Genomic DNA, 288,358 nt, shown 5'->3' on the forward strand with positions numbered 1-288,358 from the left:
CTGCTATTTTATTCCAACCGTTACTCCTGATAGGAGGCTTCCGTAAATATTTAGTGTATACGTAGAGTTACGCTTCAACTAAATATAAATCAACACAAAAATATTTAGTAGTGCGTAAGTTGTAACTTAGTGCCCATTTACGTCAAAACTAGTCTACGTTGTAACTTGCGCACAGCTGGTGCAACCGGCCCCTGAAAACAACTGCTGTCCTGTACAACTCGTGCCTCGGATACTCTGCCAGAAACTAACAAAACATCTGTCCATTATAAGGAGAATAATCATGAAGTTCATCAAAAACCTTAATTTCATCTTGGATGACATGGGGGTGAGTAAATTATAAGGAAATGTTTATTTGAAAGTGAACTAATTCTTTAAGAAAAATAACTGTTAGATTGCAACATAAGAAAGAAATTACAATATTTTACACCTCACAATGATATATCAGTCAATTTTATTATGGTTACTTCTCTTAAATATGACATCCTTGATGATATATTCAGCCTTCAAATGCGACCTCCGGAGGACTCGGCCTCCGAATGAGACGCAGCTCCTGTCAACGAAGGAGTGTCTTTTTGGTTGTGAGGGAAAGATTACCTTTTTCAGCTTCCCAAAGAACCCAGCGTTAAGGGAACAGTAGATGAAGTGGATGAAGTTTGTTTTTTTGGGGCAGCAACGGAGTTGTTCACTTATGTTTGTTTGTTCCTGGTATTTCGGTGATGAATACTTTGTAAACAAGTCCCAGTTCGGCGCTGGATTTGCAGATCGCGGGTGGTGAGTAAAGCTGCATCAGATGTCTTTATTTTGTTGGCAATCGGCGCGCAAGTGCATATAATGTAAGCAACAAAAACGTTTTTGTTCCCTTTGTATTTATAACGATGTCGCAGCTAGCAGACATCTCTACACAGAAGCTGCGCGCGTTCGTGATTCTTTAGCTCCGCCCACGGCACTGACGGCAGGCACACCTCCAGGAGCTCTGCTTTTTCCGGAAAGACTGTTTGTGGATACAGTGTTTGTGGAAAGTGACAGAAGCATTCTCGTTTGGAGTGTGTAGTAAAGGTTTCATGAGTTAAGCTCTCTAGAGTTTTACTTTCCTGACTGCCATAACAGTTTCACTTTCTTCTGAGAAGGATCTTTTCTTTCCCTTCAATAATTCAGCTCCATTCCACACCACAACAGCTGTGGCGGCCAAACAAAAGCTGATTGGGAATGATGAAAAACAAGTTGTTCATCTGGCGTGTGAGAATCTTTTTTCTTGAACCATGTTTTATTCATTTTTATTTAAGTGAAAAGCTATGTATCAGAATAATGAATCAAAAAATTTACACACAATTTTTTAGCTGGGAGGGAAAGAAGACCGCTTAACAGTGCTAGAAACACTGAATACCTTAGCAACCACGTAGTAATGCCTTGGCAACCACACACGGGCAAGCACCACTCATTTTCATTTGAAAATGTAGAAATCTAGTTGATAAATATTGCATACTGGACTGGCTGATGCTTTGGCTCATGTACTCATCTTGGAGAGCGGTGTTGGAAATGGTTGGGCTGGTAATCAGGATTAATTGAATCTCTGGGGATTCTGAGAAGCAGGGAAGTCCTCCCACCATGTCATTGCTGTTTATGATTTATTCATTACTTTTGAGGAACTGTGTCATGCTGCAATCTGAGGCACATTTCAAAATGTTCGAATAGTAGTTCAGCAGCTACTGACCTCAATTTCCTGACCTGAGGGGCCAAAATCTTTAGATGATATGAGTCACAAAGGTACTTTTATATCTGAAAACCAATATAAACTGCAAAAATACATTAAAAAAAAGTTTTGTTGTGAGCATCTTACTTTATTACCAGCTGTAGAGAGACTTTTTTGTTCCTCCTATTGCCAAAACATTCCTTAAAATTATGACATCCAAGAAATAACATAATTTGGACCCTTTGTACAAGAAGGTGAGAGTTTTTACACAAATTGTAACGTACACTGCCTTCCCCAAGCAAGTTTTTGTAAAAGGATTATCAAACAAATGTTTTGTTTCATTGATGAGAAATATATTATGTTTATTGCTAATGACAAACCAATATTTATTTTATTTTATTTTATTTTATTTTATTTTATTTTATTTTATTTTATTTTATTTTATTATTTTATTTTATTTTATTTTATTTACCTTCCCATCTAAAGTCAACAAATTCCCCATGCCCCAGCCGCAAACATAGCAGACATAAAATGGAAAATTAAACAAAAAAGAAAAAGGAAAAGAAAAAAGAATCAAGTTAAAAATATCCAGAGGATTTGCATAGAGGTCAAAAAAGGCAGTGACACCTCAAAATTGAATTACCCACTAGATTTTCTCGCTGAGATCTTTCTTTCAGTCTTTGACACCTGAGGGTTTTTCTTCACAGGAGAGTATTTCATTAAAATTCATGATGTTGCCATATATGATGGCGTTGTCAGCTTAGATCTCATCAGACAGATGAGTATGTGTTTCCGTGATGCTCACAGACAGATACCTGTCCTCACAAGAAGAGCGTGTTGCTTCTTATTTCATCATAATTCTTTACAATTTATTTTTAAACAGGCCTTTCATAGTGACTGAAATTGACAATAGGGGATTATTCAAATTGGGCTAAGCATCAATCAAAGCAAACCTCATTTCTTACTATTAATATTATTTATTTATTTATTTATCCGCTAACTACCAAACCACTATTTTAGCTGATATGATATTTATATTATATGATAATGATATATTATGCAATTCTGCATTTTATATCAAAACACTTTTCCTTTCAGAATTTTAATTTATAGCAGTAATAAAACTGGTTTGTTGTCAAAATATAATGACATTTTAGTTTTTATCAATCTATCCCATTTGTGATTTTGTTTTGGCTGTTGTATCCTCCTGAGCTCTGAAGAGAAATCTGTTTTTTCCCCTTATGGCCTCATTCTATATATTTTTTTTTCATGTGACTTTTGACTCGCATCATTTAGTGACCGATAAAAGAGAGATAGAACACATGGCTCTACCGTGGCTTTTTATCCATCTAGTGAATTACAATTAGCAGTGAATTTAGTGGTGCCCTGTAAGGGTCGCAAGGTGTCAAGAGCTGGACAGGTATGTATGACCCACTGTGCCTGAGAAGAATGTTTAAGAATATTTTGGGAACTTTTTTAACAAAATAAAAGCCAAGGTACAGACAAATGTAATTTTGTTTGATTTTCTGTACTAATTTGGATGGAAATCTACTAAATGGATTTATATGTGTTAAATAAAGCTGATAGTAGAGGAGACTGGGGTTTGTTTGTTTGTTTGTTTGTTTGTTTGTTTGTTTTTATTTATTTATTTATTTATTTATATTTTTTTTCATTTTTAACTCAAATAATACTACCTGCTGCCATCTTTTGGTATAAGACATCAACAGGAGCATAGCAGCCATTATGAAACATTCAAACAAATCAAACAAAAGATTTGATTGATTGATTGATTGATTGATTGATTGATCGAGTATATTAATCTAAAATGATTCTAAACAAAAGTTTTGAAATTTTCAAATATATTAGAAATAGTTGATGACAGGCTCAAGGTCAAGCATTCAACAGCCTCGTAGTATTATATTATATTATATTATATTATATTATATTATATTATATTATATTATAACCAATAATAATAAATAGGCTGTGCTGTATCGTGAATATTGGATACAGCACTAGCTTCAAGTACTTTATTGCTTTTATAAAACAAATATTAAAGCCAAAAATATAAATCATTGCAACTTTAATGAAGTAAACTTTCACTAAAGCCTTCCTTCTGCCGGAAAAAATAGTCCCTGACCGTGAAGAGCAACAGAAGTTACATTATTATGCCATTAGATGGCGGAAAAGACTGTCTTTATGAGTGTGTCAGACTCAGTAGCGAAGACTTTTACATTGAAAAGACTAAATTGTTTTGAACACTGAACAAGACACAACTGACAAATGCTTTGACTAGCACTGTCAGTCACGGGAAAACTCCTTAACTTTTAAAAGGACAAGATAATACATCGGACATTTAAACAGATGTTTTATTATGAACATAGGACTGACCTGAAGGAAAACTCTAAATCTGAATGCAGGTAATAAACTCTCTCACTCCATCTTTTTCTCACAATACTCTTCTACATAATACAGTGCTTCAATGAACAATATCAATTGAGAACACACAGTTTACGTTGCTAAGAGTGGTTGCTAAGCATGTTGCGTAGTGATACACAGAACCGTTGGGTGAAGCGGTCATAGCCGTGTTTTATCGTGAATAAAACACAGCTATTGACCAATCAGAATCAAGGACAAGAACTAACTGTTGAAAATGACCCATGGTCTCCTCAGCTACACTGTTATGGTAGCTGAAAAATAATCAAAATAGCCAAAATATTTAATAAACAGGCAAAGGTTAGTGTATATGTTCAACTTCATGAATGAAGGGCCAATTCGAATTCTGTGGTAAATGGTTAAGCTTGCTGTGCATACATATTCTATTCGAGTGTGGAATCTACTGGAGTTTTTTTTTAATCTCAAAAAGCATTTATGTTGTTCACTTGTTTGGATAAATTGTTAGCTGATGGACTAAACTAAATATTTAGCTATTGGGGCTTTTTCTGATTTGGAAAAATGTGTGTGCATCCATACTTAAAAAATGATATTGCCTCTTTCTGTGATAAATGAGAATTACATTCTCAGTGAGGTTCACACTGCATAACTGCTGAAATATTGCCTCGTTACCTGATTTTAACAGCCCACTGCGATATTATGTACCATTTATGACAAATGGCTTCTCTATGTCTGCAGCTTCCTTACTCTGTTGTGTGCTAATCTAGTCGGGCCGTGATAGAAACGACTCATTCAGTAGCCCTGTGTAACTGTGAAGCCAGTGGTGCTGATTTGATTATAGCTGTGATTTGAAAACAGTCCACTGCATTACTTTCAGACTCACCACTCATTGAAGTGCTGAAAATAATGCAGACAGAGAGGTGCATTTAGTCCTACAGTCCGCTTAACTTAACCTTTCACATCCGATTTGACAAAGTGATTCTGCAGCGCGTATTTGACTTGGCTCTCCGGCTTCAAAGCAATCAGCACGATCCTTTCGCAGGCCAAACGTTTCTGTCTCTTCCTGTCAGGAAACTAATTCATTAGATTTGACAATTCCCTCACAGCAAACACCCTCCAACGGGAAAGTCCCACACAGAATATGGGACGATGGGTCGAAATATTGCAGCAAGGTCGGCTGAGGCCACCACATCCCCAAAAAAGAGAGTTTTTTGGTTGGATATGTATTCACTGAAAAAAATTTCAATGCATGCAATTATTGTTATTTGGTTGTGTATCTTTATCACTGAGTTAAATTTGACATTGTTGCTGATATCAGGCTTAAAAATTATTAAATTTAATTAAATATAACCATTGTTGCTGTTTGTATCACTTTGTATACAAGCACTGAGGAAGAGTAAGGAGCTGAAATTCAGATATGTTAGGGGAGGGGTTTATAGAGACCAAATCCATTATCCCACTGCAAAATGTAAGTTTTTTGCATGTAAACCTATTGTAGGAGACCTTAGAAACAAAATTATGAACCTTTAAAATGGATTATAGGGGCACTTTAACCATTACACCATTATACACTTCTCATAATGTGATCAGTTACTAGGTCTAACTTGTGAGAATTGCAGTAAAATGTCAATCTGGGTAAAGAAAGTTTCAAGGTAAAGAAGAGTTTCACTGCTGTTCTGATTGTTTTTATTCAGAGTTGTAGCTTCAGAAGTTTTCATTTATTAAATATACCATCTGCTGAGCAACAGGAGAGACCTTGGATGTTTTATGGATCAGTCTCTGGGACCTTTTGAAGAAAAGGAAGAGAGAAATACAGAAGACTCAAAGAGAAAGTTTTTGTAACACTGGGCGTTAGATGCTTGATCTCTTTTGTAAAGCAGCACATCTGCTCTATTCAGATTTTTGAGAACATTATGAAATCATAATTATCCAGACCACTGAAGGGTTGCCTGGCTGTCAGGACCAATAATGTTCCACTTACAATTATTTAAAGTCCTGTGAGGAGGTTTGCATTTCTTTGTGTTACAGCAGTTCTTTTATACACTCATATCAGACGTCCATACTTTTCTAAAAGCAATAAGCCTCTGCTGAAGGTTTCTATCATCATGTGCCTAATTTTAGTACCCTTGTCAACAAGATGACTACTATAGTTCTATCATAGTTAAATTAGCTTTGCTTTACTCCAACAAAGCAAAAGCCTGCTTGAACTCTTCCCTCCGAGGTCATGACCCAGTTTCAAATCCACCTAGTAACAGTGTGCTCAGCAGTGACACTGGAGAGATATGATTATGATTATGATTATGATTATATGATTATGACCCCTTGTTTACCCCACAGATCTGGCCTTAAACTTGTAGTGCAGTTATTAAAGACTAAGAGGGGATTTACTAAGAACTATTATTCTATTATAGCAAGCTTTTCAGCTATTACTCCAGGCTTCAGTGTCACATGATCCTTCAGAAATCATTTTAATATGCTGATTTGGTGCCCAAGAAACATTTCTTATTATTATCAATGTTGAAAGCAGGTCCTCTTAAATATTTTTTTGAAAGATGTGCTACATTTTCTTTTTTAAGTAAATAAATTTATAATGTTACTAAAAAATTCTGTCACTTTTGATCAATTTAGAAAAGAATGACAGTGATTTCATTTAAATACTCATGGTGCATTTAGTGCCTGGTTAAACTGGATTACTGATTGATAGTGAATGATATCTACACAAAAGTTTGTCCCTATTTCAGCTTGGTACGACTCTTCAGTACCAAGTTCATTTTCTTCACAAGTACATATTTTCAGAAAATAGAGAGCGAGAGAGTTTCCTGTTAATATGTCGAGCCACTTTTTAAAAATAATTTTTTACAAAAGAAATGAAATATTCATGAGGTCCAATCAATGTATGAGAGTGAAAGGAAAATGGAACAGCAGGGCAGGAGGTGCTGGAGGAGGGAAAAGAGCCCACAACCAAAGTTATGAAATAAAGAGCCACCATCCTCATTTCTCTGCCCCTCGTATATCCATCTATGCTTTCATCCATGCATCCATTCATCGCCATGCTATCTTCTGCTTTGCATTTAAATAAAAGAAATCCATTAGCATCTCATGTACAGTTGCTTTCATGTAGACCTGGAAGAATGCAACCTTTTGCTTTAATTGTGTTGTGTTGTTGATGTCATTAATTTAGTTTGAGTTCTTTTCAAGAAGCAGCCAGAGATTACTTTGACATTAAATACAAAAATGGCCTTCAAATTGCTTGACATAAAGGCATAAGCACCATCTCTGCATCATAGGAACACAGACATATCACCAAACAATTCATATAAGCAGTGTGTCTTGTTTTAGGTTATACAGGTCAGCCAAACTGCTTTTAAAATGTGTCTGCTAATGGGCTAAGACTTTAGAGCCAAGACACGGCAGTTAAAAATGTAGCAGACAAACATCCACTTAAGAATCCCCTTTCCAAAAATTTGTTCCAAAACACTGAAATATTTACAAAGCTAAAGTATTTTAAGACTGCTATGAAAATATGAATGACTCATCTTTTGTCTTTTGTCTTGGGTTAGTTCACCCAAAAATGAAAATAATGTCATTTATTACTTACCCTCATGCCTGTAAGACCTTTGTTCATCTTCGGAACACAAATTAAGATATTTTTGTTGAAATCCGATGGCTCAGTGAGACCTGCATAGCCAGCAATTACATTTCCTTTCTCAAGATCCATTAATGTACTAAAAACTTATTTAAATCAGTTCATGTGAGTACAGTGGTTCAATATTAATATTATAAAGCGGCGAGAATATTTTTGGTGCGCCAAAAAACAAAATAACGACTTATATAGTGATGGCCGATTTCAAAACACTGCTTCATTAAGCTTCGGAGCGTTATGAATCTTTTGTGTCGAATCATGATTCGGATCGCTGAAATCACATGACTTTGGCGCTCTGAACCGACTGATTCGACACAAAAAATTCATAACGCTCCGAATCCCACCACAACCAGCCTTTGCCATGTGATAAGCGCACTACTATGTAACTCCTTTCAGACAACTTCTTGTCGGTGGACAGACTGTAAAGCCGCAAGATGCATCATATAACAACAGATGGTGGTAATGAACAAATTTAGTTTGTGATCTAATTTGAAGAAGATGCTGTGCTGCTTCACTGCATTACGAGCTTGTCAGAATGCAAAACGGAATGTAGCTTTTGATCACTACACCGCTACTTGCTGGAAAAAGTAGTTAGCTACTGGAAAAGCCACACTGTTTTAAAAGTAACTGAGCTACGGACAAGCTATCTATGATCGCTACTTGTAGCTAGCTACTCCCCAACACTGTCAGTTGCCATGAAGTGCCTAGAGAAACTGGTACTTACATACATTAACTCTGTGGTTCCAGACACTGCTGAACCCCTACAGTTTGCCTACCACAAACTGATCAGTGGATGATGCGGTGGCCATAGCTTTGCATTATACACTTCAGCATCTGGAGTGCAGTGGTACATGCACTATATTGCCAAAAGTTATGGGACGCCTGCCTTTACATGCACATGAACTTTAATGACATCCCATTCTTAATCCATAGGGTTTAATATGGAGTTGGCCCACCCTTTGCAGCTAAAACAGCTTCAACTCTTTTGGGAAGGCTTTTCACAAGGTTTAGGAGTGTGTTTATGGAAATTTTTGACCATTCTTCTAGAAGACCTCATTTCTGAGGTCAGGCAGTGATGTTGGTGAGAAGGCCTGGCTCGCAATCTCTGCTCTAATTCATCCCAAAGGTGTTCTATTGGGTTGAGGTCAGGACTCTGTGCAGGCCAGTCTAGTTCCTCCGCACCAAACTCGCTCATCCATGTCTTTATGGACCTTGCTTTGTGCACTGGTGCACAGTCATGTTTGAACAGGAAGGGGCCATCCCCAAACTGTAGGAGCATAAAATTGTCCAAAATGTCTTGGTATGCTGAAGCATTAAGAGTTCCTTTCACTGGAACTAAGGGGCCAAGCCCAACCCCTGAAAAACAACCCCACACCATAATCCCCCCTCCACCAAACTTTGCACTTGGCACAATGCAGCCAGGCAAGTACCGTTCTCCTGGCAACCGCCAAACCCAGACTCGTCCATTGGATTGCCTGACAGAGAAGTGTGATTCGTCACTCCAGGGAACACGTCTCTACTGCTCTAGAGTCCAGTGGCGGCGTGCTTTACACCGCTGTATCCGATGCTTTGCATTGCACTTGGTGATGTAAGGCTTGGATGCAGCTGCTCTGCCATGGAAACCCATTCCATGAAGCTCTCTACACACTGTTCTTGAGCTAATCTGAAGGCCACACAAAGTTTGGAGGTCTGTAGCTATTGACTCTGCAGAAAGTTGACGACTTGTGCGCACTGTGTGCCTCAGCATGCGCTGACCCGCTCTGTGATTTTATGTGGCCTACCACTTCGTGGCTGAGTTGCTGTTGTTCCCAATTGCTTCCACTTTGTTATGATACCACTAACAGTTGACCGTTGAATATTTAGTAGTGAGGAAATTTCATGAATGGACTTATTGCACAGGTGGCAACCTATCACGGCACCACGTTTGAATTAACTGAGCTCCTGAGAGCAACTCATTCTTTCACAAATGTTTGTAGAAGCAGTCTGCATGCCTAAGTGCTTGATTTTATACACCTGTGGCCATTGGAAGTGATTGGAACACCTGAATTCAATGATTTGGAGGGGTGTCCCAATACTTTTGGCAATGAAGTGTATGAAAGGATGGTCTTCCTGGATTATATTTCTGCTTTCAATACCATCCAACCAGGAAAGCTAATTGTAAAGCGGACAGACCTCAAGGGTCCAAACACCCACCTGTAATTGGATTTTGGATTTTCTCACTGATAGACCATAGAAGGTGACACAACTATTCTGGGCCTCATTAAAAGTGGGGATGAGTCTGGTTATAGGAACCTGGTCAACAATATCCTTGCCTATGGAGAGGACAATGACCTCAACCTCAACATAGACAAGACAAATGAAATAAGGAGGGAGGAGGAAATCCTGCCCTCTGCAGCCTCTCATTATCAAGGGGACCGAGGTAGAGAGGGCTGATAGTCACAAGTTTCTAGGCCTAGATGTGTCATCAAACCTGATGTGGACACTTTTTCCACAGTGAAGAAGGCCCAACAGCAGCTTTATTTTATCAGGCTGCTAAGGAAGGCCGAACTTAGTCACCATCCCCTCACCCAGGCCTACAGAGGACTCGTAGAGAGCATCCACACAAACAACATCACTGTCTGGTTTGGGAACACCATCCAGGCAGAGGGGAAGGCTCTCCAAAAGGTTATAAAGACTGCAGAGAGGATTATTGGATCTGACTTCCAGTCCATGGACACTTTACACACACAACGCTGCAGGAAAAAGCACAGAACGTCCTCAGTGATACATACCATCCAGCTCACTCTTTGCTCAGGCATAAACACTCAATATATAACCTGAGACACTGTAGACCAGACATTAAAGTGGCAACATTTATATTGATTTATTAAACTGTGACAATTAAAGTACTCTTATAGGAAAAAGCAGATCATTTACATGCATCAATGGTGCATTGATGCATGTAAACAACCTGTATTTTCTTATTAGGGTACATTTTCTGGTTCTTATTCAGTAAGTCCTACTGCAATGAGACTAAACAGAATGAATGTCCCACTTAGCGACCATCACAGGAGGAACCAGACAATCAGCAGATGTAGATGACTTATTGATTAAAAGCATTCATGTATGTGCTTAAATCTAGCCACTAGGCTTCCTTGAATAATCTGCCCCTTAGGGTTGAAAGTGTGTAAAATGTGGGTACAAACTTGACAGACTATGAGCTGGGCTGACTGCTAGAGCGTGAGGGTGGAGAAGAGTGCAGGAACGCGCTCTGATCTGAAGCGGAGAGGAGCGAGAGCATCCAGGGTGTCAGGCAGCACGCAATATTCACAGATGAGAGGAAGCAACATTAAATATGGAAGCTCTGTAATGCTCAGACAGGCTGCAACAGGACAGGAATGATGTGATGGCTTTTGTCACGCTCTCTGGAGAAGAAGCTGAGATTTCAGCTTTGGTGGGTTTATTCATTCGTTCATTCATATTTTACTTCTCTTTTCTCCGTCTTTGTGCGGTAATTCTGTAGTGCAGTTATGTTTCTTCATGGAGAGGAGAGTTTGGACTGGCCTTCTACACACTGCTTTTGGCCGAGAAGGTGTCCCAGAATTTCATAATCACTCTATTTAGTTTGTTCTACTCGTCTCTGGGAGTTTTAATGGCTGGAACTGTGTCAATCACACAGACGGCCGGTTACATAATGGCCTTAAAAGTGTCAGAGCGGCTCTCTCTCATAGCAGTGCTCTGCCACACAGAGATAGCACAACAGCCTTCACCAACTGCTACCTCTTCAGAGACTGTCCTCACCCTCCATCTGACTCATGCACCTTCTGTGAGACACTCTGGGAACATTCCAATCGCCTGATAGGGCCATGCGAAGTGGACTTCACAGAGTATTTGGCCAGCTTAAGTGAGATTTCACATTGTAGGGAGTGTATATGCACTGCAAATGGCACTGAAAAACAATTTTACATGATATATTTGTATTGAAATGGCTGATAGATATAATACAATGCACAATATATCATACTATATTGGTTTTCGAACAATGGATACAGTACATATTGACTGATATTGGGTATTTATTTATATACAAATTTATATTTATATAAAACTGTTGTGCTGCTTAATGTTTGTGTGGAAACCATTTTTCAGGATTCTTTGATAAATAGAAAGTCTAAAAGAACAGCATTTGGAATAGTAAATACTTTTATAATGAAAAAAAACAAACAAAAAAAAAACAAATCACTTTTCAGTATTTCTTGGCCTTCCAGTCCTAAATAGAATGGAAAAGGACTGGAAATGCCAAGAAATCTTTCAAAATATGAGAAGTTTCTTCTTTGACAAAATGGAAGAAGTCCCAGGAGGTCACACTAAATACTGATTTTTGCTTAAAGAAGCCATTTTGTTTTTGTTTTTTTTATTTTGTGTACATATTTCCTTAATATTCTGTTTGTATCTTAATAAAAAGCCTGAAAAATACATTTGGATGGTCTTTAAAACATTGCTAAAACAACAAAGCTGGTGGTGGCCTAAAACCTTTGCGCAGTACTGTATATACAGTGCACAGCATAAAAGAGTACACCCCCTCTGAACAAATACAAAAGGTTTACTGAGAAAAATATGTCATTAATAGCCATAAAATAAAATATGTCATTAATAGCCATACAATAAGTAAATTAGCCAATGTTGTTTAAATTAAGGATTGCAGAAATGAGTACACCCTAGATTTAATTCAACAAATGTATAATATTCTAGCACTTGGTATGCCCTCCATAATTTTGAATATACTGCTCTGACCCTTCTTGGCACGGAGTATACAAGTTCATGACAAATTGTCACATCTGTCCTGTTTAACTCCTGGATGATGAGCTCCTTAAATGCCCTGATCTTTAATGGGGAGTGTTGCTCAACTCGTCTCTACAGAATCCCCCACAGGCGCTCAAGAGTGTTAAGACTGAGTGCAATACATGTCCACAGAAGGTTTTTCACCTTGAGAGAATGCATATCCTCATTGCCATGTTGAAAAATGCCCAACAATGCAGGGAATGAGGAAAGGGTAACATCTTCTGTTTCAAGTTTGTGTATTAAATTACACAGTGGTGTGGGAATTCATGACAGCACTGATAAAGCACAACTCTCTCACACCTTCAGCACTCATACATCCCTATATAAGAGCTTTACTACCACTGAACTTTACTGTGGGAACCAGGCACTTCTCACTGTACTCCTCCTCTAGCAACACCATAACATTTTGGATGCTGTTAGATCCAAAATTATTGAGACCAGAGTATTAATTCCCAGAATCTATATTTTGTAAATATGTGCTTTGGAAATGACTTTATTGTGCTTTGGCTACAGTAGGTAGTTCCAGTGAGAACAACAACCATGCATGTCATTTCTGCAGGCTGCATCTTACTCTGTGAGATAAACAGTCACTCTTTTCATAGCTTTTGCTGGCTCTGAGACACTCGCTTGGTATGTCTCCTGCTCTTTGTCTAGCAAAAAAATCCCTCATCACTAAATGAAAGCTTAAAATCTGATTATTTCAGGGGCCTTGTCGCAAGTCCATTGTTTTTGAATTTCTGTGTTGCTTTAGTTATATTTTCACACTTAAAACAATGATTTGGTAATCCTCTTGTACCATTGTCCTCTTTTGTGCTAAGAAATAAGTCTCCTGACAGTTTTCTCCCAAGTGCTTCTATTGTTGTCAGCATTAAGTCTGTGAATGATTCAGTGGGCGATATAACAATTTTAATTGTCAAGAAATTATTTCTCTTTAAATGTTTTGGTTCAGCATACTTACCTGTTGATCAAACATTTATTTTGTTTTATTTAGTAACTTTTATGAGGGTGTACTCATTTTTGCTACACAAAGTTTTATCACCTTGATAAGAGAATCTTATTTTCCTGAATAATTTTGACATGCTTCTTTGGTAATTGATTAAGCAGACTTGCTGGAACATTATATCTCTAAAGAACCCTAATATGTCTTCTAAGTAATTGAGTAATTGCTGACTTTCAGAGGTTTCAGAGGAGGTGTACTCATTTATGCTGTGCACTGTACTGTATATATATATATATATATATATATATATATATATATATATATATATATAAACAGCAATATATGAGTATGTTTGTAGTATGCGTGTATTTACATTAGCAAAGTATGTCATCATGATCAAAACTCACCTAAATGCTATGATATGTTCTAGAGCTTTCCAAATGAACACATTTTGTTAAGTTTACTCCAACGGATATGCCCTGCTGAGTGTGTAGGTAGAAGTGAGCACTGTGTAGGCACCCTGTGAATCAGAACACAGCTTTTCTATACTACAGTGACACAATGCAGACTCTTTATTTCCATCTAATGAATGCCACTGAGCTCCATCACATCTATTGTCATGCACAACGCTAAAAAAGGTCATGAAGAGATTTGGCAGAAATGAATTATTGACTGATGCCAGCTGGAGACTGAATCCCTCTGCTCTACTGGGCCCGTCTCCATACACACGGCACCAGCGGAGAGCACAGCAGGCCTCCCTGTATCCACCGGATTTAAGCATAATGAAACTCTTCACACCTGAATAATACTCTGATACTTTAAAAAGCACGCCTGTCCCATAGCAGCTAATATGCTAAATTATATCCAACAAATCAAAGTAATGATCCTAAGAATCTCATAGAGCTGTGAGGATTTCCCTAAAGCTGAGATGTGAATAGTTGTCGCCTTGTGCTTTGCATTTTGTGTATGGGTCTGCAGTTCTGTTTTGACAGGTGGTGGAAACTGGGATTTACACTTAATGTGAACTTGTAAGTAATCATGAGGATACAGCTTTTAGTGTCTTACTGATCCCATCATGCTAAATTTGATGCAGGGTTTTTTCTGCCTTTAAGCCTGCTTATTTTCCCACTCACAGGTGCAGCAACAGCTCCAATGTGACTCGTCATAAAATATTAAGCCTTCCAGCAAAGCGAGATGTCCCTTCTTTAAATTAAATTAATCAACTTCATCCCAAGATAGCAAGAGAACACTTGATGATAATGCCATCTGCTCAATATAATCTGCTTTCTGATTGATATTCCCTTCAGACCAAAATACTGTCAGCTAGTGAGTCAGGACTTATAAATACACCCAAACATAGATTTTGGAGAAAAGCATTTGACTTTCACACTTCAGCCATAAAGTAGTTAATTTTTATTGCTCTGTGACTACTCTTTCATATCTTAAAATAATTTAAAGGACTCATTAATGGTTTAGTTCACTCAAAAATGAAATTTCTGTCATTAATTACTCACCCTCATGTCATTCCAAACCTGCAAGACCTTTGTTCATCTTCGGAACACAAATTAAGATATTTTTGATGAAATCCAAGTTGAAGACACAGTGCAGAGCTCAGTATTGGCCGACGCTGTTCACGTAAGCAGCACGACACATGCGTGTGATGCTGACGCAGGAGCCGGTCAATACTGATCCGGCGTTCTGACGTAGAACACGGAAGCTCTGCAATGCGTCTTCAACGTAAACTGCATAGGAGAAAACTTTATTTGTGCAAAAAAATGTAACATTATAAGTGCATTGTATTAAAATAATAATAATAATAATAATAAAATACATGTCATGACCCCTTTAAATATAAAAAAATTAAAGTGGATAACATGACTTGGAAGAGTAAAGAGAAATGTTTGAGTTCATATATTAAATATATCAAATATTAAAAAAAATATATATATATGGCCAATCATTTTCTCAATTTATTGACATTTGGCAAAAAGTGAACTTTAGGCCCTGTCTGTGGTGGCGACACAGGAGATTGTTCCTCATTAGATCAGTTTGATGTCTTTTATCTTGCTTTTTAAGTCGGTAAGTGGAAGCTTTACTGACAAGCCCTTTCTGTAGAGACACATCAACTATGTTACATCCTTCTTGCATCATGAACCTTCTCCAGTCAATCAACCAGCCAACCTAACCAAGCGAGCATTCAGCAGAACTCAGGTCTGTGCTGTACAATGTTCATCCGGCCTGTTTCCTGCTGTTCTGGAACACATTGAAATCCCGCACGAATAACTTCAGCAAAACAACTGAATGAGCTAATGTTCTGAGATATTCTCACTCTGAAGAACAGTGCAATTAAATTCTGGTTCTTGGTGGGTTTGAGTCACCTATAACGTGCAGAGTCCGTTCACTGATCATCCAATATGTTGTCAAAAATATGTTGTTTTAACAGTCAATATCTTGGGGAAAATTCAGTCCCACTTTATATTAGGAGGCCTTAACTACTATGTACTTACATCAAAAAATAAGTACAACGAGGTGGGATATGGGTAAGGTTAGGGACCGGTTTGGTGGAGTGGGTAGGTTTAAGGCTGGGCTAAGGTGTAAGGGATGGGTCAACAGTGTAATTATAAATGTAATTACAGAAATGAATAACAGATGCAATTACATGCAGGTAATTTTTAAAATATAAGTACAAACTAAAAACATGTATGCACACAATAAGTGCATTGTATCAAATGATTAATTTAAATGAAATTATGTAGTAGTTAAGGCCACCTACAACCCGAATTCCAGAAAAGTTGGGACGTTTTTTTAAATTTGAATAAAATGAAAACTAAATGACTTTCAAATCACATGAGCCAATATTTTATTCACAATAGAACATAGAGAACATAACAAATGTTTAAACTTAGAAATTTTACAATTTTATGCACAAAATGAGCTCATTTCAAATTTAATGCCTGCTACAGGTCTCAAAATAGTTGGGATGGGGGCATGTTTAAGATGTGTCTTCTTTTGAAGACGTCTGGGCATCAAGGTTATGAGTTTCTGGAGTTTTGGTGTTGGAATTTGGTCTCATTCTTGCCTGATATAGGTTTCCAGCTGCTGAAGAGTTTGTGGTTGTCTTTGATGTATTTTTCATTTAATGTTACTCTAAAACCTTTATATACCTTACAGCATTCATAGTGCCTTCCAAACCATGCAAGCTGCCCATACTGTATGCACATATGCACCCCCATACCATCAGAGATGCTGGCTTTTGAACTAAATGCTAATGACATGCTGGAAGGTCTCCCTCCTCTTTAGCCCGGAGGACAAGGCATCCATGATTTCGATTTTCGTTAAATTTGTACTCGTCTGACCGTAGAACACTTTTCCACTTTGAAACAGTCCATTTTAAATGAACTTGGCCCACAGGACACGACAGCGCTTCTGGACCATGTTCACATATGGCTTCCATTTTGCATGATAAAGCTTTAGTTGGCATCTGCAGATGGCACAGCGGATTGTGTTTACAGACAGTAGTTTCTGGAAGTATTCCTGGGCCCATTTAGTAATGTCATTGATGTCAATGTCAATCATGCCGATGAAAGATGCAGTGTCGTCTGAGGGCCTGAAGACCACGGGCATCCAATAAAGGTCCTCGGCCTTGTCCCTTTTGCACAGAGATTTCTCCAGTTTCTCTGAATCGTTTAATGATGTTATGCACTGTATGAGATTTGCAAAACCTTTGCAATTTGACATTGAGAAATATTGTTTTTAAAGTATTCCACAATCATTTTACGCACTCTTTCACAGCTCTGCCCATCTTTACTTCTGAGAGACTCTGCCTCTCTAAGACATCCCCTTTATAGCTAATCATGTTACAGACCTGATATCAATTAACTTAATTAGTTACTAGATGTTCTCCCAGCTGAATCTTTTCAAAATTTCTTGCTTTTTTCTAGCCATTAATTTGTTTACCCTCGTGCCAACTATTTTGAGACCTGTAGCAGGCATCAAATTTGAAATGAGCTCATTTTGTACATAAAATTGTAAAATTTCTCAGTTTTAACATTTGTTAGGTTATGTTCTATTGTGAATAAAATATTGGCTCGTGTGATTTGAAAGTCTTTTAGTTTTCATTTATTCAAATTTAAAAAAACATCCCAACTTTTCTGGAATTCGGCTTGTTATATAAATTGGGACCAAATGCAGGTTACACTATTTAAAGGTGTCTGTGTTACAGTGTAATTATACATTTAAGTACTGCGTAATAATAATTAACTACATGTACTTAGTTAGGGTTAGGATGAGGGTTTGATTTAGGGTTAATTGCAGGTAATTATGGATAATTTATAGTTATTACTACAGTTACTACATGTAACGTGTAACAATGACACTGTAAAATAAAGTGTTTTCAAAGTGCATTATAACACATATGAATCTCGCACAGTGAGCAATGGGAGGAGAAGTGCATGACTGAGCTATGTAAAACAGAACTTTATTAAGCTTCAAAGATGCTCATAATCATATAGTTTCATATGGGTTATCCTGTAAATATTATACATTTTAAGCGAGTATATCAAGACTAGTCCTGATAGCGAGCAAATCTCCAGACTCCACTACACGTGCATGTGCATCCATCTCAAACAAAAAATATTAAATTTGATGAAATATTTGTTGTTGTGCATTACATTTTTTTAATAAAAAATATTTATTTTAAATCCTTCATGTAATATAATTAATGATATGTTTAGAAGAATAGTTACGGTATAATAAATGAAAGAGTTTTCTAACATTTCTTAGGAAAGTAATGATAGTATGTGTTACTATGATCAGAGGAGTACTTTTGAGCTTTTAATTTTATCTATTAAAATTGATAATTCAGTATTATTTTAGTAATTAAGTAATATCATTCTGCTTGCAAACTGTGGGCAAATATGTTTGTATCAGTATGTATTATTATTATTATTATTATTATTATTAACCCTTAAATGCATGAATGTTTCACCAATCATTATCTATTACATATTAGTTAGGTAGGTTAAGATATGCATTATATGCAGCCCTATACTTTTAGCTGGACAGAAATACATTTTCTGTTATTTTTCTGTAGTTTTCTATTCCAACATCCTCGAGAATGCCTTACTATTATTTAAAGACACTTTCATGCCAGTATTTTATTCTACAATAGAATACAATAGATTAATTACAAAATCAATCAATCAATCAATCAATCAATCACTAAAAAATCAGATAAACAAATTGTGGTTGTTTGTGAATCAAGGAGACTTTTCCTGTTTTTGTGGTTAGTTTTTGGCCAAAATAAGCAGCAGTGTGGACCAGATTTTACTCCGTTTAGTCAAAGGCTTGAGACAAAGCATCATAAATGTAGGAGAGTGATTGAATATGTTCTGTCCTGATTAGCCTCATAGCTGACACCATGATGTGTGTATAGTAAACAGATTAAATCGCTTATACTGATGTAGCAGCTGTGTGTAGTTGTGTGGTAATGCATGTATGTGTGTAATGAACTCTCAGCGGGGAGCTTTGAGGCTGCTGTCAGCTCTACGGCCACAATCAAGCTGTTTATGGGCGTTAGGGCCCAGGTGCACTGCCTCATGGGATTGTGGATCAGCGTCATAGTGGGCAATGCATTTCAGCCGCAACACGCACACTCAAACATCCTCGTTCTGTCATGCTTTCCTCTAACCTTGTGCTACACTCTCTCTGCAAGCGTTTGCCCACGGACGCTTATGGATCAGACAGAATTGGAGCTCTGAGCTCCCTTAATGCTTTCAGAGATTTGCTCTCTTTTCAGCCTCAGCAGACGACTGCTCCTCTTCCCCAAACACGCCTCTCTCCGTTTTACACACTTTTAAGCACCGTTCTCCTGTCTGCATTTTCCATCAAATCCTGCCTCTTCCCTAGTGGCCAGCTGACTCGATAAACAAACAGAACAAAACAAACACACAAAACTCCACTGCACTTGCTCATTTACAACGCAAACTAAATATGGACGCTTTGCTGTGTGAGACACGCTAGTGAACTTAGTCTAATGTAGGGAGAAAGCTTATGTCTTCCTGACCCAAAAATAAGCTGTAACTCCTGTTCATAGTCTTTCTGTCAGGCTATATTTTTAAACAAGATCAGTAGTTTTTCCCCCAAATAAAAAAGTAATAATAATAATAATAATAATAATTTATTATTAGCCTACTACTACTACTACGACGACTACTACTACTACTACTAAATTGCATTATCTCTATTTTTATTGTTTATTGTTTCCTATTACTTTAAACAAAATTGGCTTTTAAAATAAAACATAAATAATAATAATTGTATTTTTTTATAATAATAATAATAATAATAATAATACTTGTATTTTTTAATATTATTAATAATAATAAAAAGCATTTTTGTTTAAATTATGAAATTCATGCTATTTTTTAAACAAGATCAGATAGTTTTTCTTTAAATAAAATAATAACATTAATTTAATATAGCTGCGAGCAGCAACATTATAGGGGTTCAAACATTTTAAGACCTTTATTCCTTTTATGCTGTGTTTATGTTGACCTGAAATGTAGGGCTGACACCATAAAATATGCATGAAAAATAATATGCTAAGAGAAAGGAAAGGCTTAAACAATAATACTTGATACACACTAAGCATGCTCACACACACTTTTGTTGTAGATACAGTGATTGAAATATATGATGGGTAACGATGTTTACTGCAAATCTCCTCTGTATAACACCATTTCAGGTTTCATATTACTCATAATCTGGCACAACTGTCAAAACTAATACTTGAATGGAAATGAAGTGATGAATTTTGACAAAATGTGATTGTAAATGTTATAATAAAGCAATAAGCCCCAAGAAGTCATGGTTTACAGTGAATTTATAACCGCTAAGGGGCGTTGTTAGCGGAGTGCCTAAAACACCCTTAGCTGTTATAAATTCACTGTAAACCACGGCTTCACTGGGCTTATTGCTTTTATAAAATGGTTAGCACAATACAAATATTAAAGCCAAAAAATGTATCAATGCAACTTTTATGAAATAAAATCATTAAAAGTCTTCTTTCTGCTGGAAATTTTTTATTTTTTTACCTGACCATGAACAGCAACAGAACAATTACATTTATTACGCTAGATGGCAGCAAAGATTGTCTTTAGGAGCGAGTCACTCAGTCGCAAAAACATTTATACTGAAACTTGTTGTGAACACGCAACAAGACGCTGCCAGTGTCAGCAGGGCATGGGAAAACCCATTAAATATTAAAAGAACAAGATCGCAGCGGATTTTTTTATTATGAACATAGGACTGACCTGAAGGAAAATGCTAAATCTCAATGCAGGTAATACACTTGGGCCCAATCCCAATTCTACCCCTTACCCCTTCCCCTTTCCCCTTCCCCTTTGTTTCGCGCGTTCACGTGAAGGGGTAGGGGTGTCCAAATTCTCATTTGGTTGGAGGGGAAGGGGTAGGGGGAAGGGCCAGGTAGCCCTTCAAATGAAGATTTTTTGGGACCACACTTCAGACGAAGGGGTATGATAAATTTCCAACATGGCCGACCGAGCGAGCAGAGAGACCCATAAATGTAAGTATTTTTTTTACGGTAAACAGTATTTTAGTAATAAATAATCACTTGTTTTATGTTGCCTTTAATCTTGTGTTCATGTATACGGTTATGTTCTCTGAAAAAAGATTTGTTAAAATCGCTATAAAAAAAGTTCGCTAATGTTTTTTACTTTATGATAGTTCCACAACATATTTTTTTATATTTTATTGAAATCCGCGTTGATTTGACAACATAAATTCAAATCCGGTGGCAGCTAACTTGTCTTTTTGCCGCATGCCTGATTAATGTATTGTTTTGTTGTGGTTACAACCATAAATACGTGTACGTTACATGATATAAACAAAAAGTGCATTCAGTTTGCGTGCTTATTCATCAGTATTGTATGTAGCTGTCACCCAAGCAACAGAGATCACTACAGCTATCGATGGCATCTTAGAAGTGTGTGATAAACATCGGCACATCTATGACGTAGGAGCTAGCGACGACTTATGATGACGTGTAACGGTTTAGTAGTGGTGTCCCATTTCTTAGGGGAATATTTACAGCCCTACCCCTTGACACTCTGTTTCAAGGGGCAAGGGGAAGGGGAAGGGGAAGGGGTATAAAATAGAATTGGGATTGGGCCTTGGTCACTTGATATCTCTCTCACAAAACTCTTCTATATAATTCATTGTCATTACAATGGAAGTTTAGGGGGAAACATTGCTGTAATAGTTGACAAAAAAAGAGAAAAGACAGTCTGTGACCACTTTATCAGCTGCTGAAGTGTGTAATTTATGCTTTGCTAGTTGCACGGAATTGCAAAAGTAATTACTCTCCCAAATAGCACACTTGATGTGGACTTGCATCTTGTGACTCACTCACACACATCCTTGAAGTCCATGAAAGCGTAGAGTGTCTTTTTATGTTTCAGAAGGCTACTCACAAGAGCCACCTTTTGAGGGCGTAATGCTCCTGAATGCACTGAATGTCTTATATTTGTTTTTGCATATTCAGCTGGAGAAAGTATTTTAACATTAAAGGTACACACATTTAAAAGTTGAAGATTACTTTTATTCTCACCATAACTCTGACATTATATTGTGTTAGTCTGGGCTTGGATACACTTGTTTTTTTTCCTGATTTTCTAGAACAACAACACTTCTGCTCCTCATTAAAATGCTAAACAGCTCATTAGCATGTTTGAATGTCTTGATTATTTTGGCCTGATTTTTGAGGTTGCATTGTTCAGCTCTCCAAAGTTATGGAGAACCAGTGGCAGGTTATTTGGGTGCCAACACTATAGTAGTTGCAATAGTTATTTATAATATATTTTTTTTTTTGGTTATTGTTTATCAGCATGCAGTAATTTAGACCATGCAAACTTAGAATGTGCCCAGGAGCTTGCAAGTTATATCTAGAGGAAGTTTTTTTTTTTTTTTTTTTAAAACCATTTTGTATGTTATTGATTAGGAGAAGCCGGTTGCCAGGGAAACCCATTATATTTAAAAAAAGATAGAACAGTGAACACATTATGTACATTTATGATAGTTTTGAAACTGATGTTTTTGATCTGTATCTCTCAAGGTTTATGTGGGCTTCTTAATGTGTGATCATTTTTATTTGCATGGTTTATTTGTCATGTTGACTGATGGTGTAAATCTAGATAGCAAGTCTTGTTTAAAACTGTTACAGCAGTGTTGTTTAAAAACTGTAATATTATTAAAGGTATTGAGATATCTTGTACAACTATTGTGTAAACTGTTTGCATAATTTCATTTGGCTTGTTCCCTCTCCGCTCTGGACCAAAATTTCTACAAAACATTTTCATTTTCACCAGATTTATTGTCATGGTTAACTGTATAAGGCATACGGTATGCAATACCCTTCTAAATACAGATATATATATATATATATATATATATATATATAATAGGTATTAATATATAGGTATTAACAGAACATCACTTTTATTATAAAATAATTAAATGTGAAAACAATTACTGTAGTTCTCCAATATCAGACATCTTAACTGAACTGTCAAAATATAGCCAAAAAAAAAAAAAAAAAAACCTGTTTCAGTCAGATGTGCTTTTCAGTTATGTGTCATAATTTGACTTTTTGCACTAACATGGTGTTGATTTTGTTTATGCTGGTTGGTCTTCTTGATCCTTTAACCTTCATCAAGTCATCAAAACAGATTCATGCACAGACATTAATTTTCCATTAGCAGCGTTGATCTGAGCATAATGTAATCTTCTCCAGAATGAATGTTATGCAAATTCTTTGCTTACATATTTATAAATGCATGGATATGCTCTTAAAATGTTCCTCTGGATATTTCAGTCTCTTGGAGAGATTTGTTGCATGAGTGTGTAACATTAAGCCATGTGGATGAATGAAAGTGACCAGAGAAAAGGCTATACAGAGTTAACTTAAAATCACTTGATGTGCTGCGTGCTTCCCATAACTCTCTGCAGTGAGTTATGAGTTTTGTCTGTTATTATCTTGCTTTTATTCATAGTGGATTACATACATTGTGTACAAGGTACAAATTATACATTTAAGTAGTTTGTATGTTCAAATTGAATGACTTTGCTGTTATTAGCACAAGAACTGCACAATTTTGATTAAAATAGTCTACAATATTTGTTTTTTTTTTTCATGTATATTAAACATCATATTAAAAAAAATGAATGTAATACAATATTATAATAATATAAAATATATAAGTAATAATTAATATCACCAATAATTATTATTTTGATATATTTTAATGTTTTAAAATGTAATAAATAAAAAAATTAACCAGCATGCTATGAAGAGATTTATATTCAGCAATGTGTTAAATTAACGTAGAAGGTTTTGAGATTTTTTTTGATAGGTTATGTAACAATAATAAAACTCATTACGAGATCATTAAAACTAAATGATTTGAATTCCATAAATGATTCCCCAAACAGATGGTTTTTATGCTGGATTTTCTTGCTCAAGCCAGACAAAACAACTAATTAGCAAATGTTACAGTATACAACTAAATAGTATGTAAGATAGTTTACACTGCACAAGCAATTTCTGTCTGCTTGATGTATTTTTTTCCTAAATAGATTAAATTTAATATAGGATGGTACTTTTGATTGGTTTAAGTATTATACCCTCTATTGGAGCGTGTCAGTGTGTGAACACACAAACCCAAGCTGTGTGGCTCATTAAACAGCCTTACTGTGTAACTCGTACACACACACTGCGGGTTGGCTCTGTGTTTGTCAGGAAGAAGAAAGGTCAATGGGTGATGGCACCAGAGCTTCACAACAGACATCCTTTTGTCCCACTTTGATACAAAAGAGTGTGATAGGACCATCAATGACAACTAAATGACTATTGTAATCAGGACTGCCAAAGGTGGAGGGCAGGACAGATGACATTAACGGCCCATTGATCACAGGCTAATCTTATAATGAGTTACCTTTTTTTCACCTCAGCCCTCCATACCTGAGTCCAAGCTGTGAATGGCAATGGACTCCTAGGGCTACCAAACCGGTTCTTGCTAGAGCACAGCAAGAACAAAGAAATGCTCCAAAAGAAAGACAATTTCTATACATATTGGCTTGAAACCACAAAAATGGACAGGAATACTGTAATGAACATGTCCTGTATGTCTTTTTACTCATCCAGGAAACTGCACACACAGTGGAAACCGCACCTGGAATAAAAGCCAATGCAATCGCACCCAGAAATGTGATACTGCAACCAATTCACATCAAGTTTGGACTCAAGGACTTTGAGAAAGGTTTGAAAAAGAAATAAAGCATTTCCAAGGTCATGAAGACATTGTTTTATTTAACTGTGTATTTTGGGACAATGCAACAATTTCTACCAGAAAGACTCAGGAAGCAAAGAAACGTTTGAATACGATTTATTCAACAGTATGAATGTAAATATCAATGATAAATGATAAAGTTCTTTGGCGTAGGCCCCGTCCATAGTACAATCCGGAGGGTAGCAGACGTTTGCAGATCCTGCCTTAAGATGAAGGCAGGGGCGGAGCCTACCCCCGATGTATGGACAGGGACCGACCTGGTGGTGGTCGGGAGGATGGGGGTGAATGCCAGCGATGGTATCTGCGAACACAATAGTGGGTGGGAACAGAACTTATATACTCAGGTGACGTGTGATGATTGGTTACACTGTGAAAAAAATCCCGTTGTTTCTACGGAAAAATACCGGCAGCTGTGGTTACCAGAACAATACTGTAAAAATGACATCAAACCGTAAACATACTTACGGAGTTACATGTGAATTTTACATTTTAAATATGTATATTTAACATTGGATTTCAGTACACTGTAAAAAAAAATCCCAGTAAAATTTACGGAAAAATAACATATTTCATTAACTGATATAATGTTAATTTACCAACCTAATGAAGTACTAATATCTGTTTTGTATCTTTATAATACACTGACAGTCACCAAACCCAGTGGTGATAAGAGTCACATGATGAATCAAAGTTCATCACAAGCAGCTTTTCCACAAGCTGAGGAAGACAATACTAATATATAGAAGGTGCACACAGTGTCATTCACACACACACTAAACACCATCATGGTAACATGCATGAAATTTTAAAAATGCAATAAACATTAATTTAACAACATTAGATGTAACATAAAACCCTAATGTACATAACTGATTAGAAAAAAATGAGACAAACTAAGAAGAAACAGAGTTATTTCAACAAAAATATATCAAATGTGAAGTGTCACGCAGGGAATTGTGGGAATGTCAATTTACGGTTTTTCACTAAATTTTACAATGAATTGTTATTTTTCACTTTCAAAAACTGTGAATTTAACGGTATTTTACCGTAAAATTACATTAAATGTACCGTTAGATCTATTACAGTTATTCACCGTATATAGTACGGAAACTTTCTGTAAACCAATTAACAGTTTTTCACCGCAGCATTTTTACAGTCTTTTACTGTTAAAATCACGGTAATTTTTTACAGAGTAGATAATGAGCAATGACGTGCATTAGAGTCTTCCGGGTAGAACTTCCGCTAAACGCTCCCATTTCCACAGGATGAAAGGTGGGCGTGATGGTCGGACACCTGGATTGCTATGACCCAATCACATCATCACATCAGGAAAGGTGGGGATTAGTAATCCCCTCCCCAATGGGAAGGAATAAAAGCTTTCCAAAGTGAACAAACCCTTGTTCTGAGTTTCTGACCTGACAAGGGAAGAACAACAGCACGACCAATGTTATACTCTTGCAAGTAAACCTTTAACCGCACAGGCCTTCAAGCAGTCCGGCTGCTTCTTAGATGTACTCAAGTACATCTAACCTACAGATCGACCACCATCTGACCTACAGTTCTCTGGATTACACAAAGACCCCAGCACTCAGTGCAGCTCTGCAACTGTTGGAAAGCAACCCAGTCTCTCCTACTGCAAGTGGAAGGATACCAGTGGAAGATGTCTCCTGTCGCTGGACTGATCACCCAACTAAGTGAAACGTAAATATAAGATAACCAAACCTTTTCTCAAAGGTCTTGGCATTAGGTTGTTGCTATATGAGATTGCTATTTGTGTAGAGACTGTTTATCTAGGGTCAGCAGATATCTGCTAATGCAGATAGATACATTAGATACATTATCTGTATTCATAGTAAATGATTATTTATTATTTCATACCAGCATCCAGAAAGAACACAACTGACTCCACCATAGACTGCTAATTACCCATTCATTGCTTCATCCAGTCCGTTGCTCATCTAGTTGGCATTCATTTTTGTTAATGTCCATTTGTGTTGTAGTTTTTAGCTTCTGTTTGATTATTGATTCAATTTTCTTAGTAGTTTAGTCATTTTCCTTTGTAGCATTTAGTGTGATATTTTACTCTTGTATATCTTTTGGTTAATAAATTCATTTTTTTTGCAAACTGTGTCATTCTTGTATTGATAATCAGAGGCTCTACAAGCTCGCCCGAATCTCACTAAATCCTCCAGATTGGTCAGATGATAAACTTCCTCCAATTTGTAAAATTCTAATTCAGTCAACAATCTTCCATGACTGTTCTTTTTTGTCAAGGTGAGATTCCTTGTCTGGTGCCCCGAAATATTGGAAGGAATCATCTGTCTCAATATTAATATAAAAAATATTTAAGACCATAAATAACTACATTTGTGTTGCCCTTGTGTCAGGCTAATCAAAAATCACTACAGCTGCATAGTCTGTTACAATCATGCCCGTCCCTGACTCCATTTCCCAGAATCCTCCCTGTTCTTCACCTGTCTGCATTTCCCTCATCATCCTTCCCGCCATCCCTGGATTCCCGGCAACTGTTCCTCGTCATTAGCACTCCCTTTAAGTTGGACTCACTCCTTGCACTCCCTGTCCGTTCTTGATGTTATCCTGCTGTTGTAGACCTCATTTGTGTGTGAGCTGTTCTGTTTCCTTGTCTGATAAATACTGCTGTTTGTTTGAATTCCGTATACGTCTCATCCCTGCTGCAGCTACACTGTTTATGTAACAGAAGAACGGACCAAACCCCTGGACTTCAACAAGTAGCTATGGGTATTTTCCTCATTCCCGTGCCCTCAGAGAATTACCAGCGCCTGCCTATCAGCAAGGAGCTCTCTTCAGCGGTGGATCGTCTATGGGGATTTCGGCAGGACGGTCGCCCGCTGGAGAGGTATGTGGAGGAATTTTCTGAGCTTGCTTACTTGGTGAACTGGCCAGATGCCCCCCTTAACGCTTATTTTCTGGCGGGTCTGGATGAGGACACGATTCGGTTTAGTGAACCTGCATGTTTTTTTTCCCTAGTCTAGACTATAAATCTGATTCTCTTTCTGAATGGTTCTAATTTTAAAATTGAAGAGGTTCAAAAAGAATCGTGTTCTCCTCGTCCAGTCCCCACAGAGAAACAAGCGGCCTGGCCAGTTCGCCAACCACTAGTTTCTTCTACATGCCCCTCCAGTGGGTATTCCCGGGGGGTCCTGCCTGACCAAGATCCTAAGCCGCCCAAAAAGAGGTCCACCGCGAAGCCCAGACGGCCTAAGAAAGTGGTCGCTGTCTCACTCAAGTCTCCAGTGAATTCTGCCTCTGAGCAACTCAAGTCTCCAGTGAATTCTGCCAACGCGCCGACCAAGTCTCTGTGTGTAAAGTGAATGACTGGCTTATTGACTTTTGGACAGAGCCAGTAGCTCCAGCCACCCACGAGACGGCTCCAGCCACCCACGAGCCGGCTCCAGCCTCCCACGAGCCCTTCCTGCCCCATGTGGGTGGAACACATATGGGTGGAACACATGTGGGTGGGGCTCAGGATCCGCCAAGGCCACCCATGTTCCGTCACCCGCCACAAGACTCTTGACCTGCCGTGACGGCCAGAACTCCTAGACCCGCCCTGGAGACCTCCGTACCCGTCTGCACCTCCCCTCGCACATGCGTGTAGGTCTCCAGGGCGCCCACCCCCCTCCCCCATTGTTCCATCTGAGGCGTGAGGACGCGCCTACCGGGGAGGGGTAGATAATGTTACAATCACGCCTGTCCCAGACTCCTTTTCCCTGAATCTTCCCTGTTCTTCACCTGTCTGCACTTCCCTCATCAGCCTTCCCACCATTCCTTGATTCCCGGCACCTGTTCCTCATCATTAGCACTCCCCTTAAGTTGGACTCACTCCTTGCACTCCCTGTCCGTTCTTGATGTTATCCTGTTGTTGTGTGTGAGCTGTTCTGTTTCCTTGTCTAATAAATACCGCTGTTTGTTTGAAGTTCGTATACGTCTCATCCCTGCTGCAGCTACACTGTTTATGTAACAGTCTTCAGTAGTTAAAAATATATTCTCCTCTCGCACTTTAATATGCTGAGACAAATATAAGTATAAGCAATTTGTCCTTATTTTCACCAAAATGTAAATACTGTGCTTCTGAAGCACTTTCAACATTGCTCTGTTTGAACACCTTGACAGTGAAATTTACCAGTGGTATTACCAAGTTTCGGAAGGAACTATCCATTTGACTGACCAATGTACCTGGAGAATAGGTTAGTTGAGGACACACAGAAAACGTGTCACTGGAAAATGGGCTGGTCGGGGATGAGACGGCTCCAGACTCTATAGCAATGGGGTAGCGGCTAAAGGAAGCAGAGGCTTGACACTGGGAGATGTGACTTCTGAAGAAAGAGTTTGCTGCCAGGTCAGGAGAGTCAAAGACCAGGGAGGACACAGGTAGTAAGGCAGGAACCAACACAAGACAAGACTCACGACAACAAAAAATAAACCAGAACAAGAACAAACAAAAAACTATGACTAGAGAAATAAAACTAGGAATAAAACAACTGGAACTTGCAATAAAAAAATAAACCAAAAGAACAAACTTGCAGGGAACTAGAAACTAGATACTGGAGATGAAAATCTAGAGTAGAAATATAAGCAAAAGAGAAAAAAACAACAAAAAAACAAAACAAGACTAGGATACACAAAGGCAATAAATAACTAGAACAAGACTGGAAGGAAAAAAGCAAAATAGCAACAAGGATAAACTAGAACTAGAAACAAAAGTAGTACTGTTATTAGATATTATTATTGCTATGTGAATTTGATCATTGGCTGATGGTTGGAAGGAGTAGTTGAAAAATAAGATGCATTGGTGATGTAAGCAGAAAGGTTTAGCAAATTTTGATAAAATATTATGAAATGTAAATAAATGTTGATTTTAAATGCCAGTATGGTGTCATTTTAAACATTTAGCCTTTATGCTTCCTCTGACATATCTGACATACAATATTTTGACCATTGTGGAAAAAGATGATGTTGCTTTTATTTTAGTCTAAGTGCATTTCCCCTACATAAACTGCAGTCAGCTCAGTGGAGGGCTGTTGCCTGCGGTTACCTGCACTAATCAGTTGTCATGGTCAATTATAAAGCTTGTCAGGCGACTGTGGCTCAACATTCAAGGTTTTGACACCCTCGACCTTGTTTTTGAATGTAAACGGGCGTCCTTGCCCTCAGAGAAACCTACCGATGTGTTGATGGACATTAAGGACATTAAACTGGTCTGTTCTCATATTAGTTTCTGATACTTCTAGACATGTGGCAAATCACTTGTCATTTGGTATCTGAAGACCTTTTATGTACATCTGAACCTCTTCACCTCAATCTCTCAAGCCAGTAGCTTTCAGCTTCAATGCTCTGTGTGTCCTATTGTAAGGTGAACATTTTCAGACTTCCATGCTGAGACTATAGTGGCTGTTGTTGGCCCCAAGGACTCGGAGCAAATGTCAATTCCTCTTTATTTTTTTTAAAATCGATTTGTACACATCTCGCATTCCATTGGGTCTTCAGTACCATTGCCGAGCTTTCAACGGTCATATAGATCCGACCTCCCACTCCCCTTCAGCCGAATGGCTGCTGAAATAGGCCACTAATAGAAATGCCTGTTTACTGGAGGACTGTCCTTCACAGGCAATACTGAATCTGACAGACCCTCTAGTGTCTTCAGTCAATAAAATCTTTAAGAGGCCTTTGTGAGCACAGAAGGAGAATTAGATGTTTGATCGAACAAATTTAGCATGCTGTGATAGTGGTGATAAAAATAGGACACACACAAGAGGAAAATGAACAATGCAGATTCCTCTTAATATCCACAAATCTTCCATGGTGAAGGAGAATTGTGCAAAGGCATTCATGGGATGGAGGTAGACGAATGACACCATATAAAATGTAATATTTTGCATGCTGGCTTGTCATCCTTAATTGGGATATGTGCACATTATCTGGGTACTTTTAGGTCAATAATTGTCAGCGTCGGTTGCAACAAAGTATAAAAAAAATAAATAAAAAAACAACAGGATCTAATCACAGCAGTCGTGACTTTTATTAAACTCAAGCCCAGAACAAAATACTAGGAATACTGTGACTAGAAAACCATGAATAGAACAACTGGATGAAAGTGATGAGAACAGACAAAAGAACTGAACAAAACACAGGGCTTAATTACCAAAACAAACTAATCAACATACTGAACAACAGGTGAAAATCATAATCACATCCATGTAATACCATAGAAAAGAACAGGAAACAGAACGAAAGCCCACCCAAAACAGACATAAATCATGATCACTCATAACTATAGTTAGGTGTCATTTTTAACTTCATTAAATATCTCTATTTATAGGCAGGGCTTTCTCTTTTTCTCTTTCTCTTTCTTTCTTTCTTTCTTTCTTTCTTTCTTTCTTTCTTTCTTTCTTTCTTTCTTTCTTTCTTTCTTTCTTTCTTTCTTTCTTTCTTTCTTTCTTTCTTTCTTTCTTTCTTTCTTTCTTTCTTTCTTTCTTTCTTTCTTTCTTTCTTTCTTTCTTTCTTTCTTTCTTTCTTTCTTTCTTTCTTTCTTTCTTTCTTTCTTTCTTTCTTTCTTTCTTTCTTTCTTTCTTTCTTTCTTTCTTTCTTTCTTTCTTTCTTTCTTTCTTTCTTTCTTTCTTTCTTTCTTTCTTTCTTTCTTTCTTTCTTTCTTTCTTTCTTTCTTTCTTTCTTTCTTTCTTTCTTTCTTTCTTTCTTTCTTTCTTTCTTTCTTTCTTTCTTTCTTTCTTTCTTTCTTTCTTTCTTTCTTTCTTTCTTTCTTTCTTTCTTTCTTTCTTTCTTTCTTTCTTTCTTTCTTTCTTTCTTTCTTTCTTTCTTTCTTTCTTTCTTTCTTTCTTTCTTTCTTTCTTTCTTTCTTTCTTTCTTTCTTTCTTTCTTTCTTTCTTTCTTTCTTTCTTTCTTTCTTTCTTTCTTTCTTTCTTTCTTTCTTTCTTTCTTTCTTTCTTTCTTTCTTTCTTTCTTTCTTTCTTTCTTTCTTTCTTTCTTTCTTTCTTTTCTTTCTTTCTTTCTTTCTTTCTTTCTTTCTTTCTTTCTTTCTTTCTTTCTTTCTTTCTTTCTTTCTTTCTTTCTTTCTTTCTTTCTTTCTTTCTTTCTTTCTTTCTTTCTTTCTTTCTTTCTTTCTTTCTTTCTTTCTTTCTTTCTTTCTTTCTTTCTTTCTTTCTTTCTTTCTTTCTTTCTTTCTTTCTTTCTTTCTTTCTTTCTTTCTTTCTTTCTTTCTTTCTTTCTTTCTTTCTTTGCCTGTACTTTATACCAGAGCTTAAAGAGAGCTTTATACTAAGAGCTTGTAACTAAACCTTGTAACTCCAGTGGATCCTCAAACTGTCGGCAAAACCTCATACAGTAGCTCCACCCGCTTCGATTGTGACTGAAGTGCTGCACACATTTTGGAGATCGTCTCTGCTAGTTTGCAGTGCAAGGGTAAATGAACTGGGGCCATATTCACAAAACATCTTAAGGCTAAAAGTAGCTCCTAACTTGCCGATTTAGGAGAAACTCTTAAAAATAATGGGCGTGTCAGTCCTAATTTTTTGCTCTAAGAGTATTTCACAAAGCATTTTAGCGCTAAAACTTGCTCCTAAATCTGTGAAACGCTAGGAGTAGTCAAGAGGACTCCTAAGTCACTAAGACCAAATCACAAACAGTCCTAATCCACCTAAAGACACTGTACACCATGATGCAATAGCGATAGAGCCTTGGGTGCTGAACCTTTTCTTCATAAATGCAATACATTTTGATTTATAGATTTGAATCTACGATGAGACGCCAAAAAAAAAAAAAAAAAAAAAAACTTTAACAAATAAATAAATATTGTCTGATTTCCTGTGGCAGTGGTTTTCATGAGTTCACACTTACAAATGATTGAATAGAGTAAAAAAAAAAAACATTGTCCAAGGGGATCGAGGGCTCCGAGCTTGGAATTTAGCCCAAATTTCTCCCCGTATCCCCAGTCGAGAGTGAGGAGCAGGTTGGCGAAGGGATGCAGAAAACTGTCAAAGTAACTATAGGCGAGTCGGCTCTCGTCTGTGTATATATTCCTCCTCTCGAGCTGATTAGAAAGACTGTTTGAATGTTTTTCTCCCAAACTTTGATTATAAAACGTAATTTTTCACTTGAATTCTGCATTCTCTTGAGATGCAGATCCAAGCGGTGGACAACTGTATATACTAGTTTCATTAGTGACGCTTAGCCTAGATTTTAAAACCTTTATGGCAACATTTTATTTTGACTATGGCAACATTTTTATTAAAAAAATATTTATTTGAATATGGCAACATTTGTATTTTAAAACCTTTATTTTAATGTGGAAACATTGTAACGATCAGCCAAATTGGTTGAGTCACATGATTTAAAATGGGGTCAGATTTTACTGTGTGAGTTTGTTAGTGGTTAAAAGAATTAGACATAAAACGGTGATAAAGTTAAATAAGAATTGTGTATTTACAATATTCACAGGAACTTTAAAACAACACAATAAAACCAGGAAAACTCAGTCTGTTAAAAGCATACAGTCCCAAATACCATACCCTAAAACAGTCCAAGAATCCTAGTGTGCTGATAAAAGTCCCAATGTGAGTGTCCACCAGTGTATATACAAATGTCCAAGTAGTGATAGTCCAGAAGTTGTGTCTGGAGAGGTAAGTCTGCAAATGGTAACTCCACAATCCAGTTAAGATGACTGTTAGTGAGTCTCTGTTTGTTGCCATGCTGCTCTCTTTATACAGATATTTTTCCTGCTTCCTGTCATGTGACTGGTCACATGACAGGCCAACCATTCATCTCTTAAAGACATACACACTTAAAATGTTAAGAGGAATAAAATGGACTAAAACACATGTAAACCAATTAAAACTCCATTATACATAAAATCATTGTAATAAATAGAGCGGTAAAACATGCATTTTGTGTGACAGTGTCACATAGTCCCCCCCCTTAGCCTATGTCAACACGGGGAAGAAACTAGTCTGTTAAAAGTACTGTCAACCATAGTCCATAAAATGGGTATCCTCTTTAAAGTGTGACTTAAAATGTCTTTGAAATAAATTAGCTAAAACTAGGCACTCCCATGCAGGCACTAGTTGGCTGGAAGGAACTGGGGAACCATTACAGAGTGGAGGAAGTCGGTACCAGCCTGGGTAACCCTGGGTAGGTTGTGCAGTTCCTCCCTGGTGCATACTGTACCCAGCTTTGCCGGCACGCCTCTCCCCTCGAGCATTCCTCCTTCCTTGCTTGATGGTTGGTGATGATGATGACGACGATGACGATGCAGGGTGACGAGATGGTTCTTTGTTCGTTCCGTTGACATTACACACTCCGCAGTTTCCCACATACCGCCAGACATCCTTACGGACCGTTGGCCACCAGGCGACCTCCAGGACGCTGAGAAGAGTTTTCAGCCGACCATGATGTCTCTCCGTTGTCCTTTCGTGGAGGATCCGTAGCGTTCGTTCGATTAAGGCCTTTGGGACGACAAGCTGTAGTCGGTACTGGCCGCCCTTGCACTGGATCTGTCGGTACAGCAAGCCCTGGTGGTTGATCACTGTGATCCTGTCGGTCTGGGGTGTGGAAGAGATGATGGCGAGTGTGTAGTCATCCTGTTGTGTGCTGTTGGCTTCCTCACTGGAGAAGGGTAGAACAGAAAAGATGTAGCTGACATCTGGCCCTGATGATGTCTTGGTGCAGCTAATTCCTTGCTCTGTTGTGCTGTCCGTCTGTGAAAGTGTTGAGATGGTGGAGCAGTCAGTGGGAGGTGAAGAGGTGTAGATGGTGGAATGCACAGGGTTGGAAGTCTCTGTAGGACTTGGGACAGTGGCTTCCGGAAGTTTCTTTTCCTTCAGTTGTTTTGCCCACTGTTTGTCTCTCCTCCGAAAGCACTCAACAACCTCTTTTTCTAATGCCGCCATAGCCTCTTTCACATATTCCTCCATCTTATTGAATCTTACATCCACAGCCTCTCTAAAACACATTTCACGGTTCAACTGACTTTCAACAGAGTCTTTAAAATCCTTCTCCAGTTTTAAAACAAGGTTTTTAAGAGAAATTACTTCAGTACGAAGCTGTTCACAGTCACACTGGTGTAAAATCCGTTCATCATTAAAATTAGCAGGTGTTTTAAAAGGAGCAGCATTACCAAAATGAGTCGCCATCTTTTACCACTTTCTCAACACAGTTTTTAAAATCTTAAACGTTCCCCGTACGGGCCACCATGTGTAACGATCAGCCAAATTGGTTGAGTCACATGATTTAAAATGGGGTCAGATTTTACTGTGTGAGTTTGTTAGTGGTTAAAAGAATTAGACATAAAACGGTGATAAAGTTAAATAAGAATTGTGTATTTACAATATTCACAGGAACTTTAAAACAACACAATAAAACCAGGAAAACTCAGTCTGTTAAAAGCATACAGTCCCAAATACCATACCCTAAAACAGTCCAAGAATCCTAGTGTGCTGATAAAAGTCCCAATGTGAGTGTCCACCAGTGTATATACAAATGTCCAAGTAGTGATAGTCCAAAAGTTGTGTCTGGAGAGGTAAGTCTGCAAATGGTAACTCCACAATCCAGTTAAGATGACTGTTAGTGAGTCTCTGTTTGTTGCCATGCTGCTCTCTTTATACAGATATTTTTCCTGCTTCCTGTCATGTGACTGGTCACATGACAGGCCAACCATTCATCTCTTAAAGACATACACACTTAAAATGTTAAGAGGAATAAAATGGACTAAAACACATGTAAACCAATTAAAACTCCATTATACATAAAATCATTGTAATAAATAGAGCGGTAAAACATGCATTTTGTGTGACAGTGTCACAACATGACACCTCATTCTACAATATTTCTATGATTAAATCACTGACTCCTTCCCCATCAGCCAATCACTGTGTGTATACTCCATAGCAACGAGGTCAACCCCACCCTTACTGTTAGCTTAAGACTTCTGTCTATTCCTTAGTAAAAATTGGTCTCAGCAGCTTTATGAATAGGTTTTAAGAGAAAACTCTTGGCTAAGAACTTTTACTGCTATTTAGGAGAACTCTTAGTGGTAAGATAAAATGTTTTGTGAATATGACCCCTGGTTCTTTGAATAAGTACAGCATTTTCATTATTAAAAAAAACAAACAAACAAACAAAAAAACCCACACAGTTTGTAAAGGCTAGTGTTTTATGTATTTGAGGAGGCAAGAAGAGTGTCAGTATGGTATTTGCCAGATATTTGGCCAGATATTTGTAGCCAAAACAGCCTGTTCATAGCACTTTTTATTACATCTTTCATAACACAAGATTATGGCCAAATATATTAGGAAAAACTGAGCACCCACATAGCTACAATAAACTTTGTAATGTGTAGCCTAAGTTGATGAAAATGTAATGCTAAACTTACTCCCTCAGATGCGGCCGTTACTGACTGACAAAACACAAACACAAAGTTCCGACATTCGCTGGTGAATATTTTTTTTTGGGGAGTTTCTGTTCAGAATGATTAAACTTGGGGTGTTTTCACACTTATGGATCATTTGTTTTGTTCTGAAACAGGGACTACATTTGTTAAAATGTTGCATTTTAACAAATTGCATACCAAAATGTGTTTATGCAAGTCACATGCGAGTACAGCTGTCCTCTTATTGCTCTGGTTTCTCAGCATCATCCATTAAAATGATTGAAAAGTTAGCTCCATGAGCTTATTGTGGCTTTATTTGTAACTGTCGAGACACACGCAAACACTATACGAACGTAAAGTCATTCCCGCTGTTAAAATAAATTCATATTAATACTGCAGCAAATTCAAATGTGCTCTCTCTGGATCTCCCAGTGCTGTCTAGATTAACTGTGTCAAGACCATATGAATGTTATAATGCAGGTAGAGCCAGAATCAAGGCTTTCTTTGGGACAGCATTCTTGCATGGAGAAGCGCAATTACACAACATTTTAATATGAAGAGGCCCTCTTTGGTTTTCAACTACGTGTAACCAATGTGCTCACTCACAGAATCAGACACTACTGCTTCTTATATAACACATTTCCCGTTAAGAATTATGATATTATTTGGTTCGTTGGTCTGTTGGGTCGGATTGCTTTCACATCTCAAGCGAACTGCTCCAGAGTTTGTTTGAAAGCATACCGAGACCCTCTTCAAGAAGGTCTTGGTATGCTTATTTGGTCCGCTTTTGGTGCGCACCCGAGTGCGATTACTGCATTCACACCTGCCCAAACTAACCGCTCCAAGGGGGACAATGAACTCTAGTGCGATTCAACCGAACTAAATGAAGCAGGTGTGAACGCACCCTTTACTTCATTTCCGGTTTTTGTTTTTGTTCCTTGAATTGGTTCAAAGCCCTGTTTATAGGTGCAGTAAGCAATTTCTGAGAAACGCAGTTGAAAGTGGATCAGACCAAACACCACAGTCCAAGCACACATTACCTCCGCCAGCTGGAGTGCCGATGATCTCCACCAGAGGGCACTCCTCCCGTTAACTTTGCTTTCCCATCATGAACTACATTTCCCATAACCCATTGCCTGGACTCATTATGGTCTGATTAATTCTATCTGTGTGTGATTAATTTGTTTGTGTTTGCTTTTATAAGCTCTGTGTTTCACTCACTCATTGCAAAGTCTTGTATTTGTGTTACACTGCAATTCTCAGTGATAGCCTGGTTTTTGATTCTCTGCCCATTGTTCTGGATTATCCTGTTTGCCTGTGTTTCTTGGACCTTGTTTTATATTTGGAATGTTTGCTCGTGTTTTTGACCCTGTGCCTGTTTATGGATTTTTACTGTGGATTACCCTAAATAAAAAATAAAAAACGCTGTGTTTGGGTGTGTCTCTGAGCAGTAACAACACACTTGTAGCCAATCAGCAGTAGAGGCATTTACACTCATGATGGGGGAGGTGAGAGAGTGAGCAAGAGGGAGATTTGAAGACTGTAGAAAGAGAGGGTCATGGTGATTTTGCCAAGAAAGACATGTTCCTGGATCAACATCTTTGTTGATGCTGGAACAACATTCCAATCAACCAATCAGATTTGAGGGACAAGTTTACCGTTTATGTCCAGTTTAGGCTTGCAACCAGGGTTAGGTGCTTCTACATCAATGTTATTCTCCTATCTTTCCCCTCTGATTTTAGGGATAAGTTATGGGTAGGATTAGGTTTAGGGGTAGGAATAGGGTTAAGACTAAAATTTCAGACTGGAATGTTGTTGTCTTACTTGACATGTCTTACTTGGCAAAATCACGGTGACCAGAAAGGTCAATGTCTGAGAGACATTACAGGCAAGAACTTTAGGACCCGCGTTTATATTAGAAAAGCTTTCCAGCGCTGGAGAGCAGAGGTTGTGCAGTTTCTGCTCCATACGCATGTAGCAATGGTTTTACTGTTTTAACAGAACCAAGATATGCTGTAAAGTAACATGTGTCATTGTTTGTCTTGAGCTGGTGTGCTAACAACAAACTCTTGTTTGCATAGACTTGTATGTGTTCATTTTTTGTTTCTTGACGTTCGTTCCTCATCTTCACTTTATTTTTTGCTAAGAATTATTTTTGCTTAATTTCAGCAATGACAAAGAGACATCCACTCTCGAATTGCATGTTTGTGCATTTTGGGGGCGGATCAATGAAGGGAGGGGGGTGTTTGTTTGAATTGAGTTCAAATATCAACAGTGTTTATCAGAAATCGCTTACTGCAGCTTTTATATTAATTTATTCAATTTTTATTATTTTGATTTTTTTCTTAATTTTTAATTAAGTTTTACAGTAAGAAATGGATAGTGATTAAAACATAATTTTAAAGTCTTGTACATACATTCATATGAGATGAAGACTCCAGTCATATCAGTACCCTAATAAAAGCTGTTTCATTTTACATGAGCTTCATCTCACGGGGGCTGCCATATTGAGGTCACACGACTGGCTAATACTGCTATCTTTATCTCAGTAACCCTCTGTGTCTATATTGGACACTTTCACTGTATACAATATAAATAATTGACAGCATGTGCATGTGCAGTTATACATCCTCATTTGCTCACAGAATACAGCGCATAGTGCTCAGAGTGTGTTTTAAATAGCAACAGTCATGTGGTGTTTGCTCTCCTCCTCAGTTTGAGAATATGGTTTGGGGTGATTTTGTCATAGAATAACAATGCGTTTCTCATTAGCATGGCTAAGCTTTGAGCTGGCTTTGTGACTGACAGCAGTGACATTATGTGAGATAAATGACTTGGGAAGTGTTGACACCTCTGTGACAGCCTCGTGGGGTCGTTCTTTAGGGCATCTTAAATTCAGATGCTGTTTAATAGAGGAGCAGCAGGCTCCATGAGCTGTCTTGTCTGTCTGTCTGTCTGTCTATCTATCTATCTATCTGTCTGTATATCTATCTATCTATCTATCTATCTATCTATCTGTCTGTCTGTCTGTCTGTCTGTCTGTCTATCTATCTATCTATCTATCTATCTGTGGCGACCAGGGCGGGCGAGAGCCGTGAGGGAACGGCGCGAGGCCGGTGGCGTGACGCCGGTGGCGCGAGTGTTAATGAGCTTCACCTGGGAGGCGCACCGGCCTTGAGTCCCTCACGGAGGAGCTCCGGGAGCATAAAAGGAGGAGCGACTACAGTGAAGGACGAGAGAGGACCAGGCCTGGACTTTATTTTACGTTTTATTATGTTTGTGTGGCCGGCAGACGTCCGCGAGGGTCTGCCGGCATTACTTTCGTTTTGTTCTTTGTTTATTTTGAATTAAAGTTACGTTGAATGTTCGCCGGTTCCCGCCTCCTTCTTCCCATATTTACGAACTGTGTTACATTGGTGCCGAAACCCGGGAGGAAGGAGGGACATGCTGTCGGAGAGCCCTCGCTGCTGAGGGGGATCACGGTGCTGAGGAGTTCGGGCAGCGCGGGAGTGTGAAGACCGCGAGAAGCTGCCCGAGGCGGTGGTGCTGGAGCCTAGTGACAGGTGGGACGGAGAGCTCGAGGCCGTGCCCCTGGGACGAGGTGGGGTGGCTGTCGTCCAAGAGGGAGCGGAGGAGTCGCCGCCGTTCGCCGTGGGCTGGAGCCTGCTGCCGTCCGCCATAAAGGGGAGGAGCAGGGAACGGGGGACTCGCTGCCGGCTGCCCTCAGTCCGGAGGAGCCATCGCCGGCCGCCAGGAGGCGGTCGAGGATCGGGCCGTCCACCGTGCGTCCAGTGCCACCGCATGGCACCGCGAGGAAGAGCCTCCCGGCTGGCTGAGGACCGAGCGGCAGTGTGTCTGGGAACCGGACCAAGAATTTTTTTTTCTCTCTTTTTCCTCTCTCCCCTCTCTCGTCCTGTCGCTCCCCTTGCTTCCGTCTCCTTTCTCTCGTCTCGTCTGTCCTTACCCCCAGGTGCTGCGGCCGCCGAGACAGGCCCGGGGGGTAGTTGAGCGCAGTCTCGGGAGTACCCCCCGGCCTGCGAGGGGCGATGGGGGTATGTGGCGACCAGGGCGGGTGAGAGCCGTGAGGGAACGGCGCGAGGCCGGTGGCGCAAGGCCGGTGGCGCGAGGCCGGTGGCGCGAGTGTTAATGAGCTTCACTTGGGAGGCGCACCGGCCTTGAGTCCCTCACGGAGGAGCTCCGGGAGCATAAAAGGAGGAGCGACTACAGTGAAGGACGAGAGAGGACCAGGCCTGGACTTTATTTTACGTTTTATTATGTTTGTGTGGCCGGCAGACGTCCGCGAGGGTCTGCCGGCATTACTTTCATTTTGTTCTTTGTTTATTTTGAATTAAAGTTACTTTGAATGTTCGCCGGTTCCCGCCTCCTTCTTCCCATATTTACGAACTGTGTTACACTATCTATCTCTGTCTATCTATCTATCTATCTATCTATCTATCTATCTATCTATCTATCTATCTATCTATCTATCTATCTATCTATCTATCTATCTATCTATCTATCTATCTATCTATCTATCTATCTATCTATCTATCTATCTATCTATCCTCACTTTAAACCCTAATGCTCAAAATAATTAATTGGTTTGAGTAGGATAAACTTAAATTGAACAAATTAGTTCAGTTAAATTAACTGTTATGAGTATTTAGAACTTTCTTTTTCTTTTGAGTTCACAGCACTGACATATTTCAAGTAAACTGGACTGTTTCATTGTTTTAAGTTGTATGAAGTAATTTCTTTTAATTTAGACTAACTTAAGTTTAACTGAAACTGGACTGGGATTTCTGTTTCCCAGCATGCTTTGCCCATGGCACTCGAAAGGGAGAATAAATGATAAAATTAAGTGTTATATAATGTTTTTTTTTTTTTTTTTTTTTTTTTTTTGTGCAAGATTAATGGTAAGGGAGATTTAGTAGTCATTCATGTTTTGTTATGCTACTTTAGAAGAGTTTCTGTTAATGTGGGTTTTTGGAGATTTACCATCATGGTGACATGTAGCACATGCGGCTTGGTATAAGAGCAGTTAAGTTGCTGTACTCATTCAGTAAGTGTTATATCATGCTATTGTTAACATGTTAGCAAATTAGCAAGTTGGCATTTTTTGTATTTTCTTAGGGTTTACAGTGAAGTAAATAACTTTGATTTGCAAGAACTCAAATCTATCCTTTTAGACAGATTATGAGCCTAGAATTTACATTTCCCATCAGTCTCTGTACTAGCATGAGAATGAAGATCAGAACATGTAAGTATAACACCAATTACTCAACTAATGCACATCCTTTGCTTTTCATTCTGTTGCATTTGTGCAAAAATAAAAGATTCCTGTCTTTGCCGTGAAGTGAAAACAGGGGGTAGGGGAAGGAAATTGCTTGAAATATGAAAACTAAACCATCAGCCCTCCTCAGGTACAGGAATTAAATAGGTGTGGTAAGCCCACAGTTTCTAATGCTGATTCTGGCAGATCCTCGAATGGTAAAAATAGCTCATGTTCCCCATTTGTCCCTAAAGGTATGGACTTGAGTTTCATGAGAATACCTGCCCCAGTTTCGCCTGTAACCTGTGTTCTCTTTCCCTCCGTGAGGCAGTGGGGTAATGCACGATACATGCTGCTGCTTAAGGTAATCCGTGAAGGATGATGGAACTCTATCTGCGCTCTGCAGAGAGTCAAGCATGTAATGTGTGTAATGGAGCCAGACAGGAAGTTCCCTTTGAAGACTCTCGTCCTTACAGGGTGACCCGAAAGGTTGAGGAAGGCGTGAGGGGACTTAAATTAAATTTGAGACAAACCTTTTGATAATTCCAAAACTCTCTAGCTCGTCAATGAATATAGCTCTAAACATGTTTGTGACTTTCATAGTTTTTCAAAAAATTCATTTTCAACCTATTTCCAATTGTAAATAAAAACTTAAAAGCTAGTTAGCTGTAAAAGCAAATCTCATTGATCTAAAATGACTATGTTAGGAGTATGTTAAATAGAACCAGTGAGACCAAGGGTGAGAGATGTGGAGTAGTCCAGTTTTGAGATGAAGATCAGTGATGTGTGTACAGACATGTAGTGTCTCATTTTTCTGATGTTGCATGAACTTGTATGCTGGATGCAGTGTTTCTGGAAAGCTGCTAGTTACTATGATTGGAAGAAGTTTGGACTTGAATAATTTCATACATCTTTCTATTTCTTTTCTTTTTCACTTATTGAGATGGGAACAGAGCTTTTTAGCACAAATGTGACACAATTTAGTAAAGAATGTCCATTTAGTGTGCAATTGATGTTTTAGCTGTGTATTTTATCATTATAATGCTGTTAACAGAGAATGATGGGAAATGTATGCTGAGAAAAAATGGTGTAGAAACTTTGTTGGTCAGAAATTGCTAAATTTCACAAACAATTATAAAGAAACAGCAAATAACACGTTTCATGGCTATTCTTCAATAAAGGAACACAACATACAAACTAAGCTGTACCATCACTACAAAATATGATCAATAACAATTAGTTCCATCTTGAATCTTTAATCACGTCACCGACTTGGAAAGTCTGGGCTTAAAGAAAGTCCAAAGTTTATGGTGAAAGTCATGTGATCTCATTTTTATATATTTTTATTTAAACATATCACTATTCAGTGTGCACTAAGTCTGTAGTAAGCAAATAAGTTATCAAAATGTCCAAAACTGCTAAATACACATTTAAATTAAACTAATTAGATCTCATCACCCAAGGCCTGAGCTATGAATAAGCAACATTTGCAATAAAATCTTTCTTCAGCTTTAAAGGGATAGTTCTCCCAAAAAAGAAAATTGTCATCATTTACTCATCCTGTATGACTTTCATTCTTCTGAAGAACACACACACACACACACACACACACACACACACACACACACACACACACACAAAAAAAAAGACATTTTGAAGAATATCTAAATCCAAATTAAATTGAACCCCATTAAAATGCATGAAGCTAGTTTTCATTAACATTGTCCTGCTGCATTCGTCATCTTAGTGCATGAAACGCTAAACCTCAAATCCTGCTAGCTGATGTCCCTTTAGATAAGCCAGTCTAAAAAAATCTAATAAAAGTAGAGTTCAGCTCAGTACTAACCTGATCACAGATAGAACAGACATTAGTTTCATAAACGGACATTTGACAAGATTGTTTCGTCACAGCAGAAATTGATCATGCTAATTTCTGCACCCTGACGAGATGAAAGCAGCATGGGATCAAATGGCAGGCTAAATGACTCTTCTGGAAAAAGAGTACAGCAGCACTGTGAAGGTTTTGATCTGGCAGTCACAAGGTCAACTCTTAAGCAGTATGGTGAGCACTTCAGCTGTTACTTGTTGACTAGTTAGTTGTCACTTAACAGACTATTATAAGTCCAAAGCTGCTTGCAATGACTGCAAGCTCATTTCTCCTGAAGCAATCTGGGGTTAAGTGCTGGGCCGGGTTAAGTGCACTACCGTATTAAATTCTGTTAACTGTTCATATATATATATATATATATATATAGATCTGTCTGTCTGTCTGTCTTTGTGAAATTAAACTGCTATGAAATAACTGTCTTAATAAGGCAAATTTAACATAAGACTGATAATGGTGAGGGGATATGAATGTTTGTGTAGTGACACGTCAGAGATCAAATATATAATAATGAAGAAACTTCTCTCTGCCTTCTCAAATGTAAATGTCAGTGATAATTCATAAGCCCCATAGATATCCAGCCCACACTGAAAAAAGAAACAGAAACTTGTAAAGTGATATTCACTGTTGTTTCAAAGTGTATTTTTCGAGCACAAAATCTGTTGCTTAATGCAAAAACTCTTTAAAAGGATAGACATTCTTTCCATTTAGTGTAAGATTAACAGTTCATTTCAGTATCCCTCAACTTACTTCTTTGAACCAATGCAGTAAAGCAGTATTATGACAGACTAGCTGCTGTCACCCACATAAATGAGGAAACATTTCAGTAGTGTTGCACTTGCTTATTAACAGTGTTTTATTTGCTCCTTGTCCCTGAGGTGTAATTTTCTGCTCAACTGAAATCGGTAATTGAAATTTTGTGACCTTATCTTCACACTTTCGCTGGCCTGTAGTGCTCAGGTACCATCAGGGGCTCCTGTGATTGAGAAACATTGTGATGAAAGATACAGTAGGTTTCACCTTAAATCATCACCAGTGTCCTGTCTCAACATGACCAAGTCAAAATATTTTTAAAATAGGTAAGTGTAAAATGTTGTTCTGCTGGAGAATTTGAGGGATAATATTATAAGGTTTCCAGTAACACTGTATATAGTGGATCCAAAAATAAATTGGCCACTTAAGCTACATTTAAAAATTTATAAATATTTTTGTTATATAACGACATATCAAACCAAGAGGCATTTATTTTTTAAGACAAAAACAAAGATAGCACAAACAAGTTGCACAAGTGGCTCAGAAAAATGATGTTGCATCATTTATTTACAGATGCCACTCAGTTTGATATTTTGTCAAAGTTTAGCCATTTTTGATGTGACATGAGTGAGTTAAATTAAAGTGTCCTAAACAGTGTGTGTATGTATATATATATATATATATGTATATATAAGTGTATTAAAACATAATGGAGATATAATTAATTCTGAAGTTTTATTAAATGTTAATGATGAGATTATGTAGTTTTTATAATAAATTAACACTGCTTTTGTAATTTTTTACAAGATGGACAAAATGTGTCACCAAAAAAGCAAAAAAATTATTCTGTTTAACCAAAATTTCGGTTTTACTGAATGACACTTTTGAAACAATGACGAATGACAATATTTTGAAACAAGACCTGAATTATGTGACTTATATTTAATCATAGCGCCTATTTTACAGCTTGTTTAGACATTTTCGGAGATGCGAGCTCCAGGCCGTTCAGGGGTTGTGCACACGCCGAGAACAGCTTCATCTCGGCCAGTGCTTCGGGGATTTGCCGCTGGCTCTATATGAGGTAAATTCCCTGTTTTGGGTTGACGCATGACAACTTACTAGCGATATAAGTTTGCACTCCTTTTTTCTGCTCCACTGCTGCTTATAGGCCGCCATCTTGTTTGAATTTTTTTCTGAAATCTTCGAACCGGTCACCTGATCAGCTGCTAACATTCTGATTAGAGGATCTCAAAAAATTGCCCACGACCAATCTAACGTATCCAGATACAAATTTGTTGCTCATTCTCAGTGGGAAAGTGCCCAAGCAACATTGCTCGGCAACATTGCTCAAAAAGTTGCCACATAATTAACATAATTAATTTTGGGTACATAAAACGGGCAATCTTTTGTTTTCTTAATCTATTACTTGTTCCAGAGCAAGTCGAATTGATAATTTAATATAAGGCTATATTCAACTTACATCCTCTAACGTTATATAGCATAGCATGTTGGCTACAACTAGATGGGAAATATCAGACGAAGACTGTTCTCCGCTCTTCAAATACACAAAACATTGCCTGACATAGTGTTTGTTGAGCAAAGAAAACGCTTTACATTTTTTCTTTCAAACATCAGGGGCTGTATTCACAAAACATCTTAAGGCTAAAAGTAGCTCCTAACTTGCCAATTTAGGAGAAACTCTTAAAAATAATGGGCGTGTCAGTCCTAATTTTAGGAGTCCTAAATTTTTGCTCTAAGAGTATTTCACAAAGCATTTTAGCGCTAAATCTAGCTCCTAAATCTGTGAAACATTAGGAGTAGTCAAGAGGTCAAGGTCAAGGTCAAGGTCAAGTTTATTTATATAGCCCTTTAAAACAGCATAAATGCTGACCAAAGTGCTGCACAATATACCAAACAAAACATCCTCATTCAATACAATTTAAACACTAATATCAACACTAATAAAATATCAAAAGAAACCAAAATTAAGACAGGAACATCATGCAATATAAAACAATATTTAAGACTAAAAAATTAATATCAACTTACACATATGCCTGAGAAAAAAAAGTATGTTTTGAGAGAAGATTTAAATGTAGAAAGAGTAGGGGAAAGTCTAATAGACACAGGTAGGGAATTCCAGAGCTTAGGACCATGAACTGAGAAAGCTCTGTCACCTTTGGATTTAAGTCGGGATTTTGGAACATTTAATATCATCTGGGTGGAAGATCTGAGCGTTCTCACTGGGGAATATGAATGGATAAGTTCTGAAATATAAGAAGGGGCAAGACCATGAATTGATTTAAATACAAATACTAAAACCTTAAAATCAACTCTGAAACGAATGGGTAGCCAATGAAGTGATGACAGCACAGGTGTAATATGTTCTCTCTTTTTTGTCCCTGTTAAAAAACGAGCCGCAGCATTCTGTACCAGTTGTAATCGCGAAAGCGAGGACTGATTTATTCCAGCATATAGAGCATTACAATAATCCAGCCTGGTTGAAATAAACGCATGAATAACAGTCTCCAAATCACTAAAGCTCAGAATATTTTTCAGCTTGCGAAGTCCCCTAAGCTGCAGAAAACTGGCTCTAACTACAGAGTTGATTTGTTTATCAAATTTTAACTCAGGGTCAAGGGTAACTCCCAGGGGCCGTATTCACAAAACATTTTATCTTACCACTAAGAGTTCTCCTAAATAGCAGTAAAAGTTCTTAACTAAGAGTTTTCTCTTAAAACCTATTCACAAAGCTGCTGAGACCAACTTTTACTAAGGAATAGACAGAAGTCTTAAGCTAAGAGTAAGGGCGGGGTTGACCTCGTTGCTATGGAGTATACACACAGTGATTGGCTGATGGGGGAGGAGTCAGCGATTTAATCATAGAAATATTGTAGAATGAGGTGTCATGTTTCCATATTAAAATAAGGGTTTTAAAATACAAATGTTGCCCTATTCAAATAAATATTTTTTTTTTAATAAAAATGTTGCCATAGTCAAAATAAATTTTAAAATAGGCTAAGTGTCACTAATTAAACTAGTATATACAGTTAATTGTCCACCTCTTGGATGTCTTCATCTCAAGAGAATACAGAATTCAAGCAACAAATTATGTTTTTATAAACAAAGTTTGGGAGAAACACATTGAAACGGTCTTTCAAATCAGCTCGAGAGGAGGAATATATACACAGACGAGAGCCAACTCACCTATAGTTACTTCGACAGTTTTCTGCATCCCTCCTCCACCCTGTCCCTCACTCTCGGCTGGGGATATAGCGATAACTTTGGGTTTGGGCTAACATTCCAAGCTCGGAGCCCTCAATCCTCAATCAATATTTATTTATTTATTTATTTTTTTACTCTATTCATTTGTAAGTGTGAACTCATAAAAAAAAACACTGGCACAGGTAATCAGACAATATTTATTTATTTGTTAAAGATTTTTTTTTTTTTTTGGCATCTCATCGTATATTCAAATCTATAAATCAAAATGTATTGCATTTATAATGAAAAGGTTCAGCACCCAATATTGCCTCAGTGGTGTACAGTGTCTTTGGGTGGATTAGGATTGTTTGTGATTTGGTCTTAGTGACTTAGGAGTCCTCTTGACTACTCCTAGCGTTTCACAGATTTAGGAGATTTACTTTTAGCGGTAAAATGCTTTGTGAAATACTCTAAAATTACCTAAAATTAGGACTGACACGCCCATTATTTTTAAGAGTTTCTCCTAAATCGGCAAGTTAGGAGCTACTTTTAGCCTTAAGATGTTTTGTGAATACGGCCCCAGATTTTTAACTTTATCATGAATGTTATCTTGAAGGGGGCCTAGGGTAGAAGTTATGTTATTTAAAAGGTGTGAAGGGCCAAACAACATAACATTAGTCTTCTTCTGATTTAATTGAAGGAAATTATTGTCCATCCAAACCTTAATGTCCTCTAAACAAGCTAGCAGAGAGGAAACTGAATCAGTACCTGATTTTAATGGAAAATAGAGCTGAGTGTCATCGGCATATGAAAACTTATGGGACTCAAAAATGAAACGAAGAGGGAGTAAGTATAAGGAAAATAAGATTGGACCAAGAATTGAGCCCTGGGGCACCCCACAAGTGACAGGAACTGAGCTTGATGAAAATTCTCCAATTTCCACCAAAAAATTCCTGTTTGCGAGATATGATGCAAACCAATCTAGTGCACCATCACGAATGCCAACTTCAAGGTCTAATCTCTTTAACAGGATACGAAGGTATCAAAAGCCGCACTTAAGTTCAATAATAGAAGAATAGTACAGTTGCCAGAGTCTGCAGATAGTAAGAGGTCATTTACTACCCTCAAAAGTGCAGATTCAGTACTGTGTTTAGCTCTGAAGCCAGACTGAAAAGGATCCAGAATGTTGTTAGAGATTAAGTAGGGGGAAATTTGATTTAGTACACACTTTTCCAGAACTTTGTGCAAAAATGGAAGTTTCGAAATGGGCCTATAGTTATTAAAATCAGAAGGATCGAGATTAGCTTTTTTGAGTAAAGGATGGACCACAGCCTGTTTAAGGCAACATGGTACAGTACCCGTTTGTAAAGAGCTATTGATAATAGAAAGAAGACTTGGCAACACAGAGGACAGAACATCCATTAGTAACTTTGTGGGAATGGCATCAAAAGAGCAAGTGGTTGGATTCATGCTAGAGATAATGCTCAACAGCTCGGAATGTGAAATAGTCTGAAAATTATAAAAAGCAGAGGGGCAAATATTTGCATATTGAAAATTCTGAGTTAAATTACTAGAGATCTGGGGCCATATTCACAAAACATTTTATCTTACCACTAAGAGTTCTCCTAAATAGCAGTAAAAGTTCTTAGCTAAGAGTTTTCTCTTAAAACCTATTCACAAAGCTGCTGAGACCAACTTTTACTAAGGAATAGACAGAAGTCTTAAGCTAAGAGTAAGGGCGGGGTTGACCTTGTTGCTATGGAGTATACACACAGTGATTGGCTGATGGGGGAGGAGTCAGCAATTTAATCATAGAAATATTGTAGAATGAGGTGTCATGTTTCCATATTAAAATAAAAGTTTTAAAATACAATACAAATGTTGCCATAGTCAAAATAAAATGTTGCCATATTGTTGCCATAAAGGTTTTAAAATGTAGGCTAAGTGTCACTAATTAAACTAGTATATACAGTTATATATATATATATATATATATATATATATATATATATATATATATATATATATATATATATATATATTACTCTATTCAATCATTTGTAAGTGTGAACTCATGAAAACCACTGGCACAGCTAATCAGACAATATTTATTTATTTGTTAAAGATTTTTTTTGGCGCCTCATTGTAGATTCAAATCTATAAATCAAAATGTATTGCATTTATGAAGAAAAAGTTCATCACCTAAGGCTCTATCGCTATTGCCTCAATGGTGTAGTGTCTTTGGGTGGATTAGGACTGTTTGTGATTTGGTCTTAGTGACTTAGGAGTCCTCTTGATTACTCCTAGCGTTTCACAGACTTAGGAGCTAGTTTTAACGCTAAAATGCTTGTGAAATACTCTTAGAGCAAAAATTTAGGACTCCTTAAATTAGGACCGACACGCCCATTATTTTTAAGAGTTTCTCCTAAATCGGCAAGTTAGGAGCTACTTTTAGCCTTAAGATGTTTTGTGAATACGGCCCTGTGCCCTAATTTCAGTAACTTTGTTTATAAAGAAGTTGCAAAACTTCTCACATAAGTCTAGGCTAGGTTCTGGACCGGCCGGTCTAGAAGGATTTAATACTGAATTTAATGTAGAAAACAGTATCTTTGGGCAATGGGAATATTTTGAGATTATGTTTGAGAAGTATTTTGCCCTTTCTAAGGAAACTGGACAAGTTACTCTGTAAGATTTGATATGAGACTTGTAATTTGTCCTTTTTCCATTGTCTTTCTGCTCTTCTACATTTTTTCCTTAAAATTTTGATGTCGCTATTAAACCATGGTTGATTATTTGATTTCAGTTTTTCGGTTGTATAAGGGGCAATTACGTTTAAAATTTCTGAACATGAAGAATTAAAATAATTGACCTTCAACATTCTGATCCTGCGATGATATCACATCACTATGAGCTGGAAGGGCCAAAAAAGCATCCATAAACTGCAAAGCAGTGGAGGGGTTAATAGACCTTGAATGGTAAGTACAGGTAAGAACTGGTTTACAGGACTAGGACAGGAAATCACACTGTCAAACAAAACTGGCCAGTGATCAGACAACCCAGCATCACTTACAGATATATTACTAATATCAAGGCCTAATGATAAAACTAGATCAAGCGTGTGACCCAGTTTGTGTGTTGGTCCTGATATGTATTGTGTGAGGTTAAAAGAGTCTAAAAGATTAACGAAAGAGGACTCCTAAGTCACTAAGACCAAATCACAAACAGTCCTAATCCACCCAAAGACACTGTACACCAGGGATGGACAACTCCGGTCCTGGAGGGCCAGTGTCCTGCAGAGTTTATCTCCATCCCTGATAAAAACTCACTTGCCTATAACTTTCTACTAATCCTAAAGACCTTGATTAGCTGGTTCAGGTGTGTTTGATTAGGGTTGGAGCTAAACTCTGCTGGACACTGGCCCTCCAGGACCGGAGTTGTCCATCCCTGCTGTACACCATTGAGGCAATATTGGGTGCTGAACCTTTTCTTCATAAATGCAATACATTTTGATTTATAGATTTGAATCTACGACGAGACGGCAAAAAAAACCTTTAACAAATAAATATTGTCTGATTACCTGTGGCAATGGTTTTCATGAGTTCACACTTACAGATGATTGAATAGAGTAAAAAACAAAAACTATATATATATATATATATATATATATATATATATATATATATATATATATCCAAAGTTATTGCTATATCCCCAGCCGAGAGTGAGGGACAGGGTGGAGGAGGGATGCAAAAAAAACTGTCGAAGTAACCATAGGCGAGTCAGCTCTCTTTTGTGTATATATTCTTCCTCTTAAGCTGATTAGAAAGACTGTTCGAATGTTTTTCTCCCAAACTTTGTTTATAAAACATAATTTGTCACTTGAATTCTGTATTCTCTTGAGATGCAGTCAAGCGGTGGACACTTAACTGTATATACTAGTTTAATTAGTGACAGCCTACATTTTAAAACCTTTATGGCAACAATATGGCAACATTTTATTTTGACTTTGGCAACATTTTGGTTAAAAAATATTTATTTGAATATGGCAACATTTGTATTTTAAAACCTTTATTTTAATGTGGAAACATGACACCTCATTCTACAATATTTCTATGATTAAATCGCTGACTCCTCCTCATCAGCCAATCACTGTGTGTATACTCCATAGCAACAAGGTCAAACCCCGCCCTTACTCTTAGCTTAAGACTTATCTCTATTCCTTAGTAAAAGTTGGTCTCAGCAGCTTTGTGAATAGGTTTTAAGAAAGAACTCTTAGCTAAGAACTTTTACTGCTATTTAGGAGAACTCTTAGTGGTAAGATAAAATGTTTTGTGAATATGGCCCCAGATCTTTATTTACCTTTGCATTGCAAAGAAGCAGAGATCTCCAAACACTTACGGACGAATCACAGCCGTGCTGATATACAGCCATATCGCCCATCTACTCGTGTGATATTGCTCATATATATATATATATATATATATATATATATACACATATACATTATATATATATATATATATATATATATATATATATATATATACACACACTTTTTTTTTCTAAGTGTTACCATGATTTCCATGACATACTTTTAATGTCATTATGAAATTCTATTTTCCTTGCCTGTCATTGTTTGTCTGTCCATGTTGCATAGTGCATATATGTGTAGATTTTAATAGTGTGTGAAATGTCTTGCATGTGTCAGATTTGACATGAGTGTTTTGTGAGTGGTGTCCGGTTGTGAGATCCCAATATGAGAAGGAACAGCAGTGTGAAAGCAGGCTTGCATGCATCTGACAGTGACAGATGATACAGACGTCTGCTGGAAGTGAGCTTATTAGACAGCAAATACTCCAGAGTCAGCGCTGACATTCATTTCAGTCAACCGCTGGCAATTCCAATATCACTGGTAAAAATCTTATTATGTTGAGTGACAGCTAGCATTTCATCATCAACGGTGAATTGCGGGAAATTTATTATTGGGGTCAAGGTGTGCAACATTTTAGCATCTGAATTTATGGATTTTAAGACATTTTATCAGGGCTATCGGGGCTTGGGATAAATTTTTAGGTTCCCTTGGCAGAATGACTAGACTAGGGATACTCAAAGTCAGGCTCGCTTCTATGATGCAGACATTTTTTGAGTTTGCATGCCAATTTTGTATTTGCACTTATGTGATGAATCAAAAAATAATCAAAAATCTTTTTATAGTAAATGAATCTGTCTGCCTTGCAAGAAATTGTGTTAGTTGTAATGCATCACTGACAGTGAGCAAAACTAGATGTGTTTGCTCATTATAATTAACAGAGCTGTCTAAACCCCAAGCTCTCTTATAATAGGAGCAGTTTTGTTTAGTAATACCATGCCGCATTGCATTCTCACAGAGCAGACTGTCTGTAAAACGTGTATTTAAAATACAATTATTTGTTACAGTAATCGGATAAATGCACAAATAGTTTTGCAATTCATTAAGACATATTTATGTTTTAATTTGATATGCAAATACTGTCATCACAGATTAGTGCATAGTGACAGGACATCTGCTGCATTTTGACAGTCTACAAAGAGCCTTTTAGCAGCAAAGATTTGTGAGCAAATGGCAAAAACAACAGCAGCTTGACGATGAAAACAGAAAATGGACTGATTGCTAAATTCTTATTACAGATCATTTTTGTCTTGAATGCTAATACAAAGGAGTCTTTTAAAAACTGACAGCATCTATTACTGTTTTAATGAATGAGTTCATGTGAGATTGATGAACATTTACATTTATTGATTTGGCAAAGGCTTTTATCCAAAGTGTGCGAATATTACTGTTCAAAAGTTTGGATTCAGTAAGATTTTTAAATGTTTTTGAAAGACGTCTCTTATGCTCACCAAGGCTGCATTTATTTGATAAAGAATAAAAACAGTAATATTGTGAAATATTATTGCAATTTAAAAGAACTGTTTTCTATTGCAATGTATTTTAAAATGTAATTTTCTCCTGTGATGGCAAAGCTGAATTTTCAGCATTAGGGGTGTGATGAGACGGGTATCTCACAAGACGAGACGAGACTCGAGATTGAGTTCATGAGACGAGACGAGACAAGATTTTTACACACTATTTTTAAGAAATCCTGAATGGCGAAATACATGACTAGAAAAAATATTCTGCAGGTGTATTTGAAATGTTTTAACTAATCATCTTATAATGAATGTCATTCAGTTCTACTTTCTGAGTATGAATTATCATATGCAGTAAAAGACAACAATACTGTAAAAGGTTTTGCCACTAACTCAACTGATTGACTTCTCTTCTCAGTCTCTTTTTTTCAGTCTCTTCAGACCTTACTGTACATGATTTATGAGCTTCTACAACTTTTGACCTCCTAACCGAACTCCTTTCCACAAACTGATCAAATAAATAAAAAATAAAAATGGTAACACTTTACAATAAGGTCTCATTTATTAACATTAACATATTAACCAACATCAACTAACAATGAGCAATATATTTGCTACAGTATTTATTAATTTTTGTTTATGTTAGTTAATAAAAATAGTCATTCATTGTTAGTTCATGATAGTTCACAGTGCATTAACTAATGTTAACAAATGAAACCTTACTGTTTGTGCTTAATAAGATTAAGAGAAAACTTATTCATTTTTATGGTAACACTTTACTTTACTGTTAAGTTGAAACCATAATCGCACCCTCTCAATATTCAAAGTGTAAATAAGACCAACTTTTTCTTTGATACAGAGCTGAGAGATGGTTACAACTACACTGCCCAGCCTAAAATAGCTTTCATATTGAGAAATATCTGCATTCAAATTATTGAAATCGCGTTTGAATGTGCGCTCGCGTTTACTTTCATTTTCAGCGATCGCGCGTACTCTTTAAATATGGAGCGGCGGCGACCGTTAGCCAACCTAATTAAATGTTTTTTTATTTAAATACAAAGCAAAAGGACAGTGGAGGCGTAATGTAAACATAGCGGTGGCATATTCTTTCCTAATCATCCTAATTGTTACGTGCTGCTGGTATAGAGATGAGGCAGATCCGGATTTCCACAATCATACAATATATTTAATGAACAACAGGCAAGGAGTACCACACATACACTTTACACAACATAGAACCGACAAGGAGTGAGGGGAGTGAGTGCAATATAAAGGGAGTGCAGATAATCGAGTCCAGGTGCAGGTGATCCGTGATGATGAGGAGCTGACGAGGGAAGTGAGTGCAGGTGAAGAAACAGGAGGATCATGGGAAATAGAGTCCAGGGAAACAAGGGATCTGTGACATTACCCCCCCCCCCCCCTCCCGGTAGGCGCGTCCTCGTGCCGTAGATGGAACAACCGGGAGGGGGGCGGGCGCCCTGGAGACCTCATGCCGGACCAGGAGGAGGAGCAGACTGGAGAGGAGGTCTCCAGGGCGGGTCCAAAAACAGCCATGGCGGGTCAGGGGCTGAAGGCAGCCATGGCGGGTCAGGTGCAGCGGGCAGCCATGGCGGGTCAGGTGCAGCGGGCAGCCGAAAAGGCCTGGAGTCCAAGCGATGCCGCAGGTCCGTAGCACCATGGCGACACCGACGGCTTCGCCGACCGAGGCGTAGGCAGGGTTCCAGAAGGCCGCTGCGGAACCAAGGCGACAGATGACAAAGGGAAAGCAGGAGGGAGTGAAGAAGCCAAGCGAACAGAGGGACGAAGTGACGGAGTGAAAATGGAGGAGTGCAGTCCTGAGGTGAGGGTGGGCTGATGAGGGACCAATGCTTGACCGGAGGAAGGATGGAGGCTGGTGAAGCTGGTGGACTGATGGGCCATGGTGGAGATGAGGGAGGTTGGAGCCAAGGTGGAGGTAATGGGGCAGAGGACCGAGGTGGAGTGCAGGATGAAGGGGCTTGAGGTGGAGAAGCGATGTAGACACACATGGGAGGAGGCAGGAGAGGGAGGCAGGGAGGGTAAACGGTCCTTGAATTAGAGACTTTTAAAACAAAGTTCATCATAATAAAGGGCTCGTGACGGGCTGGAGCGGCTGGCTCGGCGGCGGCGGCTGGAGCAGAGGGCTCGAGGAGGGTTGGAGCGGTAGGCTCGGAGGAGACTGGAGCAGAGGGCCAGTTCATCCCCTCAAACACAATTAAAATGCCCGTTGGAACGGGAGTGGGCTCGCTGGAGAAGGCTGGAGCGGGCTCGGAGATCATCCCCTCAAATACTATTAAATTTCCCGTAGGAACGGGAGCGGGCTCGGTGGAGGTTGGAGAAGGCTCAGCGGCAGGTCTTTTCCTCCTCCTCTGCCTTCTGGACCCAACTGGAGAGTGTGGGCCCAGCGTAGGACAGGAAGGACGTTCACCGGAGGGGTAAGTGGAGGAATACGGAGGCTGACTAACTGGCCCGGCCGACCGTGTTTCTGGACGGACTGGAGACCAACACTCATCCTGAACCTTATCCACATAGAAATTGGAATCATTCAAAAACAAAACAAAATTGATAGTTTCGCTTAAGGAGAAACGATAATCTGGTTCATGGAAACGGAGAGTGTTGTCATCCAGACCGTCCAAAAACAGGGCGATTAAATTAGCGTCGGGCCAGTCAGTCAGATAAGCCAGCTCAACAAACTCCTCCACATACCTCTCCAGTGAACGACCAACCTGTAGAAGCCCGATGAGGCGTTCGCCGGCCGTGCTGGGAAATGGAGGCATGGGAGAAGCTGGAGCCCGGGAGGTGAAAGAAAACTCCATGTAGTAGTGGAAATCCAGTCGGTTTTATGGTCGGTTCTTCTGTTACGTGCTGCTGGTATAGAGATGAGGCAGATCCGGATTTCCACAATCATACAATATATTTAATGAACAACAGGCAAGGAGTACCACACATACACTTTACACAACATAGAACCGACAAGGAGTGAGGGGAGTGAGTGCAATATAAAGGGAGTGCAGATAATCAAGTCCAGGTGCAGGTGATCCGTGATGATGAGGAGCTGACGAGGGAAGTGAGTGCAGGTGAAGAAACAGGAGGATCATGGGAAATAGAGTCCAGGGAAACAAGGGATCTTTGACACTAATGCTCTGTCATGGCAATATCACGAGACTACTTTTCGCCTCGACTAGAAATCTCGTCACACTTTAGTCTCGCGAGATCTGGTGACACGAGATCTCGTCACACCCCTATTCAGCATAATTACTCCAGTCTTCAGTGTCACATGATCCTTCATAAATCATTCCAATATGTTGGTGCTATGTTTGGTGTATATGTTTGGTGCTCAAGAAACATTTCTTCATTATTATCATCAATGTTGAAAACAGTTATGTTGCTTAATATTTTTGTGGAAACAGTGATGCATTTTTTTTTTTTTTTTCTCAAAAGAACAGCATTTATTTGCAATTTAATGCATCCTTTCTGAATAAAAGTTTTTTTATTGTGACTTTTACTGGTTGATATTTAAAGATGCGAAATCTCTGGTTAACAACTGCACATATTACAACAACATCCTAATTGAGCAAAGTGTGTTTTAATCAAATCTGTTTCATCCAGATGGGAAGCACAACATAGAAAAGCTTTTTAAGATGATTGTGTAAAAGTGAAGCAGCATTTGCTATGGGAGAAGGAACAAATTCCACAGGCAATATACTTCATGGTTCATTTTGCCTCTGTGTGACAAACTCTTAAAGGCACAATATGTAAGATTTTTGGATTAAAATATCCAAAAACCACTAGAACAATGTTATATATTTTGTTGACTTGTGTACTTACATTATCCCAGATGTTTCCAAGAATGTTTAAATCCAGAGAAATATTTATGGCCCGGTTTCACAGACAGGGCTTAGATTAAGCCAGGATTAGGCCTTAGTTCAGTTAGGGCATTTAAGTAGCTTTTATAAAAGTACCCTAGGAAAAAAAAAAAAATAAATACTGATGTGCATCTTGAGACAAAACAATGGCTCTGACATATTTTAAGATACATCAATGCAAGTTGCTTTCAGTTAAAAAAGCTCAAACATGCATTTTAGTCTAGGACTAGCTTAAGCCTTGTCTGTGAAACTGGGGGTATGTGATCATGTCCTCATAAAGCTCGTAATTAGCTTGTAATGGGAATTTTCTGAGGTCTTACCTGTACCATGTGACTTCTGTACCACCTGACCACTGCAGATTCATTTAGCCGTTGATAGCGTTGCCATAGAAACGCATAATTCCCAGTACGAGGACATGAACAGCTCCGAATAGAACGTCACGTGTTGTCATCTTGAGACTATATGGTAATTATGACATTGTGTTCACGCCATGCCTTAATTACCGTAATGGTTCTGAACTATTCGAAAGATATATGGACCTTTATTTACAGTATTTATGACATGGGGTGAACGCAGCAGTAAATGCAGCATATGAATTAATATCGGTTCATAAAAAAATTGAGAATTGAGAAATTATTATTTTTACCCAGTCCTACTCTTTACGCCAACCAAGATCTTGTTGTCCAACATGCATGCTGGCTTCACTTCAATAATTTACAGCAATACTGTCTTTTTTTATTTTTGTTCATTTTGACCATGAAGGCAGTATGCACATTCCTTTTAAACAAAAAAAAAACAAAAAAAAAAAAACAAGATGACATGAAATAGTCAACATGAAATCAAAATTGACCCTATCGACTTAGTTCTTATTGTTAACAATTCATAAGGACATGTTATTCCTAATAATAAAAGCTTGTTTTTGTAATCTCTTACAAGTACTGTAAAGGATGTCAACAGCATTTCATGTTGACTTTCTCAGATGACGGCCAACTTAAAAATCAGATATGAAGGAACTCTTAATAAAGCTGCAAAAATAGTACCTACAGTCTGTTTTGTTATGGAACGTGAGAAAAGGGATTTTATGTCCCAGAGTGTCTCTGCAGTATTTATGATCAGAAGATGTTTTGCTGATATAGTCACCAAGGGTGAAGTTCCATTCGTGTGACTGTGATCTGTCAAAAGCAATCTCCTGTATTCAGTCAGTGAGATTCAGTGTTCATAGTAAAGGATGTGAGACCATAGATTCTCAGTGAACATTTAATGTGTGGTGGTCTAGTGCTTTCCACCTCAAACAGTTTGTAGAGAAACGCTAAAAATAAAGTTGTATTATCGTATATGTGGTTGAATACGTAAGATCAAAATGCATGTTGTTATGTTTGTGTTATCTTATCTTGTGCATTTTTATTCCTTTTCCTTTATATTTGAAACTGATTCAATAAAAGTACTGACAGACATTGAAGTCAAACTGTGATTCTACTATAAATGGTGAGAGGAAAGGAAAAAAATGCCCCTAAAAATCACTTCCATGCATGGGGCGAATATTGTGAATTTCAATTGTTGTGATTGCAGTGTGTTTTTGTGTGTGTTTGTCCTCTATTGATGTCAAAGATGAAGGTAATATCATTACTGGCTGCTCACTATTGCTGAAAAATGATCTATTTATGTATGGAAGAACTGCCTTCGTCTTTGACACAGGATATCAAAATGAATGTCAATTAAATCAAGCTGTTTTAAGAGCCCAGGTCATTGCCCTTGTGAGAGCATTTGAGATATTTTCCTTAGTGGGTTGTTACCAAGAGGTGATTTGATTTTCCCAGGTAATTAGATTACAGTGGTGCTGTCCTGAAAACACTGTCCTCCATTCGTGGCACAACATGAAGGAGAAGAAACTACAGGGAAAGAATGATAAATTAGATAAACAGATGAAAACACAGAGGAGAAGAGATTTATCTGTAAGTATCCTATGATCTTAAAGCCACAACAGAAAAGAAAATGTTTGAAATATTTAAGTGTTTAAATTTTGTTTGAATTGATATTTTGTATATTTAATGTGCATGTGGCCCAGTATTAAATGAATAATTTACACCAAATAAAAATTCTATCATCATTTTGTTGTTTCACACCCATATCATACTAGAAATTCTGGAAGAATGTATCTTCCAGAATCTGGCAGTAAATTTTGGAAGATCATTTTTAGTCCATCTCTGCAAGACGGACATTTCAGGATAAGAGATGGACTAAAAGTGAACTCCCACACCTTACTGTCAGATTCTGGAAGATAAATTCTTCAAACAGTGGTACAAGAGGATGTGGTGCTGGTCCTTCAGGAGTCACTCTCAAGCTGTCTGTCTATAAGGGCTATAAAAACCCAGTCTTCATGTATTTTATAACACTTCAGCTTGTTATTCTTATTAAGAGCGGGTCATTTTTTAGGATTTTTTATCTAACCTAAGTCTCTGAGATCCTGACACCTCACACTTCTGGAGAATCCAGGTAGGTTGCAGTTCTGGAAAATGGTGGCGCTGGAGACTAAAGGGTTCCTGATGCTTTCACACTTAATTCTTAATTCAGTTAACATGTGTCTTTTCTTTTCCATCTGTTTTTGTATGACCCCGCTGACCCAATGAGCATTTTGCTGTCCATTGGTCATGCTTTAACTTTGCAATTTCTAGTATTGCATTAGTATTGCGTCCTTCTCATGAGTATTTAATCATTTTTGACTTTTCAGTCTGAGTTAAATCTCTTTTTTTGGCTCACTTTGCCTGTAAAAGAAAACCTGCCTAATAATTCTGCACACCTGAATATAAGGCATTTTTCATTTCCAGCCTTCATGAACAATTATATATCACTTATAAATGACTAAAACCAATATTAATAGTAGTTATTAAGATTGATGTGGATTGGAATTGGTAGAATGTGCTTGGAAAATAAAAATATGATCAGAAAATCAACTTGCCTAATAATTCTGCACACAGTGTATATATATATATATATATATATATATATATATATATATATATATATATATATATATATATATATATATATATATATATATATATAGTAATTTTAAATAATCAATTGGTTAACATTAGGTTCTCTTACTTTAATAAGGGGCACTGGTGTCACGACGGCTTTGTTTCCAGGCGGACTGTTAAAAAACATGACGCATACGTCGGCCCTGTAGAATTCAACCAATCAGATGATGACCTCGAAACTTCCGAAGTGTTTACCATTTTGTGTGCCTGGTCTGTTATTGCGGGGACATCCACTTTACATTTTCATGCCCCTAAACATGACACTGAACAAACAATCTGTGATTGCTTGCTTTACATGTTGGTCAGACATTCTTTTGGGCGTTCCTTGGTTTTCAACGAAAGCTGCGTTGACCTTCTGGCACCAGTCTAGAGGTCTGGCTATAATGCGAGACGAGTGAAAAAGTTACATGTGATGAACTTTGATTCATCATGTGGTTTTCCCTTAACCATCAGTGTTATGGTGGTTATCAGTATGTTAAAGATACAAAACAGATTTTAGTAGTAACAGATTTTTATTAATTCAGCATTTTGGTTCACATTTTAATTTATTATGTTCAACTAAAGAAGATAGTGACTGGGGTAACCTTAAAAATGCCAAACGATGACCATAAAAGTATCAAGTCTATGTTAATCTTGTTAAGTTTTCTGATGCCACACAACAGTTTTGTGACAAACTGTTAAAAATTTTAATTGTAGCGTCCAAATCTAATTTTGTGATTGTCACGGCAGGTGTGACTTTGACAATGTAATGCGTTATTGGATTCTTGATTAATTGTAGATTTTAATATTTTGTTGAACACATATAATAACATGAGGATACATAAGTGATAAAAGAGTTTTCATTTTTGTATGAACGAATCCTCTGTGCTCTCATGAACTCTTAATGAACTTTTTAGAGCTCCAAGTCACAGGATAAAACAACTAGACTTTCAGCACTTTCTTGAGGAAAAAAAAAAAAAAAAGTTTGACCACTTTTTTATTTGATGTGAACAATTAATTTTAAAATGTGTTTTTGAAAGCTCCAGTTCTGCAGGAAAAAATGTCTCCAACCTCAGTAAGGTCTGAACTTACAACAAAGTGCAGCTGGGGGCTAACTGCATGCAGACACATTAACTTTAATAACCCTGAAATCTGAAAGCTTTTACGATCAATATGGCAAGTGCTTACTGATACCCACTGGCTAAAAAATTGTTTATAATTTTCCTTTCCTCCAAAGCACAATTCTTCAGCAGCAATTCACAGCCAATGGGACACCAGTTTACAAAATAATATAATTGTGACTCTCTTGACCATGGACCAGTTGAACATCTGCTGTGTTTGGTTTTGTAGCCATCTGCCATCACTTAAAGTCTGTCTGTCTGTCTATCTATTGTCCTGCCTATATCTCTATGATTATCTATCTATCTATCTATCTATCTATCTATCTATCTATCTATCTATCTATCTATCTATCTATCTATCTATCTATCTATCTATATACAGTCTGTCTGTATGTCTGTCTGAAGCTGGGATCGTTGACTCGTTGATGTTATTCCCATGGCACAGAAAATAATACCCAGAAACTCATTTATAGTTTGAAAGTGAAAATAGTCATTATCAAGTGTATTTACAAATGTGCACAGTACAGACTTCATTTATCACCATTTCACAGGAAATTCACAATTCTTTCAATTTACATATATATATGCTTTCATACATTGTATTTAATGTTTTTTTTTTTTTATAATAAATATATCATTCTAGCCCACAGCATATATTGACCATAAAATATTTTGTAATCCATTTGTAGTTGAAATTGCATTCCATTTCATTGACAGTGAAACTGATATTTGCATTTACATGATCAGATAAAGGCTAAAGACTGAGATGAGGTGAAACAAGAACTGATACAAACTGATACATCTTAACAGCCTGAGTTTGTTCTCAAAGATCCCGCCACTTTGTACTTGAAAATTAATCTGTAGTGTCCTTTGTCCTGATGCTTTGTCCTGAACTTTCTGGTATTGTTCACAAAACAATGTCTACAACAGAGGTCCCGTAATCCTGAGTCCTTTTAAACTGTAGCCAACAGCACTGCAAAATATATTTCATGTTTAGACATTTTTACTGGAAACAAAGACAAAAATACTGGCATCGCATTCAAATAACAGCCATTTAATAGTCTAGTTCACAGTAAATGAAATGTTACTCCTCTATAACTTTCAAAAGAGACATCATTGGGGTTAGACATAAATACAATGTCTTCAATGGCTGTTAACAGATATTTTGTAAAAGCCCAAGGGTTTTCAGGATTTCAGTTCAATCACATATTGATCAGAAAGCAGCACGCAGAAATCTCTTCAAGTAGATGTAACCCCTCCGGTTCTACTCGCACAGCTCTGAGCGGGATTCGAACCGGCACTTCCAGCATGGGAGGCGGGCGCGCTAACAAGGACCCTAAAGACTGCAGCCTCTAGTGTCAGTCGCTAGCGCACCTCTTGAGGCCAGGGGAGTGAGGCTTACTCATACAGTTCTTACTATCTGGCCTCCGTTACATAAATACTCCACAATAATCATCCTAGACTAGCAGTTCAGGGGTAATAACAATATTGTTGCGTATAGATTATTTACAAAAAAGTTTTTTTTTTTTTTTTGCATTATTTAACCATACCATTTAAAACATCTGGCTTGGTCGCTACCGTAATACTCAGATTTGCATAAATATCACACTATTCTGACCAAGGCCTCATTTATAAAACCTATATAAAATCTCATGAATTTGATTCTAGGTTAAAAGTGATGAACAAACTGGGAATCATAAAGGCAGAAACTGATGTGGGAATATTCACTATCTGAATGAATAAATAAATGAGTGACAACATTTATATTCACATGAATATTCTGATATCAATTACATTTTTGCACAAACGCTAATAATAATTGTCAGTGTCTTATTTTTAAAACCACTATAACAAAAGATTAAAAAAAGACCTGGGATTTTATGATAATGATTTTGAATAAGATTAAGAGGTGTATGTAAACATGTTCAATGAATAAATCTAAAATTGTTCCACCATACAAGGATATTTGTGGGCATCCTCTAGCAGGATGGATTTGGGATTTTTTTTTTTTTAAACTGATTTTTTAAGGAACATTTTGGAAATGCTCATGTTCAGGGTGATTATCCACTTTTCCACCATTGGGCCGAACAATTCTAACAACAGTATGGAACGGTTCCAGTTTTATTTCCACTTGAGCCTGGTACGGCACGATTACAAATTGTTCTCTGCCCGGAATTGACCCTTTGCAAAGACCTGCCCCCCTTAGTTGCTGTTGCTTTGTCCGACAAGCCATGGCGCTGTCACGCCACACAGAGTGAAAAATACATCGCGGAGCAAAGAGGACACTGACAACACGTCGACAGACAAGACAGAGCAGGTTACTTATGATATTAAACAATGTCCCAGCTTTCAAACTGTGTAATTTTTTAAGAAATTCGAACAATAAAAACTGTTTTGTGGCTCTTTAATGTGTCGTAACATTGTAGCGCCTCAGCTCAACATCAAATAAACATGAATGAACATGAGAAGGAATGTTGTTTCAAACCCAAGTCCACCAAGGTTAATCTTCTAACTCCTGACTGCTTTGTTGGACAAAATGGCGGATTCAGCATTATGATTGGTTAGATCGCTTGTCAATCAAACTCCCAGTGAAGGGTCAGTTTTCAGTATGGTTGGCTAGTAGGTTGAACCGTGCTGGTAGATTGCGTGTAGTGATGTCGCAATACAGGATTGGTCACTTGTATTTTGCTTAGCTATCGTTTTTTTATTTTTATTTTTTTGTAGCTGGCCAAGCACACTATTTGAGTGATGTAAACACAAGTTAAAGGTGCAATATGTAAGATTTTTGCAGTAAAATATCCAAAAACCACTAGGTTACTGTAATATATTTTGTTCACTTGAGTACTTACAATATCCCAAATGTTTCCAACTATTTGTAAATCGTGAGAAAACTGCAATTTTAACCAAGGATCTGGGACACGTGAGGAGTCGCCTGTCAATTGCGTCGTAATCGCATCATCCTCGGTTTCTGGTTTTATTTAGTAGAAACCATGGAAATATCAAAGACGCTTTAATATTTACATGTTTAAATAGGCAAGGGAACAACTGTTTGGTTACATTTATAGACAGAAAATTAATTGTTGTTATATAGCTCAACACGTTTAGTCTTATTGTTTAAATCTAATTTTCTTGATTTTTTGGGAGTACCATGCTTTACCATGCCTCAGAAAAAAACACTATTTTTTTTTGTTATTTAGTAACAGTAATACAGTATTTTCTCCATCATACAATACGTTTTAAAATTAATTGCATGCCATTTATCAACACAAGCCATCCAGCATTTAATATGATATTCTAAAATCGATCTAGCCTATTGCAGTGTGCAACAAGTGTCTCACAGCAGACGCCGAGCGAACGCACAGAGTAACGTTATAACATCATTTTCAACACACTCAAATGTACCTAATATGATAAACAGAGCTGCGTTACCTCATACTCATGACCGGAAAAGCGGAAGTGGCGCCGGCGACTGTGTCATAATAAAAGTTCAGCTGCTCGTGAGGCGTGTGTTGCGCAATCGCTCCAGCGGCCTCGTTCAGCTCCCACAACACTCGGCCCTGCTCTGCTTCACAATACAGTAACGTCAATAATCGCATCCATGAGCATGATTTCTTCTCGAGTCCTATACCTATTCTTTTGCACCGGCTGTGAAGTGAAGACCACATGTCCCAAGATTCTGCGCTCAAACTTGCTGTCATCAAGCTACGCCTTTGTTTTGAATAGGCCTCTAGCGACCTTTAGCGGACAGAAATCCTACATATTGCACCTTTAATAATAAAATAAATGAAATATCCAATCATCTTCCATAATATGGTCACTATTTATCATCTGTAAGCTGTAAATTTCAAAGAGCTCTGTTATCAGCCCCACAGTGGAAAATGAAACGGGGTCGAATCAGCATGGAGTAGAATGATAAAGCAAAGAGAATGGTTTGGCCCAATGGTGGAAAAGAGGTTATTCTGTGAATGTGTTTATAAATGAGGCCCCAGGTCTGTTTTAGTTTTAATTTAGTAGCTACCATATAGTCTAAGATAATAAGGAAAACACCACTTTTTTATTTTTTTATGCCACAACAAAAAAGAAAAAGAAAAAAAAGAGCATTCATACATAAAACAGCAGGCACTGAGCTCTGGTTTTACAAGCAGTCATTTTGGCATAGATTTTGATAAAGCTCAGAGCCTGGTTCACACATTTACGTCCATGTGAATCATACTTGATTGAGTCAGAGTGAAAAATGCCAACTCATTGCATCTGGACTCCTTTATATTGATGGCATATTCCATTTGACATCAGTGTTTAAACAGCATCACAGCTCTGTAGGAATGTCCTGCCCTCTGCGACACTGACCGTGGTGTGAATAAACAGGACGTGTGTTTAGTCTGTGAGAACAGTGCTGGAATTAGTGCTGAAATGTTGATTTCGATCATAGCTGAAAGAGATCTCACACAAAGGCAGCTGAATTGATTCCTCACCGGCAGCATTCACACACACAAGTGAGACGTGTACTCAACAAAATTACTGGAATAAGATTGATGATATCTTTCTGTAACAGGCATGCCAAAGCGAACGACCAAAGCAGCGATGAGTCGTTTGAAGAGCAGAGAAATGACAGGCCACTGCATACAAGAGTTTGAAAGGCAAAAATAAAAGTAGCAGGACCGTTGCATCTCTATTCAGGCTGGTGCGCTCTTGTTACATGATGAATATCACTAGAGTTCATTGATCATAGACATCCTTTTGCGTTATGCTCATGGAAGGACGGACGATATTCCCAAAGTAGATCAATCTTTTAGCTTTTGATTGTGAATAAAAAAATAAAACACTTGACATTTGATGAGCCTCAGATATTGTAGATGAACAATTGCTGTGGCCAAACGAGACATCTTTTCTTATGAGTTCACAGTTAGTGTGCAGTTCTGTAAATTCCTGAAACGGTCTTCGTGTTCTGTTTCAGCTGCAGTATTTCCAGTTCTTCATTGCTGATGTTGTTTCAAACTGAAAAAAAAAAAAAATAAATAAATAAATAAATGTCAGTAATCATATTTATATCATGGCCAGTTTACTAACTTAAGTATACATTTTACTTTTTAAGTACAAGTACATTTAACCTAAAGGAATAGTTCACCCAAAAATGAAAATGGTCCCATGATTTACTCACGCTCAAGCCATCCTAGCTGTATATGACTTCTTCTTTCAGATGAACACGAGTTTGTATATATATATATATATATATATATATATATATATATATATATCCTGGCTCTTCCAAGCTTTATAATAGTAGTGAATATCCATATTAATAACTTTATAAACTATAATCACTGGCTTCCAGTAATGGCCATACACTGGCGCATGGCGTATTGACATGGAAGCATAGAGGATAGAGCAAAACAAAACACCGGTCACCAACTAGAAGTCTAAAACAATGATTTTTAAAGAAAAATGTCAGAGGATTTCAATATAATAGAAAAAGGAGCTTGAGTTTGTTGCCCAGACCTATTCGTTTGAACTGCGAGAGGCGTCTACACTCACCTAAGCGTATGCTACTTCTACATCGTATGTCATACATCGGGTCAGAGGTCACTCTTCTACCGGAACTCGACTTGCATTTGCCGAAAGCCAGATATTATAGTTTATAAAATTTTAAATATGGATATTTTTCTCCCAAAACCCCATCGCTTGACTTCAGAAGGCCTTTATTATTGGATACTTTTATGATGGATGGAGGCACTTTTTGGGCCTTGAGTCTTTACTACCATTATAACGCTTGGAAGAGCCAGGATACTTTTTAATATAACTCTGATTATGTTCATCTGAAAGAAGATAATCATATACACCTAGGATGGTTTGAGGGGGAGTGTAATTTTCATTTTTGGGTGAACTATCCCTTTAAGCATTCACATTGTTTTCAAAATCCTGTTGTTTTTACAGTTACAAACTACTTTTTCCAACAAGTAGCAGTGTAGCATGACATTTTTTTAAAAAAAAAACTTTAAAATTGTGTAGCTTGTAACTTTCAAAGCATCCCCAATACTGTCTATGATTATGGTGGATTACTTTGGAACCGCCAGGTTTTGTTCAATATACACATGTAAAAGCTTTTATGTGACTTTCTGACTTTCATAATCAATGCAAGTACACAGTGTGATTTGATCAAATGAAGAGGTGGAAATATTGGGTCATGTCTAAAAGATTTCTTGTAATTTACTTCTTGACAGTGAAAAAAAAAGAAAAAAAAAGAGAAAAAAAATACAATCCCCCATAAAATGCATTCATTTGAAACTCGGTGAAACCTGCCAAGCTTGAGAAAAGAGTGTGAGATTGTTTCAGGATGGATATTTCTTGGCTTGCATGTAATGACAACAGTGTAAATATTTACTCACATATATCTAATCTTTCATAAGATAAACTGTTCCAATGAATATTTCCCTTTCTTTCTTCAAACATCAATTTGTACACATGGAGATGCCTCAGGAGAAATGCAGAGTCTATCCACCAGGGCTGTCAGTATTCAAATCCAGAGCCTCAGCCCTGTCCTCAAGTATGTAACAGTGACACAGCTGAACACCTGGGGAAGCTTCAGTCTCTAGGGAGGTCACTCTCAGCACCCTTCTTGTGCAAACAGGACTGAAAATAAATCTGCTCATCTGCTAGTTTGCCTGTGGAATAACCTTCCCAAACGTGGAGTCTGGCAAACCCACCGGTCTTATAATCCTTATCTCCGTCATACCGCAGAAGACTGACTAAAAATACAAGGGGGGGAATGAATTGCGCCTGCTGATAATGTTGTTTATTTGCATGGGTTGTTTTAGCACCTGATTCACTAAAGAGATTATGCAAATCAGGAAATTGTGCAAACACACCCACAAAATAAGTGCTGATAGCAATATTTCCTGTCAGAAATAGTGTAAAAATTATACCTTTAGCTTGTCACTGTGGCAGTACCCTCAGATGAGCAGCTTTGCACTTTACCTACTGCTAAAAGGGGCACATTAGTATATTAATTCAGGGTTATATATATATATATATATATATATATATATATATATATATATATATATATATATATATATATATATATATATATATAATTTATATATAATATGCATAATTTATGGTTTAATAAAGTACAAAGGTGTACATTTGAGTGTACAGCCTCAGGGACTATCTTCTATCATTTGATGCTAATTTGGGATCATTATAAATTGATGCTGCTAAGATTCATATAAAAAGTACACATATTTACCACCAGCTATATATGGTAATAACACAATAACACACACACAAAATTCTATAATGTGCCCTATTTGCAACAAAAGGAGGCATTTTTGCCTAGAAAGTAATGTAATAATTTAAATCTGCATGGTGCAATACTATACCAGCGCATACTGTATAGCGCTTGGTTAAGCTGGACTGCAGGTGCCATGCAAATAAGATGCAGAGTTTGGTGTTGAAATACTGCACGCTAAAGTGGCACAACTGTTTAGTCAATTCGCCCACACAGTTATAAAGAGAATATCAAAGCTGCTGTGAGGGAATAGAGTGACTCAGTTCATTGAGCAGACTACAGTGAATACAATTTGCAGGGTTTGGGCCCCATACCTAACCTAGTTTCTTTGATGGCTCATAAATGAAGACCTATCTTCAATCATTCTGAGAGAAACAAAGATTTTAATAGAGCCAGCAATAGAAAGAACCTTTCACTCCATGCATCTTACTCCTTCAGACTTTTATATGCTTTATTCTTTTCTTTGGATTCTTTTTTTTTTTTTTTTATTTCCTCCCAAATATAGGCAATGATTGTCAAACATCTGAGCTTTGTAAGCAATGGGAGGCCACAATATAAGGTGAAATCGGAGAAGGAAAGTTTCAAGACAACAAGAGAAACGTCTCGGTTACATAGGTAACCCTCGTTCCCTGAAGGAGGGAACGGAGACGTACGTCGGACAGACCGACGAATAGGAATCTCGCTAGAGATGCCAATCTACTTCGAGTGTAACTAAACGAGCCAATGCACATTGGCATGCAATCATATGCATCAGCTGCTTGCCTCGCAGCGCGGGTATATAATGAGCAGCAGGTGCGTTGCATCTTCAGGTTTTCGCTGAGGAGCCGAACCCAGCAGGCGGCAGCATCAGCAGGACAACGCCTGTGGCGACGGGACGTACGTCTCCGTTCCCTCCTTCAGGGAACGAGGGTTACCTATGTACCCGAGACGTTCCCATTCAGTCGGTCACGTTCGACGTACGTCGGACAGACCGACGAATAGGAATCCCTACCAAAGCGCCACAGGAGCTGCCCTCTTCCAGCGCTCTGTTGTGAGCCACCTGAACCCCCTTGCCTAAGGACGGTGGGACCGAGCTCACACAGAGAGGGTCGATCACTGTTGTTCCCAAAACCCACTCAGTGAGACAATTGGATAACGCTGGGAAAGCGTAGCCTTACATGAGATAAGGAACGCTGCGGAAGCCATATCCTTCCCCGAAGGAGTTATATGGATAAGTACATATGGACTAACCTTGTAGGTTGTACAACATATGGAAGAACTGGGGTGACTCCACTCTGTGAGAGATGGGTTCTCCCAGAGGGAAAGACACAGGCTTCGTTTAGGAGCAACCGTGGAAAAACCCATATGGGATCCCCGTAGGGTCACACATATGGAACCCAGCCTAAATCTGGTCCTCAAGGATCCAACGGAATATAGGCCTGGCGCCAGATGCTCCGCCACGTCGGCTGCCGAGGGGTAACCGGAGGACTCAACAGGGTCTGCCCGAAGGGACTCTCTGGAGAATAGAAGCGCATGTAGCGCAGCAAGCCGACACTAAGCCGGGGCCTCTCCGTGCCTCTGACCTGTGGCGAGAACACGGGAGGAGACCGGCTTGACACGAAGGCTATAGTATCTAGCGAACGTGTTAGGTGTCGCCCAGCCCGCAGCTCTACAAATGTCTGTTAGCGAGGCGCCACGAGCCAGCGCCCAGGAGGATGCTACTCGTGGAGTGAGCATGCAACCTGAGCGGGCAGGGCACGCCCTGAGCTTGGTAAGCCAGGGCGATGGCATCCACTATCCAGTGGGCCATCCTCTGCTTTGAGACAGCCTTTCCCTTCTGCTGGCCTCCGTAACAGACAAAGAGCTGGTCTGAGGTCCTGAAGCTTCGAGTTCTGTCTATGTACAGTTGCAAGGCGCGAACTGGACAGAGCAAAGCCAGGGCTGGGTCTGCCTCCTCCGAGGGCAGCGCTTGCAGGCTCACCACCTGATCCCTGAAGGGAGTGGTAGGAACCTTGGGCACATAGCCAGGCCGGGGTCTCAGTACCACGTGGCTGTCACCCGGCCCGAACTCTAGGCAGGTCCCCTACCCTCTTGATGGAGGCCAATGCCACCAGCAGCAAAGTCTTCATAGACAGAATCTTTAAGTCTGCTGACAGCAAAGGCTCAAAGGGAGCAATCTGGAGTGCTCTGAGCACCAGAGTAAGGTCCCAAGAGGGTATGGAGGGGGGACGAGGAGGATTTAACCGTCTCGCCCCCCTAAGGAACCTGACGACCAGGTCGTGCTGACCAACAGATTTGCCATCTATGTGGTCGTGGTAAGCGGAGATAGCAGCAGAATGGACTTTGAGGGTGGAGGGGGACAGCTGCAAGAAGGAAAGCACGACACCGATCGAGCATCTTCGGGGGTCTTCTCGGCGAGAAGAGCACCACTCGACGAACAGGTTCCACTTCGAGGCATAAGCACGTCTCGTAGACAGTGCACGAGCCGAAGTGATGGTGTTAAGTACCTCGGGGGTTAAGTCACCTAGAACCTCCGCGTCCCGTCCAGGGACCAGACATGGAGTTTCCAGAGGTCTGGACGCGGGTGCCAAAGAGTGCCCCGTCTCTGAGAAAGAAGGTCTTTCCTCAGAGGGATGGGCCAGGGAGGGGCTGTAGCGAGGACTGAGAGTTCTGGGAACCAGGTCCGGTTGGGCCAGTAGGGCGCAACTAACAAGACCTGCTCCTCGTCCTCCCTGACTTTGCACAGGGTCTGTGCAAGTAGGCTCACTGGGGGAAACGCATATTTGCGCAGGCCCCGGGGCCAGCTGTGTGCCAGTGCGTCTGTCCTGAGTGTTCCCCCAGTCAGAGAGTAAAACAACTGGCAGTGGGAGGTTTCTGGTGAGGCAAACAGGTCTACCTGAGCCTCTCCGAACTCTCTCCAGATCAGCTGAACCACCTGGGGGTGGAGTCGCCACTCTCCTGGCAGCGCAGCTCGTGATAGCTCGTCGGCCACACGGTTGAGCACACCGGGAACATGAATGGCGCGAAGCGACCTCAGATGCTTCCGACTCCACAGGAGGAGATGGCGGGCGAGTTGCGACATGCGACGGGAGCGTAGACCACCTTGACGGTTGATGTACGCAACGGTCGCAGTGTTGTCCGTACGGACCAGTACATGCTTGCCCCGAAGCAGGCCTTTGAGGCGGCTCAGAGCAAGGCGTACTGCCAGCAACTCGAGGCAATTGATGTGCCAATGCAGATGGGGTCCCGTCCAAACCCCTGACACTGCATGCCCGTTGTACGTGGCACCCCAGCTGGTGGCAGAAGCATCTGTGAAAACCACAGCATGCCGGGACACTTGTTCTAGTGGCACTCCTGCCCGGAGAAAGAAAGGGTCCGAACACGGACTGAAGGTTCGGCGGCACTCCTGAGTGATTGGCACCCGGAACGTGCCGCGTTGCCACGCCCATCTCGGGACTCGGCCGTGAAGCCAGTGCTGAAGCGGTCTCATATGAAGGAGACCGAGCGGTGTTACAGCCGCTGCAGCCGCCATATGCCCCAGGAGCCTCTGAAAGAACTTCAGTGGGACCGCTGTCCTGCCGTTGAACGTATTCAGGCAGTTCAACACCGACCGAGCACGTTCCTCTGTGAGGCGTGCTATCTGTTCGACCGAATCCAACTCCATACCGAGAAAAGAGATCCTCTGCACTGGGGCGAGTTTGCTCTTTTCCCAGTTGACCCGAAGCCCCAACTGGCTGAGGTGACTGAGCACCAAGTCCCTGTGTTCGCACAACTGATCCCGAGACTGTGCTAGAATGAGCCAGTCGTCTAGATAGTTGAGAATGCGAACACCCTGTTCTCTCATGGGAACAAGGGCTCCCTCCACGACTTTCGTGAAGACGCGGGGAGACAGGGCCAGCCCGAAGGGTAGGACTCTGTACTGATATGCTCGACCTTCGAAAGCGAATCTCAGGAATGGCCTGTGTCGCGGAAGAATCGAAATATGGAAGTACGCGTCCTTCAGGTCGATCGCTGCAAACCAATCTCGGGGACGGATGCACTCGAAAATGCGTTTCTGCGTGAGCATTTTGAACGGTAGCTTGTGGAGGCTCCGATTCAAAACTCGCAGGTCCAAGATCGGTCGTAACCCGCCGCTTTTCTTGGGTACAATGAAGTAGGGGCTGTAGAACCCCGACCTCAAATCGGCTGGAGGGACCGGCTCTATCGCGTCCTTCGCCAGTAGGACTGCGATCTCCGCACGCAGAACAGGGGCATCGGCATCTTTCACTGTAGTGAAGAGGATGCCCCTGAACTTGGGGGGGCGCCGGGCGAACTGAATCGCATAGCCGAGCCTGATGGTCCGAAGGAGCCAGCGAGATGGACTGGGGAGCGCTAGCCAGGCTCCCAGAGACCGCGCAAGCGGCACCAAGGGGACCACCGGCGTACCCGCCGCGGGGCAGCGAGGTGGAACGCAGGGACGCGGCCCGGGAGGCTCTCTGTGTGAGGCGGCCCGAAGCGGGGTCACAGTGTGCTGTGCAACACTTACCTGCTTCCACGGGTGGACAGAGGGAGCAGTCGAGGTTTTGCCTACCTGCTGCTCGCTGCTGTCTGCTGGCGACAGAAGAGGTGGATGAGAGTGGTGAGGTTCTAGCCCTCCCACTGCTCTCCGAGCCCTCTTCGGACCCGGAGATAGAGGAAACTGCTCTTTTATTGAAAATTTGGGCGGAACAAAAAGGGGAAACAAAAGATTCTCCACCCGGCCCTCCTCCGGGGGAAGGAGCGGTGCGGTCACCACCTCCTGAAGAGCAGTCCCATCCATCTCCAGGTCGCCCGTCCTAGGGCCGCTTGGACTTGGCCTTGCCACCCTTCTTCTTAGGGGGTGGCTGGACGGGCTGGGCACCCCGCCCGCGACCGGCTCCACGACGCCGCTTGGATGGAGGCTGCTGCTGCTGGGGCGTGGGAGCGGGGGCGGCTGCAGGGGGGCGCCCTCGGCGACGGGCAGTCTGAGGTGCCGCCGGCGGTGGAGGTGCAGCAGCTGACCGCCTCGGCAGGATGTGACTGATGGCCTCTGACTGCTTTTGTACAGCCGAGAACTGTTGGGCAAAGTTCTCGACCGCGTCGCCAAAAAGGCCGGTCTGGGACACGGGAGAACTAAGAAACCTGACCTTGTCGGTATCCCTCATGTCCGCGAGACACAGCCAGAGATGGCGTTCCTGGACCACCATGGTGGACATCGCACGACCCACTGACCGCGCCGTAACCTTCGTCGCTCGAAGCGCGAGGTCCGTCACGGCACGAAGTTCTTGCAGAACTTGCGGATCATGACCACCCTCGTGCAGGTCCTTCAGTGCCTTGGCCTGATGGACCTGCAACAACGCCATAGCGTGTAAGGCGGAAGCGGCTTCCCCACAGGCCTGATAAGCCTTGCCGGTAAGATCCGACGAGTACTTACAGGCCCGGGAAGGGAGAGACGGCTCCCCCCGCCAGGTGGAGTTAGGGCACAGTTGCATAGCAATGGCCCGTTCCACAGGGGGTATGCGCGTATAACCCTTAGCCGCTCCACCATCAAGGGTGGTGAGGGAGGAGGACCCACCGACACGGCTTCGGGCAGTAAAAGGTGCCGTCCACGTGCCAGTGAGCTCTTCATGCACCTCCGGGAAGAAAGGCACTGGGGTGGGGGCTGAGAACCAGCCCTTGCCACCCCGAGATACCAATCATCCAACCTCGAGGGCTCGGGACACGGTGGAGGATTCCACACGAGCACGACCCTGTTGGCGGTCCGGGAAAGCATAGCCATCATTTCCGGGTCTGAATCGGGCACAGTTGTCACTCCCGAGGGAGGCAGCTGCGCCGAATCGTCATCCCCAGAAGCGTCAGGCTCACCCTCCGATGCAGCGATCGACATCCGGTCGTCTTGGGGAGCTCCGAAGGATACGGATGGTACACACCTCTGGGGTGGTCCACCGCGTTCCCCCGGCAGCTCTACTGGCTGCGGAGTGCAAGAGGGGTGAGGGTTCCTAGGGGGTTGGTTCCCCGACGGAAACGCGCTCACCGTGATCCTCAAGTCACCAGCCCCGCCGCCTGAAGCAACCCTCTGAGGAGGATTGGAACGAGGCGTCGGGACCGGGACTCCACCCCTTTGCAGGAAGTGGAGTCTCGACCGCAACTCCGCGACGGTCATCTTCCCACAATGGGTACATGACTCGTCCACAAACGCCGCCTCAGCGTGCCTTAAGCCCAAGCACGCGATACAGCGTTGGTGACCATCCCGAGGCGCCAGGTAACGACCGCATCCAGAAACACACAAGTAGAACGACATCTTTAAAAAGACGCGAACTACTCGTGTAAGCTCTTTCAAGGACTGACTCTTTTAGGTGCTGAAGCACGCAGGGGAAAGCCGCTGCAGCACAGACAGGGAATGTGCAGCCTGTCGTGTGCACTCTCCTTGAAGGCGCTCTCTTACCAGCTGTAATAACAGCTTTTTAGCGCTCTAGGCGCACCGTTTCACCAGCCGTGAGAACGGCCTTCACGCTGATTACAGCTTTTTTGCTCAAAATAAAAGGCAAAGAAAAAACTAAGGAGAAATCGGCCCCGCTGCTGCGCTGTCCGCCTGCACCGCAACCAAGAGACGTCTTGAAGAGCAGACTCGTTCACCACACTCGTGCTTTCAGTAGCTTCCTTCAGTGTTGCAGAAGTTTGGCTCCGAAGCGAAAAGCTGAAGATGCAACGCACCTGCTGCTCATTATATACCCGTGCTGCGAGGCAAGCAGCTGATGCATATGATTGCATGCCAATGTGCATTGGCTCGTTTAGTTACACTCGAAGTAGATTGGCCTCTCTAGCGAGATTCCTATTCGTCGGTCTGTCCGACGTACGTCGAACGTGACCGACTGAATGGGAACAAGACAATCATTAAAGTGCAACAACTACTATATACAATGTTTCCCTACTGAAAAGACCAACATACACAATTGTTTCCTGTAAGATTTTTAATGTTCTCTCTTATGCTTACCAAGGCTGCATTTATTTGATCAAAGATACAGTAAAAATTTTTGTGAAATATTATTATATTTTAAAATAGCTGTTATCTCTTTTAATATCATTTTAAATGTACACTCTAAAATGTTATGGGTTAAAAAAAAAAAAAAAACTAGTTGGGTTGAAAACGGACAAACCCAGTGGTTGCGTTAAACGTTTGCCCAACCTTCTGGGTAGTTTTATTTAACTCAACTATTGTTTAAAAAATACTGTATTGCTTGCTTAAAATGAAGCCAAAGTATGTTGGAAATTAACATTTATTAATACGTTTAATAAATAATAATTAAACATCAAACATTTATTAAATTGCTTATTAATAATTTTTTACCTTTTGATTATTATTGTTGCCTCTAATAATTATGTGTCTGTTTTTAATTTCCAACATATTTTGGGTTCATTTTAAGCCATCCATATAGTAATTTTTAAACAATATGGGTAAAATAAAACATGTTGGCCAACCACTCAACCACCCAGTCACTGAGTTTGTCCATTTTCAACTCAACCTGGGTTGTTTTTAACCCAGCAGTGTGTTAGTTATTCCTGTGATGGCAAAGCTGAATTTTAGCAGTCAATACTCGAGTCTTCAGTGTCAGTTGTGCTGCTTAATATTTTTTGGAATATATTTTTTGGAATATATTAATATATTTTCATTGAAACCATGATATTTTTATTTGGATTATTTGATAAATAGAAAGTTCAACAGAACAGCATCTATTTTGTTTTTTAACCCTTAAATGCATACCTCGGGTCTTTAGTGACCCGGGATGTCATTCACTACCCTCCTCCTCTTTCATTTTTTAAAGTTAGACATCAACCTTCTTGGTATTCCTCAATCAATTCATTATAAAGAATATAACAAGAAAAAAAAAATCATAAAATTAAAGAATGCCTATTTTTGTATTAATTTTTTGTAAAAATTGTATAGGGTCGCTAACGACCCGAGGTGTGTATGAGTGTACATATATTTTTTCTGCACAACAATAATTAAATCTTAGATGATGGAATAAGTGAAATTCACCTTTATTCCACAAGGTGGCAATGTCTGATACACAATGCTGAAGTGACAACTCATTCAGACAGAAAATGAAAGAATAAGAAAAACATGAAATGGCTCAGTGATTTACTGCAGAGCAAGTACTGAACGCAATCAAATATGACTGTAACTGTTACTGGATAGATGTGGTGAAGCTGTTAGCGATCGAAATACTGATTTTGAAGATGTTGAAAATTATAGTTTTGAGAATACATTTGAGATCACGAATGGGCTCCTATTCATGACCTCAAACATAAAACTAGCCCATTATTTGCTGAATTTACTGGGAAATGAGCTCTGACGAGGACAGTGATGATGGCATAAAACATCTGCTCAAACAGAGCCCTTTCAAGCTCCAAAAGGTAACAAAATACAATTTATTTTATTCTTCTGTAATTGTTACTTTAATATCAGAGGAGTTTTATATTATCACGACAGGTAGAGATCCATCAGTGTTAGATATAGATCCGGGTCGATAAAGACCCGAATATGTAAGAATGATTGGCATAACAGTCATGCATTTAAGGGTTAAACATTATGTCTTAAGTGTCACTTTTAATCAATTTGACGCATCTTTGCTAAATAAAAAGTATTAATTTCTTTAAAAAATCTTTCTTTTGAACAGTGTTGTATGGTATGTTGTATGTAGTCATTTTACTAGTCTTTTCAGCAGGTTTATGCACTCTAAATTGCAAAAAAAAAAAAAAAAAAAAAAAAGCCATAATGTTATGAGATAATGTTTAGAAAAAAAAAAGTGAAATATTCAAATATTCATTCATTCTTTCAGTAACAAAGCAAGTGGCTGTATTTACAAATGGGTCATTGAATCATCGACTCTCCCGGTTCGTTCAAAGCCGCAGATTCATTCTCTAACAAACACCGCTGTGTTGCTTGGAGACTCCAAATAGTTCTGCTGTGGCTTTCGTTGGAACTTTTATTTAATTGCAATAAAGAGCAAACTATATAGACAATACTTACTTACATTTTAATACTGTTAAAATGTACGTCACTTAATATTACCTTTTTGTTTGTTGAACTGTTGTATAAAATCAATGTCACATTTGCAATAGAGTGAATATTCTGGGAAAATTGCATTCTTCCTTGTATAATATATTATTAACATTAAAAACAAGAACTCACACAGGGTATGTTTCTGTATCAAAGAGAGTTTGAGTCTTAAATCGAACTCTGTGCACAATCTGTGTCTACATTTGTTCGAAGGGAGCATACTCCTATCATATGTACTTGTGTGGATGCTATCAGTTTTGACTGCAAAAGATGAGGTAATTTGATTGGATGTCATGTATTTGACCTTTTACAGCACTAATATTTTCCTCTTAGAAATACATGTTCAGTTTTAAAGATATTTAAAACTGAACGGCGAAACTCAGCATTTTTTTCGCGTACCCCCTCTGTCACCTCACATACCCCAGTTTGGGAACCACTGACATATAAGATCTGTAGTGTGTCTTAACCAGAAATGCAGCAGCCCATATTTGTATGGTGTAGATCATTCTGTGTGTGTGTTCATGGATTGTGCTGCTTAGTTAGTCATGGAGACAGCCATCACCTTGGAAACCATGCCAACCCTGACATCCCAGGTGAAGGCGAACTGCCATCACAAACAGCCATCGCCAAAATGAGTCAGAGGTGTTTGTGTGTGAGGGCGCCAGAGGGGTCAAGATCCTCCTGTATCTGCTCCAATCTGTTGGAGTGACAGCAGAAGAAAGAGGAACTGACATCAGCCTTCCCTTTCAGCATCGCCGTGAGGCCAAACTCGCTCTGGACGCTCCCGGGTCCCTATTTACATGAGCTTTAAAAAAAACCCTGTCAGCCATTGACTCATCTCTTGAGATCCTGGTGAAGTATTGGTACGCCTTTTGGTTCCTTTTCTCTGTCTATGGCTGAGATTGGACAGCTCACTGGCTTGCACATTATCCTAAGGCCCTGACATACTGGCAACTTTTTGAGACTGTGCAGACAGGCAATTTAAGCTTGTCTCAGGTGAACAGGGGCCATTTTTAGTTCAGCAATCAATATATCATTAAAATCCAATCATTATAATTTAAAAAGAGAATTACGGTTTATTTTAACAGGTTTGTCCATGTAGTAGTAATTGACTATGGTATATCAAACACTGTCATATTACTCTAAATTACAAATAGTCATCAACATGCATGTTTCCATTCAATAATAACTTACAACATCTGAATCTGTCTGTCTGTCTGTCTGTCTGTCGGAGACATAAATAATTCCACAGTTTTCTGATTAATCATGATTAATTGTACATAACATTACAACTTATAATCATATTTAGCTTTACGTATACATATATAATGAAACACTGAATCACAAAGTTAATGTAGAATTACTTTAATATTTGTAATATTTTAAAAAGTATTTAAATTATTATTACAATAATATTTCTGAATGTCATCGTTATATCTTACAGATTATTCTGATAAATGGTATTCATTTTCAGGTTTAACTTTATAATTTCAAGAGTTATCCAAATACGAGTTGGATTGATCAAAATAACCATAATAAGCCGATTTAATAAGCTATTTTTAATGTTTTTGAAAGAAGTCTCTTATGCTCACCAAGGCTGCATTTATTTGATCACAAGTACATTGAAAACAGTAATATTGTGACATATCACCGAAATTTAAAATGACTATTTTATTTTAATATATTTTAGATTGTACTTTTTTTCCTGTAATATATAAAAATGAATTTTCAGAAGCCTTCGGTGTCACATGATCCTTCAGAAATCATTCTAATATGCAGATTTTTGGTCCTCAAGCACAGAAGAGGATTAGGGCCAAGCAATAATAAAAAAATAAAACCATCTCGAAATTAAAGTTGTTTAAATTTCAAGAAAAAAGTCGAGATAAAATGTTGAGAATAAACTCGTTAAATTACGAGAAAAAACTCATTAAATTTCGAGAAAAAATGTTGAGAATAAAGTCATTAAATTACGAGAAAAAAGTCATTAAATTACGAGAACAAATTCGTTAAATTATGAGAAAAATGTTGTTAAATTTTGAGAAAAAAGTCGAGATAAAATGTTGAGAATAAAGTCATTAAATGTTGAGAATAAAGTCATTAAATTACGAGAAAAAAGTCGTTAAATTACGAGAACAAATTCGTTAAATTATGAGAAAAATGTCGTTAAATTTTGAGAAAAAAGTCGAGATAAAATGTTGAGAATAAAGTCATTAAATTATGAGAATAAAGTCATTAAATTACGAGAAAAAAGAATTTGTTCTCGTAATTTAACGACTTTTTTCTCGTAATATAATGACTTTATTCTCAACATTTTATCTCGACTTTTTTCTCAAAATTTAACGACATTTTTCTCGAAATTTAACAACTTTAATCTCGAGATGGTTTTATTTTTTTATTATTGCTTGGCCCTAATCCTCTTCCGTACTCAAGAAACATTTCTTATCAGTGTTGAAAACAGTTGTGCTGCTTAATATTTTTCCAGAAACTGATATATATATTTTTTATTCTTAGGATTGTTGATGAATAGAAAGTTCAAAAGAACAGCATTTATTTGAAATTTAAGTGTTGTTAACAGTGTAAAAGTTTTTACTGTCACTTTTGATCAATTTAATGCACTCTTGCTGAATAATAGCATGAATTTCTTTCTTTCTTTCTTTCAAAAAAAAAAAAAAAAAGAATCTCACTAACCCCTCTTACTAATCTACTAACATTTTAATAGTGTATAGACCTCTTTCACAGCAGCGGCATCTTTGAATTTTAATGGGAATGAAAGCGAGGCTGTGAGGGATAGACATCTCTTCAGTGGGTTGTACTGTTGTTATTTAATGTGTTTTTGGATTGCTCTGCTGACGAAACATGGCAACAATATCTTTCCAAGAAATTTAAAAATATTTCAGGGATGGGCCACTAAAAACTATGCTCAATTTTTGAGTTTCAGAATGACTTCTCTTTATTTGGATGCCATTTTCATTGCACAAAAAGTGACCAGTTTAACCTTGGTCAACTACTGAGCTGTTTGATAGCATAGACATAGGGAGAAATGTTTGAAAGTAATTGGAGAGGAATCTTACTGCACCATTTAGCATCTCAAATTATAGTCAATCCTTTATGCTTCTCTACCAGCGCATGTTTTTAAGTGTTGCATGCTGGGCTGAGAGGAAAACAAACCCTAAGGAGGGCCCATGTGAGTTAGACCTCTTTAGCTTATTTTCCTCTGTCCTCCCCTAAAGTGAAAGATCTGGGCGATAATGAAGAGTGCAGAGTTGCACAACTGCCGTAAGGCAATATCATGGAAGACAATATGACGGTACTTCTGTTAGATGCTTCCCTTGGGTTGACAGCACTTTATTTGCGAGATATGCATTGTGCGTTTTCTTTGCCTCAAAAAGTAGCCAGTTCAGCCTTGACCGGAGTGGCACAGAAAAAGAAAGAGACGCATAGTGTACCATATGTAGTCTAATGAGGATGCACTGAGCCTAGTTATTTATTTCACAACCTGGCAGGGTAGTAATAAGTTTTGATATGAAGTCTTGCTGCACCATTTAGCACCATTCTCAAAATAGTCCTTGTAAGGTAGACCGCTTCAGATTTTGTTCTTCTTCCTCCCCTAAAATGAACGATCTAGATGATTACTGAAAGGCAATATCAGGGAATGCAATATATAATGGTACTTCTGTTAGATCCCTCCCTAGTGAGCACAAACACACACTTTCTCATTTGAAGTGTATTTACACACTATAGACTTAACAAGGTGTAAAATCTGAATGTTGGTGCTCAGCATCCTGAGGAATCGTTTTTGTAATCACACTGAAAAGAACCACTTCTAATATCCAGTGTCCCATAAACTCATGCATCATGAGTAAATGAAGAAACTAAAAGAATTTGAGTTGAACTGTTTGCTAATGTGTCTCTCGAATCCATTAGGAGGTTAGGAAGCACTCATCTCTCCATTACAAAACTGAAATATGCTAGCATTTACAGCAATATTAGGAAGCATTATTCAGGAAAATGAGTACTAACTAAGGTTTTACTAAGTGGGGTTTAAGAGGCACAATTCTGAGAGAGCTCAGCAGAGCTATTTTTAAAGATTTAACTATGCTTTAACTTTATAAATGCTAGTGACGTATGTGAGCTTAAAAATGACAATATGCACTCTCATGCTCATTAATCAAGTTTCTAAGATGAGAAATGCACAGATATTACACTACTAAAAAGCAACCTGTCATTAATGCAAAGCTGGGAGTTTTACGAGACTTATAAAATGCAGCGAGAGAGCTTAAACACAATAGAAAATAAATTTAAAATACTTTTTTTTTTTTTTTTTGGTAACAGTATATCAATTTAATGCATCCTTGCTGAATAGTATTAATTTGTTAAAAATAAATAAATAAAAAATAATAATAATAATAATCTTACTAACCCCAAACTTTTAAATGGTAGTGTATTATTAAATTTCCATGTTGGTTTATGCACAATAAAAACAGACATTTTACTAGCAGACCACTAAAAATTATGCCCCATTTATGGAGTTTCAGAATGACTTTTCTTTATTTGGATGATAAAGATTTAACTATGCTTTAACGTTATGAATGCTTGTGATGTATGTGAGCTTAAAAATGACAATTTGCACTCTCATGTTCATTAATCACATGTCTAAGATGAAAAATAGCACAGTTATTGCCTTACTAAAACCAACTTGTCTTTAATGCAAAGCTGAGAGTTTTGTGAGACTTCTAAAATCCAGCAGGAAAGGTTGAGAGAGCTGAAATGCAATAGAGGAAGGCAGTCAGATTAAAGACCCACGCTAGCCACCGCTGAAGGACGGGAAGAAAAATCTGTTTTTACAGCCAGTCTCTCTTTATGCCTGTGCAGGGAACTAATCCCAATGACTGTCAGCCGAACACTCGTCACCCCACCAAAGCTCCTTACACGACTCCACGCGCATCCAGCAGGAGCCGCATCCGCATCAGCTGGCGTCCTGTTGTCCCCTGGAGACGGTATGGTTTAATCCCCAAAGCCACCCTCTCTCCCAACCGGCACCCGGCAGCACATTAGGCAGCTCATTCCTGAGTTATATAAGAGCGAGATGAGATGAAATTTATTCTTGCCTGTCCATCATGAGCAATCTTCCCTGTCAATGAGTTTCCGCTCCCCTGGAGTGAGCCGGGTGAACTCTGAGGCCAGAAACAAACGCAGATGTGAATGTATGACCAATCAGGCATGCTGTCGTTTATGTGCAAGTAAGGCTGCACGATTATTCAAAATAAAATCTAAACTGCAATATGGCTTAGTGGGGTTATCGATTCAAAGCAGCAATGTGTTCTTACATGTGAGCATGTAAGCTTTAAAGCAGTGGTTCTCAAACCTGTCCTGGAGTACCACCAGCCCTGCACATTTTGTATGTCTCTGTATATCTGACACACCCATTTCAGGTCTTGCAGTCCCTACTAATGAGATCATGAGTTGAATCAGGTGTGATAGATGAGGGAGACATACAAAATGGTAGCCATTGACTTCTATAGTATTTTTCCCCTACTAAGTCAATGGCTTACCATCAACTGTTTGATTACCAGCATTCTTTTAAAATATCTTCTTTTGTGTTCAATGGAAGAAAGAAACCCATACAGGTTTGGGTGAACTATCCATTTAAGTTTAAGCTTTAAGCCTTTAAGCTCAAGGTGTACCGCCAGAGGTACACCACCCCCCGCGAAAAAATTCATAATCAAATTACTAAGCAACCACTGACAGGAATAACACTGGATCCTTTTAAAGGTATCATTTTAAAGCTTAGAAACTCAGCTTTTTAATGCATCCAACCATTTTGTTCAACTCTTAATTAGTGCTGAATCATCCCGCTAAACTGTAAGTGTACCACCCACGGGCACCACCTAGCTACAAAAAAAAAAAAAAAAAGAATAACCATATTTTTCAAAACTACTGCTTTGATCAACACAACATATGTGTCATTTGAAAGCTTGAACTTTACAATTTGATTAACTCCTAAGTAGTGCTGCTGAGTAATTTGCTAAAAAATAATAATAATAATAATAAAACTGCTTTTAACTTCATGAAACATGCTCTGATTGTGGAAATTGGCACACAAAAAAGCAGATTCTCATGATTAAAATCAACATAATCCAATAAATTGATCATGAGATATTCCTCATGGAATTATGACACATAAAACATCACAGGCACATAGGCTCTAACTTTAACTTCATGAAACATGCATTGATCATAGAAAATGGCTCATCATTACTTACAGTGGACGCTCCCAATTGAAATGAGTCCAAAATCAATATAATCCCTTGTGGCGATCACAAGATATTCCTCATGGAAGAACGATTTTAAAAATGCCCATTGTGAGGTGTCAAGGGCTAAACAAAAAGGCTACCGTAGTTCCAAATGATGTAACTTTTGATGACTTTATGCTATCACCAAATGCAGCTCACATGTATGGGAACTTCACCCTCCTGCCTTATTTTCTTTTTGAGTTATTGCGTGTCAAATACGAAATATATATAAAACTACAATAAAAAAATTAAAAAAAACATATATTTTTTGTATTTTATCAGCAGTTTCTCAGCATGAGAATGTCCAAATGTAATACTTTTTTTTTTTTAAATCTAAAAATGTAAAAAGTTTTTTTTTTTTTTTTTTGACTCTCCTTGCAATAGTTTTGGAGTTATGAGTCTTTACTTTTGTGTATGTCACTCAGAAAAAAAAAAAAAAAAAAAAAAAAAACACTCTAAAAATGCCTTCAGGGCTTAAAGGGTTAAGCTTTAATTGTGTTTTGGAACACAACAATTCCAGGTTGTGTAGCTTCTGAGTTTGTATACTTGTGTACTGTATAAGGTCGTCAACTGCATATAATGGCTTATTGTAACATTCTTATCTCAATCCAGACAAGACAAGCTGTCTTTTTTTTTTTTTTTTTTTTTTTTTTTTGTTATAGGCTGGAAAGGCTGTGAGCCTGAACTGGTCAGGATAGCTCAACAGATCAGCACTTTCCCACCAGAGACGGCACTGTCTACCCAACCACAGCCTCGTTCCCCTGGGTTTCCTTCAATTCGTAGAGAGTGATTACACAGGTACTGGGAGCCCAATGAGCTGGAACCTCCTATCTTGTTCCAGGCAGCCCAAGGGATCGATAGCAGGAGGAGAGGGTCTAAACATCAGTGCAGAGGGCTCAGATTACACCTCTCTCATCTAATCAATCAGCACGACTGTTAAAGCAGCCTGCCGTCCTCCTCCTCCTTCTTCCACAACCTCATTCTCTTGCCATCTCGTTTCATCCTGTCTTTCCCTCCCCCCTTTTTTCCATTTTTGTCACAGGGTGAGACAAAGGTATCTTTACTCAGTCTCCCATCACACCACACTGTTATCGCACCCACAAAATGGGTCACTGAACATCCTCCCCATCCTGAGCTCTCACGTGCCCCGTCCTCACCATCTGTAGAAAACGCCACACTGTCAGCAGTCCTGCACTCGCCCGCACTAAATCACTGACTTATCCAACCGCTGGCCACGTACTAAAAATCTCCTTAAGAGTGCTGATGTGCAAACAGAGCTCAGGTGAAAGCCCAGTCGAGTGATGTAGCGAGGCCGGAGCCGGCCTGCCTGTAAGATAAAGGGTGTGTAATCACAGCAGGCCAGACCCGTGTGCTCCTGAGCTGTAAAGGAGATAAGAAAACACACGTAGCGGGAAGAAAAAAGCAGAGAGTGCTGTGTCGATGGCGGAGTATGTGTGTGGACTGAGGTGGCAGATATTTCCCCTCCTCACGTAAAGTGTTCTGTAATCACTCCGCCCCAACTCCATTTCAGGTTTTCCACTTCTCGTCACTCCACGCTCAAAGGTGAGAAATCTGGGTTACACTTTATTTCAATAGTCACTTTAGACATTCTACTATAAGTACCTTTGTAACTACAGCCAACTAATTCTCATTAGAGTATTAGTAGACTGTTAGGTCAGTAGAATATGTTGACATGTAACTGCAAAGTTACTTATAGTCAGTAGAATGTCTGTTGGGGAGTATCAAAATAAAGTGTTAGCAGATATTAAGAAGATTGTCTACTAATACTATAATGACTGGAAGTTGACATGTAGTTGCAAAGTTACTTAGTAGAATGTCTAAAGTTGACCATCGAAATAAAGTGTTACTAAAATCTATTGCCATTTTCAAGCCCCCTGGATGAGAACCACTGGTATCATTTTTATACAACATTTGTATTTTTATATAATATTTAACAGACTACACATCTGAAAAGAGAGAGTAGTTGGGTTTCAATTCGCATATTTTTATGCTGATTTGTTTTTATTTAGCATAAAAAAACAAGTTTTGTTTTTGAAGGTTGATACTATAATTCATTATGTTTCATAAAAATGGAATTTTAATAAAATTTCCGATTTCCATTGCTATTTTTAGACCAGACGCTATTACTTTATTAATTTATGGCCTGCTAAATTGATATGCACAGCTGTATCAGAGCGATCCTGGAGTAAGAGAAAAAACAGGCGCTCTGACTTTCAAACAAACCACTGCTCGCTCCAGGCTAAATCATGCAACTCCACTTCCACGCTTCCACTCTGTTCTGCTCATAGACTCTAGTGGGTGGAGATGGGATCTGGTAAAGAGGATGTGCTTTCACCACCCAAACGCATATGTTTAACTCTTCTTGACTTTCACCTGCAGTGCAACTGGCAATCCAACAACTGGAACACATGGCAGAGCTTATAGTGAGCCAATCGGATCCATTTTCACTCGTTGTTATGATGGAGAACATTAGAGGGAGGGAATGTTATAGATGAGTTGGTGTTTGCAACTGCAGGAGGAAATGAACTGAAATCAGACTGCTTAATGTCTGTTTTGCAGACCACAAGCACCTTAGGTAACATACTTAAAATGCAACTCTGAGCACAATGGATCCTGTTGGAAGGAAAATCACAAATTAGGTCTTTTTAGTGTATCGGTTGTTTCTTTTGCTTGAATATCTCTTTTATAGTTTCATAAGAAATTCACTTGCATTAAAATTAAATTAAATGAAAAATAACTTTTGCTATGAACTGAAACTACTGTATACAGACAGAAGTTTTTCAGAAAATTAAGTTTTTGCAGTAAGTCTCTTATGCCTCCCAAGGTTACATTTATTTGCACAGTTAAAGGGTTAAAGGGTTAGTTCACCCAAAAATGAAATTTCTGTCATTAAGTACTCACCCTCATGTCGTACCAAACCTGTAAGACCTTCGTTTGTATTCAGAACACACATTAGGATATTTTTTGATGAAATCCGAGGGTATCTGATCCACACATAGGCAGCAACATTATTGCACCTTTTGAGGTCCAGAAAGACATTGATAAAATAGTCAACGTGACTACAGTGGTTCAACCTTAATATTATGAAGCGATGAGAATGCTTCTTGTGCACAAAAACAAAACAAAAATAATTACATTAATTCATTTGTCCCCTGTCATGCTGCTATGCTATTTTCATTGCAGAGCTTTCGTGTTTATGTCAGAAAGTGGGCTCAGTATTGGCTGGCTCTGGTCACGTGAGCAGCATGACGCATGCGTGTGATGCTGACGCAGGAGCTAAACATGAAAGCTCTGCAAAGAAAATAGCGTAGCAGCATGACAGGGGACAGTCAAATTTGTTGAATAAAGTCGTTATATTTGTTTTGTTTTTGCACACAAAATGTATTCTCGTCGCTTCATAATATTAAGGTTGACTTAAAGGGTTAGTTCACCCAAAAATGAAAATTCTGTCATTAATTACTTACCCTCATGCCGTTCCACACCTGTAAGACCTTCGTTAATCTTTGGAACACAAATTAAGATATTTTAGTTAAAATCTGATGGTTCAGTGAGGCCTCCATATGGAGCAATGACACTTCCTCTCTCAAGATCCATAAAGGTACTAAAAACATATTTAAATCGGTTCATGTGAGTACAATGGCTCAATATTAATATTATAAAGTGACGAGAATATTTTTGGTGCGCCAAAAAAACAAAATAACGACTTATTTAGTTATGGCCGATTTCAAAACACTGCTTCATGAAGCATCGGAGCATAAATTGAAGCATTGTTTTGAAATCGTCCATCACTAAATAAGTCGTTATTTAGGTTTTTTTGGCGACTTTATAATATTATTTATATTATTTAAATATGTTTTTAGTACCTTTATGGATCTTGAGAGAGGAAGTGTCATTGCCCCCTATGGAGGCCTCACGGAACCATCGGATTTCAACTAAAATATCTTAATTTGTGTTCCGAAGATTAACGAAGGTCTTACGGGTGTGGAACGGCATGAGGGTAAGTAATAAATGACAGAATTTTAATTTTTGGGAAACTAACCCTTTAAGGATTAAGGACCACTGTAGTCACGTTGAATATTTTATCGATGTCTTTAATACCTTTCTGGACCTCAAAAGGTGCAATAACGTTGCTGCTTATGTGTGGATCAGATACCCTCGGATTTCATCAAAAAATATCTCAATTTGTGTTCCAAAGACAAACGAAGGTCTTACAGGTTTGGGACGACATGAGGGTGAGTACTTAATGACAGAAATTTCATTTTTGGGTGAACTAACTTTAATCTCCAGTTGTCACTAATGATTGTCATTTGGACCTTTCTGGATTACAATCCGCCATCAAAATGATAAGTTTAATTATTCCAGCTGCTCTGAGAAAAGGCTATAAATGATCCACAACCTGCAGCACCCTCACATGCCATATAGCCTACTAGCTGGGACTCCTTCTTTATGTAAACAGACGTGACCTAATGATGCAAAGACGAATGGCTGCATGCTCGAATTTCCTGCGGAAACCCACCAGTACCGATTTTATTATAAAACATTATTACAAGCTTACCGTTGTGAATTAGGCTAAGTTAAGGAGATAGTTTTGAACACTGGTTGGTTATGTACTTGCTCAAAAAATGATTTTTAATTAAATAATTACAAACCCGATTCCAAAAAAGTTGGGACACTGTACAAATTGTGAATAAAAACAGAATGCAATGATGTGGAGGTTTCAAATTTCAATATTTTATTCAGAATACAACATAGATTACATATCAAATGTTTAAACTGAGAAAATGTATCATTTTAAGGGAAAAATAAGTTGATTTTAAATTTCATGGCATCAACACATCTCTAAAAAGTTGGGACAAGGCCATGTTTACCACTGTGTGGCATCCCCTCTTCTTTTTATAACAGTCTGCAAACGTCTGGGGACTGAGGAGACAAGTTGCTCAAGTTTAGGAATAGGAATGTTGTCCCATTCTTGTCTAATACAGGCTTCTAGTTGCTCAACTATCTTAGGTCTTCTTTGTCGCATCTTCCTCTTTATGATGCGCCAAATGTTTTCTATGGGTGAAAGATCTGGACTGCAGGCTGGCCATTTCAGTACCCGGATCCTTCTTCTACACAGCCATGATGTTGTAATTGATGCAGTATTTGGTCTGGCATTGTCATGTTGGAAAATGCAAGGCCTTCCCTGAAAGAGACGACGTCTGGATGGGAGCATATGTTGTTCTAGAACTTGGATATACCTTTCAGCATTGATAGTGCCTTTCCAGATTTGTAAGCTGCCCATGCCACACGCACTCATGCAACCCCATACCATCAGAGATGCAGGCTTCTGAACTGAGCGCTGATGACAACTTGGGTTGTCCTTGTCCTCTTTAGTCCGGATGACATGGCGTCCCAGTTTTCCAAAAAGAACTTCAAATTTTGATTCGTCTAACCACAGAACAGTTTTCCACTTTGCCACAGTCCATTTTAAATGAGCCTTGGCCCAGAGAAAACACCTGCGCTTCTGGATCATGTTTAGATATGGCTTCTTTTTTGACCTATAGAGTATTAGTTGGCAACAGCGAATGGCACGGTGGATTGTGTTCACCGACAATGTTTTCTGGAAGTATTCCTGAGCCCATGTTGTGATTTCCATTACAGTAGCATTCCTGTATGTAATGCAGTGCCGTCTAAGGGCCTGAAGATCACGGGCATCCAGTATGGTTTGCCGGCCTTGACCCTTACGCACAGAGATCGTTCCAGATTCTCTGAATCTTTGGATGATATCATGCACTGTAGATGATGATTACTTCAAATTCTCTGAGAAACTCCTTTCTGATATTGCTCCACTATTTTTCACCGTAGCATTGGGGGAATTGGTGATCCTCTGCCCATCTTGACTTCTGAGAGACACTGCCACTCTGAGAGGCTCTTTTTATACCCAATCATGTTGCCATTTGACCTAATAAGTTGCAAATTGGTCCTCCATCCTTATATGTACATTTAACTTTTCTGGCCTCTTATTGCTACCTGTCCCAACTTTTTTGGAATGTGTAGCTCTGATGAAATCCAAAATTCAAAATTCCAAAATCCAACATTTGGCATGACATTTCAAAATGTCTCACTTTCAACATTTGAGATGTTATCTATATTCTATTGTGAATAAAATATAAGTTTATGAGATTTGTAAATTATTGCATTCCTTTTTTATTCACAATTTGTACAGTGTCCCAACTTTTTTGGAATCGGGTTTGTAAATCATTTTTAACCCAAAAAAGTTTCGGACTGCAGCTTTAAGCTGCTTATTTTTTATTTATTTATTTTTTTACAGTTTTTTTTTTTTTTTTTTTTTTTTTTAATTATTATTTTTACAGTTGTGCTTTCTGAAATCCAGTTTGCTGTAATCCCACTTAATTTTAAATTGGCCTGGCTCATTATGTGCCCATAAAAAATCTGAAGCATTCTTATAAGTCAAACTCAGAGCTATTTGTAATGTGTTTGCAGCTCTAATTGTATCTTAACACTTGTTTCGTTGCTATTTTTATGTCTCCTAAGAGGGAGATGTGTGTGAGTTTGAATCCATCACTGTGTGGTCGTCGCATCTTGCCTGACGTGTTTTGATGAAGTGAGAGTCGGTGTGCGAGCGCCATGACTCAGAAGAGTTAATGTGACGTACAGGAAATTATGGCCTGAACCTCAGTGGCAGAAAGAGAGTGGCATAATGCTTTTAGAGGACGCATTGGGAGTGGGCCACAGATGCTAAACCGGGCAGTCTTCCTCCAGCGGTGTGCCCTAGAGCTCTAGAGAGGGCGACACTGGCCAGCGGCGGGTAAGCACTGCTAACACATTCTGTCAGCACAGCCTGGCGTGACCCTGTACCACAAGCTCCCTGGTCACTGTGCAGTGAGAGTATTACTGGCCACCAACTGCGTTTCAGACACAAATGGAGCAGACAGACTGTGGTTGGGGTAAAAGCCAGTGAACATGATTGGCTGAAAGCTTCATCTCTGCAGGTATCATCTGTCTGTGGCTGATGATAACAGCCTGTCTTGCAGCCTGCATTGGTCAGAGGTCAATACTGGGGACACTGAGTTACTGCATCATCCACTCTGGGAAATCACAGCTGGAAGGATGCATAGACAATCACAGGGTTCCTTGAAGATGTAAGAGCACAGCTTGAATCAAACTGCTACTCGTTATCCGCCATATCATTATCCCTAAATTTGGAGTGTGCTAAATGTGCAATGAACAGACACTGATTTAGATCCTAAATTGCTAAAAATGTTGAAAATATATTCTTGAAAATATGTTCTTTTTGCTAAATGCTAATATTATTCATTATTAAAAGTGAGTATTATTATATGTTAATTTCATTAAATATTTTAGATTTTATTTATAAAATAATATATTAATAAAATGTAAAATATTACATGGTTTTTATTTTATAAATATTAATTATTAGAATAAAATCAAGGGTTAGTTCACCCTAAAATGAAAATGAAGTAATCATTTACTCACCCTGGTGTTGTTCTAATGCAGTATGACCTTCTTTCTTTTTCGGACCACAAACCAACCACAGAAGACAGACCACAGAAGACCAACAGCCAAGGTCAGGATTTTCTTTAATTAATATATTAAAATTCATTTTTTTTTTTTTTTTTTTTTTTACCAAACCCTATCAGAACACTTGGGATATACAACACTGTTGCATGGGAACATTCTGTGATATTTTTGCATATTTTTTAAAGCTTGATGCTAGTCACTATTCCCTGCCATTATATGAATGAGCGAGAGCAGAACGCTTATTACAGCATGAATCAATTCTGACATGGTTTACAACGCATATTTTTTAATGTATATTCTATCATTTGGGCAGAAAGTAAACAGGAATCTCATAAAACTCAACTATAGTATCTCACAATTCTAGTGCACTCCAATGTCTTCATTCCTATTAGTAGACATGTTTCTTCTCATTTGCATAGGGTTAAACTTTTTTTTTTTTGCATCCCTGTATTTTGCCGCTGTCAATCATGTCACTGGAAATTGCCAACTCTCACTGAAAATGAGTGACATGTTGTTGCTGCAGATCTCTGTATGTGTGAACGCCCCATCAGCTGTCCTACTGTGTCACCTTGAAACTAAACTCAGATATGACCGAGAGGCTAAGTGCTGCTCATGCAGAAGAGATGCTGATGGTTAAGTGTGCTGAACCGAAAATGCACCGTCTGCGTAGCCACCTAAAACCACTTGATTACTTCCATCGTGATGAGAACCAGGTAGATCAATGCACAAAAAAAAAAAAAAAAAAAAAAAAAAAAAAAAAATTAAGAGAGCAGTTCACTCAAAAAATAATTCTGTCATTATGTACTCACTGTATTTGATTTGAGAAAATAACATATAGGTCTTGGACAGTATGATAACTTTCATTTTTGAATGAATTTGAATGAATTGCAGTAGTGACAGGTGAATATTTAACATTGGATTGAGAGCTCATTCCACATACGGGCTACAGCAGGGGGCCAGGGTGCGTGACAGCTCTCCCTCCGCCCCCTAAAGCAGGAAGTCACTCTGATGTTCCCTTCCTGCTCCTCAGATAGATAATTATAGCCGTCAGAGTTTGGACTGTCATTGCTGCTTTTCACGGAACGCTTGATTGTGTAATACAAGACTGAAAAGTGGAAAAGACGAGGAAAGAGAGGAGAAACAGTCCTGAAGTCAGTGCATCCATCAACAAACTGCTGTCTATGCAGAGAGAAGACAGGCTGAGTGTTTAATCTGCACATTGGCGTCCAATTCTACATTTTTCACCTTAAATCAAGAAGCAATAATGTCTACTTTAAATTCACTGGGCATTTCTGGTGACAGGCATTTAGAGTACCTAAAAGTGCATTAAAAACGCCATAGCACCTTTCACATTGAGTTAGGCTTTTGTCCATAGTGTGGAGGCGCTCAGATCTTCTAACCAGCCAGAACAGCTGAATGGAAATTCATGATTCATTTATGACTTATTTTAGACTGCTATCATTATCCTTCCTGGTCTTCAAAAATCAATTTCCCTCACATTAGTGGCAGTTCCTTCAGGCTGAATGTTCCTCTTATTTAATGGCGTGAGAGAGAGAGAGAGAGAGAGAGGGAGAGATAGAGGTGCTTTACGACTTTACAATACTGAATCTTTGTATCTGCATTGGAAAAGCCAGGTCTTCATTGGTGCACTAGAAGCATATTTTCGATCTTTTATTGCTCACTTGACAAATTTGCCATGACATTTTGCAAATGATCTTAATAATTATGATAATGACTTCACAGATGAGCTTTAATTCCCTAAAGTTTCAGAGCTTCATTTAATAGACATCATTAGACATGGAGCTGCTCTTCTTCCCAATTATGAACCATTGATTATTATAGCTGTTATTTGCAATTTTTATATTGTTTTAGTTAGATTATAATTGTAGTTTTAGTTAGTTTAATGGTGCTGAAGTAGTTTTTGTGTATGTGCGTATATAGTTCCCTTTCGAATTGAAACTCACGCTGCATCCCCTAGAGGGCGCTATGGCGAATGCACCCTAAAATGTGAACTGAATTGAATGCCCCCGTCATGACAGGTGTCTGAAGAATGAGTCTAAACACGACAATGAACTTGACATTGGCAGACGGCAGCCCATGACAACTGGTGTGGCCGAGAGTATAAAAGGGCACCAGTGAAATACATCATCCTATTTCTTGTCTTCAGGAGACCATTAGGAGCACCAGCATTTAGCTCCCAAGGAAGCAGATTGTGCCGTCCCTATTCTGAAGGGATGTGGGACGTGCATTTGGAAGAATGCTGTCTTCTCTTCGAGTAAGCTGAATGCGCTATGTATGATGCATTCACGAGACAGACTACAAGAGCCAGGTAAGGAATTTTTTCCTTTCTGCTCTCTCCTGAGGGATAGTAGTTAGCATTTACACAAGTGCGTTTGGCTCTCAAAGAAGTTTAAGGCACTCATAGCGATGCATTCATATCTGCTGTAGTATGATTCTTTTCAGAGTGATAGAATCTGTCATTTGAACTAGCATGCTTGAGGTTAAATGCACACTTTTTGTAATGCGGTCGCAGTAATTGGTTCCACCTGGGCTTGACTCTCTCTTGAGGGATAAGAGTTAAGCGCCTACACCCTGTGGTCAGGTCCTGTGACTGCGATTATTGTGAGGTGGGATTAAACGCGGGGGTTGTAGGCAGAGCATGGATGAGTCAAACAGGAAGTTTTCCTTTATTGGCTCCTCTTGTTGACTAAAATAACACTATAGTTTTTCATGTATCTAATTCTGAGGGATTAGAGACAGAAAAGTGCCTCTCTACTGTTTCTCAGTAGCTGAGGCGTCCTCATCTAAGACTCTGACCTCGCCATTTGGGTTTTAATATTCTGCTGAATGGCAGATTCAGTAAGGAGCTCTGCTCTGATAGCATCATCAAGTTGTTAGGCCTCTTCTCATCATGTTGAGACCTCTACTCCTAGTGTTTGGCCAGGCAGTTTGCTAAATTGTTAGGCACTTTGTGAGCTTCTCTAGCTACTGCGAGCATTGTCAGGCCTCCTCTCATGACAGAGAGTTATTTTTATTGAGGCCTCCACTCCCCAGAGCTCTGCTAGGACAGCATTGGCGAGTTGTAGGCTCCTTGCCTCCTTGCAAGATGTCCTGAGCGTAGGGCATAGTAAGGTCTCCTCTAGATTTAGAGAGTCATGATGTTGAGGCTTCCATTCCTTGGCTAGGTAGTGGTCTAAGTTGTTAGGCTCTCTGTGAGCCTTCATGGGTACTGCAAGCATTGCTAGCCCTCTTCTTGCTGGAGAGAGTTATCTTACTGAGGCCTCCGCTCCCAGGAGATCCGCTAGGATAGCATTGCGAGTAGTAGGCTCTCTGTGAGCTTTCTTGGCATGGTTTTCTAAGCGTCGGGTATCGTTAAGCCTCATCTCGATTTAGAGAGTCGTTATGCTGAGGCTTAAGTTGTTAGTTGTTAGGCTCTTTTTACATCAGGCCTCCTCTCGCTACAGATAGTTATCTTTATTGAGGCCATTTAATGACATCATTTTGCACGGTGTAGGCTCTCTGTGAGCCTCCTTGCGAGGTATCCTATGTGTGGGGCATAGTTAGGCCTCCTCTTGTTTTAGAGAGTTATCATGCTGAGGCCTTGGCTTCTTGAGCTCGGCCATGCACTGCGAGTGTCGTCAGGCCTGTCAGGACAGCATCTGTGAGTTGTAGGCTCTCTGTGAGCCTCCTTACAAGATGTCCTGAGCATGGGGCATAGTTAGGCCTCCTCTCGATTTAGAGAGTCATCATGCTGAGGCCTCCACTCATAGAGCTTAGCCATATACAGAGAGCATCGTCAGGCCTCCTCTGACAACAGAGATTTATCTTCATTGAGGCCTCCACTCATCAGAGTTCCACTAGGACTGCATCTATATAAGATGTCCTAAGATTGGGGCATAGTTAGGCCTCTTGTTTTAGGGAGCAATAATGCTGAGGCCTCTGCTCCTAGAGCTCGGCCATCTACTTTGAGCGTTGTCAGGCCTCCTCTCGCTACAGAGAGTTATCTTCATTGAGGCCTCCACTCACCAGAGCTCTGCTAGGACATCATTTTGCAGGTTGTAGGCTCTCTGTGAGCCTCCTTACAGGATGTCCTGAGTGTGGGCCGTAGTTAGGCCTCCTCTCATTTTAGAGAGTCGTCATGTTGAGGCCTCTGCTCCTAGAGCTCGGCTAGGTGGTAGGGTAGTATTGTTAGGCTTTCTGGGAGCCTCCTTGGCTACTGACATTAGTGTGTAGTGTTGCTAGTCTGTCTTTCATTTTGAGAGTTGTATTAAGGCCTCCACTCTGCAGAGCTTTGCGGGCCAGTTAGCTTTGAACGATAGGCTCTCCGTGAGCCTCCTTGGATGCTGGCCTGAAAAAGAGAACGTAGTTAGGCTTCCTCTCTCCTGTTGAGGCCTATGTTCTTGAGAAGCTCCGGTCTATGGATCGTGTTGCTGGTGCAGGTGTGAGGATTCCTTTGAGTCTTTGTCTTAACTCAGCCAATAAGGCACTCATCCCTTCAGCATGATGGCGTGGGTATACCATTCCACATAGCACCCTCTAGGAAGGGAATGTCTCAGGTTATGCATGTAACCATGGTTCCTTGAGAAGGGGACCGAGACGCTGCATCCCTTTGCTTCAGGTATTCCTGCACGTCTCCTTCAGAGAAGAAGTGGACGACATATTTCAAAGGTGCCCTTTTATACTCTCAGCCACACAAACTGTGACGCCATAAGCATATGTCAAGCTCATTATTGTGTTTATGCTTCAGAGACCCGTCATGCCATAGGCATTCCTCATAGCGCCCTCTAACCTAAGATTTTTTTTTTTTTTTTTTTTGAAAATTACAATTTTTAGATTTTACTTAGTTAAGGGTTTCCAATCGTTTGACCATGACCAATAATTTTGTAAATATTTTTATTATTATTGTTTTATTATATTTGTATTCATTATTATTATTATTATTATTATTTCATCATATTTTGTATTTTTGAATTTCAGTTTTAGTTTTATATATTTTTTTATGGTGCACAATTTGTTTTACAAATTTTTAGATTTTACTTAGTTTAGAGTTTCCACCTTTATTGAACAAGGTGTTTGTTTGTTCATTTATATTTATTTATTTATTTATTTGAATTTCAGTTTTATGGTGCACAAATGGTTATTTTGTGTATAATTTTTGAAATTGTTTTACTTTTCCATTCCCATTACTTTTTTGATCTCTCCATTGGTTTTTGATTACAGGATAAGTTTTTAAAATAAAAGATTTGCAACTAATTATGAATATACAGTACACATAACTTTCTTTCCCTAAAGATGCACCATGCTTAAAATAAAACCAAATTACCTTTAAAGTTCAAGTTCAAAGTTTTAGGCATCCAGTACATGGCACCACAACATACTGCAGTCAATGAATCATGCTATAAATCACTAAAAAAACCAATACATCAGACACAAACAGGTTTATCTTACAGTTACAGTTTCTTCTGACTTTATGGCTCAAATTTGTAGCTTTCAGAAGAAATTAACATCTGTTGTGTTTTTTTTTATAATAAAGGTTAATTAAGATTTCAAATACGGCCTTAAAGATTGAAATAAATGAAGCAAGTTAATTAAGATAGCAAGAGAGATGCTATAATTTAGGTGCTAACAACATTTCACTGGCTCTGTACAATGACAATAATGTTGAATCTAATCTATTCTATTTGGAACAACTTTTATGGTATTTTAAAGGACCTTTTTTAGCAGTGTATATCGTTGTCCACTTTATTTGTATGGAGAGCAGTTTGGACATTCATAATTTCATCTATTGTGTTTCCTAGAAAAAAAGAAAATCATAAAGGTTTCAAACACCATGCAATTGAAGATGAATGATGACATCTGTAGGTAAACTATGTAAAACCTAAACTATGCACTTTACCAAAACACCGTAACAGTTCAGACTATATGCTAATGTTCACTACTCTCCTTTGGGGACAGTATCTCCCAGCATGCTGGCAATTTAATAATCAAAATGAAAGAAAAAAAAATAAATAATAAAAAAATTGGCTGCTGCCCTACATGATGGAACCTAGCCAACCTAGCAGATATTACACCCTTTTTCCCCATCTGTTGAGTATCAGTACAAGAAGGAAGGGCCTCTGCACTGTATAAGTGAGAGTTTACCAGCATGAGAGGGAACGGCCCCTGTGATGCCTTGTGTGTGTTTATCTAAGTGTACTGTATATGTCCCTAATCTGAAAAACAATGGATGCTAGGATTATAAAATATAATAGATGCTACTCAAAAGTTTAAATTAGTTAAGACTGGTGACAAACATAAACATTAGCAATTTTTTTGCCCCACAAAAGACAGAAAATGCAGCATAGAGATTATGAGAGAGAAAGGACATATTAAGAACATTCAAGGAATAAATTAGGCATTTGGTTATTTCTTCAGCTTGCTTGGATGTAAAGTTTGATTTAAATACTCTAAACAAATAAATTATTCTAAATATTTTAATATAAATAAATAAATACATTTTATAATAAATAAGTCGATTCATGGACATGGAAATATTAAAGGCCCACTGAAGTGCCTTGAAACGTGCAGCATTATTCAATGTGTTGACGTAATTTCCACTGGAACAGGAAGACAGGGCGGGACATATCGAACAACTCCTCCCCTTTTTTGAAGGACCCAATAGTGTTCCATTTATATCACAGCTCGGCCAGAGCCGTTGAGCTCGGTAAAACCACAGTTTCCTCCTAATCTCAAATCCTGTCTCCTCCTAATCTCCTCCAAATTGCTTTAAAATATAGTATCCTATGCAGAATTCAAATAGGTCTGATACGTTTTGTGGTCTGCGCTGACTTGAGCATATGATACATTCTGTGCTATCTTTTATCTGTACAGGAGCATGCTGCAGTGGTTCGCATGACACTAATGTGAAACCAGACTTCATTCACCCCATTGGAAAGCATATGAACACTGTCTGAATCACCCCCTGTCCCCTATATAGTGTACCAATTTTAGCCACCACATTTCAAGTTCAAGTTCTTTTTATTGTCATTGTTTGACAACATTTGGGGGCGGGATGCTTCAGATTCTAGAGAGCATTTGATTGGACAGAAAATCTGATGTCATACAGTGTGATTCATCTATGTTGGCGGAAGTGAGAAACTGTAAGTATTGAATGCTCAGTTAAATATTCTTTATTTGTTAAGGTTTGTATTCAGTGCTTAATGCAGGTTGGCAAGGCATGTTAACTTCTGAGGACAAAAGTGGTTAGATTTCAACAAAGAAAGTTAATATGTATGTAGCAGGAAGCCATTTGTGTTTGGCACAGATCGGAAATGCTGTCCTCCCACAACAGCATCCTGAGCGCTGATGTACTGCAGGGGGGTAACAAGACAAAAAAACGCTCTCCTTTTTGCTGTTTTAATGCAAAACAGACCCTTACATGAACTTTTCCTCCGCTTAATCAAAATACGCAGGGACCTGCTGCAGCGACAAGATAGGAAACATCCTCTTTAATCAATACTCTTCCTGGCTGTCAGTGATTCCTCGTAAGAGAGGATGTAGCTCTAATTACAATTAATGATTGTAAAATAGTAGTGATTTGGATTTCAGCTGGAGTCCTCCTGCCCAACCCAGGCTCTGTTGGCATGTTAATCAATTGGTTTATTGTGAAGAGCAATTAGGGGCTGTTGGAAGCGGCTGTAGTCGACTCACGTTGCTTGCCGAAGCAGGCCAGCTGCCTCAAAACGAAAACGATGAAAAAGCGCCTTCACCACAGGCTCAAAACCTGACAGTTCCTCTTATGAAGGTGGGCTCATTTCTGTCCACAGTGTGTGTGATTGGACAAACAGTGGGAGCTCTACTTCCTCTCTCTCTTGCTTATTCTCACTTCACTTTCTTGTTCTAAATTATTGTTATTTCATTTCATTACAAGGTTGATGGGCATGTCCTGCCAGAGGCAGTTGGGTGGATTTGGAGGCAAACGGGGCGGCAGATCAACTAAACACTGCTGCCTGATGCACAGAGGGCTCTGCCAGATGGAAACAAGAAGTGACTTTAATTGTTTCTAAGTGCTCACAGGTGGCAATGTTTACCCACCTCGATCTGAATAGAAAACATCATGTTATTTGAACCTGCTTAAATAACCAACATGCATTTCCCTGCTGGTTCAGGCTGATCTAGATGCTGATCAACCTGCATAATCTGACTGGTGAAGCTGATTGACAAAAAGTATTGCTTGTTAAGCTGGTTAACCCTACAAAGCTCACTGTATTATATTTGATACACACATTCCTAAGGCCTCTAAATTATTAACATGACCAAAACTTGCAGTGTGTATCCTCCTGTTGCAGTGTGAACACCACAATGACTTCAAGACTCCACAGCAAGTCATGTAGTCTGAACAGCACAGTGATCTGCCAACGTTTAATGTCCTGTAGTGTAAACTTGGCTTAAGGCGGGATTAGGTCATCATTCAATTAGGATATTTAAGTAGCTTTTATAAACGTATACTTGAAAAAAAACAAAAAACAACTGGTGTGCATCTTGAGACAAAACAATGGCACTAACATATTTTAAGATATGTCAGTACAAGTTGCTTTCAGTTAAAACAGCTCAAACATGCATTTTAGTCTAGGGCTAGCTTAAGCCTTTTCTGTGAAACTGAGGGTATATCTCTCAAGATCTCAGCAGAGGAGGATTATCTTTTCTTCAGTGATTCTGATTATTAACAGCTGATGTTCATCACTAATGCTCATTCATCACTTAATTAATCGCTTAATTATCTCATTAACTTTAACTCTGCTTCAGTGTTACTTTACAACATTCTGGCTGACCTCCCAGAGTTAAGGTGACTGTTTTTTTAGAATGTTTCCCTTTATTGTTTCCATGGCGACGTGTCATGGTTGTCATGTGATACACCACGGCCAGCCGGCCACACTGTATGACAGATGTATTGCTTTTCTCACCATGTCATCAACTATCTGATATTCCGATTCTGAAATATGTGCAACTGAGTATTTTGTCATTTAAAAACCTATATAATGACCTTGATCTTAATATATAATGTGAATTCATCCATTTGTCCTGAAATACATGTGGCCGGTGAACTGGGAGAACAATAGAGTGAGTGAGCTTTATAGTTACTTGCACAATGTGTATCTGATATGAATAAACGTCGGCAAATTATATTTGAATGGATTGTTATTGCTGCTTCCATAGACATCAGTGTATATTTCATTGGCTGTTGTGTCACAACACAACAATCTCCAAATATTTAGCATGATAGATATTTGTCTGACATCAGCGAGGTGTGGGCCTCTTTGATGCGTCGTTGAGTAGTTCACACGTAAAGATTGGCGAGCGCAGATTACCCGCTGATTTTTCCCCGATCACAGCCCGACCTGCAAATTGGGCTTAAATTGGGCTTAAAATCCTGTAGTGTAAACTTGGCATTAGGCTAAGCCCTGTCTATGAAACCGGCCATAATATATTTTATCTTCAGGTGATTTCATCTAAGACTGTGGCTGAAGTCAGTTGTAGTTCTTATGTTTCTCTTTTCTTCATTGATTCTGCTTGTTAACAGCAGGTGTTCATCACTAACACTCAATCATCAATTAATTGCTTAATTATCTCACTAACTTTAACCCTGCGTCAGTGTTACTTTAACGCTATTCAGAGAAGGACCATATGAGTTGGTTTAACTCTGGTGATTTTGCTGTGTATGCATGGTGAAAAAATGCAAAAAAAAAATAAAAAATGCAAAAAAAATGCAAAAAAAAAAAAAAAAGTAATCCATACAGCTTCTGGTTTGTTGTCAATGACATTTTGTCACAAGAACAAATGATGTTTAAAATCATTGATGTGCATTTTATTCTTATTTTTTAATAAGACATGGTTATGGAAACAACCTGCACAAAGTTTCTTCAGAACCTCTCCTTTTTGGAAGGAAAAAAAAAAAAAAAAAAAAAAACGCTTATGGGTTTTGAATGACATGATGGTGAAATAACAGCATGTTTGTTTTTGGGTGGACTTTAAGAAGGCTAATGGGGAAGACAGCATCCCATTGTTCTTAGTAGGGAGCAATGCTCTGAGTTCAAAGAAAGACTGAGAAATTGATGTTTTAATATTGCAGCCTTAAGTGAGAGCGTTTTAATCAAAAACATCCCACCAGTCAGCAGCACACGTAACAGCATCGTGCATGATTCGACTGTGCAATGTGGGAAGTTATGGCTGTATCACGGTGATTTCTATTGAACACAACAGGAGGCAACAGACCTGAGTAGCTGTGATAACTGGGACCAGTGATGCTCCCGTTGAGGACAGAAGCAGTGCATAAGAAATATGACTGATAAGCTGATTTTAGAGAAGACATGATGGATGAAAAGAGAGAGACTTAAAAAGTAGGATGAAAGTGTGATGATGAAAGGATGAAAGACCGCACTGATGGACACCATAGTAGCATTTTCTATTAAATCAGGAAGTTCAGGCCTTTAAAAAAAAAAAAAAAAAAAAAAAAAAAAAGGAACAGTAATAGCCATTAGTTTATCACAACCTGGTAAAAGCAGAATTTAATCATTTGTGACCCTGGACCACAAAACCAGTCATAAGTTGCACGGGTATATTTGTAGCAATAGCCAACAATACATTGTATGGGTCAAAATAATCGATTTTTTTTAATGCAAAAAATCATTAGAATATTAAGTAAAGATCTTGTTCCATTAAGATATTTTGTAAATTTTCTACTGTAAATATATCAAAAATGTATTTTTGTAAGTAATATGCGTTGCTAAGGACTCCCGTTTGCGTTTCTCGCTTTAAGAGCCAATAGTAACAGAAACCAAGTAGGTAGCACAATAATTCTTTTTGAAATTCAAAATCAGAGACTTTACACTTTCAGATCATGCCTCCAACATTCTCCTGTTGCATTATTTTCACCCTCTAATGAGTCTGCACAAATTGAGTTTACAACAAAAACAGCATACAGGCGATAATTGAAAATATATGTAAATTTCTCATGCCGTTTTTGCTCACAACTTCATGAAAATTGCACAGATCATACAGTATATCTGGTATATAAGTCCCTTATAAACCAGAGTGTACCGCCCGCCGGTGCCACCTAGCATCGAAACAATTAATAATCATATTTCCAAAACTATACTACCTTGAATAGGTATCGTTTGAAAGCTTAAAGTCTGAACTGTACAATGCATGTAGACAATTAACAATTCAATTAACTGCTAAGTGCTGATTTATTTGCTGATGAATAGAAAAAAAAATGTTTTCATAATTTAACTAAAAACAAATGTATACATAAAATAAAAAAACATATGTAGATTTCAAGTGGCATTTTTAATAATAACTCCATGAATGCACAGATCATAGATCATTATTTAAAGCAGATTCTCATGATTTAAATGAGTCCAAAATCAACATAATCCCTTGCATTGATCGTGGGATATTCCTCATGGAATAATGATTTTAAAAATGCCCATTAGGGGGCGTCAAGGGCTAAACAAAAAGGCTACCTTGGTTCCAAATGCTGTAACTTTTGATTACTTTATGCTATCTCCACAAAATTTGATCCAGATGCAGCTTACATGTAGGAGAACTTTATCAAAAAATGAATTATTGCATGTCAAATAAGAAAGATATATAAAATTATAATAAAAATGATGTATATTTGTCTTTTCTCAGCAGTTTCTCAGCATGAGAATGCCCAATTGTAATGTAATCATCAATGTTCTATCAAATGATACCGACCTTTTGATTCTCCTTGCTATAGTTTTGGAATTATGAGTCTTTACTTTTGTGTCACTCAGAGAAAAAAAAAAAAAAAAAAAAAAAAAATCCTTAAAGGTTTTTAAAGGCGATTATCTCAATATTTTGATTTTTTTGCATCCTCAGATTCAAGACTTTCAAATAGTTGTATCTCAACCAAATATATTCTAACAAACCATACATCAGTGGAAAGCTTTGTCAGCTGGTTATGACTGGTTCTGTGTCCAGGGTCATATTTTCTAATGATTTTATAATTCAAAGCTACAGTTTGGGGTGGACATTTTAATTCCAGAAAGCATTTTATTTTATGAGATATTAATGTTTTTTGGTAAATTTTCCAGAAATATTTAGAATTTATTCCTGTGATGACAAAGCTGAATTTTCAGCATCATTACTCCAGTCTTCAGTGTCACATGATCCATCAAGAAATCTTTTTTAATATGCTGATTTGGTGCTCAAGTAAATTTCTTATTATTATCATCAATGTCGATATTCAATATCACAATACTGAAATCACGATACAAGATTGCGATACTACAAGACGTTTGGTAAAATGTTAACAAATTATCTGCTGATTAAAAGCTTGGACTTGGTGCTGGTAACTCATTCACAGGACAATGCTGATACCAGAATAAGGATATGCATGATTCTGAAGCTGAAAATACAGAAAAATATGAATATGCTTGAACTCTTATTAACTATATACATTTAAAATAATGTAGGCCACTTTTTACTGGTAACAACACATTTGGCATTCACGACCCACAAATATTCCCCCATTACATGGTCACAGATTGTGCTGGTATAACTCATGCAAACGCGAAGATGAATACAAGGGAGTCTTTAACCCTTTAAGACCTGGGGTGTATTCCAGAAACCAGGGTTAACTTACTGTCACATATACCCTGAACTCTCGGTTGATTAACCCAAACCTTGCTTACTCGAGGTATGCTGGTTCCAAAAATGCATCCGGGAATAAGTTCAGCCAACCCAGAGTATGTTCCCGGTTAACACACAAGACATTCTCAACAGAGCGACGAATCGATGATTCACCATGGAAACAGACGCTAAGAAAAAGCGCGCCATTCTACTTCATTCTTCTTCTTTTGTTTAATGGCGATTTACATAACCTACTTGGTGCACATCACCACCTATTGGGTGGTTGTGCAATAATTTTTAATCTTAATATTGTTTGTTTGATGCTAATTATTTAATAAAATATCACATATATGATATGTATTTTATTATAGAAATTATAGCATAGAAAATGTCCTGTTATAAAGATTAAGAAGTAGATCCATGTGTGCTATGACAATAAAATTCATATATTAGAATTGAATAAACATTTATATATTGTATAATATAACATTGTGTATATAACTGTAACTATATAACAAATTTAGATACATTAATATAACCATATTGATAATATAACACACATCTAAATTCCTCTTAAGCTAACTAACCCTTGAACATAACCTGCTCCGGAGCAGGTTATGTTCAGAGAGCAAGTTGCTATGGTTACTTACATACCCTAAAAGTTACCTCCGTTTTTGGAACCGAAAGTTGAGGTTATCCGCTTACTTACTCTTAAACATACCCAGGTATGTCACATAACCTGCTTTCTGGAATACCCCCCTGAAGGCTTTTTTAGAGTTTTTTTTTCTTTTTCTGAGCGACACACACAAAAGTAAAGACTCATAACTCCAAAACTCTAGCAAGGAGAGTCAAAAGGTAGGTATCATTTGATAGAAAACATTTAAAATTTTAAGAAAATATAAATTACATTAGATTTGGACATTTTCTTGCTGAGAAACAGCTGATAAAAGACAAAAAATATATATAATTTTTAAAAAAAATTTCTTTTTTTTATTTGACATGGAATAACTCAGGAACACAATAAGATCGCTAAAAAAATCTTTTTTGGTGATGCTCTCCTATATGTGAGCTGCATCTGGTTCAAATTTCGTGGTGATAGCATAAAGAATAGTTTGAAAAATTGTTGTTCATTTTTTCCGCAGCCAGGTGGCACCAACGGGCGGTAAACTCCGGTTTAGAGGTGCTTCTCAGCACTCGTTAGGAGTTTTTCAAAATGGTTAGATGCATTAAAAAGATGAGATTCTAAGCTTTAAAATGATATCTATTATGTGTTATTCCACGTTGGAAAATGAACATGGATGGGTCCGGGAACATTGGATACACACTGCATCCCGGAGAGATAAGAGACATGTTTTTAGCCAAGCATGTTAAATCATTCCGTGAGTAATATCTTGTGATCAACGCGATATATTATATTGATTTTGAATTCATTTTAATCTTGAGAATCTGCTTTAAATATTGATGTGCAATTTTTAATGATCTGTGCATTTTTCATGAAGTTATGAGCATGTGAAATATACATACTTGTATTTAGTTAGCGGCTGTGCTATTTTTGTTGTAAACGCATATTACTCAGACTCATTAGAGGGTGAAAACAACACAACAGAAGCATGTTGGAGGCTTGATATGAAGGTTTAAAGTCTCTGGTTTTGTATGCAAAAAGAATTTTTGTGCTACCTATATGGATTCAATTTTTATTGGCTTTTAAAGAGAGACACGCAAATGGGAGCGCCGACGCTCCATCCAGTCTTAAGGGGTTAATAAATCCACAGAGAGGAACGCAACACATTCAAACATAAACAAGACCCAACAACAATGAACAGAAACAAGGGAACTTAAATACGGCTCAGGTGGAGGACAAGAGTCCAGGAAAGGGATTGAACAAAAAGTCCAGGGTGGTGCAGGTGGAGTTATCCAGTGAATGGCCTTGAGCAGAGACAGGTGGTGACCCAGGTCACAGCCAGAACTCCACTGTGGCATTGCTGGAGGGAGGAGCCATGGAGGATTGATTCCAGATGGTACCATGGGGATGACTGGAAGCGACAGCAACGTAGGAGATGGAGCCCACCGCATAGCCAGAGAGCCGATGTAGCGCAGAAACACAGAAGGCCTTGGCGAGGGAGCCCAGTGAGGCCGAATGCCCGATGGGCCTTGCTGGAGAGGAGGGATGAAGAAGCGCAGTTGCAGGAGCCAGGGCGACGGGTTGAGGTGGACCGGAGCATTCTGAGGCTGAAGGCATAGCCACAGACTCCCCATGCCCAGGAGGAGGTGGCTCACAGCAGGCACGATGTATAACCACGCCACTGAGAGGAGGTGGAGTTGTAGTTGAGTGGCTGATGGGAGGCAGAGATGACTGGGTGGCAGGAGTGGCTGGGGACTGGAGAAGTGCTTGTAGAAATAGACAAAGACTGAGAAGACAAATAAAGTCATTAGTAGTGGTTTGGAGAGGTGGTGGGAGAGGAGGTAGGGCAGGGTCAGCGGGTCAGACGATAATGATTATTCAAGTTCAGGCAAGATTAAAGCAAGCAAGGGATCCACCCCTCCAAACACTAAACAGTCCGTTAAATCTAGACGGGACTCACTCTCAGTGGCGGGAGGGGCTCGCTTCCATCCCCTCGTACAGCCGGCTCACACACCTGGTCAGACACGGCTAGCTCAGGCTCGATCGCTCCTCTAGGCGCGGACTCAAACAATCACAGCGAAGACAGGCTCTTGATCTGCGGTGGGCTCAAACGGTCGCTCCTCGCAGCAGGATCATCTCTGGTTGGGCACTGGGCTAGGAGTGGGGCTGGTATCATCATCCGCTCCGACGGTTAGCGCAGAGCCACAGGATACCAGCACCCACTCCACATAATCAGCGAAGCTCCCTCGAGGTCCCTCCCCAGACAACTGCAGCTTGATGGCAGTTTTCAGGCCAGCGTGTAAGAACGAGCATAAGCAGTTGTCCAGGTAGTTGGTGAGATGGGCTAGGAACAAAAAATCCTGTTCCTTGAGGGATTGAGTTCCCTGCTCAAGGAACAAAAGCATAATTGAAGGATTGTCCATGGTGAAAAAGGTGATTCCAAAAAACAGGGGAAGAAACGAGAAACTCGATTTAAGGCGTATTGCATCTAGGTCGAGTCTTCTGTCACGGATTGTGCTGGTATAACTCACGCAAATACAAGGTAGTCTTTAATAAATCCACAGAGAGAGAGGAATGTAACACACATCCAAACATAAACAAGATCCAACAACAATGAACAGAAACAAGGGAACTTAAATACAGGTGCAAATGAAGGTGATTAACTATGCACAGCTGACAGTGATGAAGACTCAACTCAGAAACCATGACAACAAGGCAGGGAAAACAGTGCAAATGAAAACAGAGTCCAAACAGAGGTGACTGTGACAATTATTATACATTATATTGAACATTATATACAGTATAGTAGTTCAGTGCAGTACTGACACTAAAACTCTCAAACTTTTCATGTTGTGTGAACTATACACAATACATATTGTCACTATCTACGATACATATTGTTTCATTTTTGTACTACAATATATGTGACACAATATATTGTTACACCTCTATTGAAAACAGTTGTGCTGCTTAATAATACTGTGAAACCATTTTTCTTACTGAGAAAACGACCCCAGTAATTTTACATGTGCCTCCTTTAGAGCTTCAGAAGATGTTTTAATAACAATGCCACAATCTGTGCTCAGATTTGTCAAGGGGGTTGTGCAGAATCAATCTCAAGTAAGAAATTTAATTTTATTCATTTGTTTATAGTCTCATTTGTCTGTTTCTTCTAGGGAATGTTAGTAGGAACATCTGAGATAAAGTTGACGCTTAAAAAATTTATGATAACTCTTAATGATAACTTTATCTCTATTGGCTATCAGAGAGCAGTCTCTTGGGCCCTGTTTATACCTGGTATTAACCCTTAAATGCATGACTGTTTCGCCAATCATTCTTACATATTCGGGTCTTTATCGACCCGGATCTATATCTAACACGGAAGGATCTCTACCTGTCGCGATAATATAGAACTCCTCTGATATTAGAGTAACAATTACAGAAGAATAAAATAAATCATATTTTGTTACCTTTTGGAGCTTGAAAGGGCTCTGTTTGAGCAGATGTTTTATGCCATCATCACTGTCCTCGTCAGATCGCATTTCCCAGTAAATTCAGCAAATAATGGGCTAGTTTTATGTTTGAGGTCACGAATATGAGCCCATTCGCGATCTCAAACGTATTCTCAAAACTATATAATTTTCAACATCTTCAAAATCAATATTTCGATTGCTAACAGCTTCATCAGATTCATCCTGTAACAGTCACAGTCATATTTGATTGCGTTCAGTACTTGCTCTGCAGTAAATCGCTGAGCCATTTCATGTTTTTCTTATTTCGTTTTCTGTCTGAATGAGTCGTCACTTCAGCATTGTGTATCAGACATTGCCACCTTGTGGAATAAAGGTGAATTGCACTTATTCTGTCATCTAAGATTCAATTATTGTTGTGCAGAAAAAATATACATACACTCATACACACCTCGGGTTGTTTGCGACCCTAAATAATCACTTTTAAAAATGAACAAGGAGGAGGGTAGTGAATGACGTCCCGGGTCACTAAAGACCCGAGGTATGCATTTAAGGGTTAAGGTGCGTTTTGGTCGACCAGATCACAAGTGGATGACGCTAAATAAATGAGGTGTAAAATGATTTGGGCTTGTCCATTTTCGACCACTTCCAGAGGTAGTCGAAAACAACTTCGACCCAATTTCTTTCATAGTGTAGACACTCATGTGGTCGAATGTATTCGAACAGCCACAAAAGACTGCCTACTCTCCACCTACTGACCTAACACGTAAACATTATGGGAAGCACTCTAGCTAGACAGGATTTAAACTTTGTCAGCTGAAGACCTAAGTTTCATTTGAAGATGAAAAATGTACCAAGCACAATGCTCTCTCACCATCCCTTATTTCTAACACGCACTCATCGAGTTCGACATAGTCTTGCAGCTATGAGAGCAGAAACGAAAACTCCTGCTCTTTGTATGTTTTTTCATCATATCCTTTCGTGTTGATATATAAATTGAGCAACCATTAGATCGAAAGATCTGAAAAAGCCCATGCATTTACCTGCCCATAAACCCCTCCCCTCAAATAAATCAGGACAGGAGTGGTTGAAAGTGGACAAAAGAGACAGATTAAAACACCAGGTGTAAATGAGAAAGTGTCTCCCTCGTGATCTGATCACCAAAACGCATCTTAATGCCAGGTGTAAACTTGGAGGGATGTGAAGGAATCATTTAGGACAGAAAATTCACACTGACTTGTTTTGGTGTTTGGAGCCCTGGAGATGTGCATGATACTGCTCGATGGAGTTCAGGACCACTTTGCAAACGCTGCATGAGTAACTCCGGCGCAGACCTGCAACACAAAGCAAAAAAAAAAAAAAAACAGATTTCAACTTGAAAGCAGAACGGAAACATATCCCTGCTGAAACACTCTTAAAATTGTTTTGTCCTTTTTCTCATTCTCTTTTGAGCATTATTGATTGCTTTTTGTTTTTAAGATTGCCTTAGCTGACAAAGAACACATAAATCTATATTTAATCCCTGTTGTTTTGCTTCTCTTGAACTGACGGCGGTTTTGTTTGAAGACTCCATTCTGTGTGTCAGATGAAAATGCACCGCTTCTAATATGGCATCTCATTCTGCAGTCTTCATGGAATCATAAGTATTAGCGATTTTAGCTTGCTTTTGTCTTGATGGCCTTTTGATTTGGGGGTTACGGTCTTTTAGAGTGGAGGGGCGCCAAGTGCATCAGTCGGGAGGGAGTGAAGCAGATGTGAGCTAATTAAAGGCTTTGCAGGTGGTACCACAAATAACGAACAACGTCAGACCAAAAATAGACGGATGTGAAGAATAGGAGAAAGATGTAGAACAGAAATGCATAGAGGCTCATTCATTACATGTGGAGAGACCATGTGTGCTCTTTCTGGGAAATATTTCTCTCAGACATCTGCAGAGTTATTTTTGATGACAGTGTTGTCTGTTCCTCGATCTGTTCAAACATAGGCTTTTCACACCCTTTACATTATATCGCTGTCACACCATGAGCTCTAAAAACAGAACTCGTTCTCAGTTCAGGTAAGGTGATTACATACATGTGTAAGAATATATATGTAATTAGTATATTAATTAGTCAAGCTTCCTTATTTTTTAATCCATTTTATGCATTGGTACTTGTATGGTTATGTTTTGGATGAGCTGCATACTTTAAAGCTCTGAATGCATACTTGTGACTGAAAATGTTATTGTTTAGTAATGTGGAATGTTGCTACGTTGCTTGGAAACTGTAAACAGCTTAGAGTAAGACTTAGAGTGAGACATATTTTGGCAACCATATTAACAGTATCCATGCAGCATTATAGTAGACCTATTCACATTGTCACAGCACTGTAAAGCTGCATGTAAAGTTTTGTCTAAAGTCTATTTTTTACTCAGGAGCAATAATGTTGAAAATTCACTGTAAACAGATTTATCAACACAACTGATATAATTATTTTAAAAAGTTGCATGTTTTGAAAAAAAAAAAAAAGACTTCTGTCAGGCTTTAATCTGTGATCTTACCATTTTTAAGGGGACTAGAACACCTCTTAAACATGGTAAAACACTGTAATGCTCAGCCTCTCATCTGTTTTTTTTTTTTGCAAATTCATAAGACACAAATTTCCAACAATTTGCTTCCATCAGTGTCTGAAAAAGGGTAATTACAAAAAAAAGATTAGTCAAATGAATAGCTGTCCTTACTCTTTAGTCTTACCAGGTCTGAGGAAATTCTGAGAAAAATGCTGAGTGCTCTCCAAACTTTGATACCTGCTTTAATCTTTGATGAATTATGCCATTTAAAGTGGCTTTATCAAGGGCATCTAGACTTTATTCACATTTTTTATTGCCAGTGTTTTGTCAGCGTATTGATTTTCCTCCATATTAGCTTAAGGACAAAACATTATGACTTCCAGTGGTGTTTTAATACTTTCTTTTAAAATATTAAAGGGATAGTTCACCCAAAAATGAAAATTACCCCATGATTTACTCACCCTCAAGCCATCCTGGGTGTATATGACTTTCTTCTTTCAGATTAATACAATCAGAGTTATATTAAATAATGTCCTAGCTCTCCCAAACTTTTAATAGCAGTAAATAGAGGATGAGATTTTAAAGCCCAAAAAGTGCAACCATCCATCATGAAAGATATCCACACGGCTACGAGGGGTTAATAAAGGCCTTCTAAAGCAAAGTGACGCATTTGTGTAAGAAAAATATCCATATTTAAAACTAAAAAACTAAAACAATTCCAACAGACGGCCGTACACAACGATTTACGGCGAAAGAGTGAACTCTGACCTGACGCATGACGTATTGACGAACATGGAAGTGCAGAGGAGAGAGCAAAATAAAACACCGGTCACGAATTAGAAGTCTAAAACTTCTTACAGAGAAATGTCCTTCTTACAGGACATTATTTAATATAACTCCGAACGTATTCATCTGAAATAACAAAGTCATATACACCTAGGATGGCTTGAGGGTGAGGAAATCATGGGGTCATTTTAATTTTTGTGTGAACTATCCCTTTAATTTTGGAATGTCTTTACTTCATAATCACTGAAACACACACACACACACACACACACACACACACACACAGGTTTGTTTTTGTGAATTGGGGGACATTCTATAGGTGTAATGGTTTTTATACTGTACAAACCGTATTTCCTATCGCCCTACACTACCACTACACCTAAACCTACCCATCACAAAAAAACTGTGCACATTTTTACTTTCTCAAAAAATTAAAAACTCATTCTGTATGATTTATAAGCCTTTTGAAAAATGGGGACATGGGGTAATGCCCTCATAATTCACCCTCTCCTTGTAATACCTGTGTCATACCCATGTCATTATACAAATTTGTGTCCTGATGTCAGAAAAACACGGGCACACACACACACACACATTCTAATGAAGCTTTCTGGATGCTTTCTGTGAGTTGAGAGTGATGTGATGCATGTTCACAGACAGCTTGTGGTGTCAGTACACCAAACATATGGTGACAGCAAATATGTGTAATGAATCCAAAACACTATTCATAGCAAGCTATTAATATGAACAGGATGTATGGCATGACTGAGAAATATTGCAATACAAATTTAACTGACCTTATAAAACACACTTTACAGGCTGCTTTAGTCTGAGAACCATTTATTTTTCTGCCAAACTCTTGCTACTTTACTATGTCTTTTAATTAAGAATTAGCATTTAACTGAAAATTAAAGATATTCTGGATATTCTATCAGTAGCTGAAGACTACACTGGGACAATCTTCTTTCACTGATTAAAAATGTAAAACTTGGCCTTCAGACTTCATAAGTAGCTTTACAGAATGTTTGTTTCTGTTAAAAAGCTCTGTGTGATGGGATTTTCTTTCATAGGACCCCTCATGACCTCTTAGTGTGGTACTCATAAACAAGCCTTGGAAGACACTGTGGTGGCTTCTAATCCCAGTTAATTAAACTGACTGAGATGCCAAAAGAACCACTGAGAAAGACAGACAGAAAGAGCGAGAGAGAGAGGGAGATGTGGCTCAGGGTATGAGATGAATGTTTACTAGAAGAAGATTAAAGTTTGCTCCTAACTGCTGGCTTGTGGGAAAAGAGGTCACACTTATTTCCAACAATAGGCCATCAATCAGTTTCTCTTCTCTTGCCCAGGAAATTGCTACCAAATAGATAAGGCACTCGGAAAATTCCACTAAATTATTAAACGTGCCAAATTAGACAGAAAGAAAGACTTGATTACTAGTGCTATTTTACTCTGGATTTGAGTATTAAATTAGAACTAAGCCAAAAATGTGACTCTCTTTCATTAAAAATAAGAACATTTTGAAAAGTAGGTCAGAAAATCCGTAAATATGATCTGCATTGCATGCAAAAGTATTATCATTAGCTAAGCTGAACTGTGATGAATTCTGAATAATTCCCTGCTGGAAATAACTGCATATATTGTAACAGTTGCTGGTCTTAGTTGGTCTTCCAGCCTGGTTAGTCCTAGGAAATGAAAACCGTGTCCTAACTACATGCCATGCATAAGATTCCAGCGACAAGCAAGCAATAAAATCAATCAAAAACCACATCCACTCAGAAGAGAGTGTGGGCGGGCTCTCTTGGCAAGAGCACAGCAGACAAGATGAAATGGGTAAGTACATAGTAAAATTCATAAATATTACACAATTTAAACATTATTTAAAGTACATACGGAATGACTGAAAACAATCTTTGTCATAGCATACACTTGTTTGGTCGCATTGAGTTGACTTGTGCCCATTTATTTATTTTCAAGATCTGAGGTGAATTAGCCAGTGTTGTTTTCATTACAGATAAAAAGCTGGGAACACAGAATGATATTCAAACTCATATGAGACGCTTTTAACATTAAATAAAGCATATAAACAGCACCTGATATCATTGCCGTTCTTTGTGTTGCTGTTCCAGCCGCGACGTCGCGGAGAAATAGAAACCGTTCCTAAAATAGAATCGGCGCGACTGGTTAGGACAAAAACATGGAAAAGATACTTTTTATCGCGTGTCGCGGCGTCCAGTCAGTTAGGACATGGTGTAAAGCCTAAATAAATCCGTCATGAAAACAAGTTATGACAGCCACTGTGTAAATGATTAGATATTTCAACAACGAATTGGAGAAACAGTGTAATTTACATGCTTACAATACATCCATTTTTTATTATTATTTGAGTGTTGATGATTATATCTAAAAAAAAAAAAAAAAGTAACTGAATTTAATAATTTGGGCTCTGTTGTTAATTGTAACCTTTAGTAATGTGCAAGTAAGGGCTCCCTAATAGTTTACAGCATTAGCAGAGATAGATTTTTTTTATCCTTAAGAACATTTTAATTATAATTGAATACATTTAAAGACAGAGACACAGTTGGTTCAGTAAAACATTGTTTAATAAAAAAAAAAAAGAGAGAAAAAAAAAATGTTTTGTTTTCTCACCGAACCTGTATCGAACCGTGACTTCAAAATCGAGGTACGTACCGAACCGTCATTTTTGTGTACCATTACACCCCTATTAAAAATGTATCATGTCTTTCACAAAAACATTAAGCAGCAATATTTTCAACACTGAGAATAAGAAATGTTTCTTGAACAGCAAATCGGTATATTAGAATGAACTCTGAATGGCTGCTGAAAATTCAGCTTTACCATCACATGAAAAAATTACATTTTAAAATATATATAAAAAAATGGTTCCACTTTATATTAAGTGGCCTTAACTACTATGTACTTACATCAAAAAATAAGTACAATGTACTTATTGGGTTCATATTGAATTGCAAAACACTTTTTCTGCTATTGAATTGGGATATGGGTAAGGTTAGGGAAATCTTTGGTGGTATAGGTAGGTTTAAGGGTAGGGGTAATGTGTAAGGGATGGATCAACAGTGTAATTATAAATGTAATTACAGAAATTAATTATAGATGTAATTACATGCAGGTGTTTTTAAAATATAAGTACAATGCATGTACACAATAAGTGCATTGTATCAAATGATTAATTTAAATGTAAGTACATAGTAGTTAAGGCCACTTAATATAAAGTGGGACCAAAAAAATAATAATAAATAAAATTATATATATATTATAAATATATATAAATAATATAGCCTAGCGAACCTAATGATCATCTAATCTTGTCACTACCAAATAATAAGATAATTGCCAAGATGATCCCTCCAGCAATTACACACACATTTAATGGAGGATTCATATCTCTCTATATTCATTAAACCCTATATTTTCATGAATTCATTGGGTCATAATGAATAGCTGCACTCAATTCTATAATTCTATCATTATTTTTAAGCACAGAAGTTCTCTTATATGGTCACAACAATAATAATCCATTTTCAATGCCAATTTTAATCCTGCCTGTAAAGGTGGATATGAAGGAACAGGAAGATGCTGGTTCGTCCTTGGCTTTTTACAGATTCTGTGAAGCACATAAACTGCTCTTGCAATTTTAAGCAGGGCAAATCGCTGCACTTTCAATATCTCCGTTCACGAAATGGCAGGAGGCTCTCCAGCACCGAGCTGGTATTTACATCCTAAAGCTTGTCACTCTCCCTGATTTTTTGTTTAGGGGGAAATGAAATCCTGCTTGCAGCAGGAGAGGGCTGTGCTGCACACCAATTTTCTCAGCAACAAAATTTAGCCTCAGTTGGAAGGCAATTACATCTGAAGTGTTCTCCACAAAAATAGCCAAGAGTCTGGGCTGGGATCCGCTAGCAGTCACCTCTCAGATGAGCCCTACCAATGGCTTCCTGTACCTGATGAGAAGCTCGATGGATAATGAATAGCTACATGTCAGTGAAAACTGTTCTGTTGCATTCCCTCCAATTATCTTTTCCTTTTAAAAATGGGACACGTGTGTCCGTCTGTATGTTGCATGTACCATGCAGTTCGTGTGCAGGCTGCTAATGAGGATGATGAATGAGAGAGGACAGGATGAAAGAAGTCTTGACAGCTCCCTGAGGGACGACCAAACCAAAGCTGAGCAGGTCGAGATGCTCAGGACTGTGGCTACGAGGCTGGGCTGGGCAGTGTTAAATACTTTGTCTTGCAAAACCTATCCCCAACTGAACCCCAAAGTGAGTCTGTCCTTATTTACTCACCCTGATGATGTATATTTTCTAGTATATTTTCTAGTGGAATCTTTTCCATACACTGACAGTTTATTGTGACCTCAAGCTCCAAAAAGTACCAAAAACATATCTGCACCAAAAATTTTTGAGGGCTGTCTACACTGAACACATCAAAGTAAACAATGTAAATGAATGGCAGACTGATAGTAGTCAATGAACAATAAACTGGGTTAAGAGAATGTATTTTAACATACTTCAACTTTAACTAACAGCATCTATACAGAGATGTGATGTTTGTGAGTGATGAGCAGTTTGATGAGAGGCTTTTGTAATCAACAGCATTTCTGCTGATATTTCAATAGACGTGACATTCAAAGTGAAAAGCTCCTGACAAGGGCATCCTGCTGGGGCATGGCTGAGGAAAATGATAATCTCTTATGCAGAATGCAAACGTAACTGTACCATTTTTGTTTTTGTTGCCTCAAGGCTTGACAAAAACCATCAACAACTGCAGATTCCACAGGATTTGTATTGAAAGGCAAACACTACGTACTTCTCAACACTATGAGCGGCGCAACAAGTGTGTCCGCCCAAGACCTTTTAAATGCATGACTTTATGATGGACTCTTAAGGCAGGATTGTTAACAGCAGTTAAAAATAAAGCATGGCTTCTTGGCTTGTTCATTCTCTGCATTGTGATTTGTGTGTTTCTATCTCTGGTAATGCAGAATCTCAATTACCTGCTGAGTCTTGGCAGGTATCCACATGTTCTTTTTGGACAATACTCTTCTCTGTGACTGATGTCTCATGAGCCTGAAGCTCTGATTACCCTTGGACTGATCAGTTTGCTGGTATTTAAGGGAACATTAGGACAGTTCTTCCCTCACACATCGGTTAATCCTTCTTAATACCTTTTTTTCCCCTTAAAGGAATAGTTCACTACCAAAAGCCCCATAATACTAGTCCATACGATGTTCTTGCATGTTGTAATTATGATATGGTAAGATTAAACAACATACAGTGCTACAGTGAGGATAAACAATGAACAACGACTTTAAAAACTTAGAGTGCTTGAGTGGTCTGGACCATTTTTATGAGACTTATGGTGATTTTATGGATCTAGGCAAAATAAAACATCATCCACGTTTTGTACTTTATGGAAAACAGAAGCTTTTAATGGAACAGTTACCCAAAATTGAAAATGTCAATATTTACTCATTCATGATCACGTTCCAACCTGTATGACTTTTTTCCCCTTCTGAAATACTAAGATATTTTGAAAGTCAATGGGATCCAAACAACATTATGTACAGGTGCTGGTCATATAATTAGAATATCATCAAAAAGTTGATTCATTTCACTAATTCCATTCAAAAAGTGAAACCTGTATATTATGTTCATTCATTACACACAGACTGATACATTTCAAATGTTTATTTCTTTTAATTTTGATGATTATAACTGACAACTAAAGAAAATCCCAAATTCAGTATCTCAGAAAATTAGAATATTGTGAAAAGGTTCAATATTGAAGACACCTGGTGCCACACTCTAATCAGCTAATTAACTCAAAACACCTGCAAAGGCCTTTAAATGGTCTCTTAGTCTAGTTCTGTAGGCTACACAATCATGGGGAAGACTGCTGACTTGACAGTTGTCCAAAAGACAACCATTGACACCTTGCACAAGGAGGGCAAGGCACAAAAGGTCATTGCAAAAGAGGCTGGCTGTTCACAGAGCTCTGTGTCCAAACACATTAATAGAGAGGTGAAGGGAAGGAAAAGATGTGGTACAAATAAGTGTAAAAGCAATAGGGATAACCGCACCCTGAAGAGGATTGTGAATCAAAACCCATTCAAAAATGTGGGGGAGATTCACAAAGAGTGGACTGCAGCTGGAGTCAGTGCTTCAAGAACCACTACACACAGACGTATGCAAGACATGGGTTTCAGCTGTCGCATTCCTTGTGTCAAGCCACTCTTGAACAACAGACAGCGTCAGAAGTGTCTCGCCTGGGCTAAAGACAAAAAGGACTGGACTGCTGCTGAGTGGTCCAAAGTTATGTTCCCTGATGAAAGTAAATTTTGCATTTCCTTTGGAAATCAGGGTCCCAGAGTCTGGAGGAAGAGAGGAGAGGCACACAATCCACGTTGCTTGAGGTCCAGTGTAAAGTTCCACAGTCAGTGATGGTTTGGGGTGCCATGTCATCTGCTGGTGTTGGTCCACTGTGTTTTCTGAGGTCCAAGGTCAACGCAGCCGTATACCAGGAAGTTTTAGAGCACTTCATGCTTCCTGCTGCTGACCAACTTTATGGAGATGCAGATTTCATTTTCCAACAGGACTTGGCACCTGCACACAATGCCAAAGCTACCAGTACCTGGTTTAAGGACCATGGTATCCCTGTTCTTAATTGGCCAGCAAACTCGCCTGACCTTAACCCCATAGAAAATCTATGGGGTATTGTGAAGAAGAAGATGCGATATGCCAGACCCAACAATGCAGAAGAGCTGAAGGCCACTATCAGAGCAACCTGGGCTCTCATAACACCTGAGCAGTGCCACAGACTGATCGACTCCATGCCATGCCGCATCGCTGCAGTAATTCAGGCAAAAGGAGCCCCAACTAAGTATTGAGTGCTGTACATGCTCATACTTTTCATGTTCATACTTTTCAGTTGGCCAAGATTTCTAAAAATCCTTTCTTTGTATTGGTCTTAAGTAATATTCTAATTTTCTGAGATACTGAATTTGGGATTTTCCTTAGTTGTCAGTTATAATCATCAAAATTAAAAGAAATAAACATTTGAAATATATCAGTATGTGTGTAATAAATGAATATAATATACAAGTTTCACTTTTTGAATGGAATTAGTGAAATAAATCAACTTTTTGATGATCTAATTATATGACCAGCACCTGCAATATAAGTCAAGATGCCAATCATCTTGATCAGCCAATCAGTGTTTTCATGACATGTTATGGACAAAAAAAATATCAAAATGTCTTCTTGTATATTCCACAGAAATTATGTAAATGATGACATAATTTAAATTTTTCTTTAATTTTCATGGTTATGTAGTAAGATTGTCACTGAATATGTCTTTAAACAACTATTGAACAAAAGAAGCCCGAATTGGACTGACTTGTTCATTTCAGTATAGCAGGCAAATCAAAATCAAAGCGCTTTGAGTTTTAGTTCCTAAAGACAAGTGACAAGCCTTTTGCTAATTTGCCTTGGGGAAAGTAACTCTCAAGTCTTACGGATCTAGTTCTTGAGATGTATCCGAAGGCGATACTCCACTCGACCTTGTTGAAACCCCTGGGCAACCACTGCGATATGACTCAGTTCATTTGAACTGACTTATGGGATCTGTCAAGATACCTGTATCACACACTGTATGACTAACATGTCTAGTTATTACATCAATGTGAAATATGCATTTGAAGAGCACAAAGTCACTGACAGGATTCAATTGTGGGAAGCAGAGGAAGGGGAGGTACTGTACTGTATGTGATGTATGTAAGAAACATGTGCTACAAAATGCATGGATTCTGAATTGCATCCTTGTAGCTACCCTTTCTTTTGAACTTTCTATTCCTCAAATAGTCCTGACAAAATGTGTCACCTCAAAAGTATTAAGCAACACAACTGTTTTCAATGTTGATAATAATAAGAAATATTTCTTAATCATTTTGTCTGCTTTGATGTCACGGCTCAGTATAGTTGTTAGTGAAGTGTATTCTTGTGAATTCATCAGTTGATTATATAACACAATTACATTTAGTTCACATAATTTCCTGTGTCTCCAAAATGTGATTAGTCGCATGACATTTAAACCTCAGGTAATTGAAGACTGACCTGTACTTTCATTGGCATCTAGACTGCCAGCCAGCTGCTCCAGCAGTCGTGACCGCGCTGCGTTTCTCTTGTGCTTCTTCCCTTCATAGTGTTGCTGTGCCATTAGTGGGTTGTTGAACCAGGCGCCACACAAGCAGCAGTACTTGCCCGCCTCTCCGTGATTGGTCAGCGGCTGCCACGAGGGAGGGGGAGGGTCTGTGGTCTGAGGGGTGGGCGGGGCCGACTCTGCACAGAACAGAATTTTCATTCACCATATATAAATTTCCATCAATATAGCCTTTATGAGCTAAAGCAAACAATACAGATTCTGTTGAGTGCAGCTGAAACTACCTTGCTGTCAAACACACTGATGGCTCCAAGCCTAATCTACGCAGGTCAATAGAGGGTCAGCACATGTGGAGATGAAAATTCACCCCAGAGTTAGGTTAGCTTCCTCCATCTTATGAGGAAAAAGCAAGCGAATGGATTGATCTTCCAGGTGACACTCTCAAAGACACCATGGGAATTGTTACCATGGTTACTAACCCCAAATAGCCACAGGACACGACACTGCCGCAGGTTAGAATGAGCTAAACACACTATGATTGTTTACTGCACTTTTAAATCCAAAAGATGCTGAAAACCCTGTAAAGTACATTTGTTGTTCAGTAACTTTTTACAGTACTTTTTTTTTTTTTTTTTTTCATTATTTCATTGTATTGATAAAAGAACCATGAACAATTCTGCTAAATGTCTCACTTTTGAGTTCAACTGAAAGAAAGGAGCATAAAAGGGGCCTTAGAAGGACAACTCTAACCCTTTACAATCATAAAATCTATCAATATAGCAGAGAATATGCAACAGAATCCCAGTCTTTCTTCCAAATGTAATGAGTGAGCATTTCCAGAGAGGTTGCTTTCTCTTAAAAGGAAAGTTCACTCCAAAATAATAAGTTCTGTCATTATTTACTCAGCTTCATGTTCTTCCAACCCTGCATGACTAACTTTCTTCTGTTGATTTTTTTAAGAATGTTGATAACCAAACAATTTTGGTGAACACTGACTTCCATTGTATGGACTCTGAGACACACTGCGACATCAGAGCTGCTGTATAGATAAACAAACCAAATGAATAACTAATGATTTTTTACAATGGAATAAATCAGTACTGAACTTACTTAAGATGGACAATGACATCATTTTCTTATAGAGCTGCTGTGCATCCGAAATTATTTTCCTGTTATCACTTTGACACAATCTGCATTGTAAAAAGCACTATATAAATAAAGTTGACTTGACTTGGCATTTCTCAAAGTATCTTCTTTTATGTTTCAGAAGTAAGTTGTACAGGTTTGGAATGACGTGAAGGTGAGTAAATGACAGAATTATTCCCTTAACTCTCAGAGGCCCATTGTAGTAAAATTTAAACAGCTATTTAAATCAATAAAGTAATGCTTTTAGGTTAAAAGTACTTATAACTAAAGTTTGGATTCTGAAAAATTTCATAGCAACAATGCTTTCATCTATCTATCTATCTATCTATCTATCTATCTATGAAGAATATTGCCAAATTTTGATCAAAACAGATGGCAATGGTGCCATGTTGTGTGTATATAAATATATATAATCCACACATATGTGGGTCACTGATGGTTAATCTCAAATTGGACACTGGTTGCTAGGAAGTTGTTCATTTCATTTAGTTGATTTGTCATACTGTAGCAACCAAGAACACATACAGTAACTACACCTCTCTGTTCTCACCACCCACTTCTCACTTAGATGAGCAATGATGATTCAAATCACTGTGCATGGATCACTTAAAACCAGCTTTTTTAATCTGACAAAACATGCATACAGACATTAGGGTTGGTCAGGGTGCTTGACTACTCGAATAGTGAGTTTTTCTATATTATTTTCTTTTTTAGCTCTAATATTTTAAATAAAGAATTTAGAGACTTTTCGAGCAGGATTTTTCGCATGCTGACAGTGTGCTACTGTTGATCTGTCAGCATGTTAAAATCCTCTCTGAGAAGTTGCGTCACTAAATTAATCCGCTTTAAAGCACCACCGATACAGCCATCAAAGCACTTCTTTTGTAACAAATTCACAGTATTCAACAATACTTTCTAGATAATTATGAGTGTTTTTAAGAAGATGTATCGAGTTAAAAATAGTTCATCTTTCTCGAGACCCATGTGTTTTGTTTCATTCTGTTGTGTTCCTTTTGAAAGCAAGAATTCATGCTGTGTGAACATCCTTTTGACGTCTTATCTGGGTCTGCTGGACAACTTAAAACTGTGCATTTATGCAGGGCTTCCATATAAAATCATTTTGCATATCCCTAACATACACATCTATGTATTTATTCCTACAGAGCACTGCATGATGTGCATTGGCAGATGTTGTAGATGAACCCCAAAGCAAAGATGATTTTACAGAGTGACAAGAAGAGCAGAAAGAGACAGGGGTTGGGCAGGTATATATCTCAAGGGCAACGCCATCACATCCGCTTCGACTGTCAGCACCGATCCTCGTCTGATGAGTTTTCCCGAGTGAGCAGCAGTCTGGATTTTCATGAAGGTTACTTTTGATTCTAATCTCTCCTGAAACCCCTATTCTACCACTTTATCTTTAAATTTGTGGAAAAGTCCTTTCATATTGTTTTGCTAATACTTTATAAATCCGTCTACTGTGTGATCTCCATCTAAAATTCATCTTTGTCACAAAAGACTGAAAAAAAAACAACATAAAAGAGAATAAATAACGCACAGAATTCTGATTTGTATGATGGTCACATTCTCATTCACACCATTGAGTATATTTTATAATTCTCTACTGTATAGAGAACCAGACACATTAGTGGAATTAGTCTAGAAGGCTGTAAGAAACACTACCCTGCTTAATTGAAATAATTTCCCCCCTTATAACAGGAAATGAAATTCAATAGTCATTGGCAGGCTAAAGATAGAAACAGATGCCACATGTTTGTCCTGATGCCAGAAGTAGTCATTTGTGATTGTGGTTAAGATCATTTTAAAGTGAACAAATATGGACAGAGAGACTGAAAAAAAAAAACGTTAACACAAATTTTAGCCCAAGTTTAGTGTTTATTACTGCCCACACTGATGACTTTCCAAACTGGCAAATATCCAGTGTCCAAAGCTCAAATGATTGAAAGTGTCTATTGTGAATCAATTTTGTTTCACAGTGCAAAATCCAATTTAGAGGTGGATCTGTTCAGGGCACAATGCTGATGGAAATGTGTAACACGTCAATTCTCTAATAATGATATGCATTATTTTCATTTTGTTATATTATTTGGTAGCACTTTATAATAGGTTTCATTAGTTAGCATTATTTACTGTCCTTAGTTAACATGAACTAATAATGAACAATGCTTATACACCATTTAATATTCTTAGGGTGCGTTCACACTTGTCATGTTTGGTTCGATTAAAACGAACCCTGGTGCGATTGCTCGGATAGTGCGGTTCATTTGAACATATGTGAACGCTGCCATCCAAACCCTGGTGCGCACCAAACAAGCGGACCGAGACCGCTGAAAAGATGGGTCTCGGTCCGCTTCAAAACGAACTCTGGTGCGGTTCGAATGATATATGAACGCAACACGGACCAAAGACATGTAACCGAACCAAAAACAGGAAGACAAAACCCTAAAAAGGACAGAATCCTCACGCATGTCGGTTTTTCTTGTCATAGTCGCGAGTTTGCCCATCACAGGCATCAGACGCTAGCCTGACTACGTCAGACTTCCTACTTCCGCTCAATTTCATTTCGCTTCTGTACTCAGTCTGATACAGCGTCAGAGCTTTGTGTTTGCCACCGGTCTGGAAACAGCCGGGCCAATCAACGAACAGAGGGCGGGCTGAGAGCCGTGACGTAGATGCTAAGTGCCGAGTTTTACATTGTAGGTTAGAGAAATCGAAAACCGAAACGACCGCGAAATGGGAAACGAGACACGGGATGCAAACTTCGGGATGCATTAACTTCGCATAATCTGCAAAAGTCGTTTACAGCCATGTTCACTCCGGTATTTCGCTCACATCATCATGTGTTTACAACAGGTTTACAGTGGAAGTTCAATCATAGATTTGAGTTAGATGCATGATGTCTGTGCTTCGATGCGGCTGTACAGGCGGATAACATACGTCATAACTAAACGTATCTGATTGGCTTACGGGTAACCAATGATTTTAAACTTCAGACAAGCGTCCCCTAGCGAGAGAGAAAACACTTCTCTATTATGCCATTCCAGACTCTGTCTATGAAGCAAAGTGAAGTAGCAGAGTCTGGTATTACCAGGCTAATCAGACGCGCGTCTCCATGCAGAAGATCATTTGTGTGTATGACGGATGGATTCCCGCCGGTATTTTGACTACTTTACACATTTTATAAGCTCTTCACGAGTTCCCAGCTGGCCAAAATACCATCACATGCAGGCTACGCACCTCTACGCACACAAAACGAGCACATTTACCTCAGGAAACAGCACTGTTTTGGATGTTCGGTAAGTTCCGTCTCAAAATAGGCAATACGTCATAAAATCCGACCAATCACGTTGTGAATGTATCCCTATGCCTTAAGGTTCGGTATCTTTTGGTTCGGTGATAAAATTGCCAATGTGAATGCTAACCGGACCAGGACTAAATGTTTTTTTTTCTTCTTTGGTTCGGACCAAATTAACCAAACGAACCGAACTACAAGTGTGAACGCACCCTTAATGTTAATCTCAACATTTACTAATACAGTATTTAAATCAAAAGTTGTATTTGTTAACATTAGTTAATACACTGTGAACTAACAAGAAAAAAACAATGGACTTTTTTGTTACTGACAGTAACAAAGATAATTAAATTATTATAACAAATGTATTGCTTATTGTTAGTTCAAGTAGTTAATACATTAAAGGTGCTAAAGAGGATCTTTTTGTCGACTGAGAAACCAAAGACTGTTAGTGAGTTTTTGAAATGAGCGCATGCGTAAGAACAACCCCCCTCCTTCACAGCTCATTTCGAGGGAACACCTCCCAAAACTTGTGCACGAGTATTGGATTACGCGATGATCGCGTAAACGATTGGCTGATGTTTTTAAGGCCCTACCTCGTGCACAGATAATGTATATTAATATTATTCCTTTCAGTGCACCTAATAAATAGTCTTTTATCAGTTAGTAAAGACAGATTCAAGTAATATTGCAAAAATGTATAAAACAAAACATCCTCTGTAGCACCTAATGTTAAGAAATAAGACCTTATTGTAAAGCGCTACCTATTATTTATTTATTTATTTATTTATTTGAAAGAAGTCTCTTATGCTCACCAAGGCTGCATTTATCAAAATCAAAATACAGTAAAACAGTGATATGGTGAAATATTGTTACTAACTGCTCTGAGACACGAAGGCTGAGGATCCAAATGCAGTTTATTTAAGGGGTAATCCACACTTGAGGTCAAAAAACAGGCAAAGGGTCAAAAATACACAAGGCGGCTGTCCAAACAGAAACACACAGGCAGACTGGGAAATCCAAAGACAGGCAATAATCAAAGAACCAGGAAACACAAAACCAGGGGAACACTCAGAATTGCAGTTGTACACTAAACAAGACTTTGCAGAGAATGGATAAGTGAACCAGGCTTATATAGGGTGAGAAAACAAGACTAAACAAGCTTAACAAGGTAATGAGTTAACAAGGGGGCCTGGTCCAATGAGTGTCCATGGTAACTAACAAGGGGAGCAGCAGCAGGGAAAGGTGAACACACAATGGAGACACAGGAAAACAGGCAGGGATTGTGACAATTATTACAATTTAAAATAACTGTTTTCTATTGTAATATATTTTAAATGTATTTATTCCTGTGACGGCAAAGCTGAATTTTGTATTACTCCAGTGTTCAGTGTCACATGATCCTTCAAAAATCGTTCTAATGTGCTGATTTGCTGCTCATGAAACACTTCTTATTATTATCAATGTTGAAAAAAGTTCTTCTGGTAATAATTTTGTAGAAGCTGTGATGTTTTTTATGATTCTTTAAATATGAATATGAATTTCAAAAGGACAGTATTTATTTGAAATATAAATATTTTCTAATATTGTACTGTAAATGTCTTTATTTTTTTCAATTTAATGCATCCTTACTGAATAAATTTCTTGTAGTGACATTAGTAATAGCAATTTTTTCATATTTTAATGAATTAAATACTTCACATAATTAAGGGTACATTTACATGACAACGATGTACTAAAAATGGAAAAGACATGCCTACAGACTGAACTAATACGCATGTGTGACATTTTCACAAATTCATGTCACGGGATATTTTTCAAAAACTTGCACTTTGAAACCCGTTTTTAAAGGTCCCGTTTTTCGTGGTTTTTTGAAGCTGTGATTGTGTTTATAGTGTGCAATATAACGTGTTCATGTTTCGCGTGTAAAAAAACACAGTATTTTTCACATAATTTACTTATCTGTATACCGCTGTTTCCACTGTCATAAAAACGGGCTGATGACTTCCTTGTTCTATGAAGTCCCTCCTTCAGAAATACGTAACGAGTTCTGATTGTGCCAGCGGTTCCTGTGTTGTGATTCGACAGCAGCTTCTGCTCCATCTTTCAAGAATAATCTTTGTGTGAATCCGGCATTAAACTGATTGAGATTGAGGAAGCTGTCCTCAGCAAAATGTGCTGCACATAGTTTTACATGTGGATTATAATTTTCGGGAACCGAGTTAAACATAAATTGTAACCATTGATCTCTAAGTACAGCGTTCCTGGGAAGGCCAAACAAAGGTGATTGGACTGCGGGATGAAAATAACAGCGTTTCGACGACATGGCGACAAACACACTCTACAAACACAACTCTTGCTCTTCTCCGTGGGAGCACAACAAGAGCACGCCCCCTTTTTTTGTGTATTCCTGTGGGCGGAGGTTAGTTTTAGTGACGTCATTAAAGAAGGAAGTAGAGGGATGTAGTCCAAACTGGCCGTTCGATGTAGGCGACTTCTGTTAAATAAAATATCTCGCTTGGCATTGAACTTTGAGCTTTAAAATTTTACAGATTTTATTTATACTCTAACAACAACATTACACACTAACTAAAGTTTGAAACATGGGATCACGAAGAACGGGACCTTTAAGTTTGCATTTTCAGGCACCCAAAACACCATTGTTGTGTAAATGAATGGCCAAAATGCATAAAAAGTTGTTGTAAACAGTGTTGTGTAAACAGCCCTTTAAGGAGCTTCATTTCTTTTTTTAATGCCAAACAGCTTTACATTATATCACCTAAATATTTAAAATACAAAATAGTAATATGTTTTATTTGAGCCAAGTTTAAAGCAGTTGGAAATTAGCTAAAATATGCACACTTGTAATCAGTTGACATTGCTTGGCAACCACAAGCAACCTACAGTTATGGCATGTTTACACAGGGTAGGTGGGTAGGTTGGTGGTTGAGTGGGCTGATGGTTAGTTAGGAAGATGATACGGGCATGAATGAATGGACTGATATGGATGAATTAGTGGAATGCCTTGCTCTTTCTTTTTATTTGCCATTTAAGCTCAATATAATTTTCCAGTTAGCTTATACATGACATTGACCCTGAGTCACACATTTTCACTGATGCCTCTGGCAGATTCGGCACGACCTTATTCTCAGGCAGTTTTGTGCTTCAAGCAAGAAAACAGATAGACGACCTCTCTGCAATCTTACTGGCTTTTTCTGCAGCACACGAAGGATAACACACATTTTAACTGCTTAGCTTCTGATCAGTGATGCTTCAGATGCTTGAGCCTGTCCTCCTGTCTTCATCACTTCAAACACTTTTTAATAGAAAAAAGAAATCTAATTATATTCTATGATGATGTTTTCTTTTTTCTCAGATGCAATTTTAACTGCTATACATCACATTATGTCCAGTCATTTGTAAACAAGTTCTGAATTATTCATTTACACTGGACACAGATAAAACCATTTGTCATCAGAGACATCATGTTTTCAAGGCAGCTTAATGTTCTGTTTTAAACACCAAACCCGAAGTATTAAACTTGTTCAATTAATTCAGCTGAAATCTATTTAAATGCTGTTTTGTAGACTATTTCAGCCTTATGCAATGATTTTGCTTTATTAGTTGTGTGCTTTTTTCTTTTCTTTTTGTTTTAAAAATTGCTTATTTTCCCCCATAAATTTGTTTATTTTTCAGATTAAATACAAAACAATCAAAACAACTACTGAATATCATCAAAAGGCTCTAAAACACACTCAAAACTTTTTTCTTTTTTTTTTTTTAATTTAAGGATGCATTAAATTGATTAAAAGTGACAGTAAAGACATGTATAATGTTCTAACAAATTTGTTTCACAAAAAAAAAAAAAAAAAATCACAGTTTCCACAAAAACATTAAGCAGCATGACTGTTTTCATCACTGATAATAATAAGAAATGTTTCTTAAGCACCAAATCAGCATATTAGAATGATATGGCAGAATTGGGAACTAAAGGAAACAAAACAGAATATCAAATTAAGAGTCCATAACGTGACACGTGACACTGAAGACAGGAGTAATAATGCTGAAAATTCAACTTTGCTATCAAAGAGACTGAAATACATTTTTAAATATATATATATATATATATATATATATATATATATATATATATATATATATATATATATATATAATGTATGAAATATATTATATAAATCAAATAGAAAACAGTTATTTTAAATGATAATATTTCACAATATTACTCTTTTTAATCAAATAAATGCAGCCTTGGTGAGCATAAGAGACTTTCCAAAAACATAAAATACTTCAAACGTGATCATCTAGATCAGAAGTGGCCAACGTCGGTCCTGGAGAGCCACAGTCCTGCAGAGTTTAGCTCCAACCCTAATCAAACACACCTGAACAAGCTAATCAAGGTCTTCAGGATTACTAGAAAGCTACAGGCAGGTGAGTTTTTATCAGGGTTGGAGCAAAACTCCGCAGGACTGTGGCTCTCCAGGACCGACGTTTGCCACCCCTGATCTAGATCACTCTCATCTCACATTCTGAGCACTTAGTGATTGTTTGCTTTCTGCATCCTTATCACAGTTTTGCACATTTAACAGACAGCTACAGCTACAATACTCTACAGTATAATATTATGTTTCTTGATGTCTTTGTGTCTGTGGATCCCTGTAGTGTTCTAGGACACTCACTGGAGCTTGTGTAAAGCTTCATTACCACTGCACACACAGCTGGGCTGGCAGTCATACACAAAGCCTGTCTGACAGAACTGAACTTTAGGTTGAGTCTCACGCTCTGAGCTTCATGCATGAACCAGTTGCTGTATTCCTACAGCTCTGATTCATAACTGTCTGAGCACACCTATATCCAATCCACTACTGTACAGTGTATCTACTCGGCTATCAGTAAAAGTGGAAAAAGAACAAAAAAAGTATTTTATAAAGAAAAGATTAATTTTAGCAGGTTTATATGAAGTAATAAAAAACAAGAATACATATCCATTTAATTTAGCGTATCTTACCTGTGGGTGTGGGCAGACTTGGTGACTCTCCCAGCACCAAGCGAACTCTCTTAGCATGCGTTTTGCCCTGGTAGTGCGACTGAGCCACGATGGCAGATGTGAAGAACATGTTACAGAGCGTACAACATTTATTTCTGTCCACCTCATTCTCTGCACTGTCCTAAAAAGAGAGAAATACAGGACATATAGAATATGCATAGTTTACATCCAAGGTGGAAAATCATTAATGCATATAATGCATTTATGAAAAAAATATCAGAAACGTACATTGAAAGGTGGATATTGATGTTTTGAGGTATGAATAATGAGTCTAATAAAAATTTCAATCTGCAGAGTGAAAGAATCTCTTGCTTAAGTGATTTACCATTTGCAATTAATTACATTCAATACATAACTACATCATTTCTCATACACAACTATTAAAAAAGGTGCAAACATCTTTTTGCAAATGAATCATTTTGCAAATGAGGAATATAACAATTGTGGAAGCAGTAACATAAGAAGTGCTAAAATACAATGTTCTGAAATTGTTCAGATTTTTTTCAGATGGACATCAAGAAAACAAACAAATAAAATATTCAGCCAGTGCTCTCTGGCCATCAACAACTGATCAGATGTACTTTGGATTACAGAATCTAACAGTCAGATGTTTTGAATATTCATATGTCAGTAAAAACGAGCACAGACAAGTATGATTACGGCCACATTGTGTGTGCTGCGAGCTGATGCCAGTGGCTTGAACTGTCCTTCTCGTCTCTGGAGACTGGACTGTGGATTATGGGGCCACTATCAATTCTAGCACAGACGGGGCCCTTGGCATTCTCCCAACCCCCCACTCTGAGTCAGGTCCAGCAGGAAACAGGTCAGCTTTAAGTAAATCAGGCGAAAAAAGCAGCCAAGAACTGTCCCAGTTCACTGACCTGCCTTTCAAAGCAACAATTCAGCTTATCATCTCTTATAAACACAACAAAGTCAGTTACTGGAATGAGCACAGCAAACACTCCTTTAGAGCATCCTCAGATCAGTGATTCCCAGGCAAGGAAATGTGGACCCCAGGGGATATTTTAGCAGGTTGCATGTGAGGTACTTGGAAAGATGTTGCCTTTGTAGACCTACATAACAGAAAAACCTTCAAATAAAAATATTAGATCTGTCTAAAGATACAAGAAATAAATACATAAATAAAAGTAATAAATAAATAAAAACTAATATTAGCAATAATTGCTGTTGTTAACAACAACAACAACAACAACAAAACATGTATGTATGCATGCAACTGTCATTTCTATCAACATCAATTCCACACGTCCTGATTTTGCCAAGTTAGATGTGTTCCTGGGTCAGCATATTTTGTTGATCCTGGAACAACATTCCTGTCTGAAAATCTAATGCTAACCAAATCCCTACTCCTAAACCTAACCCTACCCATAAGTTATCCCTAAAATCAGAGGGAAATTATAGGTGAATAACAGATGTAGAAACACCTGACCCTGAATGTAAGCCTAAACTTGACATAAACTCTAATTGTCCCTAAAATCTGATTGGTTGATTGGTTGCACTTGGTGAAATCAGGTTCCCTTTCAGTCAGTCTCTCAGGAGGTAGACTGACGAATTGGGAATCTCGCCAGAGAGACCAATCTACTTCGAGTGAAAACTAAACGAGCCAATGCACATTGGCATGCGATCTTTGCATCTGACTGCCACGCCTAGCCGCGTGGATACAAATGAGCAGCAGGTGCAAGCGCATATCAGCTTTTCACTTCAGAGCCAAGCGGTTTAACTGTTTTCTGCTCCACAAATCTACTAAGAGTATTTTCTTAAAGCCAGTTCTTTTGGAAGAAGCCTCTTGTTCGTGTTGGTGTCACAGCACTTCAGCGTTGGTCGAGATCTCCCGAGCACTTCAAAAAACTCATGTGTCTCATGTGTCTGGACATTAAGCACGCTGAAGTGGCACTCGTGGATGAGTCATGCATGTTCCCACTGCGGGAGCATGGCCATCTCGGAGTTGTGGTCATGGCTCCAATACTTCAAGAGAGGTGGGGTTCCCGTGCCTCTGCCTCGATTCTTCAGCCAGTCGCATGAACCTGAGGATCATGTTGAGGAACCAACTAGAGGTGGGTAGAGTATCCAAAAACTGTACTCAAGTAAAAGTACAAGCGCTTATAGAAATATTTACTCAAAGTAAAATTGAAAGTAATAATCTTAACTTGAGTAAGAGTAAAAAAAAAAAAACTACTCAAGTAGCTAGTTAATAGTTATATACACTATATATATATATATATACACTGCCCTCCAGAAGTTTGGAAACGCCCTAGAAAAGTGTGGTTTTGGACAATATTGGCATGAATCCTTTTTAATTTTTGATAATTTTGCACTGATAAGGGACAACACAAACTACGAAAACATATTTTATTACATAAACAGTTTATACATAGAAAAAAAAACGATTCCTCAAAATATCCACCATTAGCAGGTATCTGACCTAAACTGGGTTCTAATTGGTTCATTGTATTCTAAACTTAATTGGCAAACAATTGTTGAAGCTATTAAGGTGTGCTGACCCAAAAATCTTTTACAAACCTGGGCCAAGTTTAAACCAGTAACCAGGCATCACAGCTGGCAAAGGGGCATGTCTGACTTTGACATGTATATATTGCCATTATTATGTAATCAAAATGAAAATTATTATTGCTGGTCTTCAATGATAATGTCAATTTACTTCAGTGTATTTGCACCAAAAAATGATAAATATTTATGCTGAAAACCATACTTTGCCAGGGGTGTTTCCAAACTTTTGGAGGGCAGTGTATATATATATATATATATATATATATATATATATATATATATATATATATGCAACAAACACAGAAGTGAGAAGCATTATTTCTGGCATCTGTAACCCGAATATCATTACATGTCCTTTGCTTTGTATAATAATAACGTATACAGCTACATTTGAAAGAAGAAAGAGAGAAAACTCTTTACATGTGCTCGTGCTCATAAACGCTGAACATCTGAACACAAACAATAATCAAATGCACATTGACGGATCTTCTTCCATCTGTTCTCCAAAATGTAATCAAATGTATATTGCTGCAGAGGCATGTAAACTGGTTAACTCTGTCTACGCAAAGGCGTTAATTTTCAAGACGGACAGGTTATCGGCACCACCACTGCGCAATAGGTAGGCTACCCACAGATTACTGCGGGACGGTGGGTGTTCATTTCATACTCTCTGAACAATAGTAGCTTAAATAAAGATATATGTCCAAAAAAATATATGTCCAGCTGATTTTAAGATGTTTTGGAGCGGCTCAGGTAGACCTGTTTGCCTCTCCAAAAACCTCCCACTACCAGCTGTTTGGAACCCTCAGCACGGACGCACTGGCACACAGCTGGCCCCGGGGCCTATGCAAATATGTTTCCCCCAGTGAGCCTACTTGCACAGACACTGTGTGAAGTCAGGGAGGTCTTGCTAGTTGCGCCCTATTGGCCCAACCAGACCTGGTTCCCAGAACTGATGCTCCTCGGAACATTCCCTCCCTGGCTCATTCCTCTGAGGAAGAATCTACTTTCTCAGAGATGGGCCACACTATGGCACCCGCGTCCAGACCTCTGGAAACTCCATGTCTGGACGGGACGCAGAGGTTCAAGGTGACCAACCCCAAGAGGTAGTTAACACCATCACTTCGGCATGAGCACTGTCTACGAGACATGCTAATGCTTTGAAGTGAAACCTGTTCATTGAGTGGTGTTCGAACCAAGAGACCCCTGAAAATGTTCGATCAGAGCCGTGCTTTTCATCCTGCAGCAAGGGTTGGAGCAAAGGCTGTCTCCCTCCACCCTCAAAGTTTATGCTGCTGCTATCTCGGCATATCACTACCCCATAGGAGGCAAATCGGTTGGGAAGTACAGCCTGGTCATCAAGTTCCTTAGAGGGGCCAGAAGGTTAAATCCTCCCCGGCCTCCCTCCATACCCTCTTGTGACCTCACTCTGGTGCTCAGAGCACTTCAGAATGTCCCATTTGAGCCTTTGCAGTCAGCAGATCTAAAGGTTCTGACTGTGAAGACTTTGCTGTTAGTTGCACTGGCCTTTTTTTCTACGAATCGTGCCTAGAGTTTGGGCCGGCTGACTTCAGTGCCTATCACTCCCTTCAGGGACCAGGTGGTGAACCTGCAAACGCTGCCCCCAGAGGAGGCAGACCCAGCCCTAGCTTTATGAATGTATGTCGACCGGACACAAAGCTTTAGGACCTTAGACCCCCTCTTTGCCTGTTACGGAGGCCAGCAGAAGGGAAAGGCTGTCTCCAAGCAGAGGATGGCCCACTGGATAGTGGATGCCATCACCTTGACTTACCAAGCACAGGGCGTGCCCTGTCCACTCAGGTTGCAAGCTCACTCTACCTGAAGTGTTGCATCCTCCTGGGCGCTGACATTTGTACCCACGCAGCTAGGCATGGCAGTCAGATGCAAAGATTGCATGCCAATGTGCAATGGCTCGTTTAGTTTACACTCAAATTAGATTGGTCTCTCTAGCGAGATTCCCAATTCGTCGGTCTACCTCCGACGTGACGTCTCCGTTCCCTCCTTCAGGGAATGAGGGCTACATATGTAACTGAGACGTTCTGCATCATTTCCACCACAAAATGTTATTAAACACAACATGATGGATGAGGAGAAAACAAAACTGTTATCGACACGGTATGTACATCCACTTTTGGACATTTTGAGTCTGAAAAGTGCAATTTTGAGTACACAGAGATTGTATTAAATAAGCAAATCATATTCATATATAATACATACTTCTAAGATATTTTATAGATGCTTATATATATATCTGAAGAAATATAGCAAGATAAATGTTCTAGCAAGATAAAATCAATAGCTGCTGAACATAATTAGAATCACAATCTCAGTGAAGAGAGCAGGAAAAATGTTAAGAAGTGATTGACTGATTCCTGTTATAACACTGGAAATGGTGTTGTCTGTGTGTGAGATCTTTCCAGATTGATTTCAGAGGGAATAAGAAACAGAAAAACTGTGAGGGAAGTATGAGGGAAGACACATGGAGAGTGAGTCTAAAACAATCAGTGATGTTTAAAACATTCTTCTGTGGAGTACAAATACAAACAGCCCAATGTTTACACTGTTCTTTTAAATGTAATAATAATGAATGGGGGAAAAAAGGACAAAATAAATAAATAAATAACCCACCATAAAAACGGTCTTGTGTGCTATAAAGTCATCTGAAACTATATAATAGTTCTGTTTGAGGAAGAGATGAAAATGTTAAACTACTATTCATTTGTGTATGTAAAACTTTTTAAAGGTGCCCTAGAACCTGTTTTTACAAGATGTAATATAAGTCTAAGGTGTCTCCTGAATGTGTCTGTGAAGTTTCAGCTCAAAATACCCCATAGATTTTTTAATTAATTTTTTTAATTGCCTATTTTGGGGCATCATTAACTATGCACGATTCAGGCTGCGGCCCCTTTAAATAGCGCGCTCCCTGCCCCCCCCCGAGCTCTCGACTATAATACAGTGCATTTACAAATTTCACACAGCTAATATAACCCTCAAATGGATCTTTACAAGATGTTCGTCAAGCATACTGCATGCATGCATCAGATCATGTGAGTATAGTATTTATTTGGATGTTTACATTTGATTCTGAATGAATTTGAGGCTGTGCTCCGTGGCTAAAGCTAACATTACACACTGTTGGAGAGATTTATAAAGAATGAAGTTGAAGTTGAAATTCGCCTGTTCTTCGGAGGTCTTGTTATTCAACTATGCCAAGGTAAATTCAATTTTTGATTCTAGGGCACCTTTAATGATGAAGAAAATGACTGAATTTCCCTTTAACATTGCGCTAAACTTCTCCTTTTATGTTCCATAAAAGAAAACAGAAGAAACTGAGGAAAAAAAAAAAAAAAAAAAACGACACAGTTTGTAACCGTTTGAGTGAGTAAATGACGACATATTTTTTTATTTTTAGTGAGCTGTTGATACTGCAAATAGCATCTGCTCGATCTGAATCAGACATTTAAAAATAAAACTGCCATATTTTCTTTCCAGAGCAGAGAAAAACTTTGGCTCAAGCATGTTGTGTCAGACATTTTCTTCAGTCTTAGGCCAGGTTTGTTTCTGCACATTCTGCTCAACCGTCAATGCTGACATTTCTGCACTTAAATAGAGGTGCAAAGCAACACTCAGGGGGGACGCTTCATCAGCAAAATGTCTGTAAAACAGCAGTCATGGAAAATCTGAGCTGCACTTCCACTGCAAGGTGTGATGGCGAGAGACTGTTTCTCTTTCTATATCCCTCTTTCGCTCTGTGGATATTCTGTCAAATGACTATCCAGACATATCTCTCTCTCCCTTGGGGAAGCCATCTCGTTGACTTTCAGTGCCCGTGATGAAATCTTTATTGGTACTGACAGCTCTGTTCCTCCTCACCTTGTTCACTTTTGCTTAATGTTCTTCTGACTTTTGAGAAGTACATAGCATTTTTTTTCCCTAATCAATGTTTTTGTCTAATGTTCCAGTAGTAATACAACCTACACTACTGTTATATATAAGGTTGGCGTCAGTAAGATTTTTAAATTTTTGAATGAAGTCTCCTGTGCTCACCTAGGCTGCATTTATTTGATCAAAAATACAGTAAAAATAGTAATATTGTGAAATATTACTTCAATTTAAAATCTGTTTTCTCTTTTTAATATATTTTAAAAATGTAATTTATTCTAGTGATGCAAAGCTGAATTTTCAGCAACACTCCTTCAAAGCAGATGTGCTGCCTAATATTTTTGTGGAAACTGCAATACTTTTTTTTTCTTTGATGAATAGAAACTTCAAAAGAACCGCATTTAAAATACATTTTTTTGTCACTTTTGATCACTTTAATACATCCTTGCAGAATAAATGCTCTAATTAAAAATAATAATAATAATAATAAACATCATTAAAATTATTTTACTTTTTACATTAGAAAATTAGACTTTTCTGTCATTTCTGTCATTGTATAATATAGCTCTATACTCTTAGTGCATGACAACCAATGTCTTATCAGTTTCTATTTTTTAATTCTCTAAGGGATTTTACGATAAACATCTGAGACTGTAGACACTAAAAAGAAACAGCTGAGAACATGAGTCCTCTGAGCTCTGAAAGAACAACCAGTGAGCGATACAATGCTCCTCTGGGTCCTGTCCTACAATATCATTATAAAAAACCCAAGCCCCCATAGTCACATAAAACAATACTTCTAATGTTTAGTGTGATTGAAGTTGATGTATCAGACCTTGCAATGACAAACACGGGGTCAACTGTGCTCTGCTTTCATATTTATTACAGTAAAATCAACATTTCAAGGTGAGGCCAGCCATATATATGCACAATCTCCTTCTGATTGCACCTGTTTCTAAAAAAAAAAAAAATATATAATATATATATCTCAGCAAAAATACAGACTTATTTTCTATGCCTTGGAAGCTGGCTGGCATGGGTAAAGTAAAAACAGTAATTTTGCAAAATATTATTACAATTTCAAAAGAACTTTGAAAATTGTTAATATATTTTATAATGTAATTTATTTCTGTGATGGCAAAGCTGAATTTTCAACATCATTACTCCAGTCTACAGTGTCATGTGATCATCCAGAAATCATTCTAATATGCTGATTTGGTTCTCAGTTATTATTCATTATTACCATCACTAAATTATTACTAATGGTTATAATGTTGAAATCAGTTTGAACATTTATTTGAAATTGAAATCTTTTGTAAAACGTAAATTAAGTTCTTTACAAATTAAAGTTACATTCTCTTCCCTGATAGGGAACCATCTTGGACCAGAAACAAACCAGTTACCAGATGATCAACCCAGTTACAGATGGATCGTAGAAAATGGAAGTCAAGTATTATTCTTACAGTTCTCATGAATTGTACCGTGAACAGGTACAGGCACCGTGCCTGCATGCACTGTGATGTTACGCCAGAAGTGCTGCATACTGGCACATTTGAGTGAAATGTGAACCTGTTCTCATTGCACACAAGAGCAGACTCTCTTTTACATGTCTGGACCAGAGCGGTCGTCTCAGAGCTGTGGTTATGTGTGTGTGTTAAGGGACCAGAGTGTTTGCTGTCACCAAAGGAATCATACAAATAAGTTCTAACTCCATGGCCAAGTTCTGTTTCCCTGAGCCCGTGACCTGATTCCAGCAAGCTGGCCAATGAATGTGTGTGTTCTGACTGCTGTTTGCAGGAGAGGTGAGTGTGTAGCTTTCTCTCCGCTCACAGGCGTGTTTTCTCATTGCGTCGTTGTTCCACTCATGTAAACAGGCCTTCTGCAGCTCACTGTCACAGCTCAGGCTGCGCTCATCATTGTATGCGAGTGTGTGCATCTATTATGATGTGTGCATGCAACTATTTTCAGTTTGTTTTGGAAGCACAGGCACCGTAAACACACTGTGTAAAGGGCTGGGTGATGTATAAAATATGTTATACCTCTGATAATTTTGCACAACATCATATCTATTGTTAGGGATTCAAAATATATCAGTGCCTTATTGGTTTAATTATTTTTTTTTAATTATTGGCACCGTTCAAAAATATGAGATCAGTACGATTATTATTATTATTAAACAAATTAACAATTGATCAAAGCTGACACTAAAGATGGTTACAAAAACTATTTCAAATAAAATCTTTTTTTTTATTTGTTTTATTTCTACTCATCATAGAATCTTGAAAAAAAAGTTTGTTTCCAAAAAAAATGTTAAATTAAATATAAACAACTATTTTCAGTGCTGATAATAATAAGAAATTAGCATATCAGCATATATATTTATGCTGATATGCTATATATAGGTTAATCTTTAATAAGTTAATCTTTAAAAACACTATTCATTTAGTACCACTGTTAAACACAATCTTTAGCAAATCTCATTTATCTCAATTATTATCCATTTTCCATACTGTACATAATTAAAATGGATTTTTAAAAATTTATTTAGACAAAACACTATAGAACTTTAAAGGTGCCGTAGAACGTCTTTTCAAAAGATGTAATATAAATCTAAGGTGTCCCCTGAATGTGTCTGTGAAGTTTCAGCTCAAAATACCCCATAGATTTTTTTTTATTAATTTTTTTAACTGCCTATTTTGGGGCATCATTAACAATGCACCGATTCAGGCTGGGCGGCCCCTTTAAATCTCTTGCTCCCTGCCCCCGCGAGCTCACGACTATAAGTGCAGTTATACAGTGCAAAAACAAAGTTCACACAGCTAATATAACCCTCAAATGGATCTTTACAAGATGTTCGTCATTCATGCTGCATGCATGCAACATTTGGATGTTTACATTTGATTCTGAATGAGTTTGAGGCTATATGCTCTGTGGCTAACGGGCTAATGCTACACTGTTGGAGAGATTTATAAAGAATGAAGTTGTGTTTTTGAATTATACAGACTGCAAGTGTTTCAAAATAAAAATAGCGACGGCTCTTGTCTCCGCAAATACAGTAATAAACGATGGTGACTTTAACCACATTTAACAGTACAATTGCAACATGCTAATGAAACATTTAGAAAGACAATTTACAAATATCACTAAAAATATCATGTTATCATGGATCATGTCAGTTATTATTGGTCCATCTGCCATTTTTCGCTGTTGTCCTTGCTTGCTTACCTAGTCTGATGATTCAGCTGTTCACAGATGCAGACGTTAATACTGTCTGCCCTTGTCTAATGCCTTGAACATGGGCTGGCATATGCAAATATTGGGGTCATACATATGAATGATCCCGACTGTTACGTAACAGTCGGTGTTATGTTGAGATTCGCCTGTTTTCCGAAGGTCTTTTAAACAAATGAGATTTATATAAGAAGGAGGAAGCAATGGAGTTTGAAACTCAACATATGTCATGTACTGAACTCTTGTTATTCAACTATGCCGAGGTAAATTCAGTTTTTGATTCTAGGGCACCTTTAATATCGGCCATGTATCGGTTATCAGCCATAACATGAAAATGATCACATCAGCTCAATATTATCATTATGTGAGTCTTAAAGTCAGGACACTGAGAAAACTGTTGCTTTAGAGTTTGAGCTGTTTGTTTGAAATAAAAGTTCATCTGAGTGAAACAAAATCATCCTTTTAATTTTATTTAAAATTATCAGGATATAATTCTTTTAAAAACCTATCAGGGCTGCAGTGGTGCTGTCGTGGCCTAATGGTCAGAGAGTCTGACTGGTAACTCGAAGGTTGTAGGTTTGATTCTCAATACCAGCAGGAAATGACTGAGGTTCCCTTGTGCAAGGCACCAAACCCCCAATTGCTCCCTGTGTGCCACAGCAAAAAGAGGAGACGGGACAAATTTATGAATATGGGTTACCATACTTGGCCTTTTTGGGGTTTCTTTGATTTTCAGTGATGTTTTTTTGAGTCCTGGCACCCTATCACTGGGTTTCAGATCGGCAGGGCCTGTGCATATGGATTGCTATGATTATTATGATCGCAGAACCAGGGCAAACATTCTTCCTCACACCTTTAGACACATGCAGTGTAATCCAATAAATAACACCGGGAAAATTGAAGCAGTCAGCAACACCTAAAATAAACCAACCAACTCAGGTGAGAAAGACCAACAGACACAAAATAAAAGGAACTCCTGCTCGATTTAATGAGTTTTTTTTTTTTTGATAACATTTGCTGCAGAAGACGAATGAAAGTCTATTTCATATTTCCTCTCAGGTTTTCATTCAAACATGCCTTTTTCTTCCTCGCCAATAACTTGTCACCTACACATTTGTCTGCGTGCATTTACATATGACCTATTTTAGGTTTGGTAATAAAAGCAAAGTGAGTGTGTGAGCATGTGTGAGTGAAGGTGCTGGTGTGTGAAGTTGTGATTATGTGTGAGCATGTGTGTGTATGTGTGTGTGTGTATGTGATGCTCTGGCAGTGTCTGGTCCTGTTCTGTTGTTAACAAAGAGCATTTAATTAGGAGTCTGTTTATCTCTCTCTTCCACTCTCTCATTCCTCTGTTGTAACGTTGGGAAGGGTGTGAAAACAAACTAAAAATAAGAGCCCGAAGGAGGAAAGTCACAGAGGCACATTAATTCTGCCTGTGAAAAGTGGAATACAAAATATAGATTTAGAAAAATTGAGGAGAATAGAGGACGAGACAAAAAAAAAAAGACATTAACAACAACAACAACAACAAAAAACATTCTTTAACATGCTTTAACTCAGTCATTCTACCTGGCAGAGAGCCACTAAAGCAAAGAAAGGTTTTTTATATATATATATATATATATATATCTCCGAGCACCTTACCGACCTACTTTCCTCTTTTGTAGTTCTTCTGCGTGTCTGTGTACTTCTGCTTGACATTGTTAAAAAAGGAAACTCAAACACTCTTTCCACAGACTCAGTGTAACTCCCTTCTGATGAAGTCAACGAGTCTGAAAAAACAAGGTGAGTTTTAAGAGGTAACTGAAAACGCGACTGAGTGTTATTCTCAGGGGTGGCTCAGCTTTTACATGCTGGAATGTCGCTGTTATGGAAGCCTGTTGTCACCTCAGTGAAAAAAATAAATAAAAAAGGTAATGGTAAGACAAAGTTTGTACAATCATGAAACTGATTTCGGACAGACTTCAGAGGCAGCGTAACAGTTTAATGATCTACTGCAAAAAAGTGAGCTTTGGTGAGAACTAAACAAATATTTAATTACTACAGTAGTAATTTCTCACTAGAAATGACATCAGAAGTGGAAAGCGTTGGTCAAAAACATACATTTACACACAAACTGACCAGAAACTGCAACTTTCAGATGTCATCTTTCTTTTTCTGGCTCAGCTGTCACCGAATGGAACGCACAGGATTGTGAGATATCAAAGGCAGCGAAGGATACATCTATGCTGCCTTCAAAAATCGATCAGATGAAGGTATCTCAGGAGGATATGAAGCTAACATTGGATTCGGACGTGCCTTGATGCCTTCCTACCTTGGAATGTGTCCTCCGAAGGCAGCATTTTTACGGAGTTGGTGCTGTGGTCTGAAGCATGTGTGATACACACAAATTTTGATTGGCTACCAAAGTCAGGTGATTTCACAGGCTTGCCAGCAGGGTATATAAGGCTGATTAGAGAGAACGTCATCAGCTTCTTTGTCTTCAGGAAGCCGTTTGTTTGTGTGAGAGATATAAAACACCAGATGATACACATGATACTGTGTGTGTGAGAGCGGAGCATGCTCAGTCAGCCTTTGAGGGGCTCAGTTCCCGCCTCATTCTACGGCTTCTTCCGATCTGGCAGAGAGCATGTTGTTGGCCTAATCTAGTTCAGTGGAACCAGAAAAGGTGGAATCTGACTCAGGCAGACTACTTAAGCGACTCCTCATGGGTCATAAACATCTCGCTCCAGTGAGCCTTCAATTTCTCCCCAATCTCCACAATGAAATGGTCAAGTCGTGGGAGAAGCCATGGCTCGTGTTCATGCCCCTTCAGCAACCAGTTCTTCAAAAGTAAAGGGGCTGGCGGACACGGGTATATGAGGATGCCCCGGATTGTAGATTCTCTTGTGAGCTATCTTTCTCCCGGTGCGGCATCCATATGGAAGGCTCCAGCATTGCCACTGAAGCCGTGTCAGACTACATCTTGGCTCGATGGTAAGGCCTATGTGTCAGTGGGCCAGGCTGGTGGGGCTTTTCACACCATGTTGGTGTTGCAAGCCTATCAGGCCGATTTATTAATGGATCTCAATCTGGGCAAGGGATTATCTCCAGGTGCAATCCTGGAGTTCAGCTGTGTGATAGACCTTGCCCTCCGTACTATCAAGACGACGGCCTGTGCCGTGGGCCGCTCGATTGCTGCCATGGTCACCATGGACAGGCATCTATTGCTTAACCTTTAGGGGCAAGGAGTAGGAGAAGGCTTCCAACTTCATGCCCTGGTGTCACCTTCCAGACTTTTCGGCACCTCTGTTGAGACAGTGCCCCAAAAGGTCAGGCAGGCGAAGGTTAATTCAGCTGAGTTTGAGCGATATATCCCCTGGCTTGGTTGAGGTACATCCCCCATTTCTGACCCTAGCTGGAGGAGAGTGAGTGTCCGGAGAGTGTTGCTGCCTGTGCTCCACCTCTGGAATTGTGTGCAGTGTGAAAAAAGCCTTTCTTAGTTCATAAGACTTAATGAGTTCTTAGTAAAGTTTCATGCAAATATCTACCTCTCCATATGTTTCCTAATAAAATCCCTAAATGATCTTAAAATGTAATTAAATGAGACAATTATTGACATACCATAAAAGTACAGAGCTATATAATTGGATAGCATATCTCAGATCATTTGATCTTGAAGAAATTTGATTAGAAATGCTTGAGTTCATATTAAGATCTCTGACTTTTGATTGTAGACTTTGGTATCTTGGTAAGTCTGGGCACAGTTTGAGATCTCTTTTTTAACTCCAGAGGAGACAATTGAGATTATTGCTGTATTTGTCTCAGGAAAAAGCAGGAGTTTCAATTTGCTAACCATTTAAACATTTCTGTCTTAGGGAAACAATTGAGAATATGAAGCTCTGTTCACAGTACATGTCTTTCTTAGGGGGAAAAAATCGATATAAAAAGAGATCTCATGTGTGATTTTTTTTTTTTTTTCCTCTCTCCTGTGTGAGACGGCATTGACAGGGCGCACAGTGTCTCTGACTGATTCCAGACTGATAGATGAGCAAATGTGAGAATGATCTGCTTCAATCCATCTATTCTTGACAGTACAATCTGAATTGAATTGTAGGGATGTGTGGAGTGGACAAAAGAGTTGTGAAAGTTTCGGTCAGTGAAAAGTTGTCCAGCATTAGTTTCTTTAGTGTTTAGTGTTTGTACTTTCTTCAGCTGTGTTTGGTTTTGATTTGAGGCCCGTCAGCATTGCTTCTCTCAAACGGAGGGCTTGAAAGAGCCAGTGCAGTCAAGTGTCTGGTCCAAGAAGAATTATTCATAAACAACCACACTAATGAGCTCTATATAAGAGCAAAGACCATGATTCAAGCAAAAATGGTAGAGGGGAGGTTTGGTTTCTCTCAATGCTGAATGTTTCATAGAGTTATAAACTAACATCTCCACCCCTCAGAGACCCTTCTGAAAGCAATTACAAGAGCTCAAGCACTTCCTAACCACTCAAAACAACCTGTAAGAATCAGTATGTCAAATCATCAATCCGCCCTGGGATCATTAAGATGTTTTATAGTATGTTCAGAGCTGCCAGAAAAGAATAAAAGCCCTAAAACTCTTTATCTAGTGGTTTATAGCCTCTCCAAGTTGTCTATCTGCTTCCTAACAGTTTGTGTTAATCATGGCTTAATTCAGAGTTCATGAAGACATTAGACGACTGCTGTGCCGGTAATTTACCTTTTGAAAAAATGGAACATTAACATTTTGTCTCTGAGGAGTGAAAATAACAGAACAATCAAAGCTCAGTGTCTGTAATCTCCACTGCCCTCATTTAGCATTTCACTGCAGACAAAAAAAAAAAAGTCTCTCGAGGTTAATCAACAAGTATATAGTAACAAAATATATAGCAAGAGTATAAAATGAATGTGAAAAATGAATAGCATAGCTCAGATATTTTGATGAAAAATATTTTAAATCTCCGACTTTTAATTGCAGACTTTTGTATCCTTTTTACTCCTTTTGTATCTGGCCGTTAAGAGAACTGCAGCCAGCAACTTACTGCTCATGCTCGCACTCGTGTACACGTAATGTACAACAGACTGAACGGGATTCCGTGCCTGAATATACTCAAAGTGAAGTTGTTTTTTTGTTCTTAGCTTAGTAAAGTAAAATACTGTTAATGAACATTCTAAGGCTGTCCGCACTGTTTAGTGTTATTGCGCTTTCTCTCAATAACAAAATAAACACAACAAAAATGACAGCGGTGAGAAAACGGCAGTTAAAAAAGCATCTGATCATAGCGATGTGGATATGTTTGCACCAGCTCTTCAGTTCACCAGCAACATGTCGACAGATAGCATGATTAAAATTACACTGTTATAATAGTTGATTATAAAGTAGCCTATATGTGATCTGGCATATGTGAGACTGTAGTTTGAATTAATCCCATTTCTTTGCATGATACATTGACATTACAGTAAAGAATAACTCTTTCGACATCATCCTGAACATTGCTTTAGTTTCATGTGTCACTGAACGGAAGAGAGGATCTCAGGAGCACGCATAAAAGTCACATTCTTTTGATATTCCCAGTAAAAAATGTCAAGTCATTCACATAAAAATCTACAGGCTACAATCTACAGATCTACAATCTACAGTCTACAGGCTTTCACAAACAACCTAGGAAGTCGGGGAAGGTCTCGTTCCCACATTGGCATTAAAAAAAGTGATTAATGCATGAAAATTCTTACATATAGCCCCATTTAATTAATTGTAATAAACAGACCAAATATTTGGATTGTTATAATGGAAATAAATAAAAAGAGAAAGAAGAGAGAGAAGTACATCAGCCCCATAAATTACATGTGTATGTAGTTCAAATATGACAAAATATGACATTTATTTTAAAGAACAATAGCACAAGCACACTTTTCAAGCAAAACATTTCACATAAAAGGTTTTAAAACAATAGATCATTTGCAGATGTCATTTGGCTTTGTATTTTATTATCTAATGCAGTTAAATTGCATTAAGTGCGGTTTAGATGTCCAGATATTGTACATAAAGAGAGAAAGAGACAGGTAGTCTATAATTTGGAATTAAGTGAAATAAAGTTTTATTTTAAGAGCTTAAGAAAATACCGGATTGTCTGGTCTCAGTCTTTTGGATGGTGGTCCTCCATCTTCTGGGTGGAGCATGTAGAACAGACGCACTTTGTTGGCATGTTTCTTGCTCTGTTGTGTGAGAGAAAGACAGAAAGAGTAAGTGGAATCAACATAATGGAGATCAAGGTGTTATCACTTTAACTGACATTAATGTAAAGATCAGCCAGGAAATATGTGACCCTGTACCACAAAACCAGTCATAAGGGTCAATTTTTTGAAATTGAGATTTATACATGAATAAATAAGCTTTCCATTGATGTATGGTTTGTTAGGGTATAGGACAATATTTGGTCGAGATACAACTATTTGAAAATCTGGAATCTGAGGGTGCAAAAAAATGAAAATGTTGAGAAAATCACCTTTAAAGTTGTCCAAATGAAGTCCTTAGCAATGCATATCCACTCACAAAAATACATTTTTTATATATTTACAGTAGGAAATTTACAAAATAACTTCATGGAACATGATCTTTACTTAATATCCAAATGATTTTTGGCATAAAAGAAAAATCAATAATTTTGACCTATTGTTGGCTATTGCTACAAATATACTCGTGCAACTTATGACTGGTTTAACTAGCATCAATTGCTTTAGTAATTTTGACGCATGCTGACTCTACTGAAAATATTCAAAATAAACTTTTGATTTTGTAAGAGTTTTTTTGTGTGTGTGTGTGTCTGCAGAACTTTTGAGTTTGCTTGTTCACTTTTTAATGATTTGTAGTGGCTGTGCAGGTCTGTCAATCATCTTACATATACAGTATATATTCCCTAAGATTTTCCTCCACTGTCAAACTGATTTTATAAAAGATTTTTGTATTGATTTTTCAAACATTCTGGTTTCACGTACAAACTCCATTCAAACTTTGTTTTTATCAGCTTTTGGGATTTTTACGGTTGGTTTGTTATCAAAAATTGTTTTGATAACACTTTAGTTTAGGGTCCAACTCTTACTATTAACTAGTTGCTTATTAGCCTGCATATTACTAGAATGTTGGCTGTTTATTAGTACTTATAAAGCACATATTAGTGCCTTATTCTGCATGACCATATTCTACATCCCCCAATTCCTCCCCAATACCTAAACTACCTTACTATTAATAAGCAGTAATTAGGAATTTATTGATACAAAAGTAGTAGTTAATAGTTAGTTAATAGTGAGAACTGAAACCTGTGATGTGTTTTTTTTTTTTTTTTTTTTTTTTTTTTTACTAAAAATTGTATATGTATGTATATTTTTTCTTATTTCTTATCTGCATTGAACATTGAACTGCTGTCTTCTGTTACTCCACCCAAACATTTTTATTATTTCATAGGAATCTGAGCATACCAAAGTGTTTGGCAGTCGCTTCAACTTTGAAAAATGCATGTGACTGCTTAGCTTTCAAAACATTTACAGCCACACACATATCAAATAGTCAAGGTGGGCCAGGAAAGCAAAGCCCCAGTGACCTTAAAAAAAAAAACTAACGTTCCTGCTATAAGGTGCAGTAATATCTAGGCTGTGAACATGATGACTGACTCTTTTTCCTTCGGGATAATAAAGCTTATCTATCTATTTTTTCAAATTATTTCACTTGCACTGCCGGTATCTCAGGTCACAGTTTTAAACCTGCCCTGATCGAATGCTACATTAGATAATAATATGAGATCTGGCCATATATGAGAGAATATGAGATGTAAAGTGGATCATGATGACAGACTCAGTTTTTTCCATATTCTCTTTTCAATATAAAACTTACAGCTGCTCTTCATTTTGTTGGCCTGTGTCAAAATGCTTCACTTCACACACAGTTTATGCAGAGCTGTTTCCTGAGCTCTATTTTAAAATACTGTTTTTAAAATTTAATAGAAAAATGAAAGGCTTGAAGTATGACATTTCAGTTCTGTCTCTTTAAGATCACAGAACATATTTACACTATCATTTACAGAGATCCGCTCCTCAAGCAGAAGTGTTTGTATTAACAGAACAGGTAAACTAAAGCAATGTTTTGTTCCAAAACCTGAGCTACCTAGATATCATTTTAAGGCATCATAGGCACACTACTGATGTAAAGGCTGTTTCAAACAGTAAGCAGAAACATTACATTGCCTTATAAGAAATCTCCCCCTTTTCTTTTTTATTTATTTATTTTTTCATTTTTTGGGGGACCAAACATAGGATACATACAATATTGTATGTATCCTTCCTTACTATTCAAAAGATTGAGGTAAGATTTTTAAATGTTTTTGTTAAATGTCTCTTATGCTCATCTAGGCTGAATTATTTGATCAAAAATACAGTAAAAACATTAATATTGTGAAATATTACAATTTGAAACAACTGTTTATTATTATTTTTACTCCAGCCTTCATGTCACATGATACTCCAGAAATCATTCTATGCTGTTTTGGTGTTCAAGTAACATCATTATCAACTTGTGCTGATTAATATTTTAGTGGAAACTATGATATTTTTTTCAGGATTCTTTGATGATATATACACACACACACACACACACACACACACACACACACACACACACACACACACACACACACACACACACACACACACACACACACACAAAATGTACTTCTTTAGACCTGAAATATGTGATTCATATTTAATCATAGCTCCTATTTTACAATTTGTTCAGACGTTTTTGGAGATAAGAGCTCCAGGCCATCAGCAGCTGTTCAGTGTTCGTGTACCCGTCAGGATCAGCTTCATCTCGGTCAGTGCTTCGAGGATTTGCTGCTGTGTCTTATAGTTGTTAAACATAAGATAGAATTCATTATGGGTACATAAAATGGGCAATCTTTGGTCTTATTATTCTATTTGTTCCAGAGCAATATATTATTATACACATATTATACTTGTGTGCACGTGTGGTAGGACACTCAAAATGAGCTGAATGTATTAAAACATCAGTGCTTTAAAGAGGAAAAATTTCAAAGAAAAACTATTTCTGAAATGGTAAACTACTTAACCTCACTAACTGACTAATTGGTCTATAGCACTGTGACCCCTCTCTAATTAAAATGACTATTTTATTTGTGGTCTATGTATTTTGCTTATTCGTTTATTTAGCTTAGTAACATATACAGAAAACTTAGTTTGAAATCAGTTGTGAGCCAAATCTCCCGTTAGCTTTATGTGAAGAGCTCTGTTTCTGTGGTGTTGCTGTGTATGTTCATATTAGTCACTTACAAGGTTCTGTTTCAGGTAGCTGTATTTGTGGGCAGTATGCAGCAAGACATCTCATTAGTTTTTGGAGCGTAGCCACATTTGCATAGACAGGCAATCAAACCTGGACAAATTGTTAATGCTCTGATAACACTGTGGGTTTAAGATGAATAGCTTGAATTTGTAATGTAATATGCAATATGTTTGATATTAAAAAAAATGGAATGTGAGCATCTGTGGGTATTAAGCAAGTGATTAATATAAGTTTAGACTAAGAACAGATTGCAGGTGAGTTCTGCTGGTTCAGGAAATGGCTTGGATGAAAACGCTGAGCATGAAGAATTTCAGTTTTTAATATAAGTTTAAATTTTAGACATTTTGATGTGCTTTTGTAATTTATATTTTATTTAGCTTTCATTTATTTTTATTTCAGTTTTACAGTTCAATTTTAGTACTTTGACTTAAACTTGTTTTATTCAAATTATTTGCATTTTTTAAGCTTTTTGTCTAATAATTATATTTACAATTTCAGCTTTATTTCAGTTAACGATTTTTAATTTTTCATAGTTTTAGTTTTGGCAACAATAACAGCACTGGCAAGCCTACACTGTAAAAAATGACTGTGATTTTAACAGTAAAAGACTGTAAAAATGCTGCGGTGAAAAACTGTCAATTGGTTTACAGAAAGTTTCCGTACTATATACGGTGAATAACTGTAATAGATCTAATGGTACATTTAATGTAATTTTACAATAAAATACCGTTAAATTAACAGTTTTTGGAAGTGAAAAATAACAATTCATTGTAAAATTTACAGTGAAAAACCATAAGTTGACATTCTCACAATTCCCTGCGTGACACTTCACATTTGATATATTTTCGTTGAAATAACTCTGTTTTTTCTTAGTTTTTCTCATTTTTTTCTAATCAGTTATGTACATTGGGGTTTTATGTTACTTCTAATGTTGTTAAATTAATGTTTATTGCATTTTTAAAATTTCATGCATGTTACCATGATGGTGTTTAGTTTGTGTGTGAATGACACTGTGTGCACCTTCTATATATTAGTATTGTCCTCCTCAGCTTGTGGAAAAGCTGCTTGTGATGAACTTTGATTCATCATGTGACTCTTATCACCACTGTGTTTGGTGACTGTCAGTGTATTATAAAGGTACAAAACAGATATTAGTACTTCATTAGGTTGGTAAATTAACATTATATCAGTTAATAAAATACGTTATTTTACCGTAAATTTAACAGATTTTTTTTTTTACATTGCTACTGTATTTTTTACGGTAAAGTTCTGGCAACCACAGCTGCCGTTTTTTTACCGTAAATTTTACTGGGATTTTTTTTACAGTGTAGGTATAGCTGGTTTTACATGGTTTCTATGTGATTTAGATGGTTGGTTAACATTTTTACTACTATGGATGTTCAAAACATATCCAAATTGAGTAGTCAGTGAGCAGAGGTGTAAAGTACTTGAGTAATTTTACTTGATTACTGTACTTAAGTATTATTTTTGGGGATTTTTACTTTACTTGAGTACATTTAAAAATCAGTACTTTTACTTTTACTTGATTACATTTTTTGAGAAAAAAAGAGTACTTTTTACTCCTTACAATTTTATTTACAGTCAAAAAGTACTTATTTTTTGGAGATCACTTCATTCTATTTTCTTTTGCTATTACCAAACCAATTGAATTGCGCTGATGACCAGTTTAATTTAATGGTTATTTATTCAATGAGATTCATTTTCACATTCCATGAAATTGGTCAGACATGTTCATTGGTCCTTTGGAAGTGACGACATGTTGCATCAATTACCACAATGCACAGCACCTTGACCTCAAAGAATATACACTAACAAGAAGCAACACTCAACAGAATGTTCCATTGCAACACCTGCGCCAGCAGCGGCCTTGTATTTCCGCCATTTTGGGGTGAAGGCGACTTGGCAGTCCACTAGTTTCTATGGCAAAATCAGCTGCTTTGTTAAAAAAAAAAAAAAAAAAAACTTTTTCACAAAAACTTTTTGCTCTCAGTCAGTTTGGGTTAAAACTCTTTAAAAGATCTAGTATTAGTATTAGACTTATAAACACTGAATTAATACCGACATATGAAATTGAAATTATGATATGCGTCAGAAAAATTGGGAATGTTGGACAATAAATATATGAAAATAACAGCTTGATTTTGCAGTGTTGTCTAATGTCCATTGAAGCAAAAGTGTCCAAAAGTGGGAATTATGCGATAATGGACACAGCAGATCATAAGATCATTATGTTTGTAGCGTGATCCATTAAAACTTACAATATAGCTTATTTCAGTTCAGATCTAGATATTATTATTATTACTCCACTAGGTCTGAAATATATTGTTCGCTGCAAACATGATGATCTTAAATTAATTAATTCTTAATTTACTATTAATAAATGTGTAAAGTTTCATAAAATGAAAATGCTCAATAAAGTAGGCTAACTACGTTACCTCAGATGGATGAATGGTTGGATTCCACAACTGGTAAAATAAAACGTATATAAGACAATACAACATTTACTGTAGGAGCCATACAATTTACTGGTGACTTAATTTAAAAAACTGTTCTATTGCGCTTCTGATTTGGCAGTGAAATTCACAGATTTGGGGTGCATAAGATGTGAAGGATTCAATGGTCCAGTTAATATTTTCACCACATAATGGTGGCCGCGCTACCGGAGCGCCATCTAGTGACTGTTGCCTAAAAAGTATCAGAGTGTCGCCTCTTGGGTTCTAAGCTCTTTGTTGACCTGGAAATTACAGTGGGTACGGAAAGTATTCAGACCCCCTTAAATTTTTCACTCTTTGTTATATTGCAGCCATTTGCTAAAATCATTTAAGTTCATTTTTTTCCTCATTAATGTACACACAGCACCCCATATTGACAGAAAAACACAGAATTGTTGACATTTTTGCAGATTTATTAAAAAAGAAAAACTGAAATATCACATGGTCCTAAGTATTCAGACCCTTTGCTGTGACACTCATATATTTAACTCAGGTGCTGTCCATTTCTTCTGATCATCCTTGAGATGGTTCTACACCTTCATTTGAGTCCAGCTGTGTTTGATTATACTGATTGGACTTGATTAGGAAAGCCACACACCTGTCTATATAAGACCTTACAGCTCACAGTGCATGTCAGAGCAAATGAGAATCATGAGGTCAAAGGAACTGCCTGAAGAGCTCAGAGACAGAATTGTGGCAAGGCACAGATCTGGCCAAGGTTACAAAAAATTTCTGCTGCACTTAAGGTTCCTAAGAGCACAGTGGCCTCCATAATCCTTAAATAGAAGACGTTTGGGACGACCAGAACCCTTCCTAGAGCTGGCCGTCCGGCCAAACTGAACTATTGGGGGAGAAGAGCCTTGGTGAGAGAGGTAAAGAAGAACCCAAAGATCACTGTGGTTGAGCTCCAGAGATGCAGTCGGGAGAAAGTTGTAGAAAGTCAACCATCACTGCAGCCCTCCACCAGTCGGGGCTTTATGGCAGAGTGGCCTGACGAAAGCCTCTCCTCAGTGCAAGACACATGAAAGCCTGCATAGAGTTTGCCAAGATGGTGAGAAATAAGATTCTCTGGTCTGATGAGACCAAGATAGAACTTTTTGGCCTTAATTCTAAGCGGTATGTGTGGAGAAAACCAGGCACTGCTCATCACCTGTCCAATACAGTCCCAACAGTGAAGCATGGTGGTGGCAGCATCATGCTGTGGGGGTGTTTTTCAGCTGCATGGACAGGACGACTGGTTGCAATTGAGGGAAAGATGAATGCGGCCAAGTACAGGGATATCCTGAATGAAAACCTTCTCCAGAGTGCTCAGGACCTCAGACTGGGCCGAAGGTTTACCTTCCAACAAGACAATGACCCTAAGCACACAGCTAAAATAATGAAGGAGTGGCTTCACAACAACTCTGTGACTGTTCTTGAATGGCCCAGCCAGAGCCCTGACTTAAACCCAATTGAGCATCTCTGGAGAGACCTAAAAATGGCTGTCCACCAACGTTTACCATCCAACCTGACAGAACTGGAGCGGATCTGCAAGGAGGAATGGCAGAGGATCCCCAAATCCAGGTGTGAAAAACTTGTTGCATCTTTCCCAAAACGACTCATGGCTGTATTAGATCAAAAGGGTGCTTCTACGAAATACTGAGCAAACGGCCTGGATACTTAGGACCATGTGATATTTCAGTTTTTCTTTTTTAATAAATCTGCAAAAATGTAAACAATTCTGTGTTTTTCTGTCAAAATGGGGTGCTGTGTGAACATTGAGGAAAAAAATGAACTTAAATGATTTTAGCAAATGGCTGCAATATAACAAAGAGTGAAAAATTTAAGGGGGTCTGAATACTTTCCGTACCCACTGTATAACAGTCAGTGGAAGAAAATGGAGGAAGTCAAAAATCAGCCACAGAATCAAGAGCACCCATGGCCAACAGTTCATCTGATGATGAAGATTTTTTCGCTTCTTTGAAACAGACAACACATGAAGCCAGCAAAGAGTTGGATGGATATCTGGCCTGTGTTTCAGACACCAGTGTTTCAGGCACTGCAGGATTGATTTTTAGCCCCAAAAGAGCTAGGCCTGACACTCACAATTTTGAAAATCAACTTCTGCTTAAGTTAAATCCGAGGTTTTGCAACTTTGAGTAGCATGTTGCATACTGGCATTGGGTAGTAGTCTTATAGTTTGATGATTAAATACAATTAAACACAAACAGTTCTGAAGGAGGATAAAACTTTGTATGTGGTTCATTCACTTCATGTTTTTAGAGATTAAAAGCTTAAACAAGAATCTCTAGTTTTCATTCTTGCTGTTACTTTTACTTTTTTAATACTCAAGTACAATTTTAATGTAGTACTTTTTTACTTTTACTCGAGTATGATTCTGGACAGATACTTTTACTTTTAATTGAGTAAAATTTTCACTCAGTACTTGTACTTTCACTTGAGTAACATTTTTGAGTACTTTTTACACCTCTGTCAGTGAGTTGTCTGAATGATTAGTCAGTAAATAGGTATAAAATGGTTTTCTGAGGCTCCTCGTTTGATTTATTAATATTCATAAGAAATGTTCATGAAAACTGTCTTTCAATATGTAAGGAATGTGCACTAGTTTAATCTAAAACATGATTTAATAATTTAGAAAGTCTTTCATCAAATGAACTCCAATTGGGTATTAGAAACACTGGCATCTACAGAATGTTTTGGATGCACAATGGATTGTTTAAATGTTAATTAAAAAGTATTAAATGAAGAAAATAGACCCCTATGAAAAGTTCAGCAGTCCCAAACCAAAACATTGTTTGAAATTTGTTTTTGAATTTGTCACAGAAGTAGTGATGCTTAAGCGTAAAGGGGATGAATTTAAAGATGAAGCTTCTCAGCAAGGTTTTAGTGCGCTTGACAGTCTGTCAGAACGCTAAATCCCTCTCAGAAAGATAGTCTCGAAATGTATCCCCTTTAAAGCACCACAGCTAAAATATTAAATCTCTGAAAATATATCTGCCACTGTATAAACTGCATACTGTAGCAAGATTTCTACTGGTGGACACATTTTTACCATTCCACAGTACATACTGGCCTACACAAATTAGAGTATGTGGAAGGAGTGTGAGTGAATTAAAGACTCTGATAGACTTAGAGGCACAGCTGGGCTCAGGGAGAGTTTGGTGAGAGATAGAGAGATAGAGAGAGAAGAGTCTCTGTTGTCTCTGAAGCAGTTAGACTGGATTACAATGGTCCAGTGAGGAGCTCAGTGCTGAGAAAGAATGAAAGGAGCCGTTGATACACACAAAATGAGGTAAAGATCCGACACTGAGGGAGCGAGGCAAAATTTGGTCTGGGAGAGATTTGATTTGAGGTTTTAAAAGGAGACAGGGCAAATGATACAGCTATTTAAAATACCCCAAAAAGTTTTGTAATAGTATTTGAATGATTTGAAATTTTACACAGTGCCAGTAGTGCATGAGCAGTATGTTCATTTGGCAATAAAAAAAAAGTGTCTGAAAGTGGTTGAGATTTTTCTATACTGCTAATAACGTCAAACTTTTTGATCCCTTTGCAGTATAATTATATGTAATTCCATGTATACAGATCCATTATACTTTGTGAGAAAAAACTAAAACAAAATTATTGGCTTTTATATTGTCATTGTGATGCCAAAGCAAATTACTAAAATTTTATCTGAAGAATATTTACCTTGTGTTAAATTGACAGCATATTTTTTCCTAACCACTATATAAGTGATGTTAGATGTAAAAAAAAATATTTTTATTTTTGTAATGTCTTTTTTTTACATTAGTATAAAACTGAGAGGTCTCTCCAGCCATGCGATATTCTACCAGTATCGGCATGTATTGAGTGTGACGAGCAGGGCGGGCGAGAGCCGTGAGGGAACGGCACGAGGCCGGTGACGCAAGTGATAACGAGCATCACCTGGGAGGCGCACCGGCCTTGAGTCTCTCACGGAGGAGCTCCGGGAGCATAAAAGGAGGAGCGACGACAGTGAAGGACGAGAGAGGACCAGGCCTGGATATTATTTTATGTTTTATTATGTTTGTGTGGTCGGCAGACGTCCGCGAGGGTCTGCCGGCATTACTTTCGTTTTGTATTTGTTTATTTATATATTAAAGTTTTGTTGAACTTTTCGCCGGTTTCCGCCTCCTCCTTCCCACATCTACAAACCGTGTTACATTGGTGCCGAAACCCGGGAGGAAGGAGGAACATGCTGTCGGAGAGCCCTCGCTACTGAGGGGGATCGCGGTGCTGCGGAGTTCGGGCAGCGTGGGAGTGAAGACCGCGAGAGGCTGCCCGATGCGGTGGTACTGGAGCCTGGTGAAAGGTGGGACGGAGACCCGGATGCCGTGCTCCTGGGACGAGGTGGGGTGGCTGCTGTCCTGGAGGGAGCGGAGGGGTGCTGTCGTCCGCCGTGGGCCGGAGCCTGCTGCCGTCCGCCATGAAGGGGAGGAGCAGGGGATGGGGGACTCGCTGCAGGCTGCCCTCAACCGGAGGAGCCATCGCCGGCCGCCAGGAGGCAGTCGAGGATCGGGCCGTCCACTGAGCGTCCAGTGCCATCGCATGGCACCGCAAGGAAGAGCCTCTCGGCAGGCTGAGGACCGAGCGGTAGTGTGTCTGGGAGCCGGACCCAGAATTTTTTTTTTCTCTTTTTCCTCTCTCCCCTCTCTCGTCCTGTCGCTCCCCTTGCTTCCGTCTCCTTTCTCTCGTCTCATCTGTCCTTACCCCCAGGTGCTGCGGCCACCGAGACAGGCCCCGGGGGGGGGGGAGTAGAGCGCAGTCTCGGGAGTACCCCGGCCTGCGAGGGGCGATGGGGGTATGTGACGAGCAGGGCGGACGAGAGCCGTAAGGGAACGGCGCGAGGCCGGTGACGCAAGTGATAACGAGCATCACCTGGGAGGCGCACCGGCCTTGAGTCTCTCAAGGAGGAGCTCCGGGAGCATAAAAGGAGGAGCGACGACAGTGAAGGACGAAAGAGGACCAGGCCTGGATATTATTTTATGTTTTATTACTATGTTTGTGTGGCCAAATACAAAACGAAAGTAATGCCGGCAGACCCTCGCGGTCGTCTGCCGGCATTACTTTCGTTTGTATTTGTTTATTTATATATTAAAGTTTTGTTGAACGTTCGCCGGTTCCCGCCTCCTTCTTCCCACATCTACGAACCGTTACATTGAGATATTTTTTTTGGTATTGAGAAAGAGTCCGTTAGTGATTTCAACTTCAGTGAAAGTTACATTAATACACCATGAGATGGCAGCAAAGACTGTCTTCATGAGTGAGTCAGTAAGTCACAAAGACTTTTATATTGAAATTGACTGAAACAAGGAAAAAAAGGACATTGTTTTTACTTTAAACATCTTACGAAATGCAACTGACAAATGCATTGACTAGTACTGTCATGGGAATGTCTTAAATGTTAAAAAGACAAAGATATCGCTTTCTTCAGCGGACATTCAAACTGATTTTGTGATTATGAAAATAAGATTAACCTGAAGAATATCAGCTAGATGCAGGTAATACACTCGCTCAGGCGATCTCTCTCTCATAATACTCTACATATCCCAGTGAGTTTCAATGAGGCGACTCAACGTTCCTTTCCTACTAGTTCTAAAGTGACATTTTGGAATTAGTAACGGAGGCTTGGGCTCAGCTGTCAAACTATCAATTTGAGATTTGATTCCGTAGTGGAAGGAAGTAGTTCCACACAGAAGAGGGTTTTTAACGACACTCTGTTGTTGTTCTTATTTATTTACACACTTATGATGTTGAACTGTTGTATAAACGCAATATCACACGAGTAGCCGTGTGATATGGCTGTATATCAGCATGCTGTGATTGCCTAAGGCCGAATCACAGCCGTGCTGATATAAAGCCATATTACACGGCAACTATAAAGCCATATTACACAGTGATATTGCTCATATAAAAGATTAGTTCACTCCAGAATTAAATTTTCCTGATAATTTATTCACCCCCATGTCATCCAAGATGTTTATGTCTTTCTTTCTTCAGTCGAAAATAAATTACGTAGTCACGTTGGAAAGAGTGACGTAGGCAGAAGTCAAATGGCCTTTACAAAAAAAAAAAAAGTAAAACAACAATGTCATACGATTTTGAAGTTGGAGGAGAAAATGAGATGGAGTTTTTTGCCTTACCATGGTACTTCCGCCTACGTCACGAGTGACCTTTCAAATGTGATTACGTAATGCATGGCACATCGCAGAGCAAGATGAGCATTTGTGGTTAAAAAGTATACAATTTTTATTTCTTTTTTAGAAAATGACATTGTTTCGCTAGATAAGACCCTTATTCCTCATCTGGGATCACGTAGAGCCCATTGAAGCTGCATTGAAACTGCAATTTGGACCTCCAACCCATTGGTAACTAGTCCACTATATGGAGAAAAATCCTGAAATGTTTTCCACAAAAACCTTAAATTCTCTTCGACTGAAGAAATGCATAAACATCTTGAATGACATGGGGGTGAATAAATTATCAGGAAATTATTTTTAATATGAATATTTACTGTTACGAATATCTGATTATGTTCTGTGTCGTCTATGAATCTTCTAGATTTTGTTCATATGGTACACTTATATGTGTCGTGTGTTTTTTATTTCCATACAGGCAGGAACAGCAGGTGAAATAAACAGTGAGGAAAAAGGAAAGCAGAATGGAGAAATGGACAGGACAAACAATGCAGTGATATGGAGGAGACAGAAGCGTCCAGTCCAGAGAGTGAAGGGCAGCCGACAGGTAACAAGGTTTCTCTCCAGACTGAGATGAGACATTAAACCCAAGCTTTTAGTCTATGTCCGTTAGCTATCCATCAGATTATCAGCCATGCACACACACACTCACACACAGCATGAGAAATTGAAAGAGGAAAAGGCCCCGAGAAACCCGAAAGTCCATTAAAGTTGCTCTGACAGGTGGAGAGAGTTTGGTGTGGCTCAGTCCCAGGGGAACGGCTCTAATGTGTGCTGTGGTGCGGCGGACTCATGTTATCACACAGAACATCTCTATCTGTCTCTCTGTTTTTCTCTCATTCTCTCCCTTTCCTTCTCTTGGCCTCTCCAGGGAAATGGCCGGGCTGATTCAGGGCCTGAAATGAACTGGTCATAGTGACGAGTTCATCCACTTGGAGTTTCTTTCAGGACACGGCAGTCTTTCTGGATACTGGGGAAACTGCTGTGGATCCGAGGTGTAGGGCTAGGTAATATATTAGATAATATTTTTATTTTTAACATTATTTAAAAAAAAAAAAGAAAGAAAGAAAGAAATTAACCACATTACCATTGTGAATATTGGGTAACACTTTAGTATAGGGAGCACATATATACTATTAACTATGACTTTTCCCACAATAAACTCTTAATTTACTGCTTATTAATAGTTAATAAGGTAGTTGTTAAGTTTAGGTATTGGGTAGGATTAAGAATGTAGAATAAGGTCATGCAGAATAAGGCATTAATATGTGCTTAATAAGTACTAATAAACAGCCAATATTCTAGTAATATGCATGCTAATAAGTAACTAGTTAAAAGACCCTAAAATAAAGTGTTACCGAATATTGTTTTAATTATTTTAATGCATCATTATTTTCTCATTATGTTTCCTAAAATATGTGAAATTATTTCTAAATAAATGAGTCCTATGTATCCTGTCTTTTTAGTAAATCAGAAAATTGATTATAATTCCCATCTCTACTATTGAGATCACTATGGACCTTCAAATAGTCCATTTCAATGATTCAACCAGAGGATTCAATAAAATGATTAGTTAAATTTTGGTCTAAAACATTTTCCAACAAACAATTTTTTTTACAAATTAAAATGATAATAATAATAACATATTTTAGAAAGCAAAATTAAAAGTTAAAATTAAAGCAAATTAAATATAATATTTGAGAAATGTAGAAAAAAAATATTGAGTTAAGCATTAATATATTGATATAAAATAATAATATTTTATATAAAAAATAATATATTCATATAAAATTTCATTTTGAATATCAGCTTTTTTGCACAGCTCTGTCTGTGGCTCATTTAAACATATTTTTTCTCGACCTAGTTTGGGGGAAAACATTGTGGAAAACATTTCTTGATTATTTTGAACTAAATTCTGACTTGGACTTGGAATAATCATTTTCAGTCTACTTGGCAACAGCTGGTTGAAATGACCGTTCCTCTGAATGGCCAAAATCTCCCATTTAAGCCCTTTGAGGGCAAATGCATATGTTTATTTAAATAAATTAAATCCAGCCTTCGTTCACACGTAATTGAGGACATCAGCCTCACTCTGTGACATCTGAGAGCGTTTACTCTAGACAAGGGATCGCAGGGATCAGTGACAGAAGACCTGAAGTGTTACCGTAATGCTGAATATATCTTGCTGGCTTCTCTTCGTAAACCAATCTGGCCAAACGATCCTGTTGAACAGACACGTTCCCTCAGCTACACTGATTTTGTGTGAAGGAGTTTGTCCTCATTAGCACGCTCATTAATCTAGTGATTGCGTACTCTGTGGTCTCAGGAACCGTGCGTGAGAGATGTAAATAATGCAGGAGGATGATTATTTAATGATCAATCATTGGGTTACTTATGAAGGGGTTGTGGGTCTGAGGAAAGGTGCACTGCATTACAACTTTAAAAGCAGCGACTGAAAGATACATGAGAGAAGCATTTAGGTTACAAATGATTATTACATCCCTGATGATCAATTGATGAGGCCTGCTTTTAACGTAATGTGTGTCACTTGTGTGTGTGTGTGTGTGTGTGAGTGCTTACCTCATAGTGTGCCACACGCTGGGACTCGGAGATCAGCTGAGCGTTGCAGATGTTACAGTAGCTCTCAGTGAAGAGTCCTTCATCACCAGCACCGGCAGACTTCATCTGAACAAATACACACACACAAAGTACAGTGAAACTCACAGAACTCATTACATGAATATGTGTATAGTGGCATAGTTTAAATAAAGGCATTAGAGCTGTCACTGCTGAAAAAAAAAAAAATCATAAAAATCATATTATTTTGTGCCAAATTTCATTAGATAACTGACCGTGAGTTTGATTGACAGGTGATCTAACCAATAATAATGCAGAAACTGCCATTTTGTCCAACAAAGCAGTTAGTAGATTAACGTTGGTGGACTTGAACTTGAAAAATGATGTGTACTGACGTCTTTCTGTGATTAAAATGTGATTCATTCATGTTTATTTGATGATATAAATTAACTAGTAAGAAGAGATGACTGCTTGATCTGAGGCGCTACAGTGATCTGTCACAACACATTAAAAAGCCACAAAATGGTATTTATTGTGTAAATTTCTTTAAAAATTACAAAATTAGAAATTTGAGACTGTTTCATATCAAAAGTAACCTGCTGTGTCTTGATTGTCGACGCGTTGTCAGTGTCCTCTTTGCTCCGTGGTGTATTTTTCACTGCGTGACAATGTGTGGCATGAGAGCGGCATGGCTTGTCGGATATAGCGACAGTAACTATTGGAGGCGGGACAGTTCAGTTGAATGTGCCTGGCCTTTGAGCCCACAGATGGCACTGCATGAGAAACTGTCATGCTGCTGTGTTAAATACAGCCACATAGGCTTTTGAGTAGTATGGAAAACCAGTGTCACTGAACACAGTCTGCCTCTGCATCAAGAAATGCAACTTGAATCTCTGTTACACAACGAGAAATCTATACATCAATTATATGCAGAGACGCCAGTGAGTTCTCTGGGCCCGAGCTCATTTCATATGTTCCAAAGACAGTGCAATATGTGCTGTGGTCAGATGAGTCCACTAAGCTTGTTTCTGGGGAAAAAAGGATATTGAGGTCGTAGCCCCAAAGATGAAAGTGACCATCCAGACTTTCAGCAGCGACAAATGCAAAAGCAAACGTCTGTCATGGTACATGGGTGCATCAGTGCAAACGGCATGGGTAACTCGCATATTGGGATTGTACAGAGACATATACTGCCCTCAGGATCTTTCATGGGAAGTCCATGGTTATTATTAGATCAAGACAATGTCAGGTCTCATTCTGCATATGTGCTACAACACATGTGACACATGTGGATGTGACTGACTGGCCATCAGATCTGACTCCTATCGGAAATGTACGGCCCGTCATGAAAAGGGGAATCAGACAACGATGACCACAGAGTGTTGAGCAGCTGAAGTTTTGTATCAAGCGAGATTGGGCAAAACTTCACCAATTAGTATCCTCAATTCCCAAACAATTAAAAAGTGTATTAAAAGAAAAAGTGATGTGACACAGTGGTTAACGTGCCTCTGTACCAATTTTTTTTGGAGTGTGTTGCAGCCATCAAAATCAACATTACAAAATACAATTAATTTGGCCAGTGAAAACATTGGAAGTCTTCTCTTTGTATTTTTGACAAATAAATAAAGGTTAAAGAGAATTAAAAAATCACGGATTCTTGGTTTTATTGCATTTCACAAAATGTCCCAACTTTTCTGGAAATGAGGTTTGTATTATCTTCTTAAGTTAACATTTGACATTCCTAAAAAATACATTTTGTAAAGTTTTTCAAACTCCACTATTTTGCACATCTTTGCCCGTGGCTCATTCAAACATATTTAAAAACAAATTAATGTTTTGAGTGTCTTGTTTTTAATAATGTAAAGTCATTGTGAATATCTGAACATCTTCTACTGTGTATCTTCTATAAATCTTCTGTCTTTTTGATTTTGGTAATTTAGCACACCCATAATATTTCTCTTGACTTTTTTCACTGATCTAAGTGCAGTGCATTCTGGGATTGCTTTATCCATGAACACTATATCCGATGCTGAGTGTTTTCTAATACATGTTGCACAACTTTTAGAAAAACCTTTATATTTGGAACATGCTCACTAGGTTTGGGAACACAGCTCAAGTGAGCAATCTCGCATTCATTGCACTGAAAACGGCAATATCTAAAGGTGGGGTATCCATTATTTCAACTATGCTGTCGGACAGTGTTGATATTTGAAATCAACCCAAACAAACCCACTCCTCTCTTCCTTGCTCCTTTTCTAAAATTAACACCAGTCCTAAAGCACTTGCCCAGTCATAAACCTTCATTCCAGTGATATTCTTTTGAGCTCTTTTGTATTGTCTCATCATTTCTCTTGCTACGTTTTTTTTTTTTTCTTTTCCAAATCTCCCTCTTGCTCATTCTGTCTCCATGACCGTCACACGCAACCTGGTCTCATGACGGAAATGTACCCGTGGGCACGTTTTCCCGAGTCGCGAAATACGTACCAGTGAGTACATATCGCTGAGGTTTCGCTGCGAAATGTCCATTGAGCGGCGCTAAAAGTGTGTTCCTTTTTTTTTTTTTGGCCGGAGTGAATGCGGTACGTTTTTATGATATTGCTTTTTAGACGAATCGCCACAGTTCTCGATTTGACATTTGCGCTCCGTTTCGTTTTAAAAATAACGTCCCACCGACGCTACACCTAAACCTACCCGATGGCATTAACAAAAGCAAACGTGACGTAAGAAGCGTCCGCGATCGTGTACCGTTTTTCAGCTCGTTTCGATTTTTTTTTTTTTTCCCAGTCAGTCGCCTTTCGTGGGATTCGTACCCAGGCAGGGGGGGTGAAGGAATCGACTCCTCGTCATAAGTCCAACTCCGTATCGGCTGAGCTACTGAGCAAGCTTGATTGCGGCCAAAAAAAGCGAAACGCGTAGAGCCGGAAAGTCCAAAGTACGTTTATTTACAAATCGGGCACTCTGGTAAGAAGCGTTTTGAAGTCGCGATGATACTGCGTGAGGAGATGTCAAAACGAGGCTTTACGAATCCATAATCCGACCCTGGCCGTTGTCGAAAACGTGTGTGAAAACAAGCCAAAGTGCTCAATGACGTTTTACAGGCCTCTCACGTTCGTTTCTGTCAGAAACTGCAGCCAGACATACGCGCCGGTACGTAATTTTGTGTCTCGCGAAAACGTGCCCATGGGTACGTCTCTCCCATGAGACCAGGTTGGTCAAACACCCCCTAATGCTGATTGGTTATACGTTTGTTGTTGGTATCGGCCCGACTAACTTCCAAACAGTGTAGCTGAAAAAACGGATACCCCACCTTTAATCTATTTTTCACTCTCTGCTGAGAACAGTTGTGAATGTTTTCCAGTCGTTGGCACAGGCTACTGTTTGTGAAGAGCTACAGTATGCAATATGTAAAATGACCTGCCTTTCTCAAGGTCAAACATACATTTAGAACATGACTAACAGTGTGGAAACATGGAATGATTTCTCTCCCACTGTTTTACTGAAGAGAAGAATGATGGTTAAAAAAAGATGTTTCACAACCCATTGTTCCTGTACATAAGGGGTGTCAAACTCAGTTCCTGGAGGGCTACTGTCCAGCAGAGTTTAGCTCCAACCCTAATTAAACACCTGAACCAGCTAATCAAGGTTTTCAGGATTACTAAAGACTTCCAGGCAGGTGTTTTGGAGCTGATTTGAGCTACACTCTGCAGGACCGTGGCCTTCCAGGACCCGAGTAAGTCAGAGGAAGCATTCAGCATTTATCACAGAAGAAAACTGCAGTAAGCTCAGGATTTCTAAAGAATGAATAAGATATTTGAGGAAACCACCCATCAAACCAAAACCTCGATGTATAATTAAAAAGCAAAGTGTCATGAGAATTCAACATTGCTCTTTCACCATCTGTGAGTGAGGGTGATTCTGATCAATTATTCACAGTGTTGGAGACATGGCAATCTGTGGTTAGTGTTGAGGTTGCACTTGTGGAATTCAAGTGTGGTCAATCTTGATTCTTGAAGAGCCCGCATGCGGAGCTAAGGAGTTCAGGTGCAGTTAGTGTGCAGGGACTGATGGGTACACATCAGCCTGACAGCATGTGTCAGACCGATGACTCAAAGCACCCAAGAATCTCAGATAAAGGCCAAAATAATCAGCCAATGGCGGAACATGGAGCACGCAATGAGATATCAGATGGTTCTCATCATGACAGCTGGGAACATACTGGACCTTATCTTCAGTACTCTCCTGAATTAATACAGACTATCATTATTTGATAGCTTGTATGGAGCTAATCGAGAATCCAGAACCTGAGCAAATCTTTGAAGATATCCAGGTGCACTAAATGGTTGCACATAGTATTTCAACATAAAGCATACCTGTTATATGTGCTGGTATAGCATTTCACTATACATTGAATCTTTTTTTTTAGAACACATTTTTGTCCTTTCTATGCAAAGAGACTCGTTAAAGCTTTTTTTCTCTGTCAGAATTAACATTGCTATTAACAGTTGGCAAACTTTTATGGATGCATCGTAATTAAATTTGGCATGAAATTTATGAACTTTATAGTTGTGATAGTATTTTTTCCCCTATATCTTGAAATATATCCAAGTGAAACAGCTACTCAAACAAAGAAAAAAAGTAGGGCAGGACTTGATTTTGTCCATAGGGAATTAATTGGATCATTGTGGTTTGCTATGGCTGTGATCTCATGTGAGTGACAGGTTGTACTGCCCTCACGCCAGTAAACACATCATTAAAAAACAGATGTCACTGCAAGTGGGAGGTAAAGTTATTGAAATAAAAATAAAAAAATAAAAAATAAAAACCTGCAGATAAATCACTTTGCCATACCTAATCATACCTTGTCTCTGTTTTCATGGACTCTTATTTTGATATTATTTTGTCTTTTTATGTTCAGTTCCTGTTCCCTTGTCTCTGATGTAATATTGTTAGTTTCCAAAGAAAACCTTGTTTGTTACCATGTTAAATAATCACTAATCATTGTGCATTTAAACCTTCAGTCATTGTCTGTTCATAGTCTCGTGTTAATGTTTCATGCTGGTGTTTCTTGTGATTGTTCCTAGTGTTTATTAATTGTGATTCCATCGTTTATCTGCATCAAGCCTCTTGAATCTGGATTTTCAAGTCACGTCAGTATGTGACACACTTATAATAAATACAGCAATATTCCACAAAAAAAGTTAGAATTGTCCATTTTGATTTTATGGTGACTTTAAAATTCTAGCTTATACTGAGTGCCAATTATGTTCACGGATAAATTTTACAATATTTTGTCTATATATATACAGTACAGCCCAAAAGTTTGGAACCACTAAGATTTTTAATGTTTTTAAAAGAAGTTTCGTCTGCTCACCAAGGCTACATTTATTTAATTAAAAATACAGTAAAAAACAGTAATATTGTGAAATATTATTACAATTTAAAATAACTGTGTACTATTTAAATATATTTCACAAAGTAATTTATTCCTGTGTTGGCAAAGCTGAATTTTCAGCATCATTACTCCAGTCTTCAGTGTCACATGATCCTTCAGAAATCATTCTAATATGCTGATCTGCTGCTCAAGAAACATTTAATGTGTACAATTGTACAAAATATTTGTGTACAATATTTTTTTTCAGGATTATTTGATGAATAGAAAGTTCAAAAGAACAGTGTTTATCTGAAATCTAATCTTTTGTAACATTATAAATGTCTTTACTGCCACTTTTGATTGATTTAATGCATCCTTGCTGAATAAAAGTATTCATTTCTTTAATTTCTTTTCAAAAAAATAAAAATAAAAATTCTTACTGACCCCAAACTTTTGAACGGTAGTGTATAATGCTACAGAAGCTTTGTATTTCAGATAAATGCTGTTCTTTTGAACTTTCTATTCATCAAGGAATCCTGAAAAAAAAAAAAGTACACAACTGTTTTCAACATTGAAAATAATCATAAATGTTTATTGAGCAGCAAATCAGCATATTAGAAGGATCATGTGACACTGAAGACTGGAGTAACGATGCTGAAAATTCAGCTTTGCATCACAGGAATAAATTACTTTGTCAAATATATTTAAATAGTACACAGTTATTTTAAATTGTAATAATATTTCACAATATTACTGTATTTTTAATTAAATAAATGTAGCCTTGGTGAGCAGACGAAACTTCTTTTAAAAACATTAAAAATCTTAGTGGTTCCAAACTTTTGGACTGTACTGTATATAATATCAGTCATTTTACAGTAAATGCTACAAGAGAACAAGGCATTACAGCATTATAATGCAGTATGAAAAATAATTATTCATCTTTAGATTTGATTAAGTGTGTTATTAAATTATTGTGTTTTTGAAGATTTACTTTGAGTGTTAGATAACGGCAAAGGTAATACAAATTTAAAAATATGTAATATTAGCATGCACAATTAAATAACTAATACCTGTTAATATTTTATATTTAATTGTGCATGCTAATTTCCCCTATTTTTACATTTAGATTAACAAATTTGGTACCAATATGTGCATATGGTGCATCTATAAGAATTTTATTTCAAAGAGATGTTTGTGTACAGTTTCTAATGAAAATGGCAGTAGTACTTCATCAAATGATGGAGAAGATCATAATAACTGAGCATATCCAGACACGGCACGCTTTGGCTTGCAAAGGAGCCGATTGAGGTGTGTGGATCACAGGATTGGAGCAATGCTGAACCGCTGCCATAGTCTGTTGCATTCTTTACAATAGCACTAGGAATCCGCCTGCAAGCTAGGTAAAATCCCATGCAAATTGTAAGGAGCACTAATTTTGTAGGCGCCATTACCTGATTTGCATAATTCCTTTAGTTGATCTGATGCTAAAACAATGCTGACAATGTGAGCAAGTAAACAACATCAGCAAGCACAATTCATTCTTATTGCATTTCTCCCTCAAGAGTGTTGTTTGATTTACTTAGTAGCAACTAAATGAGATATCCTTGAGCATACCCATATATTTCACTTTTAGTTTCTGATTTCATATTTATCTGTCCCTGAACTTCGCATAAAAATAATATAAAGTGATTGGTCAGTTTATATGTGGGTATAAATTGTAGCCTCTTTCTGTGTTAATAGTTCTTAACTAGAATAAGTTGCAAAATGAATCCGATTTGGCCAATAGTGAAGTTATGGGAGACTTATGAGTTAACATTTGCTTTCGCTCCATGGATGATTTTCTCTACCGGATGTTAGAATCTTAATTAAAATAACCTAGGAGGAAAATGATCATGTAGCATAATAAAGTTTATTTCTGATTCACTATGCGGCCTCATTAAAGATTTCTTTCAATCTGAGCTCCAAAAACAAGCCCTCCGTGCGCATTCAGAAACAGAACCTGTTACACACAATTTAATTTTCTGTGATTATAATTATATTGTGACACATCAGTGATCTCTCACAGCACCTCGATGCTAGTCTAATTTAATAAGCTTGAATTCTTATTTCCACAGACAGCCTTTAAAGTGTTCAGGCAGTCACGATGTTCAAAAAAATCTTCAAAATACATTTATTTGCACCTTTCTATCAAGGACATGACTACAGATGGAATGACTCTATCTGACTGAGATTGCTGGGGGTGTGGGATATGAATGTAAGTTATTAATCTATTAAAATAATGTGATTTGTAATACTAATAATGATAACTTCTAACTAATATGTACATGTAGATCTTTGTCACATTATTTTCTAATTAAAATCTCTTTCACAGGCGTGCAATATTGCTTTGCTTAATACTACAACCACTTAGGTGAGTTTGAAACAGCAAACAGGATGCAGAATTAAAAAAAAAAAAAGATGCAGCAATACTGAATGAGATTTTTTTTTCTCAAAACAATAAGTTCAGATCTCTGAACAATTAGTTTCTTGTTCACATCAGATTTGAATTTCTTAATTATTTAAGCAAATTTCATGTGTTTTGGTGCATATGTGCAAGAGTAAATACAATTGTTTGCATAACAACTAAGTGCACATGGCTTGCTGAACAAATCTGATGTGTTGATTCTCAGTGAAATTGTCTCTTCACAACTTCGAAACATTCTTTCATCGTGTGAGCCATCACATACAAAATGATCCACTGAGTTATTAAAATCTGTCAGACATACATTCAATAAACATGAAATATTTGAATGTCTGCTAAATTGGCAAAAGGCAAAAAAGAAATAGGAATCACAATCTTACTGTACCAATCAGCCAATCAAGTTTGGAAGCATATACTGTATACAGAGTTTGCCAAGCACAATCACTATCATTTTTGAACAAGGAGGAACATCATTACACATCCAATGCATTGAACATCATACATTACCATTTTATGTTTTTGCAATAAGTCTCTTATGCTCATCAAGCCTGCATTTATTTGATCAAAAATACAGAAAAACAGTAATGTTGTGAAATATTATTACAGTTAATAATAATGGTTTTCTATTTTAATAAACCTATTTTTATAACCGGTGATACTTTGTTTCAGGATTCTTTGATGAATAAAAAGTTGATGCAATTTGATTTATAAAACAAGACAAACAGCAGAAATCGCTCCACAAATGTAAGTTTGTCTGTCCATGTAATTTTCAAATGATTTATCAATTAGAACGGAAAATTACCGCTCCACTTCACATGAAATTTGAACTTGTTGTGCCAGATCACGATTGGTTGGTGTATTATACATGACAAACGGGCATTGATGAATTATGTGATATTTTAAAGTATTTTATGTAATATAAGGTGTCCCCTGAATGTGTCTGTGAAGTTTCAGCTCAAAATACCCCATAGATTTTTTTTTTTTTGTATTCATTTTTTTAACTGCCTATTTTGGGGCATCATTAAATATGTGCCGATTCAGAGTGCTTCCCCTTTAAATGCTCGCGCTCCCCGCCCCCAAGTTCGCAACTCTATAATACATTGCATAAACAAAGTTCACACAGCTAATATAACCCTCAAAATGGATCTTTACAAAGTGTTCGTCATGCAGCATATCCGGTTATGTAAGTATGGTATTTATTTGGATGTTTATATTTGATTCTGAATGAGTTTGATGGTGTTCCGTGGCTAACGGGCTAAAGCTAACATTACACACTGTTAGAGAGATTTATAAAGAATAAAGTTGTGTTTATGAATTATACAGACTGCAAGTGTTTAATAATGAAAATAACGACAGACTCTGATCTCCGTGAATACAGTAAGAAACGATGGTAACTTTAACCACATTTAACAGTACATTAGCAACATGCTAACAAAACATTTAGAAAGACAATTTACAAATATCACTAAAAATATCATGTTATCATGGATCATGTCAGTTATTATTGCTCCATCTGCCATTTTTTGCTATTGTCCTTGCTTGCTTACCTGCATAAAGTCTGATGATTCAGCTGTGCAGCTCCAGACGTTAATACTGGCTTGTCTAAAGCCTTAAACATGGGCTGGCATATGCAAATATTGGGGGCATACATATTAATGATCCCGACTGTTACGTAACAGTCGGTGTTAGGTTCTTCAGAGGTCTTTTAAACAAATGAGATTTATATAAGAAGGAGGAAACAATGGAGTTTGAGACTCACTGTATGTCATTTCCATGTACTGAACTCTTGTTATTCAACTATGCCGAGGTAAATTCAATTTTCAATTCTATGGCACCTTTAAAATATATGATTTTTAATTAAATCGACACAGTAGCTTTGATTACTGAGGAAAAAAAAAGATTTTTTTTTGTTTTTTTTTCGTCGAGCCATAGGCACTCAGTGAAAGAACCAAATATGGCTCGAGAGCCTAGGTTTCAAACAGAGAGTGTGAAAAATCAGTCAGCCAATCAAAATGCATGCAACCCATAGGAATGCCTCAGGCTGACAGATATGTAAAAATAAACAGGAATTTTCCAACTTTTGAGCGATTAGTTACTATTGTACACATTGTCATGTTAATTATAATTCAAATGTATTTGTTTTATTGACCACAGTATTATCATTGCTATTTGTCTGAGAGGGGCACTTTTGATTAATTTAAATTTTTGTATACCTATTATTGAAATCTGTATCTAAAAAAACTCAGTGTGATGACTAGACTAGACTAGACTAGACTAGACTATAAACAGAAACTCACCAACAGCAGGTTATATAGAAACAAAACTAGACAAGTTACAATGGAAACATGAGGGCTTTATACACAAGGAACAATGAAATAACAATACAAACCTGAAAGTAATCAACACGATGAACCAATGAGAATCCAAAACTGATCAATAAACCAATCAGAGCATGACCCATGAACTTAAGAACCACATGGCAGGATCACAAAAGGCAAAATGGGAATCACATGACATTAAAACAGGAGACATGACTATGACAAATTACAAAATAAAAGACAGAAACGTCAATGTGAATCTAAACCAAAAACAACAACTATGTTTTGAAGCATGAATTAAATGTTTTGGGTATTTTGTAATTTTGTAGACATGCAATATAGTTCTGATGTTCCAGCAAACAGTTGTGACAGTTGCACTTAAAGTTTAGAGGATGTTAAGACTGATTTCGAAAAAGAGAAAAACTGTAAAAAGCCTTGATGTTTGAAAGGAAGGGTACAGTAGATAGACAGACATACAGAAACACTCAGCCACACATACAAAACTCTCACAAAACAGCCCACAAGATTTCTTTCCAGACTAAATCCACGTTTGCTTGCGTAAGTGTAAATGGACCACACATCAGAGAGTCGTGATTTTGATTTCTGTGTCTGTGGGACGTGGTGCACGTGTCTAGAGCGGTTTACTCATGAAAGTCCTCCTCCTCTTCATCATACCTCCCTCTCCCATCTGCCTCCTGCTCTCTTGACAGCTGGCCACGACTGTGGGGAGGTCATGCCATCATGACAGACATGCTGATGTTGTTCTGTTTTTTTTTTCTTTTCTTTTCTTTTTTTCACAGCCCATGTGGTGAAACCACCAACAGCTTTATATTCCTCCCCTACAGCTCTCTCTTTCTCGCTCCTTTCCTCTCACCTCATGCTACTGTCAGACAGAGGACTAACACACTTGTTTTCTTGATAAAGTGTGGCGTTCCACAGGGGGAAAAAGCAGTGATGGATGATGGGAGAAAGATACAGAGAGAAATGGGCCACCCTTCCTTTGTGGATGCAGAAGTTCATGCATCGCTTTAATCACAGCTGAGGCATTCATAACTTGTGTTGTTCAAAAGAGCACGCAAGTCCAACAGTAAAAAAAGAGTTCATCTTCACTGCAGGTGGCTTCACTGGCTTTTTAACCACCAACCACCTGGTCATGTTTAGGACTAGATTATGGTCAGTTTTTAATATATAACTTTGGATTTGTGTAAAGTTTAGCTTTGTAATTAAAAATAAGTCTTCAGTCTGTGATTTACTTAAATGTTTTGTTGATACACAAAATGTTACAAATTAGTGTTTTTTAATCAGTGTTATATTAATATTTTGAATTAGCTTTCATTTTTTATTTTATTTTCATTTTAGTTTCAGTTTTATTAATTCTGTTATGTGCTTTAATTATTAGTTTTTTAATATTTCTATTTATAGTTTCATATTTATTTATATATATATATATATATATATATATATATATATATATATATATATATATATACATATTTTTTTTTAATTTGAGTTTTAGTTTTAATAATTTTAGTAGCTACCTCAACTTATTTCAATTCAGTTAGTTGCCAGTAAAACAATTCTAATTTAAGTGTAAGCTATTGATCTAATATTTGTATTGTATTGGACAGGATAATGACTTTCTGGCGACCCTGATTGGCTGATGGCATCACAAGAACACACAGTCCCAAACCCTTCACTAGCGACTATCCTAAAATATGATGAGAATGGCAGCAGACAAGAAAAATGGTCCATTTCCAAGGAAAGTCCATTTCACTTTTATAGGAACCCTTGAATAGACTTTATATTTTTACATTTTAAAAGCAAAATATTCTATAGTACAATTAAATTTGTAATTTACATGCAGATATAGCAAAAAAAAAATGGCAGAATACACAGCTCATGTAGCACATGTTGTAGGTCCAATGCATTGCGATGCATAACAATATCATAATTTAATCACGACTGAAGCTGCAGAGAGAGTCAGTCTGTTGTATCAGTTTCAAATTTTCTCCATATAAAGTGGTATCTGACTTGTTTTTAACTCTTTCCGCACCACTGACAAAATTTTCTCTCTTTTATGACTCAACGCTTCCCCGCCATTGACAGAATTTTCTGGCAATCCATGTTTTCATTGTTATATGGTAGGGGCACTATTACGCATCTTCTGAAAGAGTACAGAATCTCCAGTTCAAAACACAGGTAAAGAATAAGCAGAACTAAGCAATAGAGGCATTGCTTATGCATGTGTAATATAACACGACCATCAAACATGAAACAGCATATAAATCAATAATTCCTAACATTATGAAATGTCAACCTAGGAAGAGATAAAGACTGTGAAGCTGATGGACCTGATCAACTCAATCTATGTTTGATCATCGTTCTGAATCCCATCCAGACTAAGGGTCCTATCATACACCCGGCGCAATGTGGTGCCAGGCGTGACGCAAGTGTTTTTTGCTAGTTTCAGCCCAACGCAGTTATCAATGTCACGTCCTGCAACACGTTGTTTAAATAGCAAATGCATTTGCGCCCATCTGTTTACCCATGGGCGTGCTTGTATGAAAACGAAGTGTGTTCAGGCGCATTGTTGGTGTGTTACTATTTTGAGGCAACTGAAATAGACTGCGCCACTGACCAACTGAAACCTGGTCCAAAGTCAATGGCACAATTTTTTGTTGTTGTTGTTATTTAAAGGTGCAATATGTACAATTTTCTGTCCGCTAGAGGTTTCTAGAGGCCTATTGAAAACAAAGGCGTAGCTTAATGATGCCAAGTTTGAGCGCGGAATCTTGGGACATGTGGTCTTCACCTCACAGCCGGTGGAAAATAATCGGGACAGGACTCGGGCAGAAATCATGTTCATGGATGTGATTATTAACATTACTGTAGTATGAAGCAGAGCAGGACCGAGTGTTGTGGGAACTGAATGAGGCCACTGGAGCGATTGTGCAACACACACTATGAGCTTTTATTATGCCACAGTCGCCGGCGCCGCTTCCGCTTTTCCAGTCATGAGTATGAGGTAACGCAGCTCTGTTTATCATATTAGATACATTTGAGTGTGTTGAAAATTATGTTATAACATTACTCTGTGCATTCGCTCGGCGGCTGCTGTGAGACACTTGTTGCACACTGCAGTAAGCTAGATCGATTTTAGAATATCATATTAAATGCTGGGTGGCTTGTGTTGATAAATGGCATGCAATTAATTTTAAAATGTATTGATGGAGAAAATGCTGTATTACGGTTACTAAAAATAAAGCTGCATCTGATTATGCTTTGTTAGCTACAAAATAGTGTTTTTTCTCTAAGGCATGGTAAAGCATGGTACTCGCAAAAAAATCAAGAAAATAAGATTTAAACAATAAGACTAAATGTGTTGAGCTATATAACAATAATTAGTTTTCTGTCTATAAATATATCAAAACAGTTGTTCCCTTATCTATTAAAACATGTAATATATTAAAGCATCTCTGGTGTTTCCGTGGTTTCTACAAAATAAAAAGGGAAACCGAGGATAACGCGGGTATGACACAATTGACAGGCAACTCCTCACACGTCCCGGAGCCTTGATTAAAATTGCAATTTTCTCAAGATTTACAAATAGTTGGAAACATTTGGGATATTGTAAGTACTCAAGTGAACAAAATATATAACACTGGCCTAGTGGTTTTTGGACATTTTACTGCAAAATTCGTACATATTGCACCTTTAAAGAGAGCGTTAGTAATATGCGCCTATACGCCGGTACAACAGCACACAAACATGACAAATATTAAAAATAAAAGGATTACAATGAAAAAGATTATTATTATGTGCATAAAGACAGCTCTGTTCTTTCTTTTGATAAGCTGTATGTTCAGATATACAACAAAATATTCTGGGGACCATGAATGCTGATGCTGCCTGGCAACTAAAAAAAAAAAAAAAAAAAAAGTGCTGGCAGGGAAAGAGTTAATTGAACTGTAATGGAAATAATAGGAATGAACAAAAAATATTATTACAAAGTAATGAAATTATCGAAAAAGATTCAGGCCTACTTAGGCAGAGTCATGAGTGACCTTCAGAGCTGAACGATAGAACGACGGCAGACATCTGCTGGCACAGTAAATGAGCTGAAGTTTCCCACCACATGATATCATTAGGCCTCTTTAAATAAATGTGCTTATACGCTCTAGAATGGCAAATTACAAATGCTCTTTTAAAGGAGAGTGTAATGCTCCATGTGCTGCTATATGTGTCAAATGATGCAAAGCATCATGAAGCTGTGCTGTTTTGTGCTTGATATAGAGAGGATTATTTGATTGTCAGCTGCAGCAAAGATGCACACAGACAGTCATTCTAAACGCTTTCCATGTAATCTGATAATCAGCACTATTACATGCTTTAGCACTCCAACTGTAAGGATTAGGGTTACAGTATCAAAGATCTTTTTTTTTTTTTTTTTTTTTTTTTTTCAAAGTGGCCCAAATCCACCCAGCAGAGCATCAGTCTCTATGGGGTAAAAACTCTGATTTAAAGGTAGAGAAACGTGTATGTAAATGAAATTAATGTTGGCAGGCTTGAAAGCCTCAGGCTCCCACGACTGGCACCGAATCCCACAGCCACATCTCTTCAAAGCGACCCTAAAAAGTTGATGAGAACTTTTTTTGCCCATCTACCAACACGAGGGAAGCATTAAAAATACATCAGCTAAAAGACGAAAGAGATCTGGGCCTCCGTTCTCCCTTCGCGATTTCTTTCCCCACCAACCCCATTGAGAAGAGGAGCAGCTTCAGAAATCTCTTCATCTGCTTCGTTTTCTTGTCGCAATTAGGAACATTTCCTGTCCGATTCAGTCCCACAGGTTGACTCACTGCTGATTAAAACATCTGAAAGAAAGAGAGGTTCTCCCCTTTGCAGTGACAGTGAATGATGTGCAGTATTGCTGCAAACACTATCGGCCTGTTTCCATCACTCTTGTGCAGTAAAATAGCAATCATGAAGAAAAGCAGCTCCACTAATATGCCATGTCAAGTGTGTGAGTTATTTATCAGCCACACACCCTCACATCAGAAAAAAAGAGACAGAAGCACAAATAACAGTGTCCATATAAATAGTTTATACAGCATAAAATGGCCAAATGTTTGCCTTTTTATGTGTATTTTCAGTTAGCACTAGCTAAGAAAGGCTTTTTTGATTAGCTAGCACAGGATATTGTGATAATGTGCTGCATTTTTGATTAGGCATGCAATGCGATATGTTGGTTTCTTTGACTTTTGTAATAAATCGAATAACTGCTGCAACTAAATCCAGCTCTTTATTTCATCTATGCTGCACCGAATGCTAACACCAAGGGATATTTTTAAATGGATCATAAATATATATTTGTTGGATATATATATTGTGTAATATGTGTTTTCATTTGAAAGAGTTATTGGTTTATCGTAGAGTTATTGGCTCATATGTTTTTTTTTTTTTGTGTGTGTGTGTCTATGCATGTTTTTATTTCAGTATAACTAAGTATAAGATTTTAGTATAATTAAGTATATCTAAGTATAATAAGCATAACACACTATGTTCATAAAATTTTTCTTCTTCTTTTTCTTTTCCTGAAATGCAAACTCTATCAGAAAGCAGTGACATTTAAATTTCAGAGCCGCAAATAAGGTGTGCTGACCCACCTGGTCATTAAGACTGCTTGAAAATGCCACCCAGTCAGTAAGCTAATATAGATTATTCCCTCTCACTATTTGCATAGTCAGATAAGGCACTGTATTAACTGAGGACTCCAGTGAGCAGTGAGCTACTGTATGCTTTCATTTCAGAGGGTAATGAACCACAACATTAGCATCACAAGCTCATTTACAGACTACAGATGCCCCAGAAGAACGTCTCAGATGGACAGAAACATCATCAAGTCCCCAAAACACATACACTACATTCATTATGTCAAAAATACATGGGAAATGTGCTGTGTTGTGTTTATTAATGAATATGGGTTAAAGATGCAGTGAACTGATGCAGTAAATCATGCCCCTGACCCGAAGGAAAAAGGAATATTGAGGAATTTAAAAATTGTGAAACTAGAACTTTTGAGAAAAAAACTACATTTGGACCAAAATGCCATTCCATTGCCAAATATGATGTGATACATTTATTTCAATAATAAATATACAACAAAGATGCGTTTACACATTGTTAGATTCACTATAAAGATTGAGTTCATAAGGACTACACTAGTTACATAACCACTAAAAAGTGAAGTGTGTCCCATACTGGGAATCTGTGCTCTGCATTTAACCCAACCAAGTGCACACACACGCAAACGATGTTCATTCACTCCCAGCACCTACATTTCCTACCGGTACTGAGACTCAAACCCGTGACTTTTGGATTACAAGTCTGACTCTCTAACCATTAGTCACACTGTAGGTTTTTGATCCGCTAAAAAGAACCATTTCATACGACTCAATCACTTAGGAATCAGATTTCACTGGTCACGCTGTAGGTTTTTGATTCACAAAAAGAATGATACACAACACTCTGACCCAGAGTATACGGATTGAGCTGTAGATTCAGTAGCACTGTTATGGCACTGGAAACAGAATTTGTCAGTGTTTTGTACTAAAGTATCACACATGACAACCATTAATGGAATCAATCGTGAATCGAAAAATGTCACAAACGTCATAACGCAATGGTCTCGAGACATGGTACAGCATTTAAAAATGCAATGCGATGATCATGGAAACTCCTAAAGCCACTTTTTTAAAATATCTATTCAGTGCTTTACTCATCTCTCTCAATAATATATATATTAGTATTTCAATTTGGGAACTTTGCAACAAGCAGTGACATATGCCATTATTTGTGATTAATTAATCTGTATATTATGTAAAAAAATTTTTTTTTGATTTTTGCATTTTCAATAGGCTGAAAATAAATTAGAAAAATCAATAGACCCTTTTCACATTTCCGGGTTTCTCAGAAGCGGAAGTCGTCATAGTTGGGTAAAATTCTATAGCAGTGAATGAGAGAATACATTAAATATATTTTTTTGTGTTTCCATTTGCTCAAATAGCAAAAGAAAAACTCCACAATATTGTTTTCATAACTTTCAAAAAGAAAAAAATAGAGAGCGATTGATACGGCAGTCAGAAGATAGAAAGATGTCATTTTTACCGTCACTCCCATAGCCGCTGTATTAGAAACACCCTAACAGTAGCGTTAACTAGCTTTTTGTGAATTGTTGCAAAGGTAATATAATATAGTGAAAGGTAATATAATAAAGTATAGTGTTATAAACGTTTTTTTTTTTTTTTTTTTAATGAAAATATTACGGTATTTACGATATTGATGACCGTTAAAACGCGTCATCACAGTCTGTGAAAAGGGTCTATTGACAGCTCTAGTAAAAATGCAGAAATTGTATGTGACTATGATATGACTGGTTTGGAAAACTAGTACATTAATGTGCATGTATAAATGTGATGTCAATTATTATTGGCTATAAACATTACAGTGTTAATTACAGTGTAAGATAAGTTATGTTTCATACACTGAAAACATCAAATGGAGCTGAAACATGAAAATGTATTGGACTGAACTAAAGCCCAGCCCAGAGAGAGACTTTGCCTCTTCATTTCAGAATTCTCCCACACATCACTGCTACAGACAGTCCTGAGTCTTTGACCTTTGGGAGTTTCCCACTGTCCTTATACCTGCCAAATTTATCATGCCCATCAGTGGAAGCTCTCTGTGAGATTTGCCATTTTTAGCAGAGATGAGAGATGAGAGATGAAGATGGCACAGCAACAAAAGCCTCCAAGCTGGATGAACAACCCCCAACCACAGAGCTACAGCATGTCAGTCCAAATAGGAATCAGAGCCATGAGAAACCCTCTTTCAAGCAGAGAAAGACACCAAAGAGCTAATGCCCCTTTGTTAAACTTGCAGCTTAATGTTTTGTGTAGGCTGTTAGTGTGTAGCGCAGATATATTTTCCACGATCTCGTCCATTATTCAGTTTGTGTGCGAGCTATCGCACAAACACCTCCGCTCTCCAGGGTTTTTTGGTTCATTTCACAATGCCCTGGATACGGTCTGGGGCTAAATGTGGGCTGCAGCTGATATCGGAGCTTCCAAGAAAAGCCTTTGAATAAATGCCTATTTACCCCACTTTCAAGATGACAGAGGATTAGCCCCGGTTGCTAAACCCTCTCTAGGAATGATGGGATGCACACATCCACTGTATATTAGATACATGCTTTCAAACGATAACGCTGAAAGCCTGTTTATTCATGTGTTTCCTAAAAGGAAACCATTTACTTGCACTTTAGCCGAAGGGTTTGTTCATTAGATTATATTAATGTCACGATAATAACAGAGAAACAAGCCAAGAAACACTGATACAGGTGCTTCTGAGAGGGTCATGCAACCTCAAACCTCTAGATTATACAAATATTGATTTTCATATTCCACACTGACTTCTGTTCACCAAGAGCTGGACGCTCTAAAATGCCATGCTCTTTCTCTACCACGTCTCTCGAGACGCAACCTTCAAACCTACGCGCAAGTCAATGTAAGCTGTTTCGCTAACTTCCACTGACTTGGCCACTGAATTAGACCATCTTCCCTTAAAAATCCTCCCTCCATACATACAGTATGTCAGCAAAACTGAATGCTCAAAATGACTGACATGCAGAGACTGTCTCCAGATCTTCTGACTGGCTAAATAACAGCATCCTGAAGTCTTGTTTTTTGGCGATGGCTGTCAGAGACAGGTGTGATATCTCAGGACACCAAATTGATATCTGTCAGGACAAATTTTCTGTGTGATATCCCAGAAAAAAAAATCACAATATCTTTGACTAAATATTAAAGCTTCTTGTTTTTATCATATGCGTTATGAATATGCAATCTCCCTGCCCTTTTGAGACTCCAGGATCACTGTTTACTTACAACAAAATCTTCACTGCTGTTATATGGTTATATGGTTAAAGCACAATGACAACTGAACAGTTGTATTCTTAGTTGCACTGACATCACACTCCTTTTTTTTTTTTGAATGTGACTTACAAATGGGGAACATTGCAAGCAATTCATTATTCAGATCTATGATTATGAATCTACGATGACATCTCAATTTGCTGCTTGTTTGACATTCAAGATTTAAGATCCTAAAAGGGAAATTTTCAAAATGTAATCTTAAATTTCTTTAAATAAAAATTAAATAAAAAAAATAAACTATTCAGTATGTCTTCTAGACCGTAATTCACCCTTCGGGAGTTTGACTGACAGGTGATCTGACCAATCGTGATGCTGAATCTGCCATTTTGTCCGACAGGAGAGTTAATAAATTAACGTTGGTGAACTTTAACTTAAAGAAATGGAGTATATTGATTGCTTTCTAGGGTTGAAACAACATACCTTCTAATGTTCATTACTAGTGGGAAGAGATGATTGGTTCACATGGCGCTTGAACTGAGATGCTAGAGCAATCTGTCATGAAAGTCACCCCAGAGCCACAAAACGGTATTTACTGTTTGAAAAAAAATGACAAAATTTGAAAGCTGACGCTTTGTTTCATAACATAAGTAACATGCTCTGTTTTGTCTGTCAGCACGTTGTCAGTGTCCTCTTTGCTCCGTGATGTATTTTTCACTCTGTGAGAACATGATGTGTGGCGTGAGAGTGCCATGGCTTGTCGGACAAAGCAACAGTAACTAAATGAAATGCACACAAAAATCCAAAAAATTAAAGATTATTTATGATTGTTATGGTCAGCAAGGTGAGGCAAGGACCTAATTGCAGAAGTTTTTACTTAACAAACACAAAACAAAGAAAATCCAAACAAGAAACACAAACCCAGACAAGGCAGAGGAAGACAAATGCAACAGGTTTACAACGGTGATGTACAGACTATGACCGACAACAGATTACTGAATCACGGAGCTCCGTACACTTATATGTGCCTGAAGGACAACAACACAGTTGCAGGCAAGAAGTGAATGGACAGCGAACGTCATTTGAATTCTCTGCTATGCCATCTCATGCGTAATACAGCGTAGTGCTTGGATTAAAAGAGTTCATACAGCGCAGTGCTTGGATTAAAAGAGTTCATTCTCATGAATAATTAGAATTAATGAGCTCTTTGTCATGAATAACTGCAGAGAAGCGCTCAGAAACAGTTGACATCAGCCAGTCTGGCAGCCAGTCACCACACCGGATCTTGCCGGTATTATACATTGACGTCAGAAGCCGCGACGTTGCTCTGACTTTGCTTTTCAAACCGGAAGACAGAAATCGCTCTAAAAAATGCAAAAATAACTTATTTCCACTTATGGATAAACTTAATGAGTACCTTTAGTGTTTTCAATGATATGCTGCCTGGACATACAATATCTGTTTAAATCTCAAAAAAAGTGTTTTGGGGTTTCATGACCCTTTAAAGGGTTAGTTCACCCAAAAATGAAAATTCTGTCATTAGTAACTCACCTTTGTGTCCTTAAAAATCCGAAAGACTTTGTTGAACTAACCCTTTAAACACAAAACAGGGCAAATGAGATAGGTATTGTGCACTGTAAACCTGGATAAGTTCTACAAACTCAAAAAATTTGAGGCAACTGATTGCCTCTATTTTTGTAAATTTGCAAACTTAAATATCATCAATAAGTATAGCTAGTTTTTTTTTTTTTTTTTTTTGAATAACTGTAATTTACAAATAAACATTCATTTACATAAAAATATATAGTGTTTTGTTCATCTTAATTTAATGCAACTCAAAGTTTTAAGTACACTGTAAACCTGAATAAGTTGGCCAAAACTTAAAAAAATGTAGGCAATCAGTTACCTCAAAATTTTTAAGTTTAAAGTTTAAGCAAGCATAACTGGCAGATTTTTTTTATTTTGTACTCAAACATTTTAATTGTTTTTAACTTGAAATGTTTGAGTAGACTCAAATGATCATGTTACCCTAATGTAAACATTTTTATTAGTGTAAAACTATCTAGCTATAACAAACTAATTGAAAAAATGCTAACTTGCTAATTTGCTAACATGTTAACTTTAGCATGGTATAACACTTGCTGAATGAGTACAGCAATACAAAGCATTTAAAAGCCAAGCCACATGCACCACTTGTCACCATGATGGTAACACTCCAAAAACCCACATTAACAGAAACTTGTCTAAATTAGCATAACAAAACATTAATCAGTACTAAATCTCCCACTTAACATTAATCTTGCACAAAAAAAAAAAAAAAAAAAAAAAAAAAAATCATTATATAACTCTTAATTTTAGCATTTTGCTCTCCCTTTCGAGTGCCATGGGTAAAACATGCTGGGAAATAGAAATCAGTTTCAGTTAAACTTAAGTTCTTCTAAATCAAAAGAAATATGTTCATAAAACTCAAAACAATGAAACAGTTCAGTTTACTTAAAATATATCAGTTCTGTGAACTTGAAAGAATTAGACCAGTCTGCAACATTATTATAAACAGCTGAATATTTGCATATTTTTGTAGCTATCAAAATAAAAATGCATGTATTTGGACTTGAATTGACCTGCTGCAAATGCCCTGCGAATGTCTGGGTATGTGTGTGGAGTGCGGTTTTGTCTATTAAATGCCGCTCCATTTGAAAGCAGGTGATGGCGATTGAGAATATTGAGGTCATGAGAATATGGCCTCAGTCAGCAAGACCAAAACTAGCCATGAAGCAATAACTGCAAAGATGCATTGCAGTAAAAAAATTCATTTTCTGCTCTCTACTGAAGCACCTTGCCATGCCCTTGTTTGTAAACCTGCCAATCACAGTATTCATTTTTCGCTCCTCTTTTCACCCCACAAAGCCAAATATATGACTGCCAGATGCCTGTAAAAGCCAAAGTCATGTGCGTCACTTCCTGCAGGGCATTTTGTAAATTTGTGTTTTCCTCCTAATTCTTGGATTGGGATATGGGGATGAACCAGCTATGCCTACAGGACACCAGCATATGAGGGCGGATTCCATGATGTAGTGAGAGCAGAAAGACTGCGTCGCCCGCTGGGTTGCTGGCACATTGGGCTCCTCATGTGCCAAGAAACATGGAGCAGCCCTGAAGCCCCACGTCCCTGGCTTTTGCACCCTCATGGTTACCCTTTACTCATACCTGGGTTAAAGAGATAGTTCACCCACAAATTACTATTCTGTTGTCCTTTACTCACCCTCAAGTTGTTCCAAACCCACATGAAGCTATTTCTATCCTGGAATAAAAGTCGTATGGAACTCTATCATTATAGAGTCATATGCTACGACATCAATGCTGTCATTGAACTTAAATTAATTACAGTTTTAGTAATTCATTTACAACTTCTTACACACATTTTCAAAACTTTGCCTTGCCCTTGCCCAAAAAACTTTACACACAGAAACAATGGTTGTGTTTGAAACAGGAAATCAAGATACTTCCTGTTAGATTTTTGTTTGTTACATAGAGAATTGTGTGTTGTGTTTTGCAAAAATTCTCGGCCTTCGACTCAGTTTTCAATTTCATAAAACACTTTTTGCAAAAGTGTTTTATGAAATTGAAAACTGAGTCGAAGGCCGAGAATTAGAGTATGGTTTTGCAGATTTAGTGTGTGTTTCTGGTGTTTGAGTGTCAGGTTTCAGAAATTGTGTGACAAATAAGGATTTTGTGTGTAAGCAGTTGAAAAAACTGTAACACTGAACTGACTTGATCTGAATAATGATGCTATCTTCATGAGAACTACTTTACACTCTCAGAACAAAAGGTAGAAAATCTGTCACTGGGGTGTACCCATTCAAAAGTTACTACAGTTTTTTTTCGATTGCTAAACGACAGTAAGCACAACTGGAGCTACATGTGCAAAACTCTAACTACAGTCTGCACTACCAACAGTCACCTGAGCTAAACAGTTAACACATGACTCAAAACAGGCTCAGTGCAGCCAAACACTATGCACAACCCTCACTGTGATAACACACACTGTCACTCAGAACACACTGAGAGTAAAAACACTAGCATCAAACTCCAACACAGAAAATACAATATTTTCATCTTTACAGTTTGAACAATTTCAGTGACTTCATACAAAGTAATATTTTCTTCAAAGAAAAGAGTGACATTCTTTCACATGATTAATTTAAATTTTTAGAACATAATTCTTTAAGGTAAATAAAAATTAGCAGTTTGGTTCAATAGTCTGTAGTAATTTACGGAATTACAGTAATGAGAAAAAAAGGTAGAAACTAAAAGTACATACTGTAATTCAAACAAATAATTGAGGGACTAATCCTGCAAAATTGCAATCAGCAGTGTTTGAAAGGCACAAGGCTAAAATGTATTCTGTTTTGAATGTGTGGTTCACAGTTTTGACAGCAGTGTTTTAGCATTTGAACAAAGTGCTGTAAATCCACAGTGTTGTGCAGGTTGTGGTTAAAGTCATGGGATAAGTGTGTAGAGTTTTGAAAACTGTGTTCAAGCAATGAAAAACGAACTAGAGTTTGGTCCACATGAACTGCTGCTGTGCAGACTGTACTTAGAGTTTTGCACATGTGACTCCAGTTGTGCCCACTGTCGTTTAGCAATCGAAAAAAACTGTAATACATTTTTGGTAATAATATGTACATTTAAAGTACTAATGTGAACCCTTCAGGGTTAAATAAGGTACAAATGTGTACCTTTTAAAAAGGTACTGCCTCAGTGCAACTGTTGTACCTTTTTTTCTGGGAGTGTAATTGAACTGTGTTCACATTCACATTCACATGGCTATTGAACTTAGGCCCTGTTTACACCTGGTATTAAAGGGATTGTTTACCCAAAAATGAAAATTTGATGTTTATCTGCTTACCCCCAGCGCATCCAAGATGTAGGTTACTTTGTTTCTTCAGTAGAACACAAATGAATGATGATTTTTAACTCCAACCTTTGCCGTCTATCAGCCGAATAATGGGAGTGAATGGGAACTTGGATCAATAAGAGTCGAAAAACCTTGCACAGACAAATCCAAATTAAACCCTGCGGCTCGTGATGACACATTGATGTCCTAAGACATGAAACGACTGGTTTGTGCGAGAAACCAAACAGTATTTATATAATTTTTTATAATCGCACAAATCATCATTTGAGTTCTACTGAAGAAACGAAGTCACCTACATCTTGGATGCGTTGGGGGTAAGCAGATAAACATCACATTTTTATTTTTGGGTGAACTATCCCTTTAAGATGCCTTTTGGTTGATCGGATCACAAGTGGACGACACTAAATACAGGTGTAAATGGGTCTAAAAGGTTTTTACCTTGTCCACTTTCAATCACTTCCAGAGTTAGTCGAAAACAATTCAACCGGATTGCTTTCGTAGTGTAAAAGCTCATGTGGTCGAATGTGTCCGAACAAAAGACTGCCTACTCCCCGCCTACTGATTAATTCCTAAACATAGGAAGTGCGCTAGCCAGACGGGATTTAAACTGTCGGCTGAAGACCCTGGTTTGGTTTGAAGATGAAAAATGTACCAAACACAATGTTCTCTCACCATTCCTGATTTAACACCCACTCACTTTGTTTGGCGTGGTCTTGCGGATATCAGAGCAGAAACGAAAGCTGATGCTCTCCATTTGTTTTTGCATCATCTCCTATCGCGTTCATATGTAAACCGCATGCTTATTTCATCCATTAGATTGAAAGAGCTGAAAAAGCCATACATTTACCAACTCATAGACCCTCCCCTCAAATAAATCAGGACAAAACTGGTCAAAAGTGGACAAAAGAGATGGATTAGAACACCAGGTGTAAACAGGAATGTGCAGTCCACTTGTGACCGATCGACCAAAACACATCTTAATACCAGGTGTAAACAGGGCCTAAATTGAGCTGTTGTCTTTTTAGAGCTGGAATTGTATTAGTTTCATAATTCCGTGATAAACTTTGCAACATTAATACTATTATTTTCTTGGTTATTACTGTGAAGCTGCCATGAAAATCTGTATTGTATAAAGTGCTATATAAATAACTCAACTCAATTCAAATTCATTTATAAAGCACTTTAACAACCATAAAATTTTCATAAAAATGGACCAAAGTGCTGTACATAAAATAGCATATAAATCTAGCAGTACTTACAAGCATAAAATAACAACATACACCAAAACAAAAGTCATATCACCACTCACATAAATAAATGTGACTTGACTCTACTTTTATGTTTTTTGTTTTGTTTTTTTGTCACTTTGAAGTTCAGATTGCTATTCACTTTTATTAAATTGGGGTGGGGGGAGCTAGTACATTATGCAGCATTTCTCCTTTTGTTTTACAGGGAAGAAAAAATGTCATTTGAAACAACATAAGGATGAGTAAATAATAACATAACTTTTATTTTTTAGTTATTCCTTTATGCGCTTGGCTATTTCAAAAGAGATAAATCAGTGCTTTTTCTTCCTTTTTCATTCCTTTTTAGTGTTTACTGCTCAAATTTCTACAAGAACAAAGCAATGTCCTTTTCCTCCAGCAGCTGTGGTGTGGCTTACCTTGAGGTGATATCATTAAAAGCGTAAACAAAACATTAGAGAGAGAGAAAGATGGAGAGAGAACAAACAAAATCCTGTAACAAAGGCAGACTCGCATTCCTTTCATCCTGTTGGTTCGTTCACACCAGAGCATGCGGTCTATGACTCACAGCCCTATGAGCTGCAGCTCTCATTGGACATCTGAAACGCGAGTGACAGAAGACAGATAACAGACAGAGCCGTCACCCCAGTAGCACGAGGGACATCACAGCCAAAGCACGAGTATCCGTAGACTCCAACTCAAATATACTAACAAAGATGCTGAATTGTGTTGTGTGTGTACATTTTTAGTGGTTCTTTCACTGTTGCTAATACAGAGTTTTCTAACTGTGTAACTCAACCTAAACTGTTAGTATAATGGAAATGAATGATCTCAAATTGTGAGGCTTGTTGTGTGCTTTTACTTTCCTACTGTGCGATGCTATACATTCTATAGCATTTATATCACAGTGCAATTCAATTTATGTAGCATACAAAAGTGTCACTGACAGGTGTTTTAGTGTAGATAGCTTCTTTGATTATAATGGGAGTGAATTCATTTTGGCCTGTGTAACTGTAACAACATCTAACCGTTTTAATATAGACCTTATGTGCCAGAGAAACAAGCGTGCAGCCATCTTTAGAATTTTAACTTCTGTTTATGTGGTAGCTCAGTATATTTCTATGGCATTGCTGTCGAAGAGTAATTAGCTGGAGAAGTGGATTTACTTACTGTAGAGTTAACGAAAGTTTTCATGAGCATTGTAATGTTTGAAGCGGATGTCATAACAAATGAAGAGTTCATTTGCAAAAACCGATAAACGCCATTTAAAAAAAAAAAAAAAAATGAACTAAGTGCTATGCATTATTCTCCATATATAGCACGTTCTGTACCTTAAATCCATTTTGTCAGAAAAGCCGATTTTGTCCACTGTCAGGCATCGCAAGTTCACGTTTTACAGCAGAAGCCGACAAGCGCCCTTGTTGTTTGTGTACAGAAACCGATAAGTCCGTTTTAGCGAATCAGCACGCAGTATTAAGGTCAGGTGACAAGGCTTCTAGTCACTTCAAAAAGACGCGCTAGCTGAGGGAAGTTTTGTCAAAGCTGACTAAAAGTGATCGAGGATTTATAATTTCGACTCCTGTAAGTCCTTGTACACCATACACGACTTACACACTTAAACCTTGACTTGGTTGTTCTTTTGCGTGTGTGTGCGCGCGCACGTGCGTGGATGCGTGTGTGTGTGTGTGTGTGTGAGAGTGTACTTGTGTGCCGATCTGTTAGTGTGTGTGTGTGTGTGTGTGTGTGTGTGTGTGTGTGTGTGCGTGTGCGTGTGCGCACAGTGAGTGGATGGGTGTGTGTGTGTGTGTGTGTGTGTGTGTGTGTGTGTGTGTGTGAGTGTGTGTGTGTGTGTGCGCACAGTGAGTGGATGGGTGTGTGTGTGTGTGTGTGTGTGTGTCGATCTGTTAGTGTGTGTGCGCGTTTGTGTGCACACGTGTGTTTGAGTGTGTTTTAAATGCAATAACAAAGCAATTACTTGGGTTTTGTTTAACTTTGAAACATGAAATGTGGAGTTATCTGCTTTTGCCAAAAAAACAAACTTTTAATATATATAAAAAACATACTTTCAATGAACTTTAATTTTTTTATTTACCTGTATTTTTTAGAGTTATTATTACTTAATCAAAACAACCCAACTGCAGTTTGATTTATATTACTTGGAATGCACAATAAAAAAACATGATTTGTGAGAATTAATAAAAATGGAGTTAACTGTTTTTGCAAATAAACTCTTCAAATGTCAGTAGTGCGGGAAGTTTTAAAACGAGAGGTTTATTCATTAATATGAAAGATCTTACCTTCATGCTGTGGAAATACAAACCGGAAGAGCATAATGAGTGCAGTGGTGAACATCGGTGGGGCTACATAAGGTCTATAGAATTTAAGTAATGTAAGATCAGACCATCATATATCTTTGCATACATTGGCTATTTTATAGTGGTTTCAAATGTGGCCCTTTCAGCCAAATTTTTCATTCACTGTCTTTTTAACTTTTGTTTTTGCACTGATAATAGATGTATTATTCATCTCTTATAAATAATCTTACGTTTGCATCCATGAAGTTCAAAAATAAGTAAAATAACACAGTATCACTTTCATTTTTAAAGCATTTATCACTAGATTATCATTAATTGGGTTGGGAAAAAATTACATATACTGTTGTATTTGATGAATAGAAAGTTTAAAAGAAGAGCATTTATTTAAAATAGATGTAAAACAAACAAAATAGAAAGCACAGGAAACATGTTTGAGGGACAAGGAAATTTTCACCACAGAACTGTCACTTCTCAAAACTCTTGACACATTGGCTCACGTTTTCAGCCTATATTCCTGTTATATTCCTGTTATTCAGCTTACACACACACACACACACACACACACACACACACACACACGTCACAGTATTTACATCTTAGTTACCAAAGGAACTTCCAGCTGAAGCAGTGAAGCAGGGACAGACACTTTTATACAGTATGTCTCTGGTTAACAGCATCTCCAAAGCCTTTTTACACACAGCACACTGTCAGAATCCACAAAAAAGCTCTTCAGCATGATATGAGAGCATTAGTTTTAAAATAGATGTTGTTTAATGTGCAAGCTCAGATTGCACACTCAAGAAGAAAAGATCAGATCTATCATTTGCACTGGCAACCCGCAGGATTTACTGTCGTTTAGTTTCAAATGTCTTTTCATTACATATAACAAATCTCATAACGGTGACATCCCCCATGCATATGATTAGAGTGTGAAAAGAAGTAAATGCAGATCAGGAGATGTACCAAAGATGCATGCTTTTGGATCGTCATGCCTGTTGCCATGGAGCAGTGTTGAGAAACTAGTGTACATGGTCAGAAGAGCAGCCTGTCTTAGAAAAAAAAAAAGAAAAAAGAAAGGAATGATTATCATTCCCTCTGAGATGGAGTAATTATGTTGATTGAGCAAAAATATGGTATTTAAAGGAGGCCTCATGGGTTTTAACACCAAGCGCATTAAGAATAATCAGGGATAATCATATTGCTGCTATATCTGAACTTCGCTGTTAGCACACCCAAAGATGGGTCATGGTGGTCAAGTCGCAAAACAACCAAATTACAGCCTAATTATCCATTAACCTACAAGTTAATATAGAAAATATGTCGCTGTGCACATCCTCAGAAGCTGCGGGTTTGTGTACACGCACACACACACACACATATTGAAGGTCTATTTTAGGTCTGTTGTTATTTCTTGAATTGAGTCTCTGTGCAGGAGAGTCAGTGGCTCGCGTATTGCATGGTACAGCAAATCATTTGCTCCATAAACTTCCCCTGTGCACCAGCACCATATCTATCATTCACCGTTGACGGGTGTCACAGCTGCTAGAGAATCCCTGCTCACCATAGATAAAGCACAGAGGGCACAGGACAAATATATCTTCCTTAGAGAAAGCCCCATGCACCTGCCATCCAGAGGTGTAAAGTATTAAACAATACCGCTAGACCAAAAAAAAAAAAAAAACACCTATGCAGATTTCAGAAGAATGGACTGTTGAACAAAACATACTGTACATTCTAGTATTGAAATGAAACAATATCCAACATGATTGCCTACTAATGCAAAATCTGTCATTTTAAAAGATTTTTTTGGTGAATTACTTCACAGAGCTTTGGAGGAGGGGAAGATTCAGTGAACACTTTTAGCATATTCCTTAGAAAAAGTTACATGGATGGATCATATTGACTATTTAATGTTGTTTGTTTGTGTGTTTTGGAGCTTGACTGTGTCCTTGTATGGGAAAGAGTTGTGTAAAACTTCTTCAGAAGTAGTCCTTCTTTTCCACAGGAAAAAAAAAAACATAACAGCATGCGGGTTTGGAACAACATGAGGGTGTGCAAATAATGACAGAATTTTCATTTTTAGGTGACTTCTCCCTTTAACAAATAGAGCTACTCTCATGCATTGTATATGATCTATTGTTTCATTCTGTTTTCTGCCACAAATAAGCAGAAATAGCCAAACCCTTACCCAGCACAAAGACACGAGAGAGGGAAAACATATTTATGAAGGAACTGGATTAAGACGTCAAAGAATGTTCGATTGTAAGTGCATTATTGTTCACACGTTTGCTCAGGGACAAGTCTAAATTACTTTGTGATAATCAACAGCATGCCACACATGCTGTCAATACAGCGTCAGTTATATTAGACACTGAGAATTCCTAATTAAAAATTAATACTGGATATTTCTGTCCTTGACGGGCTATTTTAACACTTTAGTCTATTACAAGCCTTCTCTATCTATCTATCTATCTATCTATCTATCTATCTATCTATCTATCTATAAATTTGTGTGTGTGTGTGTGTGTGTGTGTGTGTGTGTGTGTGTGTGTGTGTGTGTGTGTGTGTGTGTGTGTGTGTGTGTGTGTGAAAAATACTAACCTAGTACTTCCATAATATACTGCTTTTATAAAACACTGGCAACAACAAAATGATCAATGATACCAATGTTCAGTAAGTGATTAATATCAGTTATACCACAGGGCTGTTGAATGCTCAAATCTGATTGGTTGACCAATGTTCTAAGGTGTCCAATTATTTTCAGGGAAACACACGGCTAAAGTAGTTCTAGCAAGTCTTGACCGCATTACAGTTCCATATCACTTCGCCAAATGATTTCAGTTATTTCAATAGGTCCTACAGCCTACAACAGCAAAAGAATCAAAACCCACGACACTGACCAAGCAAATAAATAAAGTAAACAATAAGATGAAAACGACAAATTATTGTCTTGGTTTTTGCCACAAAATACGTTTTATTGTGTCCTGAAAGCGCATACTCTTTCGCGCGCTCTCTCTCTCTTTCAAACATACACATGTACTGTATCGTACGGGCACATACTCGGACAGAAACAAGCCTCCGTTACTAGTTCTGAAATGACGTTTTTGAATTAGCAATGGAGGCTTGGGATGAGATGCCTAAGAAATTAGTCCCACACACTAAGAGTGTTTTAAAGGTGCCCTAGATTCAAAAATTGAATTTACCTCGGCATAGTTAAATAACAAGAGTTCAGTACATGGAAAAGACATACAGTGAGTCTCAAACCCCATTGTTTCCTCCTTCTTCTATAAATTTCATTTGTTTAAACGACCTCCGAAAAACAGGCGAATCTCAACATAACACTGACTGTTACGTAACAGTCGGGGTGTACGCCCCCAATATTTGCATAATGCCAGCCCATGTTCAAGGGATTACACAAGCCAGTATTAACGTCTGGAGCTGCACACAGCCGAATGATCAGACTAGGTAAGCAAGAACAACAGCGAAAAATGGCAGATGGAGCAATAATAACTGACATAATCCATGATAGCACAACTTCATTCTTTATAAATCTCTCCAACAGTGTAGCATTAGCCGTTAGCCACGGAGGACAGCCTCAAATTCACTCAGAATAAAACGTTAACATCCAAATAAATACTTTACTCACATAATTCGAGGCATGCATACAGCATGCATGACGAACATCTTGTAAAGATCCATTTGAGGGTTATATTAGCTGTGTGAACTTTGTAAATGCGCTGTAATATAGTCGACAGCTTGTGTGGCAGGGAGCACGCGATTTAAGGGGGCGGCGCCGAGTGTAAATCAGTGCATTGTTAATGATGCTCCAAAATAGGCAGTTAAAAAAATTTATTTAAAAAAATCTATGGGGTATTTTGAGCTGAAACTTCACAGACACATTCAAGAGACACCTTAGACTTATATTACATCGTGTGAAAAAGCATTCTTGGGCACCTTTAAGGACAAAAACCTGACAAATGTCTTGAAATACAATATCAGAACAGTGTCTTGAGGTGTGGTAACCATAGTATAAGTGGAATAATTGACTCCGGGCCATTGAATTCTCAGAAAATAATTCACACCCGAGGTGTAATTACCTCCTTGGGTGTGCATTATTTTCTAAGAATTCAACAGCCCGTCGTCAGTTATTCCTTACTAACCAAAATAAGCAATAATTCCATTGAGTCCATTGAGTTCATTACCCTGTCTGCCTGTTTACGGTTGCTAAGCAACATAACAAATTAGTGTATTAATATAGAATTTGTGTTGACAGGTGTGTGTTTATCAGTATTCTACCAAGGCTTTGAACACAGCTCAACCAATCAGAATTTCTGAACATTTTAGAATTATGGATATTTAAGCATCTGCAAATTTAAAATATAAGGCAATTCATGCCTTACTATTAAGCTGCCCTGCCCGCTTTGAATACTAAATAACACACAGTTTATGGAAATATATCACAGATGGTATAAGCATCAGACAGCAGGTCCAACAAGACTGTAACAGAATTCTGACCCAAACCAAACAAAACACCCACACTGGACACGCTTCTAATAAATTTCAGTTTAAAAGCAAAAGACAGTGCTGGATAAACAGGAGTGTTTGAGTGAAAGTGTTGTAAATAACACTTGTGCATGTAGGGTTGGCAGCAAAGTGCACTCTGCAGACATTATGAATCAAGGTGGCAGAGGTTGAAGATGTCAGCATGGTTTTATGCTTTTAATTAGTTTCAAATGGTCATAAAACATACCTTACATCACTCTATTTCTGTGATAAATGGTAATGCTCCCTCCCTGCTCTTACCAATCAACAACTGATGTTGACATGTACAAGACATATATTCTGCATCTTGTTAACATGAACATGTTCTCAAGACTCTGCAGTAATATGACACTGACAGGCAGCTCTTATCTGCGGATGCGTTTATAAGAGTCTTAATGGATAAAGATCAATGTAACTTAAACTTTGACAATCTCAAGTTTCTCAAGCTGCTCAGAATGTATATATACTACTTCAACTTCAGTTTACAGCAGATTCTGGCACTCTGACACACAACCCTGAGTTTAAAGAAAAACATTTTAAGAAAACGTAGTACATTTTAGCTACAATTACACAAATAAATGAGCATGCAAATGATACACTGAGAAGTAAAACGTTTGATCTGAATGATCTGAAAAAAAAATATCTGAAAACTTGTTTTTCTCTAGTATATTGGTTTCAAACACCAACTTCAAAACAGTTGTAAATAAGAATATTTTACTGCATTGTACAAATGAAAATCAACTAAGATTTTAACTGAAAAGTTTGACTGTGTTTGTTGGCCAAATCCTTGGTTTGATATCTCTATTTTATGCTTTTTCATTAATTGTGTCATATAATTGTACTGTTTAAATTTTGCTACAATTTTTATTAAAAATTTTAGTAATTTAAAAAAAAACAAAAAAAAAACGTATTCTTCTCAAATCAGTGTCGAGAAAGAGTATGTTCCCATGGTGGCAACTTAGTGTGACAACATGCCCCGCCGTCAACGTTCGTTTAACGATCTGTAATCGTTTTTTCCTGTGTGCAATATTGGTAAAAATGTTAAATAGATTTTTTTGTATCCAAGACTCTGAGGTATGTGTAAATATCGATGTTTACCACATAAAACCTACCCTGAGAAATATATGTTGGAGTAAAAAGTGTGACAACTAGTCCCGTTCTTCCTTATTTCTGTAAAGAGCATCACTGTAAGGATCTCCAGCACTGAGAAAACTCTAACCGGCATCACCATCATCATTATAATAGTGTGTATCTAAACGTACCTTGAGCTAGATCTGATATGATCTACTGGAATCCGACAGTCCAGATCCGTGTATGTGATCATCAGCTGGAGTTAGAGAGAGATCGCACCTGTATCCAGCAAACTTCTTCTCTTATCTCTCACGGCTCGGTTCGGAGCTCAAGCAGAGATACAGTTTCCACAGAACACTTTGGCGAAAATGTTGTAGAAGCAATCCCGACAGTGTTCTACCATAAGATGTGGTCCTCGCCGTCCATAAACCGTGAGATCGTAAGCGATGATCGTAGAACGCAGAGTGGAGCGCGCGGCGACGCCATCAAACTGCGCGTAAAGCGAGAGCGAACAGATATAAGAGCGCGGGCACACACGTCAGTAATCCAGAGATACTACTAGCAGAGATATGGATTACACTGCACACACACACACACACATACACGCACGCACGCGGGTATCATTGTCACAGCTCATTTGCTATATCCATGGGCTCTCCTCTTGAGAAGAGACTGTAACTTACTTTTGTCGTTTCTTTGGTGATTTAAATCTGTTGCGTGACGGTAACATGGACGGTGAAGGCAGCAGATGGTATACCAGATGTTTATCATGTCAGGCTTACTTGTATTTGTATATCTTGTACATAGCTAGTACATGGTATTACTCCAAGGAATACAATGCCGTAAAACATATAGGGCCACGCTATGCTTTGTTTGTCAAAATGAGCATATTTACAGGCATATGATTTACTTTATTTATTTTACTAATAATTAAAAAAGTTGACATGTTCCACCTCTATATCTGGAAATACTGCAGATGCTTGCTCTGGCCATCTGTTTTGCTGCATATTTGTATTTTTATTATTATTATTTTTTTTTTTAATGTTTAAAAAATCCCCTATTTGCTTAAAAAATCTGATACTTAAATATCTGAAAGTTTAAACATTTGAAAGTTTTGTTTGCACTCTAAAAATGCTGGGTTAAAAACAACCCAAGTTAGGTTGAAAATGGACAAACCCAGCAATTGGGTTAAATGTTTGCCCAACCTGCTGGGTTAGTTTTATTTAACTCAACTATTGTTTAAATATTACTGTATTGTTTGCTTAAAATGAACCCAAAATGTGTTGGAAATTAACATTTATTAATATGTTTAATGAATAATATTTAAACAATAAACATGTATTAAATTGCTTAATAATAAATGTTCACCTTTTTATTATTGTTGTTGCCTCTAGTAAGTTTGATTTTTAATTTCCAACATATTTTGGCTTCATTTTAAGCCAGCCATATAGTAATTATTGTTTTAACCTTTAAATGCATGACTGTTTCGCCAAACATTCTTACATATTCGGGTCTTTATTGATCTGGATCAATATCTAACAAGGATCTCTACCTGTCGTGATAATATAAAACTGTCTGATATTAGAGTAACAATTACCTTTTGGAGCTTGAAAGGGCTCCGTTTGAGCAGATGTTTTATGCCATCATCACTGTCCTCATCAGTAAATTCAGCAAATAATAGGCTATTTTTATGTTTGAGGTCACAGATATGAGCCCATTCGCGATGTCAAACATACATAGTCTCAAAACTATATAATTTTCAACATCTTCAAAATCAATATTTTGATTGCTAACAGTTTCACCAGATCCATCCAGTGACAGTTACAGTCATATTTGATTGCGTTCAGTACTTGCTCTGCAGTAAATCGCTGAGCCATTTCAGGTTTTTCTTATTATTTCGTTTTCTGTCTGAATGAGTCGTCACTTCAGCATTGTGTATCAGACATTGCCACCTTGTGGAATAAAGGTGAATTGCACTTATTCTGTCATCTAAGATTCAATTATTGTTGTGCAGAAAAAAATATACATACACTCATACACACCTCGGGTCGTTAGCGACCCTATACATTTTTTTACAAAAAATGAGTACAAAATAGGCATTCTTTTATAATTTTATGATTTTTTTTTCTTGTTATATACTTTATAATAAATTGATTGAGGAATACCAAGAAGGTTGATGTCTAACTTTAAAAAATGAACGAGGAGGAGGGTAGTGAATGATGTCCCAGGTCACTAAAGACCTGAGGTATGCATTTAAGGGTTAAACAATATTTGGGTTAAATAAAACTGCCCAACATGTTGGGCAAGCATTTAATACAACCGCTGGGTTAAAACAACCCAGTCGCTGGGTTTGTCCATTTTCAACCCACCTTGGGTTGTTTTTAACCCAGCGATTAGGTTGTTGTGTGTGGACAGCCGTTGTGTTCAGATTTCTAGAAACTTCAATATTAGTTTATTTGTGGCAGTATGTATACATGACACTTAGTTCTGGAATCAATTACTGTGTTTATGGTCATATTAACGGGTTGGTTCACACAGAAATGAAAATTCGATCATTAATTACTCACCCTCAAGTCATTTCACACCCGTAAGACCTTTGGTCATTTTCAGAACACAAATTAAGATATTTTTGATAAACTCCAATGGCTCAGTGAGGCCTCCATTGCCATCAAGATAATTAACACTTTCAGATGCCCAGAAAGCTCAGAATCAGTGGCTCAGAGTGCATATCAAACTGGCTTCGTAACGTCATAATCGTTTCGAAATTTCAATGGTTCACCACTGGAGGGCGTGACTTTGGCAGTTTGATACACGCTTCGAACCACTGATTCGAAACAAAAGATTTGTAAAGATTTGAAGCTTCATGAAGCAGTGTTTTGAAGTCGCCCATCACTAGATATTGTTGAATAGAGTCGTTATTTTGTTTTTGTTTTTTGGTGCACAAAAAGTATTCTCGTGGCTATATAACATTAAGGTTGAATCACTGTAGTCACATGAACTGTTTTAAATATGTCTTTAGTAGCTTTCTGGGCATGAAAGTGTTAATTGTCTTGCTGGCAATGGAGGCCTCACTGAGCCAACAGATTTTATGAAAAATATCTTAATTTGTGTTCTGAAGATGAACTAAGGTCTTATGGGTGTGGAACAACATGAGGGTGAGTAATTAATGACAGAAATTTTAAGTGATTTGCATTCATTATAGAGGTTTATTTATAAGAGACACATTACATTTGATTTTCTATGTGAGTTTGTTTAGATGTTGAAGCTTGACCACCAATCTTAATAATGTCAAGCAAATGAAAAGTTTTTGATACGATTATTTCCTGATATTTAAATGGCAATTTTATTTAAACCTCCATTTTACCTGATGTCCCCCTTTTACTGAACTCACCCTATTTTAAAATAACGGCACATGAATTTTATTCTATACTATTCTATTCTATTCTATTCCCATAGTTACTTATAAACTGTACAGATATTATAACCTTGTACCGACAGGTATCTCCCTCTCTAATTCAGACTGTAAATAAGAAGTGTGACTGCCTCTAAATGAAACATATTATACAGGCCTAAATGTGTTTCTGTCTTCTCAGTTTATTAACTCCATATTGAGACAGCACTGTTTAATCACACAAAATCTGTTCGTGAAATTGTCACGTTTTTCCTGAACACAAAAGCCTGCATTGAATCTTAGAAATGAATGTCCTATTATAGTGTCTCAGCAGAAATGACAGCTGCTTTTGTAGAGCATCCAAACACTTCCATCCCATCACAATGCACATGCAAAGAAGACAGAGGAAGCCAATTCATCCGAGCGCCTGGTAATCGGTGATGCCGCTGTTCATTTGTCTCAAGTGTCATGTGTAGGACCACATTCTGGCACTGGCAGATGCTTTTCATTTTGTTACGTTTCACGTTGAACTTGGCACATTTGCTCTCCCAAACTCATTTTTAATGTCAAAGTGCATAAAATTAGATACAAAATGTGTTTTATGGGGGTGTATATTATTTGAAAAGACATATTTTGGTTCAAATATTAAGTTTGAAGTCTATATGTAAGGTATAAAATACAGCCTACTGGTCATTTTTGCAAAATAATCCATGACAGGGTGTGGTCAGGTCCCCAACATTAAGCAAAGGGTCCCGCTTACACAGCTGTTTAAAATATTGAGTTAAGTTGTAAAAATAAAGAAATTAAGTGCTGTAAGGCACATGAAAATAGCACAGTTATGTAAGAAAGAAGTTGCTGGCACAACAATTAGTTATTCAGTTTAGCAGACAATATACAAATATATTTCACTATAGAAACCTGCTGAAAAAAAAAAAAAAAAAAAAAAAAACCCTGAAAATTAAAAACAAGGCTTAAATGTTTGTTGATCTCTCCCAGCCTTTTTTACTGATTTCAAAAGGATTGTGGACATATTTTAACTGTTAAAATGGAATCAACTAGCTGACCAGTTAAACAGCATTTTGTTTGGGCAGGCTGGTGACCAGCAGACCAGCTGAAAACAAATTATACACTGTTTTTATATATATATTGCATCTAGAGTGCTGTTAGGAGAGAGAGGGAGAATATTTATAAGATAATTGCATCATGTTGTCACAGAATGTCTCAGAAACACTGATGTGATGCCATTTCCATTATTGGTGATATTTCATTTGATGCAACTTCAGCAGAGCTTTTCTGCTGTCTGTGTTTGTCACTAAAGATTGAGTTTCAACCAATGATCCTGATCAGGCTGGTGCATCAGCAGAACTGATGTTGGAGGGTTTCAAATTGCTCAATAAGCATCATAACAGTGAAAATTGCCATTAAATAACTACAGTTAATGATGAAAACTTTTTTATACTTGCTGAATAGGTAAACTTAATGACAACAAACATCTATTCTTAAATTAAACCAAAATAGAGTGGTGCAGGGATGATGTATTTTTGTAGACCAAAACCAGGAAACTAATTAGTATTTTAGCATTTCCGATTCCATCATCCTGAAGTCAATGGTTAAATTATTTAAAAATAAGGTCTGTGGTGAACATAAGCTATTTTCACATTTCATTCTACAATATAAAATACATCAGTAAGTTATGTGAAGTGACATGTGAAGGCCAAGTATGGTAACCCAACCCTATGGTGTCCTCTAAATTTAACCCTTCCAAGTTAGTGAACACACATTAGGAGTGAGTAGTAAACACATGCACACTGCAAACTATGGACACACACACCCAGAGCAGTGGGCAGACATTTTTGCTGTGGCACCCAGGGAGCGACTGGGGGTTCGGTGCCTTGCTCTCAAGGGCACCTCAGTCATTTTCTTACAGTATTGAGAATCAAACCAGCACGACTGCCCTGCCTTGTGATTTTTTTAAAGCTTTACTTGTCTTGTAAAAGGTGATTGCTAACAAGTGGCTAAAAGGAACTGCAGACGTTGTCGCGAACATTAAACGTCATCAGCTGAACAGGTTTACTCACTAGTCTGCGTTCACAGCCTTATTGTGTTTATTATTGCATGATGTTTTATTAACAAAGTTTGGGAGGAGCATGTTCAAATGATCTACCCAATCAGCATAAGAGGAGGCCTATAAATACATAGCCGAATCACCTATGTTCCTCAACAGTTTTTTCTGCATCCCTCCACCACCCCGTCTCCTCATACTTACCTGGTTATTATCCTAACCATTCCGAGCTCGAAGCCCTCCCCCGGACAGCACGCCAAATACGCATACTCTTTTAGTCTATCTAATCATAAGTGTGAACTTGTGAATCTCTTTCAAACTACAACTTTAAGGGAAAATGTTTGCAAACAACAATTGAGAGAGTTGTTGGAAGCTTAGTGTGGCAAACAGGGTGAGGCCGAGAGCCGTGGGCCACACCTGACAGGAGTCCCACGGAGGAGCTCCAGAAGGATAAAAGGAGGAGTGATGACATTGAAGGACGAGAGAAGACCAGGCCTGGACATTATGTTGGTGTTTTGTTTTGTTTTAGTTTACTTTCCTTTAATTTTGTTGTTTATGTTTATCTTATTATTAAAGTTATGTTTATAGTTTGCCAGTTCCCGCCTCTTCTTCCCTGAACTTGAACATTGTTACATCTAGTGATGGTGACACTGAAGTCATGCGACTGTGGTGTAGCCTAATGTTTCGTTTATAGCCTAAGGTTAGCTTTTGACTTCTGCCAATTGTATTTACGCTTCAAAACTCATATAAGTTGTGTTCATTTGTCAAGATTATCACAATGAACAAAAATTGTAAGAATCATAAGCTTTAGTTAGTCACAGACCTTATTTTCTGCAATAATCCAAAAGTCAATGGAAAAATCCTTTTGGGTTTTTGTCAAGGGAACCAGGAGCTCCTGACTGCAGAACACAAGATCCAGGATCCAGATTCGGGGGGACAGGTAAGTTCAAGGATCAGGGGTTGGAGACGGGTAGGTTTAGGGATATGTAAAGTGGGAGGGGTTGGATCCAGAGGGTGGAGATGGGTAGGTTTAGGGATCAGGGGATGGAGACGGGTAGGTTTAAGGATATGTAAAGTGGGAGGGGTTGGATCCAGATCCAAAAGGTGGAGATGGGTAGGTTTAGGGATCAGGGGATGGAGATGGGTAGGTTTAGGGATATGTAAAGTGGTAGGGGTTGGATCCAGATCCAAGGGGTGGAGACCTGTAGGTTCAAGGATCAGGGGGTGGAGACGGGTAGGTTTTGGGATATATAAAGTGGGAGGGGTTGGATCCAGATCCAGGGGGTGGAGATGGGTAGGTTTAGGGATCAGGGGATGGAGATGGGTAGGTTTAGGGATATGTAAAGTGGGAGGGGTTGGATCCGGATCCAGGGGGTGGAGACGGGTAGGTTTAGGGATCAGGGGATGGAGACGGGTAGGTTTAGGGATATGTAAAGTGGGAGGGGTTGGATCCAGAGGGTGGAGATGGGTAGGTTTAGGGATCATGGGTTGGAGATGGGTAGGTTTAGGGATATGTAAAGTGGGAGGGGTTGGATCCAGATCCAGGGGGTGGAGATGGGTAGGTTTAGGGATATGTAAAGTGGGAGGGGTTGGATCCAGATCCAAAGGGTGGAGATGGGTAGGTTTAGGGATCAGGGGATGGAGATGGGTAGGTTTAGGGATATGTAAAGTGGGAGGGGTTGGATCCAGATCCAAGGGGTGGAGACCTGTAGGTTCAGGGATCAGGGGGTGGAGACGGGTAGGTTTTGGGATATATAAAGTGGGAGGGGTTGGATCCAGATCCAGGGGGTGGAGATGGGTAGGTTTAAGGATCAGGGGATGGAGATGGGTAGGTTTAGGGATATGTAAAGTGGGAGGAGTTGGATCCGGATCCAGGGGGTGGAGACGGGTAGGTTTAGGGATCAGGGGATGGAGACGGGTAGGTTTAGGGATATGTAAAGTGGGAGGGGTTGGATCCAGAGGGTGGAGATGGGTAGGTTTAGGGATCATGGGTTGGAGACGGGTAGGTTTAGGGATATGTAAAGTGGGAGGGGTTGGATCCAGATCCAGGGGGTGGAGATGGGTAGGTTTAGGGATATGTAAAGTGGGAGGGGTTGGATCCAGATCCAGGGGGTGGAGATGGGTAGGTTTAGGGATCAGGGGATGGAGACGGGTAGGTTTAGGGATATGTAAAGTGGGAGGGGTTGGATCCAGATCCAGGGGGTAGAGATGGGTAGGTTTAGGGATCAGGGGTTGGAGATAGGTAGGTTTAGGGATATGTATTACCTATCACACATTTTGGATTTGGATCACAAATCCAAATCTGTTTTTACTTCTTTCATAGCTTGTCTGTAACAAAAGTTATGGTTATCTGAAGTCGGCTGATCGCTCTGATTTTCAGGAACGGAATTTTAAGAAAAATGGGTTTGAATAACTTTCGCCCCCTTTTTTCGCATAGACATGAAAATACACTATCCAAACATAAATGGTTGTAATTCAGTGCTTTGAAATATAGACCTAAGGTTGGTCTTGTTTTAAAGAAAACACTTGTCAGATTATTGTAGAAGTGAAATAAGTTATGAAAGTGAAATAAAATAAAAAGTTATAGAACATTAAGTTTATGAAAATGTAAAAGTATAATTGTTTATAATTTATAATAATATATTACAAAGCATGTTTTAAACTGCAAGAAAATAAAGGCCAAAATGTCAACATTCCAAATTTTAGGTTGATATATTTTAAAAATTAGCTTTCAGTAAGATTTTGTTTGGGTGCAGTACCACACTTTTTTTTTGACACCCAAGCTCCATATCTGACCATTTAAGGGCGCCTCCAAATATTTGAGTGATCTGAACCATATATTTCCATATTTTCATACATTTTATGAAGTAGACATCCTATTCAGAAGTAGTATGGGCAATTTGATTTGAATTCAACCTCTAATAAACACATAATTAGTGTGTTCATTAATAGCTCCGTTGATCTCTTGTGCTCTGCCTCCACCTTCTCACGATAACGTTGTATTAGAAAAAAAAAATCTTTGCGTGCCTGTAGTTTATACAGGACTGGCGGGAAATTTGCATTAATACACCTTCATTCTACATGTTATGCAGTTTATTTTGATAGGTGAACTGTCTTTGTGCGATTTTCTTTTCTTCTTTCTGCTGGGTGTGTACAGAGACAGCCTTGCCACTATAAATCGTTAATTTTCAGGCGAATTTTGCCAAGCTATTTTCAGAGATTATAGACAAGATATATAGAATGATAATTTAATGAAAACCCAATTTTGACAAAAAAAAAAAAAAGACATTCGACCTATTTTTTGACTTTACTGAAAACGGTCAATCACGACATCAGACGGTTTTTCCCAGATCGCATCACATATAGCTATATTTAAATTTTTGCTATGCAGTCTTGGGTGGTGCAAGTTAATATATATATATATTATAAAGTAAGAAAGTACAACATTTTTGTGCCAACTAGGTCACCTAACAGAATAATTATAACGGTTTTCCCAAACAATCCATTGAGATTGATAAATGAGTTCGGCTTTAAAGCATTATACTTCTTTGCAAGTATGTGTGTGCACATGCATGCTAGTTTGCACCATGAAATGTCCTTGGCATTTACTCTCTCTGTGTCTCTGAATCAGCAGGGATGAGGCCTTGGGTCTCTCACATGACTGTGCTGCAGGACAGAGCCCGAGGTGGAAGCCAGTCTGTCTGGACAGTGGCTGAAATCCGATGACAGCCGCTGAGAGCAGGTGCTGCCAAACGCCGGCCCGCTGCCGAGACGAGGTCAAACAGGACTCGTTACGCGCTGCTTGTATCCCGCCTTACGTTCCTCAGATCTGATGAGACAAGGATCCAGGAACAGCTCATTAGCCTACAGGAGAGAGAGATTGAGTTCCAATCCGCTCTCGTTTGGCCTCTAAAACAGTGATCCAGTGTGCTTAATGGACTCTGTGTAATAGCTCCAGGGCTGAAGCACACTACTGTCAAATGCACATCTATTTTCATTTTTAGCAGTTTTAGCAAATGAACTTTGTTGATGGCACTGATATCATGGTGCTTGTGTGGCTCAGTTGTTTGCTTATTTTCTGTAGCTATTATAAATGAGTTTAGATTGTTATTTTCAGTGTTGGGGAAAGTTACTTTTAAAAGTAATGCATTACAATATTGCTTTACACCCTAAAAAGTAACTAATTGCATTACTTTGTTACTTTTTATAGAAATTAATGAGTTAGAATGACCTTTTTCTCATCTGGGCTGGGCTTGTTTTGTTTAACAACAACAACAACAAAAAGTTCAAATAAAGCAATAATAATAATTTATAACAGCTAAGGGGGTTTTAGGCACTCCGCTCCACGTTGTGCCTAACAACACCCCTTAGCTGTTATAAATTCACTTTAAACCACGGCTTTGCGGGGCTTATTGCTTTTATAAAATGGTTACCACACAATACAAATATTAAAGCCAAAAAATATGTATCAATGCAACTTTCATTAAGTAAAATCACTAGAAGTCTTCCTTCCGCTGGAAAAAAAAATAGTCCCTAACTGTAAATAACAACAGAAGTTACATTATTATGCCTCTAGATGGCGGCAAAGATTCTCTTTCTGAGCGAGCCACTCAGTTGCAAAGACATTTATATTGAAACTTGTGAACACGGAATAAGATGCAAATGACAAATGCATTGACTAGTGCTGTCAGTATCAGCAGGGCACAGGAAAACAAGATCGCAGCGTAAATTCAAACTGATTTTTTTATTGTGAACATATGGCTGACCTGATTCGAATGCAGGTAATATGCTCAGTTACTCGATATCTCTCTCACAATATTTCTACATAATACAGTAAGCTTCAATGAACAATATCAAATGAGAATAAACATATGTTTACGTTGCTAAGAGTGGTTGCTAAGGGTGTTGTACAGTGATACACAGAACCGTTGGGTGAAGCGATCATAGCCGTGTTGTATTTATAGCTTTTTTTTTATTTTTATAAATAATAAACAACAGTTAATTTTCGTGAAATACACATGGAACCACAGCAACACACAGACACAGTGGCGCAGTGATACTGATTTAATGAGGTCACAGGTGTATGTTTGTAGAGTAATTTACAACGGCTTCGAACGCAACTCAACCAATCAGAATCAAGGGCTGGAACTATCTGTTTTATAAAGGCCCTTTTACATCTAAAGTGAAATGAATAAGACTCAAGCTGAAGGAAATGCAGATTCATGCCTGTACAGTAGAGGGCGCAGCTCAAACAAACCTGTCAGCTGTGCTGCATTTTCTGCATTGCAGAAGAATGGGGTGCTTCTCTTTTCCATTTTGTGCATCTTTGGCTGCGTTCCACTCCACTTTTAGACACGCACTTGTGAACTTCCCTTAGCACTTCAACTCGGGGGAATCCCTGCCACCATTTTGAAGTGCGTTCCACTTCATGAAGTGGACAAGAGAAGTTTATATGGACAGACCCTCACTCCCTTGATTTTGACCGCGGGAGCGAGTCTACTTCATATACACCTCAGGCAGCTCCATATACCACAATGCAACACGACTGTGACGTCGCTGCATATCGCGTTTAATTTACCCCACCACAAACAAGTTTATGATATATTAATTTGTTTTTAACATTTAAAACAACACAAACACACCTATATAGATATAGAATGTTGCATTAAACAATTTCGTAAGGGAAAAAAATCAATAATAAATCAACTCCATAGCGCTTAGGACGTTCCAATTCAGCCCATTGCAAAGGTTCTGCCAGTAGTGGGCACTTGTGCGACGCAAGCAATGACGTACATCTGACTGAGGGAAGTTAGCGAGGTAAGGGCATAAAAAACTAACTGGAACACAGCCCTTGTTTCCTTTTCTTGTGTCTTAGCTCCACCACCTTAGAATGCGATGGACGGATGCACCTGTGTATCCTCGCTCATGACTCCTCAGGAAGCTTCCTCGCTCCTCATTCCTCGCCTCCTTGTGGTGCAATTACAAAATTGAGATGTCCTTCAAGATGGCTAAATTCGAGAGACAGAGGCTGCGTCCGAAATCACATATTCTCTGTACTTATTTTGAATAAGTAATTACTTCACAACAGCTAAAAAATTATGTTCTATATAGTATGAATGTGTGTAGTATTAATGTAATCCGGACATACATTCGTCATGCTGTCATTATCACGTGACCTGAATTCGGACATACTTCTTTTGTCACATACTGAAATCACATACTTCCCTACTATATAGTAGGTGAAAAACAGTATGTGACAAAAGAAGTATGTCTGAATTAAAGGATTAGTTCACCCAAAAGTTAATTACTCACCCTCATGTCGTTCTACACCTGTAAGACCTTCGTTCATCTTCAGAACACAAATTAAGTTATTTTTGATAAAATCTGATGGCTCATAAGGCCTGCATTGCCAGCAAGACAATTAACACCTTTAGACGCCCAGAAAGCTACTAAATACATATTTAAAACAGGTCATGTGACTAAAATGGTTCAACATTAATAAAACATTAATGAAGTGATGAGAATACTTTTTGTGCGCCAAAAAAAACAACAACAAAATAATGAATTTATTCAACAAAATCTAGTGATGGGCGATTTCAAAACGCTGCTTCATGAAGCTTCAAAGCTTTACGAATCTTTTGTTTCGAATCAGTGGTTCGGAGTGTGTATCAAACTGCCAAAGTCACGTGAACCATTGAAATTTCAAAACGCTTATCATGTGACTTTGGCAGTTTGAGATTGTTTGATACACACTCCGAACCACTGTTCAAAACAAAAGATTTGTTAAGCTTCGAAGCTTCATGAAGCAGTGTTTTGAAATCGCCCATCACTAGATATTGTTGAATAAAGTCAATTTTTTTTTTTTTTTTTTTTTTTGGCGCACAAAAAGTATTCTCGTCGCTTAATAACATTAAGGTTGGACCACTGTAGTCACATGAACTGTTTTAAATATGTCTTTGGTAGCTTTCTGGTTGTTTGAAAGACTAAATTAACTTGCTCTCAATGCAGGCCTCATGAGCCATCGGATTTTATTGTTTTGTTGTTATTGTAGTTTAAAACCTTTAATAGTACTCATAAAAGAGTACCTGGATGACCTACTTCTTCTGGCAAGATTCATAAGTGTGCATACAGTGGAGAGGATTTGTGAATGGTGCTGACGCAACGCACCTGCGCTGGAAGATCATACGATAATGACAACATGACGAATGTAGTACATCCGGATTACATTCATACTATATAGAATGTACTTTTTTAACAGTTGTGAAGTAATTACTTATTCAAAATAAGTACCTGTTCAGAAGAGTATGCGATTTACACTCTTACATCAACACTAAAAACAACAAAAATGTGTTTAACTAAAGTCATTTTTGCTTATTCATATGGTTGAATTGGATCATGAAAGGTCAGCAGCAAAAACAAAAACAAACAAACAAAAAAAAAAAACTGAAAATTAAACATCCAGGCACCTCAAATGTTCTTTTAAAATGTAAAAAAGTAGTTTATATACATATTTTTAACATGTTTAGTTTAATTCACTGAAGGTGAAACTCTGTGTTTGTCAAACAGAACTAAAAGAGGATAGCCTACCATTAACAAATAAATGTGTATTTCCCTCAGTGCCTATTTCTAGTGAAAATTCACTATTGAATTGGAGTGTACAGTTGATGGTGATGACACAGCATATTAATTACAGACCAACACTTTCATCTGTCTGTAAGGTTGAAATGTGAGAGGTTTATGTTAGTCCTTCTTGACACCTCTAGCTCAACAGTGAATGTCTCTCATAGTGTGGTCATTGAGAGCTGTGATAAATCTAACACATTAATCTGCAACAGCTGTTTGGGTTTACAACTCTTGGCAACAAGCATGGAGAATGTCCCACTTCAACAGACACCTGATATAGGAATGAGACCTGTCAATCACCTGTCTGCGTGTAAACTATCTGAGTTCTGAGATATGATGCTGTCCTATGTGTGTGTGTGTGTGTGTGTGTGTGTGTGTGTGTGTGTGTGTGTGTGTGTTTTGAACTAAAGAAGAAGCTTGATATTTTATTCAAGCTTCAGGCCCTCATCAAAACGTTTCATTAAGTTCTCTTTCCTCACACTGAGAGGTAAACATGTGGAGAGGAGAGAGTTTCGGGACTCTCACAGTAATGCATGCAAGTCTTACGATTCCAGTTACACCCATTAGTGTGAAACATTAATTTTCAGTCAAAAGGCATGCATTGTCTTAACTCTTTCAGTGAGCCTAACCGGGGTTTGAATTCCAACCTAACATCAAGTAAAGATAGTTAATGGGCATGATGGGCATTAAAATGTTGATATTTTGATAAGAACTTTAAAATATTAATAATAATAATAATTTTTGAGCAACATGAGGGTAGACAATTTCTCCCCCAAAGACACCTTTTTTTTTTTTTAGTCTAAAGTCTAAAGGTAAAGTTTACCCTCAGGAGTATCTCAGTAGGACAGTTGTAAAATTGTAAGCTTTTAATGTTATTTTGTATTATTGCTTTATTATATTGTATTATATTATATATATAATATATACTGACATGCATTGCATTTATTAGATTGACAGATTTTAATAAAAGTAATGCACTGGACTTCAGCAATGCTGCTCATTAAGCACTGGTGTCTTCTGCCATCTAGTGGAGAGATAAAGATAGTGCAACTCCAGATTACAGCTAAATAATTTAGTCTATGTGATAGACTGTTATGTAGTTTTGCTTAAAGTAATTTTATCTTGTTTTATAGATGTTTGGATATATTTGTTTTTTTAACTGGATAAATAGACTTGATCGATTTTTGCCATGCAGCGAAAGTCTATTTAGGAGGGACTTCAAACCAGCTAAAATGGGAAACAAGGCCTGAGACTCACACTTCTCTGCCTTTCCTGTCTTGTAATGTTGATATGAAATGAAAGTTGCAATATTCTCTCGTTACTGTGATGTATATCATCCAAATACTGTAGAACAAGAAAAAAAATGTAGGATTTTTGTCCAACAGGAATTGATTGGATGGTTGTGGTTTGCTGTTGATGCAATCTGATGTGAGTGACAGGTTGTCATGCCCTCGCTCCGAATAACACATCATCAAAGAGATGCCGTTGCAAGTTATTTTGATTAAAGTTTATGATTTGCTGCCAGATTATGTAGTTACAAAATCTACCAACAGGGGGTAATGGGTTTATACTAACCAGACAAACCTTTGACCCCTTGGTTATGGTAAAAAGACAAATTTGCTGTTAACTTTTCTATTCATTGGGGGGAACTAGAGAGCTTTGCACAAAATCAGCTCAGCTCAGCTCAGATATACATGTTCGATAACATGCAAAAATTCTGACACAGAACAACAGTCTGGTGTTCCACTGAGTTCAGTCATTAATAATTTTCTGATCTGCTAAAGTCGGTCAAATGTTTCTTTCCACCCTTCAGCCAATAATCCCAACTCAAATCCCACCCAATAATCAGTGGTTATTAAAAATGCAGTGTATACTTGAGCCAAGATTTGCTCATAAACATCCCTTGAAGAATCTTGGCAATTCCAAACTATTTACCCTACTAAGAAACATTATTAAAGCACAACATATTTGTTATTCAGATGTTTTAGGAACAAGTAATGATGTTTCAAGTTTTGTCATTGTGTAATGAGATCCTTGATGGGCTGATTTGAAAGTTTCACATAGGAAGTAGTACTTGCTGCCGTCCTGACAGAAGTTCAAACCCATTGCCTAAGTTCTTCCATGATCCGTTAGAGTCTGCTGGATGATGAAGTTATGAGCTGATATATCTGGAAGCAGTGGCACAGAGCTCAGCGTGGACCTGTGGAACAGTAAAAGGTGAAGTGAAAGTGTATTTTTACAGATCTTTTATGGTCCTCTTGAGTGCATCGTTTGACTGCCATCTTTTCTATTTCAGAAATTCTCATATTATGATTTTTGTGTCTCAAACTCTTCGCTGCATTGTTTCTGGGAACATTAAAGACATTCCTAATGACCCCAGGAAGACTTTATATAAAACCAGTCTATAAAATAACAAAACTAATGAAAAGGGGACAAAAGCATGCAGTTCGTCACCCCTGGCTTTCCATCCAGTTGTGCAAAGGGTTCATTTTACAAATCATAAATTGTTATTCTGTGGTTGGAGAGACAGACAGACATTTATGTGGGTTCTTTATAGTGCTGCATCTATTGTTACTCATGCTAGCTTACCCATGTTGGCATGGACATTTGGACGTGGCCTTAACACCTCTATGTTTGGCTGCGACTCTAATTGCATCAGTGGTTTGGGGAAGAGGATTCTCTGGGGTTGATGTTTGGGTCAACAGCTCTATGGTTAGAGGTGAAGGCCTAAAATGCTTCAGCAGGATGCTGCTCCATGTGCTTGATAAAACCATCAAACTTGATTACCGGTGAGTACTAAGAGCATTATTCTACTGATTCAATAGCTATCATTTTCAGAGGACATTTTACAGGGATTTTCTTGCATGGAGATGATTGAATATTTAGAGATTTGTGTATATGTGTTTTCTCTCTGGTAACGTAAGTAGGTTGAATTGCGTATGTGCTTTAATGATGTTAAATGATTGTGCATCCAAAAAAAAAAAAAAAATCCTCATTGGCTAAGCATTAAAATCTGTTTCAGTGTTTTTGAGTGATGGGGTGTTAATGGAAACATCAGAAATCTGACCACGAAATACACTCTACAGGATCAGATCCCAAGGATGGGGTGATCTGTGTAGTATTCCAGGACATATTTTTGTTAAAAGGCAGATTTCATTTATTTATTTTTTGATAATGATTTTTTTTAATGACTAACTGCTGAGTGTGTCTATGACCACCCAGTATTCATGTTAAATGATGGACTTTGTATATATATATATATATATATATATATATATATATATATTTTTTTTTTTTTCAGAATTAATACAAATCAACACACCATCAATCTTTCTTCCAAAATGTGTTTTCTCTTACCCTAATTCACTATGGTAAAACTGTTATAAGTGTTTATATTTTAGACCTGTTGGGATGGTTTTAATGCGTAATTGCGTACTTGTGTCACTTGTCCGTGTTTGTCTTGTCATATCCGTAAATAGAGAAAAGCTGCTCCGGCTACTTTGACAAGTGTATGATGTGGGGGTGGCATAAGCTAGTTGTCATAATGAGCGAGAAATGGTGACAAGGAGCATGTGAAATCTTGAACCTCAGAGGAATCACTTGTTTTCTCCAGAGCTGCTGTAAAGATAAATTAACTAAGTACTGATTCTTGAGAGATGGGACAAAACATGTCCAGCAATTGTAACTGCTATTAGGTTTAAAAATAAAAATATTTTCTATTTTAAATGTTATGAGGGATTAATAATATAAAGTATTTATCACAATTATCCCCTTCAATTTAATTTTATCATTATTATATCAAATGTATAACACTTATTGTCTTCTCACTACATCTAAAACAGTGTGTCCACAGAGAAGGGTTCAAAAATTTGTATGCAATAAAATGGATAAAAATGTTTTTTTAATGATGAAAAAGCTTGTTTTATAAAAAGCAACACTTGATAATATCTCATGTCAGAGCAATATTGTTTTTCAATGACACATGCATGTTTTATAAGATTTCAAAGTTGTGTCCCCACTTTTTGTCAACACCGTCAGACATTTATTAAAATGTAATAAAATCAGGGAATATCAGGGGCAGCTGTCACTCTGAGGGACCCCCTTGCCACATTCCACCTCTGCAGAGTACATCAATGTCAGACAGGCTCTAGTAAGTTTTATAATTTTAGAATATTTTAAATCCTAATGTTAATATTCCCTGTGTCACAAACATGATATGTCAACACCCTCTTCCAATTCATGAGGAAATTATTCAAAATTTTTAGACTATTTTTTTCTCCTGAAGCAGGTTCTATTAGCATATAGCATCAACAGAGAAAACAAAATGGCTACTACATGAACTCCATTTGTTTTGTGAAAGAAATGCCAATATGTCACCACCGTCAGTGTCAACACCGTCAGATTTTCTGTCTGACGGTGGTGACAGGCCAATGACGGAGTTGACATTCAACATGAAGTCATCATATTTTTGTGGTTTTCAAGTCATTTTTAATTATATTATACATAAAATAATGTATAGTTTTTCTAATATTGTACTAATACTAACTATGTGACCTGACAGCATATATTGCTTTTGTGGATTAGTCATCACTTCTAGCAGAGTTAGGCTTAATTTAATTATTACCCTGCTGCTCCGATAAGCTTTATAATGGGAGTGCACAGAAACCACCTGTTTAAAACTCAAAAAAAGTGCATCCATCCATCATAAATGTACTCCACACAGATCCGGGGGGTTAATAAAGTCCTTCTGACTTGAAGCGATGCATTTGTGTAAAAAAAAATATCCATATTCAACACATTATGAAGTAAAATATCTAGCTTCCGCCAGACCGCCTTCCATATTCAACTTAGGAAGAAAGTGTAAAACTTACAGTTAAAAATGCTTCTTCCTTAGTTAAATATGGATATTTTTTTAACACAAACACATCGCTTCACTTCAGAAGGACTTTATTAATCCCCCAGAGCTGTGTGGAGTATGTTTATGATGGATGGATGCACTTTTTTGAGTTTCAAACAGGTGGTTTCTGTGCACTCCCATTATAAAGCTTAGGAGCATCAGGGTGATTATTAATATTTCTCCAGTTGTATTCGTCAGAAAGCAGAAAGTCATAAACACCTAGGATGGCTTGAGGGTGAGTAAAGCTTGGGCTAATTGTCATTTTAAAGTGAACTAATCTTTTAATCCTTTACTTGCCCTCATGTCGTTCCACAAAAGACCTTCAGAACACAAATTAAGATATTTTTGATGAAATCCAAGAGGTTTATGACTTGTCCATAGACAGCAATATAATCAACAATTTCAAGGTCCAGAACTAAAGACATCGTTAAAACTCAAGTGGTTCAACTTAAGTGCTGTGGTTCAACCTTAATATTATGAAGAGACGAGAATACTTTTTGTGCCCAAAAACTAAACAAAAATAACGATTTTATTCAACAATATCCTCGCTTCTGTGTCATTCTTCTATGCTGTTTATGTTCAGCACTTCCAGGTTCTACAGATATTGTTGAATAAAGTCATTATTTTTGTTTTGTTAACATACTCACTGTTTGTTGTGTTTGTTTTAATAGAGTAATTGACTGATTCAAGTATTTGATAGTTAAAATGACTACAAATTCAGGTTTTCGTCAACACCGTCAGATGTGTCAACTCCGTCAGATGAATATTTTGATATATCATTATGATATTTTATATTTGTTTAGGAATTGTTGGTCATAGGTTAAAATGTAATCTGTCTGCTAACATGAGAATGGGTTCTGAAATGTTAAAATCATCTTGGTTTCTGTTAAAGATAAAGTTAAAGTTATATTTCACAGTCCAATTTAAAGAAACACAAATGAAAATCTTTATAATAAATATATATACACATATTGAAAGTATTTTTTTTGTGGCCTCTGTCAGCCTTGGTAAAAATGAGTGTTTACTATACTTTTTATAGGTCTTGCATAATGTGAGTGAAAATTAATTTGTGTTTTTGGTGTCTGACGGTGTTGACACAATATAAGTGATGGCAAGGTAAAAAGCACATTTTGATTAAAAAGAGAAAAGTTGGGAGGTTGTATCAAAGCATAGCTCAGTAGCTTATTACATGTAAGATACATAAATGTAGTTTAATTTGCCTGAGTATAAGGTTTATTTTTTTCAATATTGCATCCTGTTTTGTCCCACTTCTCAAGAATCAGTGTAAGTTAATAACTTTCTTACAATGGAAATGAATCAACACTGAACTTACTTAAGCTGACAATGACACTATTTTCTTCTAGAGCTGCTTGATTTGCTTGGAAAAAAAAAATAAAAATAAAAGACTGAACAGAGGAGAGTCTCATGGCAAGAATGCGAGAGAGCTCGTAATAAAACAAGAATCAACATTAGCTTGGCTTTTCGGAAATGGTGAGAACTGAGGGATTTGAAATGTTGTAAAAGTGACGTGGAGATTACTTTTTTATTACTCAACAGGTGAGTAATGTATTTTATTGAACAGATAAATTGCCATGTGTAGCTCTCTAACAGAGTTTATTGTATAATATTATCTATTATGTCTTTCATTATGGTTGTTGTAGCGTTGTACTGTAATTAATTTTCGAGGAAGCACCATGTCTATTAATGGGTATAGCTACAGTAACTTCTTCAGCTACTCAGCTTAAGATCCTTTCCATCTAAACTGGTTATATTGCTTAAGCCTAGTAGTGAATGTTTTATGAGTAATATGACAACCAGACATCTGATCTGCACAGTTAAGCAGAGCCGAAACACGACCAAAACATTGTTCTTCTGCAAAATGCATGCGGTTTTGAGCACAAGAAGCCTGTGCTTACTGTATCACCTGCATATGGATAATGACAGGGAAGAGAAGAGATTGTTTTTATTTTATTTTTATTTAGATTATTTTTGTTTTGTTTTTGCGCACTAAAAGTATTCTCGTCACTTCATAAAATTAAAGTTGAACCACTGCAGTCATGTCGACTGTTTTAACGATGTCTTACCTTTCTGGACCTTGAAAGTGATGATTATATTGCTGTCTATAGACGAGTCATATACCTCTCAGATTTCATCAAAAATGTCTTAATTTTTGTTCCGAAGATGAACGAAGGTCTTACGGGTGTGGAACATCATGAGGGTGAGTAATTAATGACAGAATGTTCATTTTTGGGTAAACTAACCCTTTAAGCACTTTATGCAGGGATATAATACATTTTATTTTGAAAACATCAACAAAATGATGGATTTCACAAAATGAAATGACAAACAAAAATAAAACTTTTAGGACACTAAAAATTAAAAGGCAAGAGTAACAGTCAGCTCTGCACCTGTTCAGTTCTGCTTGTCCTTTTACTGTTCAATGAGTTCGACACCTTCAGTACTCTTTGATTTCTCCTGCCTGTGCTGTCAGCAGTCTCATTAGAGCGGCGTATATATGGCACGCTCTCCATCCTCGACAACAATAGAGCTCTTTCTGTGAGGGATTTTGTGTTTTTATAGCTGTAAATGTGCTGGCCTTCTATTCCACCATACAAAGGATTTTCTTCCCCTGTTTCAATCATCACTGGCCCTGCTCTGAGGATAAAACCATCATTAGTTTGAACGAGTCAAATAATTATTCCAGTAAGGTGGCAGATTGTCTCAATGCTGTCCTTACACGCTTGATCTATTTGCTGGGGCCTCATGGTTCTACAAGCCCTAGCTGGAGTCAACGGCCCTCTGAAGCCACATAAAAGCAATAGGATTTGGACCTCGGTGCCGCAGCAGGCAGGCAAAGTATGATTTTGATTTTTTCCAATGAGCCCCAAGTCAATTATAAAGCACAGCCTCTAGTGTTAATAGCCATGATAAGCCTGGACTTTGGACTCTCACCCTTTTAAAAGAGTCCATTTGGTCCTGCTTAGTTGACCCAGGTTCTCCTTACGCCTTGAGCTAATTATATTGCTGACCTCAGATCTCTTCTTGTTATGCACAATCCCTCACCAGACGATTCTGAAGACCGCAATCTGAATGCAGTATTGCTGACATGACATAAAAGCACAGGCTGTTTGGGTTCAACTAGAATTAAGTTTGAATTTATTCGCCTACATTTTCATGTTTCCTGCTTTCTGTTTACCGAATATTGAGGCTAAACTGCCTGTTTTTCATTAACAGGACTCACATAGTTTTCCTCTTCTGGATTAGGTTTAACCTGATATGTTTAGTTGTTTAGACCACCACACAAAGCAATGTTCTTCACAATTCAGGCTTCTTGTGCCCAGTTGTGGTGGCACATACGTGTTGAACGTGATGGAACTTTAAAAGGCAGACAAGTTCAGCAAACATGTGAGTGTTGTATATCCACAACCCTAAAATAAAGCCAACAGTAAAAACAATAAGTCACATGGACAGGGTCCACAGTACCCATAATTCTCTCTTTCTGGACTAAAATGAGTTTTAAGTCAGGGTAGAATAATTAGACAAGATAAACAGCTATGAAAATACCAGAACATCCAATGACAAAATTCACTTAACATCCATCTTTCTCCTGATGATTGGGAGTTGTTCTTTTAGAGCTCATTTTTTAGCACTTGTTTCACTGTGAAATTTTTCCTTGTGTTGCATGTCTTTCTAATGACCCAGCAGTAAATCTTGCTCTGGTTTCTGTGTTTGAATTGGCTCTTTGGGGGTCATATGTAAGCTAATGATTAATGGTGTTCAATAAAGTGGATGAAAGGAAAAATGTCTGCGTTTCCTCGCCCTCTCTTTGGGGGCTTTAAAGTCACAAGTGTTTTAAATGTTTTCCTATATTTCCATGATTCAGCCATTCCTTGTAATTAAAGAAAGCAGTGTGAACTACAAAAAGAAGAGTTTAAGTTAGCGATAAGGGCAGAAACATAAATAAAGAAATTGAATATGTACCATATTAAACAGTATTATTACATTTCTTACAACTAAAATTTTTACAAGTTAATATGTTGCAGGTTTTTTACTTTTTAAAGGTGTGGTTGATTATGATTTCTCTTTTTTAACTTTAGTTAGTGTGTAATGTTGCTGTTAGAGCATAAACAATGTCTGCAAGGTTACAACGCTCAAAGTTAAATGCAAAGGGAGATATTTTCTTTTAAAGAATTCTACAAGGACTACAACAAACGGCTGGTAGGAACTTCAACGAGCTTCTTTTCGGGTTAGTGACATCACTAACCCTAAAATATACATAAACCCTGCCCCCGAGAACACATAACAAAGGGGGCGACAGGCGAGGCCATGTTGGGCTGCTTTAGAGAAGAGGAAGAGTTGTTTTTACCATGCCGTCATTCTGAACTACTTCACAAATGAGGGTCAATTAAATGCTGGATTTGCACAAAAGATTAACATGATGGTACATTCTAATCGATGAGTTGAATCAACTCCACAGCAACTACATAAATTTATCCACTAACTGTTCATAAACATACAGATGCATTCTAAAAGTTGTAACTTCATCCCGAGTCTCTCCATCAGTGTCCGACTCCGGTTTGAACAATGTAAGGCTGAACACCGTTACTGACAATCGTCATTTTGGCTGCATGAGATTCTCCAACTTTGTTGTTGTTGAGCAACTGAAGCATGAGCTGTTAAAGCTCTGCCCTCTTTTGGAAAGCGGTGGGAGCAGCTGCTCATTTGCATTTAAAGGGACACATAAATTTTTTTGTTTTTGCTCACATCTAAATAGGGGCAAATTTGGCAAGCTATTATAAATGGTCTGTGGGGTATGTTGAGCTGAAACTTCACAGACATGGACACCAGAGACTTATATTACATCTTATAAAAGGGGCATTATAGGTTTATTTTAATGCATTTACAATTTCTACCTTTTCAAGTAAAATACATAGAATATAAAATGTCTCATAATATATAGTTTAATTGAACTTCTGAGGTTTCTGAAAATGAAAGGGTTAGTTCACCCAAAAATGGAAATTTTCTCATCATTTACTAACCCTCATGTTGTTCCAAAACTGTATGAATGTCTTTCTCCTGTTGAACACAAAATAAGATATTTTAAAGAATGTGAGTAACCAAACAGTTGTCGGTAGCCATTGACTTCCATAGTACTTTTTTCCCTCCTACTATGGAAGTCAATAGCTACTGTCAATTGATCCAGTCTGCAGATTTTGGGCAGTCGAAGTGGAAATTTTTTCACAGAAAATAAGCACAGACTTTTTTAGCTTAAGACTAGGATACCATCCAGTCAGATGGTATCAGACATGTTTAATATTCTGTGCCGATTTTAAAACACATTGTTTTCATTTATCATGTGTCTCCGAGTTTGTTGTGCTCAGAATGAAAGTATGTATGATCCTCAGTCATTTAGTGTATGATGCCCAGTTTTTCTTTGCAACCATTTACAAAGTCGGCATGTGTAGGATGCCTAGTGTTTTAAAATCTGTTACTATTTCAAAGTCGTGTAGAGTACTCCAGCGGCATGTGTGTGACTGTGATGTGTGCAGAATTATATTGTTCATTCATTTGTAAGTTTCCAAATGTGTCTTTTATCATCTTTTCAAAGAATGTTTTATTTAGAAAAAAATAACTATAAATATTGGACATTCAATGCAATTTTACAAATTATATAGTGTTACTATGGTGACTGGTATTTGTTTTCTCACATTAAACCACACCCCTATATAGGCTATATGACAATGGTACCCAGCATTGGGCAGGGCCAAGTGCAAGGTAGCAGAAGCAGTGCCACCCTCGCACCAGTTGCATCACCCTAAGGATGGCCCTGGCGCTACCCCTACCGGAGCGCCTGCTGTCTCGTTTCAGCCTGGAGCACATAAGAAGAAAACACCTGTGATTAAACACACTGTCTGCTCTGGCTAACTTCACTCACACTAGACCTCACATGTGTGTGTCCACTCTCCAGGGCTGACTGCAGAATGCCATCTGTGCACAATTGGAAGTTTGAGCTCTCCAGAGATCAGAGCCAGACGGAGGAAACCGCAGCAGGATCATATGTGTCCAGTAAAGCCGCAGTCACACTAAACTTTGAGCATGCGACACTGCAGCAGTCGTGATATGACGTCATGCTCTGAAGCGTCTTTTTTATAAAAATGAATTCAACAAGAAATAGTAATACACTCAAAATGTAATCTACTCAACTTTACTGCAAAAATATCGTTCTTTTAATTCAGCCAAGAGGTCACACCATGGCATATCAATCTTCTACTACGTCTTCATGAGATGCAAACTCACAGCTCAGGCCCCGTTTACACTAGTGGGTTTTAAAATGAAAACAATCCTCGTCTACTCTGACGTTTCCACAGCGTTTCAGAAACGATCTCTGTCTACACTACACTGCCGAAAACGGGTGTCGCATGACCATTCATGAACACAGGACATGTGTGTACAAGTTAGGGTTGGGCGATGTCCCCTAAATTGGCAGTTGACGATGTTTACAGTAAAACATCGCGATGGACGATGATATGGTCGGGTGGGGGTGGGCGGGTCACTTTAATTATTTTTTATTTAAATACATATAAGTACAAACAAAACAATACATTTAAAGTTTGTAAAATACACACTGATGTATATAGAAGCGGCAATAAGAATTATTTCCATTATAATTAGAGGACATGTTTTATTCATACCAGATACACATTGTGTAAGTAACTTTAAAGTTTACTTTTACGTGCGAAAGGGTTATTTTATTTCCCAACTAATGACTCATCCCGGCTTTCCAATAGGTATGCCTGGCACGGTATTTTCACAGACTAACACATGTCACATCTCTGGCATAAACTACAGTATTTAAAATAGCATATATGCATTAGTTATATTCTCAATTTAATTTACAGAGCAATTCCTGCAAAGATTTTAGGTTTACTATAGTCTATAGAGAGTGTGTCGACTCGCAAGACTCGCAGCGGAGCGGGACGGGGGCGTGGCATCACGATGGTGTCCCTCCATCGTGATGTCGGTCAGCCATCACGATGGACGATGATATCGTCCATCGGCACAACCCTAGTACAAGTGTAAACAGTTGCCTCTTGCGCATGTCGGAAGCTGCAGTATTAAAAAAAATGCAGAGTTTAACTGCACAATGGCTGCTAAAAATTACAACAAAGCCAGCAAAGATTGCAGTTCAGTCTCCATGTTATTGTTTACACAGTCGTCAAGGATACGCAGAGCGAACGTGGGAAGCCACGCCACGATCGTCTGATCGTTCACCTCCAAGATCGTCTGAGACCAGCCACCCAGACAGCTGCTGCAACAATCGGTTTGCATAACCAAAAAATTTCTGCACAAACTGTCAGAAACCATCTCAGGGAAGCTCATCTGCATACTCGTCATACTCATCGAGGTCTCGACCTGACTGCAGTTCGTCGTCGTAACCGACTTGAGTAGGCAAATGCTCACATTCTATGGCATCTGGCACTTTGGAGAGGTGTTCTCTTCGCAGATGAATCCCCGTTTTCACTGTACAAGACAGATGGCAGACCGCGTGTATGGCGTCGTGTGGGTGAGCGGTTTGCTGATGTCAACGTTGTGAATCGAGTGGCCCATGGTGGCAGTGGGGTTTTGGTATGGGCAGGAGTATGTTAGGGACAACGAACACAGGTGCATATTATTGATGGCATTTTGAATGCGCAGAGATACCGTGACGTGATCCTGAGGCCCATTGTTGTGCCATTCATCCATGACCATCACCTCATGTTGCAGCATGATAATGCACAGCCCCATGTTGCAAGGATCTGTACACAACTCCTGGAAGCTGAAAACATCCCAGTTCTTGCATGGCCAGCGTACTCACCGGGCATGTCACCCATTGAGCATGTTTGGGATGCTCTGGATCGGCGTATACGACAACGTGTTCCAGTTCCTGCCAATAGAGGGTATGCACGTGACGTCACTGTCGACCGTTATGACTGCGGTTACGCCCACTGAGTGGTAACATTGGTTTTCAGCGTGAATGCCGCGAAAAACACACAAAAACGGGAAAGAGCTTTGCGACTGACTGTACAAATAGCTTTGACACAAAATCTGAGGTATATTTTTTACAGACTGCTGAAAGCTACAGAAACAATAAGCAAATAGGTCGCTGTAATTCACAGAAACAACTGGACTCCGGGCAAAGGAACATGTTTTGCAGTTATCAAAATGTTGGATTCTGGGGTAAAATCATACCCTATATATTGTATTGTTATATATTGTGTTGACAACTCATCAATTAAATATTTACCATATAATATTCTGCATAACTGGGTGTTTTTAAATAAACACTGACAAAAACTATACAAGTTTTAGGGCTGGATGATATGACGATATATAACATTGATATAAATGATCACTCTGATTTAGACCTACCTATATTGTAGTTATATAAAGCATTCACAGGCATATTTGCTTTATGTATTTCCCCGGCGTCAAAATCAGGCACATATTTAAATGTCAGGAAACATGATTCCTGGCTGCATGGATTAGGTTTCTTTGACATGTCATAAGGAACACTTTCGAGCCCAACCTTTAGTGTAATCATTTGTTTTACTCGTGTTTTCGCAGTTTCCCCTATTAAATCCAGTCATGCAGCAGGTTCTTTTGCCACTCAGTCCAGCTGAGGGAGCGCGTTCTGGCGGGAAAGTGACGTAAATGCATACCCTCTATACAGTAAAACTGCACATTTTAGAGTGGCCTTTTATTGTGGCCAGCCTAAGTCACACCTGTGCAATAACCATGCTGTCTAATCAGCATCTTGATATGCCACACCTGTGAGGTGGATGGATTATCTCGGCAAAGGAGAAGTGCTCACTAACACAGATTTAGACATATTTGTGAACAATATTTGAGAGAAATAGGCCTTTTGTGTACATAGAAAAAGTCTTAGATCTTTGAGTTCAGCTCATGAAAAATGGGGGCAAAAACAAAAGTGTTGCGGTTCTAATTTTATTCAGTGTAAAATAACATTGGCTTGTACTATATTTCTATTATACTTAAAATAACTGGCACTTATTTAGATTTTTTTTTTTTTACAAAAAAGGACTTCAACAATGAATAATGCAACAATTCAAATAATGCAATGCACCGTAAAGGTTGTTATAGTGGCTTACGTGTTCACATGACCACTGCAAAATAATATATATACACAACAAGATATACTTAAAAAACACAACTCTGCTAAGCCACAGTGATATTTTAGATCAGCAGACCTCTTAGCTCTTACACGACAGTCTAAATTGTAGAATAAAATGACTTGCAGCATTCATGTCTCAGGAGCACAGATCTGGTGTGTTGCATTTCCTCTGCCTGTGGGTTTGTTCTGTGTGTCACACTGTGCTGTGAATTAGCCTCTGGGCAGTCACTGCACTCCTCTCTGAAGTGCTGAGCATGCTGGGTCAATACAGCAGGCAGGTAATGACTTTCCCAGCTGGACCCTGAGGTGTGAGAGGAAACGATAGGTGGAAAGTAGCTGTAGGCATTGAACACCACATAGTGAGTTATTGTTGATTTGTTGACTTCATAGACATGTTACCATGGAAATGTAAAATCGGTTGCAATGAGCAGTGCCATCCAGTTCAAATGTAGAGAATTGTTGCATCCGAACCCATTGGAAATATAAATCACAATATTATTTTTTTGTTTCTACAAGTATTAAAAAATATTAGGGGATATTGTTCAATATAAACCATTAAATGGGCTATATGTAGAATTCAGAAACCCTTGTTATTAGCAACAAGTTAATTAGCGATAATTAGCTTAAGTTGTTATTAGGGTTAAGTGAACTGCAGCCAGCAACTTATTGAGCGGACCAAACAAACGTGACTCAATGCCCCGATATACAAAGTTGTTTTTGTTTTTGCTTTTTACTTAAGGGCTGTTTACACGACACTGTTTTCAACTAAAAATGGGAAAACATTTTATGTGGTTTAGTCATTCATTTACACGTCAACGGCATTTTGGTGGCCTGAAAACAGGTTTCAAAGTGCACTTTTTTGAAAAAGGGTCTTCAAAAACAACAAAAACACGAATCTGTGAAAAAGATGACATCATGCACATGCAAATTACATGTTCATTATATTGTGTTTCATCCCCATCTAATAGCCTGGCAGCTAGGGCTGCACGATTAATCGAGAAAAAAAAAAAAGATTCATACATAAATGCGATATTCTTTCTAAATGACGGCAATTCACTTGCATGTATTTCCCTGTATTCATATCACACTGCATTTATGTGTTCACTTATTTAGGATACTTTACAACAATCCAAGATGCTATATCAGTCAAATTTGTTGGTGACACTTGGTGGATTTTGAGTGGCAATTTTAATCAAATTCATGAATACACTATTTTAACATTATAAAAAATTACATACAGAGTTACTGAAACATTTTGTCATATAGGGGAGAGTGGGGTAAGATGAGCCATTTTTACATGTGTTCTTCAAGAAGGGAAAATGAGGCAGAAGTACAATGAAAGTATTTAAAGTAATTCCAGGATGTTTCCTATCATTTCATCCCATCTAAAAATATGGCTTCTTAAAAAAAAAAAAAAAAAAAAAAAAAAAAAAAAAAAAAAAAAGTGTTCCTCTGGCTCAATTTAAGGGGTAAGTTGAGCCGAGTCAGTAGGTGTAAACTGACCATCTATCTGAATCAAACCCATGTGAAATTTAAGACAATGTACCCATTTTAAAAAACTAAATTTAATAATCAAATTTCCTTTTACCAATTGTCATGGATTACACGGAGACAAGATGGCAAGATCCAATTGCAGTTTAAGGGTAATCCAAAAATAATAGTCATCCAGGCAAAGGTCAAAACCATAAAGTCAGTCCATACAAGAAACCAGAAACACGAAATCCAAGAGCAAGTAACACGTTAAGACTCGACAAACAATGACTAAAACCACAGGGTATATATAGACAGACACTAATAACATGAGTGAAGACAGCTGGGTGCAATGAAGAGATAATGAGTCCGGGAAGTGGGTTATGGGAAATGAAGTCTGCAGTGGTGAGGCTCTAGTCCAGGTTGGAATGCCCTCTGGTGGCTAACTAGGGCACTCCAACTGGTGATCATGACATTACCCCCTCTCTATGGAGCGGATACCAGACGCGTCTGGAGGAAGCCTTCCTCCTCCTCTTCCTCCGTTTACAGTGATGAGGTGGTGGCTCTGTGCCTACCTCCTCTGTGGGCGTTGCAGCGGGCTCACGGGCTGGAGCGGGCTCTGGAGCAGACTCACGGGCTGGAGCGAGCTCCTTGGCTTTCTTCTTTCTCCTTACCCTGCACCTCCCAGTGGGACTTAGGAGACCAGGGTCTGGAATCAGAGATGGAAAGTCTCTATGGCAGGGTTCTGGCTGAGCAGGTGTTGCCCAATTGCTTCTATGGCAGAGATATTTGACAAAGCCCCAAAAATCCAGGATCTGAAGCCCCTCCAACTCCCATTGAGGCAGAGGGTCATCCAGGCATTTATTAAAAATCTCCTTCAGAGCGACATCATTAGAATTCAGCCCCACCGCCATAGTCCAAAACGCCTGGGCAAAGCCTCCTACCTCCATTCCCTCTTGGTGCAGAGCAGTCAAAGACCGAAGTCAAGCCATCCGCTCCGTCGCAGTGGCTGGAGGAAGAGTCTGGATCCCGATACTGCTGGACCTATTCATGGTCGAGTCTTCTGTCACGGATTACACTGAGACAAGATGGTAAGATCCAATTGCAGTTTAATAAGGGTAATCCAAAATCATAATCATCCAGGCAAAGGTCAAAACAATAAAATCAGTCCATACAAGAAACCAGAAACATGAAAACCAAAAACCAAACAGGAAATCCAAGAGCAAGTAACACAGGTTAAGACTCAACAAACAATGACTAAAACCACAGGGTATATATAGACAGACACTAATAACATGAATGAAGACAGCTGGGTGCAATGAAGAGATAATGAGTCCGGGAAGTGGGTTATGGGAAATGAAGTCTGCAGTGTGAGGCTATAGGTGAGGCTATAGTCCGGGTTGGAGTGCCCTCTGGTGGCTAACTAGGGCACTCCAACTGGTGATCATGACACAAATATTCTTTGTAAAGATATTTTACAAATATATATATTTTTTTTAAAGTTAAATTAAACAACATAAAACCAACCAAATGAAGTTAAAATTTCAGTATCTTTAATTGTTTGCATTTCTGAAACAATATGTTGGACATCAAAGTTGTAACCTTCTCATAAACAGACTAAACAGAGAGTTTGTTGAATAAAATTAAATAAAAACTAAATAAGAATGAATAAATGTCACTGAAACTAATAAACATTTTAGTCAAAAGGTTCTTGACATGGTAGTTCTGCAATGTCGACCATGTTAGGCCATTAGAGACTACAGGTAGAAAGATATATATGATTAAACATCCTCTGGTTCATAACAGAGAAGGATTTGGTGTACTCGTACACTATTTCTATCAAATAAACTCGAAAATAAAGATAAACTAAACCAGTTGTGTAAGAGTAAGAGTGACTGCAAAGAGGCAGTAACCAACTCAGACCAGAGTGTAGAGACGGGCATCCTGGAGAGCAGGACTCAGCTTAGCGCTTTTTACCCTTACCAATGAGGGAAGTAACACTCTGCTCAATCCTAGGATCTACTCAGCACGTGATTATTTGCACTGAGGAGGCTGTGCACTCTAAAGGAACCCAACAAGGGGAGTACATTTACCAGCCTGGGGGCTGATCCTCAATAGGGGAGGCCTCAGAGAGGCCTTCAACCACTGACCAGCTTAGGGAGCTAAGTACTATGCAGGACAACCCTAAAACGAGGGGAGTACAGAGCTCAACCTAACAGATAAACCGTACTGTAGGCACAGAATCATGGAGGCCCCAGAAAGGGCCTGCAACATGACACAAATTCTACATTGTGTAGAAATACCTCACAGCAGCCTTGCGAAAGGCCAACATGTGAAACTACATGCTCAATCTGCTTAAAGAACACCCAGATGTGGGGGGAAAAGCTTAAAGGGTGGCCTGTGAAGGCCACACACCTAGAACAGCTTGCTTGCTGATAAGCAAGATCCCACAAACACGGAACTCGCTCAGAATGAACCGAGTTTAACTAGCAGATAAGACTATAGAGTGCCCTCATATTACAGTTTACCTCAAAACATTCCAACAAGCAGTGTACTCAGTAAAAACACTTTCTACTCTTTAAGCAAGAGGAGTACAACTTGCACCATCGTGCTCTAGAGAAGGTCCAAACAGGACCTGCGACTTCAGAATGACACGGGCATCAGTTAGTGGCAGTGTCTATGCTCTAAGGGAGCCAAATCTGAGAACCAAACTATCCAGTGAGGTTGACTAGTTTAGCTCAACCTGAGCACACATTCCAACAGGCAATGTACTCAGTAAAAACACTTTTTATTCTTTAAGCAGGAGGAGTACAAACTCATGCCATCATGCTCTAAAGGAGGCCCAAACAGGGCATGCGACTCCAGAAAGACACGTGGCGTCAGCCAGTGGCAGTGTCTAAGCCAGCACTTCTCAAAGTCCGGACTCCGGTCCGGATCCGGACCCGGAGGGGATTCAATCCGGACCCGCCTCCATTTAGTATTTCAACAGCAGTAATTGTGTGTAAGGGATTAAAAGTCTGGATTTCCTACTTTGATAAACGCATGTCAAAATCATTTGTTTAGTGTTTTATGTCTTTTTGGAGATGGTCCGAAATTAAAGCGAAGGCGAGATATTTAAAGTTTTCCTCCATGATTCAGTTGCCATGACATCCAGTGAGCATATAGGCTACTTTTGATGTAATTGGGCGCGAGTTGCGCGACGCGACACTTCACGCGCAGTAAGCGTTTGAATGGGTGTGGAGCAGTGGTTCTCAACCTGCGGCCCGTCACAAATGTAAATGCGGCCCGCGATATGCCGACCACAATAATAATAATAATAAAAAAAATTAGCATACAATTTATTTTTGTTTTAAAATTTAAATAAAGTGAATAAAAAAAAATATAAATGAGCTATAATGCTTTATTTGTCATATAAAATAATTTGGGTGAGCATTTATTATTTTCAGACATCAGCCAATGTAGGCTAATGATGCAATCACACTCAGTTAACGAAACAAACAAAGTGCGCGCTTAGGAAGAGTTCAAACAGTAGCCATTAATTTTGTAAATTTAAGCCTCAAAATGGTCAAATTTGTTATTAAAGGAGAAAAACTAAATGTGGAAGATAAATGAAGGAACACAAGCAAACAAGAAGAGTCGCAGCATCAGCAGTAAAGGTAAGAAGAATGGAAGAATCAGTTTGCTGTTAATGAGCGAGATGGGCAGCCTTCCTGTTTGCTCTGTAGTAAAGTAGCCTACTTGATAAGCAAAACCTACAATTTCAAAAGAATGAACTGTGAATTCGATGTGTTTGATTGATGTATTTTAAATCAGTAAAAATAACCTCATCAGCGCACCCGCGGCTGGATGAGCCCAACTCGGCCGCGCGCTGATCCGATGCTGCGCGAGGGATTGCGACATGACAGAAAGCTTGATATCGTCAGAGATTGTAATTAGCCTACAGTGCACTCATTGTTGTTTGTAAAAAGAGCTGAGTAATATTTGCTTATTAAGGCGATTATGTGATTGTTTGGTGACTATTGCGATGATGTTGAAGAGAGTCATAAAGTCATACAGAATTAAATAGCAACTTAAAGTGATTGTATACAGTTTGTGTGTTCATTGAGCATTACTGATTATTATTGTAAAGCTAATGTCAGTAAGTTAGTTTTTATTTGTTATTTATTGTGTGCAACATCTAAGTATAATAATAGTATTATCTGCTAATACCATAACATTAAATCTGATTGGTTTGCATTGGTGACGTCATATGTAAATTATATGCGGACCGTGAGACTTGCACTTGGACCATTGTGCGGCCCACTGGGAAAAAAGTTTGAGAACCACTGGTCTAAGCTCTAAGGGAGCCAAATCTGAGAACCAAACCATCGAGTGAGGTTAAAGGGATAGTTCACCCAAAAATGAAAATTTGATGTTTATCTGCTTACCCCCAGGGCATCCAAGATGTAGGTGACTTTGTTTCTTCAGTAGAACACAAATGATGATTTTTAACTCCAACCGTTGCCGTCTGTCAGTCAAATAATGCGAGTGGATGGGAACTTCTACTATAAGAGTAAATAAAACTTGGTTAGACAAATCCAAATTAAACCCTGCGGCTCGTGACGACACATTGATGTCCTAAGACACAAAACGATCGGTTTGTGCGAGAAACCGAACAGTATTTATATAATTTTTTACCTCTAATACACCACTATGTCCAATTGCGTTCAGCATTTGCTTAGTGAGGTCTGATCGCGCTCTGACAACAGCATGTATACTTCAATGAGTGCTAGACATCACTGCCGGTGTCAGAGTTGTCTCACCTCCACGCACAGTTTGGGCTCTGGAACCCAACTCCTTGAGAGAGGCTGGACTCTCCACTTCTTTGGAGGTGCCAGCAGTTAGAGGCGGCGGGCTGGTGTGGGCTTGCTCATAGCCCCCCAGCTTAGCCGCCATGTGTTGGAGTTTACCCCGGTGAACGAGAGGGTCGCTTCCCTGCACCTTCGGGTCGGGGATAGGTCTCTCACTGTCATTTGTGCCTACGAATGGCACTGCAGTGTACCCGGCCTTCTTGGAGTCTCTGGGAGGGGTGCTGGAAAGTGCTCCAACTGGGGACTCCGTCGTTCTACTGGGGGACTTAAACGCTCATGTGGGCAACGACAGTGACAACTGGAGGGGCGTGATTGGGAGGAACGGCCCCCCTGATCTGAACTCAAGTGGTGTCCTGTTATTGGACTTCTGTGCTAGTCACGGTTTGTCCATAATGAACACCATGTTCAAGCATAAGGGTGTTCATCAGTGCTCGTGGCACCAGGACACCCTAGGCCAAATGCTGATGTTGATGAATGTGAGCTGAATACAGGTCCTTTCATGCCTTCTTGATCTTAGTATGAAGATCAAGAAGGAATGTAAAGCTTACGGTGGCTGGAGGATTATGGCAAAAAAGGAAACGTTCGGCAAACTGTCCGCAAGTGGTTTCTTTCTTAACCTGCTCCAATGGCAGCCGCAGCCTGCCAGAGGCACGTTCCATAATCTCACACAGCTGTACATAAGCGGGGGCAGGGTGGCTTTGAGGATTCAGGAGGCTCACCACCTTTATCCTCATCAGCTATCTCCTGCTCTCTTGTTTGGCTTAGAACAAGAAGAGCAACTGCTGCTGAATCTAATGATGTCATAGACAACACATCATATAATCACACAGCTCTCTCCCATCAGCCATCGAAGGTCACGGGGAATTTCACCCCTTCAGCTCTTCAACAAGCTCCAGCTGAAAACCCCATGATCTAGTCTCTACTCTGCCTCAGCAAGAGTAAGACCCAAACCATTAGGTGCAGCTGCCGGTCCTTCTCCTCTCGAGGAAAAGACCAGAAGAGAGTGGACCATTTTACAAGTAAAACACACTCACAATAACAAACAGGCAGATCCCACAAGAACTGCCTGTACATGCTCTTTTGTTCTCATAAAAGACAACGTTATAAGGTATGTATGTGATCAGATGTCAACACTATGGGACATGGATGCACACACTCCCTGAAACGTTTGTCAGACATAAATTGTTACCTTTCCTTAATATCGGTTTGATATTGTTTCAAACAAAACAGTCCCTGAAGACAAAAAAGATACTGTCTGGTTCTCTAGGCGCTCCTTATATACTTCTGGGTTGCGCTATGATGACGTCATAGGCTGTCGCCGGCCAATAGGTTTGTCATGAGTTGATATTTTTTTCAGACACCAGTTCAAGCGGAGGCATCCCCCATAGCGTTTTCGAACGCAGAGTTGAGTTCCCTTTTGAAAGGAGAATTGTGTGAGAGACTCGTGATCTAAATTCCCATGGAGAAAAATTGCGATTCACATTGCCCTACTGGCAGCAGAATACAGCGTTTTTAGTCGTTTTCGCGGATTCGTGTGAATGGAGATCATTTTGACAATGTTGTCGTCTGTACGCAGAAAACTCAAAGGAAAAACGTATATGTTTTAAGCATATCGTTGTAATGTAAACATACCCTTAGAAGTAAAAATAAGTTGGAAATTCCTTTGCAATGATATGCTGTTAACGAACATCCAGATGCCATCCACACTTTCTGAGTGGATTTTAGATGAATACATGCTGCAATATCAATAACATTCTTTCCTCTCAATAACAAAACAAACACCCAAGACTTTAGATAAACACACAACAAAAATGACAGCGGTGAGAAAAAAGCAGCTAAGAAAGCACCTTATCATAGCGCTGTGGAAATGTTTGCACAAGCTCTGCAATTTACCAACATCATGTCGACAGATAAGATAATCAAAATGACCCTGTTAGGATAGTTTGATTATAAAGACTATAGTTTGAATTGATCTCTGTTCTTTGCATGACACATTGACATTATAGTATAGAATAGCTCTTTCTACATTATCCTGAAGATTGTATAAGCATTTGTTTTATGTGTCTTTGAACGGATGAGAGGTACGTTTGATCTTACCGGCAAAAACTTCTAAGTCCTTCAAATAAAAATCAGTCTACAGGCTTTCATAGACAATCTAAGAAGTCAGGGAAGGTCTCAGTGTTTAAGTTTCACTACAAGCTGTTCACACATTGGCAATAAAATAAAAAAAAAATAAAAAAAAATAAAAATAAAGGGATACTTCACCCAAAACTGAAAATTCTGTCATCATTTACTCACCCTCAAGTAGTTCCAAACCTGTATGAATTTCACACAAAAGAAGATATCTGGAAGAATGTCAGTAACCAAACATATATGGCCCCCTATTGACTACCATAGTATTTAGTTTTCCTACTATGGTAGTAAATGGGGGATGAGATCTGTTTGGTTACTGACATTCTTCCAAATATCTTTCTTTGTGTTCAGCAGAACAAAGAAACTCATACAGGTTTGGAACTACTTGAGGCTGAGTAAATGATAAAATAATTTTCATTTTTGGGTGAACCATCCCTTTAATACATGAAGATTCTTACATATAGCCCCTCTAAAAGCAGACAATAAAATGCTGATTGGACACAAGTCTACAGAAGAGTGCTCTCCATCCTGATGAATTGCACCCACACTCCATTTGAAACTGAATCGCTCCAATACTTGAACATTCCTAAACAGTCCTGGAAAAAGGGCCACCTGGTTTCTTTCTTGTTTTTAAATAGGAATCAACAGAATTATGACGGTGCAAGTAGTGACTTGAAATGAAGCAAAGGTGATATGGATGAATACGGATTGCAAAACTGGCCAGGAAATTTGTCATGCCCAAGAGATGCTTCTGAGATTCTAAAGCAGCATGAAACAGCAGCAAAAATGTGATTTTACATTTTAGTTCCTTGCATTGTGGGATACAGTATTTTGTGAAGTGTTATTGACTAGACAATTTGGCTAATTTCAGTTTCTTTCAGACAGAGGAAAAAAAAAATAATCAAGACAAAACCTCACTGATAGCATATTCTTAAAAAAAAAAATAGTTAAGTTGAATGAAGTCATTCTAAAAAAGCAGAGCATATCAATCGGCATCATATTTGCTCTCTTTTCCTTGTATAATTTTGCTTATCAATGATACAAAGATTGGCTAAGCAATCAAAAACATCAAGGCTGTCATACCCAAAGACTCTGTGGCCAGTAGAGGACAGTCATGTTTAGGGTAAATTTCAGTGGACATCATCCCTGCAGCCTATAGGCACGTTTAAGGAGGGAATTGATAGCACTGTTTATTTGCAATGATTGTCAGCATTATTTTTGCAATCTCAAGGAATTGTGCAAATCCAATAATGGCACAAACTAGGACCGGTCAAAATTATTTCAGGGTATTTCCCCAGCTTACAGTTCTGAGTGCTAGGTAGTGGAGGAGTAACTGTATAACTACCCTTCAAAAGTATCACAGTAACACTGATAATAATAAGAAATGTTTCTTGAGCAGCAAATCATGTTAGAATGATTTCTGAAGGATCATGTTACACTGAAGACTGGAGTAATGATGGTGAAAATTCAGCTTTGACATCCCAGGAATAAATTAAGTTTTAAAATGTATTGAAACTTTATTTTAATAAAAAAATATAATATTACTGTTTTAATGAATTTCTAAGCAAATAAATGTTTTTTTTTTGTTTTTTTTTGTTTTTTTAATTTGAAAAGTAATATTTGCCATATTTATGTAATATGTTTAATAGAAGCTTTTCTAAGCAAATTGTAATGTTACTGTTATTTGAGATTAATTTTATTAAATAATCAGCATAACAAGTAAATAATATGTATAATAAAGCAATAAGCCCCAAGAAGACGTGGTTTACAGTGAATTTATAACAGCTAAGTGGGCGTTGTTAGGCACGATGCAGAGCTGTTATAAATTCACTGTGAAAATCCAAACCACGGCTTCACAGGGCTTATTGCTTTTATAAAATGGATCGATACTTATGTAATGCGGTCAGCTGTATGTTTTCGGGAATTTTACAACGACTTCGAATGCGGCTCAACCAATCAGAATCAAGAACCAGAACTATCCGTTTTATAAAATCAAACTGACAACCTACAATTGTGAATAAACTGCAAGATTTTGTGCTGAAATAATGCATGCAACTATTCACTATTCACAATCATGTGACACTTCCTCAGTTGACCTCCAGTCCTCTGGTTCCCCCGTCACCCTTATGCATTGCCCAAAGGATTTACACCCTCAGAACTGGAAGCAATCAATCAACACATTGTTTGAAAGCCTCTAATATCTCTCCAGACCCTGAGGTGTGCTGTTACCCACCTCCTTCATGTTAGTATACTGTAATCTGGTGAGGGCAGATAGCTGGAGGTCTCTAGGGACCAGAATTAGGAATGCCATTCCGTGTCAGAATGTTTGTGATCTGGGATGCTCTGTTTTTGATGGACTATAATATGTATTTGTATCATAATGTTCTATCTTTAAAACATAGAACTAAGTGCATTTACTGTGCTCAACTTCTCTTCAGTTGCAGTGGGAGATATGACAAAGCCATGGAATTTCAGGGACATGGAAAAAACGTGCTTGCCTTCAACTCCCAACCACATTCCAGGAAACGCTGGGGTTAAGAATACAGTCCTCTGTGGCCTTTGAACAATCATCAGCACTGTGTATCCGCTAAGTGTCTGTGATTTTAGCTTTGGATCTCAACAGCTCAGTGGCAGCGCCACACGCAGGTGTCCATCCAATAACCTTGTGTGAGTGGGAAATGCAGACTCATTGAGAACTTTGGCATGGTCACATCAACACTGCCTTTGTTCTTTGACTTCACAAATTAGACTAGATTATTTTGCCAATACTTTCTGAAAGCAGCCAGCAACACTTACAGGAATGGAGGCTATTTAATTTCAATTGATTTGACGCTCATTTTATCCGTGCTTTGCAATAGCGGAACATTTCCAGATATCCGAACCATTAAAGTAACTTTTTGGATTTTCTTAAAAAGATGAATTAGCAAATACATACTCAGAGGTCTTTGCTTCTGTAGAAGCCCACCAAACATACAGTCCCCCCCCCCCCCCCCCCCCTCCCCCCCTCCCTCCACTCAGCTTAAAGTATGACTTTCATCCACAGTTAGTTCAAAAAATGAATTTTCCTCCTCCTGGGTAGACGTGGGCCTTTCAGACCGATTATTTCTCATCATGCCTAATATTGAAAAGATTAATCATAGCTGAGAGAGGCACAAAGAGGATTAAAATTCCTGTTTCTCTTGCACTAGTCCTCACAGAGTCCTTGTTAAAGGCTAAAATGGCAAAAAAAAAAAAAAAAAAAAACAACAAAAAAAAAAAAAGGGCACCGTGACTTAAAGTACCCCTATTATGGTTTTTCGAATATTATCTTTCATTAATTGTGTAATATAGCTGTTTTTGAATGAAAAAGGTCTGCAAAGTTTTAAAGATCAAAGTGCACAAGTTATTAGCCATTTCTCAATATGCGGTCTTGTCTGTACTTGTGTTCTTGTGGACTTGTGAAACGTCATCAGTCGCTGCCCAAATACTGTTAAAATCCCCGGATGTGTTTTTTTTTTTTTTTTTTTTTTTTTTTTTTTTTTAGGAGTGCAAAACTTACAACATAGGGTGAACACAAAACACAACAGCAAAACACAAGAAACAACAATAAAACAGCAGTGATAGTAACAGCAATGAAAAGTAAGCAGAAATGACAAATGGGTAATATTAGAAGTATGTAAATAGTAATAGCATGTATAATAATAATGATAATAATATTTTGTGATGACGGCAACAGTAATATCAGTAAAAATAATAACAGTAATAATAACAATAATGATACTAAAGATGGTGATGATAAGTTGCGTTGAAGGCAATAGTAATATTATACCCTGGGTGTGTTCTTGATCCACCCCTTTTATCGAGGATGCATCGAAAGGTGACTTGTGCGGACTTGAGACAACCAGTTATCTCGCACTAACCAGCAAGCATCATTAGTAAAGGAGAAAACCAGCGTAATATAAACATTGTACTGTTTCTATGTCATGATATGTAGTTTTAAGAGTTTTTCAGGCGAGAATGTACTGGTTTAAAGCTCAAATCTGTGGTTTATTGATAAAGATAGTGCCTATTTGAAAATTTGATCTTACGTTTTCGGAGTTGTGAGATCCAGGCGATCACCGGGCGCTCAGTGCTCATGTACCCAGCCGAGAACAGCCTTACCTCGGCTACTCCTTCTGATGTTTGCCGCTGGCTCTGATGTCTCTGTAGCAGTTAAACGTATAATTCGTCTTTTGTATATCTAACAGGCAATCTTTGGTCTCATGAATCTATATAATTTGTACCCTGTCAAATCGTTTTGGCTGAGGGCAAAGTGACGTTTCATAACTTTATATATTTAGGCTATTTAAAGGAATGGTTCACCCAAAAATGAAAATTTGATGTTTATCTGCTTACCCCCAGGTGCATCCAAGATGTAGGTGACTTTGTTTCTTCAGGAGAACACAAATGATGATTTTTAACTCCAACCGTTGCAGTCTGTTAGTCGTATAATGCATGGCAATGGTAACAAAATCAATGAGAGTTAAAAAAAACATGCATAGACAAATCCAAATTAAACCCTGCTGCTCATGACGACACAATGATGTCCTAAAACACGAAGCGATCAGTTTGTGCGAGAAACAGTATTTATATCGTTTTTTACCTCTAATACACCACTATGTCCAACTGCCTTGAGTGTGCACAAGGCTTCCGGTGCGTAAGGTGTGTATGCGCTCTGGCGTAGTTTACGCAAACGCCGGAAGTGATCTCTCGCGCATATAAGTCACTCATTGTTTATACAGTGCACAAACATTGTAGGTATGACGGCTAATCAAAATGGTACTTACTTGCGCTTATCCGGATTGTTCAAACCGACTTAAAATTAAAAGATTATGTTCTCTCGCGCAAACTCATTCGGGAGTGCTGACTTTCCACGTATTCCCAACTTCTGAGCCTGCTCGCCTGAAGTTATGGTTAATTGCTCTTCGGCTGGATATCAACACACCCATTAACGTACTAAAGTTGTTGAGGGTCTGCAGCGATCATTTTTCCCCTGATGATTTTACATACCCAGGAGAGGATCACGTACGACTTAAACCATCAGCTGTGCCTATGGTTTTTCCACATCTAACTGAGGTATGTGAACAAGATCTTTCTATGTGTCCTTTTTATTTGTAAAGCTGCCCTTACAAAACGTAACAAAATAAAATGAAGTTTTGATGTAATAAAACCATGTTTTTTAGTGGTTTACTTCCATTTGCATAACAACTGTTGTACTACAGGCACCATGTTTAAACTACGCCAGAGCGCATACACACCTCACGCACCGGATGCCGTGTACGCGCTCAAGGCAGTTGGACATAGTGGTGTATTAGAAAAAAATGATAAATACTGTTCAGTTTCTCGTACAAACCGATCGTTTCTTGTCTTAGGACATCAACGTGTCGTCACGAGCCGCAGAGTTTAATTTGGATTTGTCTGTGTATGTTTTTTTACTCTCATAGATTTTGTTACCATTGCCATGCGTTATACGACTGACAGACTGCAACATTTGGAGTGAAAAATCGTCATCAAACAAAGTCACCTACATCTTGGATGCCCTGGGGGTAAGCAGATAAACATCAAATTTTCATTTTTGGGTGAACTATCCCTTTGACTTTACCGTTGTAGCCTACTAGAGTGCTGACTGTGTATGTTTGACTGAATTGTTTGCTTTATTTCTTATTGTATCGCTTCTTATACCTTTTACTTATACTTTTATAATTGCTATTATTGATCATTAAAACTGACATTTAACTAAAAGAGACAGTGTTGTGTTTTAAGTTAAATTTCATTTTATTACAGTGAAGATTATCAGCGTATGCACACATATTAATATGTATAATATTTTTAAAATGTAAACAAAAAGGTTGTGTTTTATGTGTCGTTTTGATATAAATACTATACATGCAGTGAAGATAATGCGTTGCCCAACGACCTGAGTGATGCTATCAAGTACCTTCTGTGCCATTTGCGGAATCACTGGACTAAAGTCTAAACTTCGCGTACTGGGTATTGAGAAACGCCTATTGTCTCCTATAAGAAAGAATCGAGTCGTCACTTCCTGTTACATACCTGTGTAACAGTGTAACAAATTTGAGTTTAGAGCAGTGGTTCCCAAACCTGTCCTGGAGGACCCCCATCCCTGCACATTTTGTATGTCTCCCTCATCTGTCACACCTGATTCAACTCATGTGCTCATTAGTAGAGACAGCAAAACCTGAAATGGGTGTGTCAGAAATAGGGAGACATACTGAATCTTTGAACAAACTGTTTTCAGACTCATTGAGAAATGATGTGATGTGTATACTATGATAAAATGAAAGTGTTGACCTTGGATGCATGTAAACCTATTGTAGGAGACCTCCAAAACAAAATTAAGGCCCTTTAAAATAGCACAATATGACCACTTTAAAGGGGTCATATCATGGTCTGTCTTTCTAAAGGTCAGATGAAAAACTAAATTATGCAGGGGAAAAAAAAAAAAAAACAGAGGAGGGAAAGGTAATATGATATGGAATATGACTGAATATATACACTGAACTGTAACTCTGTTTATGCTTGAGATTACACATATGATCAGACATGTGGGTGCAAATTCTCTCAAGTGAATCAATAAGCTTCATGGTCTCTATACAGCCTGTGTTCTATATGAGGTGCATACTGGTGCATGGAGGTAATGAGTTTGCACAGAGATTAGTGGTTATCACAGTCTCAGCAGTGTGTCTGCACTAGTGCTGCTCTAAATCTCCTTGTAATCGTACTGCGATATCAGCCCTGCACATTTTAAAGACCAGCAATACTTGAGCCGTATTACCTGAGATAACCTAAATGGTGTTTTTTTCTGAGGTCATGCAAAAATTGCATAGAGCAGGATGCATTGAATGTATTATAGAGTTAAAAGTGGTCAGTAAACAACTGTTACATAATAGCAGTCGGTCACAGAATCTCTTTTCTCTAATTATATATTTTCATGTTCTCCCTATGCAAAAAATAGTCTTTCTCAATCTTTCAAATTCAGGATCAAATTCAGATGAAAAAAAGTGGAAATGTGGAAAAATCTTTACCATTGTGGTGACTATAAAAGTTTGACAAAAAAATCAGATGACAATTTGATTTTGGGGCGAACTATACTTAAGGTTTCCAACAGAATGTATCTAACATTTTTAACATATCATTATTCACTTGAAAGCCCTTCTTACCATCAAGAGGTCAGCATGTCAAGGTGAGCCATTCATTGTATGTCTCTTAAGCTCAAAATACTTTCTGATCAATTCCTGCCGTTGATTAACCTCAGGACAGTGTTGTCAATGACACAAAGTGTAATTAGAGGCTCTGAATGTCTCATAACACAAAAACATACTGATATGTGTACACATCACTAGTCATATAGAGATGGTGCTTTCACAGATATCTTATCTGCTGGTTACTTCGGAAAGAAAGAAATCCAGAACAAAGGCTCTGGCCCTTGACAGGAAACAAATAAAGCCATCATTCTGTCTTAGTGAATAAGTCGATGATTACTGCAAACCTGGCTCTCCTTGAGGCCCCTTCACCCCGGGAGCTGTTGGGAAGTATGTTGGCTTTCACAGGGCCTGGTCGTTACTCAACGGCCTCTTGATAAAGGAGTCAATGACTGCCTCTCCCTTAACTTGAGCAGTAAAACAATTAGGAAACTGTCGAAAGTGTTTGTCATTGATACATCCACTAAACCCCTTCGACCTGTGGGATGTGCGTGCACATGTGTTTATGGATACAGGTGGTGTTCTCATCGTTGTTTCTCTCTGAGCCTGTTCATCATCTCCATCAATTATATGAGGTACAGACTTGAAACTCTCACAGGACTGAAGTGAGGGAAAGTGAAGCAAGAAAGACAGAGGAAGAGAAAGTTAATGTAAATATTTGTAAATTTAATTAGGCTTGTTTCGCATGTTGTAAATTGAAAAGTAAAATAAACATGAAATAAAAAACAGCCCACCAAAATTTCTTTCCAAGTAATATTTTTGAAGAAATTACCAAGCATGCAGAGCTTAAACATATTGATTAGTCTGTGATGCATATTTCATAAAGCGTTCAGTCGGCCAGTTGAAATGGCAAATGTTGCAACAACTAACAACTATTTTGTTTCCCTGAGGTCCACTTATAATGCTAAAGTTTGTTTTTGCACCAGAAAGTCATAATTTAGACCATTTTCCACTCTGTCTCTGACCTTTAGTTATGAAACAGGCAGCTTTTTGCTGCTGTAGACTTTTATGTAAACACCCTTTTTGCATGCGAAATAAGATACAGTGCTGTGCTGCACTAATTCATGATGTTCAGGTTTGCTGTCCAATATAGTTTTAACTGTTTTTGAAGGATGGTGCAGTTAAAAACTATATTGGATCTCTCTTTGCAAAACTGCATTACATTGCAAATAAAATGCTCTGGTGGTTATTTGTTGAAATGCATTCATCTGTATGATGTCAGTATGTTTTAAAAGTATGAATTTTAGTTCTGAAAGTAACAAAATGTTAGCATAGTGCTATTATTTTAATCTAGTAAAACTATTTTTATGCAGTGCTCGAAATAAAAAAAATAAATAAAAATTGGGGGGTCCACCTTGGTTGAAATTGTGTTCCAGGGGCGGGGAAGAGCACCGGCAACATGTGATAAGTGCCGCTACGCAGAAAAAGTGAGGGTGTGCTACAGATTAAAACCTGCGTATACCGGTCTTTGAGCACTATGTCTATCTCAAAATCAATGAAAATTTAATTCCTCATGACATGAGCCCTTTAATATTTCTTTTGCAATGTCATTAGTCTTTGAGTGTGAAGTCGGCAACATCTTGCATCATGGTGACAGAGTTCAGACATATTTGTCAATCAGTCTGGGTTATGAGATGCATATTTCATAATTCAAAGTATTTAGTTGTCTAGACAAAATGGAAAATATGTTGCAGCAAATAAGGTTGTGTAACTTAGTATGTTTAATCCACTGAAAAATGGAATGTAAATGCAGATCAAAATGGAAGATCAAAATAACTATTTTAAATGTTGGGGCATTATTTCATAAGAGCGGTTCATAAAGATTAGCCATGGACAGGTTGTTGCACACTACAGAGAAACACCTCATTTCTGTTTAAGAGGGGCCATTAACTGGTGACAGATGACAGCACAAAAGAAGAAATGCCAAACACAAGTCAATAATCAGCTGGTGGAAACAAACCCCTTGAGGCAGAACAAAAACCATCATTGGAATTACTATCTTGATTGAACTGTGGTGTAGGAAACCAGGAACATTTTTTGAACACATACTGTCTGGACTACAGGCGAGGTGTTAAAGACAAATCTTCCACTCTGCTTCTGCTGCTGATATTGGTACTGCTGTTGATTATTGCTGCTGCGGAGCAACAGGAACTTGCTTCTGCCAATGCAAACACCAATACGCTGCTGTGGAAAGCAAGACATACTGCTACTGCACAAATAGCACATAAAATTACCCTTACTAGATCTATACAGGTGGAGCTGGGGAAGGTGGAGGGTTTCAGAGGAATTCTGAAGCGTGCTGCAAACTGCTATAGGAAACTCTAACCAGCTATTTAAACATTGAAACAAGCTTATTGGCTGTAGATGCAACACAAACTAATCAGCATGTGCTATGTAGAAAACAATGTAAATGTAATCAGGTTGCGTTAAGGACCCATCAGCTTGCACCATCTAGAGTTTCATGACAGAATGTCTCGGTTACTATTGTAACTTCTGTTCTCTGATGGAGGGAACGAGATATGGTGTCGAATGCTGACACTAGAGGTCGCACTTGGGAGCGCCAAACACCTCTGACACTTCAGAGAAGGCCAATGAGTATTGGCGAGTGGAATTTGCATGTGCCACTCCCCTGGATATATGGGTATAGAAGGAGCTGGCGTGCATCCACTCATTCAGGTTTGTGCTGAGGTGCCGAGAGTGTGTCCCGGCCATCCAGTGGGTAGTTCAGCTTTGTGGCAGTAGGGATACCATGCTTTGTTCAATTCCATCAGGGAACAGAGGTTGCAATAGTAACCGAGACATTCCATATCTGTCAGTCACTTCGACGTGGTGTCGAATGCTGGCACTAGGGATCCAGATGGAAAACGGCACAAATGCTGAACTGAGTTACGAGGTTCTGCTGATGCATATGTCAGCAAACCACTGTGTGCTGGGTAACAAGTGCACTCGTGACGTAACATACCCAGTGCCCCACGTAAGCCGCGTAGTCCTTTGTACCACTCGGGGACAAAAGGACAGTACCTACAATGGGAATAGGTCTTCTCTGTTCTTTTTAATGGGGGATTGGTCCCTGTGGTTGGCCCGACCTGAAAGGGGGGAACTACTAGGAAGACACAGGTTAACCATCAGGGAAATCGTATCATGGACAATATATCATTTTGCTTCATGAGTCCTGGGCCTGGCATCGAATTCCTCCTCCGAATTCAACTGCCACAGGGTGCTGAAAAGTAAGATAGATCCAGGGTTTGCCGGACTCGGGAACTCGTGTGGAGAAAAAGTGCACCCAGCCAGATGCCCGCAGTTTACCCGCCAGTACCTGACAACACACAGTACGAACAGGGTCAACCTGGAGATTGTGAAATCTCGCAAAGGTATTAAGTGTCACGCTGCCCACGGCTCTGCAGAGAGGCGCTATTGGCTAGCACCCAGCAGGATGCAACACTCCTTATGGAGTGTGCTCAGACTCTGAAGGGGCAGGGCACATTTCCCTGTGCCTGATATGCCAAGGCAATAGCATCTATGATCCAGTGGGCCAACCTCTGTTTGGAGACAGCCTTCACCTTCTGCTGTCTTCCAAAACAGACTCCAAAAGAGCTGCTCATAGTCTCTAAAGCTCTGTGTACAGTCCAAGTAAATATGCAGGGCATGTACTGGACACAGCAACGATAAGGCTGGATCTGCCTTGTCTCAAGGCAGCACTTACAAGTTCACCACTTGATCCCTAAAACGGGTAGTTCAGTCGGGGTCTCAGCCTTACGAATTTCAGGATTAAAATCAAGGCACATTTCACTGACAGAGAATACTTGCAGGTCCCCCACCCTCTTGATGGAAGGGAGCTCCATCTTCAATGAGAGAGCCATAAGCTTGACTGACTCCAGCGGCTCAAAAGGATCTCTCTGTTGGCCCAGCAAGACAACAGAGAGATCCCATGTGGGAATAAGGTGTGGCCTAGGAGGATTCAACCTCCGGCTGCCTCTAAGGAACCTGATGATCAGGTCGTGCTTCCCTAAAGAATTACCATCCACTGCGTCATGATGTGCCACTGTGGCGGCCACATATACTTTCAGGGTGGAGGGGGACAGCCGACCCTCCAATCTCTCCTGCAGGACAGAAAGCACGGACCTGACTGTGACACTCAAGTCTTCCACGTCCTGTCCAGGGGCCAGATCTGGAGGTTCCAGAGGTGTGAGCGTGGGTGCCAAATTGTGCCCCGTTCCTGAGAAAGAACGTGCTTCCTCAGAGGGATCCGTCAGGGAGGGGTTGTCGTTAGGAGCATGAGTTCTGAGAACCAAGTCTGGGTGGGCCAATAGGGTGCTGCACGATTGAGCTCACCTGGGATGTGAGTGGACAACAGTGACTCAAAAAGAAGGAGATGGCGGACAAGTTGCGACATGTGATGTGAATGTATACCACCCTGGCATTTTATGTAAGCAACCATCGCCGTGATCTCCATCTGAATTAATGCCTGCTTGCCTTGGATCAATGGCCGAAACCTCCAGCAATACTGTCAGCAACTCTAGGCAATTAATGTACCAGCTCAGATGAGGTCCTGTTCATATAATCAATGAAGAATATGATATTCTAATGTATTAACCACATTATTTGCAATTAACAAATGTATATAATTGCAATTAATGAATTAACTTTTTTTTAGCTTTTAAGTGGTAATTCAAGTTATTTTTAGGGAATTTACAGATGGATTAGGGAGCATGACAAAATCCATTTACTTTAAGTATGTTTTTTTTTTTTTTTTAAATGTATAATATAATTGTACTAAATTAATGTGTTAGACTGGTGGCCCTAATATTAAGCTCATTCAACCCCCGTAAAAACTTTTGAGATGAGTGCAACACCAGCAGAAGTTTAGCATCAGCAGAGTCTCCAGGCGTCTGTGCTGTCTATGTGTCTTTCACAACTCTTGTTTTCATGTTTATGTTTTCATATTTGCCTTGGCTGACAAGTATCTGAAAACATATTTTTAGCTTCTCCGAAGTAAAACTGGAAGACGCTGCACAGAATTGGAATAAACTGAAACTGTTCTGTGTGTGTGTGTGTGTGTGTGTGTGTGTGTTTGTGTACTGTCTCTATGTGTGTGAGAGTTTGAGTGTGTGAGGATGAAAGTGTGCAGGCTTGTACACATATTTTTGGCGGTGTAGTCAGCATTCACAGGAAACAGCGGAGTTGTTTACATGTGCCTCTCCATCAACAGATCTGTTGAATTTTCACTCTGAGATGATGAACTAGACGACACGATTAAATCGCTGTCAACTACACATCCAGTCCAGCCAGCATTCAGCAGGCACAAGCAGTCCATACACTGATGGAGGTCCAGCTCTAGACTAATGGATTCAAAACCATCAGTATGAATCACATACACAAAAATGAAAGAAATTTAGTCACATATACACAGTCTTTGCATAAATATACATTTGATACTTTCCATGAATACTTGTACTGTAAAATATTGTTAAAATTGTTTTTTTTTATTAATAGAACTTAAGTTAGAAATTAAGAAGAGTCAAAACATTCCCAGAAGTCATCAGAAACATCATTTTTAAAGGCAGATGTCTCTGCAGCCCTTGGACATTTCGGTTTTACACCAAATATGGATTGAAAAGGCGTAGTTATGCATGCATTAAACAGGAAGTTCATTTTAATTTAATCCTGACGATATTCCTGTATGATTTAGTCCACCCCAGTTCCTGATGGTGTCATCATCTTTGAATCTTAGATTCCCTTTGCTGTCTAACCCGACAGGCACACCTCATTCATCTTCCTGTTATATCTTTCCAGAATGCTTCACTTTCATGATGAATGTTCATGTATTAGGCTGTCATCCAGATAGTTACACATGGGCAGCAGAAGTCTGTAATCTCTCTTTCTCTCTCTCAGCCCAATTCGCCCCTGCTGCTGGAGTCTCTGTGGAGCCTGTCAGTCAGGTCATCAGAGAGATAGGCAGCGGAGACATGAAGCAGAAGATTTAAAGCCCTGAGGTGAGAGCAGGTGAGACAAAAGGGAGCATTTTTCAGTTGCTGCTGTGCCAGTCATCAGCGGGTCAGATCTCATTAGCCGTCTGATTTATGGAGACTGAGGAAGGGTCAACGAGCTGAGGGACTAGTGATTTAATGGTGATAGTGGAAGTGTCATGGAATGCAGAATGTTTTTATGGAGAAAAGAATCTAGCTGTCTTTTCAAAGAGCCTGATTTTTATTCATTCAGCCCCAAACAGGTGATTTGGTCACGACAGAAACTCAAAACTACATTTTGCCTGAATTTCTCCACAAGTTCAAAATTATTGTAGATGAAGTGTTTATCTTAGAACTGTATTAATGTTTTTTTTGTGCTGTAGGTGATTTTTGTGCATTCCCAAACATTCCAAGACAGAGAGCCAGGCCTGAACGTAGATAACACAGTGAATCTGTCACGCCCTGCCTGGACATGCTGTCTCCAGATCTGGACATGTCTCCACTCACCCCTGAGCTTTGACTCACGGCTCATGTGTTACAAACTGAGCCCTGGATGTGGGAATGTGGTTATTGTGATGGAATTCATCATGTTCCATGTTTCCTGGAAATGACGGCTCTTCTGCCGCCCACCAGTTCCCTCAGGTGCGATCCAGAAACAAGCTTCCAAAAGAGACACTGCTGTCACATTCAACAATCAGTTGATTTCTCTAAGGAATTACATCACCTGGTGGACTCACTTGTCTATAAACTTCTTCTGGGATGAGCTCAGTTGAAAGCACAATACAAATGCAGGTTTGACTTCGTCCTTGGCTCTGATCCCCCGCATGTGGACTCATAAATGACTCATGGTTGACTTTACCTGTATGTGACGTCCACGTGCAGACAGGAGTTTAGCCCGGGGACTGATGAACTGCTTTGAGCAAATAAAGAGGCCATCAGCTCACCGGCTTCTGGCTGCCAGCAGAATATCGCTCTCACTTTATATGAAGGTGTTGAGTGCTGGAGACAAAGCGAAGAGCCAGTGATTTAAGATCCAGGGAACAGAGGCAGCGCTATCTATGCAGCAGACCTACAAACAGAGTTTCGGCACAAAAAAAAAAAAAAAAAAAAGACCACGTTCATGACAGATACTGTGGTATAAATTAAGATGAATCACCTCTGGTTCCAATTTCAGATAACCTTTTTAAAAGACATTGGGTGTTCCTGGATCACAGAGAAAATTCCAAGCGGTTCAGATTCATATTTTTAAAACTGAAGTGTGTAATTTTTCACTGTAAAAAGCCTATTTTCTACTATTTCAATCTCAAATAATACTGTAAATTTGGGGTGGGACAATCTGATTTCTGCAACCAATGAAAGACAGGAGGAGTATTCAGGAAACGTGTTTGGAAATTATCATTATTTTTGCAATTCAACCATTCTTGTTTTTAATGGAATATTGCAGTGTTTATTATACAGTCAATCCCAAAATTATTCAGTTATTTCTGATATTGTTGATATATTTGTACTAGTGGGTGCAGGACATTATAGTTCATTAATGTAAGTGAGGATAGCGAAATAAAGTAAAATTCTTCATACAGTGGACTACCAGTAAAAATGATAAATTATTCAATGTTATTTGACATTATCAAGATTATTTTTTTTTTGTGACACAGTTTAACTCTGAGATCTTGTCATATTTTGTTACCATTTTTTTAAACTATAGTGAATAAACTGTATTAATGAATGAAAGGTGTCTGAATACATTTTGGTTTGACTGTAAATGATTTATCTGTGCACATCATTGTTTTTTTTTTGTTTTTTTAAATTCATGTGCTCTCATAATCTGTAATTGAAATAACTTCCCCTACCCTTTCAGTGACATCTCTTCTCTTCTCTGATGATGTGTTTACTGCCGTGAGGGCGTGGCAACCTGTCACTCACATGAGCTCGACCAATAGCAAACCACAACCTTCCAATCAATTCCCAATGTACAAAATCAAGTGCCGCCCTACATTTCTTCTTATTCAAGAAGCAGCTTCACTTAGATATATGTCACAATCGGGAAGAAAAGACTATTGCATCTTCTGTTTCATGTCGACTTTAAAATAATAGTTCATTCAAAAATTAAAACTCACCTTCGTTATTCCAAATCTGCATGCTTCAAAATGACAATGTCTATCTTGTTGATCAAGTTAAAGTTGGCATGTTTATAGCTAACTATTTTAATAATAGCATGCAGTTTAATGGCAAAAATATAAAGGTAACTCTATCAGCACTTGAGGTTTGCTAAATCACATCAACGCAGTACTGCATGTTAAGTAATGGTCAAAATATTGGCCAGAAGCTCAAAAAAGCCTTTTCAAAAAGCATTTGAAAACTCATCTTTTGTATTCCAAAAACATCAGATTAATGATTTCTCTCCCATTTGATTTTGAAATATTCTTATTCTTCAGGTTTTATTTTCCTGTTTTTCTTGACAGATTGCATTTGTCTGCATCAAGTTTCCCTCTGAGTCATATTGTTCCCTTTCTGTATCCAATTTATTTCTTTCGATTTGTCTTGTTTTCTGTAATTAATAGCTCTTCATGCTGTTTCCTTTTATTATTAATGGTGCTTGTCTGAAAGGCAAAGCACACTATTATCATCTCATGTTCCCTCTTATTCTGTACGTAACTTTGGCACGTAACTTGTCCCGCACGTTTGTTGTAGACCCATTAATCGGCTTATTGAGAAGAGGTGTGCTATGACTTTTACAAGCGATTGGGCGTACAATGGCCACGTACACACACCAGCTAAATTCGTTTGTCAGTTCACCTTTTAGTGCTTAATCGCATTCTGTACACACACAGTTCAGTAAAATACAGGAGTGACAACCGCATTCTACAACCGTATTAACTCCCGAAAAATTCAGGTAGTGACAATATAGAAATTCTGTGCAGTGTGTACGGAACCGAACTGAACAACTAGTTGTTAATGACGTTAATGAGGGTGTTTGACTCGGGGCAGCAAACAGACATCACAAATCACCTTCTCTACTTACTAGCCCTAGTAACCATTGTCGAGCACCCCAGCAACCCAAACCAATAGAGCGATATCTTCAAATCCGAATGTTGTAGAGGGGGACTTGGTTTATATCAGTGGCAAGCAGCTTTTGGAGTATCATCATTGGCAGCTGTCAAGCCACTCCCCAGCAACCAAACAGAGTACCCTAGCAACCATTTAGCAATACCTATATCTCTACATCAGAACATCATATAGACATGGGGGTTGGCTCTGCTGACTCATGCTAGCAAACAACACTTCCAATTTGCTAAACATGCTAGCAGTGAATAACTACATACTAATATTGATTAGCTAAGTGTTAAAACATGTCAAAATGCTAAGTAAAACATACTAGCAATATGCTAATCATGTTAACACTGTTAACATGTTAATCATATTAGCATCATGCTAGTAACATGTTAAATGTGTTAGCATCTTGTTAAAAAACATAATAACAACATGCTAATCATGTTAACACCATGATAACAGCATATTAATCATGTTAACATCTTGTTAAAAATGCTAACAACATGCTAATAGGTTGTTTCTCAATTCCAAGAACGCAGAGAACGGACTTGCGTTCTCGTGGAGTCCGGTCTTGCCAGGCAACCTTGAAAGAATGAACTCGGAAGGACGCGAGGACACAGAAGGCATCATTTGAGAATTGAGATGTGCTGTGGTCTTGTTGCTCAGCTGACAGTCCCAGCATATTATAAGTAGTGGCTAATACACAATAAATGCAACATTAAATCACAAACAAAAGGTCATAACCTATTAAAATATATTGTTTTTATTTTATATTTTATATCTTACCACGAGTATTTATGAAAATGAGTAGGCTAGCCTTTGTGTTACATGCTTTGTCAATGTTAAGATTCTTTTTTATATTACAATAAAAATACTGCAGGCTTTCTTCAGGTTATCACTTTATTCAAATTAAGCAAAACAAACGGACAAATGTTTACTTTCATGAGCCGTCACGTATTTGCGAGCTTGTAGCGGGAATCTCATAAGCGAGAACAAGAACTTTAAAGCTTGCAGGCTTACGTACGTCGACCGCCCGCAGCATCTTCTGGGATTTTTAATGGTTCGATTCTCTCAAGTCTGCATTCGATGCATCCTCGATATCAAGAACACATCCGGGTACTTTCATGCGTCCTCTGTTCTTGCGTTCTTGAGTACTGGAATTGAACTTCGATGGTTGCCACAAGGACGCAAGATCGCTGAAGAACGCATATTGAGAAACAGCCATAGCTTTAACGTGACTGATAACAGGCTAAATGTGTAAGCATCATGTAAGCAACATGCTAATTGTATTAGCATTTTGTTAAAAATATGTTAAACATGTTAACATATTTTGACTCGTGGCAGTGTAGTTGGCCACAGCAACCACCACTCACATTTTCTTCAGAAAATGTACATATCTAGTTATTAGGGGCCAAGCACCAAAGGTACGTAGGCACCTATTGTATCCGTTGGCATTCTTTTTATTATTATTCTGCTTCTTCTTCCGCTCTGGAAGTCTATGGCAGCCCATAGAACCGTATGGTAAAAAGTTGTGAAATTTGGCACACAGTTAGAGGACAGTCTGACCTTTGTCCATAGCAAATTTGGAGTCTCTAACTCAATCCCTCTAGCGCCACCAGATGTCCAAAATTGCACTAATGTTTATGTTTATAACTTTTGAACCGTGAGGGTAAGAAATGAAATTCTTTTTTTCTCTGTTTCCTTAGGTCATGAAAATGTTTCCGCCATTTTGAATTTTCTGAAAAACCTACTTTTTCGAACTCCTCCTAGGCCGTTACTCTGATTTTCACGAAAATTGAACCAGATCATCTTCAGACCATGCCGACAAAAAGTTATGGAATTCAAGTCGATTCCTCAAAGCGTTTTTGAAAAACACGTGAACAAATTTTACATAGCGCTTGCGAAAATAGACGTAAGGCTGTCTCTCCGCAGCGCTTTATCGTATTCAGACCAAACGTGGTACATGACATCACAAGCATGACCTGAGGCATCATGCAGTGTTTTGGTGCAACGCCACCTACTGGTGTGGAGATATGAAAAATGGCTGTTTTTGCTTATAATTTCTGATGGGTTTGTCCAAAAATCATAAATTTCATCTCGTTGGATTCGGGGCATCATGCCGAGTCGAATGATAACCGATTTTTCCATATCGGACATTTTGGACGTCGGCCATTTTGAATTTTGTGCTAAAATGCTGTATTTCACGAACGCATTAGCGTATCGTTACGAAACTCAATATGGGTCATCAGCACAATGCCCTGAAGGAGCCTGAGAAGTTTCGGACCAGCGGCACCTTGTGGTCAAAAGTTATGACAAAATTTACAAAAATGCTAATAACTTTTGACTATTTTAACTGATTGTAATGAAACTGTTCTCAGTTGATTTCTTGGGTCATTCCGATATCAGATTTGCCATAGTCGGCTGAACTTTCTGTCTGCCATATTGTTTTTCTTTAAAAACATACTTTTTCGAACTCCTCCTAGATCGTTGCTCCGATTTTCACCAAAATTGAACCGTATCATCTTCAGACCATGTCAACAAAAAGTTATGGATTTCAAGTCGATAAGTCAAACCGTTTTCGTATACCAAAGCAAAGAATTTGAGGCATGATGCAAAACCCACTCTTGAAGCTGTATCTCTGCAATGCTTTGACATATTGACACCAAACTTTGCAAGTGTCATTGTCACCTCAGTCTGACCATACCACAACAATTTGGACACAGCACCACCTATTGGTCGAAAGTGATGAACCAGTAAATCCTAATTTTTGATCATTTTTCAGCTCTTTTGCCTAAAATGATCTTAATAGGTCTTTAATTGCTCACTGTTGCAGTTAGTCTGATGCTCCCAGCCATGTTGGCTTCTTGTGCCGTTTTTGTGCTTGGCCTCGTAATTGCTGCTTGCAGCTATATTATTATTATTATTATTATATAAATTATTATATTATAGTCATAATACATTATTATATTATATTATTATTATAATAATTATTAAAAAGTTCAACAATATATTAGCATATAAAGCTACTTTTGTATGATTTCTTTTTTTTTTTTTTTTATTTATATAAGCAATTAATTTCAATTAATTTGATTAATCAACACATCATGTCATTCAGTTGATTAACAATTTTAATCAGTTGGCAGGCTCAGTGTTTATGCATATTACACATGGAAGTAACGGCCCATTACAGTCTAAATGAAGGTTATGTGTTTGCTAGACAGGGGCCACCGTGAGTTATATTCAGAACATTCTTTTTTTTTTTTTTTTTTTTTATGTTTGTATGACATCACAGTCACACGATGTAATGCTCCTACACACAGAAGGGTTTTCAGACCACACAGTAACATTACATGGGACTTGTGACTGCTATGAATCCAATCTCTGTGCTGTTTGCTGTTTTCATTTGTTGTTTATGTTGTTTAGCACATCATATACAGATACAGTATATGTACAGAATGGATGTATAAGATTGATATATTTATTTAAACAAATAGCACATCCTGCCCTGCTTGTTTTTCTAGTATTCTTTAATCAAAGTGCATGGATCAAATGTGCTCTGTCTTTGCATTTTTACTTGATCTGTTTGACAATATCCAGAGCAAACTAATTAAAACATTTAATGTGAATGTTGGACTCCCAAGTTAAACGCAATAGTTCATTAATCTTCTACCAACTTCATAAAACTTTAAAAGCTGTTTCAGAATTTACATGATTATCATTAGCAGAAGCTCATCATTATGCCTATATCTAAGAGAGCTTATTTGTTATGAACATGCCCACATGGAAAGAACCTATATGTGGATATATGCGCATATATGAAACCTATATGCAGTATATATGTACATATATGCTGCATATATGCACATATATGATAATATATATGCTGCATATATGCGCATATATACTGCATATATGCGCATATATACTGCATATATGCTATATATATATGCTGCATATATGCGTATATATACTGCATATATGTGTATATATGCCACATATAGGCAAAATTGAGGTGCATATATGTGCATATACAGGAAATATAGGTCTCCTGTATTGCTTCTTCATATCCATATATATGCCCTATACATACAAGATATGTCTTCTATATAGCTAATGGCAGGATCTGGTCATTTTGTAGCTCATATCTCATTTTTGACTGTCATACATGATGCCTAGCTCATATTTTCTATTATCAAGGCAAAAACTAAGAATTAACGAAAAAAATTATGCAAGAACTTATGTATGTGCGAATGTAGCAGTTATGTATTTAGACAATTATTTTGTGATTCCACTTGCCATGACCATATTTGGGGTTTCCTGCCGCCATGCTGACTTGGGGTGTTGACGCACTTTGCTGCTTCCCAGTCTGCATGAGACATCACAGCGGTCCCACATGGAAAGAACCTATATGTGGATATATGCGCATATATGAAACCTATATGCAGTGTATATGTACATATATGCTGCATATATGCACATATATGATAATATATATGCTGCATATATGCGCATATATACTGCATATAAGCTATATATATGCTGCATATATGCGCATATATACTGCATATATGCTATATATATATATGCGTATATATACTGCATATATGTGTATATATGCCACATATAGGCAAAATTGAGGTGCATATATGTGCATATACAGGAAATATAGGTCTCCTGTATTGCTTCTTCATATCCATATATATGCCCTATACATACAAGATATGTCTTCTATATAGCTAATGGCAGGATCTGGTCATTTTGTAGCTCATATCTCATTTTTGACTGTCATACATGATGCCTAGCTCATATTTTCTATTATCAAGGCAAAAACTAAGAATTAACGAAAAAAATTATGCAAGAACTTATGTATGTGCGAATGTAGCAGTTATGTATTTAGACAATTATTTTGTGATTCCACTTGCCATGACCATATTTGGGGTTTCCTGCCGCCATGCTGACTTGGGGTGTTGACGCACTTTGCTGCTTCCCAGTCTGCATGAGACATCACAACGGTAGGTCGCACAAAGTTTTTGCGGTGATTCAATTAAGGCCATGTTTCATGTAACAGCTGAATTCACATGATATATTTGTATGATTGTAATCGTAAACCCCTCTGTGATGTACATTCAGATGTTTCGTTGATTATTTTTCTTTACTTAAGTTACTTTTAATATCTCTCTTTCTCAGCGTTGTGCGTTGCTGCCGCATGCTGTTTGTATGCTGCACAAGTCCTCATATATTGCCATTTGTGTTATACAGAATAAAGTGAGGACCTGATGGCAAGATTTTTCGCAGTCTGTCTTTGATTATGACACAACGCAGAAAACACACCGCTACACGAACACGTGAAATTGGTCCCACATGGAAAAAACCTATATAAACATATATGTTTCAATATAGGTTTGATATAGGTTTTTAATATATGTGACATATATAAAATTGGCCGTTTTCCTATATTATGTGTACATATATGTACATATATGTGTATATATATATGTGTACATATATGTGTACATATGTGTACATATATGTGTACATATATGTGTACATATATGTGTACATATATGTGTACATATATGTGTACATATATGTGTACATATATGTGTGCATATATGTGTACATATATGTGTGCATATATGTACATATATGTACATATAATATAGGAAAACGGCCAATTTTATTTATGTCACATATATGTAAAACCTATATCAAAACCTATATTGAAACATATATGTTTATATAGGTTTTTTCCATGTGGGTGTGACTTTTCTGTAAGCATCTTATTAACTATAGAATATATGTTTATCAGCCATATTATGAGGTCCTCTTAAAGGAATGTTCTGAGTTCAAAACAAGTTTGACTGCAGCATTTGTGACAAGTTGTTGATTACCACAGAAAGCAATTCTCTTAATGCACTGTGAGGAAGCAAGGAATGAGAATTCATTTAAAGAAGTGCATTTAGAGAATTGATATGTCTTGAATGATGGCAGACTTTTTTATTGATTTTCGCATCATGGGCTGCTGAAGGAAAGAGGAGCAAGAAAACCAGGATGCATCAGTTAGAGTATTGAGAAGTACTCAAAGAGACTTAATGAAAAAGAAGTGTGTGATTATACATTTTTATTAATCTTTTTGCACTGAAATAATGTGCACAAAAGTAAAGAAATTTCAGCCCCTTTATACTTTGGGACGTATGCCAAAGCACATAATCTAAAACTGATTTTATATCTGTATGTAATGTAGGGTGGGCTAAAAATTTATGTTGAGCACAGGATTCACTCATCAGAGTTTGGAAGCCATGACTTTTCTGGGACTAATATGGTGAACAAGTCATTTTTTGTATGTGGATACCTTTCGTGTTACATTGCATGAGAGCATAAATAATCAGAACAGGAATAGAATATGTATTCTTTTTCATTGTAGTGCTACACGTGACTGAATTTCCATCTCACTGCCAGCCCATTCTCTGCACTCCAATGCATGACAGTCAAAAATATCTGTTGAGAAAGAAAGGCTCTCTGGCTTATTTTGTGCCAACTGTTCATTAGATTAAGCACCAAGAACGTGAGGGCTGAGATGAATCGTAGTGCTCTTTTGCCAGGAATATCAGCTAAACCCCAGATCTCTCAGATCTGGCTTGGGTTGCTGCTGTGAACAGCTCTCTTGGCACTTAAAATGTGTCACATGATTTCTTGCCTGCCTCATAAACAGAGGGGCACACTGAAGCTGTGATAAGCCCTTCTGATTCTTTTGAAGTGCATGACCGCTTGTCTTGGAAAGAAATCATGGCATGTATGAACAGAGATCTTAAATTCACAATTTGCATAGACATAGAGAGAGTTGAGTGTATGTTTTCAGAGAGAGTGATTTGGGTATTGGACTTCCAAACCTCTGAAAGTTGAGCAGGGAAAAAAAAAAAAAAGAGAACAACATAGTTGCTCATAAATCATTTCAATCTGTAACTTGGCTCTGCTTTACAAACACAAGAGCTTAAAATTGGTGCCTCAATTTTTTTCTTTCTCTTTCAAAACTATGGTCTATTCTTTTGCTGTAATGCCACTGAATTAGATATGAACACAACAGTAGCCTACAAGCCAAGTGGTTCCCAAATCCATATTTCTCTCCCAAAGCACAGTTTAGAAAGCATTGGAAGGGACAGTACTCAGTACTTAGCTACACTACAAGCTATTCATATTAAATCATAGGCTACGTAATACTTAATCATAAAACTTCACAACAATACAAAACTAAAAAAAACTAAAATGCACTATAATTTATGTAACTGAGTAAAAGAAATGCAATGATCTAAATGTAACGCTATACGAAACGATTTAAAATATCGTATAGAGACTTGAATAAGTGAATCATTTTTTTAATCAGACTTTCCAATTCTACATATGAAAAAAAAAATATCCATTTAGGATGAACAAATTCATTAGAATGATTCAGTGTTTCCAACATATCACAAATGCGATAGACTGATAGCATTAACAAGCAAAATGCCTCAGGTTATGACTGTAACCCTTGTTCCCTGAGGAGGGAATGAGATGCTGCTTCAAAGCTGACATTTTGGGGAACACCTCCAGCATGATAGCGTCTGAAGCACATGTAGAACTAGTCCAATTTCGATTGGTGTTGCGTCATGATGTCACATGTGATGGCGTACATGGAAGCTACAAAGGGGATCCGGCACAGAACAGAGTTAGCTTCTGATAGGTCGAAGCCAGTCGTTCTCAGGCACTCAGGAGGTGTGGCAATAGGACGCAGCATCTCAATTCCTTCTCAAGAAACAAGGGTTACAGTCAAGTCACCTTTATTTATAATGCAGATTGTGTCAAAGCAGCTTTACAGTGGTAACAGGTAAATCATTTTGGGTACACGGCAGCTCTTAAAAGAAAATGGTGTCATTGACCGGCTTAAATAAATTCCGTATTGATTAATTCCATTGTAAAAATCAATAGTTAATTTAACTACATATGTCATCGTCCAGCTCAGTTCAGTTTGCATACAATGGTCTCAATACAGGCAGATCAAAAACATTTTTGAATATCAAGCGTCAAGTGTACTCAACTAAGCAAGCCAAAGGCGACAGCAGCAAGGAACCCAAACTACAACAGGTGACATCAGGTGACAAACAGGTGATAAAGGTTTTTTGCCACAAAAAACCTTGGGAGAAACATCTCGGGTTACGTCTGTAACCCTGTTTCCCTGAATAAGGGAACGAGACGCTGCGTAGTCGCTTTGGGAACGCCTCTGCATGTTTTGTCTTGAAGCACTCGTGAAATCGAACCAATAGTGTGACGGGACGTCAGTGCGGGTGACGTCACGGACCAGGAAACTATAAAGCACTCCTGAGAACAAAGAACGCCAGGTTCTGATATGGATGAAGCAGACGCTCACAGGCGTGCAGGGAGTATGGCTAAGCTACGCAGCGTCTCGTTCCCTTATTCAGGGAACCAGGGTTACAGACGTAACCCGAGACGTTCCCTTTCATGGGAACATCGCCGCTGCGTAGTCGCTTTGGGAACGCTATCCCAACTAGGCCATAAGACCAAGTGCCTGTCTGTTATCTTACGATGAGAGCACCGAGGACCCTGGAGTGGAGCCCAAATCAAGGTTATACAACATAATGATGGTATGCTGAGATGACCACCCAGCCGCATCACATATCTCGTTAATGGGAACCCCCGAGATCAAAGCCTTTGAGGCAGCCATACCCCTAGTAGAGTGTGCCCGGACAGCCAAAGGTGAAAGCTGCCCGTATGACTGATGGGCAAGAGAGATGGCCTCGACCACCCACTTGCTCATTCTTCCTGATCCGGATTAATCAAAGGAGGAGGACAAAAGGCCTGCAGTACAATCGGTCCTGGGACGTTGGTGGGGACCTTGGATTTATAACCAGGTCTAAGATGAAGGAAAGCCCTGAACATACCAGGCGCAAATTCCAAACATGAGGGAGCAACCGAAAGTGCTTGAAGATCTCCAATTCTTTTGAGAGATGATATTGCCAACAGGTGGACAGTTTTAAGAGAGAGGAATCTTCCAGACACCTCCTCTAATGGTTCAAAGGGAGCCTCAGCTAACCCTTCCAACACAATAGCCCAGTCCCAGACCGGAGTTTTGTACGCACAGAAGGCCTCAGCCTCTGGGTACCACAGAGAAAGCGTATAAATGGGGAGTCTCTTCCACAGAAGAGTCCCCCAACAAAGCATGATAAGTGGAAATAGCCACTATATAAACCTTCAAGGTAGAAGGAGATAAACCATCCAAGTTTTATACTTGGTGAAATTGCAGCACAAGACTGATAGAAGAGTGGAACAGGTCCAGCTGACGTTGTCTACAGCAAGTAGAAAACAACTTCCATTTATTTGTCTGTATAGCTTTCTCGTGGAAGGAGCTCTGGAGTGGAGTATAGTCTCGACAACCTCAGTTGGGAGACCGGATTCTATGAGCCTAGCCCCCTCAGAGGCCAGGCTCAGAGTTTCCACAACTCCAGGCGGGGGTAAATTATCATGCCGCCCGCTTGAGACAGAAAGTTTTGTCTGATAGGGATCTCCATGGGGGAGCAGTGTAGAAGAGACACTAGGTCTACAAATCAAACTCGGGTTGGCCGGAACGGGGCTATCAGTATGAGATAGACCGTCTCTAGGCAAACCCTCTCCAGAACTCCTGGGAACAGAGCGATCAGGGAAATAGTGTGTACAGACGTAACCTCTGCCACTTCTGCACCATGGCATCCAACCCCAGAGGGGTGGATTAGTCAGAGAGCACCACAGTGGGCAAAGAGATGTTCTTTCGAAGCAAATAGGTCAATTTCTGCACGACCAAAGTTCTCAAATGAGCTCCACCACCTCAGGGTGGAGACTCCATTCCCCGGGCCTCGGCCCCTGCCTCAACAGGATGTCTGCCCCCACATTTTGATGCCCCGGGATAAGTGCTGCTCTCAGGGAGAGGAGCTTCCCCAGGGCCAACAAGAGGATCTGATGGGCTAATCTGCACAACTGGCGAGGCCTCAGACCCCCTGATGGTTGATATGAGAGACCACTGACATGTTGTCTGTGCGAACCAACACATAGTGGCGACCCTTGGGTCTGGGAGGAAGTATTGAGTACTCAAAATACCGCCATCATTTCCAGATGATTTATGTGCCAGGAAAGTAGATGGTCCTCCCAAAGACCCTGAGCCAAGCGACCACTCATGATCGCCCCCCAGCCTGTGAGAGAAGCATCTGTCGTTAGCATTACACGACGACAAGGAGCCCGCAACACAGGTCCCTGGGATAGGAACCAAGGCTTCTTCCACATGACTAAGGCACGAAGGCATCGCCGCGTGACCTTAATCATGCAAAAAGGATTTCTTCTCTGAGAAAACCCCTTGGTCCTGAGCCACCACTGTAAGGGTCTCATGTGCAGCAGGCCAAAAGGTATCACGTTGGACGCAGCTGCCGTAAGACCCAACAGTCTCTGAAACTGTTTTGCAGTGTGTGACTGGCCTAATTTCACCCCATTCACGGCCGAGAGAATGGAACGCATCAGAGCAGTAGACAGACGTGCCTGCATTGTAATGGAATCCCAGACTACCCCTAGATAGTTGGTAGTTTAAGCTGGAAGAAGCACACTCTTCTTGGCATTAATTCCAGCCCTAGCCTTCTGATGTGAGACAGAACAACATCTCGATGTTGGACTGCTATATGCTCAAACTGAGCTAAATTCAACCAATTGTTGATATAATTCAACATGCGAATGCCCTGGAGTCTCAGAGGAGCCAGAGCTGCATCCACGCATTTTGTGAAGGTGTGGGATGAAAGAGCTAGGCAGAAAGGAAGAACCCTGTATTGATAAGCTTCGCCCCCGAAAGCAAATCTGAGGAACCTCCTGTGCTGAGGATGGATGGATACATGAAAGTACCCTCCAACCCTCTTTGGAACAAAGTACAGACTGTAAAACCCTGACAGCTTGCTGGGAGGAGAAACCCCTTCTATAGCTCCTTTTTGCGAGAGCGTCAGAACTATGTGTTCCAATACCAGAGACTGCAAGGGGTCCACCACTATAGGGAAGACCCTGTTAAATTGGGGCAGGCGAGACCCGAATTCTGTAACCCTTTTCTATTGTGAGCAGTACCCATTGAGAAATACTTGGAAGTTTCCATCTACCAGAAATCTACTAAGGGAACCAGTCTCTCAAGACTGGCCTCTGGAGTTTTTTTTTTTTTTTTTTTTTTGAGCATTTGACTCAGCGCCCTGAAGCGGCGAACCGGCAGGGAACAACCGAATCAAATGTTGACCGGCCCTCCTCAGAGGGTCAGTGGAGACCGCTGCGCCCTGTAGCACACGGGGTGGCAGGGTTGGCAGAACGGCCCCCTGAGGGCACCGAGGAGGGGCGGATACCATATAGTGTGGTAAAGAACCCTCTTCGGAAGGGGGCTACCCTCGATTGTCCCATGCCACTGGCGTCAGGACCTTTTCGAAGCCTTCTTGGTGATAATAACAGTCCGCAGATTCCACAAAGACTTCAGCTGTGTTGCCTGTCCCGGTCCCCAAGCTTTCTGCGGGGGAGCACGGGTGGCGACACTTTTTTTTTTTTTTTTTGAATGAACGGTCAGACCAGTGCCCTGAAACGGCGAACCGGCAGGGAACAACTGAACTGACCACTCTATGACCCTCCTCTCCTTGGAGGATCACTGGAAACCGCTGCGTCCTGAAGCACACGAGGTGGCAGGGTTGGCAGACCGGCCTCTTTTCTTTTTAAATTCCTCAGAATTTAATGTATTCAATATTTCATTTAATTCTCAAATTAAATATTATAGGGAAAGAGAGAAAGGGAACTCCCGTCTACTCAGTTCCCTCCAAATATATATAAACATATATATAAAATATATTACGGGCACGATATCTATGCGCAGCCTCGGCAAACGCGAGATCCGAGCCGTATATTCTTTATTGCGGACTTAATCTGCGCGCTGCCTTGGCAAACGCGAGATCCGAGCTATATGTCCCACATGGAAAAAACCTATATAAACATATGTTTCAATATAGGTTTTGATATAGGTTTTACATATATGTGACATATATAAAATTAGCCGTTTTCCTATATTATATGTACATATATTTACATATATTTACATATATGTACACATATATGCACACATATATGTACACATATATGCACACATATATGTACACATATATGCACACATATATGTACACATATATGTACACATATATATATATATATACACATATATGTACATATATGTACACATAATATAGGAAAACGGCCAATTTTATATATGTCACATATATTAAAAACCTATATCAAACCTATATTGAAACATATATGTTTATATAGGTTTTTTCCATGTGGGACCAATTTCACGTGTTCGTGTAGCGGTGTGTTTTCTGCGTTGTGTCGTAATCAAAGACAGACTGCGAAAAATCTTGCCATCAGGTCCTCACTTTATTCTGTATAACACAAATGGCAATATATGAGGACTTGTGCAGCATACAAACAGCATGCGGCAGCAACGCACAACGCTGAGAAAGAGAGATATTAAAAGTAACTTAAGTAAAGAAAAATAATCAACGAAACATCTGAATGTACATCACAGAGGGGTTTACGATTACAATCATACAAATATATCATGTGAATTCAGCTGTTACATGAAACATGGCCTTAATTGAATCACCACAAAAACTTTGTGCGACCTACCGCTGTGATGTCTCATGCAGACTGGGAAGCAGCAAAGTGCGTCAACACCCCAAGTCAGCATGGCGGCAGGAAACCCCAAATATGGTCATGGCAAGTGGAATCACAAAATAATTGTCTAAATACATAACTGCTACATTCGCACATACATAAGTTCTTGCATAATTTTTTTCGTTAATTCTTAGTTTTTGCCTTGATAATAGAAAATATGAGCTAGGCATCATGTATGACAGTCAAAAATGAGATATGAGCTACAAAATGACCAGATCCTGCCATTAGCTATATAGAAGACATATCTTGTATGTATAGGGCATATATATGGATATGAAGAAGCAATACAGGAGACCTATATTTCCTGTATATGTACATATATGCACCTCAATTTTGCCTATATGTGGCATATATACACATATATGCAGTATATATACGCATATATATAGCATATATGCAGTATATATGCGCATATATGCAGCATATATATAGCATATATGCAGTATATATGCGCATATATGCAGCATATATATTATCATATATGTGCATATATGCAGCATATATGTACATATACACTGCATATAGGTTTCATATATGCGCATATATCCACATATAGGTTCTTTCCATGTGGGGTTCTTTATTGCAGGCTTAATCCACGCGAGAAAAACGCGAGATTCGAGCCTTGCGTTAGACTTTTATTCCCTCGAGAATAAAGCCAACAGGAGTGGAGCTAAAAACTCTCGCTAGTGCATACTTCTCTTTACACTTCGGGACATTTTTATGAATGAACACTGTCAGCTGTGAACTGACGTGCATGCTCCACTCTCAGCAAACAAAACATTGTGTGCATCCCTACTCGCTTTGTAGTATAGCACTGGAAGGAACGCAACTCAAACTGCTGTTCACTTTCTTTATATATACAAATATATCTTCAATATTTGTAAGTTGACAAATTCAGAAAGATATTTAACTTCTCAGTTAAATCGAGAAATAATCAGACAAGTATTTCACGGTCTGAATATTTCAGATAAACAAAATAATCATGGCTTTCAAACACAACTGATTTGTTTTTGATGTTAGAATAAACGTGTTATTTTGAAACACGATATGTGTGTGAGGTGGCGAGTCCTCAAATCAATATCACAATATCCACCTCCTCAGAGCTGGACATGTGAAGTACCGGTGCCTCAACCCGGGGGAAGAAACCGCAAAGCGTGCTTCCACCTGGGAGACGGCACTGAAACTGGCAGGTAAGGGCAGAGAAAGGGCAGCGCCCATCTCTAACCCCTCTGCCAAATTCATCTGCGAACTCCATGATCTGAGCCGCCGCTCTGCCTCGGCAGATGCGCAGGACCCGACCACGAAGAACGCGAGCCGCGGCACCTTAAAGAGCGCCCGGCGGGAGTGGAGAGGTTTTATATTACAATGCTCGCAAACAACCCCCTCGAGGGCCGCCTGGGCATGCTCCGCTCCCAGACAAACAACACAGAGCTCGTGTGTATCCCCACCCGTGAAGTAATGAAAGTAGGAAAAAACACACGGTCTGATGCTGTTTGCTCGCCATTATAGTGTCTTTTATATACATATATATGTGGTGTAATACTGATACTCTTGTTCTCAAACAAAAGAGATCGTTTCTGTATATGTAAATGACAGACAACACCAAATAAGACACACGATAACACAGAGCGCTGCTGAAGACACAGAAGCTGGCGTTCTTTGTTCTCAGGAGTGCTTTATAGTTTCCTGGTCCGTGACGTCACCCGCACTGACGTCCCATCACACTATTGGTTCGATTTCACGAGTGCTTCAAGACAAAACACGCAGAGGCGTTCCCAAAGCGACTACGCAGCGTCGATGTTCCCATGAAAGGGAACCAAGCGCAGTTCTCCTCTGGCCAGCGGTGAACAGTGCATAATTATGATTTAGGCAGCATTACAGGTCTGCATTACAGTCATAACTCAAGACGTTCCCCTTTCGTGGTAACTCACACTGCCTTAAAAACAACACTTTGGGGAACAAAATACCCACTGCGCCTCACTGACTAGTGCCTATCCTGGTGTGAAGGTTGTCAGGCACAACTCAGGATGAAAGGACTTGAGAATCCAGTGTGGAGGGCAGATCTAAGCTATAATACCTGAAGAAAGTGTGCTGGGAGGCCCAGCCTGCATCATCATGGACCTCATGAAGGGAAACCCCCGATAGCAGGGCCTTGGAGGATACATCTCTAGTCGAGTGGGCTCTTATCTGGAAAGGCGAGGGCAAACTGCGCGCCTCATACACTGATGAAATAGTATCCACAATCCTTTTAAAAATTTTAAAAGTGGGAAACTTCTCTGACACCTCGTCAATGGGTTAGAAGGGTGCCAGGGATAACCTCTCAAGAACCACGGCCAGGTCCCAAACAGGAACCCTGGCCTGGATGACAGGCCTCATCCTCTGAGCACCACAAAGAAAACAAACAATTAATGGCCACCACTTAAAGGTGCATGGAAGGCAGCTATGGCCACCACGTAAACCTTAAGTGTGGATGGGGAAAGACCACCAGAGAAACATCCTTGGAGGAACTTGGCCCTCTTTATTTTACATAGGAGGCCACCAACATATTGTCTGTTTGCACTAGAATGTGATGGCCCCTGAGGTCCAGGAGGAAGTGCCTTAGGACTAGAAGCCATCTACAGCCATCATCTCCAGGGAATTTATGTGCCACAAAAGATGATGCCCTCTCCACAGACCTCTGGTAAAGCGACCCTCCATAACCGCTCCCGAGCCTATGAGGGATGTGTCCGTAGTCAAGATTTTCCACTCCCAACACAGGACCGTGGGACAGGTTTTTTCCAGCCAAAGAACAAAGGCATCTGCATGATCATGCAAAACAGGTTTCCCCTCGGGGAGAACCCCCTGGTCCTGAGCCACCACTGCAGGGGTCTCATGTACAAAACATAATATGTTGGACACTGCTGCTAAAACCCACAGCATTCTCTGAAAGTGTTTGACAGTGATGGATTGGCCTAGCTTGAAGTTGGTGACTGTGGTCAAGATGGTCTCTATACAAACAGGAGACTGTGCCCGCATGTACCCACACTACCCCCAGGAACGTAGTTCTCTGCTGGGGAGACAGTGAGCTTTTCTTGACATTGAGTTTCAACCCCAAGCACCTTATATGGCAAAGAACGACATCTCAATGCCGAATTGCCATCTCTTCCAACTGAGCTAGGATGAGCCGCATGTCCTGATATTGCTGAGTTAGATGCGTTCCTGGGTCAACATATTTTGGATAACAAATTTAAGCCTGCCCATAAGTTATCCCAAAAATCAGAGGGAAATGATAGATGAATAACACTGATGTAGAAGCACCAATTCATGATTTTAAGCCTAAACTTGACATATTCTGTAAACTTGTCCCTCAAATCTGATTGGTTGATTTGAATGTTGTTCCAGGATCAACAAAAATGTTGACCCAGGAACATGTTGAACTCAGCAATATCAGGTTATGCAGGATGAGCCAGTCGTTGATGTAATTGAGTATACGAAAGCCCTGGAGCCTCAGCAGAGCCAGTGCTGGATCCATACACTTCGTGAAGGTGCTAGGGGATAATGCTAGGTCGAACGGAAGAACACGGTATTGGTATGCTTTCCCCCAAAAGCAAACCTCAGAAACTTCCTGTGTTGAGGAAGGATTGATTTATGGAAATACACATCTTTGAGATCTATTGTGACAAACCAGTCCTCGGACCTCACGATAATAGGGATAGTTAACATTTTGAAGACTCCTCCAAGTTCCTACATACTCTACTAGGGGAATCAGTCTCTCGAGACTGACATCGGGTGTTATGTGCATAATAGATTCGGTGCCCTGAAGCGGCTGGCTGGCAGGAGAAAACCAAACAAATTTTTCTAAAGGCCTCATCAGAGGGAGCGAACTCGACAGGGGCGCATCGACTTCAGGTGGACACTGTGATTTGCGTCCCCTGGAAACCGATGTGTCCCAGAGGCAGCGGGAAGCAAATATCGATTTCCTGAGGGCTCCGCAGTGTGCTGTCAACCCACCACAGGGGGGACCACCTTCAGAGGCCTATGCATAGCTTCAGGACCTCTTCCCCGAAGCCTTCCTCATCTAAATGACAGTCCGCAGATCTGCTTCTGCTTAGAAAGCTTCAGGTGTGAGTGTTGTTTCGGCCCCCAAGATGTTTGAGGGGGGCCTCAAGAGGCAACACTCTCCTTCTGTTGCTGCAGGTGTGAGGAGCTGGTGGCTGATTAGACGAGATCTAGAGCGACAGCGAGGAATGAATTGTCTAAAAGCGGCTGGCTGTTGCTTTGCCTACTGAAACCTCTCATCGACAGTATTTATGGCGTCGCCAAAAAGGCCAGAAGGTGAAAGCAGGCCATCAATAAGGAAAGCCCTGTCCTTCTCACTGATGCCTGACAAGTAGCCAATAATGTTGCCATGGAGTGGCCGATGTCACGGGTATATATACAGTACTGTGTAAAAGTCTTAGGCCACCACCAGCTTTTTTGTTTTAGCAATTTTAGCAATGACCATCCATATTTATTTTCCGGTCTCTTTATTAAGATACAAACAGAAAATAAAGGAAATATGTACACAAAATGTAAAAAAAAAAAAAAAAAAAAAAAAAGAAAGAAAGAAAAAGAAAGAAAATCAGAACAAAGTGGCTTCTTTAAGCAAAAATCAGTATTTAGTGTGACCTCCTGGATGACTTCCAGTTTGTCAAAGAAGAAACTTTTTTTTTTTTTTTTTTTTGCCTACCAGTCCTTTTCCATTCCATTTAGGTTTAAGAGAACCAGGTTCCTGCTATTGCTCAAGTGTAAGGGGAGGTCACTACTTTAGCCTTTTCTGTTTTACTGCATTACAAATTTCCTGTATTTTCTGGTTATATTCTAATAACAAGACTGAGAAACAATTCTATATGTGAATATGTGGATGCTTGTGACAAACAACACCAAATAAGACAGACAAGAGCAACACAGAACGCTTGCTGAAGAGCAGAAGCTAACTCTGTTCTGTGCGACTCTTTGTAACTTTTGTGTACACTGTCACATGTGATGTCATGACGTAACACCAATTGAGACTGGACTAGTTCCACACGTGCTTCAGACACTATCATACTGGAGGCGTTCCCCGAAGTGTCGTCTTCTATGCACCATTAGTTCTCTCGAAAGGGAACTAATTTTGGCTAGCTGAAGCAAGACAGTATCATATTCCTTTACAAAAAAAAAAAAAAAAAGTATCATCTCTGACACGTAATCAAAGTCAGTACAATCAGTCACGAAACTGGCGGACTATACAGACTCATATCCACAGGTAAAATATAACTTATTTTGTCTTGGTTATGAAGTTTCAGCAGTGGATACATGCCGAGGTTGCTACAGGAAAGACTTGCAACATTCCCTGATTGTTCAGTTCAAGAATCAAACACACTCTCCTTGGAAGTTCTCACCTTCGACTGTGCAAGGGAAGTAATCATTTCTTGCTGTGCCTTGGCAAGTGATAACCTTGAAGTGATACCCCCAAATGAATGAATGTGTTTGGGAAAGGCAGTGATGTAAATTAATAAGTGAGAGGGAGATATTGTGGCAGTGATTGAGTACTTAATGAAAGGTTGTGAATCATATGAACCTGCTCTTCCCATCTTATCAGGTTGGTTTGCCAGTAAATTTGGGCTGCAGGATTCCTCCAGGTGGAGCCCCTGATTCAGCACAAAGACCCTCTGAAATTTGCAAATACTGTATATCTGGTCTGCATGTTTTTTTGAGGTGGGTTGCTTGGGTTTAACATGAATGATGCTATGTACATGTTTTTATTTCTGCTATTGTATGTTGTTATTTAGCTCATGGGTATGTTAAAATGGCATACTACAATTTAAAATAATTAACACTATATACTTTTTTCAAATACTTAAAAATGGTAGGCAGTATACAGTATATACTGCACAACATGCAGTTCACTATTATGCAGGGTGTGAATTATGGGAGGTTGAGTGTTGAAGTCGAGCACATTTTGTTTTGCACTTTTTGTAATCATTATCGGATTGAAAGACAATGAGTTTTATTTTGGGATTAGTTTATATTTGTAAGATGAACTTCTAACAACAACAACAAAAAAAAAATCTGTTTCACAACATGCATAGGCACATAAATTTGTTATCCTTTGTTCTAATGGTAAATGTACTTGGAGTATTCTAAATTAGCGACAGCTAAATGAGCTATAAAGTAGCTTTCCTTACACTTGACTATAAGGGCACTCAGAGCAGCCTATGTGATTTTTGCATACATGCGATTTCAGTTGTTACTACAATTTTGTTTCTATTTTTTATTTAAAATACATTTTAGACATTTACTGTAGAATACATTTTAGTAGGAAAGTTAGCAGTTAATCATTATTTGTTTGTAAAAAATAAATTTGTATGGAGACTTCACAGACAAATTTATGCATATGAATGAGACCAAATATTTGTGTGATGCAAAATTATTTAATTTTAAAATAAGAACGACCCTCCAGATAGTCATTATATACTACGCAGTTTGTACACTGTACAATTCCGTGCCTACTATAATATAAAGAATGAAAGAATTTTCAGTATTGGAAATTTCAGTATGAAGAAATATTTCTGAAGGAATATGAAGGAATTTTAGTTCCCTTTCAGTCGGTCACGTTCGACGTACGTCAGTAGTGACCGACGAATTGGGATATCGCTTAGAGAGCCCTATCAGCTTCGTGTAAACTAAAACAAGCCAATGGAATTGGCGTGCGATATTTGCATAATGCGCACCGCCCCCGACAGGTGTATATAAATAGGAAGCAGATGCAATCGCACTCTGTCTTTCGCTTCGGAGCCATTCAGTGGTGTCCTGTTTAAGAAGACTGTTTGTGTGAACTAAACTGCCTCGAAGAGGATTCACAGCAAGCCGTGTGTGCCGGTGTAACGGTGCTACAGCGAGGTCGCGAGCTCCCGAGGATCCGAGCTATAGCTCTCAACTGCTGTTTTCACAGCACACGCCTAGAGTGAAAGTGTGTGTGTTGCGATTTGGGCCGGTTCCTCGGTGTGTCCAGGGAGTGGTGTACCTGGCACATCGCGTCACTCCCTGTGTGCTTCGGCACGAGCGAGTTGACTGTTTTCCCCTTCTAAAAGAGCTTTACAGACGAACCCTGACAGTATGTCATTTCGTCTGTGCGTTAATGGGTGCGGTCGTTCCCTGGTCCCTGCTGATGGGCACAATCGTTGCATCTCGTGTTTGGGCATTCAGCACGCTGAAGCAGCTTTTGTGAATGGTTCATGTTCCCATTGCGGGAACATGACTATCGCGGTGCTGAGGTCGAGACTCTCCTTCCTGAAGTCTCAGGAAGCGGGGGCCCCCTCCCCTGTGCCCTGTTCGACCGTTTTTTCCGGCCCGGGCCGGAATGACGGTTCGGCGGTGTATAGGAAGGGTGACCTGAGGCTTACGGTCAGGGCTTCCCCGCCGAGCGGAAACGCTCCTCGGGCCCCTGCCGCCTCATCAGCACCGCAACCCATCGTGCCACCGTTGGTTTCCGCTGGGCCCTCTACGGACTGTCCAGCCGTTACCTTTGGTGTGCCGGCGGCGGATCGGATGTCGACTGCTGCATCGGAAGGTGAGCCTGAGTCCTCGGGGGAGGAAGATCCGGACGCGCTGCCGCCCGGGACGGTAGCGTGGCCCGAGTCGGATCCCGAGCTCACGGCTGTGCTCTCCCGGGCCGCCTTGTGCGTCGGGCTTGAGTGGAACCCTCCACCCTGTCCCGGCCCATCTCGGTTGGACGATTGGTACTTGGGGGGGGGTCGCGCTGGTCAAATCCAGCGTCCCGCCCCAATGCCTTTCTTCCCGGAAGTACACGATGAGGTGACCAGGTCTTGGCAAGCTCCGTATGGGGCTCGTACAGGGCCTGGTCCCTCGTCCGCCTTCACCTCCCTGGACGGCGGGGAAGCCAGGGGGTACGCGAAGCTCCCGCCAGTCGAGCGGTCTGTTGCGATGCAGTTGTGTCCAACGGCCGCTGGCGGGCGCGGTGAGCCGCGTCTCCCGTCCCAGGCCTGTGAATTCTCAGCCGGTCTGACTGAGAAAGCTTACAGTGCCTGTGGGCAGGCTGCCTCTGCCCTGCACGCGGTGGCCCTTTTGCAGGTCTATCAGGCAAAAGCGCTGTCGCAGATGCCCCAGGAAGGTCCTGACCAACAGCTGCTTGGGGAGCTGCGCGCTGCCACTGACCTTGCCCTCCGGGCAACGAGGGTGACAGCGCGTTCTGTTGGCCAGGCGATGTCTACTCTGGTAGTCCAGCAACGCCACCTCTGGCTGACCTTGGCAGACATGAGGGAGACCGACAAACATCGGTTCCTGGATTCCCCCGTGTCTCCGGTCGGCCTTTTCGGCGACGCGGTGGAGAGCTGTGCCCAACAGTTCTCCGCTGCACAGAAGCAGGCTGAGGCTATCAGACATGTCATGCCACGGCGGTCCGCTGCTGCCTCCACCCAGCCGCCCGTGGCTCAGCCTCAGCCCGCTCGTCGCCGAGGGCGCCCGCCTGCGTCTTCCTCCGCCCCTGCTAAGTCGGCAAAGCAGCAGCCTACACCAGCCAAACAGCAGGGTGCCAGTCGCGGACGTGGTGCCCAGCCCGTCTCTGCCAAGCCAGGTGGCAAGCGGTCGGGGAAAACTCGGCCCTGAGACGGGCGACCTGGAGCGGAAGGTTCCTGCCCTTCGGGAGAGTATTCCATCTGCTCTCCCACCCCCGGAGGAGGGCCGGGGGGATTTTGTGGCGTCTGTCCATCTACCGCCGCTGGCTCTCCGGAGTCCAGCGGTACCCACTTTGCCACAAAAAGAGCAGTTTCCTCAAACTCCAGGTCACAAGAGGGCGCGTTTGCCAGTGTGCCAGGCCCCGCCTCGCCACTCGCAACCCCCTCCCATTTCGCCAGTAGGCGACAGTGTGGTGGCGCAGACCGCGTCCCGTGCGCCGTCTCCCATTCGCACTGCTGCCTCGCAGAGTCCGACCTCACTCCGGGCCGCTCCCATGCCGTCCGAGTCGGGTCCCTCTCTGCCTTGCTGCCCCACCCCCGGTGCGTCTGTGGTGCCTTTGGTCCCGCTGGCTCGGAGTCTGGAGGCGTGGAGCACGCTTCCCAGCCCGTCCCGCTGGCTCATTCGCACTATCAGACTCGGCTATGCGATTCAGTTCGCCCGGCGTCCCCCGGTTTTCAGGGGTGTCCACTTCACTCAGGTGTCGTTGGACAGTGCACCTGTTCTCCGGGCGGAGATTGCTGTCCTCCTGGCGAAGGATGCAATCGAGCCGGTCCCTCCAGCCGATATGAAGTCGGGGTTCTACAGCCCCTACTTCATTGTACCAAAGAAGGGTGGTGGGCTACGGCCAATCCTGGATCTGCGCGTCCTGAACCGGTATCTTCACAAGATGCCGTTCAAGATGCTCACGCAGAAACGCATTTTCGAATGCGTCCGTCCCCGGGATTGGTTTGCAGCAATAGACCTGAAGGACGCGTACTTTCATGTCTCGATTCTGCCTCGACACAGACCCTTCCTCCGGTTTGCGTTCGAGGGTCGGGCATATCAGTACAAAGTCCTACCCTTCGGGCTGGCCCTGTCACCCCGCGTCTTTACGAAGGTTGCGGAGGCGGCCATTGTTCCCCTCAAGGAACAGGGCGTTCGTATTCTCAACTATCTCGACGACTGGCTGATCCTGGCCAGCTCGCGAGAGCAGTTGTGCGAACACAGGGACATGGTTTTAGCTCACCTCAGCCGGTTGGGTCTTCGGGTCAACTGGGACAAGAGCAAACTCGCCCCCGGGCAGAGGATCTCTTATCTCGGTCTCGAGCTAGACTCGGTTGCACGGACTGCGCGTCTCACCGAGGCGCGCGTCCAGTCGGTGTTGAACTGCCTGAGTTCGCTCAAGCGCAGGACAGCGGTTCCACTGAAAGATTTTCAGAGGCTCCTGGGGCATATGGCATCTGCAGCCGCGGTCACGCCGCTCGGATTGCTTCATATGAGACCGCTTCAACACTGGCTCCGCGGCCGGGTCCCGAGATGGGCGTGGCAGTGCGGCACGCTCCGTGTCCCCGTGACACCGAGCTGCCGTCGCACCCTTGTCCGGTGGTCGGACCCTTCGTTCCTGCGGGCCGGAGTACCCCTCGAACAAGTGTCCAGGCACGCTGTGGTCTCCACAGATGCCTCTGCCACGGGATGGGGGGCCACGTACAACGGGCATGCAGTGGCAGGTCTTTGGACGGGGCCTCAGCTGCATTGGCATATCAATTGCCTCGAGTTGCTAGCGGTACGTCTTGCGCTGGCCCGCTTCAAGAAGCTGTTGTCAGGCAAGCACGTTCTAGTCCGCTCAGACAGCACTGCGGCCGTTGCGTACATCAACCGTCAAGGTGGTCTACGCTCCCGTCGCATGTCGCAACTCGCCCGCCATCTCTTGTTGTGGAGTCAGAAGTATCTGAGGTCCCTTCGGGCCACTCATGTCCCAGGTGTGCTCAACCGTGCAGCCGACGAGCTGTCACGGCAGCCTCCACTTGCGGGCGAGTGGCGGCTCCACCCCCAGGCGGTCCAGCTGATTTGGCAGCGTTTCGGCGAGGCCCAGGTAGACCTGTTTGCCTCCCCGGAAACTGCCCACTGCCAGTGGTTTTATTCCCTGACCGGCGGCACGCTCGGCACGGATGCCCTGGCACACAGCTGGCCCCCGGGTCTGCGCAAATATGCGTTTCCCCCAGTGAGCCTTCTCGCACAACTCCTATGCAAGGTCAGGGAGGACGGGGAGCAGGTTCTGTTAGTGGCTCCGTATTGGCCCACTCGGACCTGGTTCTCAGACCTCATTCTCCTCGCGACAGCCCCTCCCTGGCCGATTCCTCTGAGGAAGGACCTCCTGACTCAGAGACGGGGCACCCTGTGGCACCCGCGTCCCGACCTATGGAACCTCCACGTGTGGTCCCTGGACGGGATGCGGAGGTTCTGAGTGATCTCCCGCAAGCGGTTGTAGACACCATCACTTCCGCTAGAGCTCCTTCCACTAGGAGTCTCTATGCGTTGAAGTGGAACCTGTTCGTCGAATGGTGCGCCTCTCGCCGAGAGGACCCCCGATCATGTTCGGTCGGATCCGTGCTTTCCTTCCTGCAAGAAGGGTTGGAGCGAAAGCTGTCTTCCTCCACCCTGAAGGTGTATGTTGCCGCTATCGCCGCACATCACCACGCAGTTGAGGGTAAGTCCCTGGGGAAACACGATCTGATCGTCAGATTCCTGAGGGGAGCGAGGAGATTAAATCCTCCTCGCCCTTCCTCCGTACCCTCTTGGGATTTGACCCTGGTTCTCACAGCTCTCCGGGGTCATCCCTTTGAGCCTTTGCAATCAGTCGACCTGAAACTATTGTCTCTTAAGACGGTTCTTCTGGTTGCATTGGCTTCCCTGAAGAGGGTAGGGGATCTGCATGCATTTTCGGTCGACGAAACGTGCCTAGAATTCGGGCCCGGTGATTCTCACGTCATCCTGAGACCCCGGCCTGGATACGTGCCCAAGGTTCCTACCACTCCCTTCAGAGATCAGGTAGTGAACCTGCAAGCGCTGCCCTCGGAGGAGGCAGACCCAGCCCTAGCTTTGCTCTGTCCCGTCCGCGCTCTGCGCGTTTACGTGGATAGAACGCGAAGCTTCAGGACCTCAGATCAGCTCTTCATCTGTTACGGAGGCCAGCAGAAGGGAAAGGCTGTCTCCAAGCAGAGGATGGCCCACTGGATAGTGGATGCCATCGCCTTGGCGTATGATTCCCAGGGCGTGCCTTGCCCGCTCGGGTTGAGAGCCCACTCCACCAGAGGGGTGGCCTCTTCCTGGGCGCTGGCTCATGGCGCCTCGCTGACAGATATTTGTAGAGCTGCGGGCTGGGCGACACCCAACACGTTCGCTAGGTTTTATAGCCTACGTGTAGAGCCGGTATCTTCACGTGTACTCGCATCCACTAGTCGGTAGACGTGTTGTACCCACTCTAAGTGTCGGCTTGCAATGCCATTCCCGCCACTGGCCGGATACGTGCATACTTCTCTCCAGTCGTGTTCCCCGCTTGGCGAACCCTGTCGAGCTCCTCCGCCTCCCCCTTCGGCTCGGACATTGCGGAGTGTCTGATGCCAGGCCTACATCCGTCGCTGACGCTGTCTGTTGGCTGGGGCCCATATGTCGTGACCCCTCTACGTGAGCGGTCCCATATGTGTATTTTCCACGGTTTAAAACTCCCTACGGGCCGAGTCCGTGTCTTTCCCTTAGCAGAGCCAGCTCTGCTGTCACCTGTCAGATGAGTCTCCCCCTAACCAGGTGGAGCCATCCCAGGGACTCCATATGCGTACTGCCCCCCGGGCCAGTCCATATGTGTATTCCCACGTAAACTCCTCCCCCATTGGGTAGGTAGTGGTCTCCGCAGCGTCCCTTCGGGTTCGCTTCCCCAGTGTGTCTAGTTTACTTAGTGGGTAGTGGTTAGACAGCAGTAGACTCTCTCGGTGTAAGCTCGCCCCCTTCACCGCCAGCCGGTGCTATGGGCGGCTGAGCTTGCGCTGGGCACTGGAAGGAGTTTCGTAACTGTGGCGCTTTAGTTGGGATCCCAATTCGTCGGTCACTACTGACGTACGTCGAACGTGACCGACTGAAAGGGAACGTCTCGGTTACGTATGTAACCCTCGTTCCCTGAAGGAGGGAACGGAGACGTACGTCCCGTCGCCACAGTTTCTGTACCCTCGCTGTAGCGCGGACACCAGTTGTCTCCTCAGCGAAAAACAGAGTGCGATTGCATCTGCTTCCTATTTATATACACCTGTCGGGGGCGGTGCGCATTATGCAAATATCGCACGCCAATTCCATTGGCTTGTTTTAGTTTACACGAAGCTGATAGGGCTCTCTAAGCGATATCCCAATTCGTCGGTCACTACTGACGTACGTCTCCGTTCCCTCCTTCAGGGAACGAGGGTTACATACGTAACCGAGACGTTTTATTTTAGGGTTATGACCACAACACATCCCTGAAGTGTCAGCAGAGTTTGTGTCAACTAGACTATCCCCTGGCAAGGCATCATCGACACGACAGCCATTGACAACAGATCCTCAGCAAAACATCCATACCCTCTCCATACCGATGTGATGAGTCCGATCTTGGCATTAAATATTGGATGAAATATTTTGAATGTTCCGATCCCAATCTGACTTTTGACCTGTAATGCTGCCTGAATCATAATCATTCACTGTTTGTTTGTTGGCCAGAGGAGAATTGGCCACCCGACTGAGCCTGGTTTCTCCCAAGGTTTATTTCTTCTACATTCTGTCACCTAATGGAGTTTGGGTTCCCTGCCACTGTCACCTCTAGCTTGCTTAGTCAGGGACACTTAACTAAATTAATAACCAATGATTTTTACAATGTTAATGAATCAACACTGAACTTATTTAAGCTGGACAATGACATTATTTTCTTCTAGAGCTGTTGTACAGCCAAAACAAACTTTGTTGCACTATTTTCCTGTTATTACTGTAAAACTGCTTTGAAACAATATGCATTGTAAAAAGCACTATATAAATAAAGGTGACTTGACTTGACTAAAGAGGTACTTCACTGTCGGCAAAATGGGTTTTCAATTAAACTTGGCCACCTATACAGCAGAAAGGTGGGGAAAAAAATGGCAGACAAAATAGAAAAATGCTGTTGCCAAATAAGTAGGAAAATTCCAACACCCATAATGCACTGGGCATGTTTCCATCTAAGGCCATTCCCACCAGTCTGCTATGAATGTGCTTACCAGAGCCAAATACCACCTTGCTTTCATTTACATATACCACCGACACTGTAACAATGCAAAGCTGGTTTAAAATCGACAAAGTTACACTTTAAAGAAAATGTCTGTTAACTTAATGGATAATTACCAGTACTTTTTCTGTCTTTTTTTTTTTTTTTTTTTTGTAGTTTGCCTCAATGAAAAGTTCTTTAAAGCACTCTTCCTGTTGGTAAAACTGTTTCCTGTGGACATGGGCAACCTGAGCTCAGTGCTACAGATGGAGTCCAGTGGAACACATACAGTATGTGAAGTGTGGGATGACAGCAGTTTGGCTGTTCTGTTAGTTATGTTCAGCTTTGCACTTGAATGCACGCATTGAGGAGTGTTTCTGGGTGAGAGCCAGGTAGATGTGCTTTCCTCTCTCTGGGGTGAGTGGACAGATCCATGCTGGTCCCATAGAACCAGGTGCTCACAGAGAATCTCATGGAAATCCTTTAATCCTTTAGTAAATGAGACAATTGTTGGCATACAGTAAGAGAATATAGCTATAAAATTAAAGTCATGCTGTTCGCAAGTGATTTTACTTACGTAATCTGATGTCTTTTTGAGTGAAACAGGATATTCAATGAGAAAAAAAGTAGGCTGGGACTTTGGTTCATTGGCAATTGATTGGACTGTTAAACATGGTCGTTATATGCTGGAATAGATATAAGTGGTTTGAGGGAATGGGTTGAAAAAGTAAGAGGCATTCATGCAATTTTGTCTATAATACACAGAAACAGATATCCATTATAGTAAGTGGTTGACCAAGATGAGTTTTTTCAATGACCAACACTTAAAAATTGCAATGGGTGTCTCTTTATTTCAGTTTTTGGTATCCCTTGGACAATTTGAGACGTATAAGAGGAGACACATGAGATTATTAGGGTCGTTATATTTTTCTCAGGAGTATAAGCAATTTAGGAAAAAATCTAGGAGAAAGATATTTTAACAGACCTCATTTGTAATTTGTCTTTTCTAGAAGACAGTAATAACACAAAATGATACAACTTCTTATTTTTGATTACTTGATTTTATCTTCCATTTCCAGATGGTGTCACTCACATGTTCATTGTGAATTTTACCACAGATTAAATGTGTTACAGCTTTGTGTCTGGCTGAAACTATAGTGTAGAACAGACCATCTGTTTGAATCATTGCCATCGTCAGTGTGTTCCTTCCTTCTGATTTTCTTTGACAATGGATTCATGGTTCAGGCAGCAGGCATAGATTACAGTGCCAGCCAGTGTTGGGCAATCTACGCAAAAAGTGTAGCTAGCTATGCTAACAAATACATTACTGAAAAATCAGCTAATGCTCGGTACACGCCACAAGATAATTGGGCTAGATAATTCTCCCCTTCCGACAATCCTAGGTAATGTCCCGATTATCTTGATGGTTCTACAGATTATCTTATCAGATTTTCCTGTGGTGTGAGGTGTGTTAAGTGTGACTGAATCTGCTCAGAAGAACGTCGGAGCAGCCCCGATCGTGAATCGTTCAGAAATCCTGATGTGTAAGGGGAACCCCGAGGACAAACATGTGCACTCTCTGGAAATTATCACGTAAAATGAAACAATATCCAATCAGAAAGCAAGCCGACAGAAGACGGGAGCATAATAAAATGCAGTCATGGCATCACAAAGTAAAGACCATGTTCTCGCCGTCTCCACGACTTCACGACTTCGCCCAAACCCTTTTCTATCAAAATCATTCCAAACACTATAATTGCAATTTCTTCCTGCCTATCGTCCGCCATGTTTATTCCGAAGTATCGAGAGATCACAGTCGGGACTGTGTGGTGTGCTGTCTTTGTCACATCACGGCACACCACACACTATAGGAGCAAAACGGTTAAATCTAGAATTTTTTTGACTTCATGTTTGTGATCTTTCACATTTTGAAAATCTTATAAGATTTTAAAAATCTTTTAGTGTGTACCCAAGCATAAGATAAGATAAAAGTGACCCTTTAAAGAAAGTATTTAGTTTGTCTGTCCATTTTTTTTTTTTTTTTTTGCTGCGATCAACTTGATTCAAAATGTTTTTTTAATACATTAAAACGTTTATTCAGCAATGATGCATTAAATTGACCATAAGTGACAGTAAAGACTTTTACATTACAAAACAATTCTATTTTAAATAAACTATATTGAATTATAACTATAACTATATTTTCTATTTTGAATCCTGAAAAAAAATATGTATCACAGTTTCCACAAAAATATTGAGTAGTACAAATGTTGATAATAATAATTGATAATTGGAAATTTGAAAGGAAAATTAATTTAATGGAGAGTTCATTTTAAAATGATTAACATAAGTTTTACTCATACATCTTTGGGATTACAAACATAACCAACCTCAAAAGAGCACGAGGGTTAAAAATAGTGACGCTACCACTTTGCCACTAAGAAACACAGCTAATCTAATTGCTTTGGTGTTTGTATTGATGCTAGTGCCCAACACTGGTTCCAGCATGGTGATTTAGTCCAATAGCTCATCACATACAGGCTATTTGACAGTTGTGAGTGACAGATTGATTGGCAGGTCATCAGTGGCTGAGCTCTTCAGCAGCTTTTCACAAGCCACTTATGCATATGAATGAGGGACCTCTAGAGGAAAGAGGGTGGGCTCGACTACAGCAATGAGGGAGGTAAAGGTTAGTGAGGGGGTGGCACAACCCTAATGACCCCAATTCTACCACCCTGATAAAAACCCGTATTTCTCCTGCTAAAAGGGCTTTGTGCTTTCCCTCCACTTGCCTCATGGGAACTTACTTTGAGTGTGTGCTGTAAGGAGTGGGTCGCAAGAGCCAGACATGGCAGTTGGCCATTCCCAATGAACAATGCCAGAGAATAGCTTTATTTGTCAAGGTTTCTTCAAGCCGTATATAGAGGAGCTTTTGGAAAGGCTGAATGGCTTCAGACCGCTGGCCCACTTTCACCCTCCACTGTCTCAGCTCTATTGATTAACCCACCCGCTCGGCTGAGAAACGGGGGCAGATACTGGAGTTACAGATTATGTCAATTAGCGAGAGACGGAGGTCCCCGTTTAACTCTTGCCTGTGCGGCCCTCCCAGGCTAGGGCTCTCAGGGCCCAGAGGTCAAAGTTTGCGACCCCTCTGCCAAAACACTGAGGTTTGTCGCTCTGTGTGACCTTTCCAACAACATTGACCCCTCAGGGGCCCCTGCGTTGGTTCCTCTCACAAAGCGGTGACAGAGGAGCCGATTCGCAGGGGAAATAGATTTATTTATCAGATTCTGTTGTTTTTTCCATAGTGGCATAAATCTCCCCTGTGGATGTGTTTGTTCTGGGAGGCAGTCGGTGGGACTGCAGAGGCATGATGGTCTTTACAGATGCTGTGCTCTTAAATTATGAGCTCCCGTGCTCGCAATTAATTCTGCACAGCTGATGAGAGTCGGCCGATGCTTCCCCCTTAAAATGATTTTTCAAGTCAGAAGCCATGAGCGCTTACACTGCGGAGGGTCTCGCTGTATCCTGTGGAACAGAGCTCCCATTAACACCCATGTCTCAAAGCAGAGCTGTCTCACCTCACATCCCGTTTGTCCCGGAATGCAGACATGTTCATGTCTCTATAGTGTACATTAGGAATGAATGCAAGGTCTTGCCTTCTCAATGGTATGTATCAAGTATTTTTAAATATATATATATATATATATATATATATATATATATATATATATATATATATAAAATTAAGCTATATAGTGTTTGATGTGATATTTATTTTCCCATTAAGTTTCTTAAAATTAGTGTCATTACACAAATTCAGATTCAGAAGTCTAAAAGTTGGCGAGTTTGATTCATTTATGTGAATCAGTTCAAACTGTTAACTGTTAACTGTTTAACTCTGATTTGTTTGCAAATACCTCAAAAATGTTCACTAAAGTTTCCATGTGACATTTTCCATATATTAAATTTTATTGTAAAAAGTAATATTCATATGCATGTATTAATCAAATGGCAGAGAAAGAAAAGTTTTTTATTAATTTATTTATTTATTTTATCACCCACACTGTGTACTGCTTTTTATTTATTAATTAATTGTGTGTGTATATATATATATATATATATATATATATATATATATACACACACACACACACATATATATATATATATATATATATATATATATATATATATATATATATATTATACACACACATACATACATATACACACAGCACACATCAGGTTGCTTGTGAGTGACGTCAGTTGTCTTCTTAGAAATACAAAACTTTGTATTTTAATTCAGTTTAGTGTGAATCTGTCTTAATGAAAAACATGTTTAAAAATATTGACTGATATTACTTCTGGTTCAATTCATCACACTGTCAAGTCAAGTGCATTGCATACAGTGTGAAAACCGTTACATTGCATTTATGCTGCTGGAAAAAGTTTGTAGTGTTTTTTTTTTGTTTTTTTTTTTTTTGGTTACACCCCAACACAGACCATAATTGCTTTGAGGGATGCTTATAGCTTTATGCAATAGATGAACCTTCTTTGAACCTCCTGTGAAGACATTTTAGCTTGGCCAGATGGTAAACTATGACTTTTTTTAGAGACAGCCAAACATGCTGTGTTGAAATGTTTGATGGAAAGGATAGTCTGATCTCAGTGTTTCTTGAGCTTTCTTTCAGCTGAAATCTGCTGCCAGAATTCAAAAGCATCCTGTAATTCCCTGTCTTACATGTAATCATCAGGCCTCATTCATGAAACACGAGCAGAACGAATTTCTGTGCAAATCATCCATAAAAACATTCTTAAATAAACTGTTGCATTCAGTTTAAAGCAACAATTTATGCAAGAACGGATTTATGAACAATTTGCACAGAAATTAGTTTTGCTCGCTTTTCATGAATGGGGCCCAATGTGTGTGTGTGGTGCTTATTTAAGCATATTTAATTCATGTTACTAAAAGATGTCTTCGCTTCAGAACCTGATGCTGACCTGTTTTTATTTGTTTGATCTTTGTTGTTTTCCAGAAGCAAGTCAGATGAATAGATTAATCTCATGAATCAACTGTCTTTATTGAGGGATTCTATTTTTTTGTCATTTGGGTCCTAAATGTTTCATTGCAGTCTTTTATTTTTCTTTTTTCTTAATAAGGGTATGTGAGCTATGACCAGCTATTTCAACGCAGTAGCTCAACATAGACATAAACATAAAAACGTGCCTCTATCTATATTTTGCAACTCCAAAAATGCATCTTTTCATACAATTCACTGCCATTTCCAGCTGAAATGAACAATAATAGCAGTAAAACACAGTAAAAAACAAAACAAAACAATGTTTGAAAACCTTTTCACCCAAATTATGATTTCAGGGGGAGATTTTTTAATAATAAAGACTTATTTTAATGCGGTTCCATGCACAATACTATGTTATATGACCTTAAAACATGTTTATATATAGTTCATGATCTGTGAACTAATACATATTGATGTTTACATTTCATATCCAGCTCCATGTGTATGGCTTTTGACATAGTAAACTTGCTTGGTAGCTCAGCTAGTAAAGCATTGCACTCACAATGTAGCGTGCTTGATAAGAGTCCTGTGACAATAAAAGAGCTCAATGGCATGGTTACTTCAGCAAATGCATTTATGTCTCATGTTTGCTTTTGTTCACACTATCGGTTAAGGTTTAGGGTTGGTTTTAGTGAAAGTAGTACATTATTTCAAACGCAACAGAAGATTAACTTTTTAGCACCACTCACTGGATGTTTCATTTCCAAACTGTCACGATGTTTCAGATAAAATCGAACATCATGGGACATTTCACTTTAAATGTGTTGCATTTTTTTTTTTTTTTTCTCCCACAGAAAATTTGCCTCAGGCAAGTCTTTCCAGTGAGCCTGTGCTGCATTTAATGCCGGGTTCCAAAATCATTGTGGATAGTTAATTGTTAAAATGCAGGTTTTTGCTCTGAAGTACCCAAAAAAGTAGCACAACCGGTCCGGTGAATTCGCCCCTCCATGTCTACATAGACACTGGAGGGTCTGCTGGTCTCTCAGCCAGTTTTTAATCAACCTACTACAACACGCCTGGAAGCACAGTAGCAGCAATTGAACAACACAAAGGCGCCATTCTCCATCCCTGCTGATGGATCCGAGATTACTGGGGTGAGATAAAACCAGAGAGAGTGAGGGGTTGGGGGCCGCTCTTGGCTGGGCACTGCATTCCCCATGATATTAACCTTTCAGGGAAATCAGTATGACACAGAAGCTGACAGAGGGTCTAAATTATCTTTTGATTGCTGGTGTGGTGGGCTGTTTATATCACCGGTCATCTGGCACAAAGCGGAGCCCTGTTCCTCCTGTCTGCGGCCGTCAGGCCTTTTTTTAATCACGGTAAGTGACCTTTGCGGTGATGCTGACAGAACGATGAGAAGGAGGGGCCAGGACTGTCCGTCTGATAAGCTTCTATGAGAAGACTCTTTCTCTTCTGGTATCTCATGTTCATGTCTCACTGAACCTTTCCTCTCCTCCTCTCCTGTCTAATTGAGCACGTGTCCATTACTTTCAAATTTGTACATAGTTTGTATAATCTGATTCGGTGTTATATGCAGCTGTTTTTCTGAATTTGTCCAAAAAACAAAACAAACAAAAAAAATGTTAGTTTGGCCTAAAATTTAAATTCTGTGATTTAAGTTTAATTGAAGATATCAGTTTTTCAATAGAATTAATTGAACTAGATCAAGCTTCAAAATGACAAGAAAAGGACTCTTTATTTCAAGTCTTATAAAGGCATCCTAAATGAGCGACAAAATTTAAGGTCCTTTTTTTCCCACTGGAAAATCTTGATATTCAACAAGCTGAATTTTGGGAACTGCAATCAAAATGGAGACAGATGAACATGAGCTTTCAGCATTGGGGTTTAAGCAGATTAAATAATTCGAGAAGTCCTGCATATGTCACTAGAGAGAGATCTGTCTTTTTCACCGGAAAGTCCAGTAATGACATTTTATTAAATAATATGAGGTCAAAGCATTTTTTTTTTTTTATATGAAATACATGCATAGATGAATTCTTCACAATAATATATATTACAAGCATTTAAAATATAGATTAGGGTGAATTTTCAGTTCATGCTTTTTTTTAATTATTTTGAAATGTTTTAGCAAATAAGGCCAAACCGAATATAGCCTATAATAACATCTTGTGTGAAAGTACATATTTCTATATCATCCTTGAGTGATAAACCAGAAATACATGTACATGTGTATATGGGAACCTTAACTAAAGATGGTAAGAGTCTGCAAAGAGCAGTGTATGAGTTGCGTGTTGGTGAATGTCCTGATTTTACAGAGTTAGATGCGTTCCTGGGCCAACATAGTTTGGAACAAAATGCCTGTTTGAAAATGTAATCATAACCATATCCTTACCCCTAAACCTAACCCTACCCATAAGTTTTTCCTAAAATCAGAGGGAAATTATAGGTGAATAAGACTGATGTAAAGCACCTGACACTGGATGGAAGCCTAAACTTGACAAAATATAAACTTGTCCTGTAAATCTGATTGGTTGATTGGAATGTTGTTCCATTATCAACAAAGATGTTGTTCCAGAAACATTGCACTTGGTGAAATCAGGTTCTGTGTTAGTGAACAGCCTGTAATTGGACAGCATGAATGTGTCTGTAACACTTTTTTTTTTTTTTTTTTTTTTTTTTTTTGAGATGGTACTGTGACACTGTAGAACATGTGAGGGAGCACAGATCAGACTGTGATGTTTGGATCTGTCTGATGTAAGCTGTGTGAAGAGTGTTTGAATGTGAGAGTTGGGGTGGCATGAGCTGACAGATCCCTAGACAATAGGCCAGTAATGAGGTTGCACAATGCCAGCATCTACTGGAAGAGAGGCATTTTCTCCTTGATCTCAGATAAATTCCACTGCTTTTTTCCTATTCACTTTTACAGAGATTGGCACTGAATTGGTAATTTGCTCTTTTGGTCTTTTCTTTTCTTGTTTAAACAGGTTGGCACATAGATTTGTTCTTAAGAGAAACTTTTGGCAAGAGGAAACACAAGTACTGTAGTGTCAGTCTTGATCTGATTTTGGTGATTTGGATATCTGATAAACATTTCCTGTTTTAGACTTAGCTCATAGCATCTCCATTTGTGGTTTTGGTATGTATTTATGTTGTGCAGTGTCATTATTTTAAATGAATAGGGCTTTGCCTTGTAGGGTTAGTTCAGCCAAAAAGAAAAATTGTCATTTCAAACTTGTATTTATTTATTTTGATCATTGGAATGCAAAAGGGAATGTTTTGGGAAAGCTAAAAGTGAATGTTGTACATATGCTGTCAAACTCAGAGGATTGATTGATTGTTTTTGTTGTTGTTGTTTTGTTTTGTTTTTTTGCTTAACTGCTTTAAAATGGCTTTTTGGTCACTTTTAGATACAGCAAGACAGTATAAATATAATTTCACTCACCTAACCCACGACTTGAAGCAAAAGTCCATCCTTCTGTCCCTTTAGTGTCTGTGCTAAAAGAGCACGTTCTGCCGTTTAGTGAAGCTGATTGCTATAGCTAGGGGTGGGCAACTTGTAGACACGACTAACGATTAATAGAAATCGGTAGAGATTTTGGACTATCGTCTTTATCGCGATTACGCTCACGTGACGTTGCTGTGCTGCACCATCACAAAAGCTTATTAATTTCTTTTTGCTGCCTAATTGGATTTGAACAGTTAAATACACATAGGCCTGAATATTGTGTCAAAAAACCTGTCTTTGCAAGTATCCTCATAAACATATTCATTTATGTCTTAAGTGAATATATAAACAGTTGAAAAAGAAAACGCATGTGTAACAGTATATTGGATTCATGCATTCGGTCTTAAAGTACTGAGGCTGAGAGAGCTCAATGCACTGCAACTGAAGAAAACACATCCCAATAGAAAAAACACCAGGAAATTAAAAAAAACATCAACATCAGTCTGACAACACGTGTGCTGCAAATGCTCACAACGCAACCAAAATCAGAAACACGCTACTCAAAACGCAACCAAGTACTGAAACGAGTTGCAAATACTCAAAACGCAACCACATACAGAAATGCGCTGCAAATACTCAAAACGCAACCACATACAGAAATGCGCTGCAAATATTCAAAACGCAGCTAAATACAGAAACACACTGCAAATACTCAAAACGCAACAAAATACAGAAACGTGCTGCAAATACTCAAAACGCAGCTAAATACAGAAACACGCTGCAAATACTCAAAACGCAACAAAATACAGAAACGCGCTGCAAATACTCAAAACGTAACCAAATACAGAAACGCGCTGCAAATACTCAAAAGGCAACCACATACAGAAATGCGCTGCAAACACTCAAAACGCAGCTAAATACAGAAACACGCTGCAAATACTCAAAACGCAACAAAATACAGAAACGCGCTGCAAATACTCAAAACGCAACAAAATACAGAAACGTGCTGCAAATACTCAAAACGCAGCTAAATACAGAAACACGCTGCAAATACTCAAAACGCAACAAAATACAGAAACGCGCTGCAAATACTCAAAACGTAACCAAATACAGAAACGCGCTGCAAATACTCAAAAGGCAACCACATACAGAAATGCGCTGCAAACACTCAAAACGCAGCTAAATACAGAAACACGCTGCAAATACTCAAAACGCAACAAAATACAGAAACGCGCTGCAAATACTCAAAACGCAACAAAATACAGAAACGTGCTGCAAATACTCAAAACGCAGCTAAATACAGAAACACGCTGCAAATACTCAAAACGCAACAAAATACAGAAACGCGCTGCAAATACTCAAAACGTAACCAAATACAGAAACGCGCTGCAAATACTCAAAAGGCAACCACATACAGAAATGCGCTGCAAACACTCAAAACGCAGCTAAATACAGAAACACGCTGCAAATACTCAAAACGCAACAAAATACAGAAACGCGCTGCAAATACTCAAAAGACAGCTAAATACAGAAACACGCTGCAAATACTCAAAACGCAACAAAATACAGAAACGTGCTGCAAATACTCAAAACGCAGCTAAATACAGAAACACGCTGCAAATACTCAAAACGCAACCACATACAGAAATGCGCTGCAAATACTCAAAACACAGCTAAATACAGAAACGTGCTGCAAATACTCAAAACGCAACCACATACAGAAATGCGCTGCAAATACTCAAAACGCAGCTAAATACAGAAACGTGCTGCAAATACTCAAAACGCAACCACATACAGAAATGCGCTGCAAATACTCAAAACGCAGCTAAATACAGAAACACGCTGCAAATACTCAAAACGCAACAAAATACAGAAACGTGCTGCAAATACTCAAAACGCAGCTAAATACAGAAACACGCTGCAAATACTCAAAACGCAACAAAATACAGAAACGTGCTGCAAATACTCAAAACGCAACCACATACAGAAATGCGCTGCAAATACTCAAAACGCAGCTAAATACAGAAACACGCTGCAAATACTCAAAACGCAACAAAATACAGAAACGTGCTGCAAATACTCAAAACGCAGCTAAATACAGAAACACGCTGCAAATACTCAAAACGCAACAAAATACAGAAACGCGCTGCAAATACTCAAAACGTAACCAAATACAGAAACGCGCTGCAAATACTCAAAAGGCAACCAAATACAGAAACACGCTGCAAACACTCAAAACGCAACCAAATACAGAAACACACTGCAAATACTCACGATGCACATATGATCAGGATGTTAAAATAAAGAAAAAACTCACATTTCAGGTCATCAACAACACCACTGATGAGTATACACTGAGCAATAAGCGGTCCGGTCTTTAATGGAAACAAATGCCATGATGCTAAACCCCCTAGTAAAAGAAGAACGCCTTGAAGCTGTGACAATGAGCACTTTCCAGGATTAACTAAACACTGGATTTTCAAAAGTATTTGACGTTCACTGCTCCATTGTTGCAGTAAACTTGCGCAACGTTCTTAAATTAATAATTTATTATACGCATGGTGGTCCTTTATTGTAGGGACATCGACTTTACCTTTCAGGCGCCTAAACAAAACAAACTGTGATTGGTGCGTTACATGTCAGTCAAACATCCTCTTAGGCGGTCCTTGGCCAATGAAAACTGCAATAGAGTCCAGACCTTCTGCCATCAGTCATGTAAGTGCTGTTTGCAGCATGTTTCTGTATTTCATTGCATTTTGAGCATTTGCAGCATGTGTTCTTAATTTGCAGTGTATTGAGCTCTCCTGGCCACTGTATTAAAGTGACAGAAGCCTAATAACCTGCTGCTGTTTGTGTCAGTAATGTTAATCAAACAACAAAAGAGAGAAAATCTCTCATGGCTCTTGACTGAATATCACTTTTGTAACATTACATGTATATTTCATTTACATAGTGAAGACTATGAAGTGTTTTTTTTATACATTTGATTGCTTTTTATAATTTGTTTGTTCGATTTTTTTGCCCTCTTGCTTGTAATTAGTTTATTTGTTCTTATTTTATCACTGTTTACTTGCCTTCAGTAAGCTTGAGGTTTTTTTTTTTTTTTTTTTTTGTTATTTACTTAAGCTTTTAATTTTTTTTTTTTTTTTTTTTTTAATTGGTGACAAGAATTATGAAATTTCAATGGTATCAAATTTGAATATCATAAAAACCTTATTTAAAGAAAAAAAAAAAAAAAAAACTATATTGTTACATATATCATTATCATGAAATAAAATTACTCATATCGTGAAATAAGATTTTGGTCACATCGCCCACCCCTTGCTGTAGTATATACAATTTAGGCATCAGAACTTCCTTTATTTTTAATCTGCTGTTCGAATGGTGTCTTAGTAAATTTACTGGCAATCAAATATTCAATATCTCTACTCTCCATAATTAAGGTAGTTGGTGCAATTTTTTATTTTTTATTTACCAATGAAGGCAAAAGTTGGCACAGTTTTCCTAACAATTGTAATGACATCGGCATATTTGGTGAAGAGGTGGTTCCAACTTCAGTAATATTTTATGCTGTTACAATGGTGAATTTACAAACAAGAAATACACATTCTGAGACATGAAATTATATGAATAACTGGGATTTTTATTAACATTAAATCGTCCTTCGCCCATTTTCACCTCAAAATTTTGGGTAGGATGTGCCCTCCTTGCCTCCCCAATGATCTGCCACTGGACAGAACCAAAATTGTTTTCTGAAAAAAGTTGTTTTCTGAAAAATTCTCCTTTTGTGTACCACAGAAGAAAGATATTCATAAAGGTTTGAAACGATAAGAAGGCTTTTTTGGTTGAACTATAGTTAATTCCTGAAGATAAATAACAAATCCTTGTGACAACAACATTAGATAATATCATTAAATGGTGATATCTGATTAAACAGAACTAGCACAGTTAAATTTGAACTTTTATTACAGTGAGATGTAACGTCGGAAGGCTCTTTCCATACCATGTCTGTATATTTGTAGAAATATATAATAATTTTAGTAAAAAATAATGTTGCATACTGTATAGAAAGCATGAAAAACACCTCACCAACCAAAATGATTGAATGAGTCCAGAGTCTGTCATAAGCTTGGCTGATATGATGTGTGCTCTTAGATCAGATAAATGGTCCAGACTTGCTCACAGGACTGCGGTTGACATATCTGGGCCTCCGTCCTGACCAACACTTTTCAATCCATCAGTTTTCTTACCTCCCAAGTTTCAAGCCGGAGTCGAGTCCCATTCTGCTGCTAATGATCACGATCTTCGTAATACATAATAAAAACTTTTTATTCCTTATCTACAAAATAAAAGATACAGATAAAAACCAGTTGGCACTATATTTGTTCTGTTTCATTTGTTTGTGGAATCTCGCCATTGAAATCAAATATGTGTTCAGTAAGTGAGTGCATTCTTTAAAGCTCTAGTTCACAATTCTCTTTTTCTCACATTGATTGAAAAGGTTGCCAATGTCTTTCCAAAAAGTCTCATAGCTTGTGCTCTGAATGAGGGAACCAGGAAAGTTTCACTAAAATATGCATGAGCATCATAAGTGTGCTGATTGCTTCATAAACAATACTTTTTATGTCGATACAGTTGCCAACAAAATGTAGCTGTACTTGATGATGAATTAAGTCCTAAGCAGTTTCCAAAAGCCATTTCATGAGTAATAAAATACATCTGTACTAATGGTTGGAATTAGGCATGGATACGGTCTCTGAAAGAGTTATTGGAAGTTGCAGAAAGAAGAGTCATTGGTCACTGGAAGACAGTGTGATAGGTGGGACACTGATGAGATTTCATGTATTTAATGGCAAACTTGAGTTCCTTGCTCTTTTTGTCCCACTTGTGGATGGACATGAGCAGTAACTGTTGGTCCACTTTGCGGCCCATGATGAGGAAGTTGCTCCCCAGATTGTCCAGTTGCGAGCAGGGACAGTTCGCTCCATTCTTGATGTATAGCGTGAGCTTCTTTAGGTCTTTCTTCCTCAGTATTCCCATCTTCAGAACCTTCTTCTTCTTTTGTGCTGCGATAAGCTTGCGGTCGCCTTTTTCCTTTTTCACCTCTTTAATCTTCATCTTGAGTGCTGTAGATAAAATATAGAGACTTAGAGCAGGAATTCCCAAAATTATTTTGTCGCTTGAGATTTTAAGTTCATATTTCAATAATTCATATAACTTAACACATTCGTTTAGGCTTATTTTGATTTTTATTTAAAAATGATTTAAATTTTACGTTATGATTTTTAATTAATTATTAGCTTTCATCACACCCAAAAATGAAAAGTCTGTCATTAAAGGTGCCCTCGAATGAAAAATTGAATTTATCTTGGCATAGTTAAATAACAAGAGTTCAGTACATGGAAATGACATACATTGAGTCTCAAACTCCATTGTTTCCTCCTTCTTATATAAATCTCATTTGTTTAAAAGATCTCCAAAGAACAGGCGAATCTCAACATAACACCGACTGTTACGTAACAGTCGGGGTGTACGCCCCCAATATTTGCATATGCCAGCCCACGTTTCCAACATTATAAAAGGCATTAGACAAGGGCAGCCAGTATTAACGTCTGGATGTGCACAACCAAATCATCAGACTAGGTAAGCAAGCAAGAACAATAGCGAAAAATGGCAGATGGAGCAATAATAACTGACATGATCCATGATAACATGATATTTTTAGTGATATTTGTAAACTGTCTTTCTAAATGTTTCGTTAGCAATAGCATGTTGCTAATGTACTGTTAAATGTGGTTAAAGTTACCATCGGTTATTACTGTATTCACGGAGACAAGAGAGCCGTCGCTTTTTTCATTTTTAAACACTTGCAGTCTGTATAATGCATAAAACACAACTCCATTCTTTATAAATCTCTCCAACAGTGTAGCATTACCCGTTAGCCACGGAACACTATCAAACTCATTCAAAATCAGAAGTAAACAATATAACAGTATACAATACTCACATAATCTGACACATGCATGCCGCATGCATGACGAACACTTTGTAAAGATCCATTTTGAGGGTTATATTAGCTGTGTAAACTTTGTTAAGGCACTGTTTAAGGCAAGCGTGATCTCTGTGGGCGGAGAGCATGGGATTTAAAGGGGCCACAGCATAAATCGGGGCGTTTATAATGATGCCCCAAAATAGGCAGTTAAAAAAATTTATAAAAAAAAGGGGACACCTTAGACTTATATTACATCTTTTAAAAACATAATCTAGGGCACCTTTAATATCTACTAGTGTCAGATTATTATTTTTATTTTTTATTTTTTTTTTGCAGAACATTTACAAGTGAACGATCCCTTTAAAAACACCAAGGGAAGACCTTTGGAAAAGCTTTGGGTACTACTTTGGGTGTTGTCATTTAACTTTATCCATTGGAAAAAATGGGAAATCTTCTCATGGGACCCTTGGTCACACTCCAATTCTCCCATATATTTTTGCTGTCTCAAGCAACAAGACATTTCACAACGAGCACACAGGAAGAACCAAGGCTATCCAGAGCGCTGGAATAGTTTACACCTCCCCGGAGGAGCATCATTTAAACATGGACGGCAATAATTACTCTCACCAGGGAGAGGACGGTGAGTGGAACGGAAAGTTTTAAAGACAGATGTGAAAAGTGAACACCCCTTCGGTAGCCCATCCACATAAGCCACCAAATCTTCCTTCTTTGAAAGTTTTTTTAAATTTTCATATTTTCAAATTGCCATAACTTTTGAGAAGAGATTGCACCTCTTGCTTTGTTTAGGCTTTCAGATGTCCTTTCCTGACTTTTCTCTACTGCATCTGAATTTGCATTGTCTTAGGCTCTACAGTTGAGTATTTCATGACTATTAAAAAAAGTATGCATATGTATAGCATGAATAAAGTATTATCAAGCATGCATGTGTGTACTATGAATGAAAGCTGAACTGTACTACATCTGCCACCATTTTAGCATTGTCATGTGAGCTATAGAGTGAGTTGTGCCATTTCCCTGTTATTCACAACTCCTCTCCCATGGTCTATGGATATTAAAGTGTCCAGTGGATGTGAACCTCAGAATCAATGCAGAAGAAGTTGATCATCTGGGTAATTTTTTTTTTTATTATTATTATTATTTTTTTATTTTTTTTTGCCTACTGTGTTATGAACACCAGTACAAAACTCAGATACTGCTTTTTGAGCCCAGGTTGTGCTTTTCACTGTGTATTCAGGTTGGTGTCTAAGGCAAATTATTGGCTCAGAGCAAAAAAAAAAAAGGTCACAACAGATGTTTAAGTAATCCATAAAGTTTCAAGAAAATTAATATTATTATTGACAAAAATGTGTCTAAAAATACTGTTGAGTCCAAATTTCAAAGGAAATGAAGACCAATTTGACCCCTTGATGCATTCTTGGGGTAGTCATACATTTTTTTTTTTCCCCCATCCTATGACCACAAAATATAAAAAATGACATTGATGAGAAAAACAGTTTTTCAATTCATGGAATATCAAATAAATAAATGTTTTTAGAATGCCAGGTCAATTCGACCCCCTTTATGCATTTTTTATTATTATTATTATTATTTTTTTTTTTTTTGCATGTAATTTTAAATGTATACAAATTATAAAATTCTTTAAAAAATGTATATGTAATTTTTGGTAACGCTTTATTTTACAGTGTCCTTGTTACACGTTACATGTAGTTAATTACTATAAAACCAGTTAACCACACCCTAACCCTTACACTGTATTTTTTGTTATTGTGACTAAGCTTACCTGCCTGTTACTAACTTTATTAGGGCTGTCAAATGATTAAAAAGGTAATCAAGTTAAATGATAAACATGATACTCAAATTAATTAAATTATTCATAATTATTCTCATACATGAACATTTGCTTAGAAAATGCCCTAAAAAAGATGTTTCATAGACATTGCATTATTGTGTATTTTGGTGGTGTGTGGCTTGGTGGTGTGTGCGCCCCCCCCCCCATCCCCCCCCCACAAACACACAAAATCCTTCATGAATTTGCACTGCTTCAGCACAGGAATTTCAGCTTCCATCTCCATAATTTTTGTTTGGATCAGGTCTGGTTTTTCCTTTAGAAACCATAAAGAAGCAAGCCTGCTTCAAATAAATAACACTGTGATCCACATTCCCAGGTTCTCTTGTTTCTAAGTTACATTTGAAAACATGAAAGTGGCAAGTAAAACCTGTAATTGATGCTATGAAACAGAACTTATCCAAACGTGCTGAAAGCACATTAATCAATGACAACATTTGTCCTGCATAATCAGTGTGAGCTAGGCTCCTTGTCTACTATCATAAACATTCATGCATCTCTGGAATGTATGTTTAAATAGTTTCACTGATAACCGTTTTAGTTCACTTGCATGGGGATATTTGGTGTTGGCATAAATATTAATTTCACTGGAATAATCAAATGTCAAGAAACAAAAATCAATTGAAAAAAACTGAAAAGAGTGTATAGAATGAGGAATCAATCTGAGAAATGGAGGGAAGGAAAGATGACAAAGAAGAAAATGTGAGTACACGCCACAATTCTAAGATGTTTTTAATTTATTGAATGTGGTTGCTAGGCCAAAGGAAGGTGGTTGCAGACATATTGTGGGTGGTTGCTTAGGTGTTTTGGTGGTTGGTAGGCATTGTGGCTGCTTAGTGGTCCAAGTCAAAAGTGGCCACCGCCAAGTCACTAAACAATTTCTTGTGCCTAATTATAGTGTGGGTCCCTCATTTAATGTAAGTCTATGAGAAGTCTTGTTGCTTA

The 288,358-nt window shown here is 38.8% G+C and overlaps 2 protein-coding genes and 1 long non-coding RNA gene across 6 annotated transcripts in view; 1 reads left to right on the plus strand and 2 right to left on the minus strand.

Moving 5' to 3' along the window:
• Window positions 1-65,329: 65,329 nt before the first annotated feature.
• zgc:171482 (zinc finger protein) lies at window positions 65,330-193,502 on the minus strand. Of its 3 annotated transcripts, none has more exons than XM_048205562.1 (7): window positions 192,930-193,502; window positions 159,572-159,676; window positions 145,035-145,127; window positions 129,223-129,382; window positions 119,692-119,916; window positions 109,439-109,535; window positions 65,330-66,290 (listed from the first exon to the last, which is right to left on the minus strand). In XM_048205562.1, exons 2-7 carry the CDS (start codon window positions 159,674-159,676, stop codon window positions 66,269-66,271), a joined length of 702 nt encoding a protein of 233 aa, XP_048061519.1. In that variant the 5' UTR covers window positions 192,930-193,502; the 3' UTR covers window positions 65,330-66,268. The 3 variants fall into 3 exon arrangements, with proteins under 3 accessions (XP_048061519.1, XP_048061520.1, XP_048061518.1); XM_048205563.1 differs by lacking the exon at window positions 192,930-193,502 and adding an exon at window positions 159,156-159,213; XM_048205561.1 differs by lacking the exon at window positions 192,930-193,502 and having other exon boundaries at window positions 159,572-160,919.
• LOC125277214 lies at window positions 112,151-116,524 on the plus strand. 2 transcript variants are annotated; one of them, XR_007186850.1, is made up of 3 exons: window positions 112,179-113,368; window positions 115,332-115,554; window positions 115,651-116,524. It is a non-coding gene; the product is annotated as an uncharacterized LOC125277214 (long non-coding RNA). The 2 variants fall into 2 exon arrangements; XR_007186849.1 differs by having other exon boundaries at window positions 112,151-113,368; window positions 115,332-116,524.
• Window positions 193,503-283,176: 89,674 nt separating the features above from the next.
• sfrp5 (secreted frizzled-related protein 5) overlaps window positions 283,177-288,358 on the minus strand; it is a 19,560-nt gene continuing 14,378 nt past the window's right edge. The window contains exon 3 of the mRNA XM_048205564.1: window positions 283,177-284,680. Coding sequence (XP_048061521.1) covers window positions 284,352-284,680 — 329 coding nt within the window. The 3' untranslated portion in view covers window positions 283,177-284,351. The remainder of the gene's footprint in view (window positions 284,681-288,358) is intronic.

Source organism: Megalobrama amblycephala, linkage group LG10, assembly GCF_018812025.1.
Source record: "Megalobrama amblycephala isolate DHTTF-2021 linkage group LG10, ASM1881202v1, whole genome shotgun sequence".
Classification (NCBI taxonomy): domain Eukaryota; kingdom Metazoa; phylum Chordata; class Actinopteri; order Cypriniformes; family Xenocyprididae; genus Megalobrama; species Megalobrama amblycephala.

Excerpts from the sequence above, each read along its gene's own strand:
- zgc:171482 (XM_048205561.1), bottom strand. The coding sequence starts at position 159,766 with ATGCCTTTATTTAAACTATGCCACTATACACATATTCATGTAATGAGT. Across the intron at positions 129,383-145,034 it reads GACTGAGACCAGACAATCCG|GACAGTGCAGAGAATGAGGT; the intron begins GTATTTTCTTAA and ends CTCTCTTTTTAG. Across the intron at positions 66,291-109,438 it reads GGCTCCAAACACCAAAACAA|TTTGAAACAACATCAGCAAT; the intron begins GTCAGTGTGAAT and ends TTTTTTTTTCAG.